General features: G+C 41.1%; 3 protein-coding genes across 3 annotated transcripts; 1 reads left to right on the top strand and 2 right to left on the bottom strand.

Annotated features, from left to right (window-relative positions):
• Positions 1-9068: 9068 nt before the first annotated feature.
• CCN6 (cellular communication network factor 6) lies at positions 9069-17308 on the top strand (the record flags this gene model as incomplete). The annotated part of the gene is made up of 5 exons (XM_082305475.1): positions 9069-9122; positions 12404-12680; positions 13110-13352; positions 16437-16630; positions 17027-17308. 5 exons carry the CDS (start codon positions 9069-9071, stop codon positions 17306-17308), a joined length of 1050 nt encoding a protein of 349 aa, XP_082161601.1.
• Positions 17309-18642: 1334 nt separating this feature from the next.
• Positions 18643-33677, bottom strand: TUBE1 (tubulin epsilon 1; the record flags this gene model as incomplete). The annotated part of the gene is made up of 12 exons (XM_082305243.1): positions 33595-33677; positions 33446-33519; positions 31682-31734; positions 29205-29262; positions 28502-28617; positions 27357-27478; positions 25850-26037; positions 24853-25028; positions 23948-24088; positions 22265-22405; positions 21195-21369; positions 18643-18801 (listed from the first exon to the last, which is right to left on the bottom strand). Exons 1-12 carry the CDS (start codon positions 33617-33619, stop codon positions 18643-18645), a joined length of 1428 nt encoding a protein of 475 aa, XP_082161369.1. The 5' UTR covers positions 33620-33677.
• A 5874-nt stretch (positions 33678-39551) lies between these two features.
• Positions 39552-142518, bottom strand: LAMA4 (laminin subunit alpha 4; the record flags this gene model as incomplete). The annotated part of the gene is made up of 38 exons (XM_082305418.1): positions 39552-40205; positions 41672-41791; positions 42789-42882; positions 45340-45470; positions 46493-46652; positions 47466-47621; positions 48487-48676; positions 50679-50872; positions 51578-51731; positions 52425-52589; positions 53908-54041; positions 55577-55714; positions 56863-56998; positions 60390-60532; positions 61614-61745; positions 63592-63763; positions 64918-65051; positions 67174-67336; positions 67682-67824; positions 68894-69067; positions 70300-70439; positions 75322-75507; positions 76547-76663; positions 77454-77550; positions 78637-78778; positions 80813-80961; positions 83005-83121; positions 84850-85043; positions 85807-85974; positions 89241-89352; positions 92783-92893; positions 93035-93186; positions 94519-94614; positions 97012-97226; positions 102194-102274; positions 106296-106420; positions 118648-118749; positions 142318-142518. 38 exons carry the CDS (start codon positions 142516-142518, stop codon positions 40060-40062), a joined length of 5484 nt encoding a protein of 1827 aa, XP_082161544.1. The 3' UTR covers positions 39552-40059.
• Positions 142519-243793: the final 101275 nt, after the last annotated feature.

Here is a 243793-nt window from a genome sequence, read left to right as displayed (position 1 = left end):
AAGGGACCCTAGCTGACATGTAACTGTCCTCATCAGAGGACATCTAGGCGAATCTCACCCCAAAAAGGCAGAGACCTGCTACTTCCCTCCATATATTATGTTACAATTCGTCCTCTGTTAAATATTTGTGTCCAATAAGAATTTGTCTGGCTTGAGATGCCCATTGCTGGGTCTTCTTATCCCTGTCTTTGTTAGGTTAAAGCGTCTTTTAGTACCCTGGTCATCTTCTCCTGGAAAGTCTCTCTGGAGCCTAGACAAACATATATGATAAATGATCCGTTAGTCTTAGGTGAAAAAAACAACAATTTTCCCTTAAAAGGAACCTTTTCCTTTTCACATGGGAAGATGCCCACGGAGTGGGATGTTGCCATCTCTGAAGCCAGTTATACCTTTGGTGAGATGGGCTCTGAAGCAGGAGCGCAGCCTTGGGCGCAGGCTGTCTGGATGGGGCCTCGGATTAACTGGACTCCCCAGGAAATGTTAGGGTTGCTGCTGGTTTCTGAACTCCTTTAGGAAAGCAAACACATACTTGATTGAAACAAAAAAACAAGCAATTGCTGTCAGGTTGTGTTTTTTTCTTATATTAAACAAGCGTTTGATTTAAAAAAAAATCCGACAGATGGCAGGGCTGTACCTAATGCAAGACCGAGCACTTCTCCAGTGAATTTAAGGTGGTCTGCAAGAGATTTTAAAAGACAGGAACTGAAGGATCCATGCATTGTTGAGGATGTATAAAAGAAAACCCTAGTATCTTTCTTGCTTTTAATTTCATTGGAAAAGTTTTCTTCTCTTTTCCTAATTTCTTCTTAGCTTTGCAGTGTGGGGCCATGCCTGGTTTATCCAGAGGCATCCTGGGTATCTGCCCAGGTACCTCTGGGGTATCCTTCCTCTGGCGACTGGTCAGCAGGCGCTGCGAGGCAAGGCGTTAGGTGCAGCGCCCGCGCCCCTCAGCCCTAGCTGGGCAGGAGACCAGAGCAGCGATGAGGGGGCACGAGCTCCAAAGCTGGTCCCGGGAATGGTCTGGCTCCAGCAGCACTAAACCTTCTGTTTCTCTCCCCTTTCCCATTTAAATTTCCCTGGTTTTGCTTTGCACCACAGATCCCACCGCACAGGGAGCCAACATTTTAACTTGGAAAAAAAAATAGTAAGGTGACATCTGAGGCCCAATTTTCGCGAAAGCAATACGGAGACTTTTGTAGCTATCAATAGGCTGTGACTCATTTACAGAAAATGCAAATGAAATAATCCTTTCTGCAAAATGGGACTGAGAACCTTGGATCTTGGACACGTTACTCACTTGTTTATGTTTGAGCTCTCCCGTGGGCTTTTCCGGATCGGAGATGACTGAGCCAGGCCCACTCGTTCACTAGGAGACTTCTGCCTTAACCCTTTCCTGCTTTGTTTCTTCCCCCCCTCCACCCACGTGGCAAATGAGGTTTGGGCAACCCACCAGCCAGCCCCTGCCTGCCACCTCTTCTCTTTTCTTCAGCCAGGTAGTGGTGGGCACATTACTTGGACCAAAGTGTTGGGATGAAGTAAATGGACACAGCTGTGCAACGGAGGTGGTTGTTTTCTTTTCCCCTGATGATTTACAAGGAATTCTGCTGTAGGCATGAAAAAGGAAGGGTAACTATGCAACTGAATTGCTGGGGTGGTCAACACAACTCAGCAACATTTTCTTGCAAGCTAGGCAAGCTTGCAAGCCCTCTGGAGAGTTTGAGTTGATGTGGGGTTTTGCTTGGACATTTTCTAGATTTTGATGCTTTTTCTATAGAGGAAACTGAAAAGAGACCAAAAGTGGCTGTTTAAACTGAGTTTCCTGTAGGTTTAGCGCTCTTTCACACACATATGCTGAGGTGAGATTCTTAAATAGAAAAATGAAGAAATTTCACGCTATCCTCCATACCCTTGCAATAAAGAGGTATAGATTTTTTCTCTTGGATACTTTGTTACTTTTTAGAGCCTGAAAGACATAGCCTGAGGGCTGGGGCAAGAACTCTTTTATCCCCTTTCCGAAATCTTCCCTTACAAGAGCCTGAAGACAGGCTGTCACAATCTTTGTGAACCCTGGACCTTGCCCAGATCTGATGTGCCCACCCAGCGTTTGCTCTTTGGACTCTCCACTACCAGTTCCCCAGCTTCTGCTGTTTTTAATGAACCCATCCAATGAAGGAGCAAATCCTTTCAGCCTTGAAACTTGGAGCAGCTTCCTTGTACACGGGAGGAGAGCGGTGGAGGTGACCACCTTTGTACATGAGGGGAGAGAGGTGGAGGTGACTGCACCAGTGGGAAGGAGAAGGCAGCCTCCCTTCCCCTTGCCAAGGCTTTCTCACCCCCTGGGACACTTGCCATGCAAAATGGGCACCAGATCCAGCCAGTGCCCTACAATTTATGGGTGTCTCTGGGTCAGTAGAGAGCATCATATACTTTCCCTGTAGACCGAAGAGCTGAGTTTGTCTTTCGGATGACTTTGTGCCACAATAAATCTGGAGATAGCAGTGGGAATACACCAAGATTTAGGTGGGATGTTTTTTAAAAGGTTAATAGAGTATGTACTGGGAATAAAATAAAAAAAAACCTCCCCAACTGGTGGTTTGGGAAAAAATACAACTCTTTTTCTGTGTGTCTCCCATGCCCTCCCCTCCAGGAAGGTTTGGGTAGGACGTTGGCTGGGACCTTATTTTCATTTCCATCGGGAATGTTTTTTAGCTGGCACACAAACTGCATGTGTAAACAGCCCAGGAGTTTGAGAAGCTGCTTTACTATTTCCTCCTATAACTAACAATGGAAACCCTTTGAGAATCGTATGAGCCTTGGTGGAAGTTCGCATGTCTCCTGACACGTGGGATTAGCCACCGTGCTCAAATATTTATCCTGACGGCGCTTCTCCCTGCCTGCTCTCCAAAGCGCCGGCCAGCCGTGGGGGCAGAAAGGTAGGGGAGGCTGGAGCTGCCGGCATCAGGGTGCCCACAGAACCAGGCTATGAGGAGAAAACCTGCTTTGCAAATATGATTTGGGCTGATCCGAGGTTATTCTGTCACAGTGAATTCAGCATCAAATTAAAAAGAGAAAGCAGAGCCGCTGCACTGTATGCAGAATTGGCCGATCCCAGTGTGTAATAGGTTAGATTAGCGCAGTTACACTTCTTTGCCTTGCTTCGTGGGTCCCCAGTTTGTCTTCATTTTTATTCCTGTCTCTGCCTTCACTCTTCCTGGCCTGTATTTTATAGTCTGTGCCTCTCTGGATTGATTGCACAGAGTCTGCCCCACAGAGCTGGGCAGAGAGCAGGCTGATCCTGTTCAGCATGTACAGATATTTTTAAATGATCTGCTAACAAGAAAAATGAAAGTTCAGCCTCTCTTTGCTGACAAATATTCAACTTACTTAAACAATTCTGAGGGTTTCTTGTTTCACATGGTTGATGGCCATAGAAAGATGAAACATTTCAGAGATGTGTCCTTAGGATTACAAGCACTTTGTGGCATCTTTTCTGTGTTTAAGGCCCATTAGAAGAAAATAGCATATAGTCAACTACCTGCATTAGTCAGTTCTAAAAATGGGACCTAGACATCTTAAATCAGGGTGTTAATATCTTCATAAATCAGGTAGCATGTTATGAATCATAGAATGCTTTGGGTTGGAAGGGACCTTTAAAGGTCATCTAGTCCATCGCCCCTGCAATGAGCAGGGACATTTACAACTAGATCAGGTTGCTCAGAGCCCCATCCAGCCTGGCCTTGAAAGTTTCCAAGGATGGGGCATCTGCCACCTCTCTGGGCAACCCGTTCCAGTGTTTCACCACCCTCATTGTAAAAAATTTCTTCCTTATATCCAGTCTGAAACTACCCTCTTTTAGTTTAAAACCATTACCCCTTGTCCTATCACTATTGGCCCTGCTAAAAAGTTCCTCTCCATCTTTCTTATAAGCACCCTTTAAGTATTGAAAGGCCATAATAAGGTCTCCCCACAGCCTTCTCTTCTCCAGGCTGAACAGCCCCAGCTCTTTCAGCCTTTCCTCATAAGAGAGGTGCTCCATCCTTCTGACCATTTTTGTGGCCCTCCTCTGGACCCTCTCCAACAGGTCCATGTCCTTCTTGTACTGAGGACCCCAGAGCTGGACGCAGTACTCCAGGTGGGGTCTTACCAGAGCAGAGCAAAGGGGCAGAATCACCTCCCTCAACCTGCTGGCTGTGCTTCTTTTGATGCAGCCCAGGATACGGTTGGCCTTCAGGGCTGTGAGAGCACATTGCTGGCTCATATCCAGCTTTTTGTCTGTCAGTACCCCCAAGTCCTTCTCCTCAGGGTTGCTCTCAATCCCTTCATCCCCCAGCCCATATCGATACCAGGGATTGCCCCGACCCAGGTGCAGGACCTTGCACTTGTCCTTGTTGAACCTCATGAGGTTCACACAGGCCCATTTCTCCAGCTTGTCCAGGTCCCTCTAGATGGCATCCCTTCCTTCAGGCGTGTCGACTGCACCACTCAGCTTGGTGTCATCTGCAAACTTGCTGAGGGTGCACTCGATCCCGCTGTCTATGTCATTGATGAAAATATTGAACAGCACTGGCCCCAGTACGGACCCCTGAGGGACACCACTCGTCACTGTTCTCCATCTGGACATCGAGCCATTGACCATTACCCTCTGGATGTGACCATCCAGCCAATTCCTTATCCACCGAACAGTCCACCCATCAAATCTGCATCCTTCCAATTTAGAGAGGAGGATATTGTGGGGGACCGTGTCAAAGGCCTTACAGAAGTCCAGACAGATGACATCTGTAGCTCGTCCCTTATCCACTGATGTAGTTGCTCCATCATTGAAGGCCACTAGGCTGGTCAGGCAAACCAACCAAGTTGGTCAGGCAAACCAAGGAGTGGCTCTGAGAAGCTTTATAAATTGGTTTGGAAGTAGACAACAGCTGAAATAGGTTGATGAGAAACTCAAGATGACCCGACAATGTGCACTTGCAGCCCAGAAAGCCAACCATATCCTGGGCTGCATCAAAAGAAGTATGACCAGCAGGTCAAAGGAGGTGATTCTCCCCCTCTACTCCACTCTCGTGAGGCCCCACCTGGAGTACTGCGTTCTGCTCTGGGGCCCCCAGCATAAGAAGGACGTGGACCTGTTGGAGTGAGTCCAGAGGAGGGCCACGGAGATGATCAGTGGGCTGGAGCACCTCTCCTATGAGGACAGGCTGAGAGAGTTGGGGTTGTTCAGCCTGGAGAAGAGATGGCTCCAGGGAGACCTTATAGCAGCCTTCCAGCACCTGAAGGGGGCCTACAGGAAAGCTGGAGAGGGACTTTTTACAAGGGTGCATAGTGATAGGACAAGGAGTAATGGCTTTAAACTGAAAGAGGGTAGATTTAGGTTAGATATAAGGAAGAAATGCTTCACTATGAGGGTGGTGAGACACTGGAACAGGTTGCCCAGAGAAGTTGTGGATGCCCCATCCCTGGAAGTGTTCAAGGCCAGGTTGGATGGGGCTTTGAGCAACCTGGTTTAGTGAAAGGTGTCTCTGCCCATGGCAGGGGGGTTGGAACCAGATGATCTGTAAAAGGTCCCTTCTAACCCAAACCATTCTATGATTCTATGACTCTATGTCTGAAATTCAATTTGAAGAGAAGCAAAAGTGGCCCAAATTTACAAAAGTTGAGCAGCTGACCAGCTGAGAAGGGAGGCACCTCACAAGAGCTCATTAGTGGTGGATGGGTGGCTCCTCTGCAAAGACCATCACAGCGCCCGGCCTCAGTGACCCAGCTGGGAGCTTCACTGCACGTTTGAGCAAGGCTAAGCCCAGGACCTGGGGCATGCCATGCTGCCCAGGAGCAAACTCTGCTGCTCCCAGCAGGGAGATGTCTGTGTTTTGGTGTGGCCAAGCTGCTGTCAAGAGCAAGCATACTTCTCAGTGAAGTCCATTGGTGTTTTTGGAGCATGGTTGTTTTGAAGGAGGCAGCTTCTTTGCAAAGCCTGACTGAGCAAACAGCATGTGAGACAGGATGAGCCAAGGCCAATATGTTGACATATAATGTGCCTATTTCTTTTTACTCATCTGGGGTTTTTTTTTTTGAGCAAAGAGACACAGACATTAGGTTTGACTGACTGAAATAGAGGAGTCTCTTTGTAACATCCGTGCACAAAGAGCAACAAAACAGGACAACATGTTAAAACCTTCCTGCCAAAATGGGAGCCTCCAGCTCTGGTGTGTGTCTGGGACTGACACACAGTTATTAGGAATGACCGAACCCAACCCTAGCTTTGCTGGATTTTGGTCACAATAACTCCACCAAGCCCACTAGGGAGTATTGAAAAGCCTGGCCCATAACAAATATCAATAACGAATACTTCTGGTATTTTGTCTAAGACAGGGTATCCTGTTAGAATGCATGGTTATTTTCATTTATGGGTTTATATCCCATACTTTTCCATAGCTTAAGACAATGGATTTACATGGGATATTTCACAGACGGGAAGATGATTCTTCGGCACCAAAGAAATGAGTGCAGTATGTAGAGATCACTGAATATACAACCAAATTACATTTCATTTCAGGGTAGTATTAGAATGGCACCAGATAACAGAGCAGGTTTAGTTCAGGAAATGAATGATGCCTCATGTAATCAAATCTGCAAGGGAGATTTGGCAAGGAGGATGCATACAGACAAACTATTGCTGAGTCTGGACATGGCATTAAGAACATTAATTTTTAAGTTGTGGGGGATCACTAAAGATCTGCAGGAGAGGAAAAGGGCACACAGCCTCCATTTATTTAAATCAGAGCCAATACTAGGAGAGACACAGACTCTAATACTAAGTCAAAGCATTGGCGCATGTTTTATCCAAAGGTGTTAGTGTCGCTGTCTTTGTAGTCTTATGGCTCCTTATTAAATACACTCAGGGATCAGTACTGCAAGCTCCAGACAGCCTCAGTTAATGCATTTGTTAGGGAGAGGCAATGAAGGCACATTATTGCTTTGGAGAGCTGAATCCTACTAGTAGGAGTGCTGCTCCTAGCAGCGGGCCCTCCCTGGGCTGAAGCAGCACGCCGGTTGCTTTGCACACACGTGAGCAACCATCCAGCCCCGTAAAATCACATTTTAATGTGTTATACCACCAGGATGTCTTCCTCAGGGAGGAACCTTCCTCCCACCCCTCCCAAACCCAACATTTTCTATGAATCGTTCAGCTTAATTATACTCAAACCCCAGTTTCAAAGTCTCACTCTCCGATCCTGAAGATACTGTGCTTTCTAGGTGATTTCAACAAAATACGCCATGTAAAACAAATGGATAATCCTACAGGAACATCTCTCTCCTGTTTCCCAAGACTGGGGACCGTTATCCACAGCAGACCAGTCTTTTCCAGCTCACACAGAGCATTCCCATCCCTGCACAAGCCACATGCTTTATTTCTGCGATGCAAAGAGGAACAACACATTTCAAATGAACGCTGTGTGCTCCCCTGCAGCCCTAGGAGGAGAAAGGATGTGGCAGTCCTCTGACTTTCCTCACTTCTTCCAGGCTGGAGAATGAAAGGGGTGTCTTTGGGCCTGCAGGAGAAAACTGTACCTGGGATCTCTTCAGACAGCCTGCATTGCTCATTATTGTCACTCCGAAAGGCTGCCAGGAGAGGTTTGGCAGTCTCCACCCTTGAAGGTTTTCCAGACACAAATAGACAGAGCCCTGAGTAACCTAGTCTGATCTCAGAGCTGACCCTGCTGGAGCAGGGGTTGGACTAGCGACTGCCTGGGTCTCTTCCAACCTCAACTATCCTCTGACCCTATGAAACAAGCTGTGCTTTGAAAGTATGCAGAAGAGATTTTTGAGAAACCTAGGTGCTATGTTCATAAGCTTTTAATCGGAAACACAAGGCTTGAGTCAGACCTGGTCTGCACTGTCGCAGACTCAGAGTAACATCACGGAAATGCACTGACCTGCAGCAGTCACTGGGTACCTAGGTACTGCTTGGACTTTATGTTGAATTATGTGACAAAGTGGTTGTGCTAAAGAAGAGCAATTTTTCAGTGATTTACAGCTGACTGCTCAAGAGTTTGAAAGGGCAGTTCGGGATTGATTTGTAACTGCAGAGGGCATGTGGTGCCCTGAGCCGGGGAGCAAAACAGAATTGCTCGGACTGGATTTGATTCCATACTCCCACCGCTGCCTCTGTCCACACACAGCGTGGGCTTTGGCAGCCTCCCCTAACAACTCTTGGGCTTCACGGGAGGTGACTGAGCGAGGACAAATGCAAAGGAGGAGCATTCACCAGGGCACCACCAACACCGCTGTCGCAGGGGTGGAGCTTTTGTCTTATCCTGGAGACCCTCACTTGTCGGCCTAAAAATCAGGCACATCGCCTCGGCGCTGTTAGGGAGGAAGAAATTTGGAGATTTGAATGGTCTTGTGTTTAAGCGGGGTGGCATGACAGTAAGACAAGGTGCATACTTCAGGGAAATGTACAGTTTGGGTTTCCCCATTAGGATTCCATAGAAAGAAGCAGAGCAGAATATGAACTAGCGTTATAACACATTATAGCATCTCTTTCCCTATTTAGAGAGCATGTACTGACAGTGTTAATTTTTACGCTATGATTCTGCTAGGCACAATACATGAGAAATTTTGAGAAACCCTGCTTTCTTTGTCTCAAAAAATATATGTATTTGGGGCTCTGCCCTTCAGATTTTAGAAATTCCTGTAATATGGACTTAAAGACAAGTTGAAAATAACAGTACATTTCCAGCAGCAAGATTTTAAGAATCAGATGTCACCCCACCCGACCTCAATTAAGTTGGGCTGAATCTGCTGAAGCAGCTGGATGGGATCAAGCAGGGTGTGAAAATCCGTACTCTCACACCGGGCAGAGAAAAGAAGATCAGTTGGAAATTTCAGTGTGAAGCTGGTTCTGTATGAAGAGGAGAATTTCAAGTGTGAATGCGTGTATGTGTTCGTGCATGTGCTGGGGAAAGTAGGGTTGGCAAGGGAGACAGAGGAGAGCTTTGTGTTCAGTCCTTCCTCTGACACAGCTCAGCCTGTTCCCTATCTCCCAGTTTCACTTCTGAATGTGCAGGAACATGCGGTGGCTCCTTTTTCCCACCATCATCTTCATCATCCCTTGTACGCAACAGGTAAGTTCATTAAAAAGAAGAAAAAGATTTCTCCCTTCTTCACCCTGTCCCGGTTTAAAGTTTTTATTTGCTTAATGTCAAAATAAATTTCAGAGAAGCAAATTCCTCATAAAGAATAAGGAGCCATTCCCTACTCCTGAGTAAATTTCATTTGCAGCTTATTTACTGCATTAGTCTTGATTTTGGTATTTTTTTCTCTCTAATCTGTACATTAATATGATTCGGTGGGAAAAAAAGTGTTAGGGAAACTTAAATTGTCAGTGACTTTTTTTTTTTCTTTAAATTTAAGCACAAATGGTTATCTGATGCAGTAAGAAAGTAAACATCTTGTCCATGCTCATATTCCACATATATATATATATTTATATATATATTTGTATATATACACAGTGGTCTGACTTCAGGCTAGTTTTACAAATGAGAAGGGCACCTGGGCTGTTATGCTTTGTCTCTTATGAGAATCTTTTAAGTGATAGCTTTTGCTGAAGGTATTTGTGTCAAAGGCCAATTTCATTATTTATTTACTTAATTCTGAAAATAATACACTTTCCGTGTACACAGTGTATTTTTCCTTTATGATCAAGATGAATGTCAAATGGAGAATTTTCAAATGACTGTCTTCCTCTGCTAACTTTCTGCATATTTAAAGCCAGACTAAGATAACCAAACATTAGCAATAATACATTGCCTACTTTTGCTATTTGCTTATTTATGCCATACAGACCCTGTTTAATCTTTAAAAACATAAGAAAACAAACAACAGATGAAGGGCTGCTACACAATGGTCTCATTTTCTGATCTGCCCATAGGATCCAGAAAAGTATGCAGTGGGCTTGTACGATGTGGATAGCTTTGGTATAGAAACTTTGGGATGTAAGGATTAGAAAATACTTGGCCTGTAAACTTTACAAGCAAACTTTAAATTTTCATTGTAACTTAATAGATTTTTGAAGATTTTTCAGGTAGACCAAGCTTCTCAGTAATTCCACAGTTAAAACTGTCAAGATATTTGCCTGATGGTGTTTGTCTTACTGGGAAACTCTGTAGTCTCACACCTCTCAGTTGACATCTTTCCCTAAAAAAAAGAGAGAAAAATCACTTGCTTAGGTAGAATTCTGTAGGTTTAAAGCACATTTTAATTTGTAATACAAATTAAACATACTGGTCGAAGCACACAGATTATTTCCTGCTACACATACCCATTTTGAAACGTGAGATCTGATTTAAGCCACATAACCTCATATAGCTGGCACATGGCCAAATTCCTAATGCTAATACCCTGCTTAAAAAGAAAAAAGGCAGCAAGAGAGTGAGTTTCCTAAAGCAACCATGCAGTCTTGAAGACTGCTAAATGTATAGGAACACCTGTTTTCCGTGTATCTTGTTTCCAGAACAAGCCTTTAAGAAGCTTTACGCTCCAATGCACGCGTTCATCAAATGAACATTATGGTTTATAGGAAAGGCTTAGCTGCCTAAAGAAAGTATACTTAAGTTGGTTGTTTCTGTATTACTGCTGCATTTAGGTAAAAAGGATTATAAGAAATCCTTTATCAGCAAATGATTAACAAAATAACACATTTATGAAATTATCATCTTCTGCATGCTGCATTGAATACCACATGACATTGTTTAATATTCATTTATTATACGAATTGCCTCTGTGAATTAGTATGTATCTTAAAAATCATTCAGCCAAAAGAACTTGAAAGCTACTACTTTGGAGCTTCATTAGTAGCTGTGGATTAAGATATCGTAACTATAGTTGTAAATGACCATGAAAAATGGAAATTAGGGGTAGAAAAAAGCCTTTTAAAAGGTCATTTACTGCTGCACGCAATTAGGCCAGCTCAATTATGCTGCAAGAGCTTTCGTGGGATATGACATATGAAATGCTGAATTCTGCAGATACTTCCAGTTTGAAAGCTGAACTGAAAGGAAACCCAGCGGAACGACCCCTTCCCCAGCTTTCCCTTAGCGTCTCTGCTGGGGGTGGTTTCTACATCAGCAGAGCCCTGCAGTTTGGAGGAACAGCGAGAAACTGATAGGTGGGGCTTCACGTGCCCAGAAAAAATATAGGCTATATATATATTTTTTTTTCTGCAAGCTAGATGGTGGTGCTGGCACCTGATGAGGGGCTGGATCTTGTCTTTCCCTCTTGCTCTTCGGGCAGCCAGAGCTGCTTGATGAGAGCAGCTCCCAAGCCTTACATTGTACTAGTGGCCAAAGCGCTGTGTGTGCCCCCACTTAACTATGGATCCAGTCATCCGCGATGAATAAGTATATCACGATCTGCATTTCTGCTGAAATCAGCGGCGCGAAAATATTTAACGCTAAGATCTAAACTGTTATGTTTTAGATGTAGTTCTTAAAAAAAAAAAAAAAAAGATAGACTGCAGCTGTCTCAAATAGATCCTTCCACACTCTGTGCCGACTTAGTCTTCCCACATGCCTCAGAAAAATAAACCCATCAAGAATTACTTAGGACTTCCTTTTCTTAAAAAAACCAAAAACCAAAAAACAAACCCCATGAATTCTGAGACAGAATATGGAAAACAGTAAATTCTGGCTAGATCTTGACTTCCTACTGCTGATACAAATCTCTAAGAGATGTGTCTTTGCCCTGTAAGCCCTGGATTCGATCAACACTTACTCATGCAAATAGATACACTCAGACCATGACCTATTTAGCTCAGTGCAACTACTAGCCTCCCTTATTAGGATTCAATGTTTGCATCTAGCACAAGAGAATTTGTGAACACTATAATGCTCCTTCCCAAACAGCTACTCAAATTTTGGAGCAAAAGTAACACTCAAAAGAGGTTTACTACTTTAAAAGGCTGTTGCCATCAGAAGTGGCACACAGGGCAGTGGCTGGCTATCAGTGGGACGAATCAAGAGCTAAATAATTTGATAGGAGGTTTGTGGGAAGGAATATTTAAAATAAATCCACTTCCTACTTTACAACACTTTTTTTCCTACTTTAGCTCTACTACAGGTTTTGTTCTACTGAAGGCAAAGGAAAGAGCAATGAATTGTGTTTCATACAAGCAGTAGGCCAGCCTCGCTGGTGGAACACCACCTCAGTGCATGACAGTGACTGATGAAACTGGTCCTCTGTCTCCTACCTAACCCTGACAGCCTCTCACTTTTTGGATCCTGTGAGACGAGAAATGTTAAGTGTCTTCATGCAACTTCACCGTTTTTTCCAACCCAACTTTATTTTATGCTATCTCAGCTACACAGAATGCATTCAGCTCTCAAAACGTCCCACTGTGTCTAAGTTTTTCCACAGCCCACCAGTGAAGCCTGGAGAAAAACCTTCAGAAACTGGTGAAGTCCACCAGCGCAAGGAGGTCTGTCACTGGCCGTGCAGATGCCCGCCTGTGCCAGCCTGCACCCCCGGGGTGAGCTTGGTGAAGGACGGTTGCGGCTGCTGTAAAGTCTGCGCCAAGCAGTCGGGAGAGACCTGCAATGAAGCAGACATCTGCGATCCCCACAAAGGCCTCTACTGCGACTACTCGGATGACAAGCCTAGGTACGAAACAGGCGTGTGTGCATGTAAGTTGTTCTTTCACGTTCTCTTCTTGAAATCCAGGAGGGCGGGACCACGCAGGTGAATGGTTTTGGAGGAAAACTCTGCTCGCTGGTGCTGCACTGCTCTGTGCTAGGCAATTTATCCTAATTTAGTCCTCCGACTGCTCAGTCACAGAATCTGAGAGTAGGGCTGGGAGCGACTTTAAACTTACCTTCGTATGCATTAGTGAAACCAGTTCATTGTGCACCAGCCTGTTATTTGGAGACATGTTGATGACTGATTTAAAGTTAAGCGGCTGTAGTTATCCCTGGGCATAAATAAAAAACAATGTGTGCTTGGGCTGGGAAGGACTCGAAGCTGTGGGTGCAGTAAATGCTGATGGCATTTTAGCAATCTGTAAGCAGGAGCCACATGCTCCTCCTGTGTTAGTAACTGTTGTTTACCGTTTGCAGATCTGGTAGCTGTAGGATGTGAGCTCAATGGAGTTTATTACCTTAATGGGCAGACCTTCCAACCCAACCCACTTTATAAGTGCCTGTGTGTCAGTGGTGCAATTGGATGTACACCTGTATTCACACCCAAACTAGCAGCAAGTCCTTGCACCAGGGTGACGGGCAGAAAGAAGCCTGGACAATCCATCTGTGGGCGCGGACCGCACAAGCAGCTTCAATCAACAAACTACAGACTGATGTCAGGTGTGCCTGGCTACGCCGGTAAACTTTTCTGTACGTGAGCCTTGCTGCGTTTAGCGTCGCTGGCTCCAGCAGCCAGGCAGGCAGCACACTGGCAATTTCTCAGTTTTCGCTCAAGGCCATTGGCAGGGTGACTGGTCTGTCCCAATTACCCCTCTTACTCTTAGGTCACAGACTCTTTTCTCTAAACCTGATGACTATGAAAAGCAAAAAGCCTTTTGGCTTCTGTCACCAGGGAATCGGCCAAAGCTACCTTCAGCCCCTCTTTCTGCAGAGGTTTACTGCTCCTCAGATCAGACCAATTAGGGTTGCTGGTGGACAGCCATTTCGCAGCCTGGGAGCTGTCTCACTTTCTCTGGCTTTGTGGTGGTAGGGAGTCTTGGGTTTCACGTACATACATAAACAGGTTGCAGCCCTCTTCTTTCAACAGAAAGCAGAAAATTATATAAAGACTGCCTTGCCGGTTTAATAAATTCACGAAATTTCAGGTCACTGCAAGGACAACCTTCCCCCCCGCCCCAATTTCTTCCCTATTTACTCTGATCAAAATCATACAACAGTTATCCAGGCAGTTCTGCCAGGGTCAGCTGATATTCCCTTCAACCTCATTCTTGCTCTGCTGGTAACACCATAGTTCTCTTTTCCACTTTAAGGAAGCACCATTGCCAGAAGCAGCTATCCTTGCCCTTCCCTGGCCACAGCTGCCTGCGCTTGTGCTGCCTCCTTCCCTGCGCATGTGCAAGTTTCCGCGGTGAAACTCATCTTCCTTGCAACTAATGTGGGTACCAGAAAGCTGAGCCATTTATTTGGTAGCAACTTGAATTATGAGGAAACTATGGCCTGAATCGTCATCACGGATCAACAAAATAAATCTAAAAGGATCGTGAAGCTTATCAGAAAACCTTCATAAAAGACGGCTGAGAAAATAGGTAGATGCACATAGGTCAATCTGCAGATAAGTAGACCTGCTTACAAAATCTGCAGTTCAGTTTGGACAACTTCTAACATATTAGCAGTGGTTACGCAAGTTACTAAAAATAAAAAAAGCAGCTCATCGTTACTTCAAAATTGTGAAATACCTGTAACTGGTGTCAAAGCCTTTTTACAGAAATATACTTAATGCTGTGTATAAAAACACACTCAGAAAGGCAACTGCCTAATCTGATCAAAGAGAGAACATAACACATTGAAAACAATGGCAACCAAACCATTTGACCCTGCGAAATATATTACTTGGGTTTGCGGGTATTTCAGATACCTGGAGAACGGCATTAAGCCGTTTACTTTGTGGCACATCAATGGATCGAAAAGCTGAAGTCCAACCTTCAGTAACGCCTTCCGTGAGTAGACTGCAACACTGCACCTCACATTTAGTCAGGAATTTGAATCAACTGCACAACACAACCCCGAGAAAAGAAACCCAGCTTACAAAGCACGCTTCCTGCGTGGCTTGGTTCAGAGAGCCAACAGCCTGTCCCTGTGGCGGCTGTACCTGCTGAAGGATGCTATTCTTCGGGTGGTACAAACCCTCTGAAGAAAAGCACCTTGAAATTTTTGTTTCAAAGGGAGGTCTTCCCCCTTCCCTTTCCCAGTGCAGCAGAAGTAAAGTGGCATGTCAGCTTGTGCATGAATTCTGTGAATGCCTCCATGGGCCAATATCTCTTTTGAAAAGTCTTTTTTCTGTTAGTGTGGGTAACAAGTGCTAAGTTTCATTTCACTGCTCTTGCTTTGTCTTCTGGCTTTCCTTGTCAATTCTATTTACCTAAATTAGATACATAGGGATGTACCGGGGTCGTGCTTTAAAAACATACCAAGTATAAACAACCATTTAACCTCCTTTTATTTGTCGCAGATCTGTGACAGGCTTTTAATCTGCTTGCTGCAACGAGATCTTTAAATTGCTGTCTGCTTTCCAGGTATCCTTGTAATTCTGCCCATGCTCTAACCTAAATGCACAGATTCCACATAATCAGGTTTTTTTTCAGAATTTCACCGTGAACTTTTGCACTGCAATTTTGTTTCTTTTTTTTTTTAAATATACTCCACCTAATCCAGCCCTAATCCATCAGAAAATAGGCTTTTTGGTGGTATCTAGAAGTGACTGGAGAATTTTACTCCTCAAAAAACCCCCTAAAGCCTTCACAGTATCTACAAAGAATTAATGTTTTCAGCACCCCTTTTTAAGCTATGCTTGGCCTTAAATAATTTTCAATGTCTCTTCCATTCTGGACATTTCATAAAAATTCCACAAATAACTCTCTTCACTATCCTGGTTTAGAGTGAATTTTCTTCCTCGTAGCTGGCATAGTGCTGTGTTTTGGATTTAGTAGGAGAATAATGTCGATAACACACTGATGTTTTAGTGGTTGCTAAGCAGTGCTTACACTAAGTCAAGGACTTTGCAGCTTCCCATGCTCTGCCGACCGAGAAGGCCGGAGATGCACAGGCAGCCGGGAGGGGGCACAGCCAGGACAGCTGACCACGCTGGCCAAAGGGCTGTGCCGTACCCTATGATGTCATGCTCAGTGTATAAACTGGGGGAAAGCTGGCCAGGGGGCCGCTGCTCAGGAACCGGCTGGGCATCAGTCGGTGCGTGATGAGCAATTGCATCGTGCATCACTTATTTCGTATGTTCTTTCATCATTATTATTATTATTATTTTTCCTCCCGTTTCTGTCCTATTAGACTGTTTTTATCTCAACCCACAAATCTTGCTTCACCCCTTCCCCCCCTCCGCCCCCGATTCTTTCCCCCATCCCACCGAGGGGGGAGTGAGCGAACAAGCGTGTGGTGTTTAGCTGCCTGCCGGGTTAAACCAGGACATTCACATAACATTTTCATCCCATTAAACTTCGGGGTCATGCAACACATGCAATTTCATAGTCCTTGCTAGGATCTGAGTATCCAGGGTCAGTAAATTTTAACAGCAGCTCAGCCCTAAGACTTTTGTATAACTTTGTTTATGCCTCATTTTTAGATCTACCTCCAAAAGCACCTTCATCTACAGAAATGAAATGCTTATCCTTTTATTTTCAATTAATCATTTTGGGGCTGTTCTGCTGCATAAACAATATATCGCTGTCTTAGCTTACAGAAGCTTACCGCTAGTTTTGAAGAAAAAGTGCCTGGTACAGGCAACTCCCTGGACACCCTGTTCTAGGACCTGTGGCATAGGCATATCCAGCAGAGTGACCAACGAAAACAGAAAATGTGAAATGAAAAAAGAAAAGAGGTTATGCTTCATCCAGCCTTGTCTGACCAATATACTGAAGACAATAAAGGTACTCGCTAATATAAAATGATTTCCTCATAGAAAATGGAACTATTGGAAGTAATGGAAAAATTGATGTATTAGCAAATACTAATATAAAATGACTTCTTCCTTTTTTTAAAGGTCATAAAATAACTCTTCTTTTTCTACGTTTAGTCTTCAGGTTTCAATAGTAAACTACAGATGTGTAATTTTAAACAAAACAACACAGTGTCATGAAAAAAGTGCTGCTAGTGCTGTCCCACTGGCTCACTCACCCAGAAAATACTTTCTATGTGTTGACTGATAAAAAAAGACAGCTCTTAGGAGGAGTAATTTTCAAGATATTTCTATGTAAATGATGTAGTTTTTTCTTACAGGTTCCATATGTAGAAAATTCAGGCTTTTCTTTGTTTTTATATTAAAGATTCCAAAAGGAAAAACATGTCAACCAACATTCCAGCTTCCTACAGCAGAAAAACTAGTTTTTTCTGGATGCTCAACTACACAAAGCTACAAACTAACTTTCTGTGGGGTGTGCTTGGACAAGAGGTGCTGCATACCTAATAAGTCCAAAATGATCACCGTACAGTTTGAGTGCCCCAATGAAGGCTTCTTTAAGTGGAAGATGATGTGGATAACATCGTGCGTATGTCAGAGGATTTGTAGTGTTCCAGGAGATATATTTTCCGAACTCAAAGTTTTATGACAAGTTACACCATTGACTGTAACATACTGCGAGTGCAACAGCACATTCACATCCTGAAGAGCTAGCGTAACCCCCTGCCACAGCAGCGTTCATTGTGAAACTACATATGCGAATATTCATTTTTTAAATGGCACCTGGAAAATGCAAGTAAGAGTGCATCTTTTTAAATGTAATTGTTTCTATATGCGGAAATGCATTCTTGAGAAGGATGTACATAATACTAGTATTGTCAATAGGAGAACTTTTGGTAATTAAAAAGGCACAGCAAGACAGCTTCGTACCCACTGTAACAAGTTGACTGTTTTTAGAATGCTTTCTTAAAAAACGCTCTCAACAAATGTTATCATAATGTTTTATTGAGTACTTCTGGACTTACACATTGAAAATTGTGCTTACTTATACACCCACTCCAACTCTGCTAGAAGAGCTTCAGGCTTTAAGAAATCATTATATTGATCCATTCTGACCTGTAACAGTTCACTAGCCTTGCTGTTCTAAGACAGCCAAGGCTGACAAGCAACTGGAAACAGCCATACATTGTATTTTGTAAAAGTTCTTACTGTAATATAAAAATCTACTTACCCTGGTAATTATAAATATTAAAACATCTATTTTGCTTGGAGTCTTTTAAGCATATAAACTTTGTTCTCCAAACAGTCACTATAACTTCATTGTAAGTGCATGTTCTGCTCAGAGGTATATTGCATTATCTCATTATCAAGTGCAACTCAGCATTCATAAATATGAATCATTAAAATAATATGTTAATACTCAAGTATAATACTTGAAACAAAAAGTATTTTGTTGAATTTTCTGATATTGCCAATTTTGATATGAACTCAGAATGCTCTAATACAGCTAAGTACAACATGGAAGCAAAAATATTAAAACTATGAGCATAGCTTAGAGCATTCTGAAATGACTACTATCCTGCAAAGTTTAAGAAACCAGTTTCATTAGAGACCTGCTTTCATCTCTGAAAAGACTATGCGGGCTTTTCTTCTCTTCACAGTTGCTTGTTAAAAAACAAATCTAGCAACGGTGATCCTTCTTTGAAGCAAGGCCTGCCTTCAGTTTACTGTAAGCTGAAAGTCTGAGAAAAGAACTACATTTTTGGCTGCTACAATCTCTCTTCTCTTTACAGCATATGATACGTCAATTTACAGTTAGGAAGACTGCTCTTACAGATATCTGCCATAATTAGGTACCTTCAAATCCTTCTTACAGGCTGGGTCTGTCACTTAACATGATACCTCTCAGAGAGCTGAGGAAGCAGTTGTCCCAGTCTCACTTTGGAAGGACAATAGCTAGGCACGCTGCGATTCATTCTGTCTTTAAACAGCTATCTTCAGTCTTGATGGATCTGTTCTAGGCCCACCTTTTGCAGCATCCAGTTCATTGTACTCTTCTATTAGGTCAGACAAAGATGACACAGCTTCAGAAAAACAGCTTTGCTCCATCCCATCTATATGCAGATAATGGTGAAGGTGAGCCTATGAGAATAAAACATTCAGTGTTATCCTGTTTCTTGGCACTTAATTCATTTGGCTCAATACGAATCATTTTGCCTGCACTGAAAAGGGGAGTGCAAGCACTGTAGAAAGCAGATATAACGACTTCCCTTGCTTAAATACTTGGCAACTTTAATAACAATCCCCTATGGAATCAGAGTTGATATTACTGATTTCTTACACATCCATCTTTTCATATTCTGTCTTCTTGGGTACACCTGACCAAACTGTGTATTGGGTTTACATGGTAAGGGTTTGTTAGCAGGGGATGGGGGAAGAGCTGCAGGGGTGGCTTTTGTGAGAAGATACCAGGAGCTGCCCCCACGTTGGACGGAGCCAGTTCCAGATGGCTCCAAGATGGACCTGCCGGGGGCCAAAGCTGAGACCATCAGCAATGTTGGTAGTGCCTCCGTGATAACATGTTTAAGAAGGGGTAAAAAATGCTGTGCAACAGCTGTGAGAGAGGAGTGAGAAAAATGTGAGAGAATCATAGAATCGTTAAGGTTGGAAAAGACCCTTAAGATCATCGCGTCCAACCATTAACCTAGCACTGCCAAGCCCACCACTAAACCATGTCCTCAAGCACCACGTCTGCCCGTCTTTTAAATACCTCCAGGGATGGAGACTCAACCACTTCCCTGGGCAGCCTCTTCCAATGCCTGACCACCCTTTCAGTGAAGAAGTTTTTCCTAATATCCAACCTAAACTTCCCCTGGCGCAGCTTGAGGCCGTTTCCTCTCGTCCTATCACTTGTTACTTGGGAGAAGAGACCGACCCCCACCTGGCTACAACCTCCTTTCAGGTAGTTGTAGAGAGCAATAAGGTCTCCCCTCAGCCTCCTCTTCTCCGGACTAAACAACCCCAGCTCCTTCAGCCTCTCCTCATAAGACTTGTGCTCCAGACCCTTCACCAACTTCGTTGCCCTCCTCTGGACACGCTCCAGCACCTCGATGTCCTTCTTGGAGTGAGGGGCCCAAAACTGAACCCAGTACTTGAGGTGCGGCCTCACCAGTGCCGAGTACAGGGGCACTGTCACCTCCCTGGTCCTGCTGGCCACACTATTCCCGATACAAGCCAGGATGCCACTGGCTGCCTTGGCCACCTGGGCACACTGCTGGCTCATGTTCAGGCGACTGTCAACCAACACCCCCAGGTCCTTTTCCGCCAGGCAGCTCTCCAGCCACTCCTCCCCCAGCCTGTAGCGTTGCATGGGGTTGTTGTGACCCAAGTGCAGGACCCGGCACTGAGCCTTGTTGAACCTCATACAGTTGGCCCCAGCCCAAAAACAGAAACAGCCCTACAAGACCCCAAGATCAGGGAAGAAGAAGGGGGAGGAGGTGCTCTAGGCACCAGAGTAAAGATTCCCCTGCAGCCTGTGGAGAAGACCATAGTGACACAGATTGTCCTCCTGCAGCCCATGGAAGAACATGGTGGAGCAGATACCCACACTGCAGCCCATGGAGAACCCCACACCGCAGCAGGTGGATGTGCTTTGAAGGAAGCTGTGGCACATGAAGAGCCCACACAGGAAGAGGCTCCTGGCAGGAACTGCAGCCTGTGGAGAGGAGCCCATGCAGGAGCAGGTTCTCTGGCAGGATCTGTGACCCCGTGGGGGACCCATGCTGCTGGAGCAGTTCTTGAAGAAGCGCAGCCTGTGGGAACAACCCATGTTGGAGCAGTTTGTGAAGGACTGTATCCTGTGGGTGGGACCCCATGCTAGAGCAGGGGAATAGCATGAGAGGAAGGAGCGGCACAGATGAAGTGTTATGGACGGATTGCAAACCCCATTCCCCATCCCCCTGTGCTGCTTGGAGCATGGAGGAGGTAGAAGAGTCAGGAGTGAAATTGAGCCTGGGAAGAAGGGGGTGGGGTGGGGTGAAGATGTTTTTAGTTTTGGTTTTATTTCTTGCTATCCTACTTTGTTATTAATTGGCAATAAATTAATATTTCCCAAGTCAAGTCCATTTTGCCTGTGACAGTAACTGGTAAGTGTGATCTCCCTGTCCTTATCTTGACCCATGAGCTTTTCATTGTACTTTCTCCCCCTGTCCCACTGAAGAAGGAGAGTGAGAGAATGGCTTGGTGGGCACCTGGCAGCCAGCCAAGGCCAACCCACGACAAACTGGTAGGCAGATCTGTCAGATACTGCCTCACAACTGAATAAAGTAAGTAAATTGCCTGGTAGGTACAGATTAATAAGGGGTTTACCCTTTTTAAGAAGGAGCTGCTGGAATGATTCCTTGATAGGTAACACAGATAAAAATCTTGGGCTGTTACTTTTAAGTAGTCCCTTTGTGATATAAGGCTTGTTTCCCAATATTGCAAGATGCTAATGATTAGTGGCTATGAATGTTATAATGATGACAGAGTTGTACCTTTTTCTTGTAGAGCTTCATAAATCTGTCTTTGAGTTCAATAAAAGTTGGTTTTACACAGGTGTTGTTTGCTAAAGCCAGAAGGGAATGGGAATGGCCCACAGGAGGTACCGAACACAAACCAGTTTTCCAGCCCTCTTGATTCCAGGAAACAAAGTGCAGGGAAGGCTTCAACCTGTGATACAAAAATTTACAGTTACCTAGGCAAAGTAAAGAACACAAAGCCTGAATTTCCTTAGCTAACAAACAGTCTGAAAAGGTTAACATTAAAGCTTTCAGGACAAAGCAAGACAGTTATAACTAGTGTTTTGAATAAGACATTTTAGACTTCAGACTATAACGGTATGTCTATTTTAAATTTATACTGCAAACACCAATTTTGTTTTGTTATTTTAATGTATCAGGGTTTGAAAAGTAAAGTTACAAGCACCTATTTCTGTAAAGGACTGCAAGCACTCTGAGATTTAGGAGAGGGGCAGATTAATACTGTGCAGGGTCAATCAGTCTACCTATAGTTTAGAAGTAAAACGCTTTCGATGCTCAGAAATTTTCCCCACATGCCCCGTCTGCCTGTAAAATCCATCCTGTATGTAAAGCTTGCCTGCCTTTCCTGTTATAAGTATGTAGATCAATAGCGTAAAAGGCAGAACACAGTGCTAATACAGAGTTATGAAAATAAGGATGATTCCCCTATCTACACAAGAGTAGCCATGAAAGAGAGGAGGCTCCTGTTAGAAAAAAACAAACTTCTACTACAGAACCTGTTCCTCCAACATCCCTTACTGGCAGGAGACCTCTGGAAGGTCAGGCTTTGCTTTCTTTTGCATTTTTGAGAATGGGAGGAGCAGCACAGGGACATCTAGTCAGCTCCCTTTATTTGGAAATCCAAGAATGCGTGACTTATTCTAACTCATTAAGTAAATTATTTTCTTCCCTTCTGAAATGAAGAAAGATATTTCTGAGTAAACTGTTTTGGTATTGAGATTCTTCAGATGAAAAGTGAGTGCTCTGGACAACTGACAACCGTTTCAATAACAAATACCATGACTACTTGGTGTGGAATTACAAACCTTTCAATATTTCTGCGAAGGTCTGAAACCTGCACATTTCCTCGAACGAGAAGTGCACAGGCAAGGTAGAGGCTATGCTTTGGATCTGCTTGAATTAGTTGATGATCTCTACTAAAAGCATCTGAAAACATCTGATCCAACCTAGGTGGAAAGAAAACAGAGTTATCTACTCTTATTAAAGCAGGCTACAAAAGTTCTTCAGAATGCCCACCTTCAGGGTTTAAAAGTTCATAAAATTCTGGAAATAAAGGTACATTTCACCTGGGACCGCAGATGACAGGAAAAAGATTCAAACCCTTGTAAGTTCATATGCTGGCATTGGAAGTTTTTAAAAACAGACCAGATCCATTTTTCCCTCTCTTCTCCCTCATGTTGAGTCTGAAGTCAGAGAAGTGGACAGACTAAGAGACCTTTATTAAGGAAATTTTAGGTCAATGGTTACAAAGTATTAAAGTATGTAAAAGAACTTAAATACTTGAGGTTCTGATTATATGACAATTTGAGAGGACAATCTCACTGCTTGTGAAGGATCTGACAAGGAATACCAAAGTGCTGCTGACCCTTACAGAACTGATTATCTGTCTGTTACATTTTACTATTTAGAAAGATCAATGAGTTATATAACTGTATTAATTTTGATTAATGATTTAGGAAAAGACAGACTATACTTATTTTATCATGTATGACTACTTTAAAAGATGACGTAGCAGATCATATTCTTCCTCTCTTCACCTCCTTAAGCAAGTTCCACTGTACTGTGGGATATCAAAGATGGTATCTTGAGGAGGTCTCTATGGACCCATAACATCTAAGCTTTTATTTCCATTTGTTCCAAACTCTCTGCATCTATCATCTCTATTTCTTTTTTTAAAATCATCTCTGCCACAATCTGCTTATTAAAAAAATAACTAAATAAAGGAGACAAAAATACTACCATTCCCACCTCATTCTGAAACATGATTGAGCATCTCCCCATAGTCTGCTACCTTTCCTCCAGCACTATATTCTCTCATCAGGGTATGGTTTCAAGAGATCTAACTGATTGTCACAACTTGCTACCACAGAAAAGGGGTTGCCTGCCCTCTTCTCCACTTTGCATACTTCCATCACTTACCCTTAGCTGCCTCTGTCACTATTTGGACCTTTTGCTGACTGAATTTAACTCACTAAAACCAGTGAAATCTATTCTAACTGGTTATTTCTCTGCCTTGTCAATGGGATAAATCATCTCACAAAATTTGACAAGCATCAGCTTGTTGTTACAATAAGCTGTTAAACAGGCTCACTGCATCTCCAGACTAAAGTAGGACGCCATTACTTCCCAAAGAGTCTAGTTTAATTCCTTGTTTGTCTTTACAGTATTTTGTGAGTCAACTGCAAACTGTTACTCAAAAGAACTTGCGGTGTGGGTTCTATCCATCATCTAAGTAATACATTTTTCCAACAGAAACATTCCCCAGCAGAGATAAAAACACATTTCAAGTTTACTGGCTCAACCATTACAGAGAAAAGGGACACAGGATGTTCTCAAAATCAGCAGGATGAATTTGAAAATGTGGCAGACTTAAAACTTTTAGAACTTCTACCCTTATTTTGCTGTAGAATGGAATTTTTTAAATGAAAACTATAAAAGAATCAGAAGTTAAGCTTCAAATGTAAATCTTCCATAATAATTTTTCTTACCTTCTCGAAGGTACATTAACATCAGCCAATGTATACAGAGGAGTCAAACTTGAAACCAAGTAATGAAGTCGAGGAAATGGAACCAAGTTCATGCTGATTTCATTAAGATCCATGTTAAGGGAACCTTCAAACCTAGCAGAGCTGAAAAATCAAGAAACTGTTATAAAACTGTTAGAAACTAAGTAAATGACTTTTTTAAGGTAAACATTCATTAAATCTATTTTTCAATTGTTCCCTACAATCAAACAGTAAAACAACACAGCATTCAAGAAACTGTTCATGTATAATTACTAAGCTTTCACATTTGGCAGTAACAGTGCTATATCTTATTTCCTTACACTTCTCATTATAGAACAATTCAGCATCAAGAATGAGACCTTAAGTTTCACAATTGTAGTCTTTAGCACTGTCTTTCAGTATGTGAACATAGCTGATGAATACCAGTTTTAAGAAATAGGCTATAATAAAGCATGCATGACTTAGCGTTCCTGACAAGCTGTTTAAAAGAAAAGAGGCCAATACTCCAGAAGTATATTTCACCAGGAATTTCTTACAGCAATAGACAGGTTAGCAGCAACAATGGTCTGATGGTATTTATAAAATAATACAATTGGCCTAGAAAGGCAAATCTCCCTGGGCTCCATTAAGCATTTATGGAAGACAATATCCTTCTGCCTATAAACCTTTTCTTACTTCAGTTCTAAGACTATCACGGCTAGAGCAACACCACTGGAATGTGAATACTCCCAAATACTTTTTAAGAATTAGTTACTAAATGTTAAAGAGGAGACTCATATCAAATGGAGAACAATTAATATTCACTGAGTTGATGCAGGCCTGCGTATGTGCAGCACGCACTGCCTCTAGCAATATTACTTTTACAGAGGAATAACCTGTAACTTTACCTTGTCAGGTTCAGTAGCAAGTTGGCTACGATATTATTCATTGCGTCAAACGGCTTCTCTTGTACAGTTTTTGCACTACCTGCACTTGATGTTACCACGCTGTTTTGCTTCACAGTTGAACCTAGCTTCCCAGAATTGATCATCTGATGAATTTTATTAACTATATCAAACAGAGACTTTGAGAAAGAAAAAAAAAGCATAGAAGAAGTCTTGAGCACAGAGCTTTCAAATTCAGTGCCCTAATTCTTCATTTCAATTAATCTTAAAGAAAAAGCTAAGACATGGCACTGTTAGTTCAAAGATTATAACTTTGATACACATGTCCAACTTTTGACCAATTCCAATTGACTGAAGTGTTTCTAAAAGTCTGTTCCTTACATATCACTAACATGTACATGGCTTGACTCAGAAGTTTGAATTTTATTCGACTATTCAAAATCCTCATCTTCTAAAATTACATTTTAAATTGTCATAATTCCTGTGAAAGCAAAAACATATTCTCTAAATATATTTCACTTTCTCTTGCTTTTTTCATAAGCAAACAGCAAGAGAGTCATCAAAGTTAGATTCAAATGAATCTAGTGGTTTGTGTGGTCTGTTGTGCCTATGATGCCCATATCTCTAATCAGTAAAGTCAAGCCTGGAATTTGTGGTGCTTAGTCATTTCCCTTGCAGGACTCTATTAATACTATGCACAAATTGACTTCTAAAAGAATATAAGACTCTCAGCCTCAGTAAATAGAAGCTTTGCACTGTTTACCTTGAAATAGACATGAAAAAAATTCACTCTAGACTACTTTGAAGGTGCAGAGCAACTTTTTAGTGATACCCATATTAATTTCAAAAGGCTGCAAGTGACTTAGTTGTTCAATTATTATTTTAAAAAATGAAATTATGCTTTTTAAGACTTGGCACTCAAATCAATACACAGAAGGAAGAAAACAATTCCTATGTGCAGTCTTAATAAAAAAGAAGTTGACAGAATATTATTTCTTACTTCATTCTCTATTGGTAGCACACAGTCTGCATGTTCATTAAGCTCCTTCATAGCCAGAACACTGTTGTATGGAGAAGTAATAACATCATCTTCACCAGAGGGATAAACTGAAGTAACAAATCTATATACTTCTGGGAATTCATCCTCAAGCAAATTTAGTACAAAAGTTCCAAGACCAGATCCTGTCCCTAATTATGAATGAAGACAGAATGAGAGAAGATAAAAGGTTCCCCATGTTGTCATAAGCCTTACGTCTCATATGTTGGAAACACAACTTTTTAATTATATATATTAATGAACATTTTCTGAAGCATTTGGCTGACAGTGGAGGTTACTCAGATGTAAATTAAGGCAGGAAGATTTTTCCCAGACAGGAAAATAATTAAGTGATAGAAATATTTCCCATAGTATACCAGACAGGATGAAGTATGCAATCTCAAAAATTTCTGCAAACCAAAAAGTCCTATTATGTAAACAACATTTTTCTGACCTAGTATTTTTATTACTTATTTTAAAAACTTTAATTTGAACTTTGAAATAAAACATTTGTTTAAAAACATTGAACTGCCCCAAACAATTATTTGCTTTCCTTTTGGGGTTTTATCAATTTTCCTCATTCTCCAGTCAAAAACAGAATAACCCCCTTCCTCCAGCAAACACACTTTTTTCCTCGCTAGCACTAAGCACATAGCACTGAGTTCAAATCGGAGAACTGAACTGTGTTTTTTCTGTCTTGGACAGCTAGCATTCTCAGCAGCAATTTCATCTATGAACAAGACAGCAATTTTCTGCAATAATGGAAACAATATCTGCAGGGTCTCTCAAATTAAGCAAATGACCAGAAAAAAAGCCCTTGACAAAACTCTTGCTTCATATTTAGAGCTATTTTCTGTGTCTTTTTCCACATCATAAACAGTTATAATACATGCTCCCCCCACATTTCTGGGAGAGGAAGGCTTAGTGGCAATACAGTAATGACAAAATTGCCACCACAAGGGATTCTCCCTTCTGATTTATTAACAAAGTAGCTACATTGGATTCAAGAGAATTACGTGAAAGGAAAATAGAAGACCAAAGTTTTTCTAAGTTAAGCAACATTACAAGTCTTCTTCAAAGCCTTTCAAAGGACTCTTTCCCCACAATCAAAAATGACTTGATTACAACAATGATGTCAGTGTTCTGAGGCCACTGTCCCTTCTTCTGATCAGTAATACCTCAGTGTTTCCTTGTGTTTGGTACCTGTCTTGATCCAGCCACTGCTTCATACTTAAAATTTTAGCTGTATTTTTGTCATGGGTAGCACTTACCTTAGTTCACGATTAGGGGTCCTCAGTGTTTTAACAAAACAAACAATACATAATTACAGGTCCACTTAATTGGACTGTGTTAAATTTTTTATTCTGCATTCTTAATGTTGTAGATTATTACATTGATCTTTTCAAGATCCAGGTTTTTCTTTTTCACCTGTGCCTGGTGCAATCATAGTAACCATAAAAAAATTACTTACCACCTCCCATAGAATGAATAATAAAAAAACACTGTAGACAGTCACAGTGTTCCACGGCTTTCCTCAGCTTTTCCACAATGTTTTCACGGTACTGATAGCCATATAGCTTATGACCTACAGCCCTGAAGATATGAAAAGTACTTTAAAAAAAAAAAAATCCAACAATCAGTCTTTCAGTTTTTCATTTTAACTCCTCCTATTTGACATTTTACAGTTCAGAGTATAGAGCTGGGTGCAACCCCTAATTTGTGAGTTGCTAAGCTGTGACTACATCGTGTCAATAAGGCAGGCAGGCTATGGTTTTAATTTTGAGGATGCAAACAGCACTAAGTTTGCAGCTTTGGAGTGTGCACTATTATTTTGTACTGATAAGGAAATAAACTCCCACTTTGGACAATCAAATTGTAATTATGAAATGAAAGTTGTACACTCCTTAACAATAAGGATATCCCTATGTAATATGTGTACTGATCTTCATTTGAGTACTATGTGAGTCCGTTGATACCAGTAATAAAAAAAAAAAACCCAAACAGCTCATTTTCAACACACTTGCCTGCTAGATGATGAAGTTATATGATGCTTTATTCCCTGTATTGCACTCTCAGTACATTTGCTGATGATTTGCTTTCCAGACTGTAGCGCACTGAATATTATTAGAAGCGCATTACGGTCTCGGTGAAAATTTGGAATTCATTATGTTAATCAATCTTTTCCTGAATTTCTCTTTTAGGTAATGTAGTTTATATGCACAAAGCCAGACTCCATGGTGCTTAGAAATCAGAACTGCATTTGTTCATATATCTCATTTCCACACTAGTTGCATAGTCTCAAACTAGATTATGGCTTCGACTGAGCGATGGAAGCAGCTGAATACTAAAGAAACAAAAATAAAAAGCATGCTCTTTTGAAAAAGAAAATCAAAAAAGAGGAAGAAAAAATAGTCAAAATGATATATCAGCAGAATTATCCTTCTGCAAAAGGCTTTTCAAAGCCCTCCTCCAGGCAACAGTGACTCCAAAGTTTACTGGTAATATGCTGCAGCTCCCCAGGTGCAGCAGAACGAACCAGAAAGCTACTGTTATCATTTCCCTTTTCAAATGCCATCTAATTAGTTGCTAAGAAATGCTTTCTGAAGAGGTTCTCACCAGTTGTTTCCTGAACCAGAAACATCTGTGATAAGCTGCTTGCTATCAAACACATCCCGCAACGGTCCCTGCAGAATTTCATTTACCACACCCTCCTCCATGTCAATCAACAGTGCCTTTGAGAAAGGAAAGAATTAAAATTCAGTCAGTAAGCAAACCACTTTTCAAAATAATCACACAAAGAAATATAAAATTATTTACAATATAAAAGGTATGTTGTTTCTACTGTGCTCCAGAGAAACTTTTTTTCAGTTGTTAACTAGGAGACCGACTAGATTCACCTTGGCTGATTTGCTAGAAGTCATTCAATAGGACAGTGTTTCAGATAACACAATTTTGTTAGAATTTTATAATATTTTGCCCCAATACTTAGGACTACAGAAATTAAAGCATTTTTAACATTCCAAGTTTTCTTGATTCTTAATCACTTAAAATGGCTCAAAGAAACCCACTCCTTAGAAAATTCAAATAAAAACTTGGTTGGTAATATCTGCAATCATTTTATTAAAATTATAATTTAAATTACTCAACAAGACTGGCAGCAAACTGCATTACTCCACTGAACTATAAAAGTTACTATTAGAAATTTTACTACTCAAAGCAGTATTTAAAAACATGCAATTATAAGGACCTTATGAAAATTCCTACGCAGCTGGACATAAATATGCAATGTAAAAAGAATGACCTTTGTAGATTGCCTTACTCTTGCTTTTAAAGAGCAGATTTTTCCTTTGTAAATATCAGGACCATCACCACCACTTCTGAAAAAAAAAAAAAAAAAAAAAAAGAAAACATCCAAGCTCAGAATCATAACAGAAAATAAGGCAATATTCCCTCCTTCACCTTCTGTGTTCAGAGGACTGTTACAATGTAAACAAACAGAAACACCCTGAACATGCTGCTAAGGAAGACCTTGTAATTCCCTAAAGTAATGCAATTACAGGACACAATCTCAATCAGAAATATCATAAGCAGTACTTCAGGAAGCTGAAAAGATAAGCATTGAAAGTTTACTCTCAGATACAGCCTTTGCTCTGTGGTAATTCTACAAGCATTGCCAAAACTTGAAAGGATTATCTTTTATCCACCGCGCAGTATGTCTGCCTCATATAATGGAACACAGTGCATCATATAGTACCACTAGCTTTTCAATGGGGGTAGTCCAGCACTGTGCTACTGCTCAAGGTGTGAAAGCAGTATAACTACACTAGCACAGTTATTTTTATATATTATTATATATTATCAATATCTTACCAATATATTATCAATATCTTATCAATATATTATATATTATTTATTTATGTATTATTAATAATGAATATTATATAGTAGTATTTAGCACAGACTTATTTTGCCATTAATATTTACCAGTTCAGAAATCATGCTGGGCTGACATAGATTAATGTTCTTTTCTTCCAGGATTGGTTGTACTGAGCCAACCTAGGGGACTACGCATTGTGTACAATCACATTTTTTCCACAATGAATGCTGGTGCTTCTGCACCCAAAAGATGAGATACTCCGGTCTGGCCAAACTATATTCAACACAGGGGAAAAAAAGGCAGGGATATTGGAAGACGGATCTAATTTTCCCCTCAATTATTTACCTAATTTGGGGGCTGGTAAAGCCTAAATTTAAAGTATCTCTTAAGACTATTCTACATTCAACGACAATAATATTCCAAAAGCATCAGCTGAAATTCCCTACAGCACCACGTGTTCTGACCATGCTCAGTCCCATCAGGAACGAGGGGAAGAGAGTATGGGGCTGCACTGGATTCCTCAAGGATCTTCCACCCCCTCACTCAAAGAAGCTCTCCAGACACTTCTAATTTGCTGAGCAGCTCACAGCAGTCCTCCAGTACTCACGTGATTAATCTAGCCTACACAACTCCCTATATGAGCCCACTATAGCACCAGTAAATCCAGCTAGAGAAGTTCTATTTCTCTGCAGGGACTAACAAAACTCAAAGAGGAAAAAAATCCCCCAAATCAACACTTCTTTCTCTTATTATTGTCTTTGTGGTCTTTCATGCCAGCCCATACTTTCAATTACTTTGATTCAATTGCTGAAAAAAATCCCTGTGTTCCCTAGAATCCCCTAGGCTTAAGACATGCATTTCTGCACATAAAACCATACATATGCATAAGCACATTTCCAATATTACACAGTTTAATAATCACCATAACAGAAAAAAGTCTGTCTGGTTCCGCCGGAGTGTTGTTCTGTTTCTGACAGGACAACCCACCTGGATTAATTATTTTGAAAAGTGATATGGCATAGCATAGAAGACTGAAGTTTGTCACTTTTATGACATAGGGTTTTATGCCTGCAATGACCTGGGAGGTGAACTGGTTCTTTCTGATAAAACTAAAACAAACCCCACAGCAGTAACAAAAGGCCAAAACCTCACAGCCTGGGCAACAGAGTTTGAAATGACTCTCCCAAACTAAATTATGGTTCAAGGCTGCAGTTAAAAGTGGGAATTGTTTCAACAGGAAAATGAACAGCTCCTGGAAAAGACGAGATTCGAATAATCATTCTTCTGTTTCACAGGCAGGGAAATCTTCCTTGAAACTTCTACAGTATTCGGTGAGATAAGTCCTTCCTCTTTACAGAGAGAAAACAGATGTGAAAACAGATGTGCTCAACTGCTTTACTCTTGCAAACTGCAAGGATTTTTGTAACTGGATAGTAAGAGATGACTGAATGCTTTTAACATATGAATTGGGTAACTTAAAAAAAAATATCACAGCCACCACTCTTTGTGTAACAAACTAGTCAGATAAAAGGGATTTAAAAACTGATAGGACCTTTTCTGACTACCTTGTATACAATTCCTCTTACAACTCTTAAATAAATATTGCTAAGTTGGTATTCAGAGGGCTTGCAGCCTGATCATGATTCGCAACGGCAAAAGCTGTCAGATCCTGACTGTCCATTTTTGGGACAGAAGGAAAGGAAAACAAACCCAAACACTTTCAACACCTTTAACTACTGAAGTAAGTATAGTTAAAATGAGAAGGCAAAGACAGTGTTTTGAGAAGAATACAAAAAAGCAAAATCTTTTTCTAGCACTAACTAAATATGACCTGAAACAAAAAAACCTGTAACTTAAGAGGAGATACTAGAATTGTTGATCTACTGTGTTAAACTCATGAGCTGCTTGATAAGACTTACCTTGTATCTACGTTCCTGAAAAAACTGCTTAATGCTTCATCATAAATTCCTTTCTGAAAGGAAACAACACGACATAAGATGGTGTGCAACGTCAGAAATTCTCAGTGCTTTCCCATAGAATAATTTAAGTTGGAAGGGACCTCTGAAGGTCACCTGTCAAACCTCCCCACTCAAAACAGAGTGAACGTCTATGTTGAATCCAACTAGCTCTAGTCAGCACTAAAAAGAACATTTCATTGAAGCATCAGCTTGATATTAAAAACTGACAGGAGGATGTAACTAGGAAATTAATTTTTCAGCACAAGATTAAACAACTTCTCTTCCTTCATTTCTAACGATTTAGGATTTTACTGAAGATCCCAGTGTAATTTTTAGCTGACTCAGTTCATCACTGATACAACACTCAGTTGTATCCATGTCCATGATACTAATGTCCATGAAGTTTTGTGAAAAGGAAAGCACATGAGTCTGTATCAATGATTCCTAAAATCCCTGCTGAGGGGTGGCATGCAAATTACTTACCATAAAGCTAAAGAGACCTGGCAAGTTTAAATACTTTAACATTATTATTTTACAGACTGCTTACCATATTCCTAAAGACCTGATGAAGCAGAATTTAGAAGTCACTGTTCACAACACTCCTTCGGCTGGGGCTGCACGGCTAGAAGGCGCGTCCCCTGGGTGGTGGATAGGGGATCCCTCTCTGGAGGGTGCACCGGAAAAAATTGAAGAAGGTGCTGCGAACCAACGCAGCCTAAGGGAAGGCCACCCTGACAGAAAAACCACTGGCCCTCCAAGGCATGGGGGTTGGGCAGGAGGCCAACTACCTCCTCCCGGGGAAAAAAAAAAAAAGAAAAAAAAAAAAAAGTTGCAGAAACGACGAGCATCAACTCGGAGATGGAGAAAATCAGTAATGAAGTGAGGAGGAGGAGATGGAACTGGATCGGTCATGTCTTGAGGAAAAAACCAACAGAAGACTGTGCTGTGGCCCTTGGGACTCCAGAGCACACAGCCGCAGACCGATCAAAGTGGAGGAACGATGTTCGCGCCTTGTGTGCCTCCTGGCACTGAGAGAATTCAGATTCAGAGATCAGTTCACAACACTAAAACCAAGAGACACTCCGTATGCATATGAACTTCATCCATTGCCCTTTTACAGCTGCTTCCAAAGAAGGCATTGAGGACTGCTCATCATTATCTGTTAACATAAGGTACTTACCAGGAAATAGTATCTTTATAGTCATGGCAAGAGAAGCACATTTTTGTTTAAGGTACTCAGCACCATCCTATGCCCTCTTTACGCTGCTATTTTGGTCAGCACAACTGTACGGTAAGTCACTGCATGGTATGCGCTAGCATGGAAAAGAAAGGTGGGCTTTGGTGGACTGCTTTTTTGCTTTACTGCCAGTGGCAAAGAACCTGCACTGAAGAACTCTCCTCACCAACTGCCTCAAACCTGGTAACGCCTGCCTGTAGGGAGACACCCTGGGCTTTTCAAGGTGGAAAGGCTTGAGAAAGCGGATCTGAATTAGAGATGAATAGTTAAAGGGCATAAAAACCTGGGGATACTTTTGTTTGTAATGAAGTGGCCTTAATGTAATCAAACAAACACAGTGCTTTGCAGTCACGGGAAAGAACACGGAACGAAGCGAGGGCCACCGTGGCCTCCCCGTGGCGAGTGCGGAAGGCGGCTCGCCCCACGCGCCGCGCCGCTCCCCTCAGGCCAGCAACGGCCGGAGGCGCGGGGGGAAGCGGCGCCGTTACCTTGTTGACGGCGGCGTGCTCCCGCAGCGCCAGGTCCCAGAAGCGGCAGCCCACCTGGTTCCCGCACTGGCCCACTGCAAAGGGGAGAGACACGGGTCAGGCGCGGGGAGGGGGCGGCGGGGAGGGCTCTGGGCGCCGCGGCCCCTTACCCTGCACCACCACCGACTGGGTCATGGCGGGGCGGCCGGCGCCTGCCTCCTCTTTCGAACTCGGCGCCCGGAAGCCGCGCCCCCTCACCGGCCGCGACGGAGCGGGGGGACGTTGCGGCGGGCGGGCCCTTCCAACGGCGCGGCCTCCTTCCCCCCGCCTTCCTCCCGCGGTGGAACATCCCACCCGTCGCCGCCTGCCCGTCGCGAGTGGAACATTCCATTGGGCGGGGGGAGGGGGTGTGTGCCTCGCCTGCAGCATGGCGGGTGTGTGGGCTCGCCTGAGGCCGGCGGGTGTCGACGGCCGCCAGTCCGAGGGAGAGGCGTTTGGGTGTTGATCCGGATGGCCGCGACTGCTTCTATAAGAACCAAAGTTTGGTGTAAGAATAAGCGTGCACTGAGAGCAGCTGAGGGAGTAGCAAGGTGTCTGCTCGCCTGTTTGGCAGTACGGGAATAGTGGACATGGTGAGGTACCGAGAAACTCGGTGTAGTCTTGAGGGTGAACCTGTCAGGGTCTACAGGCCTCTCCTAAAGCCCAAATACAGGAGACACGGGAAAGACCTAAAATGGAGTCTTTCTATGGGAGAACAGAAATATTTCCATACAATACAGTTCATTACCTTTTATGGCTAAAAATGTGTGATAAGAGAGATTTTATTTTCCCCGAAGACATTATTCAGAGCGATGGTGTGAAATGTGCCAAATGATATGAAAATAAAAATTAAATGGTCATGTGGAAATGCTGTCATGATGTACTGTCCCATCAGGCTTGCAAATTATGCTTTCCTTTAAGCTCTGTTTCATATTTCTTGTGCCAGTAATTGTCCACAGTGCAATTAGCAGGTGCTTTTGCCTATGTGTTGATCATAGCAACTTTGGGACTAAAAATGAGAGACGAGAAATGTAGAGATGCTGTTGTCTCAGAATGGTAAGACTGGTCCACAGCATAGCTATGCTGCAAAATGATGTAAAGGACATCTGATACGCACAGCAGTTGTTTGCAGAAAGCTCTCATGCAACACGGGTGGCATTTCTGCTTCCTGTGGGAGAACAAAAGTACTTCCAGGCAACCCAGTTCATTAGGTTTTATGGCTAAATCTATCCAACAAAATACGCTTTTTCCAAATATATTATTTCTAGTGCTGGTGTGCAAGCAAAATTTGCTAAATGAAATTCTTAATAGAAATCTGAAGTTCAGTGTGTCTTAATCCTTTATTTGCTCTGGAGAAACCATAGCGCTGACTCCTGGACATGACCTAGCATCCTGTAGATATCAATTATAAGTCCCCAGGAAAATAAAGTTATACTAAATGACTATTTTAAAAGTCTTTCCTGGAAAGATTAACTATGTATCGCAGCAAATACAAAAATATATATAAGAAATACATATCAAGACTAATTTTTTAAAACTTAATTGAAAGAGAAGAATCAATCTGTCTACTGGAAATCCGTATTGTTCTTAAGCAAAAATAATGAGTGGCCCAAGCTTGCTGAAGTTTCACGTTTGAAGTTGCAAAGGACCAATGGCTTCCGTGTTATAGGCAAGTGGAAAGTTTAGCGTGAATAGAGTAATACTGCCTCAAACACTTCTTTTGTAAACTAGTCACCAGTGTAAAACTACAGGAATATTAATCAGGAAAGTAGCTAGACCTTCTCATCTCTCTCTGGACAGACTAGATGTAATGTATAGCTTAATTTTGTTCCCTGTAGTTTCCTGAACTGGTCCGAACCTGTAGGCCGTGGTCTGTTCTAGCTCCTAGATGTGAAACTGTTTCTATACTTGTATACTGTCATGTCCTTAAAGACTTCCCTTCATGTGTCTTTTTGGCCTTCCTTAGGCTGAAAGCAGTACAACATTGCTTGTAAGTGTTCTAAAGCTTGATTTAAACTCTACAGAAATCTCTTAATATTACTGTATCTGGCTTGCTTTCTTCTTGTGTAGTTAGCTACGCTTTCTCCTTGTTCTTTCGGTTAGCTGTAGTTTTTGTGTTCTATGTCCCATCAAGATTCGGCTTAATGGGATTCGCTCCATTGAACATGAGATTGCAGCAAGAAACCCTGTACTTTGGCTTCCAATGTGCTATTAAGAGGTCTGTGATGGCAAATGTGAAATGATTATTCTCACTGAGCTTGGAAACACTGTGAATCAGAGATGCAATTGAGTTTCATATTCATGTGGGAATATTTTTTAGCTTCCAGAGGAGGTCCAAGGGCAGGAAGTGGATGTGTAATAACCAGTTTGGCTTGATGCATGTGATCAGAGGTTTAATGAAACAGGCAGCTCAACTATGTGAAAGAAACAATCACACACTGACTTTCTGTTTCTTTGTAGATGAAGCTGTACTTCATCTACCATAATATAAATGCATGAATCTAGTCAGGTCCCCTGAGAGACTTTTTGTCTATGTTAATTATTTAATCAACAGTCTTATGCTAATGTGTGTTTCTTACCCTTATTTTCTCAGTAAGTTTTTGTTGTTGATGTTATACAGTAATAGCATTCCACAGATTTGGAACATGAATTGAATAATTGAATTTTAGGAATAACTTACTGTGTTATTGAGAGGAAATGAGTTGACATTGACCACTATGAATCTGTGAGTAACCCTTAAATCCCAACCACAAGAAGAGCCAAATGTACATCACAACTTAAATATATGTGCTATGCTTTCAGCATCTTTTTAATGACAGTCATTTGACTATTTAGGCCACATGTTGCTGTAGGGAGAATACACTGGAATTTGAACTAATGTTATTCTTTTATTTATATTAGGCCTTAGTTCACATATGAAGGTTTGGGCTTTATTTTTTTTTTACTTAGAATGGCTGGCTTTTGAGGAGTTAATGTCAGACTTGTAACCTTTCATCTTTCATTTTCCTTTTCAAGCTATTGTCCATACTCTTGATCCTTGAGGAGGAGGAAAGGTTGATAAGGCCCTTTAACTATGGGAGATCTCTACAGGTCTTCAAAAATGAGAGATAAAGGAGCCGGAGATCCTAATTCAATACTCTATTTTGAAGCAGTTTGTCGAATATTTCAATTTAAAATTGGATTCTTATATAGCCATGCAAATGTCAAATTTCACAATATTCCATGATATAATAACAGTGTAGTTGTAGCCCTGATTTAGATAATGGCTATAACAACACTTATTAAAACCTTGAAGGTAGCAGAGAAAAGGTATAATCTCCTTAGGGTCAGTGCTCATTTTTATTTCTAGGCTTTCTGGAGAATTGAGATAGTTATATTAATATTGAAAATGCTAATGGACAATCTGACAGTGTACCTCAGAACTTGGAGTTTTTTTGCCAAATCTTTGTAGATGAAGGGTTTTATACTTTGGAGCTATAAATTTTAAGATAGATACAGAAGACAAATTGAATTCTGGGAAGATTTCTGCTTAGGTAGTTGCCTTCTCTTATACACCAGGAGCTTTGAAATGAATGCAGAAGTGTTTGTAATGTAATGCATCACATGCAGACTTTCTCTGGTGCATTTGGAATGGTAATTTCAAGGTACATATGGATGTTGGGGGCAGGGAAATTTGCATTATTCTTTGCTCTCTCCCAAGTCTGCAAGTATCCTCTGGTTTATAGTATTTTTCTTTGGAAATCCTGTTCTGCAGAGGGAAAACCTGCAGAGGCCTAGAAAGGAGAATTGAGGAAGATATATCCTCCACAAATACTGCTGTGTTTGATTAGCTGGTGATATAGTAAAGAGAAGTAAATTGAATGGTAGCAGTTTATGAATTTTAATGTGTTTTTTATTCACGTACTGTTTTACGGTATTTTTAGTTTTCCATATATAAAGTATGCGAAGGACTGATTAATCAGAAAAGTCATTCTTAAATGTAAATCTGCTGAACAAAAACAAATCTCATTGCAGCAAAAATGTCTAAGGAAAATATTGTTTATTCACAGAGCTTAGATGTGGATATGAGAAAATATGCTTTAGTTTGAAATAGGTGTAAGATGGAAAAACGTTCTGAGTATGTGTGTACCAGTTAATGTACAATGCTACGCTTAATACCAGCATTCACTAAACTGTGATGCTCTTAGGTGGCACAAGCATATGCTATTCCTAGCTATCTCTGCTTAGCAGCTGCAGACAACCTTGAAAGGAATTTCAGTAATCCTTGTAACGAACCTATCTAAGCAGGGAATCCACTGTTCTTTTCTCTCCAGCAATGGGGTCCTGGAGACCAGGGCCTGAGGAAGGTTAGCTCAAGTTGCAGTGTCATGAGATTGATTGAGCCAATCTGACAACTCGCTGCCGCTGGAAGGAGAGAGACTTCCTTTTTTACCCCTGCTTCCAGCTGCACAGCCCTGACACCATGCATGGCCTCTGGTACCCACTGGGAACCCAGCTCATTGATCTGAGGACATTCCTCCTCACCCCCAATAATAAAAAAATTCCCAAACCAAAAGCCCTACATGTTTTCTGTTCAGAGACTGGGTAGTAGCTGGGAGCAGGAAAGAGTTGAGCTGGCATACTGGTTTTGGTATCTGAGACAAAGATGACATTTGAAGGCAACTGGATTTGGGGAGCCATGATGTGCTTGATTCAGGGAGACTGCAGAGGGGTACTCTTCCTGATTGCCTCTGAACTGTGAACAGTGGGCTATGCAGTTAGGAAAAGAGGGAGCTCTATACCACTCCCAGAAGTAGGGGGCCTCCCTATGTGGTTGGGAAGAGCATCAGTCCTGGGAGCATATTGCCTGAGAGTTGCAGGGAACAAGATGGGAGATATGTCCAGGAGAAGGCAGAACAGGCATTGGGCTGACAGCATGAGCAGAGCTTGCAAGGCTGGTGGAAGGAGCAGCAGTGGCTGCTGGAGCCACGCTATCTTCTCTCATCCACTCACCACCCAACACTGGACTCTAGAGACAAGTGGAGAGGTGGTAATGGGATCCCAGCTGCCAGAGAGTCCCTGTGCCAGTCTCTCCACAGCTTGCAGCTCTTTACCCAGAGTGAGCCAAGGCCACTTCAGTCTGTCAAAACCCTTTTCCTACTGAGACAATAGTAGGGAAGCTACTGCTTAGTGCTGACACATGTGTCTTATTCTGGTGGTTCCTCCAGCTGTCTATAGATTCAAGATCTTCGGATTCCAGTTGTCACTTGTGTGTTTTCCAGATGAGTTCCTATTAATTTATAGTCTGGAGGATGTTGTCCTTTCCTGCTTTGCAGCTGGTCATACTTTCAGTTGGTTCCAACAATAATGTGCCCAGCAATCATAAAACTTTCTGTCAACAGTAGTTTATTCTTTAAAGAAACGAAACCTAAATGGCTTTGATGCCTTGTAGATTATCACTGAAGAGATTAAGTTTTGCAAGTGACTTGTGTCTGTTTGATGTTCAAGCCTACTGTGAGCTAAAGCCTAGTATTAACTTCCATCTACCTTCTATGGTTTCAACATAGCTCAGATTTGCGGCCCTTTGCCTTCTGTTTACATCTTCCTATTTCACCCCCAGTTCCTCTGCAGCAGCCTATCTTCCGGGATACATTCCACAGGAACATGTTCCTAGTTTGAGGATTACTGCTGCAAACTGAAGTCCTGCAGCAGTCTCACAAGGAAGCGATGATTTGATTTAAAGAGGGATTTGCGTGAAACCATGACTATGATTCTGCTTTCTCTGCTTTGTGTTTACTTGTGTTATATTGGTGCAAATGAGATCACAATCAGATTGTGGATTTAGTGCTGTGTTTGTATGTGAGTGCATTTAAAAATTTAGAGAAAAAAACCTGACATTTTGAATTTCCTCTCTTCTTTCCCTTCCTATGTAAGGCAAGTATTGCTCTAAAATTACCTAGTTTAGGTAAGTGATCACTTATATAAAGTGTCTGTCTTAAAAGATTTACATCCTATCTTCACATTGTGCTAGAACATATCCGTGAAGTCTAGAAGTGGAATAAAAATTTTAGTTTTTCATTGTTTGTAAGCTTACATAATTGGTATGCTCTCTGCCTCCCATTTTAATTCAGGAATATATAAATGAGTTGAATGGAAAACAAACAAAAAAAGTCCTTGAACACAGTTATTTGCGATGTAAGTCTATTATCTAGCTTTATTCTTTAATGTGCATTAGCAGATCTTTTCCTGTGAAACAAAGGGTGACCTAAGGTATGGAATGAAATGATGTAGAGGATCTATCTTGAAAGTAACATATTTAATATAATTTTCATTTCTTTTATAATCTCACATTTTCATGTAACAGGCTGGCCACACATACACTATAAGAAATGGTAAAGCTCACTCTTGTGGTATAGTAAGAGAAGTGCAGAAGCAACAGCCCTTTATTCTTCAGTGATTTTAGTTTGCACATAAACATTAGAAGTGACCCTTAAACATACTGTTTTCTGTAGATGGATCCTTGATATTTTCATTCTTCTCTTGATGAACGTGGTTTCTACTGTTCTGTTTTTCTTTCTGTGGTCTAAGGAACTTTAGAGGATTGATGCAGTGCACTATCAGGCTGCTGGACATGTGTTGATGCTTACGGCACCACTAACCAAAGCTGCTTTACTAAAACTCACAGGTTTTTCATCAATCATAAAGTTACGAATGCAGCCAATGAAGGAGTTGCGTGTAGTCAGGCTAGATGTTAGTAGAGACTCTGGAAGAAGCAAATTTAAAAAAAAAAAAAAAAAAAAATTAGAGTTCATGATGACCAAAATAATCACTTTGGTGGCAGAATCTTTTCTATTTGTTACTAACTGCAGCTCTGCTGAATCTTCTGTGGGTCTTTTAAAATATCCGGCCTACTACCAGTGTCCTAGAGGCCATTAGACTAGGTTTGGGGAGTTATCTACATTTATGTAAAACTCTTGATACTACATAATCAATAGAGGCCCAATCTTGCATTTTTTGACAACTGCATTTTCTTTTAAGTGACAGAGTAGATGAGTCCCAGCGTGTGTTTGTAATTTCTTTTAACATTACATGTATTGTCATCTGTGTCTGATTTGTTAGTTTGCATTTAGTTTTCTATATGTACATGGTATTAGTTAGTATTATATCTTGTTTGTTGTCGTGAAGTTCATTGTAAGATTTTCCTGTGCCAGGGTGATAATAGCATTGTAGAGCCAATGTATGGCATTGCTTTAGCATTCTAAAATGAATGTAGAAATAGAAGGCTCTATTATGAAGCAGAACAGCTTTTGCAATTACCACTTTATATTACCTCTCTGGGAAGAGTTCTGTCCTAATAAAATTCCAGTTTGGATTTAAAGAGTGAACAGGCATCTGCACATAGATTTTATTATTCCCTTTAGGCTCATTTTTCCTCCTGGTAGTGTGGGATGGATGAGAACATCACACACTCAAGCCACTAATCCAAGATAAGCAATATAATAAATTTTGTAGTTGGAGCTGTTCATGATTGACATGCAAGGCACAGAGAAACAATGCTGCATGTTTTCAGTGAGAAATGTACAGGAGATGACTTAGAAATTGAATCACATAGTGTTGATTACAGTTTGTATATGAACCCCAACAGAGTGGCTCTGTCTGTTGAATAAGGGAAGTAAATGTAGTAATCTTGGCCCACACTACACAGATGGTCTGTGAGTCACAAATTCACATTAGCAGACATCTGTGCAAGAGAAATCACTAGTCAGAAAAAGAATCTTCAAGTTTTGTCTTGTGTTCAAAGATGCCATTGCTTGAAGAAGAGGAAAGAAGCCTACCAGCAACAAAACTTTGAGACTCCAGTTACAGGGACAGTGAGTTTCCAATCCCATAAATAAATAAATCAATCACTTCTTAAAAAGAACAGTAAGCCCATACTGGAAAGTAAAGTGGAAAAAAATCGATTTTTTTTCTAGCTAGCTGACTTCTCTGCTGAGTCCATACCTGACCCTCCAGCAACTGTGAATGTTGTAATTTCAATGAAGCAGCACTTTTGTCTTTGAAAACTTGAGGCAGAACATTTCTGATCAGCTCGAGCCTTTGAATTTTACCAGGTTGTTCACATGAGATATGTTTTGTTCTTTTTTGAAATGAAAACTAAGTCTCTATGCTTTCTCTGGAAACGGTATCGAAATTTGAGAACAATGTACCACAAAGCTGCCAAAAACTTACCTGGTACACCTCCAATAAACACTGGCTCCCTGTGGTCAGTTGCCTTTGGATTTAGTGGCCCCACTACATGGTTGACTTCAGAGTCTACATCCAGCTGCACCACATTAGCATCTCTAATAACTGAAAGGAGAAGGAACAGGGATCAAGGAGATTGTAAGAAGTAGCATGAGAGTTTTCTACAACAGACAGGAGTTATCTGTTTGATCTGAGTAGTTTCATTTAGTGTTTGCTAGATGGGCTGTGAGCCATCAGTGACACTATGTGGGCAGATTCTGGCATAGAGCAGAGCCAATGGAAGATACAGTGTGGGAGCAAGGATGCTTTTGAGTGGGGCTCTTGGTTGCTGGCAGTTGTGTCTAGGCTGCAGGGTATGAGCACACAACGGTGTCTGGCTTAGAAAAACTGTTTGCCAAGTCATTCTAAATAGGGGGTGTACTAGTATGCAGTGAGGTTTCCTCCTTGCTTGTGTGCCTGGGTTTCCTTCAGAAGGAAACCAGAATGTATGCGGAAAGGGTGCACACTCAGATCTCTTCTGGATGTGACGCTGGGAGACATCCCAAGTGAGCATCTAGACAGGAAGGTAAGGGAGTTCAAAGTACCTGAGTTTTAGAAGTACCTTTTGACTTTCAAACCCAGGAAAGAAGGCTGGCTGGTACAGAGGCAAAATCCTGACTGTAGACATCTCTGTGTGTGAGGCAGGGGCTCCCCAGATCTTTCCTGTTATTTGATCTTTAAGGGCAGCATATACTTGTGCCTACTATATTCTACCAACTTATTTAACCTCTAATTGGGAAAAGAAGAATATCATCTGGTAGACGATGTAGGAAAGGTTGCCAGTATTTCAGCTAGGCTGTCTTGTGTTCTTTGAACAGGGAGTTTCCATCTTTGCTTGTTCTTCGTAGGAACTTGTGCTTGTCCTCCCAGGAACCTCTACAGTTCCTATATCTGAGGGATGAATATGACTGTGTCTTTCACACAAACTTGTGTCTTGACAGGTGAAAAGGAAGAGCTGAAAATATGACCCCATTCCCAGTGCACTAGCCCATGGAGATGAATATCTGGGGAGGGAGAACTGGGCTCTGTCACCTCACTTAGGGGATGATCATGTTTTACTGACCTGCAATTCGGTGCCACCTGCCATCGCAGAGACTCTGTTTCAGTGTCACTGAAGTTGAAAAATCCCTGATTCCATTATTCAGTTTCACAGTAACCTGGAGGAAAATAATGTAGTTGTCACTGTAAACGCCCTCATGTTCTTTTTCCCTCTGTTGCAATAATGCTGTATTCCTCACTCTAAACATGACTAGTATGTAAGTGAAGGAAAAACATGATTTAAATGAAGGAAAAACATGATTTCATGAAATTCTTTAGAACAAAGCACCTTTTTAATTCACAGATTTAGGTGGTGTGTTTTTTTTTTTTTTTAGATTCAATAGTTCTGCAACATTTCTTATTTGAACTCAAGGAAAAGGTCAAAAAAAGATTAAAAAATAACAGCTAATTTAACTCAAAATTTCTAGTACTGCTACTCTATAATTTCCTGTGTGGTAAATTAGTGTTTAGAGGCATCAGATGATGTTTTGGCATCTTGCTAGCCACTTAATGAGGAAAACAGTCACGAAAAACCCAAGTATAAAGAAACAGACAAGATGTAGGAAAGGAATAGATAGGGAACTTAAGAATAACTTTTAAGTTACTTGTTTAAGCTTACCAGCAAATCTCTGGCAGAGCTAGAAAGTGAACCTACTTCTGAATTTTGCACCTCTGCTTTAGTTATGTGGAAATGTTACAGCAGTGGCAGAGCAGTGACATGTCCCTGTTCAGAGCACAAGATTCCCAGTGGTGATTGCTGGAGAACTCCGAACACTGAGTCCAGCCACTCAGGCTTTTCAAATGTCTAAGTTGTCCCTGATAATGCTGACACCTTGTTGACTGAAAAATGTTGCAAGGAAACAACTTATATTTAATTTTAGAGGATCTCTGTTTCAATATAGTTGTAACTAAGAAATTTTAAAACTTTTTTTTTTTTTCCACAAGGGCACCAGCAAACAAAAATGAAGTGATCCTCATGTTCTCTTTTATCCACCCTTTGACAAAATATATAGGAGTGATTAAAGCAAATACAGAATCATGGCAGAAAGTGACTCCTTAATAAATCACCCAGACAAGCTGTACTGATAGAGAGAGATGCATACATCTAAAAAAATGAATTAAAGGTGCTGATTGTTCTTATTTGTCCAGCAAAAATGTCTTCACAAAACAGTCTTTGGTAATGCATTCAAAGAGAGAAGATAGTTAATGATAAAAAACACAGATGCTTACTCAGAAGGTAGCTGGCATACCTGTTGCAGTGACAAGCAGGGAAGAGCTGCTTTTCCAGGGTGAATTTTGTTTATAAATTGCATATATGTTATACAGGAGTTGAAGTTTGAAGCAGTAAGTGAGGCAGTATCTTTTGTTAGACCAGCTGATACAGTTGAAAAACCAGACAAGTTTCTGGATGTGCAAACCTTCCATCAGATCTTTACATAAGAAGTACTAGACTGGACCAGTTGTATACAGCTGCAACCTTTAAGTGTGGCATGACACACAGCAGTGCTTTAAGAATTTCTTTGTTAATTCACCGAGGACTGGCTACAGCTGTAAGAATAGGGTTTATCTTACCTAATCAGCTGTCAAAAGTTAGGTGGCTAACTGAAGCACCTGTTTTTCTCTCTATACTCAATACAGAAAAATAGATTCTCTGAATGATAGATGTCTGTATTAGACATCTGCTTTAGGACAGGATGAATCACCGTGTTAAACTGTCCACTCAGTCACTCTACAGTAGGTTCCTGTTCTTGTAAGAGAGGTGACAGCATGTTTCCTCAGGTGTTGCATTTCTAAATGAGGTACAGCCAGCCTCACTTAAATACTCTTCCACTTTGGTTGACAGATACTGGGTAGTGCATTGCAGCGGTTAAAGAATATCCACACTGCTTAGTCTCTTGACTATGCCCTGAGTTTCTTTTCTGCAAAAAGAGAAAAAAAAAAAATTTCCCCTGCTCTAAACCTTTGCTTGTTTTGTCCACTTAGACTGCAACTTATTACTGTATGCGTGCAATTTGTAGCATGATGGGATCCAGATTTTAGCGATGAACATAATAAAAAAATAGCAACAGCAACAACTATGTGGTAAGTTCATTTCAAACCTCTCTCATTCAGCTGACAGCCTTACAAAAATCCAGAGGCTCTAGAAACCAGATCAACAGACAATCAGAACTTTCCCTTTCCCTCTCTCCCCATCACACACATATATGTTAAAGCAAGAAGAGACTGAGCACAACTCAGACTTCTCTTCTAATGAACAAGAAATAAAAATTCATCAACAGTTACCTTACTTGTAACTGTTATACATTTTTAATGTGTGGATGAAAGAGCAGCACTGAAGAGTCAGTGCTCTTGCTTCTTTCCAACTGCTCATTAAATATTTATAGTTGGTATCAGTAAAGTGATCTGATTTTGTCTTAGGTGTCTGGGTTGCCTAATCTAAGCAGTTAATATATTTAAGAGAGAAATAAGAATCAATTAATGGTAAATTTGTAAGACAAAAGCTGCATATAGCAGAGCCGAAGTAGGTAGGAGAGGAACCAGTCAAATCGGTGGAGGAAATGTGACCTTCATTTTACCTGTCCATTTCTCATATGCATGTTCAAGTACTCTCCATTCACGCTGTGACCGTGCAGTAGAATTCCTGAGCTGCTTCGGGGACGTATTTCAAAAACAACTTCAAATTTCAGGCCTAAACTGAAGGATTCATCTGTGAGGGAAAAAGAATAGCATTCTTTTTGTATTGAGTTAGTGATGAAAATTGTACATCTACTCAAAGTCAAAAGGGAAGTTCAAAGCCCCAGGGTAGAACTTATTTGTTCTGTCTTTAAAACTACTGGAACATATGCCAGTACACATACTTTAAGAGATGGCATGGTGTGCTGTCAATGACCCATTTCAACTTTTGTTTTGATTATGTTTGCTTGAAGTACTAATAATAGTTTCTTTATTTTTATCATTATTTTAAAAAATGTATTTTTTAAAAAAATATTTCTTAGCAATGAAATGGACAGCAGAAAGTAAATTATCTGTATTTTTTGGCAGTTTCTTATTGTGCAATTTGCTAGACATTCAGCATACAGTGCGTGGGAGTTCACTTGAGCTTTGATGATTCAGTAGAAGAAACCCCCTTTTTCAATCTGGTGGCAGGCCAGGGAGCAAATTAGAAACACTGTCTAATTCTTCTTGGTGTTGCCAGTGAGTGGGGTTGTGCAGTTTCCTTTCCTGTTCAGATCAGAGCCTATGTATGTGACCAAAAAACCCTCATAAAACACTTCCTGGAACACAGCAGGCCTAAATGACAGAAAAGATGTGTTCTGTCATGCTGTTCATTATTAAGACACGCAGAAAGCCTTTCCTTAGGATTTTTGAATTACATGTTGTTTTATTAATTAAAAAACTAAGGGATGACCATTTCCTGGTATACTTGGTCTTAGCCACATTGACTTCTATATGTCTGCAATAATTTTTACCATATAATCTGCTCCCTTGTGAAATTATTCTAATTATTTGAAATACATACAGATGTATTTTTGTAACGACTTGTTAAGTTTCATGGAGATATTGTGACCTGTCAACATCAGCTGCTTACCACAATAATGATCTGTATCTAATAATCCTTACAGCTCACAGCCTCAGAAATTACCACATCCTTTAGTGAAATACGCCATTCTGAAGCACAGTGAATACTATAGTCTTATTATGGGATACATTTGTTTAGTAGTGTATTACCAAGGACGACATATCCTCCTTCTGATGAAAAGTATGTTCCTGCTTCTGATGGGCCTTCAAAGCAAGGCGTTACACTAAATGTCTGCGAAGCTGAAGTAATTGATCTTCCATTGAGCTGTAAATTGCTGAGACAACCACTAAAACTGTAGACAGAGTTAATCTGAGGGGGGAAAAAAGCATGATTAGTAGATAAACTGCTTGTGGAAGGAAATAAACTTTTCTGTCCCTGTTTGTACTTGTTTATGAGCTGTAAGGCTGTGGTTGTCTGGTGCATCAGTTTTTAATTAAAAAACAATTTCCAGAGAAGAGAAGCAGGACAGATGCTTTTCATAGCCTCTCATGTCTCTCTGATGACTTGAAGGTAACTCCAGCTTGTATTGTTTCTCAAACAATCTGTACTGAACCATGAGAAACAAAGCACAACTAGAGCAAGGCAGCATTTTACATCTATCATACCCTCAAGGCAAGACAGGGGTCTACTTTTTCTGGGTCGTGTATCTATTTGTTAGGCACATAACACTAAAGATTACCTTGAGGGACACTTGGTTATGTTCATTTTTTGTTTAACACTCCTTGCCATATACTTCAGTATCCAAGACTGAAGAATCCTGACTTCTAGGTACTGTCTTAAGAGATACTAAGACAACAAATATCTGTGAAACTCATCTGTATCTCAGACCTTAGGGTGGAACTGATCTTACCTAACTTTATGTGTCTCCTCTAAGCTTGGATGTCACTAGGATTTCTCTGTTCCTCAGAGACCACTGGCTTTCCAGTTGCTGCTGCAAGTCTATGGAAGTCTAGCTCAGCTACTGCCAGTGCAGCCCTGTGGGAGCTTTGCTATCCACTTGAACTGAGCTGTGTGCTCCTCAGCATGCTCATAATATGCTTTTGCCTGAACTCACCCCTACAGTCAGCTTTTGCATTAGCTGTACATAGAGGTATGGGATGATGTAATGAGTGTTTGCTTTACCTGGATATTTTTTACAGCTTTTCCTGGAGCTACACCCCCTATATAGAGTGGTTCAGTGACTTGCCAGGTATCAGCAATACCGATGAAAGGTTCTTCCAGTACTCGGAGACCATCAATTATCAAGCGACCAATATTTTTGCCTCTAATAAATATCACCTAGAAAGGGAGGAAAACAATTTGGAAGATTACTTTCATCTGTTGAGGAAAGTGCAGTGGAAGAAGGTAAGAAGTTTGAGAAGAAAAGCTTGTGAGTGGTACTCCACAAACCTATTTTATTAACTGCCAATAATCTTGCTGGACAACCCTCTTTTTTCACATTTATGGAAAGTCTAGATAGTAAAACTGCTGTCTTTCTTACATTTTGGTGTACAAGGCAGAGGTAATCAAGGTGTCACAAAGCCTACTGAGATCTGCCCATCTTATATTTGCATATATGATTCGTTGCTACAGTGCTATCACTGTTAACATTTTCATGGTCTTCACAGGCTTTATGGTCTGTATTCATCCAGCCTGCTTTAAACGCTTAAGTGCCCAAGTTAGGAGCTTAGTAACAATAGACTTCCTCTGTAGTCAGTGAGGAGAGAGAGGTACCTTCAGAGGGAAATTCACCTTGACTCCTAACATTGTCTTTTTATTTTTATAGACTACAGAGGGACCCTAAGACAGCCGTGCTCCCTGCTTAGGCACTTCAAAGAAATTCGCTGAACAGAATTATCCTAGTCCTTCCTTTCCTAGCTAACTTAACTCTTAATTACCTCACTGTTCTGCTTGTTTCTGTCACTTCTGTTCAGCTGTTAGTGTTGGGAATTGCTGAATTTTTATAGCTGACTCATTGTCCTGTCCCTTGTTAATGAGTTGATAAAATGCCGCATCAAAGATTTAAAAATATTGGCAGAAGTTTCTCAACATATAGGTGTGGTTATGAACACATGAATGAAAACTCCCTGAGCTGTCACATCAGCAGCATCTACTGCAGCCTTGATAGCATGTGCCATCATAATGATTGCTTCATTTTACTTACATTGTGCCAAAGGCCATCATTGTATTTCTCTTGGCTCTTGATCCGTATCTTCTGATGGCCAGCATTAAACATAAAAATGAGTCGGCCATGAGCAACGAAAAGTGCCATGAAGTTGGTCTCTTTTTGATCCGAGACATAGAAAATCATTCCATGAGATGAGTGAGTTTTCAGACTGATAGAGAACTGAGCTCTGGCAGATAAAAACACAATATTAAAATTAGAGCAGATATAATTGACTTAAATCAAACTGCAGGCAGAGGAAGACTGAGATTTTCCTCTCATCCAAAGGAATATACATCTCCTTTATGGAAGTGGTGTTTTTGAGAAACATTCCATACTGGTTTTTGGAGTAGAAGTCAAAGTTGGAGAAGAAGTTGTCTTGCAAGGAACTTGTTTTCAAAAATTAAAATTCCTGGAGTGAATAAAATCAGTACAGACCACCAATAACTGACAGTATAGAATCATAGAATAGTTTGGGTTGGAAGGGACCTTTAAAGGTCATCTAGTCCAACCCCCTGCAGTGAGCAGGGATATCTTAGAATCCTAGAATTGTTTAGATTGGAAAAGACCTTCAAGATCATCAAGTCCAACTGTTAACCTAGCACTGCCAGGTCCACCACTAAACCATGTCCCTAAACACCACATCTGCACATCTTTTAAATACCTCCAGGGATGGGGACTCAACCACTTCCCTGGGCAGCCTGTTCCAATGCTTGATAACCCCCTTTCGGTGAAGAAATTTTTCCCAATATCCAACCTAAACCTCCTCTAGCACAACTTGAGGCCATTTCCTCTCGTCCTATCGCTTGTTACTTGGGAGAAGAGACCGACCCCCACCTCACTACAACCTCCTTTCAGGTAGTTGTAGAGAGCCATAAGGTCTCCCCTCAGCCTCCTCTTCTCCAGACTAAACAACCCCAGCTCCCTCAGCCCCTCCTCATAAGACTTGTGCTCTAGACCCTTCACCAGCTTCGTTGCCCTTCTTTGGACACACAGATGTATATAAACTACATTTCCATTCCTGTCGAACAGCAGTGTTGGGGGACCTTTTAACTGTGATGGCATGGAGGCCTGACAGTTCACAAATCTTTAATGTTATTCCAGACTCACTGCTAAGCATCTCCTTCCTTGTAGTTTCTTGTGAAGTCCAAGACAACATGGCAAGTTATACCATCTTGGTTTGACACTGTCAACGGTGAAGATTTCTTGAGTGACTGGTATTATTACTTTGGGTCTAAAAAATGGCAAAGCTGTGCTGGTGTAGGACAGTGCCAGAACTGATTAGTCCTGCTTCTCATGTCAGGTGACTAGCCTAGCTTCCATTCTTCATATTGCCTGAAGGATCTATATGTTCCCCATTGCATGCGTGTGTACATTCCACACATACTTAGGCCCTTGCCAATATTGGTTGCTTTAAAACATCACAAGTAATTTTTTTTTTTTTTTTAAATGCACATTACAATGATGAAGCTGTAATAACAGTTGTAAAACAAATATGTCTTGTAGGGATGAAGAGACATATTAGAGTTTGGGTTTTTCTTCTTCATATGGGCACCATCAGGACTGCCCTAAGTAAAACACTATTGAATTAAAATGAATGTAATGCTTTTTTTATTTAAGTCAGGAAATAGCACTCTTCTTTTCTGAGTTAGTGGTCTGGTATGCTTCCAGGAAGTGCTGGGGTGTTGAATTTATAGTCTTCCATGGAAAGTATTAAACCAAAATCCTTTGTTGGTCATAACATACCATATGGCATATTCTGTGGGAGCCTGAGAATTAAATGTCCACAATATCTGGACTCATTATTAATTACTTGGCTTGAATTGGACATGGTTTTCATAGCTTTATGTCCTACTGCACTGTGTAGATTCCTAACCATTAAACAGCTGCCAAGGTGCACTCAACACATAACAGCTTCATTTCTTGGTGAACTATCATGTCCTTTTCCAGCTCTGCTCTAATGCCATTGCTTCATGCATAAAAAGGCTGATGGTGCATTGCTTGTATATAACTAACATCCTACAAATAGGCAAGAAGACACATTATGTTAATATACAATGCAGATGAAGACTCCACAAAAGGGATGTAACTGGAAACACATTCTATTTATTGCTGTTGTTCAAATGAAACATCTTCTAATATATCTGTCTCCTCCCCAATTTATTTAATTTTTATTTCTAAGGTCCCTTTACCTTTCACTGAAATCCTTTGGTATGTGATCAAATTCTTGCCGGCTGTTTGCTGTTCCTCCAAACTGATATGCATGTTCGGTTGCCTTGGGATTCATAGGCAAGTGGCACTGAGGGTCTCTTTGCATATTCACTTCTTGATACAATTTTTTGAGGCCAGTTGAAGGCTGTGAAATCTTGTCTTTATCTCTTCCCACCTTCATAGAAAGAGAACCATTAACCAGAAATTTTAACTAAGATTGGACAGAATAAAAATAACAGTATCATTTGTATATAAGCTAGTAATATATTTTTTCCTTACAGAAATACCAGGAATGGTTCCAAGTCAAATTTTCCATGAACTATAGATGCTGATTTAGGGCAGAAGAATGGATGAACAGAATGCTTGTATAGCTAACATAATTACAATTCAATTCTTTTTCAGTTTTCCTAATTGAATCTTATCCTTTCTGCTTTTGATGATATCAGCTATACTATAGGTGTAAGAGGACATGCTTGGACTAAAAGTTCTGCATGCTGGAAGAGGGTTTTTTCTCATATTTATATTAATGCATGCTAATTGTACCCAGTAGAAAGAGCCATACAGAAGTAGCTGAGAGCAGAAGCAAGCTTCTTGCCTTTAGGATATACAAGAAATCAAGAAGGCTTGTTTCTGCAGTACTTTTTTGAAGATGTCACAAGTTTTGTTTTACAGTTCTAGTAAGAGAGAATGATGCAAGTGTAGATCAGATAGATCAGATAGGCCAGATAGATCAGGTCAGGGCAGTCGTTTCCTTCATATATCTGAAATATTCTTCATGTGGTACATTTTGGATCCATGATTTGAAGAATTTCCAGTCATGACACAGTGTATATCAACTTTGGAAAACTCTAGGGTGGTACTGAGGCAATTTGTAGCAAACCTTTTTATTACGGTTTCCTTTGGCTTTTGATGAGTTTTTTCCTTTCTTATGGAGAAGAGCAACTGGAGGAGATTCAACAGGGCATCCATACAAAGAAGTCTGAACTTTCTCAGAGTACTGCTGGAAATCTTCCACTTCAACCTCTCGATCCAACCTGTATTTCAAAGAGGGGATGACAAGAACAGCTTTTTTCCAAGTGTTGGAATTGTCTCCATAAAAATCACAGCATTTTATACTTATAGTTTAAATGATGTTTGGATGGGCTTTTTTTCATTCTTGGATCATGGCTAAAAGTACAGATTTGTCAGTCAATGTTTGGGTAATGTGGGCAGCCTATACTACTCTGCCTGTTGTATCCCTGCTTGCATGAACAGAGAGTCTCAATCTGCAGCATCAAATTCACTTTAAAATCTTCTATATAAGAACATTTCATAAAGTGATTAAGATCAACAAATTCTGACCATTTTCACATGACCAAACTCCTAACTTCCCCAGCTTCTGTGAGATGCTTTAATATAATTTTGTTTCAAAGGCAGAGCTGAAAGCTACAGAATATAAATGTAAATTACAGCTATGCATATTATACATTGCACCAGCAGCATTAGCAGGTGCAGTACTGAAAGCTGATTTACATCAAGTTATTTCCACTTCAACAATATCTTAACCTAGCAGGTGTGTTCCAACAGATTACATGGCAAATAAGGTAAAAACTTATTCACACATACTGTCCAGCCTCACAAAATGAGAGAGGGATTTTTATTGTGACAATAAATCAGTTCTCTTGAGCTACTATCTGAGCTGTCAGGCAGAAACTGCCAGGTAAGGTGTTTGGGGGGATGCTGCACACCTAGTGAAGTAAGCGTTGCTTATGCAGCCAGTGAAGTTGGCTTGCTGTGTTCTGAGGGGAGAGCCACCAAAATAAAACTTCTTGACGCTGTCCGGGCTTTTCCCTGATCTGTCCTTCGCTGGGTTCTTCTTGCTTTGTTTCTTGTCATCAACAGTCAGCTCATATCTGCAAAGGCAAAGCATCCATTTTGTAGGCTAGTTTTGGAAATGTCAATGCCAGTGGTTAGACAGCGTATTACATGCACCCAAAATGCTCCATGCTGTGTATACATCACTGAATGGCAGTGCTCAAAGGCATGAGAACACCTTCTTGCTTCCAGCAGTGCAACAAGTAGCAATGCAATTAACCCACTGGCAAAGTTGAGTCCAGAGGCCCATGGATTTTGTAATATCCTGGAGTTAATTGTGAAGTCCAAAAAAATACAGTTCACTCAGTGAAGACAGATAAACTAAGGGACTGCTAATAAATGGATGGAGCCACCATTTGGGTAAAATAAGATCTAAGCACATGCTGATCCATCTTCTTTATGCCCCTCTCCCTTTTTCCTTCTCTTTCATCACAGTACATAGAGTTTATACAATGTTTTTTACCTAATCTCATTTTGCAACCCATTAATTGCTGCAGAAGTCTGGAAGGATTCTATTGCTTTAATAAGAAACTGAGTATAACTAAAGCAACAGACATTGATGTTTTTTGGCAAGTTCAGAATTCAGCACACTCAGGGAAACATGACAGTCCCCAATGCTATTCCAAGGCACCTCTTTACACCTTCAGCTTTTCAAACTATGTTTCTTGGATGTCAGAAGTCGTAGGTACAAACCTCCATTTCCATTAGAAAACTGAGAATGACCTGGTTGTATCTGCATAGGCAAGATTCTTGAAGAAAGATGCTTTGATTATTTGACGTACTAAGACAATTTTAAACAGAAAACAACAGTAAAACATACCAATAAAACAATACTTTCAAGTTTTTTAAGAAGCACATAGAGAGACTTATTCCCTACTGCTGTATTTAGTCTTACACTTGTGTCTGTCAGTGCTAAAAATATTTTGAACATGTTCCACTGTATATATCCCAAATGAATGCTTTTTGTGAAGATGCCTCAATTACTTCAGGGTCAATTTGGGATTGCTTTAACAAGTCAGAACAATCAATCCTGCTGAAAAATGAATCTCATCCTAGTCTTAAATTATATTAAATTGCTTTCATACCTGAGGACAAAAAAGGACTAAGCTTTTAGAAAAACTATTATTTTAGTTTTACTAAAAATTCCCAGCATCTCATGCTCAGGCCAAGCTGGCCAGTTTTCAATCACATAGATTTTTGGCTTTGTGTTTTTTTTAACTGAGTTGATCAGTTAAAAATATCACTTTAAAAACCCTACTTAAACATAACTTTGAAAATGAATATTAAATGATAACGTGCTTTACAAGAAATATTTGTATTCTAAAGGTAGAGAATAAAAGAGGCTGGCAGCTTTACCTTTCTGGCGTGACAGAAGTAATGATGAAGTGGGTTTTTCCATCATTGTAATTTCGGTCTGGTGATTGAATTTTGGTTCCACTTGCATTTAAAACCACAGCACCTCTGTCCATAGAGATGGATAATACATCTGACTGAAATACAGACAAAACCATCTTCATCAGCAAGTGTGACACAGAAAAATTAAGTTCTGTGCATTTTCCTGTTGTATTTATTTTCCTTCCTGCTGTTTTCCCCATTTGTCCTTTATTTGCAGAAAGGTATACTGAGAAGCAAAACAGGAGGTGATCTCATTAGAATTGATATTCTTGCTGTTTTTTAAGGCTGAATTCTTGGAATTCTGCTGCTGATTATGTCTCATTTATCTGTCACGTGAGCTCCTTCCATCTAGCCCGGATGTATGATGTTTACATTTCATTTATGTTTCTGCTACCCCTTGTACTGTATAGAGTAGCTGTTACTGCAAGATTCTTGCTGTCATAAGACCAATACATTTTTTTCTTTTCCTAATTCCATCTGATTAGACCCATTAAATCACTCAAAATTATCTGAGAGAGATGATCCGCTGTCTGGGTCAGGCATACAGGATCTCACCGTGGCACGTGGCAGGAATATCGTCTGTTCCATTAGAGCAAGCAGTGCCACTGCGCACTCATAGGAATCATCCTGTCTCATTCTGTCAAGTGCTAAACAGCTGAACGTCCATTTGTTAAGTAGGACACTTGGCACCTCATAGGATTAGAGCTTTTGAGCTGAAACCAGAAGTGGTGTGTGTAAGGCCTCATTTATGCAAACAATGTGGATAACTGACATGGTTACTGATTTCGATTTAAGGTAATACTCCAGGCTGTAAAATGTAAAAGTTCAGGAGTGGTTATTGGTGTCATACAGCCTTCCCTGCTGCACTGCTGATGATCTGCCAAGTATGGCAGAACAGACATTTGGGGGTGGTTGCAAATGTTCTGTCATCTGAGCTCACGCTCGCTGCAGATGTCAGTCTGAGCCTGCAGGATCTTGGAATCGCTCTGGCTCACACAACATTTTGGGAGTGCAAGTCCATATTTCTGCCCATGTCACACCTCTGAGGGGGCATTTAGAGCACCCTGGCTTCCCATAGCTGCAAGGAACCATTCTCAAGCACAGCTTTTCCCAGTCACACATGGAGGTGTAAGTACCATCTGGGAATACAAGCAGCTTTCTGACTGATTTCTGTCAACTCAGCAATGCTCAAAATACCATCCCACTAGTTCAAACAAACTTTTTCTTTGCTTCTATGGGATTGTCTCTGGATGGAAAATGTCGGGCCCTTAATATTATTTGTACTTCGATAGCACCTACAGGTCCAAATAGGGATTGCAGTGCTGCTGAGCACAGCAAGATCCACTGTGCATTTCTGCCCTAAGGATTCTATTGAGCACAAATGGATGCATGTTAATTCTAGGCATGTGATCAAATCCTCTTCTCAACATCAAAATAACGTCTAAGCATTGCTGGTTTTCATCTGTAGATCAAACTGTGAAAATGAGGTCATCAATGAATGCTTCTATATTGTGGACTGCTTTCTCTATTATGAAAAGATGAAGTGAGAAATTGTATTATTCCCCTAGTATTCTCCTGGGAAACAATCCAAGGATAAAATAAAGCAAACTGTAAAGAAATATGTACTCACTCCTTCAGAATAGTAGAACAGCAGCCCGTTGGGCTGCAATGTCCGGAAATTAAAGCCTCCTTCAAATTCACTGAAGAGAGACACTTTTTGGCTTGATGCAATGAAGCTCTCTCCATTGAAATATGCTTTGCGGGACATCTGTGTATTAAATAAAACAAAATTACAAGTACACTGCAGAAAACATTCAAATCATAAAATGAATGAGGCTATTTCTTTTTTTTTTAAGATGTAGCCAGTTCAGTTCTTCTATAAAAGCTTCAATTTTTCCTGCGTGTCTTAACCTAATTTATATAGGCTATCCCTCATGTGCTGTGGAAATCTTAAAGTGTAGCCATTTTAGTGTAAGCCAAATTGTTCTCAGTTTCCTGGGATTCTTGGCCTCATCCTAGGTCTGCTGATGTTAGTGAGCATGAAGACTAGAAGCAGAGGGGGCTCAAGCTCCTGTCAGAGCTGTGTGGCACTGAGTCACCATCCCAACATGTGATATATTAGTTTGCGTGCTGCACTGAGTGCTGGTGTGGGGGCTGGCCATGGCGGTCTGTAACCCTCTGAGTCTGAGAAGGAAACCTGGCTCCGAGGTCGGACAAATTGCAGCTAGCTTCCTTGTTGACAGAGGGTAAGACTGTGTGATGGGTTCTACAAGTGGTGGGCTCCTTCATCTTCACAGGTTCGCAGCATGGCTTTGGATAGACATGGCTGTAGTATAAAGATCACAAACACTCTTCAGATTTACCAGCCTTGCATTGTAATGAACAAATGACGAATAATGGAAGGGATTAGAAACAAAATGGCATTTTCTCAGTGTTAATGCTGGTGCAGTTGGTTTGTGTATCACAGAGGAAGAGCTGGCCCGACTTAAGGGGAGAACTCATTTGAAGGGTGAATATCTTGCTCTCTTGTTCATTTCATACATCTGTATTAGGATGCATGTGAGGACCGTTCTCCTAGTTTCTTTAAGAAAAAATTAATTATGTTGGAGTATTTCCTTTCAGGATACAGCACACAATTTATTTCAGATCCAGCTTTCACACTACAATCTCACATATGATAAGTATATCAAATAAAACAACTTGTTCTGTAATTCAGGGTGAAAATTGGGTAGTATGTCAGCAGACTTAACACACACACACACACACACACACACGCACGACCCCTGCCAGTCAATGAGTGCATTGTCATTTCCTTGGTTCAAGACTTCCTTTCCATTGTTTGGAGTAAAACTCAAGCTCACAGCTGTATCCATTGCCAAAATTTTGTTGTTATCTCACAAATGATGTTATGCTTACCAGTGAATCCTCTGGGCACCCATAGCTGATTCCCAGGGTTCCTGGTTCTTCTAACAAGTTGAAATCCTTCTTTTGGAACTGGAAACCCTTCATGCAGCCTTTGAAGCCAATACTTCCTGCCAGATGTGAACTGATGCTGTTGGAAAACAATGTCAAACAAGCTGCAGTTAGATAGCCCTTTCCTTTCTGAACCAGACTTTTATCGCCGAGGTGTTCAAAAAACTTGGAAGATCTCAACCTTTTGCCTCACTAGTGCCCAGTTCCTGCATCTTTATGTAACTAAACCACATTATATGTTTTGAAAATTCAAGATGCATCAGATGTAGTAAATGTTATGGGGGAAAATATATGAGAGTTCAGAGAGGATATCCATATGGAGTAACTTTAAAAAGATAAAAATAGATGCTGAAATGAAAAGTCTTATTTTTAAATGGATTTCTACCCACTTACAGTGAAAATCAATGGACTTCTATCTCAATTTTTCATCATTTTAGAGAAGTTCTCTTTTAGTTTTCCTGTCTTGCAAGCTCCATTCTTGTCTTGGGAAGCAAACGGATCTCTGTTTCTTAACAAGTAATAGTAACAGAGGTCAGGGAAGTAAGAGTAAATTCTGATTGCTGATGAGTGGTTTTAAATAGTTGTAAATGAGAGCAGCAGGTGGGCTTCCAGGATCCTTTTTATGTCAGATTTGAGGTGGATAGTACAGCAGTGTATCTCAACTGCTCCTGCTCACTGCTCTAAGTTTTTCAACTACATGTCTCACCAAGATAGCACAGCATTATGGCACACGGCAAATATAGTTGAATTTATCCTCACAATACTCATGCTGCATGAAGAAGAAGAAATTTGCCTAAAATCACAGAGGGTCTGTAACAGGGCAAGGAAATAACATGGGATCTATTGGGTACCAGTCCAGGAGATAACTAGAGAACAAATACACCGAGGGAGTGAATGTGAAATCTGGAGTTTTGACCTGGCTACCTGTAAACAGTCTTTGTGCTTTCTACAGGATGGACCTTAGCAGTGGGATTCTTCTCACCTCACATGAGGTGATACTGACTGTGTTGACATCCGCTTCTGCGCTAGTCGTCTACAGGTTATCTCATTGTAAGGTAGACATTGGAAACACGGCAAATGAATCAGGCTCTGAAAATGCTTATTTTTCTACATTGGCAAAAGTGGACCATCAGGTGAAGTACCACAGATGTACGTGTCTGAAATAAGGTGAGAGGAGGAGCACTGTAGGGGCTTAATCTGCTTCTCAGCGAAATCAGCAGGAAGGCAAAATCAACAGGAAGGCTCCTGCCATTCTCACTGGGATTTGGATCAGTGTGGGGTATCAGTCAACCCGTTTAATCTCTACTCTGACTGACCATTTGACTGGCTGGATGCCATAAATATGCCTTTCTGTTAAATGCCATTAACTTAACAACATTTTCTAGGAGCAACAGGAACTATAGAAGACAGGTTTTAACCTAAAGAAAGGCTTCTGAGTTTGTTTCTTAACAGTTCCCAGCGCCCAGTGCTCCTGCCTCCCCTTAGCTTTCTGCTTTATGCAGTGACTGAGTTGGGAGAAAAATAACATGTAATGGTACTTCCAGATTCATTTATTTGGGAAAAAAGGCAATTGACAGAGGAAAGTGCTGTTGAAGCGAATGAAAATATACTGCTTTGAAAGAATATTAGACTTCTCTAAGACTACAGCTCGTTTCCCCCCCTGCTGCTGCCCCCCAATGTCAATCAAATGGAAACCATCCTAGAAAAAGGAACCAGAAACAGTAGTAGACAGATAGTAGTAGATCATCAGTAGATGTAAAGGTAATAACAACTTGTGCTCCTGATGAAAATGGAAAGATGGTGCCACATTTGGACCATACTTTTTTGCTGTCTACTCTTGTCATGAGAACCAAAGCTGGGTGCAATATCCAAGGCAAAGGTGTAACTCTGCTTATATAATTTCATTATACCTTTTTCAATATTATAATTGGTCGCATTTTTAAAATGCCAGTGGATTTTTTTCTGATATGACTTGTTCATTGAGATGCTGGTTTTCCTGCTTTGACACTACCTTCAATGTGTTTTGCAAGATAACCACAATTCACTCAGAAAACTGCAGGCATAATTCATGCGATTTATCTTGTATCCTACATTTGTGAACAAGTTTAATCTGCCATTGAACTGCTCAATTGCCTAGATTTCTAGGTCCTTCTGGGCTTTTTCAGTGTTCTCTAGGCTTGATTAACCAAAGTAATTTTCACCATCCTTTTGTGCTTTGTTTCTAGATCATTAATGTATTTAATACCAGCCCTAAGAGAGATCCTTTGGGCATGTGCTGTAGACTTTTTATACTGTGAAAATTGAAGAGTTACTCTATGTCCTATTTTCTCTTTCCCAGCTGCTTTCTAATCCTCTGCAGCCTTTCCCCCTTTCACCCCACTAGTTTTCTCAATAGCCCCTTATTGCAGACCTTTGTAAAGAACTATTTAAAAGGCCAGGTAAATTATATACTGTTTCTCCCTTGCCCACCATTTTGTTTGCATGTTCAAATAATTACATGGGATTGAAAGGCATCATTTTCCTCTACATAAGTTTGTCCCTATCTTAAAAGCTTAATCTATAAGTGTTTTATATCTCAGACATTATGTATCGATTCAACAGGCTCTCCTGACAACAAAATAAAGTTTCAGGAGATTTACCACTAATTCCTAGAAACTATTGTGCAACATTTTCTATCTTCCTCCTTTGCTTTTTTTAACATAGAGGGTGTTTTAAAGAGAGATGGTATTTCTGTTAGCAGTTGTGACACTTAAAGCAGCAGCTGGAGCCTTTCTGAATATGCTGGCCTTGCTGCCTGACCCTGAGAATGAATATTGCCTGTCAGAAGAGCATACCCGTCTTCAAGCAGCCAGCCTGCTCTCGCAGAGCGTGACCCTGGTCCGGCAGATTCCCACTGCAGGAAATGAGAATTATACAATCTACTGAGATTAAACTTGGCTTCTGTCAAATGGTATGATGGGAAAATGAGACTTTTTCTTTTCTTCCCACGCCCACACAGAGCCAGATGACTTTGGTCTAGAGAGAAACTGAGATGGATCAGAACTGAAGTGCATAGTAGGAAAAATATCATCTTTAGATTTCAAAATGCAGTTGGTAGAGGGTTTTGATCCTTCAGCTAGTCCATTGCTATTTTACTAAGATCACTTTTTGCAGAGCAAGGAGGAATAGCGATTGTATATATTCATGTCTTCCTTGAAAATGCCTTTTTGTTTTAAGAAGACAACAGTTTCTGTTCCCCTTACTAAAACTAGACCAGTTTCAGCAGAATTTACCTGTGCTGGATCAAGCCTAATCCTTGGTACTTTAGACCTCTGAGAGACACTTAGAAGAGTGTCTGAGGGGTTGTTTTACATCAGGTGTTGAGGCTGGCAAAAATGTTTTATTATAAGCCCTTCAGCACAGGTCATACAACGTAACTTAAATATGGTGATTACTTGAAGATAATGATTGAATCACAGTTGTAAACCAACCTGGAGTGCAAGATCTCAGCAGGTGCTCCTCCAATGTAGATGTCTGTGAATGGCATTGCTGTTCTTTCATTGTCCACACTTTTTATATGTCGCCTGTCTACTACCAAGATCATCTTCTTAGAATTGTGATATATAATAGAAATCTGAAAAGAAAAACATGCATTTAAAAGTGTCCAAAATGTCATTTTTTGTAAGTTGTCATGGTGATTTTGCAAAATTGATTGCATCTTTATATCTTTTTGTTTGACAAGTTCCTCCCATTTATCAAAAAAGTTGTTTGTAAATTGGGAGAGGGTGACAACAATTACCAGTAGGGAGCTTATTTTGATGTCACAATTTCTCTGATGACTGAAAACCCAGGATATTTCACTTCTGAATAAATCCACATGAAAGTACCCCATGTCAAATTCTACACTGCGGCAAACAGACAAGCTCCATTAACTTCAGAGTGCTTTCTTGATTTATCCAGGAAGCTAGGGCATACTTCTTAAAAACTTATTTCATTTTCAAAGCATAAAAGGCTTAATTGTGCTCTGCTTAAACAGGTTGAACAGGACTGTAGCTGTAGTTGTGGATCAGGAATCAGACTTTGAATTTACATCAAGTAAATGGCAGGAGAAGTAAGCCACTAAGCATGATTTGTTATTGTCACTGTCACAGTTACACTGGCTTAAAGCAAATTCTCTTAAACCAAATACAACTAGACATTTTAGATCTGCCAAAGTCCCTAAAATACTATGAATATATAAAAGACTGCTACCAAATTAATTCTCCCTTCAAATCAAATGGCAAATGCAATATTTCTTGTAATACAACACATAACAACTAAGGTAGTCAAGTTAACATAATGACATGTTTTTAGTTGAGGAGAGTTGTATATTTGAAGGACATAGTTGCCCTGGATATAATTTAATGTTGAATTAATAACACTTTTTCTCCCTCGTGAACTGTCCTGTCCTTGGCTAGTAATATGCAGAATCTGTCCACAAGCACTGATTTACCAGAGGCAGGGAGAGCCTTCCCTTTCCACTGCTCAGTAGTGGTGGGACTTGCATGTGCTCTTTCACATGCAAGGCAGGCATGTGCTTTACTCTTCTGCCCGCTCTACTGTATCACCACCTGGCCCCTCATCCCTTTGCTCCTCTCTTTGGTGTTGGAGGAAGTGCTGCTTTGGAGCTGCTGGAATAGTTGGTCCAATGGCTGTGATTGTAACCGTGTCTCTACCTCATGAAATTTAGCGTCATTAATCTGAGCCTTCTTCATGGAGTCCTCTAGAAGCACAGGGCCGGTGCTGAAGCCAAAGTCATAGCGAAGGTACAAGAAACCATTGTGCATCTCTAAACTGAAGAACATACTCTGTATAAAACAAAACAGCAGTCAGAAAAGCACTATGATTGTGGCAGCAATTTAAAAAAAAATAATAAACAATGTTACAAGAGTGTCTGACATCATTGTGAAAAGCATGCTGGGAAAAGGTCTTTTTATTTGCAAAACTATAACAGTTTCTGGATTATTTTTATGTGTCTAATATATGTGTATATATACACATGCACACATAATTGTTTGATAAACAGCACTTATTTGAAGACTTGGTGAACTGTTTCCCTGTAAGAATAGCATTTGGTAGCACAGTAATGTCAATATTCTTTAACCGGCAAAGTATTCCTAATGCAAACACATCTATTTACTGTCGAAGTAATACTGCAAGCCCCAAATGAAAGATGTTATACTGGTAAAAGCAATGTTGTGCTAGAAAGGCTGTATCTGCATTAGCAGCTTCTGTCATGATGCCTGTAATAGCTCAGGATTATATCTTTTCACAGTCCTGATCAGCACTGATGTATTTGCTGAAGGCTGAGCAATAGGTAGAGTCTATTTACTGTGTATTTGATTTCTGGATTTCTGGATTTCCTGACTATTCCTGCTTCATGGTTTGGCTTCTGTTCTGTGGCTGGGTGACCTAAACTTCATGAACAGGAACTCTACTTTAGAAAATCTTCAGGGAGTGCTTGAAATGAAGATCTGTACCATAGAATTAGTCTTGTTCCAAATCTGAACATAAAGAAGCAGAAAGGACAGTTTACAGCAACTGTGCATCTGGGTTAATGCTTTTAATGCTAATGTTCATCTTCTCTCCTAGTGTTCATGCTGTTGTTCGCATGCCTAATGGAAACATGGGAACAATAATTCTCAAAAAACTACTGCAGGCCAAGAACTGCTGTCTCTGGCACAAATGAGTCCACCCTCAGAAGTCATTACTTCAAGTAGTGAAAGCAGGTTTTAATCTAACACTTTTAAATGAAACTGCAGCTTGGGTTTGTTTTGAATAGCTTAAATTTGAAAATTAAATAGGGATTACATTCAGAATATTTATGAGCTGTCTTTGGAGAACTGAATAATGGGCTGGCTTACGCAGTCTTTCTAAAGGTGCCTGTGAGCAGGCATGTCCTTCCACAGTTAACATCCAACTTGATTGCAGTTTCCACTGTAACACACAAAGTGCCTACATCTCCGACAAACCTCTAGGCACTTTTGCTTGGAAGAAAAATGACTGATCTGCAATAGAGGCTGTTAAACTTTTAACAGCAGTTGCTTAGTCCAAAACCTCCTAAAAGCGAAGGTTAGTGGTGGCATAGATATTTGCACATGGAGTCTACTTTCTTCAAACCCTTACAGAGTTTGCGTCACCCTCAAACTTCTGAAAAACTGGCGATATTTGGATCAAGTCTTTTTATTCGGGCTACTTTCTATTTTCAGCAACTTAAATATATACTTAACTCTAGTACACCCCGAGACACGGTTATAAAGTGACAGCTGTCACAAAATGGCTGCTTTATGGGCGTTACTTCACAGAAATTTCCTATCGCTTTGATTGTGCATTCACATGTAAATAAAGGTGCAACTACTGGGCTTAACTGAAGTCTGTCTCAAAGTGTCATCGCAGAGGTAGGACCACTCTGAAGTCATGACTGTCTGTGGATGAAAGCAGAGCCTAACTCAGGGCCTCGGCTTCTTGGGGCTTTTGCAGAGCACGTTCCAGTTCTCTCCTAATGTGTACATGCTCCAGATGAACACAAAGTATTTCCTCTTTCCAGAAGTTAAATGTAAGGACATAAGCATTCTGGATTTTCCATGGTATTGTACGTACTGGGGAACTTGTGGTACTCATGGATAAAGGGTACCGGCAGGATTTGGTACTCACCCCGTTAATCATCAGCAGGATCAATCCGTTGTCTGTAGGTGTTCGAACTTCTATGTCAAACCGAGTCACCTGGCTGAATCTTCCCCTTCTCTCAATGTTTCTTGCCATGGCATAGCCAGAGCCATCAAAGAAATAGCTCACAGCCCGGCTCTGAGTGAATGCCAACTTATTTCTATGAAAAAACAAGCAGAGAAGCAATATTTGGCATATCCCCATTTTAATCTGGGGAAATTTAAAGGCCTTTGCAATTAAAATATTTTCTTGAAATAATTGTTCTGAACTGCTGCTTCTTCCTGGCAGCAGTGAGACTGATGACTTTTTCTTTCAAAATCTTTCTGGGAATTTTTTCTGAGAAATAACGTGTAGCTTTGAAGGTGTATCTAATTCCTTCACCATTAGATCATGCTTTTATCCTATGTTGTTTGTAGAGGACAGGAAAATTCTTTGCTCATCCTTGTAAAGTGTCAGGCCCACAACACCTCCTCATTATAAGGACACACATACATTTCTATTAAGAGCTTGCCCAGTTTATGCCGAAACCCATTTGAATTCCCTGAGGCCTTTAGCCGAGCGTGGGCTCTGCTGGGGAGCCCAGGAGCGGCCGGCATGCGCTGTCCTGGAGAGCAGCAGCTTGCGCTCCCTGTGGGAACGGTGAGGGAAGCAATCATTTGCTCTATCCCAACACCTCTTGCATTTCTTCCCTGGGAGAGCTGCAAGTTTCTCTCCTGTTCTTTGTATAGAGAGATTCTACTGTTGCTGCCTGTTGTACAAACAAAATGCCTGCTGTATCTGTGCTAAACGAACGCTGCAGTTGATGCTCACTTCTACTTTAGGGGCTGCATTTCCCAGTTTGTGAATGGCTCATCTGAGGAATTTCTCTTGTGGGTTTAAGAGTGTATGGCAGAAAGGTAACTTCTGTATGGGCTTTGTTAGCTGGGGGTGAGAGCGTCCTCAAGTTTGCCAGCCCCACTGGAGCCAGCTGGCTGTGGCTGTATCGCTTGCAGTGACAGGATTCCGGGTAGGAGCAGTCCTGTCCTAGGCAAGCAGCGTGGGTCAGGAGGGAGCCTGGACCATGCCCTAGCGAACACGGCAGGGTGGACACACTCCGTTTCTCTTTCGAAGGCATGAGCAATGTTGTGAGAGAGTAAATGGAGACACAGAATGTATGTTTAGCTTGCTGATGCAACTAGGAGTTAAAAGTGGCTAAGTTCCTTCTGGATAACTCAATATCACCTTCACATTTGTATTCTGAAACAGGAATGAACCACCAGGACCGGCGCTTTCTACAAACCAGAGCAGCAGAGTGATGGTGGGACTGTCCCCTACCTGGCACAAGGTGGCGATGTGGTGGTGTCGATGTTATAGACGTGCTTGAAGTTGTATAGGCTGATGACATCATCGTTCAGGGTAGCCAGTTCCAGGCAGCCGATGAAGCCAGGTAGGTTTAAGCTAGGAGGGAGCTGTGCAGAGGGCAAGAAAAAGTAAAAGGAGAAAGTTCGCACTGTTTATTTGGGTATCACAAAAGCATTTGTGCGTGGGGTTAGTTTTGTCTCTGTGCTCTTCATATTTTGAAACAAATGGGGTAATGCTACCTTGGAATAGCCTTTGCTGTCCTTATCATGATATGGCCATTGTGCTGTAAGTTAAAATGGAGCACATAAATGTTCTCACAGTGAGAACAACAGACCAGGTAAGGCAACTGCAAACAAAAACTTCTTTTTTAGTTTTGAAGGGAGCATACTTGGAAAAGGAGAAAAGGGTTAGGATTTGACTAATCACAGATCTTGCTCAATGTATTTAAATCTCTAAATAGATATTTCATGTCTAATGTATAGACATCCTTCACTGCCAGAAAAACAACTTCCTACCGTGACGAAAGAGAGAGAAATGAGAGAGAACTTTAAACCCAGGAGACTTGGATTTGAAGTCTGCATCAGTGGCTAATCTTCAGTAGGTATTATTTTAAACAGTTAGCAGGATATAGAAACTCCTTCTTTTAACAAAGGTCACTGCAAATGGAATTTAAATAGACACACTGGTGAGGGGAAAAATACGAGAGAATAAAGCTGACAGAGCTAGTGAATCATTCTTTTAGTATTAAAATACTCTGCCTTGTGGAATAGGTGTGATATTAATAACACCTCTTGTACTTCAGAGTCTGATCACTGCCAGTAACTTCTGCTTCTCATTATTTCCCTTTTACTTACGATGTAATAGTAATGGTAATACAGCAATGCAGAATATGTGTAGCTGTAAGAGAAAATGAGATTCTTATCTGCAGCACAGATACATTTTGTAAATTATAATGTTTCCTTTTTTCCCTTTGTTTCTTCTACTATTCTGTTAAATTGTGTTAGACATGAAACTTTTAATGTCTAAGTGGTACATTTCATATTTACAAAATATATAGTAGGGAAGAAAAGGCCAAAGCTTTAAGCAAATAAGACTGTATGTTAATAAAGGAAAATGTGAGGTGTCTGTTCCTAAGGGAGAAGAGACTCATATGCTTATCAAATAATTCCATGAATCCTTTTCTTCCCATTCACCTTCCCATTTTCATTCCCTTTTCTCTTTTCCTTTTCCTCTGCCCTGATCTGGAACAGACTTGAAGGGTTCATTTGCTGGATTACTTTTTTTTAATGTGCAGCTATTATTCAGTCCTCAGTCCTATTCCCTGGCAATTTGCACCTGGGACTCAGTAATCTAAAATTCAAACCATGGCATTTATCTGGTAGTCACAGCAGTGCTCAGGAATATGTAAGTGTATTGAGTTGATCTTTGTTTTTATATTGTTAGGAGGGCTGCTTGTGGAACACTAGTTGGATGTTTTTAGCACCTACTACAGTTAGCTTGAAGTATTTAGCATTCTTTAAAGGCTTTCTAAATACGTTTTCATTCAGCCATGTAATTTTCATAGCCAAGATAATTCGTAACAATTTCAAAATCCAAAAAGAGGACCTGGTGTGTTCACAGAAGCAGGTAAGTGAGGTGCTGATTCATGCTGACTGTGATGAGATGAGTGCTGTTCACTAGGAACTAGACTGAAGCAACTGTCTCACGCAGGTCCTCGGACATGTTTTGCACAGGCAAATCTTCATGCCATTGTAAGGCTGGATTTGAACCAATGATCATTTAAATTCAAACAAATCACTGTATTACTAGTTTGCCACACTGTCCTAATATTAACAATACATTACTTTTCATTTTTGTGACAGTTGTAGAAGAGAAATTGTAAGCATTGAACTCATTAGCACTGAAAAAATCTGGTAACTTGCAAACTTTGTTAAGCTGGGATAACAGGCCTTAATTTATATGTACTACTTAACAGCCATCAAGCTTTTTTCTTATTATTACATTTAGAAAACTTTAACGACAGCTAACAGGAATCTGATTGTCTTACTGTATGAGATTATATGCTAGAGAAAGCAGTAGTTTTCGCCATGGCTAGAATATGGAGTCCTAGGCTGACAAATGATTAAATAAGGGCATTTTATTTGTAACCATTCATGTGTTTAAAGGGAAGCCCAGCAGGATAGGTTTGCACTATTTAAGTCTGAAATATAGAGTATTTATCTGACCAACCTGGAAGTCTGGAGGCACTCCGCCAACGTAGAAAACAGTATTTTCAGGTTCCAAATTCAGGAGAGAGCCAGGACCAAGAACCTCTCCCTTTTTGATGAACTTCTCTTCAGCTGTGCTGCTAAGACTAGGCACAGTTAAAAACATTTTGCCGTGTCTTCCAATCCTGTAGAAGGGAATTGTAAGAGAAGAGAGTTTTGTGTTGCCTAGACTTAAAAAAGAACAAGCAAGCCTCCAACTCCAGAAGGGGTTTTTATTTCCTCACCAGAAGACTGGTACCCTGGGCGGAAAGAAAGGGGAAACTATAGACACTTTCTTTTCCCCCTCTGTGGCCCCTTGGGTCCTGGCTCTCTAAAAGCAAAGAGAATTTCCATTTATTTCAGCAGGAGTAGAACCAGGCACTGAAGACTCCTGATGAGCACTTCTGACCCAGCCTTTTCTGTTTGTGTTTTTTTTTTTTTTTTTTTTTTTTTCCTGTTTGATTTTGGGAAAATGTACATTGTCACTTTACCTCTCAATTTTGATGATGCTGAAGTAAGAAGGCCAGGTGCTGACGGGCTTGGCGTCCAAAGGTATCTCCACATCTTGGCCCCCCAAATTATAAATGTACACAAGGTTGTCATTTTTAATTGCAAGACCAATGTAATTTTTTGCCTAAAACACCAATGGAGAAGGATGTCAGAGCTACAACATTGAAACAAATTTAATGCAGAACATTAGTAAAGGATGGGCTATGATAGACTAAATTGCACTTTTAAATATAACTAATAAACAAATGCTTCATTCTCTAATTGCTTTCCTTCACCAGATAGAACTGCACAGAAAAAAATCTCTGATGTTTTACCTCATATCCATTTTGACTGAGGTAAATACAAGGTCATGAGATGTCTTCTGGCTGTAAATTGGTAATGTTTAATGGGAAACTGTTAATCAGTATTTAGTGTGCAGTGTCATATGTAGGAAATAGGAAGAAACATTTGTCTAAAGCCTAGGTATTGTGCTGCAATTAAATATTCTGCCAAGAGGGGTTTCGCTTGATTTATATTCAGTAGACATTCTTTTTAGAAAAGCTTAAAAAGAAAAGCCTGCCTCTTTACTCTTCCCAAGTAACAGCTTGCCAGGATTATACCTGGCTTGTGAGGTGTGATTTTTCTTCTTTTAGGAACCACAATTTAAAGAACAATTATTTCACAGCACTTACAGGTGGTGGGAGTATATGCCCTTTCCAGGTGTTTCAAAGTTGTGATGTACAGAGCGTACAATAGCAGCACATGCCACAAGCAAAGAAACCTGCTTATCTTGTGGGCCTCTGACCTCGGAGATTTGGAATCAACGTTGTCAGCAGCATAAAGCTGATTGATTGAAACGTGGCCAACAAAAGCCAGGCAGGTAACATTAACTGCTTCAGAGCAGCTCAGTACCAGCAGTGGAGATGGCAAGTATGGCTTGCACCAGTGACAATCACAGCAGCACGCTGCATAGGCAGTCTAATTTGCTTCTTAGAGAGAATCCTTCATTGTTTGGGATGAGAATTTTCAAGGACAGGGGTCTAGGGAACCCTTGCTCTTTGCTTGTCACAAAATCGATGACAGTCATACAGTAGACACCTCTTATTTTGAAACATGGAGAAATAGTGAGCATAAAAAACAAGGGCAAATAAACTTCAAACCTATTTCAATTTTTTTTTCTTAATATATAAAAATTAACTGGGTTATTCTCTTACATTATTGTTTCCGAGGTACAAAATAAATCTGTCTGGAGATGCTGCCAGTTGTGGGTTGTCTTTCTGAAGCTTTATATACAAGCTCATGGAAGTGAAAGATTTCAGTTCCTCCACGTTGATCTTTGGATTGACTTCAACAGCTGATTGGCCTCCAAACATCATAGAAACTTGGACCTGCATTTGCAAGTGTGCTAAGTGAGACACATTATTACTGCCTGGGGACATTACTTAAGGTAAATGTGCAGGAATACTTAGCCAGCCGCCTTGCTTACTACAAGAGTGGAGTTGGCACCTATGTATGTGCCATGCAAAAGTGTATGTTTATAACAATCACTTCTGGAAGACACTGTAAAGAAGATGATGGGAATTAATTTTAAAATTAATTAAAGCTACTAATTATCTGTGCTTAAGCATGTTCATAAAGTAAATTAAATTTCAGTGGGACACAGATGTGTGCTTAGTTGAATCAGGGCTACATCATGATGTATGGCACAGAATGAAATTCTTACATAGCTATAAAAGTTCTACCCATAATTTATTTCCTTGCTTTGGGAGTAGTATGACCAATTTTCTGTTCATGAGCAATCCTGTTATATTACTGAAGTTACAGTAATATATATGAGATGCTAATAAAATTTTAAAACATGTTCATTTTAGTTCAAAATGCCTTCAACATAACTGAAATAATGTTTTCAAGTTTAAGCACAATATGCCTGAATGACGAAATACGTTTAAAGAACAGTCAAGCACTGCACACATAATAACTGAACTTTGCTTTTCTTTTTTGAAGTAATGTATGTGGACAGCGTATTCCAGCATTGTGAACATACAATAACGCATTGAATTTTTTATTTCTCTGAATGAATGCAAATATACTATTTTAATTTTTGACCTCGGTGTTCTTGTTACAGAAAAATCCCTCATAATTTATGTATGATAATGAAAGTATTTTTCTCTGTTAAATATATATGAGCCAAAGATTCTCCTACCCTGCAGAAAATTAATTCAAAAGAAAAAAAGAAATGCGGTCATCTCAGAAAAGTTTGCATTAAATTGCCATAATTACTACTGCTTGTAACTAATGTTGCCAGCTGAGTAATGACCTATTAGTTTTAGCTTTAAATGGTTTTTGCTATTGTGGCCATCTTTAACACTGTGCCAATTACTTAATTAAAGTTGCTGCTGCAGTAGCAGTAGTCTACTATGAATACCATGGTAATGTTAATTGCTTGCAAATAGTAACTGTAAATATGTTAATGACTTCCACTGTACTTTGTTTATCAAGTTGTTGGGAGGAGATAATGTCAAGGTTTGTGCTTCTGACATAGCCCAAGAAACTGGAGCTCCTAGTAAGATACATTTGATTATTAGCACTAGTAACCAGAAGTCCCATCCAAAAGTTTTACCTTGCTTGCTACACTCCTGGTTTGAGCAATTAACTGTCTGATCCGCTGAATGCTGGAAGAAATATTGTTTGCTGGTGCCTTCTGTTCCACTCTGCGCAGTTTGTCCAGGAGTTGAGGGAAGACTTCTGTAAGTTTCTTCACTGCAGTTAGAAAAGAAGTGACAGCTTTTTTTTTTCCTCCTTGTAACACCGGTTTTGCACCAGGAAACTTCCTCCTTACCCTCTTAGGTTAAAACTCACCTGTCTCCTTCTGCTTTAAGAACAAGTCCTAACTGTGGTGTGTGAGAGGCAGTGATTTCCGAAAGGGTAGTGATTCATCAGGATCTAGCATTGCAAAAGTTTTTGGAAAGAAGTTTGCACAAAGGAGACTACTTTTTCATGGAACTCATAGGTACTACTGTGGTGTTGCACCTCTGTAATAGTTTCCTCAAGGAGCTTTGCAAATGTTAATCATTTTAACCTTTTCATCTTCCTTCAAGGCAGATAAATGTTAAACCCAATTTTACAGATAGAGCAACTAGAGCAGAATGATTATTTGTTCAGCATCTCACGGGATATCTATGGCTGACCTGGGAACTGCATCTAGGAGCGGTGGTTCATGTGCTCTTCACATTCATTTTAGGGGAGATGAATAGGTTGTTTCCCTCAGCTCTCAGCTGTGCATCTCTCCCAAAGGTTGTGACCCAGGTAGCAGGAATGGCTGCACAGGTGGTGTATCTGCATGTGGCTCACAGCCCACGCTGCTAACAGAAACACCGCTGCTTTCAGACTGTAGTAACAGGCCTGTACTGTACAATGGTAGGAAGCCTTAGCTGATGATACGTGTGCACCTAAACTGTGCTTACTACTTGCCCTACCCCTTGTGAGTAGTAACCTCTTCAGCTTTCCTGCCTACATCTGCCAAGGGTCATGAATCAGAGTCCTGGACCTTTGGTTTTTCACTGCTGTGTCTTCTGGTACATGTGCAAGTAGGATTGTTATCAAAGGGAAATGCAGTGCTTTGTTGTGTTCAAAGGGAAAGAAGTCCTCTCCCAGAAAGACAAGCAGACAGAAAAATTACTGAGAAAGAAAAATAGCTACCTCCAATTATAATTTAATTTCATCACATCAGGTTCCAATGACATGCTGCCCTTTGAAGGATATTTACACATCACATCATTTTTCATCTTTAATTAGATGTAGGTACAACTAGCTGAGTATAATGAAATGCGATTTTAGCCACAAGCTACATGCACATAAGAAAGATCTGGTATTCATAGTTAATTTTTAATGACATGGATTCACTATAAAGGTTAAGACCAGATTTGTGGGGTTTGCAGTTATATTTTAGGGGCTGACAACTTGCGTCTGCCTGCTCTTGTGTTCTTCCCCTCATATTTTTACTCTTGTCTGAGAAGAAGAGAGACAGGTAGAGGAGCTAATCCTCAGATGTACTGAGAATATATAGAAGGGAAAGAAGGAAGGAAGAGTAGCCTCCAATCACTTTTCTGTGCTTCCAGTTCTGTATTGACTAAAGACTGAAGCAGCTCTCAGCCTCACTCAGAGCAACCCAGAGTATGAGAAGATCCCATAGAGTCCTACAAGTCCTGCTTCTCTTTGGATAGCGTGAAAAGCTATATTTGCCACAGTCCTGCCCTCTCTCTGCCTGGCTCTTTTCACTTGTGTTTTACTTTCCAAGTCCAGTGTAGGAGTGGGCCACGTAGAACGTTAGACTCTCCAGTTATTCCAATTAAGTCCTGAAAGACCTTATGTGCTGGGGGTCAGTAAGCAGATATTCTATGTAAAGCTCACTGTCCATTAAAGTACCATTATTTTAGCAAATCCTCAAAGAACTACAATGAATTCTGGGTACCACATTGATTCCAGAATCCATTAAAGTTTCTACTTAAAAAAATAACTAGTATAATAATCAACTTACAGAAAGTTTTCTCTGCCTTTTGAAATGAATGTTCCATGTCATTGGAAAAAAGCCCACATTATTCTTGAAGTAAAAAAATTGCAAGGTCAGAAAGTGATTTAGCAAATTTCAACCACCTTTTTTTTAATAATCAGCAACTGAATTGGAATTGTGTCTGATCTGATATCTTGAAAAACTGGTTTTTCATCTGTTTGAAATTTGAGGTATTAAACTTGAAACACAACTGTAACATGAAAACACAAAACTAACATCTATTACTACTAGTACTATTGTAAAATCTCACCATAAATCTCTTCCTCTTGTCCTTTATAATAGCATTCTTCAACACAGAAGAATATTGATTTTTGATTTTAGACTTTGGGATGAAAGTGAGGGTGAAAAAGGAAAACTAGTCTTATCCAGTGATAAAATACAAAAAAGAATACAAGGGAATCTGTCAGAGAAGAAATACCGTGACTATAACCTTCCAGACACTTTCTCCTTTCGTGTTTCCCTTCCCAAATGTCCTTCCTCTTCTCTGCTGAAGCCCACCAGTTCCCTGCACAGTGGTGGCACAGGGAGTATTCTCAGACAAACTGCACAGCCAGGACATGCTCTCACCCTTCCAAAAATCAAGTGCAAGCTTTATTCAAAGGCAATCCAGACATGCCAGCTTAGAGGCTTCAGCTGCCATGGTAGTGTTATTGGCATGATGATCAGGTGTTTTGGTATTGCAGGCACCTGTCTGAACATTTTGTGTGACTTTCTTTTGGACTCTGATGGACATTCCTCCTGCCAGATCAACCTCTCCCGGCAACACATGCAGCTGACCTGAGAGCACTCCACTGTGCCCTGTCATGTCTACATCTGTCTTCCCAGGCTGTGAATCACAGTCACACTGACTGGAGCACTACCCATGCCAGCCTCCTTTGTAGCACTGATCTGTCTTCTCAGCTATTTCCACCTGATCTTTCTGGCAAAAAGATCATTGTGCCTTAAACCAAAAAAATAAATGCTTTCAGACCAAAAATGCCATGGAAAAGCTGCTTCCACAAATGTAGTAGGCCACACATTGCTGTAGTTTCCATATTAGCATCTCTCAAACAGTTAGTTTGTGGTCAGCAGGACCTCCAGGCACTCTGATATGATCCCAGTACTTTCAAGATGACTCCTTACACGCAAACCCACTATCACAGAGAAGACATTTTTGCCAGGCACATTACATAGGAGCTGTTCTTTACAACTTATGCCTTTTGGGGAATATAACCAACTAGGAAAGCTGGGCCATCTTATGCCTATCCACTCTTATGGAGCCTCTCAAACGCTACTGGAAATATTTCTTTCAGTGTAACAGCAAGTATGAGCAGCTTTTTAAAATCCTGAATGTCTGCTGACATTTTGAGCATGAAGAGCCAAATGCGGTTTGTGTTGCTGCTCTATCTGCTAAGCTGGCACTGGTAAATGTTAAATGTAAATCAAGTGTAAAGGTGGATAAAAACAATAACCTTCATGTGTGAGCTATAGCAGACTGTTTCTCGTAGACGTTTTTCCTCATACCATTCTCTCCCTGGATGCCAGTCATATCCACATTTACGTTATCTTAAATGGGAGTTGGAGCCCATAGCCCGCAGCCTAAACTGAGCTCTGTGGTGATCAAAGACATTTTACAGCAATGCAGTACAACTACTGTTATATTAACTGCACCCTTATGGAGCTCTAACTCCATAAGCTAGAGTGAGCTTACCTGTTCCCAGAGGGAGTGGCTCAGTGTTTCCTTTGGATGAAAAGCTCAGAGAAAAGTGAGTTACCTCCAGTTCTGGAGCCAGAAGTTGAGATATTGAATAGTACTGAATTTCTTCTTGCGGAGGGAAACACTTTTATACTAGTTCTTGGGAGCACTCACTTAACCAAAAATATTAGTGTGAAGGTCTTATCCATTACTGAATTCTGGAAATAACATGACCCTTGTGTTTCCCTGGTCTAGAGGGCAGAGCGTGGCTTTGGGGCACTAGAAGCAATGTTGGGTTTGATAATCATAACACCATTTGCAGTAAAAGGACACTCAAGTTGCAAAGCTCCTGACAGAAGGAGAAGGGATTTGGGGCAGTAGATCTGAGATTCAGACTTTCTGAAGATAGAGTCAACAGAGATATGGACCTTCTCTGAGGCACTTTCAGGAGGCAAGACATCACTGAACAGTGCTGCAGGTGATGGTACGTATCATCAAACGTATGCAGGAAATTTCTTGTTCTGGATTTCCAGCTTCCCTAGCCACGAATAACTTGGGATTACTGAGCCTCCTGAGCAGAGCCAGGAATACATCGAGCAGTAAATAGTGATGCTTGTCAGCAATTGTTTATTCTGAATATTTTCACTTCTAGGTTGATTCTTTTATTTCCTAATTGTTCTTTTCCTTCTTTCACCAGTCACTTCATTTCAGCTTCACTCTTCCTGCCTCTTTTCCCGCTCTTTCCCATCATCTTCATTTCAATTTTGTAGCCTTCCTCAGTTTTAATTTTGTCTTTTTATTTACCTTAAATTTTTCGTAACAAATCTTCCAATTTTTACTCTACTCTTCCTCCTTCCCCCAATAATAAAAGTGGAATTAATGTGATGTTTACAAGCTTTTCCAGCAATCACCCTGCTTAAATATTTTATTTCCTCCCTAATCCTCTTTGCCCCCTTTGTTTAGACTACAAGCTCATCAAGTCAGGGACCATTTCTCCTCCATGTTTGTAATACTGAGGACAAAAGGGCCCTGTTTTCAAATGTCTCCCAATGTTAAAAAAATAATAACTGAACTGCCAATCATAATAGCAAGAAGTATTTAAACAAACTGCCTGTTGTTCAGTGTGACCTTGGTACCCTGATAAAATGACTTAAAAGCCAATAAGACTTCAGCCCTTAAGTGTTTAAGTCATTTTTGGATATGCCCAGATATCCAAAAGTTTTAAAGTACAGTCAAGTCTCTAGACAACTGCTAATTTTTGAAATGTTTTCATGGAGGTAAAATGCTAGAAGATTATATGCAATGAACATGCAGTGTAAATGATTCATACAACATGACGTTGCACTGATTCCCTGACTTTTTAATGCTAAGGAATGGCAAAATTCAGGTCACCGTACCTGCATCCCCAGCTGAATGCACAGCACTGTCATACGCCGCTGAATTGTGCTGGAAGTCTTGCAGGTTCTGAGACCACAACCTCACGTTCTCATCCATGGGTGTCGTAGCCTGCGTTACTGTCATGGTAGCACTTACAGCCTCTGCAGTCTTCAGTTTAGCTTGCTCCAAACGCTCTCTGGCCTCCACTACAAAATAAATAGGGGATGAGAAGAAATGAACTCTTTCAAAGATTCAAGTGAGCTATAACGAGTACTTTGAAAGTGGTGAGGCTAAGGGGATTTTACCTTGTACAGAATGGGGACCCAACCTTGCTTGGTTGGTTTTCTCTTTATTTCCACAGGAAACATTCAAAACTTCCTGCGGTTGGTCTACAATTATATTAATTCTTAAAATTTAACAAATTCTCATTTCCATTCTAGATTGCTAGAGATTTTCAGTGTCCTTATATTTTGATGGGTGTTATCTAGCCAAGGAAGTTGGAACAGAGATGAGAAAATACATTGGTTTTCACCAAGTTTTTAAAAGAAAATGCATGCATTTGTTGAATATTTTTCATGAAAGCTATTTTTGAAGGAGAGAAACCCAAGACACTAAAGTGGTTTTGTTTTTTCATACCTGGCATTTTTGGGGTTTTATTTTTTTTTAGTTACCAGCTACTGTACTTGTAAAACCTGTGGTGTTTTGCATGTGATAATGTCTTGGCAGTAAACCCCAGCCATTTTTAGTTGAAGTTAATGAAGAAATCTTGACCATGTCAACTTTGAACACCTTCAGATATACTTGCTGGATGCTCTATAATGTCTCTTTTCTGAAAAACTAAGGTGAGATTTTGTCAATATCAAGACTGCCAGAAATTAACTCCCAAATATTCTACTTGCCAGGTGTGATGTATATGTGAATTAGATTTTGACTATCAATACGATAAATCCACAGACTTGCAGATTCTCCAAGCCCTGAAAAGATCAAGAGTAACATGGGAGTGGACAATTCTAGCAAGGAGGATCAAAAAGAATGTTAACAATTTCAGCTGGCAAAACATATACTTTCATTATGAATATGTTAAAGCTGGATGTTTGCTGTCTAGGTCTTGTAGTTTCAGTCAAATTCCTCTAGGCCTTAGGGACTGAAATCTTAATACCAACTTCATAGGCCCTATGCAACGACAAAATATGCTCTTAAACATATGAAGATAAAGCATCATAAAGATGAGGTTCCTCTTTCAACCTGGCTCTGCTGATTGCATTTTTGTGATGGCTCTCATCAGCTGGCTTCGCAGAGCATTCATTCTGGCAAGCGTGCCATTGACATGCCGGCTAGTGTCTGCAATGATTAAATCATTACCTGTGGGGAAAAAATAGGAGGTATAGTTGAGTGGAATCGCAGTGGCATTTGAAAAGGTAAGTTTCATCCTGTGGAGGTATGTTAATAAGCACTTCATACACCATAGGCAGTATACTATAGCCTCTTTTAGTATAGGGCATACTAGCACTCTGGACTTCCCATGATCTATAAGAAAAAGCAACCTTGCACCTCCCAGCCATTATTTGTTTGCCACAGAGCTGCTTAGAAAAATCTGGAGACCCGTATCTCAGTCAGTACTATCTGTCTTTGCTTTAGCAGAACTGCTGAGAATAGCTGCAACAAGTATACAGGAAAAGTTTTAAGGATCTCGAAAGGTCCTGAAAAATTGAAGAGGTCATTTCTGTAGTTTTAGAGCTTTCTTTCATTTTCAGTTAAAAAAGGCCAAAATCCTTTAACGTTTTATTATTATCCTTCACTGGTGAAATCCAGCTTTCTGAACGCTTAAACTGTTGTGAAATGATTTCAGTTGAACTACTTGACTGAGTATATTTACCTGTGAACAACTGTTTGCAGGATCACATATTTAAACAGTGGTTGTACCTGAAATGGTCCTTTTGTAAACAAAATAAACTTTCAGCATCTGGCAGCATGACAACACGTGAACTACTCAAACTGTGCCTGTGGCCATTTCAAGTACTTTGTGTGGTAATGTCAGTCAATACACTATTCTGTTACAGCAGCAGTTCTGCCTTAGTGATGTGCTTTTGAAATTTATTTTAACGTGCATGCTTATAAGCTGACTGGGAAGGTAGGAAGGATGTATATTTACTGTCATCTGCTGTCTGTTGTAGCTCCATGGCTCGGTTGAGAAGTTCTTCGCTTTTACCTTTATGGTAAATGATCTGAGTATCAATTCCAACTGCAGCCTACAAGTACGTTCCAAAAAAGTAAGTCAGAATAATGCTTACCAAATATTCCTCTTTATTGTGTTTAATTGTGGACAACATATTACTTCATATAAATGTAACTACAAAGTCATTGCAGTTTTGTTTGCTTTGTTAACATTTAAGATTAGCAGCTGGATTAGGAAAAAAAGTCAGAAAAGCAAAATTTTCTGTAGATTGCAATTAAAGTTTAGAGAAATGTGTGCTTTGCCAGACAATGACAGTGAATAACAAAGATGCAGAAAGCACAGAAGCCCTCTTAATTTATCAACTCCAATGTGGTCAATGTGATACTCATGCTGCATGTTAATTAGGCACTGTGGCTGTTCATTTCTACTGTCATCTCAGGTGGGTGATGAACACTTGCACTGCATGGGGAGCTGCCTTGCAGCCCCCAGTAGCATGCTGGAAGCAGAGGGCTGGGCTTGAAATCCCACAGCTCCCTGGGGTTCGGGCCCCTGTAATCTAACCAAATCCTCTTGCTAGGCCGCTAATAAATTGCTGTTAGGTAGCATGTGTATAGGTTGGAAACCACATACATACAAAAATACATACAAAATATTTTAGAACAGCAAGGCCAGAGACAAAGTTAGCATCCTCATCCCTGCACTGAGTGTGTGAGTGGGCTATTTCCCCCATTTTAACTTGACTTTCTATGAGAAACAGTGATGCTTCTGTTTGTTAGATGTCCTGACCACCTTTTCTGCCACATGGTGCTGTGTGGAGTAGGAGGACTCGAGCGCTAAATGCCAGCTCAGGTTCCTACAGGGCCAGGGAGTTTTCTGGACTTTCACAGAAATGCCTCAATTTGAGTGACAACAGAGAGAAGCACCACCCTGTACTTTAGGACAGAAGAACCTGTTGCATCTTTTCAAATACCAGGGGACTTTAGGCTGGCAGAACAATTAACCACCTAGGATTTAATTCAGGCAATAGTAGATGAAGCACATGTGCAGTGAGAAGTTCAATGCTGACAGTTAAGCTGAATCATGTTTCTTCTTTATACTTAGGTGTCCAAAGTCCCTGAAGCATTGCAGAGTAATAGCTGATATTATGAAAATTACTTACATCATTGACCCGGTTTGTTGTGTTCAGTGCCAGCAATGCAGCTTTATTAGCTTCTTCAATATAGTTGGCAATGTTTTCATACACATTTGAAGCATTTATTGCTCTTTGTACCAACCCATTTGTATCAACACCATACAAATTCCTGTTAAAAAGAGAGTATAAGGGGGAAGAAACCAAACCAAATCAAAGTAGTTGCAAATGGATTACTTTTCTTAACGTTCTGTGAATTCTGACTACATAATCATGCACATAAACATACTTGGCCTAAGTAGTATTCTCTTCATTGTGTATGACCATTTATGTCAGCCTGAAGCAGGTGAAAACTATGCGGATAGAAGGCACTTCCCAGTGGTTTAACTCTGGGAATTTTGCCCTTAATGTCTGTGTGAGCAGCAACAAGTGACTACTGAGCTTTTATCTGTTTTTTAATCTAGATTAGATATTCCAAAAGTAACAGAATAACATCTATATGTTGCCCTTATTTAGGGATAACTCCTCGCTGTGAACCTGTGTGTGCCAGTGGTCAGGACAGCTGTATCGCTGGGCTGTTTATACTTTCCAAAAGTAGAGAAAAGGGGGAGGATCAGATGAAGAACTGCCCATGATCATCAAACTTTACAAAAAGTTAGATTTCAAAAATACAGGATAGCTTTGCTGGCATGGTAGAGCTTGATTTGCGTATTAGGCGATAACCGGTCTTCAAGGGAGATTCCAAACAGCAGTTGGTTTAGGGCTCAACCTTCAGCTGTCAGCAACTTTGAATAAATATTATTTTTTTATACTTTTGTGATAAACAGAATTCAGAGTATATGTTAGATATACACTCTAAATATATTTATATATACACGTGTGTGTATTCACTTCAAAGAGTTTGCACACTGAGGGCTTATTAAGTTTCCAGATTCAGTGTTGTTGCAAGAATTTCCTGCTATATTCCCCCAAGACAAAAAAAGAAACTCTACCAAATAAAAGCCTAACAGGCTTATAAAGCAAACCCATAAAAACCAAAATTATTTGAAGACAGGCTAAATTTTTTAAAGGATTAAAGTTTCACTGCAGGACAATCTTCTCAACAAATAAAAGAGTCAGCACATTTCCATCTGGATATTTCGTAATTATTTCTGTTTGCTTTCTATTAAATTCCCAATGTGTTGGACGTGGTAGTTGTTTTTAAATTATTTGGTATGGGATGAAGGCTAGCCATATGGGGTATTTTCTTTCAAGTGATTCTGCTGCTCCCAGTTAGCTGATCTCAGACTGAACATACTGTTTGTTTTTTAGGCTGCCTGCAGTTGTGTGGCATTATAGAACAGAGTTTCAGATGTCAGCTTTATACAATGGTATGAAAGAAAACCATCTGTTATTTTTTTCTCTGTTTTAATCTCCTATCTAGGGCATACTAATATTAAGAAACAACTAGTATTTAGGTAATATACTTGAAGAGTAGTTTTAAAAGTTCATCTTCAAAAGCGTATGTCCATGATGTTACTTAAGGTAGAATTTGGTGAAATATTTTATTTAAGAATTCATTTGCGGCGGTGATTTTTCCATGGGTAGTCCCAATTGCAAATAAAGGCATATTTCAGATCTGTCTAAAAGTTGCTTTTTAGTAAACTGGGGAAAGTTGATGCATTTAGCATCTTCCAGCAAACTAGGGAGACTTACAGTAAGTTTTTGGTGTTGCAGTGGGCCAGTTTCACTGGGACACAACCTATTGAGTATCAGAACTACTCCATCTGTAAACCAGTTCTTGAACAAAAATTATCCCAAGCCCATTTTTTAGCCCATAATGCTAAAAGTTTTTTAATGTGAATGAACTCACTGATATGAGCTGTTTCTGCAAACCCCATTTAATCTGCCTGTATTATTTTACTTTTCAGTAATCTACCTTTTCTATTCTCTTGCTGTGGGAGGAGAACATGCCAAATTAGAAAGGGGAGAATGTCATGCAATTTGTTTATTCTTTGAAAAGATAATAGATTTTGCTTAGCTCAACTTCAGCTGTTCCCTCTGGACCTTGACAAATCCTTCCATACATGACTTAACAGTGATTTGTTTAGTGCCTATTTACAGACAGCATATCTAATGTAACTGTGTTTCTGCTTGTCTCTTAGTTTATTCAGCTGTTCAATCAGTAGCACTTGTATGAACAGAGTCTGCTGAAGTTAAATTTTACCGATCCAGCTCATCAGCAAGTCTTCGTAGGTTGTGTGCATGATTCATAGCCTTTTCTACCAAATCATCATCAAACAGAGACAGATTGGCTAGTTTTTCTTGCAATTCCTTTTTTGCTCCATCTATTTCTGCGTAGAACCCTGACACGTTCTGAACAAAATATGGAAGGAAGAAAAAAGATGAAAATTGTAAAAAATCAAGTCTATATTTTGATTATTATGTTTTATTTTACCTTTTATATTATGATAATGTTGTTGTTTTATGTTATATTTGTTTGATGTTATATTTTTAACAGATAAAAAAGAGGAAAGATCAAAAAGAGTCTGTCCCATGAGTGTCAGTATGGCAGGACAAATGCAGGAAGATAAAAATCAAACAAAATTCCAGGAATCCCTTAAAAAGATATTAGAGAGATATGTGTAAAATACCAAAGAAAGACAGTTGAGAAATGTCTTATTATCCTTTATGTTTGCTCCAGAATGGTGCCAATGACAAGTCTTTCAGAGTGAAGTGCTAGTAGGTGAAGTAATTAAACCAGATCTTTGCAAAAATCCCCTTATTGTGATTCTTCTGAAATTGGGAAGTGGAACCCACAATTTTTTTTTTTTTTTGTACCTCTTCTGTGTGAAGACTGCAGGCCAGATATTAGTTGTTGGGACTTCTAAATGATATCTATACAAGTAAACTAGTACTGGGGTGGGTGGGCTTGTGCATCATCCTGTTACTGCATGGGCCCTGGCACTGTTTTTGCCCTGGCCAGCTGCCATTCTCCCAAACCTGCCTCTTTGGGGAATAGCATGGAGCAGTGCCTGTGCCCCGGGGACAATTTGGCAATTGCTGGAGAGGGACAGAGAGTTCAGCTGTATGGCTGTGAGCTGTGCCACATCGTGGAAAACGGGCCCTGGCCCCTTTCTGTCTCTTGCACAGAGACATTCCTCGTGCTGACACATCCCTCGTGCTAAGACATCTTGGGTTAGTCTAGTTTGTAAATCAGTCCACCTAAATACTACCTATATGTACGTATAGGCAAGGAGAAGTAGTATCCCTTTGCCTTAGCCATACTTCTTCCTTATATGAAATACTCGTGGGCAGGACAAAATGGCCCTACATGCACCTTCTCTCCAATACACAAGCTTGCTGATATGTTTGAGGATTATAAATGTGGCCTCAAAATACACAAAAAAAGGATGAAATGGAGGGAGAGAAAAAGGATGAATGAGTGAAGCGTGAAAATACTTATTGCAGATGAGGATGGAAGATGTATGATGTTGCATACTACTTCCTTCCCTGCAGTGTGAACATCCCCTATGTGTAAACTTACCCACAGGAGTGGGAAACCCGAAATGATAAACTACAGCAATTCGTTTTGCACAAAACACAGGAGGAAAAAAAGTCATACTGCTTGATCACCCAGGGATGGTTATAAAGCAAGCTGTCTTTTTTCTGTTTTCTCAAATTACTTTATCAAAGAAAAATTGACTTTTGATATTTGCTTTTCTGTTAAAAAAATAAGTGGGCACCTATGACCAAAATGGATGTTTGTAGAGAATTTTCATTTGTCTTAAATTATCTCAAAATTTTAAAATAAAACATGAAAAAAGAGCAGCTTTGGTAAATACTTTAGTTAGGAAAATACCAGTTTTATTTTCTTCATTTTTTCACAGAAAGTCCAAAAACCTGAAATTTCTAAAAATTTCCTACAACACCTTGTCTCATTCAAAGCACTGGATACTAGTCTACAGTTCCAGAAGAGGATTTCTATAAGACAATCTGTTTATATATGTTTTACACTCTGACGGTGGCTGGTTTTAACACTGATATCTGGGATCTTTAGCCTTCTCCTATGCTCACTTGCAGGCACGAGAAAAGGAATTTAGCATATAGTGCAGTCTTTTACCAGAGCATCTTTTGGCAGCTGCTTGTAATGAAATGATTGAGAACTCTACAGCAAAATCCTTCGTTCAGCTCTGCCTACGGTAAGGTGTCCTTATAATATAATTATTTTTCCAAGGCAGTAAAATGTAATTACAGAGCTTTTCATCCAGGAAGATTTATACTTTTTTGGGGGAATATTCATCAGTATTTCTTTGAAGCAGTATAAAAAAGGAGAAGTTTTTATTTAATAGTCTAAACACAACTTAAAAGTTCAAATTATCAGGATATATAATTTAAACAAGTCACTGAGGCACCTACCTTTATTACTTCACTTAACTCAGAGTTGACCTTTTGTGGTCCTGCCAAAATAGTTGTGGCACTTAGCAGAATGTCGTTCACTTCATCTATTTGCTCTTTTATTTTCTCATGTTGTTTCTACAAAAAATAAAATAAAATGAAATCACATCCAAAGCCATCTGTGCATTGCTAAAATACAGTATTATAATTTTTGTTAAATTTATTAAAGTTGAGTCAAAAGATGAAGTGATGAACTAAATAGATTTCAGACAAATTTTTTCATAGTGGCCTGGAGACTAGTTTTTTTCTGGGGGTTTTTTAAATCTACAGTACAGAGATCTATTTTCCTTGTCAATAGTAAAGTTAATGTGAACAATCTCTTTTGTACAGCATCTGCCTTCATTGTGAGGAATAATGAAGATCCAACTGGTTAAAAACAGTGAACAATTGCGACTACACACTTCAGGCTTTGCTTCATAAATGTGAGACGAGCTGCAGCTTGGCACTGTAATTATGAAACAATGGAACAACAGAAGAGGCTTTGTACATAAGGATCCCAAGCTGCTTGTAGAAGAATTCATGAGAACGGCATGCCTGATTTCTCTATTGAATTATTAGACATTCCACATCAACACGAACTTCTAGCGCTGCAAATTTCAAGAGCTCAAAACTCAGCCACTAATGCTATGAAACCCAGACGTTGGCCTGAATTTGCAAGATTGTTCTTCAAATCACAAAATTGCTCCCTAAAACCCTCTCCTCCAGAATCCAAACAATTTCAGCCATTGAAATGAAAACACTTCGCTTCAAATGGTCCCAAATTGTTCTCTTTGTTATTTTCTTCCTTGCTGAAAAAATAAATGAAGGGAAAAGTTTTAGGTGGGACATTCTGGTTTTGCACCCCTTAAAGGAAACTAAAGAAAACAGAGAAAGAGTCACGAGAGTGCTGGGAGGAGCAAAACCAGTCTTTTTTGTATGGCTGATTGATTGGGTACTTTTCTGGGATGAGAGACCTGAAAATTCAATTTCCTCAGCAGCCAGATGGGATTTGAACCTAATACCACCACTTACAGGCAAACATGCCCCGCTTCCGTGCTGTAGGGGACAGGTCTCTGAGCTTTTCTCTGGAGTGATTACTTTGTTCAAAATACTGAAACTATTCATTTGAGCAGAGCATAAGGGAAAACTGCTGTAGCCTTACAGCTAGGCTGGTCACCCAGCAAGTAGGAAACCCAGTTTCAAGGTATCTATCTGTTGTGGAGCAGTTGTTAGAGAATGGACTTGTGCTTGAAGATGCAAGGACAATCATCTGCTCTTCCTGAAAAAACTGGGATGCATTTTGTTTAAAGAGGACCAGATAGAAAGTTTGGACGAGACAGTATGAATGCGCTCACAGCCCAGGGCATGAATGCAGTGCAGTCTTTATAAGTAATTGTTTTAATAGAATGTAATTACTTTTGCGAGCATGAAGTGCTTCCACATTATAAATCAGTACATAGTAGGTGAAACAATCCCACCATAATATTTATAGCAGCCATGCTACATGGAATTTTAAGCTTCCTGAGCTTTGTTGTAATACGTCTTCCTAATTTGGGCATTAGTATCCATGTCTTCCTTGGCCTGCTGAGATATGCCATGCCAAAACTTGCCATTTATTGTCACTCCATGAATAAATAACAGTACCTTGCACTTCCACAACTTGTTTCTTAGAACCGGAGATTCAAACTCATCCTGCTGAGTGGTCCAAGATATTCTTTTTTGGTGCAGTGATTCCTGAATCTAAATTGTTTGCAATCTACTATTTTAAGCACCGGCAGAGATGGAGTGTTCACAGACAACAGTTATGATAAATGTACTGCATAGTACCTCACGCCTTTGAAGACTGGCTGTGTTTTTCTTATTTATATCCTCCGTTTGTGTAACATAGTCAAGCGCCTGGTCTAATGCTTCCTCCAGGTCTGACAGCTTCGCATCCTGTTCGCTGAGCTGCTCCAGCACATCAGATACTAGAGTTCTGGTGTCATTGTACCTCTCGTGAAGCTCTTCAACTTGCTGTAGCACTGGGAGAAAAATCAGAGGCCGCTGATTAATCCAAAGCTTGTATTTCTGACAAAACTTACCTACGCAACAATTTCTCTTGCTGTTACAAGGGGGACAGTAAAACACGTTTGTTAAAAGCTCACTTGAGAGGTCATATACCTAGATTTTAATTTTCCCTCCTCTTTTGAAAAGGAAAGATGCCACTCATTTTAGTATCTCATTTTAATCCCATTAATTCCCCCTCTCAAGCAGCTTTTCCCAAAAGAAATTAGGTTTGGCTTTCCATGCTCTTCATTTGTTTTTCATTGTCACAGCTAACCAGGCTATTCTGGAGAAGACAGTCCTTATTGTCCTGGGGCTCTGACTCATGTTCACCGAGCTGTGAGAATTAGGCTGCCACTCTTTCCCATACCAGCAATTTTTCTCTCTCTGCTGGAGTTTACTGTCCCCATGGCAGAACTGGCAGGGGGGAAGGAAGACGTTCACACGAGCAATTCCAGCCCTGGCACGAACCTTCCCAAGCAGCTGTCGCTGAGGTGCTGCAGCGTACAGGCACACACAGATGCAGACAGATTTTTCTGCCCATTCTGCCACGGCGCCAGCAAGCGCCAGTAGAGACTTGGGGCAGGCATTTGGAAGAAGCGGCACCTTCAGCACACCAGTCGGTGCTTGCCAAGTGCCTGCTGGTCCCCCCCAGGGGCGCAGCAGTACATCCAGAGCTGCCTGGCCCATCCCAGCTGCGCATCAACATGTGGGTGAATGGAAACCAGATTTAAAACTCACACTCTTCTGCCGCATTTTCCTCCTCATCTGCAAGTTGCCTCTGATTAGTGAAAGGCTTACGGCGTTTGATCTCCTTCAGCATCTCCTCAGCCACACTCAGCTTCTGGGCAATTTCTTCAGGGCTCAGCTCTTGTTGGATTGCATAGTATTTCATCTTGCTGCTGATTTCTGTGGGAAAAAGGAACAGATGGTCAATCCAGCATGGCTACAGAGAAGTAAATACTGTGGAGTACTTTTACTTTTGTGAATCCAGATCATGCTTATGGCAAAAGAAAGTTTTAATTATCTCTGAAGTCTATAGTAGATAATTATTATGTTTAATCCAGTCTTAAAATTAAACCTGTAAATATATCATATTCTGACATATGTGGGAGTCTCATCAGAAGAGGATGAGATTAAGCAGGCATGGGTTGTGTGTATTATTTGTCTTGGCAGTTCTTATAGAATGGGATCATCATTTTATTCTGAGATCTGTGGCATGTAGCAGGCTGGGGCTCTCGTCCAGGATCGTGGTTTTTAAGTGCTGCTGCAAAATGTTTATTAAATAACAACAATGTCAAGGAGACTGAAGTAACCTTTTTTTCCATCTGAAGAAGTTTGAGGCACCCTAAAGAGGTAACGTATGGCTTCTGGCCTGATATTGCCTAGCTGGTTTGGAGATAGATACTATTTCAAGGTTTTGGTCTCAGTTCAAAAAACACTGTTGGATCCCTACAGCTGAAATTGAGTTTACCCATTCCCAGTGTAGGCATTACACAGTTTACCCACTTCTCACTCCTTGGCCTTGAATGCCACCTCCTCTTTTATGCCCTACAACATGAGTAGCTTTGGCTTGCGTTCATCACTGCTTTTGTGGATAACCAGAGCTGGCAAAGCCAGTACTATGCATCTGTAAGATTTTTATAAAAAATAGATGTGTAATTGTGGCACAACTGATTCTTTGACAGAGCGTCTTTGTATGCAGTTTCTGGCTGGCTCCTCAGCTCATTAGTGAAGCTTTAAAGTCTCATACGGAGCAGTAACTGATCACCACCAGCAGCTCCATGGATTTCTTTTTCCTTCTCATGCTGGCACGTGCATATGCATGTGTGCACACATAGACTTTCCCTTCAGTAGAGAGTGGCTTGCCTTCTACAGGTGGTGATGCCCCTATAGAAGAATAGTTTTGAGCATGGTGGAAATAATTTTCACACACTGGTCTCCAACTGCTTTCTGGGTGAACAAGCACTCTCTTTTTATTCACGGCCATGGGTGTGGCTTCTTCTATGATAGCTGAACCTGATTGTGCTATTTGTGCGCCAAACTAGATACATTTCTGCCTTATGTGGTTCCTTTCCTGCCCCAAACCAATTAATAATAGAAAAGGACTACCCCCAGAGGTCAGCCAGTGATTGTCGGTGACATACAATGAGGCTCATGCTGACACTTTTGCTCTATAATTGTAGAAATAAGATCTGATGGCTGGCCAGTCAAAGGTGATCTAGCATCACAGGTGTAAGAAGGTAGTGCAAATACAACATCCTATGAGCATAGTCTCAGCCTGCCTCTTCTGTGTGATAAGATAACTTAACTATGTTTGTTGAAATAAAGTAATGGTTGAAGCACCCATGGAGTTAAGGATAAGCAAGGGTAACAGTTGATACGTAACCGCTCTTCCTTACACAACTTGCCACAGCGTTTGCAGTAAATGCTCTAAGACAGAACTGCTCAGGTCTGTTAGTAAAGTGTTTCTGTTAGTTGAAAAAGGCCTGTTTAACCTCAGCTGCCAGTCAGCCTTTCTATTCTGGTGCCATATACAGCTTTCTTACACTGTTGGCTTTGCCAAGGACTGGGAAAAATCAGTGTGCTCTATGGCAGGATGGAGGTTGTGATGATGCAGGTGTACAGGGGACAGAGATGCTTCTGAGTATGTTCACTTCAGGTTTTATTGCTTTCTGTAGGTACAGAAGAGGCTGCAATTGGTTTAGTCTCAGTTTTATATATCAGCATGATAATGATATGTCATAGACATGATAATATGATAATCTCTGACTAGGAAACCTTTTTTAAGAGCAATTGTGCTTGGGAAGGTGTTCACTGTTGTCATTTATCCTTTGATATATAGTACAGTAAAAATTCTTGAAGATGCAGGAGGTTTAACAGGCTCTAAATAAAAAAAAATCTTCATCTGGGAAGGTATAAAATACATACATCGACAGTCAGAAGAGAAGTTATGTTTGAAATTTATGCTAGTTCTGGAGATGCTTTTATTGCTCTAGCATGTTGCCCAAAGATGAACTTAAGTTTTGCATGCATTCCCTCACATCATATGGACAGATGAGCAGGACACTGAGACAAAAGGTTACGGTTTGTAAAAAGCTTTTTGTTTGACTCTTTTCCTAATTTTGGGAGATCATCATCATCATAGTTACCTCTCCTACTGTGAATCAGCATCACTATAACCATTTCTGATGGTCTGCACTAGCCACACAGTTTACAATTCTGCCTTTCACTTTTACTAAAGGCCGCGCTTTCTTTGTGGAAAAAAAAGGCAACGAAAATGCAGTTTTCCGATTCTTCTTCTGTATTTCAGAAAAAAAGAACAAGAGGACAACAGCTCGTCTGTAATGCTCTGTAGATGTGTCTGGACCCAAACTCGATTGGAAATTCTGGTCAGATGAAGCAATAAGCAGCTTGAGGAGAAAATCACCATCACCTTCCACGCTGAGCTTGGGGAATCAGTAAGTTCATGAAATTATTTACTATTCAGCATCCTTTTCTTTTTAGAAGCATCTACATGAGGTTGTATGAACCAGCACAATCCTACTCAGCAACAGTTTGCTAAAAGGCAAAAACTAGATTTAAAGTAACAGTCGCCAGTGGGATCACCAGAGTTAGGCCGGTCTAACTGACTGCCATGGGTTCAAAAGGGAAAGCATAATTTAAAAAAAAAATTATCTAGCTATTCATATGGCCTCCATTACTTATCAGCAGCATGGGAAAAGTGCACTTGCACGAATCTGTTGACAAGTAAGACTTGGAGCACTCTCATCTCCCATCCTATGCTTGCATTTGTGGCTCCATCCAGCCCCAATCTGATACTGACTTTTTTTTTACCACAAATATATATAAATACCTTGAGCAGCTATTCAAACAAACAAAGGCTACAAGCTGAATTAGCTTGAAGTATTTCATGTAAACCTATTTATTATTATTTTGCCCTGTCAAAGAGAGAAAAAAGAAAGAGAAGCTCTTGTTCTGGGTGTCAGACCAAGTCAGCCTGTGGTGTCAGCTGTCTTTTAAGAGAGACAACTTTTCAACATGGCATTGCAGGCTGCAAAAGCCTTATGTGTGGGTTGCTTTGCGAGAGTGCCCAGGTGCTATGACATTTTTTTGCTGGAGGTTTCATTAATACATGCTTGACATTGAGCTAAACCAGAAAGAAATCTATTTACCTTGAATGTCATCCCTCATATTACTGAGCTGCTGCACAAGCTGAGTAGCACGGTTGTTGGTCTCCATGGTTTCCTTCTGTACCAGTAGGCCTTTGCTGGATGCTTCATTTCCCTATGAATAAACCATGCGAGTTAGACATTAGATTTCTTTTCAGATCCATATGCATGCGTGAGGATGAGCAGTGTAAACACACATTTCGCTTTCTCTCGATGAGCATGTGAAAGTCCATTTATCATATAAAGTGGTATTTACAGAGGTGTTTGAAGTGAAGGGCTGTCTTGTCGGTATTTTCAGAATTGCAGAGTGAGAGATTAAAATCTGTCCCATATTTATCCATCATTTGCTGCAATCAAATTGCCATAAATTATGTACAGTTGTAAAACTCCCATCTGCTGAGTCTCTTAGGCATGCAGCGGGGCTGGCTCATTTTGCTGGGTATGGCATTCCCTGAGTAAGCATATAGATTGAAGAATAAGGTGTCAAGCTCACAACCATTTTTAGATCAGTGTCTCCCTCAAGCGAGGTCCCCAGCTCTGCAACTTGTTAAAATTAAGAAAAAGCATGAGGATTCAAAATACTCTGAAGACCATAGGCACCCTCCTATACTGTATTACGTTGGAGGCTGTACTCTGCATTGTGTTCCCTTACATGTAAGGGAAACGAAGAGTTCCCATGTCATAGTTATCATCTTTCCTAGAAGGTCATTGACTTTGGGAATCCTTAGATTTAATTTTCACTGGTATTTCCCAGGAAGGATAAAAAAATATGACTGCTGTGCCGTTGACGTTTCCTGGACCCTGTGTGCGCGTGTGTGTACGCGCGCGCACGTGTAAGTCCGCACCACAGGCTTGCCAGTGGAAAGGTGTTTGAATCACAGTCCCTGTTGGGGCTGCATCGGCAAAAATTCCCATTGAAAAATTAGTTTCTGAGTTTGGGGTGCCCTGACACCTCATAAGCCAGAAGATACTTGGCTGTTGGTGTGCTCACTTCGTACTTGCTCAGTCCTGCAAGGGCGCCGGAGGGCCCTGCTGCCGTCCTTCTGTCCGCCTCAGCAGCGGCCCCGACCCACAGACAGGGTTTTTGCTCGGGGTCTGCAGAGGCACCAGGTGGCGCTTGAAGGCAGGGCCAGCACTGCACAAAACAACTGCAAGGGTTTATAGAAAGGTTTTAATTTTATTTCCGTTTACTTGGTTTTTTTTAGTCTGTGAAGGGCAAGCACTATGTTTTTTATTCATATTCCTTTATTGCTATCAGGGTTTCTTGTGGATGCTCTGTTGCTCAGCATCGCCACTTCATGCTTATGTCAAGCAACTTGTTGCTGTTTTTACACACCTTTACATAGTACTCTTTCCTCGACAGATTTTTCTTTAACTATTGAACATCTGGGGAATTGCTGAGACAGGTGTGCTGATTGCCATGAGATTGATGGGAAACACAGCAGCATGAGTGAGGGGTGCTCTTAGGGACCCTCAAATTCCCGCTGATGCACCAAGGCTCATCCTGAAATTTGCGAAGAGCCCAGGAAGGAAAGGCGCTCGGCTCTCCTGAGTGTCTGCCAAACATTCAGGATCGAGCTACGTGCTGTTTTACTCTAATCTCATCCCAAGCAGACTCAGGGGGTTACAGGTCACATTTACTCTTCCCATTTAGCAGGAGGATTTGCTTACAGTTGGTGCATTCATCCTGCCTTTGGGGTTTAGCTCAGAATCCGCAGCAACCCCTCAGACACAAGGACATGCACATGAAATGCTCTGAGCAGAAGATGCAGCACATCTCTGCAAAACCCACTCAAGGCCTTTGCACCTGTTTTCCATAAAAGTACCTTGAAAGAGCAAAAAGTTCAATATATTCGGAGTTATTACTGTGGTCTTCCTTCCACTGTGAGAGTCTGGGGCCATTATTTCCCTGCCTTTACAAGCAATCACAAGTATTCGTGTGGAACAAGCATTAGAAATAACCAGGGAGAAAAGACCAGAGGAAACACTGAATTTATTTGTTCAGGGACAGTCAAATTGAGGATTGAGCTAAGAAATCCCCACATAGTACTGAAGATGACAAAAACATGATTATCCAAATTCACTAAATGTTCCTAGAAAACCTAATGACTTAATCATCATGCCTACAAACTGCATAAAGGGACCCTGAGGCATGTGAGCACTGCCAGATTTTCACAGGTACAGGTGTGGGAGTGTGTGAGCTGGTTTAATCAAACCTCTCTTTTGAACACAGGCATAGTCTGTGTAATTCTGCAGCGCCCTTTCTGCTAAGTAAGTGCTGATTAAAAAGACCCAAACCCAATTTTTCTCTTCCACCTCTCTATATAGTCCTTTCTCCTCTTCCTTTGTGTTTTTTCTCCTACTTGCTCCCATGTTTGAGTTTTAGTCTAAGGTGTAGTTTTAATTTGTCTTCTGAAGGAATTGGTAAGTGAGTATAAGGTCTGGCATTTTGCAATAAGCATGAAATATACTCTAGTCATGTTATGGCTGTGATTATCTCTGGGAATAACAGATAGTGGTGTATCTCACTAATAGATATATATATATCTTAGCAACAGAAAGATGTTTAATAATCTCTTTAAAATAGAGGAAAAGCAATTTTGAACCCTATTTCTTCTCTTAACATATTTCATATCAGTATCCTTCTAGGGTTCAATGAAAGTGTTATGTGAGCTGAGAGCAGATAACCTTAATTTTATCACCTGGCAGCTGAATGTGGATGCAACATTTATGATTACAATTGTGTTAAAATGTATCTTGAGTGCTGATCAGGGTCCCATCTCAGCAGGTACGTGAAAACCCTTTTAAACTGGCAGTTTTGTAACATATTTTGAAGTGTTCTAATCAGGGCTAATTTAATTTTAGGAGATCATGCCTGTAAAATAGATATAATACAAATACTCCCAAAGTCAATCTGAATTAGTTTAGTGTTGGTTACTTTGCTTAACTAGAAATCAAAATGTGAAATAGAAAGGCAGTATGTCTGTCTCAGATCAAACACGTGTAGGGGAGTGGGTGGGAACTCAGATCCTGAGGGGAGGCTTTTTGTGATCTGTGACAAACGTCCAACCACATTCAACAGACTTTGTCCCTACATCCTTCCTTTTCTGGGAAGAAGACTTGATAGGTCATTTATGCTTTTAATTCAGAGCTAAAGTAAAGTAGAAAGTCTAGAAATAGAAAATAGAAATAGAAAGTTCTCCCAACTATCTTTCAGGGCACTCCCGCTCTTGTTTGGTGAACGTAGAGGTTCAGACTAGATGTTAGGAAACGTTTCTTTATCGAGAGGGTGGTCAGACACCGGATCAGGCTTCCTAGAGAGGTGGTCAATGCCCCAAGCCTGTCAGTGTTTAAGAGGCATTTGGACAATGCCCTTAATAACATGCTTTAACTTTTGGTCAGTCCTGAAGTGGTCAGGCAGTTGGACTAGATGATTGTTGTAGGTCCCTTCCAACTGGAACTATTCTATACTAACCTCTTATGCCAGCATGTGAATATGACAAACCGCAAACCCTCAGAGCTCTGGCAGGGGGCTGTAAACAAACCTGTTCATCAAGTGTTGCTGCCTCTCTCAGGAGATCATTCATTGCATCTGCAGCATCATCGACCTGGATGGTCCAAAGCACAGCATGGTTCTTTTTTTTGGACATTGCCTCCTGTGTGTGGGGGAAAAAAGTCAATGCATCTGAAAGCAAATTATTTCTCCAGTGAGGGCAGGGATTAAAATCTACAGGAACAGAATGGAAATTCATAGATTAGAATTACATTAAACAATAAAATGTCATCAATGTTTGTACCTGGAGATGGGTGGCAGTGAGGTTCAGGTCATTCAAGTGCTTTTGAGCTGCAACACCTGTAGAAATGCTCAGTAAAGTCGATTTGCTTTCATCAATAGCCAGAACTGCTAATCGGATGTCATCTGTCAAATCCCAAATACATTTATCGCAGCCTAATAAGAAAATAAGAGAGTGTCATTTTTCTTTAGTGTTTGTGTCAGTGAACAGCAAATATCTTAAATTCACTTTATAGTGCTCTTGCCCCAGGGCATTCCCTCTCTTCGTCATTGATGGATCCTGATGGATACCCATTTTTCTTTCACTTTCATCTGCCCTCTTCCAAGGTCCCAAAGTACAGTCATGATGCTTCCAGCTGAGCAGCACCAGATGGGACTCCTCCTGCAGGCTGCTGCAGCAGCACCGTAATCAGTAGGGAGAGAGAGAGGAGGCATTTCCTGGCTATTCCCTAGAGGCTCTGCATGGTTTTTTTGGCCTAAAGAACAACAGATGGAGGTCAAAAACACAACTTCATTCTGTCAGAACCCAAAACTCTGTATTTAAAATTCGGTGGTATGAGAAGTAAGGAAGTCCAACAGATGGGCTCTTAGCTGTCTCTCTGATTAGGAAGGCAACTTCTAAAAATACAGTTATAACATGTCTGGAATACGCTTGTGCAGAACTATATCCTTGTCCCTGCTGAATGCTTGCAATACCACCTTGTTTTTAGTGACATTGGTGCCACCACTAAATGCAAGAGACTTAGGTTAATATGAAACGCAGATTCCTTCAGAAACTTTTGCTCGGTACTGTATAGTCTGTATTCTTGATGGCAGCAGCTCCCAAATATTTTCCTTCTGGTTGCACTTCCAGGCACACAACCCCTCTTCTTGGGAGTCAGTTTAGGAACCCATATGTGCTACATGGTCTGCATTATACCACAGACATAATTATACCAACATTTAAAAAAATATCAGTGGTTACCAGTAGTTACAACATAGTACTTCTGGAAACTCCCCAGGCTTCCTATGGTTAGAATAAGGGAGGTGATAATGGAAAAGCAACTGCCTAATGGATGTATGTCAAATTGTCAACAGCAACAATTTATATTAGGTATACAACTAGAAAACCAGAAATTATATGCAAGATGGCACAGATAAAGTTGTGATGGCAGTCTTTAGGGCCAGAATATTATTTTGCAGGCAACTGTATCTCAAAGTCTAGAGAAGTGGCTTTGGTGATACTTCCCTACTGCTCCACAGTTTGTACCTAAACATTCAGGCTGAATCACAGAGTTGGACATATGCATGTACTCAGTCAAGCAAGTGAGAACATGTTTAAACACTCAGTCAGCGGGGCATCGTGCATATTCACATGCTTAAGTGCCCTGTGGGACCAAGGTCGAAGTGCTGAACCCACTGGAGAACCGCGCTCTTAAGTTAGTATTTGTAAGCATCTAAATATGAGATCGATATTAATTTTTCGTGTTCTCATGATAATCTTCTTACTGATGGTTGGGCAGTCTGTGCCGGTAGAAACTTCAGGACTGTCAGCAAGGCATTCTCCAGTCTGGCTGTCACACATTCTCCCTCCACAGTTACATTCTGCGGGAAAAAGAAAGGATTTTTGAAAGAAGAATCTTCAAAATGCACAACCCACCTTTCCCCTCCCACGACTAGTGAAATGATTGTACGTTGGATTGTGCATGGATAGTCAAACCAAAATCAAGGGCTTCTTGGACTGATTTTTCCTTCAGTATGTAGAAAACAGTGTTCTTTGCACTGCGGTCAAGTTGGACCAGAGAAAACAGAATTAGAAAGCCTGTGCTGAAGCGACTTGTTCAAAGCTTCCCAGCTGGTCACAAGCAGAGGCAGCGAGGCCAGAGTTGCCCATCTGGGCCATTGTACATCACCGTCTAGAGAGGGTGACATTTAAGAGATGGGCTAAGGAAAGCAGTACAACTAAAGTTAATTATTGGCTACAAATCTCTCCACAGACCTGTGGAATTTATCAATGCTGTGTCAGGCTGCCATTAAATAAGTTTTCCAGCTATCAGGGACTGATAGTAGACTCCAGTTCCATCATCAGCTTGAGCTTATCAAAAAGTAAATATCTCCTACCACTTATAACGAAGAATAAATGAGGTTTTACATTTTTTAAACTTGAGTAAGCTACATATTTACTGCCAGCACAAGTGGCTTTTTAAAAAGTATAATTTTTAATCTAAAGTGTCTCTTTCAAGGTTTAATTGGCCTTTTAAAATATATTATTTTAAAGATTAAAATATTCTTGGAAGACTTTGATAGAATAACAAAAACTCAAGCAGAACATAAGAACAGCAGTGACTTATCTGGAATCCATTTTTGCTCTTGTGATTCATGATTTCAGCACTCTCATATAACAAAATTGTTTACTGCCATTTTATTGCAGCCCATTCATTTTTCTCTATGAATTACCCTTGTATTTACATTCCACATTGCACATTTGAGGAATTATCAGGGAAAATGTGTAATACAGCTTCAAAGTCAACATGATGCACTAACATTGGAATAATTCTGTGTAACTGAACCAGTGTTATTGGAACTAGGTTTTGTACCATTGTGAAAACAGAATTTGGTTATGAATTTTGTGGGGCAATCGATACTTTGACCTCTCCACAATCTGTATGAACTGGGTGTCTTGTATACACAATTTTTTAATTTGTTATTTCTTTTGTTAAGAAGTGAAAGAAAAGTCTCAGTTGAAAGCAGAGATTTCTCTTTACCTATGTCACTGGATCTAGGCTATCCCCAAAACAGGTGGCAAGATTTCAGTTACAAGATTAAAATTTGGACGAGATTGGTGCTCAAGAAAAGCAAATGGTATCTTCTTATTTAAATGGATAACTCTTAATTTGCTATACAAATGCTTATAGTAATTTAATTTCAAAAGCAGTCCTGACAATTTTTCATCTGCTTGTTTAGGAGGTACTACATTTTTAGTAGGGAATTAAGACTTTCAATGCTGCTGTGGTTTACTGGTGGAGAAAGCTTCTGAATTTACCTTTGTTTCTGAGGGGCATTTGTGGAAGGCTTTGAAGTATGGTAGATGTGGTGCTCGAGGACATGGTTTAGTGGTGGACTTGGCAGTGCTAGGTTAACGGTTGGACTCGATGATCTTAAGGGTCTTTTCCAACCTTAACGATTCTATGATTCTACGGTTCTATGACCCCGAAGGTCCTTGCTCTGAGCACCTGTGTTTTGCCTTTAGCTGTGGCTATTCCTTGGTGCTTTGAAAGAGGATGTACTCTCTCCTCCCAGAGCCAAAGCAAGGACAAAGGCCATGAGCCCAAAGTCCTGTTTGGATCTAACTCCACGTAAATGAAGAGAATGATTATATTAGAGGACATAAACCTCTGTGACCCCTCTGTGTAGGTATGTTTGCGTAAGATCCTCTGGGTAGCACTTTACCAGACCCTGGAAGTACAGTCATCTCTGGTGTGGAAATACAGTAACCAGCAAGATTACACAGACAATGCAGAATACATTATCAGTGCGAAAACCAGCAGAAAATGAGCAGGATTGGGTCAGGACAGGAAGGACAATGCTGTTCCCATAAAAAATGCTTTCAAGTCTTTAAGTGCCATCGGTCTAACTGGTCATACTGGGCAGTGTGTGGTGTGAACAAACACAAAGGTGAAGTCTCTGCCCAAGGAAAGCTTAGAGACCCTTATTTAAAACAACATACAGGACACAACAGTGCCTACATTCATCCTGCCTAGGCATTTGAGATGTTGGGGTCTGGGGTTTGAGGCTTCTTCATGGGCAATGGAAAGAAGGCTAGTGCCTGGGATGATTTAGCCAAACAGGCATCCAAATTATCGCACCAGGTAGATGGCCAGGAGCAACCCTGGCCTCCCAGGGCCACAGGTGTCTGATGACTGATTCAGGCATCTCTGGGAGGTCATCAATAGACCACGCTGTGCTGCGTTTTGCTCTGCTCTACTGAACTATAGACAATACCTGTACAGTTTTTAGCAAATCTGGCATCCCCATAGTAACCCGGAGCGCATCGTTCGCACTTGAACCCGGTGGTGTTGCGCAGGCAGTTGCGGCACTGGCCGGTCACTTCATCACAGTCTTCAAAAATCAGGTTTGGGTCTGAGTTGCCACTGCAGTCACATTTTTTACAAGTGCTTCCAATTAGCAAAGGGTTCCCGTAGTAACCGGGGGCACACCTGAAAAGAAGAGCAAGCCCAGCAATGATGAACAATGACATTCCCACGTGCGGTACCATTTTTTCTCTGATCTTATTTATGTCACCATGAATTGATGATGGTCTGCAGCTACTAAAGGAGAAAAGGCAAATTGGGAGCTGTATTCCTGCAGAGGCTGTTTTGTGCTCTAATCTCAATCTGTACAGTTACATATTTTTCCCTTCTTGAACACTCCTGGTATCTCAATCACACCAGTCTGCATTATTTTTTTTGTGTGTGTCTTTAGCAGTAAAATTATTTGTTCCCCATTGTTTTAAAATCTATGACAGAATGACCTTGGCAGAGAGGCAGCTCTAGTGTTTATTTTGGTCTCTTTCAGCTTTGGACCTCACCACCTATATTGTGTTATATAGGAAACTGGGGTAAGAGACTGCATTTCATGATGCTGAAACTCAGAGGAAGTTCAGACCTTATTTTCATTATAATGCATACAACAAAGTACTGAGCAGAAAAGGTTTATATGAAAACTTCTGTGGTGAGGCATTGGGATGGTTTCTCATTTTTGCAAAGCAAAACAGGCACTGAACCAGCCTCCATTTTCCAGATTTGTTTGATGTTAGCCTGCTGGCTGAGGGCAGAAGGCTGGGAGCAGTCACCAGCCCAGGAGGGGAGGATTCCTCTGTTGGTTTGCAGAGGGTGAGAGGGAGGTGGGTAACAAGCACGCCAGGGGAGGCCTGAAATGGGTCCAAATTGCTTTTCATGTCTTGTCACATTTGGGAACTGTGGAAAACTTGCTGCATCTTAAAATGGAAGAGATGTTGAAACTGTAGTGGTTTTTGAAAGTCTAGACAAACCAGTGATACTTAACATTCCTGTGTGACCAGTGGCCCTAAGCTAAGACAAGAGATAATAGATTTGGTGTCATCATTTGGAAAGAAAGGAGTTTCTGCTGATAGCAGGGGGTGTGCTTAATCCTATGAGCTAGAGGAACCTTCGCAAAACAACCAGTGAGGCGAACAGAGCCAGCCCTGGAGTAGGCACGGAGCAGCTCGCAGCAGCAAATCCTCGAACAAGGGCATTGCTGGAGGACCTGGTGGCTGGGGCAGCGCAGAGCAGCTGCTTATGGACTGGAGGGGCCAGCTGGCAGGACAGGGGGGCAGCCCATGCCGTCCATGGTGTCACTGCAGGGTGGCAGGGGGGTCCATGACCCAGCAGCCTGGGGCACAGAGGTCAGGGACTCGTACCCCCAAACTGGGAATGAAGAATTACTGCAGGGAGGGGGATACCTAGCTGGTGTAGCAAGTGCTTACTTGGAGGGTTGAATAGTTGTTGCAGTGATTTAGGTAAGGAGTAGTTATTGTACTTCATCCTGTTTTATCGCCCTATTGTCCTTGTCTTTTCTCCCATCCATAAAGTCCTCTTTTAAGATGCTGTTTGTTCTGCTGTTTGTGGGCGGGGAGGGTGAGCTCTCAGGCAGTTTAGTTTCATTTTCCCAGATTTCTGGCTGGGGACCTGAGCTGAGGTCTGTTGTCTCCTAAAATCTGAACATAGTCAAATCCAAGTTCTGCTATGTCTGAATGATGAAAATGTGGGAGATCTGATAAAGAGCTTCCAGTTTTGATCTGTTCCTACATTTGCTGATTCTTTTTTTTTAATAAAGAAAGTAATTTCCTCAGTGCTGCTTTGTTCATGTTCCAGTCCTGAACCCCCACAGTAAAAACACATAAAATTTTAAGCATCTTAATATAAACTACTTGGCTCTATCAAATACTGCTTTTGCCAATGGCAAAGACTCCATTTGTCTCTTTGCAGCACTGCCAGAATCTTTGGTGCAGACCTTATCACTTGAGTGACCCAGATGTAAAGAATAAAAGTGTGACCTGGAGTTCTGTGCACCCCTTGCAGAACTGTGAATGCGACACGGAGCATAATGAGTGTGATTTAGCTGACTTTGGTGGGTTCACTGCCTGTTCTCATGGGAGTTAGATCAGGCAGTGATGGGTAATGCTACTATTTAGTCATGCCAAAAGTCTTGCTATAATTTTCTAATATTTCAGCCAATCTGAGATTGTAGTATTTTCCCAAATTTCAAAACTTCAGTATGTTTATGAAGTTTGAACAAGAAAAAAAACCCCTCTGGGTTTTAAAAAAAAAAAATCATTTCCTGTATTCTGAACTCTCAAAATCTTGCAGAGTTTCTCTTTGATTTTCTGTAGTTAGGTATTTTCCAAATGGTCATCTGTCGAATGTGGCCACCAAGCCACAGAAGCCACTGAGCAGTGCTGGGGCCAGACCAGTGTTTTGCTTTCTGCCATCCAGCTGTGGCCTTCAGCCAGCATTTACGGAAAACTCTGTACTATTCCCATCAGGCCCACAACGTCTGCCCTCTCATCAGGGCAAGGTGATTTTTTTTTTTTTTTCTTTTCTGAAATATACCATTCAGTTCACTTGCCAGAAACATAGTGGGCAGTCCCTCACATCCTCACAGATATATTTTGTAAGCGCTGCTTTTTATGACCATCTGAATCATTGGTAGCACGTGAGAAGAGCAGAGGCCGCTGGATGGAAACATATTGCTCCATCTCTGCACTTTACGGTCTGAAAAAGTAGAGGCCTGCGGGACATGTCTTTTCCTCCGTTGTATCAATAAATGGCTCTTTGTTGCTAGCAAAGAATATTTCCTCTCCCATAATAAAGCTGCTAAGTTATCCTTGTTTCATTTTACAGCCATGTTTGCTTCCTGTAATTATTGGTGAGTAGGAAATTAACTTCCCCTTCCCTGGCAATGCCAAAAGAAGCTTTTTTCTCTGTTCACTTTGGACACGAAAGTATCATTTCTTCAGTTATCTTTTTTAACATTTGGGCATTAACAAAACCTGGATTTCATTCCCTACCACCTTAATGCCTTATTGCTGGAGTCCAGGAGAAAAATGATTAATTCCTAAATTTCAAGTTGAGAAGCTGGTTTTCCCAGTTCCTAGCAAAGGATTTCGCAACACCATTTGCTGGCAAACATAAACTGGATAGGTTTGTGCCCAGCCCCTGGAGCAGCACAAGAAAACCTCCTACACGAATGCCAGAGGAAACGGAGCAGATGGCCTCCCGGTGTGCTGCTCTGGAGATCCCACGCACTGCCCGTGGAGGGGTGTCCTACAGCTCGCTGCCCCGCGGCGCCCATCACTGACTGCTGCGGTGAGCCGGAAGGGAGAGCGGTGAGCAGGATGTAACCTTCCTCTCCCTGGAGATGTGAGCTGCTATTTGGGCTGCAGGGAGGGCAGGGGCACTGCCCCTTCTCGCTTAGGATCCCCCAGTCCTCCTGCCAGCATGTTGACGGTGCGATGGCTGCCAGTGGGAGCAGGGGGTGGTGGCAGTGCCCGGCAGCAGCGTATGAGAGGCAGGGACTTGCTCTTTAGCAAGTGGAGAGGAACTAGCAATGCATTTCTCATTAGTCTTCGAAACATTGTTCGTCATTTCTGACAGAAATGGGAATAGGACCAGGAGCCTACAAGAAGGAAAGTCCTATTTGCCACTGCTTGCCACTTACCCTGGACTTGCCACTCAAGGACTTAACACGATGACTGGGACAAGCTGATTTCTTTCTGTAGCTTTTTCTAACCCATCTATGCAGCTTTGCCTTCCCTGAGACAGATGCACTGTGTCAGGCTGGGTAATGGCTATTAGAAAACAAAGCTGATGCTATTTTCTGCTGTTACTATGCATCTGCTACTCATTTCATAGGATTTGATTTGCTTGTAGTCGAGGTTGACATTTTAATAACCATTAAGAAACCTCACTGACCTTTTAATTGTCTGCATTATCCTTTGTGTATATATCTGACATTTTGGAAGAACAAAAGAATGCAGCCATAGGCCTGGAAACAAGGGCGTTTTTTTTTATTTTTGTGCCATCTGTCTAAAGGGCTTTCACTATTGCTGTCACCATGTTAGTGATGTGGAGGTAATATGCTGATGTTTTTGTATCATCTGTAAGGGCAAAAGCCTTCACTCTTTTTTTCATCTTACCTTTTCATATTGATTTCTCTTTGCATCTTAAGCATCCCCTTTCTCCCTTCTCTAATAGTTATGTTAAGTATCATTTGAATTCAACACTTGCCCATTAATGACAGTGGACTGAAGTCTTCTTAAATACTTCAGGGACTTTAAAGAAAAACCAAATGAGCTGTTCAGGAAGCCAGTGTCTGAGCCATCCTCTACCCCTCAGTCTTTGTGTTAGAGCTGTTTTAATTTACTGGCTGCTCAAGGAGAATTTCTGAATTATAATCAGGCCTCTGACATTCATTGAAACATCATCCATGTTTGTTCATAGCGAGTAAGATGGCCCTTTATGACGTAGGAGACTAAGTTGTATTTCTGCTGCATAGCTCCATTTATTTGTGTACTTTGTTATTTAGAAGATATTTACTGTAAATTTTTTATGGGCATAAGGGAAATTTGAAAAGCAGCACTGGCCTATGGCTGTTTGCTTGACTTTATTGAATTGTGTCTGTGAAGTACATTTAAAATTTAACTAAAAAAGCTGCATCTGCTCATTAAGAATTTGACTAGATAATGCATTTTCTCCTTTGCTTTTGAAAAATTTATTTGGTAGAAGCCTGCTATATGTTTTAGAGCAGTGAACTGCAAGAGACATCTAGGTGGTGGTTCTTTTTCACTTCAGCTGCTGCTTCTGGTTTGTATTTTGTATTTTAATCTGTAAATTGTATTCCTTTTAGAAAGATCACCACATGAAGGTCCACAAAATGCAAGAACTCGATCAAAATACATCAGATGTAAATGTCTGTCTTACCTTGTCTTACCCACAGCAAGTTCTTACGGTTTTTAGTAGGAACTGAATGAGAGACTTTAACAGACACGATTCAATGGGGTGAAAACACATGCATAAGATTTCTCCCTAGTGTGGGAAGATTCCCTTGAAGACTTCTGGACTTCAGTATCATTGACCGGTAAGTCATCCCATTAGTTTCTTACCTTTCACAGTTGGGTCCTGCATAGTTTTCCTTACAGACACAGCGCACACTTCCACTTTTTCTGTAACAGGAAACTGCAAAGCTGGAATTTCATTAGAATGAATAGTTAGAATAGCATGCAATGGCAAACACTTGGGAGTATTTCTTAACTACATTATGGACATTTGCTGTCAGTGTGAGCTCTGGCTCTTGGTTACTCATTGCTGAATAGGTATTCTTAAGCTCTGTATGTTATTCACATTATACCCTTTGTTTAGTCTTTTTAATTAGTGTAGAAAGCACTAATTAGTATATAGCACTATGGAGCTATATAAATGCAGATATATGTAAGTTCCTGTCTTGCAGGGTAGATCAGACACACCTGCAGGTTTTGATACATACGTTTTAGATAAAGGACTTAGGACAAATGTGTATGTCATGTGAACTAATTGCTTCTTGTCTCTTATTCTACGGGGTGAAGTATTGCTTATGAAAGACACCACAGTAAACACTTCAGGAATGTAGTCTCTGGAATGAGTGCAGCAGTTTTCTATGCAAGTCTTAGTTTTCCTCAAATCCAATCTGGAAGTACTGAGTGGTGAAAACTGAACTCAGTGATGTTATCCTTATTTACAGTAATGGCTGCTCCACCACCTCTCTGAGTAACCTGGAAAGAGTCTGGGGCCTCTTCTGAGACCAACAGGGCAAGTAGTGATACTGATCGCAGTAATGGCTTGGGCTGTAATTTTCACTGCTGTGATTCTAAATCACGGATTCCTTTGCTTTCTTATGTTTTCAGGATTCAACAAATGTCTAACTAAATATGAGACCCAAGGAACAGCAGCAGCCAGATGCGGAAAGTACAAATTGCATACACTTCAAACACAGTGACGGACATGGCTTAAATACATTTGCAGGAAAAAGACATACAGTCCTAAAGATGTTTCCAGTTAGTTTGCAATATGTGTGAGTAAATGCCTGCCAGCACTGGAGTGCGACCAGAGTAGTGAGTGGCAGCAGTTGCCAGCTGCAGGCCCATGGTTGCTAAAACGCAGGTCCTGAGTCGTACAGTGCTGGGCAGCTGTGGCCAGGTTGCATCCCTTTTGCACAGAAGGACAAAAGACTCAGAGCAATGGGAACGAGCATGATACAAGCACTGCTTGTTCCAGAATGAGCAGCATTGAAAGGTGACAAAAAATCCTGCATAATTTCAGTTCCCACCAGCATTTTTCAGCTGGTGGGACAACCAGGGTCAAATAAATCTGTGTCTGGATCTGTGCTGTCTCAAAACATTTCATATAATCAGAGAGAACATAAAATGAGATTCTTCTTACAGAATTCACAAATTAAGTTCAGGACAGCTTTTTTGAGAACATATCAAGAAAATAATAATAGTTTGGCAGCCTTCCTCTTCTTTTACAGAGGCTAATTCCTTCATGTAGTTGAAAAAAACCACATTGTGGATTTAAGTTATGAAATAAGACTGAAGCCTTCCTGAGGTTTTATATTTTTTGTGATCTTCTAGGGAAAAAAAGTTCATAAAATTCCCTCAGGTTTGAAAAGAAGTAACATCTGCTGGACTGTGAAGCAAACTCCCTCCTCGTTACTTTTATTCCAAAGAGATGACATTATGCTTCATGTGTAATGTCCAAAAGTTATTCCAAAAGTTCCCAGGATAGCAGATATGAAGACAGTCTGGCCAGAAAATCTAGAGACACACAGATGAATCCCAAGAAAAAATATGTATCTATCTGATGAGTCTGTCAGTTTACAGATTTGGTCACTTTGTCTATTATGAATTCACTGGCTATTTCCAAAGTAAAACAGAGTACAAAAAACATCCTTTGGATGTTCTTTATTTAAGGCATTTATGCTTCTCTGCTTTCTGGTAGTTACTGTTTTGCCTTAATATAAATGGAGTAGGATTAATGGAGGAAAAATTAAAAAAAAAAAAAAAAGAACGAACGGTTGTTCTTTGAATTTAGTTATACAAGGCTGAATGTTGCTCAATCATTATTATTTGCCAGTTCCAGCCCCAGCTGAAGGCTATTGCTGTGGTCAGATCTCTCTCATGCAAGAAGCTGAACAGGCAATTTCTGCATGTTATTTAAATAGGGGTATGAAGCAAATTGGGATAGGATATTCCTTTAACTTTTTCTTTCAGGACATTTCTGAGGGAAAAGCCTGAAAAATTGAGTGGATTTTTACTGAGGAAGTTTTAAAAGGGTGGCATATCATAGAACATAGAATATCCTAAGGTGGAAGGGACCCATGAGGATCATCATGTCTACCTCCTATATTGCTGCTAATGTTGAAGCATCTGCATTCAGGCTCCTTGCAACTTTTGTTCTTCCTTCCCAATTCCACGCCGCTGTCCTTTTGGGTTCAGGGCTTCTTTATCTATAGTGGTCTGGAATAGGAGAGGCATATGTCCATAGCAGAAGGGCTAAGGAGCGTGTTGAAGCAGGGAACACTCCTTAGCCTCTGCGCCCTCTCCCATAGCACTGGCAGAGACAGCCTGTAGCTCACGTCCCTGCTGGTCCCACTGCTCCAAGCCCTGCTGGGCTGGCAGGCCGGCTGGCTCCTGGCGGTCGGGGGCACTGCTGCAGAGCCCAGCGGGCTGTAGGGCTCAGGGAATGCAGGCCCGGCCATGCTCTGTCAAATTGCACCACAGGGAGGACAGCCTAGACTTGGTAGAGACTGGATCTTGTCATGCATTAGTGCCTCAGGCACGAGTTGCCCAGGTTGTGGTTGAGAGAGCTGCTCCTTACACCAAAGTGGCTGCTCTGTGCCCAACAGGTTAAAAAAAAAAAATCACTTTCCTTTGCTAAGGAAAAATCACTGCTTCCGACTGTTGTATTTCTACTATTTCTGGCATTACAGCCGCTACTGAAACTGGAGGAAGCAGCCTGTTTCATCTGTGAGCTCGCTCACTCCTAAGACTTTTTCAATGTGAGCAAAGCCAGGTTCTTCCCCTGTCTCTGGACAATTTTCTTTCTAATCCAGGCAAAGCTGCAGTTTCTCAACAATAGCTGTTCTCCACCCCATGGCCCTCTGCACATGTCTGCAGCTCGCTGAGAAAGCCAAGAGGTGATCTGCGGGAGTTTGGCTGGAGCGATTTTGCTCCATTGCCATTTTGAGCCTGTGCCACTGAGCAGCTGAGCAAAATGCAGCTCATCCCACCTTGAGGCTGTGTGAGTAATCCTATAGCAACCGCAAACAAATACAGAGAGGAAATTCCCCTTTGCTGAGGAGCCCTGCTGAAAGCAAAATGGGAAACAACACAAGGGGAGTAGGTATCTTGCTAAAAAATAGCTTTAACCCATTGGCAAGTATTTACTACCATCTCCTCTGTGCACTATAGTGGGATTTGCATAGATGCCTCTCTCAGAGGACGGACCTCAAGCAGGAGGAAGCTGATAATGCTTCTTTTATCTGCATTACTGATGTACCACTGGCAGTTTCTAATAGCTGGTCATGGTTTGTAGTTATTTGTTCCTTCTGAAGGCACAAAGTGACTAACAGCTGGAGCTCTTTGGCTTGGTCTTGGTTTTCTGTCAGGCTTCAGAGTTTCTTACCCAAAGGTAGCTGGGCACCAGGTGAAGAGCTGTCACAGGGTCCTCCAGCCCTTTCCTTTTAACTGTTCCTGTACTAACCAGATCCAGCCACTGTTTGCTCAGGAGTCTGCCTGGCTATGCTTTTTCATGGTGTGTTTTACCATCCAGAGGTCATGGATTGATCTTTCTGTCTGTCTGTTTCAGCCACTTACATCCCTGATGCTACCTTCCTAGGGAATTTGTCTTTGAGGAATTCTTAGAAGTAACCAGACAGCTGAATAATCTCTCCTACATAAGAGAGGAAGAACTTGAATTTGCTCAAATATTTTCTCCTCTCTCTTGGTAAGAATTGTTATGAGGATATTTTACTTAAGGATATTTTACACCTTCTAAATGAAATGCCATTTCCTGTGGTTATAAATGTGAGCAGCTGGGAGTCCTCTTGTTTTCCCCTGGTTGGCAAGGGCAGCAGCCTTTGTCTCCTGCATCCAGGAAGGGATGCTGACCCCACCTTGGAAAGGGCCAAAGCCAGCCCAAATCAAAGAGAAGCAGACACTCTTTACGTACTTGGCAAGTGCTGGCAGGGGGCAGGGGCAGGGCTGGCAGAACGTGGGCGCTCCTCTGACAACATCACCGATGAAGCCATCCAGACATTGCTCGCAATGCTGTCCTGTTGTGTTTCTCTGGCAGTCCTTCAGTGGAAAAAGAGAGAGTGGTGAAAGTTAAACAGAGGTGCTGCCTAAGTTAGAAAGAAATCATTTAGCTGCAGACCTGGCCAAGCAGAATAAGGGCTGATGCCAGACCCCGACCCTTCAAGGCATTGACAGATGAAGCCAAGCCAACTAGCACCGCTACAAATAAAAATGCTATAAGTGATTACACGGGCCAGGCAGCAAGTGCTGGCAAGGTGCTGTATGGGACAAAACAGACATATGTGCCTGCCAGGTGCTGGAGCAGAAGCAGCACTGCCTGTCGTCAGAGATGTCAGGGGTACTCACGTGTAGCCAACAGCCCTGTTGTGAGTTGCATGTGCCAGTAGGAAAAAATCCCCTTTACTGACACCAAAACAAAATGAAAAATATCTGCTGGTAAATACTATCAACAGATTTCAGTCTAGATACAGGTTTCAGTGAGGCTGCTTCTTGGACTTGATGACTGGAAAAGAGCATCAGGGGAATCTGCCTGCAAATGGGGGCTATACAACAGTGGCTCTGGTGTTTTTCTCCCGAGATGAAAAGTGTTACAGCATGAAGGGATGTGTTATCACTACACCTTGTTCTCAGCCTTAAAGGAGGGCCACTTAATGGAGGGAAGAAGCAGTAGTCTTCTATATGTGGCCTTTCTATAAAACACAGAGCAACTGTGCAAAATGTCACTCACTTTATAAGCAAGTTTCATGTCCATGGTTTAATGTTTGTGAGGAAATATGCTTCCTCATGCAGAGGCAAATTGGCTACCAGCTGATATTGTTGGGGCTCCATGGAAGTAAATCAAGCTGTGTTAATTCATACAGAATATTTGTTCCAAAGTATTTTGTGATGCTAGGTACAAAATTGTGCCTCTCAGATTTCAATCACAAAAAAATGTCAAGGGTTGCTGTAAATAATTCTAAATAGAATTTGTGAGTCCTGCAATCTTAAGTAGGCATTGTTATATCTTTTTGTTTACAAATGGACACACTTAGATGCCACAGGTTATGTGGGTTTTCGCCTAAGCACATGGCAAAGTGGTGAGTGACTGGTGCAGAGTGCCTGAAAAATGCTCCTGCACGCTGCAGGACTCCTGCAGACTCCTGTCCCCCTTTCCACTTCAGCAAAATACCCAGAAGTTACCATCAAAAGACCACAACCCTCCAAATTCTAGCTGTCTCGCTGAATTAGTTTTAGAGTAGGAAGCGTGCAGAAGTGCTTTTCTTTCTTGCAACTCAGCAATGAATTTTGCAGCGTCCCTGAATTAGAACTCTCCAATTACACCACTTCATACTGATAAAGTACAGATGCAAACAGCTATGCAAGGCTTGAGGCAGCAAGGAGTCAGCTCCATGGCAGAAATATGTGGAGAACTACTCTGTCAGTGCATATTTGCTCTGGGTTTGGGTTAGTGTGCTTGATTCTTTCCTCTTCTGACCTATAAACAGTGGATCATGTGTGCTGGTTTTGGCTGGGGTAGAGTTAATTTTCTTCATAGCAGCTAGTATGGGGCTATGTTTTGGATTTGTGCTGAAAACTGTTGATGATACAGGGATGTTTTCGTTACTGCTGAGCAGTGCTTACACAGAGTCAAGGCCTTTTCTGCTTCTCACCCCACCCCACCAGCGAGGGGGCTGGGGGTGCGGAAGAAACTGGGAGAGGACACAGCTGGGACAGCTGACCCCAACTGACCAAAGGGATATTCCATACTGTATGACATCATGACCAGCATATAAACCTGGGGGAAGAAGAAAGAAGCGGGGAATGTTTGGAGTTACAGCATTTGTCTTCCCAAGTAACTGTTACGCGTGATGTAGCCCTGATTTCCTGGAGATGGCTGAATACCTGCTTGCCAATGGGAAGTAGTGAATGAATTCCTTGCTTTGCTTTGCTTTGCTTGTGTGCACAGCTTTTGCTTTACCTATTAAACTTCTTTATCTCAACCCATGAGTTTTCTCACTTTTACTCTTCAGATTCTCTCCCCCACCCCATTGCAGGGGAGTGAGCGAGTGGCTGTGTGGTGCTTAGTTGCTGGCTGGAGTTAAACCATGACATCACGGAAACTGCAGACTGATGGATATGATTTCCATCCCTGGTAAGATGACAGTGTCTGTAATAAAGAAGATCTCTGAGTATATGACTAAGTGTCATCTGAGTCAGGAACTCCTGCTTCACTACCCTGCTGTATAATGGTGCAAATAAGCAAGTGCATGAAGGGCAACCAGAGGACATAACATATCTGGACTTTCAAAAGAGCCAACTAAGTTGTCAGGGGACTTGAAGAAAGTTTCTTTTACAAACTGAAAGCTGATAAAGGCTAGGAAGCAATGGGTGTAATGGTCACTTTTCAGAGTGGGGAAGAGTCACTATTTGGATCACTTAGGCCTTGGTGCTGAGACCAGTTTTGTTCAGTATTCACCAGTGTCTTACAAACAGAGACCAAAAATACTAGGGCTGCTCAGCTGGGAGAGAAGGGCTGACAGGAGGGTCTGTTTGGGTTATGTAAAATCACAAAGTTGGTAAATAATAAGCTGAATGCAGGACAATAGTTCACCCGAATCCTGCAATACAAGAGCCGAGGGGCACTGACTTGAAAAGGTACTTCTCTACACAGAAGGTAAGAAACTTCTGTAACCTACTGCCAGGAGGTGACAGTATTTTCAGGGGCAAAAAGGGGTTTTCTAGAGAAATTAATGGGCCACAGATTCATAAATGGATTCAAAAAGGATTCAGGAGCTAGATGCTGGTGGAGTACGAAGCAGAGACTTCAGAAGTGGGCCACGCTAGGTGCCCTCCCCAAACACCATCTTCACTGCTGGAGACCCAGTATGGGCTGCAGAGACCTCTCTGGTTGGGCCCTGCAGGGGACCTCTTCTGCTACGTTCAGAGTTGGCGCAGGCACTAGGAAATGACCGCAGTGCCCCAGTTTATTCTCCAGCAGTCATTTAATCCCATCACAGAAGTTACTGTGCTGTCAGCAGCTGGAAGTCCCTGGAATAACAGGGAAGCTGGGTGTGGGATTTCAGGAGCGCTTGCAGCGGGAAGGGAGCTCCCCAGCCCGGGGCAAGGGGCACCTTGGCCTCTCTGTGGTCAGAGCTTCTTCAGCAGCGCCAGCCTGGGGGTGGGTGAGCTTAGCTTATTGATTTTTCATCTGAGACAGTCCCTAAAGATTTGAAACTCACTTTCTACTCCAACCATGGTGTGTTCTTCGAAGAAAAGAATATCAGAAGAGAGATTAGGGAAGTTGTTTAATGAAAACAAGTAGTCAAGTTTCACTTGCACAGGCATTGCTAAATGAGTTTTGTATCCGAGTATTGTAACTCTGATTTAGTGACAGAATTTTGTCCTGGCAACATTGATGTTTTGGGTTTGCATTTTTTTTTTTCCTAAGTCTGTGTCCAGATATCATCAATCATCTGCATCGAAAAGTGTAATTTCAGTAAAGGACACTCACCTTTGTGGAAACACATCTGATGTTTTTTTAGCCAATGGTCCTCATTTGAATCCCATGAAAGCCCTCAGTTAGGACTCATTAATTTAGTTCAGATCCTTTTTGATTCTAGAAGACTTTGCTTATGTTGCTGCATTTTTTATAACCATACAGAACCTACTGCACAACAATTATTTATTTCTACAAAGCTGTGATTTGACCAAAGAACTCTACAGGAGGTAGAATATGATAAGGGAAGGAAAAAGTCAGTTTCTTTTTCCATGGATCTTTAAATAGATTAAACACCAATAGTTGTAGAGCTAAAGGTGGGTTTTCATAGTAATATTTACTGTAAAGAAGAGAGTATTTAGTACACAGAAACCCAGAAGATTATTTTAACTAAAAGGCTCCAAAATACAGAAAGCTTGACTAGGAGGAAGAGGAGGAGGAAAGAAACTTGGTGAGGGCAGAGAAGCTGAGAGCAAATGAGGGCAGAGTGGCAGGCAGCTGCTGGGGAGATGTCCAGATCTCACACTTCTCTCTTGTGAGAGCGCACTAACCACAAGGCACACGGTGTGAGGCAGAAGGCAGTGGAAGGCTAATACAGCTTTAAAAATAGTTTGCATTTGTCATTATTCAATGAAAAGGTGATTTTTAATGCACTGCAAGAGAGAGATGAGAGCGTGGGCACTGAGCGCTCGAAGAGAAAGAGCAATGCTGTATCTGAAGCACTGGCGGAGGCCTCAGGTGGGCTGCATTCAGTTGTAGCCTTCATCATGCTCTTCATTTTTGCTCCGAGCAATTCACTTCACCTCTCTTATCCTCAGCTCTCCAAACAACACATGGGTATTATCAGAATGAATCCATTATTGGTTTCCAAAGCTCAGATACTATTGTGATGAACAGAGCAGGGCAGCAGGGGAGCTGATGTCGTTCCTTAAATCTGCAGTTTTTCATCTTCTAAACTGAAGGGAAGTGCTAAAAGGCCCTTTTACCCCAAAGACCCTGTTAGCTGAGTGCTTGAGGCACTTTTGTAGTTTTTCTCTTCTTAGTGATTATGTAAAAGTGGCTTTATCTTATTTAACAAGTCAGAACTCCTGTGGGTATTTAGAATCATATTTTTACAGTGATAAAAAAATGTCCTTATATTTTATGTTCCATTACCTTGCATCTCCAACTAAACTGCTGACTGCAAGAAGCCTGTGAGACATCTCTGAAGGCAGGGAGGACACCCTCATGGGTGATTCTCAGTGCCGGGTGGCACTGGCTTGTAAGTTTGAGGAGAGTGTTTTGCTGCTAAACGGATCACTTTTGACAGAGAAATTATGATGAGGAAAAAAATGGAATTTCATTTATGGCGATTTTTGTGAAATTGGATTTTAAAGAAGTGCTTTGCTGTAAGAGTTGCAAGGGCTGCTGTTGGTCCTGGTATTCATACATGCTTTAGAATGAAAGGCATCATTTATGGTTGATGTTATGACTGTGTGTAGGATTGCTCACGGCCTTCTCTGTCTCAGCGGTTCATGCAAATGTACTCACAAAATTGTAGAAATATATTTACTGATATTGGTGTCTACTTTTTCAAATAAAGAAACTCAGTATATAGTTTTTGTTTTGGTTTCCTTTGAAAAAGAAGGAAGACTGAAGTAAAAATCTCTAGAAAATACGCCATGATACGTATCTTGGGACATCAAACACTGAAGCTAGCAGAAAATTGCTGCCTGTCTTTCTACAGACCAGAGTGAGACATGGTAAAGGTCACGAAAACAGATACAACCATGCAGTTAAAAGTATTGCAACTAGATGTTATAATAGTCTACTTTTGGTAAACTATGTTTTAAATTACAGTAAGTGAAAATTCTAAGCTAAATTATTTCCATATGCCCATGTTAATACAACCTTTATTTTCATAAAGCAAAAGTCAAGCAGAGGTGTCCCTTCTTTATGGACATTTCAGCTTCAGGGGAAGTAATCCAGTGTAACAGCAGCCTGGCTTCTAAAATCTTCTACACGAGGATACAGCATATAATCACGCATCCATCGGTACGCCAGCAGCAGCTTGTCAGATGAGAGAGTGGCTGGAGTGTATTTTCCTGTGTTAGCCTTAGCTGGTCCTACTACTCTGCTCTCACTCAGTACCATCAATCAAGGTGAGCATTTCTACCTGGTTCTTATTATAATCATCTATACTTTACACACATGAAAAGTACATGAAAAGATGCAGTGGGGGGATACTTGGGAATGGTTGTCAGCACGGAGATCCTGCACTCATCTGCTTGGAAAATAAAGCTGGAACCCCTGCTCTGAGACCACAGAGCACTTTGTATGATGCAGTCCTGCTGAGTAAATATGCTTGTGCACAAATAATAATGAAAAGTTTGTTGATTCTTTTCAGCCAATGGTACTAGGACAAGTTTCCCAGCAAAAAAAATGAACATGTTTTTCTGTAAATGAATATAACTGAAACTAAGAGGTGGGAATCTGCCCCATCTTAATTTAGGAACATGAACATAAGAGAGAAGAGCTCCTTCTATAAGTCTTCAAAGGCACCAGCTTCATTAAATGTGCCATTTAGGCAGTTATTTTAGGGAGATTATTTCATTGGATGGCTAACACTTAGTGCAATTCAGACAGGCTGGGCCTCCTTCTTAGGAAACTAAGATAGCAGACCGGTTTTCTCTCTACCCTCTGGAGTTAAAGGAGAAAGACAGGACATGCCACAGAGTGGTGCAGAGCACCTCTGCTAGGCACCTAACGCTGGATGATATGGGGATTCTCCAGGGCAAAAAATTAATACCCAGCCCTGCTTTTAGTGAAGTTAGTACAACAAAAAAAACCAAAAAAATCCTAGGGTCTGAAATTCTGTCTGTGAAATCTGGAAGTGTCCTCAGACCCTGGTTAGGAATTCTGAATATTACTTTGCAGCTGAAACCAGTCTTTCTTACAATATATCAGGAACTGTTTTTTGTCTCCTGTTATTTCTTGTTCTTCCAAGAGATAGTCTTGTAATAATTGTTAATGCAGAAAGATTGCACAAGAATAAATAAATTACATAGGTAAAGAGATGCAAATGCTTTACATTGCTCTGCAGTCTGTCTGTATTTATTGCTGGACCAGAAGAGATTGGCCTGAGGTATAATATCTGGATGTAGATTTAGACTTCCTCAAATCTGGGAGATGCCCTCATATCTGCGGTTACGCAACTGCATAGCATTGCCCATGCCAGCATGCCAGAACTTATTGCTGTCCCAAAATAATAGTAGTAAAAAAAGTACTTCAGCATAATGACTTGAAAGCCAGGAGAGGAGATTTACGTGTTTTTACTTTTCCTTCTTTGAGGTTTATGATTGCAAGCCTTCTCTCTGCAGCCACTGAGGATGAGATGCAATATTAGTTTTCAGAATTTCTTATGGAAGAAGGAGAGGAGGCACTAAAAAGAAACACTAAGTATTTTGCAACTTTTACTAAAGTAAGGACAACTGTTAACCTAAAATAATGAGAATAGCAACAAAACTCAGTTCCTGATCCAGTTCAGGTCAACCTACCCCCTCTATGCCGAAGTTTTACTTTGTAAAACTTATCCTGTATTAATGAGTGAAGTGGGAGCTGATGTCTTGCCAAAACCACCTTGCCCTCTACTTTCTCAGTTCATCACTTGTCTTGGCTTACTATGGGAAATGCGGCTGAGCAGGCGTGAGAGCAACGGCAGCCCTTCCTTGCAGCCTCGGCCTGACTTCCCACCTGCCTCTTGTACAGGCTGCACAGGGAACGGATACGAAGCGTTCGCATGTTGGGGTCACTGTTGCAGGTTTTTGATAGTAGAACAGTTAGGACAACAGCTACTAAGTTAAAACATAGCTAAAAGGGAGGGAAATACCTACATCTGAGGCACTGAGACTATTAACACTGATGCTGTTGACAACTACTGTATGCCAAAACACTGGAGAAGAGAAGGGCTGCATTTCAGCACCAGACTGTTGTAGTACTGGTTGGCTTTCCAAACGTGTATCACCAAGGTCACTATAGATAGATGTAGTCCATCTTTATAGAAAGAAACAGTGAGCTGTAAGCTGTAAGGCTCTTTGTGAAGCCAGAAGTACCTAATAAGCTGGAGAGTTTTGCTAGCTCCCTGCTGCTTTTTGCTCGTGCTTGATGGATGATTGTAGATCCACTGGCGATTCTCCAGACCTGCCTTGGCAATCATGTGGAACATATTATCCTCTCGGGCAGAACTGCCAAATCCGTTCCAACCTTTCCACTCAGCTGCAAACCCAAATGCTTAAACACAAATCACTTACACGACAATACATTCTATTGTAAAAAATTCCATAAAAGGCCGGAAAGGATACCAGCGCATTTATCCTCTCCACCGTCATGATCCTTTGGTCGTTCTTGTTCCAAAAAGGTCATATTTATTTATTTATTTTTGAGTAATCTTTGGATGCCTTATATACGTACTGATCAAATATATGGGACTGAGATGGTAACAAAGCACTTCTTAGAGATTTTTAGGGAGACACCAACAAATTTACCCTGTACCTTCTGCTGTAGTGGTCTCTCCAGACTTCTTATTCCTCTGCTCTATGCATTTTCATGCATTTATGAAGATCTAACCTCCATTAATAGTAGAAGCCTCAGAAAGGACACTGATAACTCAGTCCAACAAAAATTCTGTCTGGATATCCAGCTTTGTAATTTTTAAATCCTTTCAACCTTCCAATCCATTTTACTGTGTTTGTCTGGAGTCATTGCCATAGGACACTGCAGTCACCTCAAGCGACTTCCTTCCCTAGTGTATGTAATCAATTTTTTTAGTATGGTAAAGCCCTGCCCATTATCCTACTTGGATATGGTATGAGAGCTCATTGCTTTAGACAAACTGTTGCACCTCCATAAGCCACTCGTTTCAGAGTTGACCATCATGGCCTCTGTGACGTTCTGCTCAGCTGTCAAGTCATTTGAAGCCCACTCCTGTGTCTGAATTTTCAAATGTTGAACACTCAGTGGAGGCACTCTAAAGAAATAGCTCAGCTGTGGGTTGCTGTTGGGGTAAGGTCTGGGTATGGTGAAGGAGGCAAAACATTCCCTTCATATCTTCATATCTTATTAGCAGCAAAACCTGATTGCTTGGGCTTTATGCAAGAGAAATGCGCATCACTCTGTCTGCAGACTGCCACTTGCAGCTGTTACGGTATCACCCAGTTAACATCACATATATGCATGTTTCCAAAATCAAAAGCTAAAGGGTCCTACTAGTGTCTGCCTCTTCTTCTCAGCTAGGATTGAGAAGGTTACGTTAAAAGTCCAAAGTCTAAAATCAGCACATAGAATTGGTGTTTCTTCTTCTGCCAGTCTTACATATGTCACCAGATAATGCCTTTGAAATGAAGCATTATTTGACATCTGTTTTGTGTTATATCATAAATGGAGCTTACACTGTGCTGGCTGCTCTTCTTCTAACACTTGGGTGATTTTCTATACTAAAAAATGGACCGAGTGGCTCTTCAGTTTTAATCACAAGGCAATATGTGATTGATTTCTGCACCAGTTTTATGTGGACATCTATGCAAGAAAGTCTTTGTCTGCAATAATTTCTTCTGTCTGGTTACCTAATGAGATTGTTGATTCATTGATTGGGTCATTCAATAAGCTTTTAGACTCATGGATTTGATTTACACTCTATGAATAAGCTGAGAGAAGTTTTGAAACAGAATCCTAAGACAGATACTTGTGTCAGCAGAAATTAAAGATGTGAGTAGTTTACCCTAAGGCATCATTAATAGGGGTTTAATTTTATTTGATTTCAAATTCAGGGCAGAGGCCAATGAAAATTTCATTAATTTGTATGCTGTGGGAACTACATTTGCCAAATTGATTTGTAGGATTTGCATAATATGATGGTCTTAGAGCACTGTATGGAGTCTGACCCTTATATTTCATCCTTTTTGAAGTAGAGTACTTTTTCATTTTCATACTGCCTTGTTCATTTATTCAGTTCTTATAGCTTAGTTTTCATTACTTAAACTACAAAAAATAATTATCTACCAACTGAACACAGTGTTATTATTACTTTCATATTGTCTTCCATCATTGTTAGCAGAGTTAACTTTAAAAAATGATATTTTTTTTTCCCTTTTAAATCATTCCATTGTGTGAATAAACATGTATACATAGAAAATTTTAACTTTGGGGAACATCAGTTCTTCTAAAGACCTTCCACTAAGGATATTCCATAACATCCATGACCCGTGGTTACAGTAATGTGTGGTGCCAGTGGAGAGTCCATAAGTGATAAAATTTTAGAACACTGTTGTGTCTCAGAAGTAGGGAGACAGCAGGTTTATACTGATAGAAATGGAGGATGACAACTGTAATAATATGGGATAAATACAGAATCTCTCTCTTTTTTTTTTTTTTTTTTTTTTAACAGCCTATTAGAAACTAACTGAATGCAGAAAGTCTTATATCTTACTATCAGGTGTGGTGGTTACCACTGCAAGAATTATTGGAATAATTTGCCTAAAAATTTGAGGACGGAGAACATACTGCGCTCTCAATACCATGTGGTCCTATCTCTTCGCAGAAACTCCCAGCCATATAGGTACCTACTTCTTTCTGCCCCAGCCTCAGTCCCCGGCATGCTTTGGCCAGATCCATTCCTGGGCATCTCCAGAATGGTCCTTAGGGAAGGCTGCTTTGTCCACTGATTCTAATACAAATCACATCATCAACCATCAAGTTTTCTTTTCCCAAATTACTTGCATTCATTCATCTAACATGCTTCTTCCTGCTGTAATTCAAGTTACATCTTTCTTTCTCTAAGCTTTTCTTCTCCCAGGATTTCTCCGTCACATTTTGCAGTTTACCAATTTCATCAGTCTTCCAGTCTTCCCTGCAAATTTCCAAAGCCTCAGGAAAGTCCTGTGTTGCAGTCCCCATGGGCACCTCTGGTTCTGTTTTATGCTATCAAACCTTCAAAACCCCTTTTCATTCTGCTCTTTCCTTGCACCACGCTCTTTCCCTCTCCTGTTCACTCTTATTTCACTCAAGCTTTTTCACTGTTCCTTTTTATTCAGAAGTAAATGGCTTGAGCTTAATGGCTTATTAAATCATTCAGATAAGCCATCAAATGGCTTACTTGAACTCAAGCAATAAACTGGGGTTTAGCTCTTAGTTCTGTTCTTTACTACCTGATTGGTTCCAAGAGTTTAGTATCCCCGAGAAACGCCAGTCAGGAATACACATATACTTTCAGACTATTTCCTGCTGATACAGTAACTTTGTTTTTGTTTGGTTTTTTTCCCCCAACCCTTGACATTTGGCTTTATTTTTGTAGCAGACAGGAAACAAGTCTTCTGTTGTGTTTGTAAACTGAGGATCTAATCACTTCCCTACCTCATATATTCTACTCCAGAAAATCTCCGGTCACCAGAGTCATCAGAAGCAGACATGTGTCAAGCTCCGTCTCTTGTTCTCAAGTCTTCCATCAGAAGTTTCCCCTTGTCACCATCACCCAACACTAAGGGGACAATCATCCCATGAGCAAAAGCCATGTGCGTGTGAAAGAGAATAGCTGGTAATACCTGGCAGTGTAAAACCACTTTTAAAAATTTAATATTAAAACACTAAGCCGATACGTGTACTGCAGAAACCAGCCAATCCTAAGCACACTACTGTGGCCAAGCCATAATAATTGTCAGCTGCACTGTCTTACTCCCACAGGAATAAAAATGGTAGGAAATATGCCATGGAGCATGGCTCTATGTATTTGTATAACTGAAAACTTGATAGAGGCTGCAACAATGCAAAGTATGTGAATATTATTCAGGCCATTTTATGAAGAGACAAACTGAGGGCAAAGGTTTATGACTTGTCAAAAGTAACACATGGCAGAGCGAGGAGCTCTGGGCTCTACTCCTGCTTTACAAGCCTATAAAGAGTACACTAGTGCCTAGCTCTTGCTATGTGGTTTAGATACATTACACTATTAACTTCCATCCTTTTTTTAGTGTATTACTGCTCTGATTGCCCACTAGTAATTGGGGTAAGTTTTACTGGACTGATCTTTACTCTGGAGTGAGTGATCAACTACTAATACTAACTCACAGCTTTCTGTACGAGTTGATACTGAGTGGGACCGAACATATGGGAAATCGTAATACTACCTTGGAATTCAACATGCGCTTCTCTTGGTGTATTATTTCAACCTCCTCATGTTGTTCCTTCACAGCAGGAGGCTGCCATGCAGCAGAATTACTATGGATAACACATGTATGTACATTCACAGGGGTCACTCACCATTGTAAATTGTTTATATGATATACAGCACTGTATTCATAAAGGGGAGAATGAAAGGTGTTTGAATTTATACATTTTTCTCTAGGGGTATACAAAACTCTTTCCATATTTTGGATGGACTAAAAATTTTCTCCAGCATGCTGACTCTCACAAATACTGTACTCAGGAAGTGTTTTGAAACTTCAGAGATAATTTAAGCAAGTGAGAATGAAATTTGGCCAGGATAATCTTATTAATGTATTGATCTTAGCCCTACTTATGATTGCCCTTCAGCAAAACCTCCTGTGGTACAGACACTGCTTTTGCAGTGTATTGAAATTGTGCATTGGTGTTAATCGAAGAGTCAGACCATGGTTTCTTGGGTTTGCCTGGTAAATATTTCCTTCATGTGAAGCCTCATGCAAGAGTGAAAGAAGGTGAAAGGGTTCATGTTATCATTAAAAAAAAAAAAAAGATACTGTTATTCAGTGAGGGACCAGCAAAGAATACAGGAATTCCTTACCACACAGATTCCAGATCCATCAAGGCATCTGTTTGCATTACCATTACAGTTGCAAGGAGAGCATTTTCCTGAGCTGGTACGGTAAAATCCTTCTTGGCATCCCTGCAATGAAAAAAAATAAAAATAAAGTGTTTCCTATGCATAGGTATTCGGAGAGTTAGGTTTGGCTGAGAGACAGGGGAAAGCAAGAATTACAACCATCAGGTCTCCCCAGAGCATGCTGCACAACCCCACCATAGCAGACCACACACACGCTGCTGAACTCGAGTCTGTTCTTTCACTCCCTGCCCTGGTGCTTGCTGTTTTGCCTTACAGTATTTAAGCTGTCAGCATTCCTGCCTGTGTCCTGCCCCTGGCCAGCAGTGGGTGCCTGCCTGCGGGCAAGGAGCTGGCAGATTCTTACTGCATTTTGTACTAGAGGATGAGTTAACTGGAAGTGATGATCCTTATTCAGTAAAGAAGGTGTATTTATAGGAAAGGAATAGCTTTTACTTAAAAAAGAAAAGCTTTAGGAAGTTTACTTTACATCAAAGCTTTGATGAGCTTTGGATGAAGAGCCTAGAGGAGACAGAAACATATCTACAAAGATCAAATGCCCTTCTGAATGAAAGCTGGCTGGCTGCTGTGAGAGGCTACCAAAGCAGGGTTGTCTGTCTGTCTGTCTGTGAGGCCGGTGAGATGTGCCAGCAATAACCTGTTGTTATTCCAGGAAGTAATCAGTCCTTGGAAAGTACAACGGTTCTTCAGTCATTCTTCACGTCATGTAATAAATAAATGGGGGGAGACTGCATGAAAGGTAAAATTTTCTTGTTATTTCTTAAATGTGTGGCTGTGCCTGGTGTATATAATTTAGTACTTTTGATAATTTACCAAAGCTTACCAAAATTAAACAGAAGATTGTAAACATCTAGATCACCTTCTTTTAAATACTAATTAGAGCAATAGTATAAGGAATCAGAAATACAAACAAAGCTATTAAGGTGCCCCTCTAAGACTGGAAAATCAAAAGAAAATGAAAGAGGATAGCTTTTGTTTGTTATGGTATGTGTAAATTCTTGTTCTCCACCGAGGAACTTCTACCTCATTACACAAAGCTGGTGAGTCACGCACAGGTTGACCTCAGGAGCAACCTCTGTTACCCAGGCAGCACCTGCTCACCCTGTGCAGTCTCCCTGTGTCCCATGCATTATGTCAGATCCATGCAGACTCATGAATTTTTGGATCCTAAATCTCTTACCCGTGCCTAACTCTTGCGATGTTGATGCAGAGCTGATGTGAAGGCCCTAGCATGTCATTTAGATCTCCAGAAATTATTTACCACACCCTGTGATAATTCTGCTAGCATTTACAAACACTATCCCTGAGGTGGCTGTCAGATTCTGAGGTATGCTGGGCTCTCCTGGAATACTTTTTGTGGCTGCCTCTACAGCACTTTGTGTATTCTGTGGCTCTTGAGGTCACTTACTCTTGCAAAAATTGGGAAAAGTGGGAGGTTCAAGCAAATCTTGCATAGCTTGCATTTGTATGAGATATGAGGCTTCTTATTATATTGTACTCATCTAATTAGGATTAAATTTCCTTTGTATCTCCCTCTTCCTCATTTTCCTGAGTTGCCCTGAAATAAAGGATGGTTTCTTTTCTGCAGTGGCCTAACCATTGCTTCTCATGCCCACTGCAAGCTATGACATGAACAGCAGGTCTACAATATTGAATGCAGCACCATGTAGTGATACCTCCACTAGCTGCAAAACCTAGCCTGCGAGTAGTATTGCTAACTAGCCCTGCTGGTGGATGTGGCTAATTAACCCTGGCACAATGCTATGGCCGTATTGCTTCTGGGACCTGAACCTGTACGTCTGCATGGTGCTGTGGATATAGCTGTGGAGCACAGGGTAGCAAGAGCCAGCAATCCCAAGATTCATCTGCGTGTTAGCTTCCATTCTCAAGGGTGGGTAGATACTTCTATCCAGCCGGATAAGCTGCTTGTTTAGGAAATAATATGTCTTACGAGATGACTAACAGCAAGCTTTAAAAATGAGGTTTACAAATGAATCATTAATCCAATCTTATCTCAGAGAGCTCTGAGAAGCTGAGATGAACATAAATGGAAAACTCGGTTGCCTTTACCATTCTTACACACAATGTTTTATCTGGTTTGCTTTGGAAACACTTTCTTAGATAATAGCTCCTAGGAGGAAAAGCCTTCATACCATAGCCACTTTGGGACAGCAGAAATACTATCTATTTGTACTGCTTGTTTCTTTCGGTTGTTTGGTCTTAACACGGAGCTGTAGGACTGGCTCCCACCAGACTAAGGATTTCAGCTGAATGATTACGCCACACACTGTGGAAGGGAGACAGTTAGTTTCTAAATTGAAAACAGATTCTTATCCCAGTGTCTGTCTTGGCAATATTTCTCTCCACCCATACAGATCTAAGTTATGTTATATTCTCTGGTGCCCCTCAACTGGTGGGTGGTCCTAGCTGGTCCATTAGTGTCTGTCCAAAAGCTTTCTTGGTTTTGCAGGTCTAAGCAGAATCATTTTTTACTTACGATGGTGAATATGGACAGTGGAAATGTATGAGTGTGTGTAAAGGTGTCTATGCAAATCCTTCGGTCAGCCATAAAGATCATCTCCTTTATACTTCAACTAGGTTATGCCTGCATTGCAGCCATGAGTGAGCTTTCATCTAGTCCACTCACTCAGCAGTAACCAGCTAGGTGCAGTTCAGTGCAATGTCACTGGTTCCAGCTGTACAGGCAGGGTCGTACAGTCTTTGCTGAAGTCTACTGGGAACCAGTTTACCCCCTATTCTGAGCAGACATGCTTCTCAGTTCCTCAAGAAATCTGCCTCAGTTTTGGGTGTCTCTGCTATTCTCATTGTCAGACCCCCTCTTGAAAATGAGATGCATGGTCCTAAGTCACCTGAGTATTTTTTGGCAACATTTTTTTCCCCACGTTATTCAATTCATCAAAAAAACTTGGAAGATGCTGACGCTCACTATTTTAATACAGTATTCTAAAACACGGGTTGCATCAATTTAAACCAGAAATGAGGTATCGACAATCTATGCTATGAGGGAAGTAGGAATGAGGGGAAAATGGGATCCAGATTGTTTCCTTTGGGTTCAGAAGTTTTCTCAGGCATTCACAATTATTCTGATATATTTTTGTTGCTCTTTGCCCTACTAGTGATAATGGAGTGATCGGCTAGTTGTTCCAAGGCATGAGCCAGCATCACATATATAAAAAGAAGTGTCAGAGTGTTGAGCTAATTGCAGGATTCAAATGGCTGAGTGTTCTGGGAGCACAAAATAATTGCACACAAGGCACAAACAGGGCTGGAACAAAATGGAAAGACCCTCCCTGAAAAATCATTATGTAGGCAATTGAGTGAGGAACATTTCCGTCCACTGTCTGTTTCTGAATGGTGAAGACAATTAGTAGGCCAAAATGCTAGGTCTGCATTAGCAATTATGTCTTCACAATTATTAGATTTTTTTTTTCCCGAGGGACAATGTTTGTTCCAGTTCAAGCTGAAAAGTCCAATCTAATCTGGATCTTGCTGAGCTCTTGAAAATCTTTTACACCCATGGTGCACTTATTTTTCCCCCCTTTGCATGTGGATTTAATTATTACATTTCTTAAAAACAAGAACCAGCTGCAGTGCTAAAAGCCCTGTGGAGCCTGTAGTCATATTCTATTTCTTCAGACCCTTCTGCTGGTATCAGTGCAAGATGGGACTGAAGATGGAAGACAATCCACATATACAGGGCATGAGTTTACTCCCGTATTATATTCAAGCAGTTCCACCGATTTCATTGCAGCTGCTCCTGATCTGCTCCTGCATAACTGAGGGCAGAATCAGGTCCCCGTTCCTTCCCTGCTGCCAGCTAGCAGTAGTGGTGCAGCTGTGCTGGGGTAGGTATGTTTGCTGTGACCCTGCCTCTTCTGGCTTGCTTTATCCAAGAGTGCTGTGCTGGTAACATGCACGGAGTGTTCTCTATGGTTACATCCGCATCAGCCAACTGAAGAAGGGCAAGGCATGGTTTCAGGCACTGGCTTACGATCATCCATACTGACTGATGGTTCATTTTCTGCCTTGATTTTGCTCTTTGACAGATTGTGGTTTTCCTGACAGTGTCCAGGCACAGGTCAGAGCATGGCATCTGTTAGGACGCGTTCCCACAAGGCAGTCTGTTTTTTTCTGGGCAAACAGAGAGAGCTTCAGCATGTGGACATGGGCTGTGTTACGCTACTTGACTAGGAGGTCCCCACACTGCATTATCTGGTAATTCAGATGTAGCCATTGACTCTCTCATCTCATGGTAAGAAAACATGGCATGTTTCTTTAGTTAGTAACAGAACTTGTGACTTTCCTGTGCATGTGTAAAAGCACAAAGGGTCTCTCTCTACCACAATAAAAGGCTCCCTTGGACCCACACCAGTGTTTGCTATTTCCAGAGTTTTCTCTTGAGTGCTGGGGTACATGAAGCGATGTGATTCAGGGTTAAATGGTCTACAGTAAGACATTTCAGCCTTTGTTATATTCATTATACTCAGGCCTACCACTCTTGGGCCAGGAATCTCATTACATTTGATCCAAAACAAAACCAAAAGAAAAAGATGGTGGTTGCCTCCAGTACCATTGTGAAAGAGGAGACAGCTGGTGCACTTGGGGAACTGAAGCTAGAACAGCACTCAAAGTAGCAGTCATGGCACATCAGCTGCCAAATCACTCCTAGGTTTGGTGTCAGCTGAGACTTGGTTGTAGCTGGCCAACAGTGTTATGCTCTTTGCTGCTGGAGATAAGAGTTAAAGGACGTGCTTCCTTCCAGGTCTGAGAAGGATCCTCAGTGGGCTGCATGGCTGTTCAGACATGAGGGCAAAGATCAAACATTATGGTATTACTTAGTAGATTGTATCTTCAAAGGTCTATTCAGGATAGTAAAAATGAGTGCAGCCTGGGCACAGTTGAATCCTATAAACTCATGGGCTTGTGTCAAAATGAAAATTAACTTAATTAACCTGATATCCTAAATCTACCTGCAAAAATAAAAGAAGTTCTACCCTGTGTCGTAAACACCTGTATTTTGTGTAGAAGGGTGATTTTTGATGCCAAGAGGCAAAAGTGCACATTTTTTTAGTTTCTAGCAGCCCCTGCACATTACTTCTTCGTATGTCAAGAGGCTAGACAAATGACTGTAGCATAATTTATGTATGCTACCCAAGTCATAGTAACTGTTCCTGGTAATTCTCTTTTAGCGTTCAGTGGAAGAGAATTCAATTAATTCTCATTACTTGTCATCTTGTGGTGGTCAAGAACATACATAGATGGTTACCTATGGCTAAGCTGACATACCACAGCTTGGTCACCTGCTTTATCTTGATGGTGTGGCAATGTCATTGGACATACAGTTTCATTTTGAAAAGATTTTTGTGCATTCAGGTTTCCATTTTTCTGCAGTCTGACCTGTTCTGTAAAGGTGGTAAAAATATTGTCAGAAGATATATATTTAAGAGAGTCTTAGTCCGAGAACTGTAAAGTCTGGTGTGATAGGCTATCTCTCAACTAAAACATCTTTGGAGAATTGTGACACATATTGTGAATTATTTGCGTAGTAATATTTGTCACTTGACGTTTATTGGTCAACACTTTCAGAACTGTGGCACCCTCAGAAGTCCTCACTGTCATTTATGGAGTGAAAGAAAAGAAGAAGAAAAGAAAACAAACTCTACTTGAACATTATCAAGCTTCACCTCAGAGCCCAGGGAAAAGAAAACAGAAAAATATTGCTCCTCTGTCTGATATAACAGGCATCATATCAGCCATAGATACCTGTCAAAGTAGGACACATGAGTAAATAAAGCCCAAGTTTTTAATGTGTTGATGAAAACAATCAGACAAATTGATTGGAGCAATGGATTCTTCCCCTCTTGATGGTTTCCCATCAAGGTTTAATGTTTTTCTGAAAGGAACAGTTTAGCCAGACAGAAGTTTAGGACTCAGCATAATACTATATCCCTGAAACTCTCCATCTTTTACTATACAGGGGTGACTGAATACTCTAAACATCCTCCACCCTTTTTAAAATCCGTGGATCTAAAAGAGAGATCAGTCTGCTGGAAGTGCGTGGCATTGCCATGGAAACAACAGCCCTCTGCTCCTAGGGGATGTTTCCAATCCCAACCCAAACATGCTTGCTTTTGTTTATTTCTTTTATGAGCAGTATTTGGAATTGGCAGCCACAGTTCTGAGGCCTTTTTGAAGATTGTTTGCTTAGGCTAACTTGAGATAAATAGCCTACTGCCCTTCCTAAAAATAAAGATGTTTTCCTGCTTGAATATCTCCCAGTACTTTCATTTATGTAATTATTTATTAGAAATATGAACATTAGCAAAATAACTCTGAGAAAGATGTCCTCTACTGTACATTTGGTGCTATTCCAATTTCTCTGGTCTCCTCAGACTAAGTAGGACTCTTTTCCGAAGAGATTCCTGGTCTTTCTTGCCTACCATAGCGTCTTCACATTCAGAAATACTCAGTCCCCAGCCAAGTGCTCACAGAAAGCACACCAAATTTTCAGCATTCAGCAGGTCCCACCTGACATGTCTATGTCAGCCATGAAGAGAGTCCCGGGCTGAACCCCAGAGGACCTCGGTGCCCCAGGTGCAGTGCTGTGCTAACACAGCTGTGGCCGTGCTAGTGCGGGGGCATCCTGGCCGGCAGCCTCCGCAGCTGGGTGGTGGGACTGCCTGTGTAGGAAGCCCAAACCACAGCAGGCTGGGAGTCATCAATGTGGAGACATCCACATGGGAAGAAGCCAGCTAGACGCCCTTTGTATGGTTTAATTCCTTCGATACTAAAATATGTCTAAAGTAGGTCAGCTGTGCCTGTTGCTCTCTAATCACTGCGAAGGAGGACTTGGAGGGCTAGGGCACGTCTCCGCACCTGTACTGCATACAAAGTCTGGGGAGATGAAACCTATTGCACGTCAGGTGTGCTGTGCTGTGTGGAAGTGTCCCAGTTACGGCTGCTGTGCCACAGGTCTGCCCAGACTGCTGGACACCCTGTACCTTTGGAGAAGCGCAAAGGCTCCTAACAGTCTGTTCCACCAGTCAGTATCTTCAGGTAAAGAAAATGCACGCATCTAAAGGAAACCTTGGTGTCTGTCAGGCCCAAGCAATTCTGTTTCTACATTTGAGTTTAGGCTGATTCTGGCCAGTGCAGAGTGTAATCATGGGATGTTTCCCTTTGTCCGGATAGTGTCTCCTCTGATATTTACAGCTAGCTCTTGAAAGGAGCTGTATTATATTACCCTGCACTGGTGCCACCTTCCTCACTGAATACTTGTCCGTTCAAAAATCTGCAAACCAAATCTTTTCAGCCCATTTCTGAGATATGTTTTTCTTCTTTGGAGGGCACAAAGCATGCATATACGCTGGAACCTTTGGTAAAGCTGTAATTCTTGGGAAGAGTTTTAAAATGCCACTGGACATTTGCTATCTGGAAATTAATTTTATTGCTGCTAGTAGCTTAGTCCCACTTCAACTTGATGGCTTTGGACAGCGTAGAACATATTTAGGAAAGAAATCTGTAAGAAATTATTATTAAGACTTTGTATTGTGATCCGAAATACTTGGTGCTCACTGCAAACAGTGACTTTAGTTCTAACACATGCCTGTGAGACACAAGATTATCCCATTTCGCAAGGAGCAAAACTGACCCCTGCCATCAAGTTAGTGCTGTCATGTTCATTCCTGGCTCAAGTTGCAATTAAGCACTGTAGATACAGCTGGGGAGAAGAGCTCTGATGCTGTGAGTGGCTTTGACAATCCCCAGAGCTAGTGACTTGAGTAAAACTTCCCGAATAAATACGCAGCAAGGCTCTAGCACAGGAAGGAGCACGACTCCATTCTAAGGACACCTTCTGGTTCCCTCCAAAATGCACACTTTTTGCTGTGCTAAAAATACTGCTTTGCCAAACTGGGATAAATAAACAAAGTGTTTGACTCCATGGACATCCTAGCTTAAACCCATTCTGGGTAGGCACAAATTGTATGGCTTATCATGCCTGGAAAGCATTAACTACAAAGCAATCTTTTTTACCTCGGATAGATATATGAATCTACTGGTGTTTCATTCAGCAAGAAAGTACTGAGGGCACCAACATGACTTCTACAGCTGCTTTTCAGCTCAGGACATAATTGACTTCCCGTACGTTTAAACATGGACTTTTAAAATCCAGACTGCCAGTTGTAGGCTGATGGACATTTGACCATTTCTTGCTCCCTGGGAGCAAAGTAACAGACATTTCAAATTCCTCAGGTCAAAACCATGTTATTCATAAGCACAGACACAAAGATTTAGTTTTTCAGTCTGCTGGGAAACTTTATGCAAACAAAAAGAGCTGCAATAACACTGTGCCCTACTGTCCTGACCTTCCTGCCTTCGGTGACCTGCGGGAGAAACCCATCTCCATTTGTTGCCAAAACACAAAATCCAGCAGATCTACAGTATGCACCGTGTGCAACTGCAGCTTGGTGCCAGCACATGCTACTGGTGAGCAGCGCACTCAGGAGCCCTGGGCTCCTTGCTCTCTTACACAGCCACCATGCACTTTACTGACTGTGGAAAAGGTGCTTAACTGCTGGAGGTTACATTTTGGCTTGAACATTCAGCACATGTAGTATTTAGGAGCATCTTGTGACTGCAGGGGATCTCAAAAGTGTGTGTGTACATGGGGATGGATGAGGGTTAAGTGGGGGGAAAGGATTTGCTCTGCAGGATCCTGGTGTTGACTCAGCCATGCTGGTTGCTGCCTTGATCCCAGAGAACTGGATGGGCTCGCATGTTCACTAGAATCATTGAATCATAGAATCATTTACATTGGAAAAGACCTTTAAGATCAAGTCCAACCGTTAACCTAGCACTGCCAAGTCCACCACTAAACCATATCCCTAGGCACCACATCTACCCATCTTTTAAATACCTCCAGGGATGGGGACTCAACCACTTCCCTGGGCAGCCTGTTCCAATGCCTGACTACCCTTTCAGTGAAGAAATTTTTCCTAATATCCAACCTAAACCTCCCCTGGTGCAGCTTGAGGCCATTTCCTTGTTACTGGGGAGAAGAGACCGACCCCCACCTGGCTACAGCCTCCTTTCAGGTAGCTGTAGAGAGCAATAAGGTCTCCCCTCAGCCTCCTCTTCTCCAGACTAAACAACCCCAGCTCCCTCAGCCGCTCCTCATAAGATTTGTTCTCATAGGAAACCTTTGCACTGCACTTGCTGCGTAGAGTCAGCAGATAGGAAAGCCTGCATGCATTTCCCTCTTTTCTGAATGCATAGGCAGCTGCACTGGGCCCATCAGAGACTGAGTTTACCAGACTTATAGGATGTTTATTACTTAATACTCTGGTTTGAGTGGTCTACATAGACATGACTTTAAGTTGTGGAGATGGAGCCCTGTTTCTGGCAGGGAATGAACTGCCAAAAGCTTTTATCTCTATCTCACATCTTATCCAGCCAATGATCTGCCCATCCAGGCAGTGTGTGATGCTCCGGTATACTTCACATCCAGACTTTTCCACTTTTGTGGGTGAGGAACTCACTGGTGCTAGCTCACCAGCTCTTGCTGGAAACACTTTTGTACCAAATATTGACTACAGCTGAGAAACACTGTTAAGTAAGTCTTGGGATGAATTTGACTGATAAAGGTTAGAGCTATGCTGTTTTTTTCTGTCCCCAGGAAACAGTACCTATTTTACAGGTACAGTACCTCATGTGAGATATCGGAGAAGTGTGCATCAGCAGGTAATCTGCCTTTCCTATTTGGCTTAGCTAACCATGAAAGACTGTCTTGCTACACTTCAGAACTAGGAGATAACAAATCACTGAACCCAGCATCAGATGCTGCCAAATGCCTCTGTATGATCAGACTCCTGATTCATGTTTTCCATAAGGTAGGACAGTCAGTGATAACTGCATTAAAACAGTACTTTTAATGTTATTTGCTGCTTTCAATATTATCTGGCATTGCTCCTATTCCTCACAGCTTTTATCCTTATCTGTTCCACACATGATCACTAGACTGTTCACAAGATCGCCAGCAATGTGTAACCAAGAAATGCAGACCAAATCTCTGCATTTTTTCCCGTAATACCTGCTATGAGAGAAGCTTGAGAGGGTGGTCTCTGTCTCTTAACAGCTGAAATGGTTGAGAAAACTGACGGCTGTATTTAAACACCTTGATTTTTTGTTACTCCTCCAACCTGCCAAAAGGATCCATCTATATTTGCTCTAACTACGGTAGGCCATGTGGACAAATGATCTGATGATCTGATGGATCCTATGTGATGTGTATGACTTGGGGTAAAATTTGTCTAATTGAATTTTCTCTGCTTTGTTTTGTTCTGATTTTCTGAGGCAGGAGAGAAAAAAATATTTGTAGAGGGTATCCTTGGGCTCTTTATAAACAAGTATTTGATGACAGCGCTGATATTGTCCTAACAGGCATTCGTATTCCTGCTGCTTTTTTACAATCATAACTATATAGTTGCAAATAATTTGTTTATCAGTTCCTTCCAGCTCTTGTGTCCCCAAAATTTGGATGGATTTGAATTTGCCAAAGGAGAAAGAATAATCACATGGATAGAGATTTGTCTAGTTACAATTTCCTCAAAAGCGTAGTGAGTACTTGTAGCAATGAGGGGTTTGCTGCAGACACCATGTTCCAGGAGGTCTGTTTATATATAGTGAGGCATTGATTAAATCCATGGCTCCTCAGTTTATATTTATAGCACACATTCACTCTAGTTTTTATTTATAGGTTACCTTTTAGTCTTGTCTATATTATATGTCTCTCTTGTTGGCGACAAGGCTTTAATGTCATTTAAACAGTCTTACAGTAAATGCCAACCAGATGAGATGGTCGTTCATTGGCCCTTCTTGGGGGAGGCCTCTGTACTTCTCTCAGGCTGTTTCTATTAATGGAGCATCTGAACATTACAGTTATGGACTGTGGATCTCCACCTGCCCCCCATTGGCTCCCACAGCCCTTCTGCTGCTGCCTTGTTCTCTACTCATGCTTGTGTCCTTCCTGTCCTCCTTTCCATTTGTCCTCCTACTCCTTTTCCCCACTTTGCCTTCCCCTGCACCTGGTTCTAGTCACTCACCCACTTCATGACAGACCCTTCGCCTCTAGTCTACTAACATCTTCACAGCAACAGTTTCATTGTGTTGTTTGAAATTAACATAAGGAAAAATATTCCTTCTCCCTGAACAGATGAGAGACTCATCACCTGGTTTCTGTGCATGTCCCTAACGATGTCCATAAGGATACTGGGACTCAGAAAAACACATCCGTCTGCTCATCTCTTGTGTGACCATGAACATTACTTTTTCATTCAGTTTCTTCCTCTGTAAAATGGAATAATGACCATAGTCACACAGAATCACAGAATGGTTGAGGTTGGAAGGGACCTCTGGATGTCACCTGGTCCAACCCCCCTGCTCAAGCAGGGCAACCTAGAGGTGGTTGCCTGGAACCGTGTCCAGATGTATCCAGTGTAATCCACAACAGTGTACCCAATGTAATCCCAGATTACAGTGTCCCAGATGTACCCAATGTAATCCACAGTAGTGACACAAGTCAACAACTCCATGTCTTTTAAGAGAACTAGTCAGAACCACTAGGAATAATGAATATCCCCACATAGGCAGACATTTCTGGTAGTCATGATTTGCTTGTTTCAGATGCCTGCAGTGAATATAAAGCTGTTGCTGGACTCAAGACTTCCAGTCTTTTTAATCCAGTGCTGAAAGAACTGTTTTGGCTTCCAGCTAAACAGCCATACTTTAAATCCATTTGCATATTTACACAGCACTGCTCGGCATCGTGCCATCTTTCCCATTTTTTTTTTTTTTCTCCATCCTTTCTAAGGGATAGATCACACTCTGGTATTTGAGGGCAACTTTTATGAGCAACCTGCAAGGTTTTACTGCCAACGCATACCAGATATATGAAAAGGATTAGTCAAAGAGTGTAGGGAGAAAGAAAAAGAATTAATTACATTTCGGTGTTAAAATTTCACATGAAAAGTTGAAAAAACTTTATAGGAGAGCTTTTAAGATATTTAAGGAAAAATCTGTTTTCTTCAATTCATAAGAGGAAGGAAATATGAATATGGAAAAATTATTTGTTATAGAAGTTGTTTTCGTTAAAATATCTTTCAGGGCATTTGTTTTTGTTAGATACAATGATTAAAACATTTTCCTCTTCTTGAAAAAACATATGAAGAGCTGGAGCTCTTACTGAAGGTACAAATAACATTAGTTCTGCTGATAACTTCGCCTTTTAACCTGCCATGTTAATTTCTCTTCATTTGCTACATTCATCTTCCTAGACCAGGTCTTGGCTATGGAAGAGGTTGCTGTGAGTTCTTCCATCCACTGAGTTAAGCGATAACTAATTTTAAAAATAAAATGCCCTGGTGATGCCCTTTCCAAGAGCTGTCATACTTCACTTTAGCTTAAGTTATCATTTGAAGAAATAAATGGATCTCAAATTCCCAGGCCTTGAGTAATAGCAAATTCAAGACTGCCTTTGTAGTTGAACCTATAAATCCCTGTGAAGTGACATTTCAGAGGTATCTTTGTCTTTCCCTGTGGAATGAAGCTCTCAGAAGTTAGTGACTGACCTGTTGGCCAGACATGCTCTACCATCAAAGTCATCATAAAGAGAGATGGACAGAAATCCTGCTCTACACCATGAGGTATTCCACAACATGCAGACAAAAGCAGACATCTCCTCTGCAATTTTATTTCTTCTCCATTGATTTTTGCTAAATTTATCTGAGCTTTGAAGTCTCACAAACCTAGAGAATTAAAAACAAACAAGGTTGCTCACCAGCTTCCCGTTAGGCCTCCAAGCTCTATTTATAATATCTATAAGCCTTCATTACCTCTGGTCTACAGTATCAAATTCTTCTGAACTAGAAAGGTCACATTCTAACTATTATTACTGGAGAAATTAATTCAGTGTGTGACATCATAGCTAGACAGTTAATTACCCCATTTAATAGGACACTACAGCTGTTAAAGGACTGTCTGCATGCAAAAAGCCACTCTACAGTGTTTATCATTTCGAAGGCAGAAACCTAATGCAAATTAGTCATTTGCAATCTCAAATTTGTTTTTAAAATTGTAAACATTTCTGAGAGGAACACATTTTTTAGCTTAGTCTCCAAATCAATACTCATGATAGTTTTATAATAAGCACCCTGGCATAGTACATTAAATTGCTGTATTGTTCTCTTAAATTTCTGACGTTGTTAACTGTGAAATATTTATTACTTCCAATGCTCCACTGGTGTTGTAAATTAGAAATTAACCACAAGCTGGTGAAGAGTTTTGGGCACAATGCTGGTAATCTTTTTTTATCCACTTATCTTGCCAGGTACCCCAGTTTTAATTGCATTTAATGAGATTACAAACTAAAGCAATTATGTGAATTACACAATAACTAGTTTTCTGTTTTGTTATTTGCAAATGTAAAAGAAATTATTTCTTGCTGAAATAGTCATTCAGTGAAAACTCCCAATATTGTTGCATATTCTTATTTTTTAAATTAAATTCTAAGATGAGATAGCTTCAATGAAAATTAAAGCCTCACTGGGTGCATTTGCCATAGATCTGGGCAAATTAGTATAATCATGGGGTTTTCTAGGTAAGTGATATAAAATGCTCATTAAAGCTGCAGTGGTGTGTTTTTGTGAAGCTCAGTAGTTTGAATCTTCAAACATAAAAAAATAAATAAAGCAGTGACACTGGTTTTGAATCTGTAATCTTTTTCACTAAATGAACTATTCAGTGAGTGATGAAACAAAATGAAGCTTTATTTTCTGTTACTAATGTCCTTTCTGTCATCCCCTGTCCGTGAATCTCAATATTGTCTCTTTCTGTCTGCATTCCCAGTGATGCCCCCACCTGAGAGCCCAGGGCTATGGCTGGTCCTGAGCCACGCATGCAGTGTCTGGCCAGTCTGCAGCTGCTAAAGAATATCTCTGATGACAGAATTCAGTCCATTTTTCCAACTGTTGCTGTGTTAAGCAACAACTTCACACTGTAAGATCTCCATCGTTTATGGGGTTGAGCTCTCCTCAGAATTTACTGAAAAAAATTGAGGTTGCCTTAAGGGATACAGGATAAGACCCTAACTTGATAACAGCCTGATTTGAAAATTTCACTTGCTGACTTATCCCTGACAATTGGGAATATTTATGTGTCACCTGAGGAGTTATCAACTCATCAGCTTCCAAAATAGAAGTTTATTTTTGATGATAATAAAGAACAGATTATGATGCTGATGGAAACCCTCTTCCTGAAGTTTTAGATAAAGAGCTTAGAGACTGCTAAAACTAAAACTAGCAAGACTGAAACTAGTTGCTCCAATTTGAGGTAAAATCTTGCTGGCAGGGGAGATGATACAGAAAAAAAGTTACCTCTATTTCTCCATGTGGCATAGTAGAGCTAGCAGTCGGAGAGAGTGAATATGGCTAATTGCACATGAGTAATCCCCAAACCAATAAGCAAAGCAGAGCATGGGCAACAGGGAAAAATGACAAGGAACCCACTCCCCGGCCCACTGTCACTCTACATTTTTGTTCCTTAAGTGTGCTTGTGCATGCCTCCCTTGTAATAGTGACAGAGTAACGGTGACCCCTGCAAAAATAAGGAATAGCTGAATGCCAGATGGCTTTACGCAGAGCAACAACATTATCTATTACCTTGACTAAGTAATTGCATTTAACTTAAAAAAAATTTCCTGTGTTGAAAATGGTTCCAGACTCTTACCCCTTCCCCAGTCCAAGTGGAAAACAAAATGCCATTCAGCAACAGAGATGGGGTTGGATCCAACATAAACATTTCTCAGCTAGGCATTCTCCATAGAAGTGCATAGTCATTTTTTCCATATACAGTGGGAAAGACAAAGCCTCTGCTTAAAAGGCATTCTCCTCCAAAAAGGGGGAGGGCTAAAATGTTTTAGCTGTCTGCAAGCTGGCTAAGGATTAGAGATTAATACCAGCCTCTGCTCTAATGTACTTATTACTACAGCCACTAAGTAAAAAACTTACTCTTACAGACGCTCACGGTTGGAAATAGAAAATCTGCAGTTGGAAAGGTAGCTATTTGCTTTTCAAACAAAATGACAAGTTTATTCAAGGAGAACAATTTACAGGAAAAGGGATAAATAATTCTGCGTTGTTTCCTCATTAACCACCCTCCACCCAGTCCCCACAAAACACTCACATGAAATATGCATTCTGAGTCATACTTTCTCCTCTTTAGTCCCCCAAATAAGTGAGACACAACCAGTTGATAAACTACAGCACTCCCTGAGAGATTTTCAGAGACAAAAATTTTCAAGGGATAAAAAAGTGGCCTTTAAAGCAGGTATGACTGTGCTCGTGGGACACTTAAAACTGAGAGGATAAATCTGAAACTTCTTTTGATTTCCCTTTTGCAGCAATTTCCCCCACCCCAGGTTTCTAGTATTTTGTGGTTTGATTTTGCAGCTCTTTGAAATGTTGGAATCTCAGTAGGGACATATAGCTTGACCAGTAGCCAAGGCATCAATTTAAAAGCCTGTTAGCACAAAACACAAGCCACAGTGTGAAAAACTTGGAAGATCAAGAGAAAGAACTTTCATCCATCTCTTCCTCCCAAGGGTGGCCCAACTGTGGACAAAACAGGCAGCTGCTGGGGATGGTTGATGGGAAGGTGCCATGTTTCTGGGCTGTTCTCCCAGAACAGTTTCCCCCTTGATGGTGCCAGTGCTTTGCAAATGTGAGGGAAGGAAGGGAGACAGCTCGGCATGGTTAAATGTATGCTACAAGCCTTACATCCAGCATAGAGGTGGGCAGAGGCTGTGCTCTGAAAGGAGAGAGGGAAGGCCAGAGCTCGGGAGAATGGATAACCTGCCCTGATCTCTCACTGCCTCTTGGTCCATGGCTTGTTTCATCACGGGTGTGGTCTGATAATGAAGAAATTAGTTTCTTGTCGGCTCAAAAAGGGGGAAGAATAGATGCATCAAGAGAAAAAAGCCCCAGTCTCTTTCCTCACCAAAATCCCTCACCCAAAACCCTGCTTAAAAGTAATTAGCTGGTGCCATAGAGACTCTGTTAAGCCTCTGCAGACAATCCTCACCATTGACGAGAAGCAGGGAGCCACAGAAAACCACAGACCTGCAAAAAGCTGAGTACGACACAAATCCCCTCTGACCTTACACCATGTCTAGACCTTCAACACCTGCCCATCTTCCCCCTGAATGGATCTGTGCCAGGTACTGGTGCCCCGGAGGCCTTGCCAACCCTCAATGGGCCAGGCTGTGTTAGCTTTTCTGGGGCACCTTGGCATGTGGGGTTTTAATAGCTGGCGTAGGGCGGTCTGTGCCGTGTTTTGCCCTGCCAGCTCTTTTATTTATTTCTTCTTTTTTGGATGCTGGAGCAGATTTTCTCTGGATAAATGCTTTCTTCCACAGAGTGCTTTCGAGGAAGGGTCCCTGGAGCCAGGAGTGGGGAGCACAGCATAAGGGAGTCATGAACAACAGGCTCTCTCTGGCTCTCCACGGGCTGTCATCCAGGCTCAGAGGTGGGAAACCACAGCAGGAAACCCTAGGACATATTGGCCTTGCATTAGCCTTGGCAGAAAAGAAGTCTGCTCATCTCTTGCCACTCAGAAGGCCCTTCATACAACAGTAACAGGATGCAACAGGGTGGTAACAGGGTCCAACGCAGCCCAAAAATGATCTGGTTTAGTTGCTGGTTCCGTATGCTTTTTCTTCCACCTGATGCCAATAGTGAAAGGTTGAATGTGTTCATTTTTATTCATTTTTGTTGGGAAGCCAGAGTCAAACAATGATTCAGAGCCTTACAGTTTTAGCTAAAATGGCTATTTTTACAGATCATATTGGCAGTTTTTCATGCAGGTAGCGTCTTTTTATTCAGTAATTATTAAATTATGTTTCAAATTAACATTCAAGTGTGTCAATTCTTCCCATGCTTCCTGGCTTCCATATGTCATGACTTCAAAAATAACATTTTAGTTCTTCTTACAGTCTTGTAAACTTGGAATAGTAATTTCTAAAATATTTTTCACAACCCTCTATTATTCTTTGGCTCATATTAGGCATCTTAGTAACTCTCGAATGCTGGGGTTTTAGCACTGTTTCTTGCTGGTTTGTTTTATAAGAAAAAAAGGAGTTCTAGTATTTCTGAAGTATTTATTTTAAGAAAACAACCGTCTAAAGAATTGCGTAATACAGCTAAACAGGACTAACAAAGCCAGATCGTATTTACTGTATTTTAGTCAATCTCTGTTTACATTGCCAAATACACACTGTATGTATCCTGACGGATAGTTAGGAGAATCTCTTTGAGATCATTTAATGACAAAGAATTAGATTTGAAAAACTGCGGAGCTCTAACAGCTTTGTATACAGTACTATTCAGCAATTGTTGAATCTTGCATTAGGATGCATAACCCAAACATCCCTAGCTCATGGTGGTGTCTGAAAATGAACTGGGATCAGATCCAAGTGTTCAAGAGGACTAATTAAAATATAAAAACCAAGGGTGTCTATATTTTGGTGTTTGAAATCTAAGTCCAGAAGCAAACTGTAAATTATCAGTGGCTGGTTATGTATTACTCAGAAACTAGACCTATTTTCCACAGATCTTGAACACTAGAAGCTGTAATTGTTATCAGTTTAAATCAGGACAAGTTCTCCTTCAGAAACCAATTATTTTATTGTTTCTCATGCCCCTTGGAAAAACTGGACTTTTAATTCCTTCCTTGCTTCCCATGTCATGAATAAGAGTGGGCATGAAATGCCTTTTATTGGTTTTCACAGCCCTGAATAAGCTTTGGGGCACTTTGCTGGTACTTGCCCAAAACTTTGTGGGAACTCGCTGCAGTGGAGTTTAAATTGCATTGTTCTGGTGTGTGCTTTATGCACCTTCTTGAAATGGAGAACATTTCCCACTATCCAACTGCTCTGTCCTGTGCTTCCATTTGCTTCAGCTTCCTATGATTTAAAAGGCTTGGGGTCTGGCGGCTCTACTCCAAGCAGCTGATTTTCATTAAAGCTTTGATGAGAAACTTAAGCTGGAATCACAAACATCTGCAGTAAAACTTCCTCCCCACTAATAGACATTTCTCAGAACATAACCTTGTTGTACCAGAAAAAAACAGCAGCTAGAAATCCAAATTGCCCATTACAGGAGTTAACCTAACATAACCTCAAGGGTCTGAGATGAATTTGTTAAAGATCTGCTTTTTTAAAGGTGGATGCAGTTCCCATTAGCTTAAAAGAATATAAAGGTTTCTGTCAAGCTAAAACCCTTTTTGGCTCACACCTCAGGATTAGGTCTTCTGCTGCTTCTTTTAGTGCTAGTTTGTTTTCAACAGATTAATGCCACAAGTAAGGATCAAATTGTGGTTTCTCTAAACAGTCTGCAAGACTTTGTGTTCCAAGCTTTATGTGGGAAGGGGTGAAGGCAATTTGATGATAGATTGAGTCTTGGTTAACAAGTGGCTGAGACTTTGATTGCTCTCTTTTATGTATTTTATGTATGTGAGCCATTTTGGAGAGGTGAGTTTGTCACAGGTCCCATGCTAATTATTGCTCATCGCTTCAGAGAACCAGAAAGAAAGCACCTTAACTACTGTTTCTTGCTTTTGAAAATTTAGATCAGCAGATGCTGGTAGAAGTCAGGTGGGAAAAAATGATTGTCAAACATGTCATTTTAACATGCAAGCTCCATCAGATAACTTCTGCCTCTTATGGTCTCTTATGGCTATTTTTGCCTTGACTACGATAATTGTTTCCTTTAAAGGACTTCTTTTGCTTCTCTGCCTTTCCCCTGAGCCAAAACCACTGATGCTGGAAACAGTTTTCCCCTTCCATCTGTCCAACAATATCATGCCTTCCTTCACTCTGGGAATTGGCTTCCTGCCCTGTCCCAACTACATTTTTTTCTTTACCCTTAGGGCTTTTGATTATCTCATTCTTGATCTAATTTTTTTCCTCTCCTTTGTCTTCTTCCTGCTTTAGCTTTCTTCCTTTCCCAGTATTTGCTTCATTTCTTCTTTCCATAGAGGACATTTGAAATCTTCTTTTCTTGCTTGGCAAGTGTCTCTACAAAATGTCTGTCTTCCCTTTCTTCCACTTATCCTTCCTACACTCATCTCCTATATTGGTCTTTCTTCACTATTTTCTTGACTTCATGTAGTCATTTACATCAGAATGAAATGAATCTTCCTCTGGATATCACCTTACATTCATTTTGCACTAAAAAGTGACTGCACAATGTGAATCACAGGGAAGCATTTGCTATATTCTCTAGTGTTTGACATCTTGTACCGTTGCTCATGCTCACCTTAGGCTCTGTACTTTTCCACTGTTTGCAAGGAACTTTCTTCCTACTGGGGAACAAAATCTGCATCTATGTAATTAAAAACAGTGGAATTTACAAATGCAAATGTTGACAGTGGCAGGCTTCAGACTCAAATGGTAATGTATGACCTGCCTCTTATTTTAAAGGCATGCATTTGACAGTGGGATATAACTGTTCTCAGAATTTACTTCTGGTTTTCAGTTTTGACTCTGTGCCTCACCAAAAGTGGAAGTGTCTCACCACTACCTTTCTTTCTGCTGTGTCCAAGCTAACACGTGGAACCCCAAACCAAAGATTTCTGATGTTTGCCACTTGCTTGCTTGCTTTCATTTGATATCTGGCTGTCAGTTTTAAATCCTTTACTTTCATCTCTGATGAATCTTCCTTGTAAAATATTTTAATCTATCCTTATTTGGAAAAATCAATCTCTGACTTAATGCCACCAACGGTGGTTGGGTTATACTGATGAGCTGGATCCAGCGCTTTGTGCTCATTCTCTTTCTGTTTCTCACTGTCTCCCCATACACATCAGGATTTGGGACCATAATGTCTTCCCCACGTCCCCTTATTGTCTTTGTGAGCCAAGGAACTTAATCATTCTAAATAGCACACAAGCAACTGAGTACTTGAGAGTGCTTTTCATATTGATCTGCCTCTTGATAGACAATCCAACACAACCGGATAAAGTCTCCACTGCTTAATTACCTTTGAAATTAAAATTTGTAACTAACTTGTAATCTGAACTGGGTCACCTGCAGTTTCCAGTTGTTGTATATGATGAGACCTTCTTTTATTAGACTAGCGAGCCTATTATTAATTTTTTTTTGCCTATGCATGTGCTTGCACAATAAGTTCAAAGTTTTTTCTTAATGTCCCTCTGAGCTAAGCAGATTGGATTGTAGAGTCTCTCAGCTATCTTCCAATTCCTAACGCTGTAATACTTCTCATGATATTTTTCTGAATAATTTTCATCAATTTATGAGCGTTCTTCTTGAAGAAGAGGCAGAGAGCTAGCTATATTATTCCATGATGGTCACTACCAGTGCTCATTATGCAGGTAACATGACATTTCATTGGGTGGAATCTAGTCCAGTTAATTTAAACATCTACATTTTGTCCCCAGCCTTTAGCTGATTAATAAAGCTGTCCTGAAGTGAGTACCCAACATAGTCCTTACAGAGGAAGAAGATCCTTTGGGGGCCTCCAGGGAAGACAGCTAGGAATTTGAGGTTTAACAAACCTGGTGTCTCCATTACTGTATGGGGAATTTGGGTTTATACTTGAAGACAGTGCCTGATCTGGATTGAAAAAGTTTAGGCACAGTTTATGTGCCTAATTTACGTGTACTGGATCACATATTGATTAACAACCAGGGCACCAAGCTACTAGATGTTGCTGAGGTCTAATACAAACCCATGGTCTGCTCTGTGAGCATATGAACACAGCATTGAAAATGTAATTAGTTCTCTCTGCTATCAAGAGGCTTTCATTCAAGTCCAAGGCACAGAAAACTCCGCATTAACATTAATTCTGAATTTTTAAACCACCTCTCCCAGTTCCTCTGAGTTGAGGGTTGCCAAACATGGGAAGGTAAGCAGAGTGGAAAACTGAGAAGGATTCATTAATATGTATTTACATTAATTGGGGCCTCCTGCTCTTCTATAGGTTCATAATATCAAACTCTTACCAAGATTTAAGAGCATGCCACCAGTTATATCTTGGAAACCACCAGCACTGTTTCAGACCTTGCAAGTTTCTGAAGATGTTGCGTAGAGCAGAATCATGTGTGGGGCTAATGCTGACCAGCACCTGCCCCACATGCTGAAACACCATGATTTCTGTCTGCCCTGATCTGTGCTCCAGCTTTACAGTGGCGTGTTACACCTCACGGTTGACTGGCACCACAGTCCACCATGAAGCACCATCCGCAGCTCTGTAACTCTGCCTTGTAAATCTGCCCCCTTTGTATAATTTGGCACTATTCAACGTGACTAACAGCCTCTGTCTGCTCGGGAGAGCTATAGGCCTGAGTCAATATTTAGATGAAGGAGCTGAATCAAACCACACTGTGTAAGGGAGTTTACTCTGTGGTTCACTGTGAGCTGCGGGTTATGAACTCGGGCTTCGAAAGAGGCTAATTCAAACCTGCTGGAATAAACCCTGTTCCCAGGGCTGAGGGAGGGGAGGTGGGCTGTAGGAGGGGGAAGCTCTCAGAGGACCAAAGGAAATGCTCCTTCCCCGGCTGAGAGACTACCAGACCACTCTCTGGCCCCTACATCAACCTCTGGGCTTAGAGCCGGTTCACCAGCTCCTGTTACCAACTGTGTACATGGATCAATGGGTAAGCAGGTTCTCACTGTTACAGAACCATCAGCCCTATCCCAAAAGAGTATCCTACTGGGCCTCCTTGGAAATTGCCATGGAGGCAGGCCCTGAAATGCAATAGTAAGGTGAATCTGCAGCTAGCAAAGGGACCTGAAATCCTGGCTCCTTCCTCATGAAACCATAACATCCTGCAGCCAAGGGCCTTAGCGTGACGATAGCAGGCAGCATCATTCATTCATAACATGGGATCCAGAGCCTAAATGCTGCCATTGCAGGGGCTGAAGTAAACTGCCAGAGCAAACACCAGTCAGTGAGTCTGTTTGTTAGATTGGATGGTACAAATGAAACTTTAGGGAGGATTGAAATGGGTGAAGTAAACTAAAGTGTCATTCCGCTCCAGTGTCCAATATATCTCACAACACTTTCCCAAGGTAAAGTCTAATATATTAAAGTGATGCAATGTGAACCGGGTCTTTGGGAAAACCATACTAGACAATCATATCAAGAAAGGCTAATAATCACTTATGCCCATTATCCTGTGAACAGCAGCTACAAAACCCATTCAGCTCTTAAATCAGGCATTTCATTGAGGGACTTTCCATGTTAGTAAGCAACAGGTGGCAATGCAGTTTCCCGGGGCTGATCCCAGGCCAGAGGAGAAGAGCTGTACATCCTACGTCATGGAGCCCGTCCAAGCCCGGGATGGTTCCCGAGAGCCCCTGTGCTGAGCAGAGCACAGATTAGCCTCCAGTTTTCTCACACAGGTCATGTTTCGCACCGAGTCCCTGGCAGGGTGGGCAGGCATTTCTGAGGCTGCCCAGCTGCTTGGAGCCACTGCAGTGAGGGGATGAGCTCTGCCCAGCCCTGTGGTAACCCCATCTGTCCGAAGGGCTTGTGCACTTATTTCCATGGCTGTTAGTTCTGCCAATTGGAGTGTAGGGGGAAAATTAGCTGTGTGATATCGGAGATTGTGATCTTGGTATTGTCACAGTGACACGGCTGTGCTAATCTCACCTCATTTTTGGATGTTATGCAAGAAGAACTACTCTTTCCCTTCCCATGACCTTATGTAACTCAATTTGCCTCCTACTTTGCATCTCCCACGCATGAGACATTACTGACCCCCCTTCCCAGTGTATGCTGGAGTAATTTATTGTTTTCTCAAGCTGTATTTTGAGTAGTCCATTCCTAACGCAGCCTTGCTAGAATGAGGAATATCAACCAATCCCAAAACACAGGGGTTGCAGGAAAATTTTCCACCATCAAATTGCTTCTCAGATCTCGCTAATTTCATTTGTCACTAATCCCAACCTCATACTTTTTGGAAGTCTTAAAATCTCTGCAGGTGTTTTCTCTACAGGCAGTTTCCTACACACGTTTGATTGATTATCCCTGCTCTCACCGTGACAAGGAACTTCAGATTTTGGAGGCAGATGGCATTCAGAGGCAAAAGCACAAACTTCTACAGTACAGTGTTTGCCATCAAAAGACAGACTCTTTCTGGAAGTTTAAGTGAATTACAATTCCAGGAACTACAACAAGGCAAGCAGAAAAGTGTTGTGACAATTAACCCTTGTAAAATAGCTCTGTTTGGACAGGCCTGTTTAGTTATGTTGGCAGGAAAGTCAGAGACGTGCTAAGCCAGCCTCGCTGCAAAGTACAGCAGCTGTCTGCTCACAGCAGGCAGGGCATGTGTACATTTTGAAGTCTGAACTGTATCTCTCCAGTCCCAAAATGCAACGTCTCAGACCCCCCGCAAAAAATCTCTGGTATCGCTTTAAGGATCGAATGATTAAGCTAACGTTAACCATATGGGAGCTTCAAGACAGACAGATGAAAGCAGAAAAGCGCAGACACTAGAGAGAGAAGGTAGTTACTGTACCTCAGCAAAAGGCACCCAATTTCCAGTAGCTACTGCCTGCTGCTGCCCTCTGATAACAGTGGCTTCTTGCGCGCTGACCGCTGAGCTACCTTCAATGTCAAACTGAAAAACACCTCCCTCACTCGAGGCTGTGCTGGAGGAGAAGCATCTCAAAAAGAATAATATAGGAGAAATGAGGGGCCAGGCGGAGATCAAAGCCATTTCCTCCCCTTACATCCAGCAGTGGTCTTCTAGCGTCCCAGTAATTGTTTACCCTCTTCTGCAATCAGCCCCCCTTGGCTTAGTGGTGCCTCAGTTATTTTAACTTTCTTTCAGCGTTCAGTTTCCAGATGTGGCACTTCAAGGCAGTCTAACCAGATCCTTATTTAAAAGAGAAAAAAAAAAAGAAAAAAAAAAAAGGAAAAGAAGGGAAGAAAAGCGCTTTTGCTGCCTCCCTCGTTCACTCTCTGTGCCTGTGGCTCCTCTTTTTCCCCAGAGGCTCCAGCTCAATAACATACAGATGGGCAGTGCTTAAGCAGAGAGTGTCAAACAGAGATTGTATTCCAGGAAAGCACCGCTGGCTCCCCAGCCACCTTATCTCCCCCTGTCAGGATACAGACTGACGCTCTGCTCTGTGCTCTGGCTTCCTTCACATGTTCACATCATTCCCTTTTTTACCTTTCGTGTTGAGACCCTCCCACTCAAACTTTGCTGTTCAGAAAGTGAGGTCACCCTTTCCTCCCCCCACGCCACCCCCCCACAACTCCACCCAACCGCTCCACGCGAAGCATTGACTCTCGTGACTGTTTATTTTTTAATACCTCCAGTTTATTCAGCGGAACACAGAAAGGTGCCAAATTTATTAAAAAAAAACCCGCTAGACCAACCTTTTCTTTTGGCATGGGGGAGGGGAGGCGGTGGGCGGGAGGAGGAGGAGGAGGAGGAGGAGGAGGAGGGAGACAGCCTGACTGTGCCATGGGCTAATAGGGCTAAGTGGTTTCTCTAACATGCTTCATTCAGATCCTTTCCCTCAAGCCCACCTCTCAGCTTCTCGTCGGCTCGTGAAAAAGAATATCGTTCACTGCGATTTTGGAAAATGACTTCATTCCTCAGACTCATGAACTTTTATTTACAAAGAGCATCTTGTATTCCTTTTTCAAGAGATGCTTTGTGAGGCCCTGGTAACAAGGCTTGCAGTGTGTGTATGAAACCAAGCTGAATATATTGCCCACAGCTGACTTAATTTTATGACTACAATCTCAAAAAGACAACGCAGTAACCCTTGCTAGGTTTTGGGACAAAGTCAGGGTATAATTATACTAATGTTCACCGTTCCAGCCAAGGGGTCAGCACCTCGTCCCTCAGCTGCCCTGTGTGCAGGGGTTTGTAACACCATTGGCCCGTCAGGCTTCATTCTTAAATCTTAACAGAAATTGAATTATCGGCCTTCATTAATCACAGAATCATATAATTGTTCAGGTTGGAAAAGACTTTTAAGATCATCAGGTCCAACCGTTAACCTAGCACTGCCAAGCCCACCACTAAACCATGCCCCTAAGCAGATTCCTTCTTTCTCCCTCCCCCCTTTCCTATCTGATTGAAGATATTATGAACCAAGGAAGCAGTCAGTAGAGAACTAAGGGTAAAATAAAGTGCTTTGGCTGTCTGTTAACTTCCACATACCTGTAGGCACTGCTCTGGGCCCATAAATGCTGTACAGATGTCATATAGGGACTATAAAGAAGTTAACCACGAAGAAACTCTGCCTGATTCAGAAATGGTGTAGCTGAGCAGTCAAGGCCACTCAAACTTGTGGGACAAAGTATTACAGCAGCAGAGAAGAAAAAGCTATATGTGACCCAAGGCTGTGTGGTTCAGGACCAAGGTTTGTAGGAGGAAATAAAAGATGGCAATGGTGATTGCAGGTAATTCTGTCCTGTGAGCAATGGAAACATCTCACTGTCATCTGGACCTGATATGGTGGCAAGCATGCTGCCTCCCAGGAGCCTGAGGGTAAGACGTTATTGAGGGCTGCTAGGACTTTTCCATCCCTTACTGCTAATGGCAGTCCTGGGAATGGCCCGGAGCAGGTCCGAAGACTCAGGGAGCAGAAGACCAGGGAGGACCCAGGCAGGGACCCCATGCCTCCCATTAGTTCCCATTAGGCCTCCTGCTATAGGGACAACCTTGAGGTGTAATTATAACATTAATGCAGGGGCAAGAAAGAGGATAAAACATCTTGTGACAGAATCACCACTGCTGTGGTGGCAATGGAGATTTTTAACTGCTCAGTGAATTGTGCAGCAAATTACTGGAATATGTGTGAGACAATTTTTTGGATACTTTTTTTTGGAAAAAGCAACCACCAGAGAATCTTCTACATCTGTTCCCAGGCATTGGGGAGGAACCGCTGACAAAACAATAGAGAAAGATAACTCGGGAAACAGTTACTTAAGGTTTGTAAACCTTTGGGTGGGAAGAACAGGAAAATTAAATCTACGTATTTCTGGCAGTTAGTCTTCAACAAATTCAGAGACTTGGGAGGAAAGTTCTCTTGCCCAGTAGAAAAAGGAATTGAAGAAAGTAGGTGGTCTGTAAAGAAATGACATGAACCAGAAAGACAGGAAAGACAAGAAAACTTGGCCAAATGGAGAGCTCTTTCTGAACCTGAAGCTTAAGAAAGAAACATGTGGGAAGTGAAAACTGAGACTACATCTGAGCACAAGAAGAACATATTGAGATGAAAGCTGGAAGGTAAAGGCAGAAAATGAGATGTAATTTTAAAGACAATAAGTGTAAGAGGAATATTTTGGAGATCCTTGATTCAGTATCCATCAAAGAGAGAAAGTTATCAAAGGATAAATCCGGGAAGTGAAATTGTTTAAGGTGAAGGACTGTGTTAAATGGCTTCTTGAGGGTTTTCCTAGCTCTGTGAGCTTTAGTTTTCCTAGGAAGTCATTAACTGTTATGGTTTTGGCTCTAGAGAACAAGACTTCTAATTACAGTGGAACAAAAATAAGGTGTAGCACTGTTTTTCTACAATTGATTTTGCCTTCATTATTTTTTTTTTCCTGGATTGCATTGCAACAATGAAGAAAAAGATTCTTTCCAGAACACTTTGGGAGGATTTCAGTAAATAAAATTTCAGAATAGAAGACTCTTTAAAAGAGCTCATTTCAAAAAAGGAAGTTGCAGAACATACAAGGTTTCTTTGTGTCTTTTCATCTGCCTGGTGATGTGGTTTGGGTACAGTTTAGGACTGGGAGTATGTCACAAGAGGTATCAGTACGTGAGAGGTATTGGAGACCAGTGGTAGGTACTAGTCATTAAGTTGAGTGATTCGTAGTTTTGACAAATTAATTAATTCAAGGAATTAAAATTAATTGAATTATTAAACCCTGACAGTTTAATTGATTTTTTAAAAAGTCTTTTTATTATTGCAGGGATGGTGAAAGGAAGTTGAATGGTGTATTCATGCATACTTAATTTAGGTCAAGATCCTGCAATCACGTATATAAGTCACATAATGGCTTTGAAGAGTTCAGGGTTTATGTGTTTGCACAATTGGGCTTAACTAAGCAGTTGTATTGGGAACAAATAGCAGGGTTTGGAGGGCAGCAGCTGCAAGGTGCCCTGGGCTGATCCAGCTGGCTCAGCAACAGGTGGAAATAGCCCACAGTGCCCCAAAACCTGGCTCTCCACTCAAACAGATGCTAAAAAGGACAGTAGATGCTGGGGCAGGACATACTGGAGGAAAGACGTGAGGGAGCACTGAGGACGTAAGGAAAGATATGAGGATGCAAAAAGAGGACTCACAAGGAGAAATGTGAAGAGATGCATTTGGAGAAATGAAATGGGGGAGAAATGGTAGGGGACATTGCTGGGGAGATGGCTGGTGATGCAGTCTTGGAAGGACACACTTGTTGCTAGATAGAGTGCCCACCTGAGGGTGACCCACACCAGGGCAGGGACACCCTGAAGGCGTGCAGCCTGTGTGTGACCCATGCTGGTCAGGGACACCCCTGAGGGTGTGGATTAGGAACGGGCTAGGAAGGTGTTGGGCAGAAAATGAGCCTGGGAAGAGGGAAGGAAATATTTCTCTGAGTGATTATTTAAGAATTTGTTTTCTTGCTCTTTTCTCAATACCTAAATGAGTGAATAAACATTTCTGTTTATTTATTTCCAGTGAATTAAATTATGTGAAATGCCCTGAGTTGAGATTGTTTTGCCTGCGACAGTAGTGAATATGGAAGTCTTGTGAATAAGGTGCTGAATGAGATATATTCAACCAGAGCAACTGTGAGCTTCACGAGCCTTGCTCAGCACAGCAAACTGACCACGTGCACCCTTGTGTATTCCATTGAGGAACTTTCTTCTTCAAATATATATCTGCTTTACCAGAGCAAGAAATACCACTAGAAATATTATTAAGGATGCTTAGATTACAAGTTCTTCAAGTGAAGCCTGATTTTTATTGCACATATGTAGCAGGTAACAGAATGAACCTCAGTGTATGATGAAGGCATCCCACCTAGTAGGTTGTTAGGTTATTAATAATGCAAAAATCCTAAGACACATTTACAGAAAGCAGAAAAAACCATTGTTGAAAGGGACAAAAGTTACCAAGTGAAAACAACATTGTTACCTGTCACATTTCTTTATGTAAAATCGGAATAAAGAGATACATATCCCTTGTAAAAGAGTTCACAATGCTCATTTAAAACACTTTGAGAGATGTAAAATTGTAATTATTCTCAAGATCCAAGTCTTAAAAGGAGGAAGATGTCTGCTTAACATCTTTGGAAAATCAGATCCTTTAAAAAATCTCAGACTGGCCCAAGGCATTAAAAATCTGGAAAATCTCATGTTATTAATCTATATAGGGAAGGAAATACAGATAACTTCAAATGGTAGCATTATTAAACATTAAGTAATTTATTCTTATGAAATACAAGAAATCCAGAAAGACACAGTTCATCACAGCTCACAAGATCTAAATCTTTCCACAAATATATATTAGTCCCATACCAGAAAAATTATATAAATGATATATTATATAAATCTTTTGAGCAGAAAATATTATATATATTAATATCCCTAAATATTGTTATACTTTGCATCAGTGGAATAGCTTGCTGAACAGTGACATACAAACACCTGCTTACAAAACTTTTTTCTGCATTTAATTTTAAATCTTTTAAAAGATTGTACTCCTTTTCAAAAACTGCAGATTTGTGTAGAAATTCAGAAAAATGAAAGTGGTACATAGGGTGCTTATAAAAACATGAGCCTCTCAATGTAAATTTATGCTGTGATGGACTTCCAGTTTCTTTATCCTTGGCGGAGACGATGTGGCTGTGTTACGTGAGCAGTCTCAGAGTTGGAACTTCTTCAATATGGCAGGGTACAGAAACAGGAGTTTCTCCTTCTGTTTTTACAGTATCATCTTCTGTTCTTTTTATGAGTTCTCTCCCCCCATCTTTAACATTTGGTTTTGATTCACTGTGATAGACAGTAGGATTAGTGAAAGACAAAAGGAAGAATCCAGTGGAAGGCTTATTACAAATAACGCATTCCAAATTAACCAATCTCAAGCTGTTCTGTGTGGGCCACTGGTGGTTTGTCAGGTCCCCGTGGGAGATCTGCAAGCAGTCTGTCGAGCTCTAGTGCCACGTGTTACCAGTTAAACATTTGATAATGTTGCATGGTGGTCCAATGGAAATGTTGACAGATGACTGATGTTTGCGATCCAAAATGTTTTGGAACCAGTGTTCAAAGTACCTTTGTAAAGGTTAGAAGACATTGGCAGTATATCTATGTATCATCGAAGGAATTAACAATCTACAATCTACGCTAGAAACCTATGTCAATTGAGGGGCAACAACAATAATTTGTCTGTCATAGTTTGTGCCAGAAAGAGATGCTGATAAAATCTCAGTTATGCAAGCAAAATGGCACTTCTGTTAATTTATTTAATTTGTTTTGGATTATGTCATACTAGGAAAAGCCTAAGTTTGCAGGTAGGAGATAGAATTTATGCTGTAGGGTTAAAGGAGAGCACACCTTCAAAGCCTTCAAGTTGTAGATCTGGTGTGAGGAAGAACAAGCATGTTCTTTGCTTCTTTGCCATACTAGTTAAGGGCATCATCTAATGAATTTCTCACGTGACAACGCTTGAAAGCCAACAACACTCATCCTTCATGTTATTAGTTACTGGCAACACTGGGATCTGGCTGATTCCAAGCTGCTTTCAACTAACCTTGTAATGTTTCTTTTCTGCCTTGATACTTGTTGCTGCCTAATTTTGTCCTCTGTAAAACTCTTAAATTAAGCATGCCAAAATCTTGCAAGTCTGATGAAAATGCCTTTATTCTTTAGTACTACAGTATTAAAGGCAAGCTTATTTACTGAGAAAGATTTCTCAAGGTTTTCACCTCCAGAGTGCAACAGGGAAACAGCTGCCTGTCCTGCTAAAAGCCTTGTCCTTGGGAACTGTATAGACCTTGTAAGACTAGAAATGAATCACAGCATCATGTAATACTGGATAATTTACTTGAAAAATGCAACCTACACTGGCTGCTAAAAGTCAGTCAGATTTAGAATAGTGGTTTTCCCAATCCAGTATCCTCTCCCCAATGGTAACCAATAAGCAATGACATTTTCATACTTTTTTAATATGAAAGTCTTTCAGTACTTCTGGTCATTTTTGACACCCGTATCTGAACCCCCTGGTACCCTTGATATATTCCTGTTGAATGACCTGAACTATAGAGGTGCTATACTACCATTAATGGTATTTTTTACTTCATTCCTTATGTATCCCAAGGTTCTGTCTGCTTCTGAGACAGCTTCTCAACACAAATTACTGAGAGGGGGGTAAGAGGCGTTAGTCCAGCTCCCACTGTAGAAGGGTGCATGAGAAAAGAAAACACCATCATATGTAGTGTTGCATAAGTAGCAAGGACTCAGTGGTCTAAAAAAGTGAATTAGAGTGAACTAGAAGAGATGGGGCTGGAGAGATGAGGGTGAAGAGGCATTTGCAGGGATGGAGACTGTTTGTCCTGTCTTCTGTGGATGAACAGTTGAATCTTTGAATTTGCCATTACAATTCTTGTGCCGTCTTGGCTGTGGAAGAGGACAAATGTAATATTGCAATCATTCAGTTTCTTGTGACCCAGTGTTTGGCTCTGACACCTTGGCTTGCACATCCAGCACCTGATATTTCCAGATGGTCTCCTGGGCATGTCTGCTTATCTTTTAAGATAAAATAAGCCAAGACAAATCAATTCAGTCTGTTATAGCCAGGAAAGTGATACCTTCTGCTAGAACAAAATAAAATGTTAAGTGAGACATTTTAAAAAAATAAGACACTATTTCTACAATGGAAATGTCCCTAATTTTATCAAATATATTTGTAAGTTTGTGTGAGTCTGGAGGGAGTATGATTAGAAGGGAATAGGACAACTATATTTTGCTCACAGATGATGACGATGCTTAATATCAGTAGATACATTGATGGAGAAAGACGTGGCATTGTAGCATAGCAAGTATGTGTTTATTGGGGTTATTAATAGATCCTATTGGTAACAGCAACATGTAATACAGAAGAGAGTGGATGGCCCTGACTAACAAAGTGGCAACAGCTTCTCTGAAATCAATAGGAATAGGCTTCAAAGTCAGATTCATACGGTAGAGATTAATTGTTAGACAGACATATATTTTGACCTTATAGGGAAACGGATGTCTTGTTATAATTAGTAAAGTTGCTGGGTATTTTTGTCTTTCACTGGGTATTAGTGAAGACAGAAATCGTCACTGGGCACTGCAGCATAATGCAGCAAGTCTAGGATGTGGATGGTAGACTTTTTTCTACTGTGAATTTTGTACTCATCTACTTCTGAAAAAGATTACATAAGGGAAAAAGATAAATGATTTTGCGCATTTTAACCATGTTTAGACTAATGATAGGTGAATAATGATCCAGTTCAGATAAATCCTTCTCTTAAAGTGGAGGCCTGGCCCAAACTCCAATTTCTGTATGTTTTTTTCCTTTTGCTATTCTTCTTGCAAATCTTCTCCAAATCTCCAGAAAGATACTTTTTAATTTGTTAATCCTTCATGCTTTCAATCGTGTCCTTACTGCCTTGGAAAATTTCTTTATTGGAGAGTCCTCAAAGCTACAACCGCTTCGTAAGGCTGCCCTCCTAGTCTGATGATTCCTCTCCTTAACTTTAGCTTGAGTACTTCATTGAAATGCTGGGAACAATGGGCTAACTGCTCTTCCTGGTCAATTCAGGAAGATTTTACTCTAACAACAACAACAAAGTAGATTAAGGCAATAAAAGCCTGATCGCTTTATTTCTAATCATTCGTCCTCAGTCTGTTTTTGGTACTCACACCCTGATTAACTGGCATATTTAGCTGTTGCATTCCTACACAGTGCAGCATTTCCTGTTGCATTATGCTTTGACCTACACTGACCACTTTCCTCTCCGTCTGGAGTCTTCAGACTTTTCCCTTTCTCTCCCAGCTTGTTTGTCTAATTCAAGTTACATATCTCTATTTTATTTAAGTCTCTGTTCTCTCTCCAGGGAAGCTTCCCCACCCTTCCTCATCAGGCGTTTTTTGATCATAATAACGGAACATTGCCTAAAGAAAACAAGTTGCAGAAAAATCCACACTGAACTTTACACCTCCTCTAGAAGTCCCCATAAAACAGCTTTCCAAAAGTGAAAAAAAAAAACCCACCCAAAACCCCAGGCCCTGGAACGCTGGCTAACAACTCTCCGAAATCCAACAGTGCTTAACTTAGCCTTGGATATAAGGTCACACAGAAGTAGACAGTCCAGCGCACTGCCAAAACACTTCCCCTGGATCCTGCGTGGTCAGCACAAAGGAGAAATTGTCTCAGATCCCTTCAACTTTATCCTATTTATCCTATTTTAAGTGGCCAGAAAGGAGTATGTCACCTACAGTTAACAGCAAAATGTAATCTAACAGAGCTCACTGAAGTAACACTGAGAACATTAGCAGTCTAACCAGGGCAGCAAAGCACTCAGTGCAGCTTGTTTTCCAGCAAGCTGGGTGGGTTTTGTAGTCTCCACGGAGCTCTGAACTTACCTTGAACACGTCCCCTTGTGCTAGATGTAGCAGAGAGATAGCAATTTGGACTTGCAAGAACAATCTTTTCCAACCCTGCATGTCCCATAGGAGGGCATCCCAGCACCAGCCAGCTCTGTCTGCTCAGTCATTCCCTTTTTAAGCATTGTACCAGTTTTAAACTTGTTCTGTGCCAGCAGTGCTTGAAAACAGCCTTAGTTGGCTTGCAGAGCAATCCTAAAATGCAGTCAAAAACTTCTCAACTGTGATGAGAAGGAGAAATGTTGCCCTGTAAGATAAACACTTCAGCATGGCAGATTCAGAACATTTATAAATCTAGATTTTTTGTACCACACCTATCGCTGTAGGATCTGATGGGGAATTTTTCAAATCCTTGGTTTCTCTAGTACTGATTTATGTTTGTTTAAGTGGAGGGAGCTGTGAATGTGCTCTGTCTTAACTTACTGGTTTTGGATGCTAAAATTACTTCTCCTGAATGGCCCACTAAGCAAGGAAGAGGAATAAATTTTGATTGCACTATGCCACCTGTATTCCTGACAGCTTAATTTGTTAATGTCAAGTCTGCAGGCACTAAACAAATGCTCATGAAAGTCTTGACTATCTGATGAAGGGCACTGGCTAGTATGATGCAATTAGCTGAGCTCATCGATTATGATGGACAGCTGGAGCTTTCTGGGTTTTTCTGAAAGAGCTTAATCAAAGGCATCAGAATAATAGAAGCTCTCTCAATGAGAAAAGCAGTGAACTAAGACAGTTAATTAGATTTTTTTTGAAATTGTTTTGTTTATTATACTTCCAATTTGTCCTTGACATTTACGTCTCGACCAGAAACGAACATAAATGTACTGTTGATTTCACTTCAATCCAAAAGAGTTCTAATTTGCATAATAAGCTGAAAGTATTTGTATGGAACTAGGACCTGTGCTAAGGTGAAGAAATAAATTCTCACCCAGTTTTGCAGGATTTTCATGTCCTGTCTTAACAGCAAAGGTGTTTGAAAGTCACTTTCACATACAGTAAACACTGGTTTTCAGATTTTTTTTCATTCATTTTTTGTATTTTATTGTGATTTTCACCCTGGTCAACTGAGGGATTCAATAGAATAACAAAGCAATTCCCTTTGACAGGAGGCACAATACCAGCTAACCCAGCTTGTCTGTCAGCAACAGGGCTGGCTGAGCAGCTGGCCCCTGTCCCACTGCCAGGAAATGCTGACAGCGACAGCTACACCATTTCAGCTGCTAACCGGCTCCATAGCGAGTCTTGATGGCTAATGAATTGCGTAAGTGCTACCCAGATCTGTCCTGATCTGAGGAAAAAGAACAGCAGATTTGGGACGTCAGCTGCTTTGAGAGAGACCCTGCACCACAGAAAGTTTCATTACAAATGTGTGGGTCACGCTCTGTCCGCAGTGACTTTCCCTAGTGCTGTGTTTTCAACCATGCTGTGTTTTCAGGTAAAGCAGAATGAAAAAGAGTTTAGGAGACACCAGCATCTTTCAGCTGGCACAAAGTGTTTTGCTACAACAGCAGCCAGCCACGACGGAGCCAACAGACAGAGCAGTGTGCATGCATGTTGAAAATCGGCTGATTTAGTTGCCTACCCACACGTACAAATGAATCCTGGTAGCTCCCTAATTGCCAAGCTGTTAGCTATGCAGTCAGGCAGCTCCAGATTAAGCCAGTCCCTTCAATTTTAGACACTTGCTTTCATAGCTGTGAGGAAATCCGCGTTGCTTTGTCCACTTTTATTAAGCTATCGGAGATCTGAATGTATAAGCATGTGGACAGGCATTGTGTGGAACTCCAAACAGATCAGTGCTGTGAGGCAACTGCCCGTAGGTACACATGCTGTGTGGATGACCAGAGGCAGCTGTTTCTTCTCTGGTGTCTTAGGCAGACTTTATCTGAAACAGGATAAGCCATCTGCCTTTAACATGAATCAGAAGCTTTGCTTGGTGGCTTTTTCTAAGTAGTAGAAAGTTATTAACTTCAACCAGGATGATCACAAACATGATGTGGTGAGTTTTAAAGGCAGATCTGCTGCACGTTGCTGAAGGTTGTGTTGATGGTACAAGCTATTGCTTTGGGGGAAAACTGTCCCTCTGATGTCTCCTCAATTGTGCATTAGAAGTTCAGGCCACCTGGGAGGATCTCACTGCTAGATACCTGACATTTGGAGAAAGAGTGGACTGTTTAGATACATTTGGAAATGTTTCCTTGGATTTCTCTAAGCTTTGCACTAAGCTCAGATGATTCTTCTGGCTAAGCTGAGAATACCATTTTAAGAAACTGCTCTTCGTAATTAAAGTGAAGGACATAACAAGACTTGGTTTCTGAGCTGAAAGTGTTTAACAACCCTAATAAATGGGTCAACCACGTGGATCTGTAACTACAGGCTACCTGGTTGGCTGGGATAACAGCCTTATAACCTACAATGAGCATGGATGGATGCCCTGTGGACTCCAGTTTCAGTGGTCCCTTTCTGTTCCCACAGAGCTCATTGCCGTGTGCTGTGTGAATGGAGCAATCCAGTCAAGCTACCATCTGCAGTGTAGATGCAGTCAGGACCAGTTGACTCACCCATACGGAGGCAAGGAAATAACAAACCAGTCACTTCACCAGCCATTTAATTCTGCACAATGAGGTATACTCAGACTTTTCAGGATCTATATTTATTTTAAAAGCAATGCCAGTGGATGTATCCCAGTCCTCCTGACTCAGAGTCTGCTATATCATTCCAGCACACATACTGAATCTCCATAGCATCACCCATTACCCTGGTAATTAATGGGAAGTCCAAATGAGGCTTGTGTATCCAGTATCATTCTGATAACTCCTGCCAAAGCTGCAGGATACAAAGCGTTTTATATATTTTTGCTTACAGCTAATCTAATGGTAAAAAATACACCCTGTCAAAATTCCTGGTACAGATACAACAGTAAACCCACTAACACTTTGACACCATTCCCATTGTGCCTTCCAAGAAAACTAACTACTTTCTTTAGTGACTATCACTAGTTTCCATAGCTGAGAAATTACTGCTATCTGCCAGAAAGTTTTCTTCACTCCCCATTTAGGTTTCATTCTTACTCACAGCTGCAAAAGCTGTCTTTAAGCTCCTATTTTCTATTCTCTGTTTTCCTTAGTTGACGAGCACAGGTAGAGGTTTAGATTGTTTCTGTTGTGACAATCTTTCATTACATTCTTTCTCTAGCTCCAGACCATATAGGGGTTGGCAAACGCTTGAATTAGATGACACAGTGGTCTCTTAAATGTTATTTGCGTGATGGGAGAATTCATGGCTGCTGCAGTGACTGCACTTATTGTATCCATAGCAGCCAACATCACACTTGACTGCTTTGGAAACAGTCCCTGATGAACACTGGCTTTGCATGAAAAGCTCGATTGTTCATACAGACCATCAGATTAAACAAAGGAAATTTCCCTTTTTGGTTGCATTTGCAGAAAGACAAAAATAATTGCTGTGGGCCTCATACTGCAAGTCCTTGGTGCCTGCTGGGCCAGAGCAGGTTTTTCCTGTGGATCAAATAAAGGTATCAAAAAATCTTTTGTTTGCCAGATTCCAGGGCTGACACACTCCAACGTCATTCCTCTCTTAGAGCAGATGATTTTAACATTGTTCATCGTACAAGACATTGTTTCATTTCTGCTTCTTTTGCCTTCTTGTGATGCCAGTGGTACCTGCCCTCTCACCTCCTCACATATCAGCATGTGACTGCTTTGATCTGAGGATATTACTCTGTGCTGAGATGCTCCCTTAACTCTCTTTCTTTGATGCAGCAAAACCAGAAAGTTTAAATATTTTAAGATTTTAAACTCATGGAGTTGGGACTGTCATTATCTGGTATGAGTTGTCCATTTTTTTAGGTTAGATTTTTAGATTAGATGTTTTAGGCTAGATTTCACAGTTTTTGGACTTGTGGATTAGCACTGGAAGCTCAGCTCTGGAGCCTCTTACTTGTTGCCTACCTGTTGTTGATTGATGGTGAATTTAGGCTATCCTGGGTTTGGTTGTGGGAACCTGAAGTTATTGCTCTAGGCAGCAGAAAAAAAGCAAGCAAACTCAAAACAACAAGCTTTTAAAGTTTCATTGCAAATTTGCCATGTAGTTTTAATGGTGCCATCAGGAATAGAAAATGGTGTCATGAAAGAAAAAAAGAATCTTTCCGTAGGCTTCTTTAGAACCTCTTAAAGAATCATGTATAGAACTGCACCTCATTTATAGAATTATGTGGGATAGTAAAAGTCCTGAAAACTGTTAAAAAGACAGGGAAATTGCTCTGGCAGGTCTTTTAATGAGTAATTTCTGGACAAACTTACTACATATTTCTGTAGGCCTATTGACAATTTCATGCTGTTTTACTCCAATAGTGCTGTCCAAAATGATCATAGAATCATTAAGGTTGGAAAAGACCCTTAAGATCATCGAGTCCAACTGTTAGCCTAGCACTGACAAGTCCACCACTAAACCATGTCCTCGAGCACCACGTCTGCCTGTCTTTTAAATACCTCCAGGGATGGGGACTCAACCACTTCCAATGCCTGACCACCCTTTCAGTGAAGAAGTTTTTCCTAGTATCCAACCTAAACTTCCCCTGGCGCAGCTTGAGGCCATTTCCTCTCGTCCTATCACTTGTTACTTGGGAGAAGAGACCGACCCCCACCTCGCTACAACCTCCTTTCAGGTAGTTGTAGAGAGCAATAAGGTCTCCCCTCAGCCTCCTCTTCTCCAGGCTAAACAACCCCAGTTCCCTCAGCCGCTCTTCATAAGACTTGTGCTCTAGACCCTTCACCAACTTCGTTGCCCTCCTCTGGGCATGCTCCAGCACCTCGATGTCCTTCTTGTAGTGAGGGGCCCAAAACTGAACCCAGTACTCGAGGTGCGCCCTCACCAGTGCCGAGCACAGGGGCACTGTCACCTCCCTGGTCCTGCTGGCCATGCTATTCCTGATACAAGCCAGGATGCCATTGGCCCTCTTGGCCACCTGAGCACACTGCTGGCTCATGTTCAGGTGGCTGTCAACCAACACCCCCAGGTCCTTTCCCGCCAGGCAGCTCTCCAGCCACTCCTCCCCCAGCCTGTAGCGTTGCATGGGGTTGTTGTGACCCAGGTGCAGGACCTGGCACTGAGCCTTGTTGAACCTCATACAGTTGGCCCCGGCCCATTGATCCAGCCTGTCCAGGTCCCTCTGCAGGGCCTTCCTGCCCTCCAGCAGATCGACACTTTCACACAGCTTGGTGTCATCTGCAAACTTACTGAGGGTGCACTCGATCCCCTCATCCAGGTCATCAATGAAGATATTGAACAGGACCGGCCTGAACACTGAGCCCTGGGGAACACCACTCGTGACCGGCCACTAACCGGATTTGATTCCATTCACCAGCACTCTCTGGGCTCGGCCGTCCAGCCAGTTTTTAACCCAGCGCAGAGTGCACCCATCCAAGCCGTGTGCAGCCAGCTTCTCCAGGTGAATGCTGTGGGATGAATGTGATAAGTAGGAAACACTGAACGCAGTCATCAAATGTGAATTTAGTCAGACTGTTACTGTGCTGCTCTCTGCTACGTAACTGCCTTTAAGCCTTATTTTCCAACTCCCTGACAATTTATGCTGATCTAAGTCCATGTGCTACCACTGGCATTTTTCTGATCCTGTGGTGAGCCAGTTCAGGAAGCTGAAGAGGAAGAAAACTAACCTTACGAAACAAAGCAAATAATAGTTTTTAGTTTGGCTCCCTGAACTTGATTGCTAGGAGATCAGCAAGCACCAGTGCTAGTGCAAGTTTAATGACTACACTACGAAAAAAGCTGTACTTCAGGAGCTGGGCATCCTAAATCTTACCTGATCCTTGGTTTCTGAATGGAGTTTGCTAACATAAATCACGATTCATCAACTTCCTTACTAGGGTAACTTGCTTTTCTGTTTCCCAAATGCAGAGTTTGTTGTGACTCATTAGGACACACCTTGATGAAAAAAAATGCAAAACAAATAACTGAACTGACTTAATGGATCTAGGTGTTGCGTGCCAGTAAGAAAATGTAAGTAGAAGATTTCAAAATATAACAAGATTGAAATTTGTTAACCAGGTCATTTGCGTCATTTAATAGTTCTGCCAAATGAGCAGATAAGGTGAAGTCTTGACCCCTCTGGAATCCATAGGAGTTTTTTGATTTACTTGAACCAGGGTTTGACAGCAAAGGTTTTTCTCTTACAACAGAAAGCAGAAAATCAGAATTTGCCCTCTCTGCATCTACAGTGTCCGCATATTTGCATATGTAAATATATTTGTTTGTATAAAAGGGAGCTTACAAATGCAGAAACACAATGTGGATTTAAAACAGAGAAGAGGGGATAAACCTCTAGAATCAAAGCAGAATTATTGAACTGTCCATATATATATATTCATCAATGCAATATAAAGTCCAAGAAAACAATTGATGTTTAGGAGGAAAGAAATGCTTTAGAAAACATTTAATTAATCTTAATAAATCTTAATAAATATAAGTTCATAAATATTAATTTTTCAGTGTAGTGCCTTGATACCATATGCTGTAGTGGGATATCTGCAGTTATGACACCTTGAAACATCCAATGTTACTCTTTACTTGCTAAATCAATTGTCTGTTTCAGTGAGAGATTTACCGGATGATTTGCTGGGATACAATACAAGACAGGTGAGAAGGCCCAGAAATTGTATTCCTGTATTCTTACATTTATTTGTTCATAAAAATCACTGAAAGATTCAAAGATGTGTAAGGAGATTATAATACAACAGCACCGATACTGCAGCTGATCTCTTTCTCAGACGGGACATTGTCAAGGTCAGGATATTATTCTGACATAACATTGATTGTTTGGGCAGAGGGAAAACAACCTTTTCAGCATAACTATGTCAATTTGAATATAAGTAATATTTCTCAGTGCTCAATCTGGAAAAAGGTCTCAAAGGTCAAAGCTATAACCTGAAATAAAAGAGGAAGAGTCAGAGCTATGAGATGTTTGGCAGTCAAGACTGAAAGCCAGAGCACAACTGAGCCTCAGCATACATGGGATTCTACTAAAAAAAAACCCCAAAAACAAAAAACAGAAAGAAAAGAGTAAGACTGTGTTTAACACTGGCTGTACTTAGCAGAGTGTATTGTTGGTCTCCACCCTGTATTAATCCACTCCAGAGACTGTGCCAGTACAAGACACTGCAGTTTTAAAAGGCTTAGTGTTTGGCAGCTTTTTTTCTTGTACAGTAGGCTCCATGTACAGAATCATGGAGATCTGGGGTTACATCTTTTCCCCCCCTCCACTTGAATGCATTCACTTCCTTTCAACAGTATTGAGAATTAATTCCCCCAGAAAAGGGAGGAGGGGAAAGGAGGAGGAGGAAGAAGAGGAAAAAGTCAACACATAAAAATGCTATGGATTTAATTTGGACTAGAAAGAGACTTCACATGTCTGCAAGCACAATAGCTCTTTCAAGGCCCAAATTATCCCCATATGATGACCTTTGAAACATTTTCTAGAGTTTTTTAAGAGGGATCATGTCATGGCTTGGAATTTGGACACATTTTCAAGTGCAGTGATAGCTTCATTGTTAGGACTTTTTCTGCTACTCCTCTCTGGTCCCTGATGAATTCAGAGAAAGTAGATCTGACAAGAAACTGGAGTTGACCACCTTTTAGTGAAGGTCTCCTCCTTAATGACCATCACTAAATGTATGTGGGATGCTGGGATATGGGACGATGGGCTTCACTGCAATCAGTGGAGCTGCAGTCCTTTCTAGTGGAAGTGATTGTATGGTAGGTAATGTAAATATTTTTGAGCTCCAAGATGATGCAAGTCCAGACTGGCTTTTAGATGCTGGGTGTAGTTTGTCTCTGCTTGGCAAAGCTCTCTTAATATCCTTTACAAGACCCCCATTTCAAGTGGTCTATAGTAAGAAAAGTGAAATGAGGAATGTATTGACAAGTATTTCCTTAATTATTTACTTTGCATTGTGAGGGAGAGGAAAACCAACATAAATTTATAGGGTGTTCTCTAATACATTGGTTTATATATCCTACTAAAGGATACAAAAGTTCTTTTTTGCCATGTAAGAAGTCAACTTTGGAATCTTTGGACTCAAGACTATACTGACTGTAGACATCTTTGACTAAATGTTTGCTAAAATACTGTATTTCATGCCTGCGGTAGGCAGGCAGGGAAGGAAAGACTCTCACACACGTACAAAGATAGCATGTAGTCTCTAGTTTATTTCCTTATGTAAAGCAGATCTTATTGCTTTGTCTAACTCTGACAGTAGAAAGTGCTGGCATCATCAGGAGTTTGGTTTAGATATCTTGTGTTTACTCTTAAAATTAAAAACTATGTCCATTTTAGACCTTACCCAGAATGGCCCCAAGGCTACTGATTACCTTTAACAGGCAAGTTTCCCTGATTTTGTGCACTGAGTCTGCCTAAAACACAAAAATGGGCTGTATAAAACAAGAGAAGCCTTTTATTTGGAGACAAAAGAAGCACAGCATCACCTTTGGAAAAAACACTGCTGGCACAAATGAACTCTATGTAAAGTGCTCTCCCTTCAGTATCTTTGGCTAAAGTCTTTTTTCCTGCCTGGCTATGAAATGTTTGGAGGGTGAATCACCCTCTTAACCAGCACACTACCACCTCTGTAACACTTTCCCAATTGGAGAAATGCATGTGGATGAACTGTGAACATCTGCACTTTCCCTTGTTCACCCAAAGGTAGTGACAAAGGTATTCTCAAACTAAATGTATGTCTCTCTTTTCTAGGTTAGCAGAATTTGAGTTGGCTCTTCACTTCTCTTTTCTGTGTCGGTAGAGAGCTCCTTACTCAGACCCCAGGGATTGCGCGCGCAAAGTCTCTGTTAGCTTCACACAAAAAGGCGACTTCAGCACTGAGATGCCTTTCTGCTCCTGGAGGAAGGGCTACCTGCAACCGTAGGGCCTGGGGAAGAGCCATGAAGGCGGTGGGCAGAGGTCAGACGCAAACAGGCAAAGGATACATTCCTTTTGTGGATGCGATGTGCTCCTAGTTAAAGGGCAAATACTTCCCGAAGAACTGAAAGCTGCCACTTTGTGGTTTCTTTCATGTTTTGACTACCAGGATTTATATAATAGTATAAAAGGATTGCACTGGCCTCACAACGGTGCTGGCAGGTAGCTGCTATGAGGTCCTCAAGGTGCCTATGCCTATGTGATGTGTTTGTGCCGTGAAGGCCGTTCGCTCATGCAACAGCCACGGGGACTACCTGACCAAGGATGCTGCTGCTTGGTTCACACCACTGTGCAGCTAGCTGTGTAGCTGCTGCATCTGAAATACCAAGCTATGTGCCCTGTGACAAACATATCTCTGTGAATGATCACCAAAATACCTCCCCTACATTACTGCTTGATGTGCGCGGACAAGCTGACCCTACCACCTCAGCAGACAGCCTGAGAGGACTTCAGCCACAGCACTGGTGGCTCACTCCTGGCTACGTGGCAGCCTACACCCTGGCTGCATGCAAACCCACCCCAGCTGTTAGACACCCTGATGTGTGACACCAAGGGGTGTATGTACAGGTGTGGAACCAAATGGATTCAGTTCTTGAATGTCTCAGAAAGTCTCTGTATTTAGTACTTGAAACTAAATTTAGTACTTTATTTTTTAGTAATTTATTTAGTACTTTAGAAACTCTCTGAAAAGTGCAAACCATATGCCTCTGGAAAGTAGGATGATACTGCTTTCTTATTCCTTCTCCAGCCTCTTGGTCTTAATGTGCAAATGAGTTTTTCAAAGTGAGGAATAGCTCTTACTCTGTACATGCAGCATCCTGAAGCAATGGGGTTGACTCTGAACTGGTGACGTTATTGTCATAACTGGTCAACATTCCCAGTCTACCAGTGTCCTGGTTTCAGCTGGGATAGAGTTAATTTTCTTCTTAGTAGCTGATATAGTGCTGTGTTTTGGGTTTAGGATGAGAATAATGTTGATGATACACTGATGTTTTGGTTCTTGCTAAGTAGTGCTAAGCTGTTGCTAAGCAATGCTTACACTGGTCAAGGACTTTTCAGCTTCCCATGCTCTGCCGGTGGGCTGGGAGGGAGCACAGACAGGACAGCTGACCCAGACGGGCCAAAGGGCTATTCCATACGATATGACGTCATGCTCAGTATATAAGCTGGGGGAAGAAGAAGGAAGGGGAGGACGTTCGGTGTGATGGTGTTTGTCTTCCCAAGTAACCGTTACGTGTGATGGAGCCCTGCTTTCCTGGAGATGGCTGAACACCTGCCTGCCCATGGGAAGTAGTGAATGAATTCCTTGGTTTGCTTTGCTTGCGTGCGCAGCTTTTGCTTTACCTATTAAACTGTTCTGTTTTTATTTTACTTCAATTATTAAACTGCTTTTATCTCAATCCATGAATTTTCTCCCTTTTACCCTTCCGATTCTCTCCCCCATCCCACCAAGGGGGGAGTGAGCGAGCAGCTGCGTGGTCCTTAGTTGCTGGCTGGGGTTAAACCGCGACAACCAGTCAGCAAGTCAAATTCAAGACTTAGAGAGAAAAGCTCTAAGAGATACTATAGATGACTTGTTTGTTCTTCGTAGTTTTCCCCTTCTTTATTTAATTTGTTAGAAAGTCTAGAAAGGAGCTTCGGGGGACTTACTGTATTAACATCCTGTTGAGTGCTCAATGGACCAGACAATATCAAAGCTGCAGTGAAATGAATATTGTGAAGCATCTCATGTGTGCCTTTCAACTAAAAAATTCTCAGTGATTGGTTAGTGCTTATAATTCAAATTGCACAGAAGTCAGAAGCTATAAAAAAAGATTGATTTGAGACAGGAAAAGAGAAATGGAAATAGGATCTGCATTAAGCCATTGATCATTACAAGCTGCAGTTTCTGTTCACCTTCTCTGGGTTTGGAGACAGAGATAAGAGAAGATTTTTAGTTTCATTATTTCTGGAAAAAAAAATCAAAGAATGTCAATGAGAAAAAAAGATAAGAAAAAAACTGATCGCCTTGACCTTTCTATCAGCATATGCAACCATTTCTTCTGAGCTATAAAACAAGTCATGAAACACAGAAGAGGAAACTTGGTGGAAGGGAAGCAAGAGGATTTGGGAAGAAGGGTGGTGCAGTGGTTAGCACATGGGCTTGCACTGGTTCAGTTCTTTGTCCTTTCTGGTCTTGTGTGGCTTCAGATGAGTTATTTCAGCTGTGTCTTCTGTCCCTTTTACTGCAATGGCTTTCTTTGATTATTGCAAGTACAAGCAGATTGAAACTAATTATGCCTTAGGCTGGGAAATCTATATAGCTCTTACCTTGGGGGTAGCAGAGTCCTTCCCTGGCAGAATTTATAACTCTCAGTAAAATCCTCCTGTCTTATTTCCCTCTTGTGTTTAGCACAGCCAGTGCACATGCTAGCAGCAAGTCCAGCGCCACCACACATTGGAAATGAAAGTTTATAGTGTGGGGATTTTCCTGGCTATTCCCAGGCTTGCACAGATGGGCATGTGGCAACTTGGGCTGAGCACAAAAAGGGAATATCAGAGTAAGTTATAAGTCCTCTACAAGGTGATCACCTTTTTTCTGTTTTCCAATGTATCACAATTAAATATGCTTGTCTTGCTAGTAGTATATTGATAATAAATTATGCTGCTCTTGTTTTGTTTGATATTGTTCTCTTAAACCTGTGTTGCATTACAAATACGTGTGCACACACATAGTAACACATGCATGCATCTGCTACAAAATAGTCTATTGACATCCTCACCACCTAAAAAGTGTTGGACACATCAGTGCTGAAAAGTGTCAGCTTCTTCACATGGAATGGCTACTACCCCTTCCCCACTATTTGACATTAGTGGGACTGTATGTGGAATACTGTGTCCAGTTTTGGGCTCCCAGTACAAGAAAGATACTGTCAAACCGGAGCGAGTCTAGCCAATGAAGATGTTTAGGAGGAGTATGGGGTGTGAGAAGAGAGATTGAGGGAGCAGGTTTTGTTCCGCCAGGGAAAGCAAGCTGCTGTCTTCAGCTGCCAAAATGAGGTTAAGGGGATGGTAGAGCCTGACTCTTCCTAAAGGTGCACAGTGCTGGGAGCGAGACGCAGTGGGCACCAGCTGCAGCAAGGGAAAATGCATTATACATAAGGAAAAGGTTTTTCAACACGAGGGTGTTCGAGCACTGGGAGGTGTTGCCAGGACAGGTTGTGGAATCTCCGTCCTTGGGGAATTTACAAACTCAACCGGGCATGACCCTTAGCTGTCTGATCTAACTTTGTAGGTAACCCAGCACTGAGCAGAGGTTGGACCAGATGGCCTCCAGAGGTCCCTTCAAGACCTAATTATTCTGTGATTATGTGATTCTACAGTATTGTCATGGAAGTATGCACCTGAAGACACGCACACACACACACACAGAAAAAGGGTATGAGGAGGGTCCTTGCAATGATCAGATTCAGGATCTGGCCTTTATTTTAGGAAATTTAAATAGTAATTTGACTGTAAGTACAGTCTCAGCAGGGCAGTGACCATAACAGGTGCCGAACAGCAAGAAAGAGTTACAGACACTTAAGTAAACATTTCCTTGCTTTCCTGTTCCTCTTGAAGAGAGGTAGCTGGGAAACAGCTACTCTTCCTCTCTTCTGAACAGCAAGGCCCTCTTCATTCAGAACATTGCCCACTCAGAGATAATGAATGGGTTCTTATTTTTCATCTGCTGCATTACATGCATATATTTTGCAATAAGCAGAAGCCTCTGTCACTGATGGGTTACAATACTAAGAAGAGGGACAAAGCCATAGAGATCAGCTTTTAAATTTAAGCTTGTATATCATTAAATGGTGTTTTTCCTGTGAGGCCAATGTCTGTAGCTGCTCACCCCAGAGAACCTGCAATTGAGATGCTTGACAAAGAAAGAGAAATGTATAGATGGGAAAGCAGATGGCAAAAGGACAATTAGTGAACAATAAAATAAATGTGTTTTTACACAATTACCAAGACCAAGCTTTCTCAGATGTTTACATCTACGCCTCTGTGGTGCAGAACTAGCTTGATTTATTTTTGAAATGCAGTGGGTAACATCTTGTAAAAATGGGATTACATGAGATTTTCAGGACAACAAAATTTCATAAAGTGATGGCATTACTGTGTGTTTCCACAAGCTTGACAAAACCCAGAAATTAAGGAGAAGACTGTCAGCTTGTCAAAATAACTTCCAAAAATGAAAGGGAGGCAATTTGCCAAAGCTTAATAAAAACAGATGACATCTGCTCTTTCAGAGTAAGACTGATACTGCTACCTACCTTAAATTGTACCTTATTCTCAATCCTGCAAAAGGTTTTGCCTGGGCTCAGCTTGATTACTATTGATTTCAATAACACTATTGATAATAAAGAAGTAAGATAAGGACATATATTTAAGCTCTGCAGGATCAAAGTCTTATTCTGCTGAATTTTCTTATTGCTCCAAATGAAATTTATTTGAGATAGGGATACAACTGACACAAATAATTAGATTTTTTTTTTTTTATTAGAGATTCAGCATTTCAGCAAATTGTCAATTCGTAAAACAAATCATCATCATCTGCTCTTTGTTTCTTTATGCTGATACTTCAGTGTAACAGTGGCAGAGTTACTGGCATAAAATGCTGTCACTAAAAAAATGTCAGAATTACTATTTTCTCTACACAGTTCTGTTTACAATAGTTTACAGCAAGAAGGTATTCCACTGACATTATCTCTTCAATTAGACAAGCCTGCTGTGCTGCTGGTAATTGCGAAGTGGATTATTGTACCAACACAAAGCAAGCTCTTCTCGAACATTTGTGACAGCATAGTAGGTGGGGGAATTATGCCCACAGTTTGGCTCTTCAGAGTTTATGAATGTCATATTTCAGAAGTATCAGGATATTCCGGCTATGTTCAAGTGTCAGGATAAGCTGAGGAAGAATGACCATAGGGCTCATAAGCAGAGCTATAACATACTCCATTTTAGCAATCCACTCTGGTCTCTAATGTGGGCAGAAAATTAAATGATTGCCTGACAGTGTCTGGTCATAATGTAACAGCATTGGGCTCCAGCACCAATAAAGATTCACTGTCATAGACAGTAAAAGTGAGGCATTAACACATTTATATTGCCCTGACTTAGACTTGTCTTTGCCAGTTCTGTGTGCACTAATCCCATGCTGCCCACTCCGGGAGGGAGCGCTTGTCAAACCCTCTTGCATTGAGGCTCAATATGGTACAATCCAATGCAAATGTTGTGACTGCAGGACGTTTGAAATGAAGCCACCGGCTGTATGTGCACAGGCTCCCTGGTTTGGTCAGGGAATTTGTCTTCACAGCAGATCCAAGCTTAAATCTTTCCTGTGCCTGATGGATCTCATATTGGAAGGTCCCACTTTGCAGGACCTTAACTATCAGATGGTGCAGAGATTTTAGCACTTTGTAGGCCAACTGTTCCCCTCGCCCCAAATCACATCGGTCACAGGCTATGTCTAGACAAAAAAGAACAGTCCTGGGCTTAGTCCTGTCCCTAAAGCAAAGTAGCACAATAAAGAGTTTGCATTCAGAGACTTGTCTTTTCCCTTTAAACAAGGAGGCTGCATAAAAACCGCTTATTGAAAACAGTCCTTATCTTATGCTGTCCTCCAAACTGTGCCGAGTGAGCCAAAACTGGACCAGGAACCATTATAATAATTTAAGAGAATGAATGATCATGCTCCAGAGGCTTGCTCCAGGCCGTGTTTGCTTTACTGGTACAGATGAGTCCTTGGGGATTAGTGTGCCCAGCGGAGGAGACCTGGTTTCTTGCCTTTGTCCCAAAACCACTTACATGAAACAGTCACTGGCAATAACATGAGAAGGTGAGACTCTTCCTGCTGGTGGAGAAAGGCATGTCTCGATCAGTCCTTTCAGGTGGAAATTATGTGAAAGATACTAGGCTGGGTTATAATTTATTTCAAAACCTCACCCGAAATGAGCGTGTGTACCCATGCATCAAAACTCCAGGCAAGATAAAGAGGTTTCTGTATGTATAAACTGTCATGGAGCTGCCATGTCCTGTTAGACCCCAGGAGGGAAGAAGAAAACTGGCAGAAGGGAAGCTGGCAGAAGCGGGAATGCTTCTCTCATCTTGCAGGACTTCCTGTGGTTTCTGAACATTTGCCATTCATGAATGGCAATGGAAAAATGAAACAGAAACAGCTCAGAGGCTTTCAAAAGTTAAAAGAAATCAACTCATCCCAAACCCCTTTCTACAAAACCTCTCTCCCTTTCTCAGATCAACCCAAGCAAGCAACAAGTTGCTGGTCAGGGCACTCATAAGGGACACCTAAATGCCAGGTTTAGGCCCTCGTTCTAGCTTTCCTCTTCGTGATCAGGAACCAGGACTTGCTATGGGTTCTCCAAGTTGGAACCAGCAAGCTCTAAAGTCTGTCTGCCTCCTCAGCCCCATGCTTATTTAATGATTTCTACAATATGGAGCTGCTGTAAAGAGAGGAGGCTCCATTAGGCAGTAATCACATCCAAGGTCTTACTCAGGATATGGGGCCTTCCCGTTCTTACTCTTTGCTGTCTTTACAGTCTGCTTACTGACCTTTCCTCACTCCCAGGAGAGTGTTATTCTGGGATGGAGACTTCTCAGACTTGAAATCCCATTCTGAATCTTATAAACCTTTTCTGACTAACTTTTTTCCAAAGCCAGCAAATCCTTCCATCAACATGCTTTTGACAGTGACAATTCCCAGCAATGACAGAAACAGCATCGAGTCAGAAAATCACTTCAAGTCAGGCTTTTATTGCTTTGTACTTACAAATCTGCAGAGAGTAGAGAGCTATTTGTGGAAAATTTTCCTGATGTCCTTGTTTTTCGAAGGCTCTAAAGATGTATGACAAAGAAATGCACAGATGCTATTCCTAAATATATATGCTTCAAAGTGGACTAAGAGATTTAGCATCAAAATCCTCTCTCCCTAAACACAAGGTAACACACTGACATTCAAAGGGAATGGCAACAGATCACTCTGCCAGTATGTGGTGATGGATTCTCAGTTCCTTGTGTGATTCATGCTGATACCTAGATGTCAAGTCTTTGCTGCATACAAATGAAGAAACAAAAAATAATAACAATTAAAAAAATTTAGTGGCTTCTGACAGGAAAAATCTGAGATAAGGATGACCTACCTAAAAGAAGCTACATATGTTAGATCTGTTAATTTTATTTTCTTATGACTACTGAAAAGATGTGTCAGGTAGCATGAGGAGTTGCTGACATTTTCATGTATACCTTTTTTGGTTTCACTTTCCAGTTATGTGATTGAAAACTACCGCATTTTTATGGGATTTTGTAGGAAGCCAAAGGCTAATATTTTCAAAAGCAGAGATGACACTGAGGAAACTGAGCAACTCTGAAAGTCAAAGTCTGTTAATCACCTACATCATTTAGGCCAAGACCTTAACAACCAGAAGTATTTGGCTACCTCTTTGAATTCCAGAGACATCTTAAAATACACCATCTACCTGCTGCCAAACATATTGCTAGTGGGTATGCTAAAAACCTACTAAAGGTTGATACTGCACTATGGAGTCACACGGAGTCTTAGGCCAAACTCAGAACTGTTGTTAAGCCAGGTTTTATTTAAGAGCAGAGATAGGAATGGCTCTGCCTGACCAGGACCAATAATCCATCTCCCCCTGTATCCTGTCTCTGACAGTGGCCAAGAGCAGGCATGTTGGAAAACGTATAGGAACAAGATTGTCACGTAGTAATACTTCTCTGTGGTATTTTCCCAATCTCCAAAAATTAGTGTTCAACAATCTTCTGAGCCAGCATTGTTGTCTTTGTATCAAATTGTCCTCGATGGATTTTTCTTCCTTGAGTTTTTCTGGTCAAATTTTGAACTCGTTTTAATTTTTTGTACACAGTGCGCTGTGCCAAAGGAGTGCTGCCACCAGCCAGTGACATTTGATGCCTCCTGATTCTTAGGGTATTTCTTCATTAAAAATCTACTTATGTGACTGCCTTCCAATCACCAGTGTTGTAAAATCAGCGGGTACTTTTCCTGTGGATATCACTCTGTTTCAGCTTCCTCTTTCTAAAATACAACCACGTTCCCATAACATGTAAGGATGCTGCGTATGAATCACTGAGATGCTGTGCCAAGTCTGTGGAAAAACCCATTGGGAAAATGAACAGCTGAACAGCATGCTGTACATGAAACTGAGGCCCCGATAGTGAATAATGAGGAGAAAACAAATTATCAGTGGGATGCTCATTAAGTGAACACCATCCTCTAGTGTACTGGACAAGCATAGACAAGCTTGATATCCACTTCTGTAATTAGAAGCAGTGTCCTAATAGATATGCAGAAATGCGCTGAATTCAGGTGACTCACGTTTGACTTTGCGGTCTTAAAAAGTTGTTTCAGTTTAGCTTGTGCATGTGCATGTCCCATGTCAGAGATGTCACCTTTCACTTAAAGTGAGACAGCTGCTTATTAAAAATTGATACTGTATTTTTTTTTAAGTTCTAAAACACACAAGAGATTCAGTTTTGAGAACAGCTGAGTTGTTTTTTTTCTGAGAATTTCATTTCACATCCTACCCATTGCATTATGGATGGGCCAGTGCAAATATTATTTCTGTAAATGAAAAAGACTGCTGATAACTACTGTGACCTGTATAGATCATATGTGCTAGGGTTAACTGGAGTGTTTATCAGGCTCATGTTGGTAATGAAAATCAGCTGCTCTTCAGTCACACTGAGTTGTTCATAGCTAGCAGTTCCCATATACAACTAAATTGTGTTTTGTATAGGGAAAAGTGTTTGCAAGATGTCCCAGGCTGGTAAATACAAAAGGGATGGATTTAGAAACATCTCTGAAAGCAGTATCCTATGACATTTATAATCAAGAAATATTTTTGTAATTACTGAGGAAAGGGTCAAATACCAATGCCAGCTGTCTATCTGCCTTAGCAAAGAGCCAGGAGTGAACAGATTCAGAAGAGGTCTAAGTGGGTTTCTAAAGTAAACTCTCCTTTTTCTGTCAGCTGTTTTACCTCTGGGTTAGAGCTGACATAAGCTTCTTGGTGATGTTTGAAAGATTGCCTTTTTCCTCCCCAAATCTTGCTTTCCTGTGGGCAAAGCAAGGTATTACTGTTCCACAGCTGTCAGTGGTCCACAGTACCTGGCAAAAAAGTGGAAGTTAGTATTAGTGAAGGTGGAAGTTAAATGCATAGACAGGTGAAAATTCAATAATCTTATGTTCTATAATACATATCTTGTGGCAACTAACTGGGGCACTATTCCACCATGGTCTGGTGTGACCACACTGAAAAAGGACAGGAAACACTTTTGAGTTTCAAATTAAAAACCAAGGGAATATAAAGACAAAAAGTAAATGATTGAAGCAAACCTAAGTAAATATAAACTGTGAAAAATTCAATTGTTTCAAGTTTTCTGGATATAAAGCAGTCTTTGGACATACTTCCCAGCACAGGCATAGAAAGATGTGCCAGCCATATATCTAGAACGGCAGAACTAAAGAATAGGAGGTATTGGGATGGAGATGGCTTTTTGATATTAAATTTGCATCACAGCCAAAGTAATTACAATGGTTACTCTTAGTCCACAACCTGGAGCTGAAGATGTGGTATAGTTAATTTCTTAGTGACAGAAGCTGACCTTCTCTGCAACAGGGGAACACATTGAGGAAAACCTGATGTGAGCCAAAGCAAAGTCTCACAGATTTGTTTTTTTAGCTGTTAATACAAATAGCCATTACTCCGTAACTTTTTTCTTGCAGGATGTGTAATCTTCTGCACATGCTGAGGGAGACAGAAGCAAGGTGCAGCGCAAGCGGTAAGGTCATATATCCATGCTGTGGCATTACTGATGCACGGTGTTGCAGGTCTGTGCTGTACATCGAAATGCGCTGTATGATTCTGCAGAAGGCAAGGGAGGATGCATGAAGCCAAAAGGAGAAATCACTGACAGTGTATGACTTTGAAGGCCTGGTGGGAAAGGGACTCTGCTGTGTGGTTGCTTTGTGGTCCGTAGCTTCTGTTTCCCCTCGCCTATTTGCTCATTTACCCTGAGACAGTTGAATGCAAACCACATGTACAGCCCTTGATTAGGCATCCTCTCCAGGCAGGGGCACATAGGTTTTTGGGGTTGCCCTTCTGAGATGCCTAATTCTGCAAGCTGGCGGAAAATGGAGGCTACATTCCCAACCCTAGGTATTAGGCACCCGACTTTTGGCACTAAAGTGTGTAAAATGTTGCCTCCCTCAGCAGTTTCCACTGCTCGGCTTTGACGGCAGCAGTCTGTGAGGCTCTGGTTTTGGCAGCGAGTTAGTACTAATTTTGCTGTGGGTACCTGGAGGTGGAGGAAGGCTGAGGGCTAATGGCAACTGCAGAACTTTGGAACCACTAGGGACTGGAAGCTTCTCCAAATGAGGCTATAAACCCTCTCCTAGGCTGGCCTGAGGCTGCACAGCCATCATTCGCACCGACGGTCTGGCTTTCTGCAGTGAGTGTGTGAGAGCGAAGCCATGGAGCCAGCACTGGCTGCTGACCAGCAAAGTCATCTGGCAGGGACGGTTCATTCGCCTGCTACTGCATGGGCAGGAAACGCCTCCTTCTTCACCTGCCACCCGCCTCAGAGAGGAACGTTAACTTGGGTGGGGTGTGTGTGCTTGTCATGAGAGATCTTGCTTGGCACCGAGACAGAAAATGTCAAAGATGGGTGGTAAGAATAATATCAAAAGAAATTATGGACGACTCCATCACTCTCCCAGCAGCTTTGTGTGCATGATGCTGTAGGAGCAGCCTTTGGCAGCTGAGCTTTGGGCATATTTGAGTTGCTAAAAATTGCTCAGGAGGAACCATTCATGGGCACGAGATCTACACGGTGCACTGTGGGAGTCACCGACAGTGTGGTCACAGACCTTACTGAGAGGGGAATCAAACCTGTAGCAAACAGGCAGCTAACTCCCAACACTTGCAGAGCTTCTCAAATTCTTCAGTTTGTTATAGTTACCAAAGGTGTCATCTTCTCTTCTGTCATCATAGTAATCCATTCTACCACATGCTGTGCAAAAGGCTATTTGGTATCTAGCAGTTCTTTTTCATTCATTTTTGGTTACTCATTTATATTAAATGTGAGATCCCTGAGAAAATAACAAAAAATGAAAAGCAAGCTCTAGAGGTGCTTTATTAGCGTATTATTTGGTGTTGCAGCCCATCTGGGTATATGTGATTAACATTTAAACAGCTTGAAAACCATTTAACATTTCCCCATCTTTCATTTGCTTCTCCTCCTTTCCCTTCCTAAAATACTGAGCTCTTCAAAGAGTGATCTAATTAAGAATGCAAGCATATTTACTTGTTTTAAAATGCCCCTGTCACTTTTTAACACCAAGGGAGAGGCTGATGTATGATAAAAATTTCAAATTCAGCATTCTTTTTATTCACATAGGGAAAAGAAAGGAAGAAATGTTAGCTTATTTATTTCCAGGAAACATTAAAAATGCCCTACCCTACCCTGCAGTGTGTTTTGTTTTGGTTTATTTTGTTAATATTCTTATTCTGATTGCTTCTTGGTAAAGAATAAAAGAGGATTCTTTAGTCATGGGAATGCAGAGATGTTTATTTCCACTTTGGGAGTATAACATACTTTTAAAACAATTCAGCTGTTTCCAGAGTTAGTTAGTGAAGCACCTGGTATCCCACGCTCCACCCAAGATTATAAAAATATTTGAAACTGCAGGAAGGCAATACAGCTGTGCATGCTTATGTGGGGACTTGTTGACTTAATTAAGTTCAGAAAAAGCAGCCATAGTAACAAATGTGTAGTTGCTTGAAAGAGAGAGAGTCCATTTGCTAAAATAAAGTTTTCCCCCTTAATTATCTGGTATCTAGTTAACATTATAGTCTCCCATCATTTCTCTGGCAGCGTGGCATAACCAAAATCTGTTCGCTTTGAAACCATGTGTTAGAAGATTAATTTTTAAGGGTGAAAAAATGACACAGTAAGGAGAAATTCAGATCCACTTCTTGCTGCTGATGTTTGTGGCAGTGAAACCTGGCTAAAAAAACAAAAACAAAAACAAAAACAAAAACCAAAACCAAACAAGCCAAATTAAATTTTCTGCCTTTGTGAGTGATTCTCCTTGGCAATAAATGCAGTCTCTTGTATGAAGACTCTTCTTGCCTTGATTTACTAGACACATATATAGTTACAGGAGAGAGCCCTGGCTGGAGAATACCATACATATGGGCCAAAGAGCAGCGAATGTTTCAGTGGATGGGATTCAATTCCTGGAAGGGCTGGATGCATCACTTTCCGTTGGTCCAGCTGGGGGAAACTCCAGCAGTTATCCTGGAAACAGGAAAAGTGACACCATGCATCCTTGCTCATATTAAATAAGGGGAGTGCTAAAGTAGTGTTCAATATTCAAGGACAAATGAGGGTATGGAAAATGGTATTTTGTATAAAAATGGGTCTACCTCTGAAAGGCAAAACTGAAATCCAAAAGAAAAACTATTTGTTACAAATCAAGTTTTTCTGCAAAACTTTAGTGTGTGGGATAAATAGTGAATTTTCAGATTTCCCCAAACTCAAGAATCTCAAACCATTTGGAAGACATGTCACAAATCTATATGGGAAGCTGTTTGTAATTTTATAGGTTACATACCATATGTGGCAAGTTTCAGATGTTTAAGTATAATGACCATAAATCACTATGTGATTACTTAACAGAACATATATTGGTATAAGGGTGGTAAATCAGTACTAAATGTGCAGTATGTGGAACAAAGATCCTCAGTTCACTCACTGGTCTTTAGTTTTTTGCTTGAAAATCAATCGATCATTTGGTTACATAAAGCATTGATAGATGGGAAATTGTTTTCATGTATTTGCTCTGCATCCTCTTTGATTTCGAAGTGTTCCTGGCTGAACTCACAGGCAGTGTTCTCACGTGGTAATACTGTATTTACATATTGTTAGGGGAGGACTCTGAAACTTGAGAAATCTTCTAAGTAAGGTTTTAATATAAAAGCAGAGTGACAGAAATTTTGGAAACAGAAAACACCAATGACTGAAACAACGGCAGCAGTTAGGATATGCAAACAGAGAGGAAAGATGGAGTATCATCACCCTTTTGTTACATATTTTTGCTTACTAGGGATGCAGTTATACTTGAGATGTGCTGAATCCTATCTCATTGACGGGGTGACCAATGAGGCTGGTACTTCAGAAAGACAGTTCACCACAACTTCTATGCTGGAAAGCGTATGAGGTGCATGAGTATAAACCACTCTCTGGACTTAGGCGTGATAAATGTGAGTGTTGAGGACACCACTGACACATATTCTAAAAACTGTGTAATATCACTCCAACTCTTCACATGTTTCTTCTCTCTCTCTGTCTCTCCAGTAATATGAAACAAAAAGAAAGTTAAATGAATTTGTAACAATTTCATGTTCAAGCACAAAAACATGTACCATTGCTAATGGTGGTCTCCTCAGCTCATTTGTCTCTATCAAAAGCTGCTGCAAGTTTGGTATGATCATTGCCTGTGATTCAGAAACACCTGAAGAACCTGAGTCTGAAAGCACGGGTGCTTGGTTTCATGTGAGAAATTGTACTTTTCAGGACTGGGTCTGTGCACTTTGCTAAAGGTAGGCATAAATGTGTCTGAATGGGTTGGGAGAGCATTTTGTAAGGGAATAGGTTGATGGTCAGTTTATACAGTGACACACTACACCTTGAAATGAATACAGGACTAGGATACGAGATATGAGAAGTGCAAATACGCTACCAATAGAGAAGTCTTCTAACTTTTAATATTAAAAGGAGAAAAAAAGAAAACATGAGTATATGCTTTCATATGAGATGCTTTGCTAAATATGATAACAGATCATGCTCTTAAAGTAGTAAGAAATTATAAATACACATTTTATCATGTAAGCTCAGTATTGTTTAATGACAGAATGACCAAAGCAATAGATAAAGTGAATGAAAGACAAATTGTAATTGGATTTTAGTAAGTATTAGACAATATTTCAAAGTCAGTTCAAACCAGCTGTGGTATGAACACCATCATGTGGATCAAAATCTGGCTAGCTGGTGATAGAAAGTCTGTAAAAAGAACAATGTGTTAAATGGGAAAAGATATATTCTTGGGTGATTTCAGGATTAGATCCTCACTTCTAAATTTCCTGGCCTGGAAAGCAGTGAATAACATCCTTATGAAATTTACAGCTGTCAGGGTGATGTTTTAGAGAGCGGCGAAGACATCAGGAAAAGGGAAAGGGGACTAGAAACAGAAATGAGAATTGCTAAATGAAAGATCATCTGCACACCCACAAAGGGGCACAGAGAGGCAATGACAGGAGGGGGACCCCAAATAATATCCTGCCCTGGCTCCTCCCAGGCCCACAGCAGGCACCAGCAGCCCTGATATCGCCAGCCCATCTCTATATGCCCAGAGGAGCACAGGGGTGAAGGCAGGTGGGAACCCAAGCTGCAGGCTCAGAGGAGGGGACACCCTGTCCGGTCCTCCCTGGGCTGTCCCAGGAGACCCTCAGCCCCCGTGTCCAGGTGTGGCACCCATCAGGATGGGTCAATGCCAGGGCACTTTTGGGACCAAGGGGGATTACTGCCTCGGGGCATGGGACACATTGGGGCATGCTGGGGAAAAACATTTCAGGATTGCACAGAACTTATTATGGGACATTTAGGGGAGGAACCAGGGAGGGATTTAGGTGATTTGGGGAGGAACAAATGTGGGAAAATAAGAGGGATAAAAGAATAAATAGGACCGGTCCAAGTAAACAGTATGCTTGTCTGGCCATGCCCTGTGCCTGATCAGTGCAGCCTCTCCTGTCTGCTTGCTAAGTTGCTTTCTAAACTTTTCCTGGGCAACAGACTCTCCATGTGTGTGTGTTTGTGTGCATCTATGTGTGCATATATATATGTGTGTGTATATATACATATTCTCACTCGCAGACCACAATCGTGCTCAGCCAGAGAGGGGAGCAGGATGAGGCCATTGGTTTTGTCTGTGTTCATGTGAGTGCTCTGTGTGTCTGTCTGATCTGTGTCAAGCCACGTACACATGCACAGATGTGCTCTGTGTAAGCGTGCCTACTGGCAATACATTTTCAGCCTTGCTGCTGCTTGGAACTGAGGGCATGTGCATCAGCCTGGCCTTTCTTAGGCTGTGACATATGGCCCAATATTTAGCCCCTAACAAGAATGACAGAAGAAGAAAGGACACTGCTAAAAATACCTAGAAGTATCTGTATGGCTGAACATCGCCTGAAACACATTTGAATCTGAAAGGAGATGTGGCCTTGTAAAAGAGGGTATTAGCACGCAGAAGAGCTCTACTCCAAATTTCCAGCCTGACCTTTGGTTGACTCTTAACATGTGGTTTACAGTGATAAAGAATATCTGATGATGAACTCATAAAGATTAATTGGGTTTGGAAGCATGTAGCTTTGATAGTGGGGTTGATGCAGCTGTAGCACCAAGATCAGATTCAGTAAGAAAGGCTGAGAGCTGTATCTTCTTGCAAAGTGCCACTACCATTGCCCAAGGCAGCTGCCTTTCCAGGTCGTGTCAGAACCACTGCCTTTCTCTAGCATACTGAGAGTGTATCTAGCTCCCCACAGCCCATAGCCACTCATGGACCATTTATTCATGTGCTTAGTAGGGTCCAGCCACGTGTGCTGAATTGACGATTAACACATCTCATTGCGAGCTGTACCTGCCTAGGTGGTGTGAATCTGCCTTATGCATTTCTACACTGCATTGCAGTTTCAATCGTACTAGGAGGACGTGTGACCTGTTTTCCACTTTGAAAGGTGGTTGTGATGGTTTTTTTGTATTCTCTAGAAAAACACGAAGGGAGGTCACTACTTCATTTAACATGAATGATCGCAACATTGAGCCTGAAGTTTAAACCAAGTTTCTCGGGTGGGAGGTAGCAGCCCCTGGAGGACTCTATTGACTGCAATGGGGAAAAGCTGATTAGTTTTGTCTGGGTACCTCACTTTTGACTGCTGGTTATATGAAGTGACAGAATGTACACAAAAGACTTGTCAGAGTGCTTCTCCAGAGCTGGATTCAGCTCACCTCTGTTAGGTGTCGAAGAGATTGCTGTGTGATTTAAGATAATTCCCTGAGGTTATTTCTGTAGGCAACAGAGTGAGGCAGGCACCTTCAGGGAATGATTCCTCCTGATTGTTGTCTGAGGTAGGGCAGATGAATCACCTTCTGGAGGTGCTTATTTCTTTCCTTTGACTCTAGAGAGAGTTCAGCCTAACTTCGGGTGGGTGTCTAAGGTACAGATAACGCCAGCTGGGAGCAGGAATCCCACCCACAGTGCTCAGCACAATGCAGCTCTGCTCCTAGTTAGCCCTTCAGAGCATCACTGTAACAGAAATCACTGCACACAAACCCACGACATTGAAATGCATGCTGTACGTTTATTAAGCATTTGATTTCTCCGGGGCTTTCTGTAGTGCTCATCACTCAAGAAGCTGTTTTTTTTCAGAGTTAATAACTTTATTTTTATAACAAACTGGCTAGATGAACCAGATCATCGCTAAATGGGAAACAGCTACAGAGTTTGAGATGGAAATGTCTGCAATTCTGAGTGGCCAGTCCGAGGTGGATTGTACCAGTCTCTCTGCTTGATTTTCCAGTGTCCTTGCTGGTAGGATTTGCACTCTGATCCTTCCATAGCAAACATTTTTCCTCAGGACGCCTTTGCTTCATGGAGTTAAACATTTTCTTCTGCTCTACTTAGACCCAGCAAGGGGACCAATGAAAATATATAGAAATCTGGCTCTCAGATGAGGTGCCTGGACCAAACCTAGAGCAGCTCAAAATTGCAGTTTTATGCCTCATTGTGCAGTCTTTGGATATTTTAGCTGCAAAAGTCAACATGGTTTCTATTGAACATGCACGAACTGAACTTTTGAAGGGTCTGTAACTTGGCTGAATTTGTTCAGATTTTCACGGGGTAGGAAAAACAACTATGGACAGACAAGTTGTACTGTCAGTGCCAGCTATGAAGCGTGTGCTCTAAAGTTCAGGATTTTGAAGAAAATATTGCCAGGATTTACCAGGACCGACTGTTAGTTGTTTCTCTCTTTGGCCCAGTAAAGACTGAGAGGGATAAATCCTAAAGCAATACCACCCAGCATGTAAAATTTGAACCTCAAATGGTGACAGTTTGGCAAAGCTGTAAAGTGAAATGCAGGCTGCAGAACGTGAAGAGCTGTAGGCTGGCAGCAGGCTGGGCTTCCAGCCCACTGACATAATTTCATTACACACTTCTACTAAGTTATTTTCTTGTATTTGCTGTACTTTACTATGCTTATGCACTTTTATGCCAGGAATGTATTTACCTATATATACACCTTTCCATGAAAAAGTGATCTATCTGCATATATGTTTAATGCAGACAGATGGAATATATTCTAGTCTATGTAGTAACAACAAAGATATGCTCTTTTTTCCCCTTTTATATTTAACTTAAGTACATTTTGAATGCCACCATCTGCACAGCAGTATGCCTCAGCAAAACCCACTGGCCCTAAGAGCTATTAACTGAAAAACTCTGCCCACTCTGAAGCAAAGCCATTCTACTTACCCCTGCTTTTTTCAAGTGCCCAAGGAAAAAAAGAAACTAATAGGCATCATAGAGAGTTTTTGTGTTGTTTTGGATAAGCATGGTTGTGAATTCTAAAGCTGTAAATTTCTTACATGTGCCTCTGTTAATTAATACAACTGCTTAAATATAAGTTAGACATCCATGTAAATGTTTTCTTAATAAGTTTAAAGATGGACCCAAGAGCATGACTGGAGAGCAGTCCTTCCCCACACACTTCACAAGCTCCAGTTCAGACTCACCACCTGACCTTTGCTGCGGAGATGTGTGGGCTGGGGTCAGCTTTACAGTGCCCATATTCTATTCAGTTCAAAGGAGATGGATTTAATTACAAGTGCTATAATTTGAAAAGATTTTGTAATTTAGAAAAGCTTTTAAAAATCCTTGCTGGCAAACTAAATAAATGATCCTTTATTGCATTTCTTCATCTTTGCGTGGCTGCAGGGAGTTTAACAAGGACCTCTGCTGTTCATTTAATTTATTACACCACCGTATGCTTTACATTCCTAAGTTCTTTTTTTATGTGTTCTCGTTTTGTTGGTCTTTCACAACATTTTTTCATGTCCCTTGTGTGCTTGCATGCACCAATTATATGTCACATAAAAATCGTAAATCCTCCAATACCAGCTGGTGTAGTTAATAAACTTGTAACTTTACCCTTGTTGAACTATGTCAAATCCCTGTAACATCTGGCATGTTTTAATTTCTGTGCTATTGAGGGTTGAATTTTCATTTAAGAGCTCCCAGATATGGACCTGTCAAGAATTTCTTTGCACTGTAGCTTCTTTAAGCTCCTTAAACTGCGTCTGCAAGTGTGAAGACTTTCAGTTGACAACTGCTAAATATTTATGGATTTTATGTTGTTTGTTTCATTTTTGTTAAGGATTTTTTTCCTTTGTTATTTTCTGTCATGTTTTCTGATCTGATGAGTGAATAATGGATGGCCATTTCTCCCTGCTGAGCTGGTCTTTCTGCCTGTGCTACTGACTCTGTGCCTACACCCTCTCCTTGGAAGAGGAGGTGGGCAGCTTTGAACAGGGGGAATGTGTATGTGAGAGTGGTTAGGTTAGGAATACAGTCTCTCCTGCTCTGTCACGCGAGATTTTTTTGTAGCATGCCTGTTCTTAATATTTTGTAATAATGCTGAATTTATGCCCTTTGCTACTCAACGGCGCTCTCAGTACAACTGGATTTCAGTATTCCTTTCCCACTATTTGTAGAGGGCTGGACACACAGGTGAGAATAAACCCTCCAGAGGTTTTGCTTGTATCACATTTGGCCTCCAACTCCTGCTGTCCCACCTGCTCTCTCACCTTCCCACCTGCTTCCTTATTTTTAAACGAAAGGCAGTAGTCTTGTTGAGGAAGGTTTGCTGGAGTGTGTCAAAGGGTTAATACATTCCTCCCTCACTGCAATTTAATGGATCACCCATGTCTTCCATATTAGCTCATCTGAGACTACCCCAAATGATATATGATCTGTGTAGGCACTTTCAAGCAAACCATACCATTAGCAATGCATCTACACCATCCCCTCAGATGTGTGAAAAAACAAGCTAAAGCATGTTACTGGTTTCACAAAAGGGATGAATGAGGGGGAAGAGAAACAAAACAGAGCAATATTCAGCTGGGGCCTCACTGTCACCATCTCTTCTCCTTGGTTCAAGGTTATGGCTCTGCACACCAGTTCACATTTAAAGTCTGTCACATATCCTTCTCCCCTGACTAGATAACTACAATGGTATTAATATGGAAAGAAATAGCTTTGCTTGTGGGAGTCAGTAGAAATCCTTTGCTAGGAATGGGTATGGCTCTAAATATACTTATAACGTAATAAAGAAATAGGTCCAGCAACATACTGGAAAGAGCCATGAAGGCAGCTGTTAGTCTGCAGAGACTGGAAGACCTGCTGAAAATAAGCTAGTGCGTAGCTTTGTGAAAGACCCAGCCAAAGACTGGCAGCTGGAGACATGCTCAGCTTCTTGGAAGCATCCCATCTGGGCAGAATGAGGGAGGGTTTTCAGCATGTGCATGATTTACCATCTGCAGTGTAACTCACACCAAAGCACAGCATTACTGGGGGGAGAGGGGCTTGACGACAATTTTCTCTGTGTGTGGGTTCCTAGACAGAAGGTTGCGTGGCGTGGCACAAGTACAGCCAACATGAAACTTTGCGAGAGTGTGAGAGTTCCAGGTCATGCAACAGAGGTGCATCAACCTACTTTGTGGGAGTGACTGTGTAGCACCATCCAGAAAATTCAGTACTTTGTGGCTGCTATGTACGTACCATAAACCACCTGATATTTCTGGATGACCAACTGCCCAGCCTCAGTTGTGCATGCTTTGAGCTGCAGGTTGCCAAGAAATCCCAGCCCCAGGTATGCATCTCCTCTGACCTTGCTGAAGGAAATCTGGACATGTGGTAATCTCTATGGAGGTCAAGCATGCGCTCCCAAGAGGCGTTTCCACAGTGCAATAACTCTCTCCCGGTCTAGTTCAGAGCAAAGTCTGTGTCTGTGTTGCTCTGTGAGCTAGATTAGGTTATTTCCCCTTCACAAACTCTGAAGGACACTGTGGTCTACAAATATAGTTGGTTACTAAAATACCTATAAGTAGGTACTATAAATCAACAGCATCTTTCATTGTTTTATATGGTGCAATGAAACACTGCCTTTTTCCTGACTGTCATGCTTTGGGAATGGCAGTGGACCTAGAGTGGGTTATTTATGAGGCTGAACTCCCCCTGCTGACCTACACATGCATGTCCCAGCTGTAGGAAGGACCAAGAAATGGGACTCTTGTGAAAAGGGAGGGAAAGGGAATAAAACCACTCACAGTTTCTAACTGGAATTTGAATTTAGGAAAAGAATCTCTTTCTCCATGCTGAAGTGTTAGCACACCAGGGCTAAGTGGTCATGTAGCTACTAGAGCTAACCAATAACAACAGTGCAAAACAATTGCTATTCCACATGGAAATCTTTCAATTGGTTAGCTGACTTTGTATTTTACATCACTCATGTAACTTTTCAGACTTTAAAATAAACCAGACATTACATAATTACTAAAGCAAATGGCATAATTTCATTCTAATGTGTTTAATTAACTTATTACTCTTAATTAACAAGGTGGAAATCACTAATATGATTTAGAATTTGATACTCTTTTTCTCCATGTTTTTCTTCTTGTCTGCACACACTGAAGACTGAACTAGGAATAGAACATGGACCTCCTAAACCTACAAGCTCCACACAGTTGTATTTGGTGTCTTTACGACCCTCAGACCATGCATCACTCTTAGAGGTGATGAACACTCAGGAGACTGTTGAGCTATGAAGCCTTGTGCATTCAGCTTATCAATCTAAAGCCAACTCAGGCTGACAGTGGCTGAACAGTCTGTATATGACTTGTAGAGGGATTTATGTGTGTGACTGTGCAGGCTGGACTACACTTTCCGCCTACTTTGATGGTTCCTCAGTTTTCTGCTAAAGTAGGGAGGCAGAGCAGTGAGAGGACCATTGCTCTTTCTGTGTTTGTCCTGTGGACAAAGCATAAACATTAATTCCCTCATTTCTATCAAGATCCCTGCTATGCTTTTTATTTCACATTAACAACTGGTGCTTTAAAAGTCTGCAGCACTAGTATGGTGTGGGTTTGCAGATGGGAAGACAGCCTCTTCTCTACTTGCGTGGGCACCCTGGTGTGGTGCATGCTTCCATATCACGGAATGCGTATCACGCATATTCCAGTGCCGCTGGGCTCGGAAGAATGCCCTCTGGTTCGGCAGGTGCACGTTTCATGCTCAGCCCCGCCTTACGTACGGGTAGTTTATTGTCACGGGGAGGGTCATTCTTTCTGGTGTGTGCTCATCAGGCATGTGAGGTTCATGTACAACTGAATGGTACAACATCTCTACTGCCTTTTTTCAGGGGAAGCCAAATATTACCCTGCCATCATGACTTACAACCCATCAGCTCTGCATCAGCAGCATTTTCAGTTCACTGATTAGTTTATGTTATGTTTTTTATCTTTTGGTGTGTGTTCATGTACACATAAGCAGTAGTGGAACTACAAGGTGACTCTGTGCAATACTATACTTCATCAAACCTTCAGCTGGTACCAGTGTATTACAAATTAAGTACAGCTTTATCTATATCAACTGGATAACTACACCAGTTTATGCATATAATCTTTCATGAAGCTTGTACGACACTCCTTGTTTTTGGGGCATAAAAGACTATTTGGTGTAACAGTTAAAGAACAGGAGAAAGCTGTATCAAGGCATTATTTTACAAGCAAATGATACTTTGGTTTATGCCTTAATATCTGCATGGTATAGTTTAATTTTCTAATTGTTGAATTCTCTGTCTCTGAGTCAATGTTACCTTAAGTGCTTGCTAAATTAATTAAGCTTTTGTTTGCATATATGCATGAAGTTCCTATTTAAATAGTTCTAGCTTATTTGGAGACTCTGTCAAAAGGAAAAGAAAATTACACAACAAAAATACTTTTCCCTGTAGTGATTACGGAGCTTCAGCATACTTTTAATTTTTTTCAAATTGTGGCAGTTCCAGAAGATAGCCAGTCTTGATTTGAAGATGTGAAAAGATGGAGAGTCTTTCCTAAAAACATTTTGTATCTAACTGAATATTTTATCATCTAACTTCCAGTTATTAATTCTTGTCATTCCTTCCTTTCTGTTGGTTCGCAGGGCCCTTCAGTATGCTATTTGTCATCGTGAAAGTGCTTGCTGTGACCAAGCCAGATCAGTCTTCTGGGGCAATTTTGTTAGCTCCATAGTTTCGACGTCTTAGGTTTCTTACTAGAGAGAATTTTTTAGTTTTTAGATTATTCTATCAGGTTTTCATTTTTAGCCCTTTCCATTTTTCTCCATCGTTTGTAAAAGATGGATACGAGCATTATGTGCAATACTTCCGTACATGCTGTGTGCAAAAGTAAAATCACTTACTACACTATTCACTGCTTTCTTTACACAAAGGGATCACAAGAATCAGATCCATCCTTTTTGCCAGTCTCATACTGAGAATTCATGTTCTGTTGCTTTTCACAGTTTGGTCTTGAAAAATTTATATCAGCTTGATAGTTATCACACTGTTACCTCAAAAACATTGTTTATATTTTACAGTATTTATTCTTGCATGGCATTTAAGTCAGCTATTCTACTTGGGGTTTTTTTTTTTTTGGTGTCCATCCCCCATTCTCAGATGGGCATTATAATGGGCCTTTTGCATTGTTCTGGAACTTCTCTTTTTTCTCCATGAATTTTGAAAGGTGTAAAGATTAGTTCATTCAGGTCTCTAAGGATGCTAGAGAAGGTGGGAGTGGGACCAGGTGTTTGTGTAACATAGGTAAGTAATCTCTGACTTGTCTTTGTTCTAGCCTGAGCCATTACCACTTTATCACTGATGTTAATTGTGTCAGCCATCTGAGCCCAGTTTACTTTCTTAATGAAGATGGAAGCAGAGACTGAAGCAGGAAAAAAAAAAGGACTAAATGAATTGCCCTTCCCAAAGCCATCTGCTACCAGCTTTCTCTTTCATTTAGTGGTAGACCAGGTCATCCAGTTTGTTCTGATTTATCATAATTAATCCACTGTAACCCTTCCTTTCTCTGCCTCAAATCAGCAAATGTTTTCCAAATGTGTTGTTTTCATAATATTGTTCTCTCTGTGTTGGGCCACCCTTTCCTCATTGTGAGTACCCTCTCAAATGATTCCCATTTCTGGGTGAAAACCCATTCTTTTATTTTTGCAGTGTAGAGTTTTTTCAGTGAATTATGGTTTATGGCCATTCCTCTAAGGTGAACTGCCCACAGCAGTGCTTTAGGAGTGCAGTCAAACATCACTCGTGGTGCAAAATGGTCTCATTTGATTTGAATCTGATATTGAATCTTCCTTCTTTATTTGCCTCTGATGAAATGTCCTCAAACTTCTACAATCAAATTACTTCCTTGCTAACTGAAAGTCCTAATGACCTTTTATAAATGTCTCAGTATACCAGCATCTTGTTTTTTCCTGCAAATCTTACACAAATTCACAAATGTAGTTGCCCTTCAGAGAGATTTCAGTCTTAATAACATTTGTTAGGAAGTGACCTCTTATTTTAAGTCAGCTTTGCTGACTCAGTGCATATCTCAATGCTCTAGTTATCAGAAAATCTGGAGAGTCAATGTCAGTGTTAGCCTAGCAGGCAAGTCACTAGCTGGCAATGAGAGTTGGGATAAACCTCTGAGCTATCCCAGTCCAAGATAACTTGTCTGGAATCTTACAAAAGAGAATCAATGGGAACAGCAGCAACATTGTATAAACTGAGATCAGTTTCCTGTGAATTATTTTGCAGGAGGTCTGATTTGTCTCCCCTGATTTAATGTCTGTCTGATCTCAGATCATCTCTAGGTCTCAGTGCTCAGCCTGAAGCTCTGCAATCCTGAACATGGTGCTCCAGAATCATGACTAGTGCTGCAAGTACAAACCTCCCAAACCTCAACAATGAAACCTCCAATGTAACTTTTAAAGTCATCCCCAATTCTACTACTACTTGAGTTTTGCTCCTTGCTTCAAAGGACATGCCACATGGATTTTACTCTTTAAATTACTGGAGCACAGCTTTGCATGTCTCCTTGGTATGCTGTCATAGTCTCTTACAGAACTGTTTCATCTTTTAAGAAAATCTTCCTCCTTTACCTGTGGGATTAAAGAACCCATCTATGATACTGTATGAGTTCAAGTTTGTTCTCTGCCTGATTGGGAACAGGATTTATTACTTCATATGAGACCTTTCTTAAGCAGGGCCTGGCTGCATATCCCAAGGTGACCTACTGCACTGTCTTCAGCTGAGGATGTTCCAAAATGTTCATTGCTGAATCAAATGTAAGCCAAGACTCTGATAAACATATTCCCCACTGAGCTCTAGATTTCCATGCTCGTGGCCCAGTGGATATTCAATAAGCAAGACTGAGAACCACTATGAATAACTAGTAAATATCTAGCAAATAATAATCTGCTAGTTTGGGAAGAATAACATAAGGAAACATTTTTTTATTAAAATCCCTACTGCAAAAGAGGAACTAGAGTTTCATTTGACTTGTGTTAGTACTTTACTTTATCAACAAGACTGCTTGGTGGAAACAATGGTCAACGGTGTGTTGTTGGCATGTCCCAAATGGCTGGTCATACTCTGAAAATGCCTTGCAGATTGGACCCTGGGAAAGAGAAGAGGGTCATGAACACTGAAAACTCTGCTGGGGGTCAGGTACAAAACACACCAGCAGCAGCTAAGGTCAAGAGTATATCCTCCATGAACAAAACTTAAGGGAAGGTGTTGAGTGGGGAATGTATTGAGAAGGCAGTTTCCATATTTCGATGGTTAGGGAGTAGCTAAGTGTAGCTATGAATTCTTGGATATGGACAACTAAAACACCATTGGGATTTTAATCATCTGGCTTGTGGATCCTGCCTAAGATCAGGGGAAATAATGTGCGTACTTTGCAGAGAGCACAGGAGCACAGATCTCCAAACACGGCAAATAATCTTGTATTTCCACCAGTTCTGAAACGCCTGTTAGAAAGTTTGTTCTTCTGTTCTTTTTCCCAGAGCTCAGAATGCTTTTAGCAAGGATTTAGTCCCCATTGAAAAGGGTCTGCAGGGACTTAGTCTTTTTTTCACAGAAAAAATAAGGATAAATAAATTAATAAAAATAAATTTTACAAAATTTTATTGAATCATTAGCTTCAGCAGGGTGCCAGATCTAATGTCTGCATGGAAACAGCCTTCCAGGGCTCTGACCTGCATTACAAATTGTCTGTAATTTAACAGCGAGTGAAGCTTAGTGGGAGCAATTTCTTTAAAATGCTTGCTGCCCTTAGCTTAAAGGAGAGGAAATTAGAGGAATCCAGAAGTTTTCATTTCCAAGTGAAGCAAGTCACACAGCACAGCAGAAGACCTTTTTAAATTGCAATATGGCATCATATTAAACAGAAGCCATCTGTGTTTCCTTTGGCTTTCTATCAGTTTACATTTTTTTCTTAGATGTAGTAGTAGCAAATGTCAGAACTTTTTCACCCTCTCCCATAATGCAAAATTAGTACGTGACTGTCTGCAGATCTATAGGTCTCAGCTGACCCATTGCTGTGAACCCTGTGCTGTGCGAGCTGCTTGTCTTCACAGAAGTACCACGAGTGAACTTAAATAGGGCCTCACGTGAATTGTAACCTAGATCCTGGAAAGTATTAAAACACTTGTTTAATTAGCTTGCTAGAGGGGAGTTTTGAATTAGTTGGTTTTTTTCAGAAGGAGGACTAAAGGCAGTTGCATTAACATGTGTGGTTCCTGAATATCTTCTAAAATGACATTGTAGTTTCCTACATTGTCGGCTTCCAGGGCAGCTGTGCTAAATCTGGCTGTAATGATTAAAAATGCTGTAGTCTCTTACTTTTTTCCTGCCTCTCTGCTGGAAACTACTGCCTCCATAGTAGGATAGGCAGCTATCCTGCTACATGCCAGCTGCTGAACTTGTGCGGTTTGCAGCTTGGGCTATTAGCTTTTACTGCAACTGCAGATAGACTGGTCTCTGAACAGCATTGCCTTGAGGTGTAATGCCGTACGGGTCTGCTATAACAGCAATAGACACTAGCAGAAAAGGAAAGGCAGTCACTGGGAGGTGAGGAAATATTATTTTCCCCTGGCCTGAACTGCTAATGCTTGTGAACCTTTAATGACTTTTATTTCTTCAGGATTTTGCCAAAACAGACACTGTGTGAAGTGACTTTATCAAAGTGTTTTACTGTTGTTAATGAAATAAGAGAATAGTAATTAAGGTGAAATAATGCCTGAAAATGAAAGGAAAGCACTATGAGTTGGGCTAGATAATCATGTGGGCCACGAGCAAGGTATATGGATAGACGCCGGTACTAGTGAGGTGTATGGGCTATACCTCTGCAGTGTCATTGCTCCATCCACACAAGGAAGGAGGCTGGGGCTGTGCTGCCTGAGCAGGGGAGGGTGCTGCCAGGGACTGAATTTGGGGTGGAGGGGCCTTGAGGTCTGATCCTGCCTCACTCAGGAAGAAGAAGGGGCAGGTGGTGTCCGTGGAGCTGGTGGCAGGGCAGGAGGCCTGGGGAAGGGAAAGAGTCTTGCTGGGACAGCCTTAACCAGCAGCTAAGGAACAGTCTGTAACTTTAACTGCTAATTCCCAAGCACTAGTGGTTTCTTAATCTTGGGGGTGAAGATGTGAATATTTAGAGAAAAATTACAGAGGATTTCTGACAAGAGATTGATGTGCTGCTGCAAGGGCACTGAGCCATGAGGCTGTGTGCATCTGGAAGTGAACTCCTCACGTGCAGCGTGCGCCTGTCGGTGCTGCCAGACCTCTCTCCATCCCTCCTCTTCCCGAGGACTGACAGCTCTGGGGGCTGGCCGGGAAGCTGTGCTCAGATGGGCTGTCAAAGTTGCCTGCAGGGCTGACGCCGGCAGGAATGGGCCTTTGAACTGGACCCTGTGGGGAGCTAGCGTGGAGAGATGAGCTCTGGAAATACAAGATTTTGATGATTCCTGCTACTTAATGGACTGCCTACTGGGTTTGCTGTGAGTGGGCCTTTGTTTTGAAGGGCTTTGCTGCCAGGGAGAGGGGAGGTGGATGCCTTTGATAGCAAGGGGTGGTGTAGCTAGAGATGATCCTGCTCCTAGCATTAGTCAAGTTTAGCTTGAGTCTAGCAGTGAGAAAACTGGGGGAAGGTGTCTGTGATGTAAAAAATGCTGGTTGTGCACCAAACAGTGGTGTCCTGACTGGGGTTGTTCAAAGATTGCTGGGAGCACTGGGATCCTCTACCAGCTCACAGGGTACAGCAAGGAAAAGGGCACAAGTGTTCAGGTGTATGGAGTGGGATTGATCTTGCCGAACTGCAGCAACGCATCTCATCCTAAGGCCAGCATGTAAATTGGTTCAGTTGAGTTCCTCTCTGGAGGCACCTAGCTATTTTTCAGGGTGAGTCTTAACAACCGTCTCAGACAGATGTTGATATTCTGTGCATTCAGGGCTAGGGGAGCTGATTCCCACCAGCAGCAGCCTGTGGAAATGACCTGTTGAGTCTGTTTGCATCTTGCTGCTGTATCAGATATGCTGGTGAAATAGATAACTCTCATGAAATTTTTCTCCTCTGTTGATCCCAAGTCTAGAACTTATCACACACAGGCACTGAAGGGGTACCTATCAGCAGCTTAAAGAGTAACATGGAGGTTGTTGCAGTTGACCCAATCTGCTAGTGCACTATGTAGACAAACAAAGAGAAAGATGGGATCATTGGGTTGTGTGACACTTCCTTCAAGAGTAAAATAAGAGAGTGACATTTCAGTAGGGACTCAGCAGTGACTCTGACAAAACCAAGCTAATAACATGGGGAACATTTAATGTATTTCCAAAATTCAAAAGTCACCTAAAGCAGTTCTTACATGCAAGTCTCCATTTTGCTCTCATGGAAGCTGTGGAACATCAAAGGGCAGAAGAGTTGCACTGTATTTGTTTGTTTTCATAAACTTTCAGCAGTTTTGCTTTCCATAATTCATTTTCTGGATCACTTTCTGGTCCTACTAGTTTGTTATTACACAAACTTGTGACAATCCTCGCAGCTTTGCACTGATTACAGTAAGTGTGTTCAATTAGATCAGGCTCCTTTTTTAGGTATAGATGTACAAAAATTGAGATGGATCAGAAGCCAGCTGAAAAATTGCATCTAATATTTTAATTAAGAGTTTTAGCTTATCTATCTAGTATTATAACCTGTCTTTTGGACCAACTAAGATTGCTTGTGGGAGCTTTTTTCCTAGGATGTTGAGGCCCCCGGAAGCCACGTAGATGCATTAATTGAACAGCTGTGAGAACAGGCAACATTTCTGTTTTTTTTTAAAAAACTTTTTTTTTAAAAAGCTTTTCTATTTTCTTGCTCTGTTCCTGGGTCTTGATGTTTTCTGAAAGTATAAAGTCCTGTGCAGCCTGAAGAGAAGTAATGAAAGCTTAAGAAAAAATGGCAATGGTGCTTTCTAAACTCTGCTTAATGATGTAATGCAATGCAGATGAATGCTTCTTCTCCAGCTGGCTAACTCCACTGGAACCCATTTACACGCCCACACGTACATACACATACTTGTGCTTTTTCCCTTTTTGTGGCCTTAAAACAAAACAAGAAACAACCCAACAAACCTCCTTGCTGTTCATAGAACTAGCAGATTCTGGTTTGCTCTGCCGAAACCATGATTAATGAAGTACAAAATAGATAGTTTTCTTATCGAAGGGCTACTGACAGATTAAAAGCTGATTAAAGTTGACTGTTGCTTACGTGTGAAAGGAGGCAACTACTTGATTCCTGGTGGGCAGCGGTCATTATGAAAGTCTGTGTGCTTTGATGGAACTGGAGGACTGGCAGAAGGATTCCTAGAAGAATGACATTTTTCTCTAAGATGAAGCAGCCAAATACTTCCTATGCAGTTTGTCCCAGCTTTTATATATTAAAAGATATATAAATGCATTTAGAGTAAGGAGGGGTGGAGAACCCTTGTGGAAGCACTCAATAAATCCTGCATCAGGTAATAAACAGGCTGATATCAAAGGGCTCATCTGCTCCTTAGAGATAAGCTCTTATGTGATTTGATACTTATCAAAGACCCCTGAGTCTGCAAAATTTAGTTGGGAAATCTTCTGAGCAAAGGCCATGACAAGCCATTTGTGAAAACAGCGTGATATATTCCGTAGTTGTCAAAGCATTAGGGCAGTCTTCCTTGCAGTATCTTAGAATACTTTAATTTCTTCCTGAAGCACAAGAAACTAGGGGAAAGAAGTAATGCTAGCTCAGGCATACCCAAAATATCTCTGTGCTGAGAAGATCTGGCCATTGGAAAACCTTTATGGTGTAACGCAAGGTGCTTCATTTACCCCTACAATATGTTGTGCTCATCCCTGCAATCTGTCCCTGTGTACCATGATAGCAGAGCTTTCAGCAGTTGCAGCAGGCTTGCACAGTGTGCATCCTGCCTGGCAGCTGCAGGAGATGTGGTCCAGCCTCATCCAAGACAAGTCTTATTGGCAGCTTCCCCCACCTTGCCTTGGGAGCTGTGTTTAATCTGGTCCTTGCCTGAACTGCATTATGGCTGTGCCTGTACCTGGCCTTGTACCTTGTTGACCCAGACCCACAGACTTGATGTCTTGACTTGAGCGAGAGTGATGTCTGTCCAGCTGCGTGCTTTATCTGTGGCTTAACTTTGTTTTCTTCCATTGCAGACAAAGCTACATCAAATAACTATGTTTCTCACCAGCTAAGAGCATGTATGAGGAAAATCATTTGCAAGCTGGTGCTCTTCCTCTTTGAAACTATTCTGTGAAAACTGGTGTATTCTCTGTTCTGGTGTATTTTGCCGTCACATTTTATTTTCCCTTCTAGAAAATGCCTTATTTTGTTCTGATTACACTGTTCATGATAAACATATGCTGGCTAATAATAATCAGCCATCAATGTTATAGTTTTGAAAGTCTATTTGCAAATATGTCAAGTGGATTTTTTTTAATGCATACTTTGATATTTTCCTTCCATTTTCTCTGATGGTGTCTCCACAATTTCAGTTGCTCTGCGGTATATATCACAGTAATTACAGTGTAAAGAGACACGAACAGTGTTATAAAGTAGGCTATTCAGAGTCTGTTTTGTTAGTTTAAAATAACCAAATGAGTATTATGTGAGTTGGCAGCAACTTTTCTACCTCCGAGAGGTAAAGAGCCAGGCTACTGTGTCCATGCTGAGGATGTTTTAAATGAGGCCAGTGACAAAACTGTGAGCTGTAGTTCTTGCATGTTGTCACAGTTCAGCACCACATCCCCACACCGTAGCATGCCCCAGCATGGTAAGGATGCAGGAGAGCAGCTGGCTCTGCTATGAAAGGAAAGAACTCGCATTGCTGGGAACCGCTCTGTGGGGTATCATTCCTCACTAATGTGCTTAAGCAGACCCAGGTGGAGTGCAGAGGCAATAGGAGGAGAGTTTTTGTAGAAAGCTCTGGCATCAGCGTGGCTGCATAAATAAATGGAGGACAGTTTTCTTCCTCAGATATGAAACAGTTGGACTGCTGAAGAAGGATGCTGATGGTCCAATGGGAAACAGTTATTTTGCTTTGCATTTTGTTTTGAATGTATAGCAATGCCTGGCTGTTTTTTTTTTTTTTTTTTTTTTTTTTTGTGGGTTTAGGGAGGGTGTTATTTTTCTTTTGTTAACCAAAATATGTGTGTCTCATTTTCTCTGTCACTAATTTACACTGTCTTGAAGACTTAACCCATTTCCTTCAGGTTCAGTTAAAACCTGGTTGAGAGCTTGGCTCATGCAAGAGGCTGCATTTACTCAGACATGAACTTCCTCCCTCCTTAAAGGCTGTTCAATATGTTGTAGATAGGCCTGTTGTCTGCATTTATTCTCGCCACCTGTAGGCATCTAACTCAACAGTTAGAGCAGGAGCTTAGTGTCTCTCTCAGATCCTTCTATACTTGATCTAGGAAAATGTGTAACTTCATCCCACTTGAAGTAAACCGCCCTGTGAGGCTGCCTTTCTCTTTCCATTCATATAAAGCAAGTCTATGGTACTATGTACTATAGGTCTGTCAGGTAAGAGAGAGGAATCTGGGCACAAACAAGTGAGTGCAAGGATAGTATTTGATGTTGACTTGTAGCAGCTATGAGGGAAGCTTATATAGAGGAATTTGCCTTTTTCATTACTCCTAATTTTTTTTTATTTAGCCAACTTATGGTATTGTATTTGGTATGCTTGTTAGAATTCTTTACCAGATTTTTTTTTTTTTAAACATACACAACACATTAAACCACTGAAATACAAGCTCTGTGGAATCCCTTTGGATTCCCTGTAAATGTTTAGCATCCACACCAGCTTTCTAGCTACCTTGTTGTTTCTGTCCTATAACAAGATCCTTTAATATAGCCCCCAGATCTGTAGTATAGAACCTTACACCTTATAAAAAGGGATTTTTCAATGGATGTAAGGAAATGATAACAGAAATGTCCCTGCAAACAGCTTGCCAATGAGTTAGAAATAGTGTGAAGGCTGGCATGATGCCAGCACTGGTCGACCACTGCTTTTGGATATTTTTCTAAAGTTCATTTAATTCTTCACATATGTTCTTTCCCCAGCCCCCAAAGAAATATTTTTGCAATGCTCTTAAAAAAAAAAATCAATGCCAGCTGTTGGGTTCTTAGAAGAAACTTTTAGCAGCAAGGAATGTAGTGCGCACACAATGGAATTAAATACCCTGGGTACAAGAAACAGATTTCTTTAAAGATAAAGATTGTGATCAGCAACAAATAAGACAAAATAGAGCTTTTCCCACAGAAAAAAAACTTGAAGAGAATGAAAAATCCAATGTGGTAGATTCTTTCTAGTGTCAAGTCCTACAGATCGAGGCAGAGATGCCATTACTGCTAAGTTTTGTTACTACCTGAGGTAGAAATAAGGGAGTACTTCATGTCCATTGCCGTCAGTACTTTCAATAAAACCCCTGGCTGAGGTGTGGTTGCAGCTAGTGTTTGCATAGATTTCACTCTATGTAATTTGGTACAAATCTCTCTTGCAAACATTGCTGTATTACAAGGGAGTTGTTCTTGCCACCAGAACTCTTTTTAGCAATCAAAAACCAAACGACCCCCTACCTTGCAAAAACAAACAAACCCAAACATCCCCAACCCCAAAACTCAAAGAAACCAAGTAATTTCTCCCAGCATTCTGCAGGATTTTAAAGTTGCTTGGAATGCCTGCTGACTCACAGCCTCATTCGGTCAAGTGTTGAAAACCTTCAAGGATGGAGATTTCACAGTTTCCCTGAGCGCCTGTCCCAGTACTTAAGCACTATCACTGTGAAACTTTTCCCTTGTTGCAGCCTGTGCTCATTGCTTTTGCTGGGCACCTCTAAATCATCTGGCTCCATCTTCTCTACAACCCCATTTAAGCTGTGGAAAGGCTGCAGTTAGATCACCTGACAGCTCCCTTCTCTCCAGGCTTAAGTGGACCCAGTTCCCTCAGCCCTTGATTGTACATATACTCCAGTCATCTTAACCATCATAGAGGGAGCTTGCCTCTTCTTGAACTTAAAAAAAACAACAAAAAAACCCCAAACTAACAAATAAAACCTCCCCATTTTGCTCACTATTCCTTAAAGGCAAAGTTTTCTAAGGCCAGTAGTGTTTGCTCCTCCATTATATGTGAAAAGATGGGGCTCCAGATAGAAGTGATTACTTACTTTTTCTCATTTTCTTTTTTCTGCTAATGGATAGTCAGAGAGATAGTGCTTCCTTCAACTACTTCTCAACCATCTTCTTGAAATGATCTTTTCTCTTGAGCTACCACTGCAGAGGAGGGCTCAAAGGAACTTTAAGGTGTCATGTCATCCATCCTGCTGACCTAATAAGCCAGCATCCACTATACCAGTGCCATCTCTCTAACCAATATTTGCCTAACGTGTTTTTGAAGATCTGTGAGGATGGCGACTCCAGAATTTTCCAGCACTTCAGTATTTTTTACTGTCAGAAATAATTTTCTGGTGTGCAATACAAATCTTTCTCATTGAAATTTTATCCCCTTACCTCCTGTTTCCTCCAACATGTGTACAAAGAACAAAGTTGCCCCTTCTAAAAGGTGTGCAGGCTGTTCTCATATTCCTTCTCAGTCTTTTCTGCTACAGGCTGAACAGGTCAAATACCCTCTTTCCTTCCTCCCAGGTTGTTTTCCAGACCTCATTCAATCATCAGTCTCATGTCTAAAATTTTCTTTAAGAGCAGCACCCAGTGCAGTACTCCAGCTGAAGTTTGACTAGTGTTGTGTAGGATGGAGAGATGATCCTGCCAGTGCTGCAGACTACATTTCTATTTATTCACCTCAGCATGATGTTTCTCTTTTTTGCAGTAGCATGATGTTGTTGACTCATGTCCAGCTTGTGATCCGTAGTAACTGCCAGCTCCTCTTTTTCAGAACTGCTGCTTAGTCATCTCCCATCCAGCACCTGTGCAGCTGATTGTCCTAACCTAACTACAGTAAATTGTGCACATCTTTGAATAATACTGTATTGATGTTGAACTGTGCCTCTGATTTGTCATGGTAATTTGGAATTCTATATCTATCTTTCAATGTCATGTCTGCAAATGTAGTAAGCCCACTGTCTATTCCATCAGCCAGAGCGATCATGAAAATAGTGTGTGGCACTGGAACTTTAGGTATGCCTTATGGGACTGCATGTGATATGTAGCTCCATCCTGATCTTTGATTGCATATAACTCTATTGGTATGGCTTGCCAGCCCATTTTACACCTTTGGATAGTAGTTTCATGTAGTTCATATTTCTCTGGGTTAAGTGTGAGAATGACATGCACCACAATCTGAAAAAAAGTACCATCATCATACGAGCTATTATTGCCCACACACAGTCATAGGAGTTGCACTGAAGAAAAAACCCCACCTCTACTATGTTATACCCCAGTAAGAATGGCAAATAATTTAAGGCTGTAGAAGACTTCTTCATGCAATGAGATACCAAGACTTAATGAAGAGATATTAGAAAGAATCATGAAACTAAAAGAGCCTTAAAGTTATCATTCATTCTGACTTCATATGTTGCTGAATGTGTAGTTATTCATCTCCAACCTGGGCATGTGCTGAAACAACTTGCATCACTTAACCTTTCCTGCCCTGAAGCAGAAAAAAAGGTTGAGGACTGGTAAAATCAGGCAGAGTGGGTAATGTGAGTAAGGAAATTTTGTTTTTCAGTAGCAATTCTTCCTGTTTGTATATCGTTACAATGTTCAGGTAGAGAAAAATACCATGAAGAAGAAAAAAAGCAGGTGGGGCTATGAACCATGTTATAGAATAGATCCATAATGGTATGCATGGAGAGGATACAGCACCTGGATGGAAAACAGATCTGTGTTTTAAATGAGCAGATCTTACAGATTTTTCCAAAGGAGAACTACAATGTAATGCACCAAAGTACCAGTAGATTATACCTGTTTTACAGAGAGAATGGGATGCCAATACTTGTCTTACTGAAGCTGGCAGGAGTGTGGCAGGGCTGCCAATATCCCTCGAGGTTTCCTGGAAAAATCTTATGTTTCCTTCACAAAGCCCTGCACTGCTTTGAGTCTGTGTATTTTCTCACTCTGTGATTGCCATGTAACACTTTGTGGTCTGCTCTTAGCACTTCAAAAGGCCAGCTGCTCCCTCAGATTATCAGCTAGCTGGTTATCTATAAATAGAGTATAGCTACTGCCCTGGGGAGATTCTGGGTTGGAATATAAGTAAATGTATTTGACAGGTTTCTGAGGCTCATTCTTGAGGGTTAACATAAATTTTCATATAGGATAAAAGTCGGCAAGACACCCTTATATTCTTACAAGCATCTTATGACACAGAAGATTGTTCTAGTTTATTTATATATGCTATCACTCATTAATGTGACAATACACATCAAATCCTTATTTTCAAAATGAAAAACTGTGGGCGATCTCCTTCACTGTGCAAAAGTTGGGACCCTGAGTGGCTACATATGCCATTTGTGCTTATTTGTGCATTGATTTGGATTTGTTCTCCATACCCTTGTGCAATCCCCTCTTGAAGCACGAAAGTGATGTGCAGTGATAATTTTGTTTCAAGTTCCATATTTTCTAGGCTTGAGTTTAATGTCGTAGTATGAGTAGAGACACAGTAGATGGCAGTACATAACATAAATTACCTCTGCTGCACACTTCTGTTCCCAGTGGTAATTGTCCAGAGCTGGTGAGATTACACGGGAGGGCACACCCTGCTCCCTGGCTCCCTGCGGAGGAAAGGAGGAGGCTTCTGCAAAGCAGCGTACTCTGAAGCATCACTTTTGCTCAGTGAATCAAGACTGCTGAATCAGCAAAGGAAACTACCCCTGATCTAAGCAGCTTAATCACTAGTAGGAGACTCTGAAGGCCTGCCTCCTGACAGACTGCGGCTTTCAGCAGAATCCAGTCCCAGGGTATTTTTATTTTCACCCATGTTTTTGTCTTCCACACCTTGATTCATGTTCTTAATAGCCTTGCTGCTTCACAATCTAGGCAATTTGCATGTCAAATTCATTTTTTCCCATTTATCCTCATAGCTCTGTTTTTGGGTAAACATTAGAGTGCTCATTCTTGGTGCTCTGTGACATTTGAACTAACATCTGGTATGGAAATAATGATAACATTAAACGAAAGTTCCCTTACCAGGTCGTGATGTGTTTCATCAATTTGATCTGGTGCAAGGAACCATCTGAAATAGGAGAAAAAGGAGGACGGAGGGGAAAGGGAGGAAACAGGACTTTCCTGAATGCGTAGGAAACTAACGCAGGACTGCTTTGATAACAAGGACTGGCAAAACAAGAAAGCCTCAAAATTAGAGAGTTTTAAGTGGAAAGCATTGTTTTTAACTGAAACATTTAATAACGGAGGTACTAGGGAGAGCCCAGTGGAGTGTCCGTAAGATGATGAAGGGGCTGGATCATTTCTTCTATGAGAAGAGGCTGAGAGAGCTGGGGCCATTCAGTCTGAAGAAAAGAAGACTCAGGGGGATGTTACCAGTCTATATAAATACCTAAAGGGAGGGTACAAAAGGGCCAGGCTCTTTTCAGTGGTGCCCAGAGGCAATGGGCCCAAACTGAAACACAGGAGGTTCCCTCTGAATATCAGGAAACACTTTTTCACTGTGAGGGTGACAGAGCCCTGGGACAGGTTGTGCAGTCTCCATCCCTGGAGATCTTCAAAAGCCATCTGGACATGGTCCCAGGCAGCCGGCTCTAGGTGGCCCTGTTTGAGCAAGGGGCTGGACCAGATGACCTGCAGAGGTCTCTTCCAACCTCAACGATTCTGTGATTCTATGAACACAAAGGGATGCCGAGTCCTGGACTTCTGGAGTTGGTAGCTGTACAGTTACGTTATGGTGCCTTCCAATGTCAGATTACTCATTGAAAACTATTTGGAGCACTATTAGATAAAATCAATATCTGAAGTTATACTTGGAAAACTAGTTTTAGCCAATGTCCAACATGGTCTCAGTATTCAAATTCCAGAGGGTTTCCTGAACTCCCTAAGTTACTAATCTAGTGCTGTGTTCCAAAAGACCTCAGCAAATATGCCGAGTGTTATTTTTTTCAGAATTATGTTTTTCAAGTGGGTCATGAAGTGACAGAAATGCTAGGATAATACAGGAAGTTGTTTCTTCTGTTTATTACCAATTTTGCACCTGGGCAAGTAGCAGTCAGGTAACATCACGCTTGCATCACCTGGAATTCAAATGAAGGAAAGATCTTGTTCTCTTTGTTTTTATTGGATTTTCTTTCTCTTCAGCCAAGAGAGACAGACATTTCCTTCTCTTAATATGGTGAATATTCTAACTACCAACAATGGAAAATTCTAAAATATAGGAAAAAATCTAATTACCAAAAGTGCTACATAGAATAACAATCTGGGGAAAATTAGCAATTGTTTTCAATAAACTGAGATGCTGAGAGAATCTTTTAATGAAAATGAAAAAATCTGCAGGTGTCTTATTAATCCTTTTGAAAGAGTCACTATTTTTTTAAGCAAAGACATGATCAACATGTAGGAACTTGTGTGTGGAACCATGTAGTAATAGCAATTATTTTTGTCAGTGGTCTTATTCAATATGGACTGTTTACTGTCTAGCCTGGATCATTTTGGGCCAGAAGGTGTAGAAAAAGATTTTGATTCTTTCTATTACAAGACCGGAAGATTGTTTAGGATCTTGCTATTAAAGGGCAAGAAGATTAATTTAGCATCTGCTTCTTAAAGTGTATGCTCTTTATCAGGAATGACTAAATAGGAGGAAAAGCCTGTTTTCAAACAGGGCTCTGCAGGGAGTGCTGGTTGGGAATCCCTCCAGGAAGCGGTGCGTGCAGCAAAAGCTTACCCTGTGCTGCTTAAGGTGTTGTTGAGACAATGTTCCTGGGGGACAGATGTCCATGTCATGACCATCCACTTAGAAAGTGACTCTGACTTTCACCTTGGAAAGGCCAAAAGATTAATGAGCAAAAAAGACTACATTTTTCTTTTTGCCTGGATGCCATTCCTCCAGGACAAGCTTGAATGGTCAGAAGTGTCAAAAGCACTGTGGGGATGTTTGCGCATCTGCGAACTGGTGAAGAAGTTCATCAGAGTAGCTGATTTGGGAAACAAGAATACTGCAGCTAATGCCTGTTTCAAATTCTCTTTATAGACTTAGCTTAGGATTTTATAACTTATAATATTAACACTTCAGAGACCCTAATCTTTTTTTTAGAAACTAAAAGCAAACTTTGACGGGAATCTTTCTACTGCTTGTCTCAGAAGAAGAGCAGCTATTAAACAAAACTAACTTTCAGCAGTCCTCATATCACCAGTAGTCACCACCCTTGTGAATTTTCCAGAACAATCACTAGTTCTCATGCTTAAGAAACAAAACAATATCAGTGAGAAATCTGTGCAAAGTCACAAGAGTATCCCACATAGAACTCTTAACTTTCAACAAGGTCTGACTTTGTCTGACACAGTTTAATGCTCTTGAGATCACTTCTGCAAGCTTTGAAATGGGGTGTGATTCCTTTGCTAGTAAATTAGGCTGCTTCCTTAATCTCATTTGGAAATAGGGTAACCAGAAGAAAAGACCTGGACTGATAGGGCCACAAAACAGAGTATCTTATGGTAAGAGAAACTGAACTCCTGCAAGCCTGAAACCTTGCAGTGCAGCTGAGGAACAGTAGGAAATCCCAAATTTTCTCCCACCTAGCTGAGCTGCTACCTTTTCTTTCCTGCCCTGCCTCTCTTCTCTTCTGGTTCAGTTTGCTTTGAGTTTGCTGCTTTGTGACCTTCAGGCCAGATAAATTCTTTCAGAGTCCTGGTTTTCCACTGCAGCCCTCACAGAAAACTGTGATTTTCCTTCCAAACTGAGCCAAGGAACATGTGAAATTCCCCTGGTTTTCCTGGAACATGCTGCTATTCGTTGCTATTTGTCTACTAATGGTTTGCTCCTGGATGCTGGACACTGGTTAATTATTATGACAAATAGTCACTCTGGAGACAAGCAAAATAAAAAGGAAAAAGTGAAGCTCCCATCGCTATTGATTTACTGCAAAGCTGGAAGAGTAGATCAGCTAGCCTGTGTACATTAGCTCTCCAAGAAAGTCTTGCCTGGTCCTATTGCCTAGCACATGAATAGGTTTAATAAAAGTAAGGGAGGGGGTAATTCTCCACCAAAAGGGACCTGGTTTGGCAGGTTTGACTCACTATTCTTTACAATTCCTTCTTACACTGACCTATTTTCAAGCACTGCGCTTTTTTTATTTCATGCTTTTATGCTGCTTTTGCCCTTGGTTTTGTTCTGAGTTTTGAGAGTCCACTCAGACGAGGAGAGGAGTGTCACCTATTCATCCATTTATAGATCAGATTTGACTTTTTTTTTTTCTTTAAAGTAAGTAATTACAACTTAAATCACAGTTTTAGTTGTGTGTCTCTGGAGTTTCTCAATCTTGACTATATCTTTCTTGAGCAAGGGCATCCAAAACTGAACAGATGTTTCTCCCACAATCACCTTCGTTCATAACAGGCATTCAGAGAGTATTGCTGAAATATTCATAAGCCTTAAGAGATAACAATGCATGAATACTAATGAATGGTAAGTTGTATGGTGCTTTAAACAGTGACACAATAAGGCAAGTCCAAACTAAAACATCACACAATTAAACATTTCCTTAGCTGCATAGTCTTAGGTGAAGATTTAGGTGAAGATTTCACATGTATTGTTTCCTCTAATATTCACAATAAACAGAGAAAAGGGTGCTGCAGAAAGGTTCATTTCAGTTTACAAAGATTCTTTGCCAACGTATTTAATATATCTTGAATCAAGGAGCTCATGAGAGATTGTTTTATAGCCTCGTCACTATGATTATTCCTAAATGGACATCTGTGGAATACATTTAAGGCTAATTAGAACTTTTTCTATTTATTTGTTCATTTTAATTGAGGATGATTCAACAACTTATGCTACATGCATACAATCACTACCAGTTAGAGCTGGAAACTGTGATTTTGTCATGGAAATTTCTAATATTAATTAATTGCCATTTTTCATTTTCAACATTTTTATCAAAACCACTACTTTTTAAAGTGGCATTCCCCCCCTCACTAATTTGATGTCAAAAGAATGATGAATATTTTGACCATCTCAACTGGCAAGCTGTTGAACATGAAAACAGACAGCAAACACTTTTAACAATTTAGAAACAGTAGGTTTGTGCTGGGCTCAGGTTTTACTATTTTTGAAGCTGGCCAGTGGGCTGTAGCTAAAATTGCTTCAGATTTGCAGTTCATCCTCACTTAATACCTCCAGAAATGAAGTGCAGCGGGATGAGCCTGGAGGTGAGGAACCTGACAGCCCAGCCCACTAGCCACCGACACTTGCTCCTTGGGGTCTCTGTGGACTTGTGCCTTTGCCCTTCTGGCAGGACATGCTGGCACCACCGTAACACTCAGTAGTGCCACCAGCAAGGATGTCACTGTCTTCTGCTTTCAAGTCTTTCTGGTGCCCTTTGCCTTTCAGCTGAGAATGGCTGCGTTATGCAAATGCTGCTTTTTCAGCCCCGTGCATTCTGTGTTCACCTGCGCTAACGAAAGAGCTGCTTTAGCCCAGTGCACTGAGATGAGAATATCCCCTCAAATACTCTACAACTTGTCCCATTTTACATAGTTTTTAAATTACAAATTACATTATTCCACCTCCCTGCTGCCAGTGTTTAAAGACTCGTTACCATGGAATTTCAGATGAAATAGAAATAATGATGCTGAAAGACATTAGCTGACACCCTCGGTGACTGATGAGTTCCAGTACTTATCAAGACAACCCCTCTCACAACGTGATCAAATGCTTGAAATGCTGACATTTCACAAGCATGTGTCACCAGGAGATGAGAAGTCTTAAATGTTTTTTAGGGAGGGCTCAGGTAGTCAAAATATCATAAATGATAAAATCTGTGATTTATAGCACAATGGCTAATTCAGAACAATGACTTGTCATGTTTTTATCAGGGAAATCGTGTAAGGGAAGACGTAATGCAAAAAGCAAATGGAAGGTAATTATAAAAGGAAAGGTTAGCTGGTAATAGTGCCTGGTATTAATCTGCTTAATTGCTATGTGAGATTGTTAGAGGGGGAGCACATAGACCTGACAACAAAAGTGCTGGGGCCCCCACTGGCTATTTTAGCCTCTGCAGTTTCCTTGGACTCATGCAGGGATGAGTCTTGCAGGGCTTGTTCCTTCTGGAGTTCCCCTGAGCAAAAAGGGAGCCAGCAGGGCTGGATGCAGCCGGCGTGAGGTAAAGGCTGATCAGCAGCAAAGCTCCTCCCTTACTGCAGCAATCGTACACCCTTTACCAGGGTTTGACTAAATACTTGCAAAATTGTGTTTGTTACTGTGCAAACCATTTTGCATAATAGCTGAGAATCTTGTTTACCAGGACAGTCTTCAAGAGCTTCACAAAAATAGGTTTGGAGTTGTACACTTTGCAAATCAGACTTTGTAATGTGCAGTAAACCATAACAGAAGCATTAATAAGGTTTGAACTTTGTTCTTATTATGTATTTCCAAGATTTTTATGTCTCTTGATTTATGATAACTTCCACATTTCATTGCCTTTTCCTCAATATTTCACGGCTTCACTTCTACATTTTAATAGAGGTGTCTGCTAAAAGGGAAATTTATGGAATGAGCTTGATTTCTTTTTCCTGCAGCTCTGAAGAACATAGGTGTGTTTTTCATTTCTGTCACCTCTCCTGATGAAATGTATCATCTGCTTGAACCATATGTAGCTCTCTGGGATACATCAGGAGGTGGAGAGGAAAGGAAACATCAGTTTAAAAAATCAACACCTTTAAAATGTTATTTTATCTTTAAAAATCTGCAGTCTCTTTCTCCTCAGGATGAACATTAGCGCTGAGAACGATACATTCCTTTCTAAGTGTAGGACCAGGCAGGACCTGACTTTTTGCAGTGTGTGGTTCATAGATTCCCACTCAAAATGTTACCCAGGAACAGGTTGTGAAACAAGAACAAGAGCTGCCCTTCAGGAAGACACATGTTCCGGAGTTAAGGAGCTGGAGGGATGGAAAATTTATCACATTCTCTTCGAGGTAGTTAAAACAGTTGGTTGGCTTTACTGCTAGTGTTCCCAGAGTGCAAGCTACTGCCTTACTGACTTTCATTTTGAGGACAGGAATGGTTGCTCCTTTATCCAGCACATCTGAGAGATTAATAATCTTCTTTTGGTGCTCCAGAGGTGGCCCAGGAGATTACATCTAGACTGTGTGGCAACAGCACGCTTCAGCTCACCCTGCTGTCCTTGTGCTCTGAACTAGGGGTATGGCTGGAGTATCCCATAGCTCCTTTCTGATCCAGGTGTCCAAGTTCCTGCTATAGAAGCAATTTAGCAGGGATAGCACAAGAGGGAAGAGGACTGATCTTTGCCTGGGTCTTTCCCATGCATATGGTCAGCATGTGGCTAGGGTTTGCACCTCAGTCTGGATCCACTCTCCAGTCTGCAGGCTTTGATACAGCATCAGAGAGGATGTCTTGATCATTGGCTGGGCTGCAGCCAGCTTCCTTGGATATATACTGGTTAACACCTAGTGCAGAACTGTTTGCTTATAGAATCCCATTTATTGGTCTGTATTTAAATATTGGTCTATCTACACATATATATTTCGAAGTCTGCAGGCAGGATGGGAGCTGGTTGACAACTACTGAGAGGTCAGTAGAATAGGAGGGGCTCTGCAGTGGATTCTCTGCTCCAGCAGCCTGGCTTTGGCAGAGTGAGAAGCTTTGGTTAGATGAGAGAACTGCAGGGTGGCCACACATGGTGATCTAACAGGGCTGACATGACTAGAAGTGACAGAATGTTATTATTTTTGCCAGTGGTGTAGTGATCCATTTCAAAGTGATAAAACACCAAGGCATTACCTTATCTCCTTTCAATCACACTCATTTGGAGAGCAGCAGATAAACGCACCAGATGGCAAGTAAGGGAAGCAGATAAATGCTGCACTGCTTTATGCAGAATTAGGTCAACGCCATTCACCTGTACATGGCCTGGCTACACCACTGGCTGTATTAGGTAGGAGCTGGCAGCTGAGGCGGAGCGAGGAGCAGCCCCATCAAATGCTGCTGGCGGCTTCAGCAGTCCAAAACACATCTCTCCACCCTGTGCGGGCTGTCAGGATGCTGTATAGAGTGTTGCAACACTCAAGAGTGTTGCTCATCCAGCCTAAAGCAGCTGCTTGACATCATAGCTCTGATTTGCCCCATCGTGCCCTTATCTCTTGCTTTTGATGACGGAGAGAGCCCAAACTGTACTTTTGGGCCGTATACCTAGCGAGAGCACTGAAGTTATGGAAAAGTAATCAAACCCACGTAATGCTGCAGCTGAGTGCCGTGGTAGTTTCAGAGCAGAGCTGGGCAGGGGCTCCAGCTCTGGCTCTGCTGGGGCACGTGGAGGGGACCCCGTGGCCAGCTGCAGCCACCCTGCAGCACAGGCTCATACAGTCCTCTCTGCGCCACTTCATCTACTGTGTTTTGGGGTTTGGTGCTATTCCTGCAGTATTTGCCATTGGATGACCAAGTGGGATAAGACACAAGGGAAGGCTTAAAGCTTTTACTAAACTACCTCCAAATGCTGCCTAGAAATGTTGTGTGTGGTGTAATTCATAGTACTCTATACCATTGCCTAAACAGCATTTGTTTTAAAAAGACTCCTTTACGAATACATGGGAAAAAAAACAACCAACTTTTTTTCTCATGATAGCACTAGAGGAGCAACAGAATAACTTAAAGCTAATAGGTTCTATGAAAACAGCAAATAGAGCTAATGATGCTTGCAGCTAATATATGTGCTTTCCCAGGCAATAAATGTGTCTCAGGTAAAACCAGAAATGTTTTGAAGTGATCATCCCGTCCATTTTCGGGAATAATTAAAAGAATATTTCCTTTTTCTTTTTCATCATCTGTCCTCTTATATGGGCATAAATGTTTATTTAATAGTGTTAAACTGAATAACTCTGAACGTTATTACTTTCTTCTCTAGCTGAAAAGAACTGTTTTATGGAGATAATATGAACTATATATTTATAGCCTCTTAAATCTGTAATCAAATTGAATATATCAGAAGGAATTAGATTGTGCACTTGGTTAGCTTCATTGCAGCCTTGAAATGTGCTCCAGATGCTGGGGACACTAACTTAATATTTAGTTTAAAATGAATGTTTTTATACTTTAAGCTTGTTGAATATCTTCTTAGTGAATAAATTAAAATGAGATATTTTCCTTTCCATTAAATCAGCCGTGCAAGTATTTGTTTCAGATATGCTACAATGTTTCATATGAGATTTTATAAAGTATTACTTTTAACTTTTATTAAAACTTTAATAAATTTTTCATTACAGACAGTGCAACACTTCCTTTTGAATTCATGTCACAGTGTGAGCTACATAGGGTCGTTTATAGGGGAAGTATTCTCTGTTGGCAAGATGCAGAAGGAAAACAACTAGCAGTTAGTAAGTAGTAATATCTGTATAGTCTCAAGTCAAAGCAGCTTACCTTTAAATTAGGGCTTCAGACAAAAATTGTAAAAAAGACACAAATTCTCCATTTCACTTTTGAAATCTGAGTATAGGTTCCTATACCACTTAAATGCTTTAAAATTTTAATATTATATAAAAACCAAAATGTTTCTCAGTGTTAGGGATCTAAGTAAATAGAATATGCTTTTATTATTATTTTAGAAGAAGCAGAATATATAGAACTCTTCAAGCTTCTGGAGAGGTTCTCTCCTGTTCATACTATTTCAGCCTTAAAAGAATTGGTTAAATGTTTACAAGTGTTTATAATGTTGATTGAATTTATTTGTTGATTTCCATGTCAAAAGGAATAAATATTTTGCAAAGATGTCAAACAACTTTTAGGTAGCCCTATGATTGTAATGCTCAAGATCACACAATGTGTTTACTCAAAGCTTTTGTATAGATTTCGGGGACTAAAATATTTGATTTTTTTTTTCTTTTTGAAAGTTGTCTGGAATTTGGTTTAGCTGAATTAGAAATACAGTGTAAACAGTCTCTCCCTTCCCATACTAAACATTCATATGAGCATAAATTAGAGAATTTTATGTGTATATTGATAGGAAAAATACAAACACACCATACAGAAGCTAACAATGACATGAATGATTAATAACATTCAAGTTCAGTAGAAATTTTGTGCAAAGACACGGTTGGATAGCTAATTTAGCTTCTGTGCTTGCCCTTGCTTTCTGACAAACTTTTAAAATAGTGTCTTTCCTTTCAAAACTATATTTACTACAAAGTTTATCTGATTAGTTGCTGGTAGCAAAAGAAATGTTTATGTCTCTGTTTCCTTTGTTGAAGATAAAACCCTTTCACTCTACCAGGACCTTACCCTGTGTTGCATGTGAGATGTAACTCTTTATTATTGTGGTGATCTTAGTTCTGAAGGAATGGATGTTGACAAAGCATGGCCTGAGAGTAGTCTTTTTGATTAGGCTGTAAATACAATGTACATGAAAAAGAAGAAATGTCACCAGCATTGGGGTGCATATTTCTGTTATCCATTTATAAAGTGTTTTTTTCAAGAGATGCCAAACCCAAAGCATAATCAGCTGCTAACTGTTTTGCTGCTATTCAACCAAAACACAATCAGATGCAGTCTAAAGTCAAATTGCTACATTGATGCTGTAGAAATTTGGACCTCTGGGCCACTGGACCCTAGTTATCAGCAGGCCACCACAAAACTCTGAGAAGGACTTAGAAGCAGAAAAAGTTTGGACTAAATTAGGAGTTGATTGTTGTAGTGGGTTGACCCTGGCTGGATGCCAGGTGCCCAGGAAAGCCACTTTATCAGTCCCCCTCCTCAGCAGGACAGGGGAGAGAAAATACAATGAAAGGCTCCTGGGTCAAGATAAGGATAGGGAGAGATCATTCACCTATTATTGTCATGGGCAAAACCGACTTGACTCGGGGAAATTAATTGAATTTATTGCCAATCAAACCACAGTAGGGTAATAAAAAATAAAACCAAATCTTAAAACACCTTCCCCTCACCCCTCCCTTCTTCCCAGGCTCAACTTCAGTCAACTTCTCTACCGCCTCCCCTCAAGTGGGGCAGGGGAATGGGGAGTGGGGGTTGCGATCAGTTCATCACTCATTATCTCTGCTGCTCCTTCCTCAGACTCTTCCCCTGCTCCAGTGTGGGGTCTCTTCCATGGGAGACAGTCCTCCACAAACTTCTCCAACATGGGTCCTTCCTACTGCTGCAGTTCTTCACAAACTGCTCCAGTATGGGTCCCTTCCATGGGGTGCAGTCCTCCAGGAGCAGAATGCTCCAGCATGGGTCCCCCATGGGGTCAGAAGTCCTGCCAGCAAACCTGCTCCAGTGTGGGCTCCTCTCTCCATGGGGTGATGGCCTCCTTCGGACACATCCACCTGCTCTAGCATGGGGTCCTCCATGGGAGGCAGGGGAATCTCTGCTCTGGGGCCTGGAGTACCTCCTCCCCCTCCTTCTTCACTGACCTCAGTGTTTGCAGGGTTGTTCCTCTGACATATTCTCACTCCTCTCTTCCAGCTGCTGTTGAGCAGCAGTTTTTCCCCCTTCTTAAATATGTTATCACAGAGGTGCTATCACTGTTGCTCATGGGCTCAACCTCGGCCAGTGGCAGGTCTGTCTTGGAGCTGGCTGGCATTAGCTCTATCGGACACAGGGGAAGCTTCTCACAGAAGCTACCCCTGTAGCCCCTCTGCTACCAAAACCTTGCCATACACACCCAATACAATGGTTATCAAAGAGAAAGCCCTGTTCTCTTAACTGGCAAATAAAGAACCTCTCAGGTCTGTAGCAAAGCCTGGAGCCCTCGGCATTGCCAAGAGATGTGAGATGTTTTCCCTGGCATGCAACAGTCATTTATACATGCTCCCACTGTGGCTCCTGTTTTCATTTCAGAGCAATAATTAAGGATAGATGATGGCAAATCTCTAGAAAACAAGGAAGGTCTGACAGGTCACAGGGTTTTATTCAATGTTACCATGCAAAAAGAAAAAATGAACCAAACAAATGACAGGCTTTTGTTCATACTGCATTTGCCCTAATTTTTGCTCTTTGACCCAAGCACTGCTCAGGTCAATTATAGAGTATTATGGGACCAGCCAAAAGCTGGGATTGTTTTTCTGGGTAGAATACTGCAAAGAAAGATATATTGTTAAAGGTAGCCATGCTCATTCAGTCAGATACTGCGGAGGCTCTGCTCAAAATAACTGTGATTCCTTTCTGACCCATTTCAGCTGTCTGGGTTGTCTTTCATCATTCAAAAAAGTCAAGTGTGTGTTGAATTATATACCTTTATCAGTGTCTAAGTAACAAGCAGAGTGAACTTTTAATGTGCACATTAAATACACAACATTAAAAGCAGTTTTAAATAACAGAAACTTGATTTTCTTGGGGGGGAGGATGAAATGAAATATAAATCATTCTTCAAGGTAATTTCAGTATACAGTAAAAATACCCATTTTAACAATATTTTCATCTTCCGATTGACATGCCACTGTGTGTGCATGGGAGGGCCAGCAGAATTTACGTATTTTAATCTCACACAAGAAAAAAAGCCACACACTATCATTTTGTGACCTGCAGCTGAAAGTATCAAATGACTCATTTTGCTTGTGTGTTATAAACTACAGCTCCTCAGAGACGAGGACTGAAGTCAGGCTGGGATCTTGAATTGGTGCACCTTCACCAGGCTGCACTGTCTCACCAACCCAAGCCTTGGACCTCTGGCTCTGCTCAGTCTCCATCCTAGAAAATCTTTACAGAGGTTTTGTTCACTCTCCTAAAAAAATCATGAGCCTTCATAGGAGGACTGAAGGTATCTGTCAAGCACAGATAGGGTGCTCAGCCAGTGGGAGAAGTGGCAGGACAGGAGTAACCACAGCTCTTTTCCTCCTCTGCTCCACCTCCATTTACTGGAAGGGCTCCTTCTCTCATTTTGAAGCAGCTTGGGGCTGCTCAGTGTCTGCATGGATATGGCCCTAAGAGAAAAGAAAGGGCTTGCTGTACGCCTGCCTATTCACCTGGGTTATGAAGAAATGGGCGCCTTCCTCTTACTCCTTGAAATCTGGACTATGGGTTCCCAGAATGAAGGGCTTCATGCTAATCTTTTTTGACCTAAATGAAAGAGATATTGACTGCTTAAAAAGCAGATCCCAACAGCCCTCTGCAGCAGCCTGTGTGTTGGTTCAGGGGGTGTGATTTCATCAGCAATCTTGGGGAGTGCTGCCGTTTCACAACTAGAATAATCTCTCTGTATTAACTAACTTCTCAGTACAAGTGTCTTTAATTTTTAGAAAACACGTGGAAATGTTTTCATTTTGGCTTGGAATCACTACTTTTTAATCCTGTATTTCCTTTAATGAGATTAAATGCTTGCCTAGCTGTGCTGTCGCAACTGCTAAGCTACTGTCATAACTTACTGTCATGCTGTCATAGCTATTGCGATAGTGCCATCTGTATTTAACAGCTGTCAGCAGTGTGCCTTAGTAGTTCTTATGTAGCAAACTGCTATTATTTTGACCAGATGTTTATTTTCTTCAAATACATTGACCAAGTCCAATGTATTATAAAAAGATTTGACGACACTGTGAGATCAGTAAAACTGATGACAACTTCCTATTTCTCAAGCATGTCTTACAAAATCCTTCTTTCATTTACATTATGATACTCTGGTATAGCCAGTGCTATCCCACATGTGCAGAATGAAACAGGCGCTTCAGCTTCTTCATTAAAAACAACAGTCTCTGCACCCTTTCCTTCTCCCTGACTTTTCTCCACGAGAACCCACCAGGTACCCCAGTCTCGTGGGACATTTTCTGCAGTGGCAGGAATGGTGAAACAAACCTGGACGAGTCAGTGGTTTGATTCTCTTCAGTATCCAAACTTCAGAAATTTCTACAGGGTCCAGTTTACAGAGGTAGTAAGGTGCCTAGAAATGCAAAAAGGTCTGTGTAGGATTTGCTAAATCCTAAACGGATTATATACTTAACTCGTATTGACCTCCTTTCAAATGCTTTTGATTCTTTTGTCTGCAAAACAAGCTGAAAAATTCGAAACGATCTGCTTCTGAAAACTCTGGATACTTTCTGATTTTGGTCAAGACAGAAATTACACATGGCAAACCCACCCATGAAATGCAAACGCTTCTGTCTGTGATGTTACAGAAGCCAGGAGATGCAGAAGGAAGTGAAGAAGAAGAGGTCCTTCGTCCAGTTCTCCCTCCTGCTTTCCCCTCTTCCACCTGGTCATTAACAGTTACAAAGCCAGTATGTCAGCTGAGAAATGTTGGGTTTCTTTCCAGAGACCTACTTCTTGTCCACACTGGGTGGGAAAGCCAGACTTGATCTTTTTCATTATCCTTCTCAGCCACTGGCATGGAACTGATGGCAGACAGGCTGGGTCACAGAATAATTACAATTAAAACAATTACTGTAAACAAGAGAAGGTAGCTACACTTGTCACCTATTTCCTCTTGTTTGCATTTAGTTATTTTAAATTTGAGGTGGGCAAGGCAAGGCAAGGCGACATAAGTTCAGTTTGTGAGGTGCCTTCCCACTCCATCTTATTCACAGACAGTAGTGTCTACATTCATTCCATATAATGGAAATATAAACTATTAAGCAGATGAAAGTATGAATCACAAAGATGACAGAGGATGGTGGCAAGTGCTGGTTGTGTTTGCATTGTTGAGACCTTCCCAGATGAAGGTGATGTGAGAGGAGGAAAACAAATCTCCTGGGACATCTGGAGCCTTTATCCAGCACCTTGCTGTAGCCTTTATCTACTTACCTCCTGTGGTGTGAAGATTGTTCTGGGTGGGACAGAAACAAAGCACACAGGAAAAAGGCATGAAAGAAGGCATTTTAAAAATGGCCTCATGTACTGGATTCTTTCAGGCTAAGGGCAGCACACACTGGTGAGAAATGTGAACCACAGTGAGAAAGAGCCAGAAGCCCGAGTTTTGCTCCTACCTAATTAGCTTGTTAAGCTGTCAAAACTGAAAGCACCGCATCCTTGGATATTTCTTGCCTGCATTTTTTTGCTTATAGAGACGTGAAAAGATGCATGTGCACGGCTAAGATCTGATATAAAACTGGCTTTGCTATGTTTTGCCTCCTGTGTGAGAACGACTTAATTCATTTTATTCTGTGCTTGTGCAGCACTCAGCGCAGCGGGGTCCTGAGTTGTGCCTGGGGTTTCTGGTAACAAGCATCATCGCTACCACTGCATGTGAAACATCTATGAAGTGTGTCCACTTAGCTTTTCTCTTTGGGAAGTAACACTGTTATCATTACCACATTATTTCTGTGTCCTGTCAGTTAGCTATTATTTTTTAAATTTTGACAGTACTAACAATGATCCATGCATAATAGGTCTAAGCAATTTACAGTAAAGAGATAATCCATTAGCATTAAGTACCCACACAATGCATTGATATAATGCCTTTACCTCATTCTTTCTTTGCCTGTCATCTAAATTTGTGTAAAATTTTGGAATCACAAAACACCTCCCACCTGCAAAAATGCCAAACTAGCCCAGAAATAAGCCTCTGTCAGAGCTTTAACCATCCCACAACTCCAAATCAATCTCCTCAAGTTTCCTATGTACTTGCAGAAATGCCTCTTTCTGAATTACGAACCAAAATTATATAATTTTTCTGTTTTAGTTTAATTGAGGTTCATGACTGTTTGGCTGCTATAGATCATGTGCTATGGACACCACGTCTTTAATTGACCCAGCTCAGATGATGAAACTGGTGAAGAGCAGCAGAATTTTATGTGAAAGCTAAAATCCAGTTGCTCCTATTCAAGTGACTTTCTCTGTATTCCAGGGTCTTTGATAGGAGTATGCCTATTTCCATACTTGAAACTCTCACTGATTGAAAACCGCCTTGTGAACCATTTATGATGTCTTGAATCAAAACAGCTAAGTGTCTTTTTTCTGTGTACTTCCACCATCTTGATTTTCTCATGGATTTTGTACATTAACAACTGCCTGTTCCTGGTAGTGTGAATGAAAGAAGATGCGTTAGGGGAAGGGGTGTAAAATGCCTAATTCTGTAATGAAAAATGTGACATTCAGTGTGCTGTTGTGCACAGGATGAGGTCTCTGAGAATGTTCAAAGAGCCAAAAATGACAGGAAAAAAATAGAGCTGGAAAATATTTTTAAAGAGTTATCTTTTTTATTTCAGAAACACTTACATCTTATGGCCTTGTCAAATGATTTATCATCCCCTTTCTGAGGCTGTCCCTGATGCTGTTCTTCAGCATCTGATTTTTATGAGCCTTATTCCTGGTTTCTAGGTCATGGAGTCCAGAGGCAGCTCACAACTGGTTGTTGCCTCACATGCATGCAGGGTGGGGGATATTTTGCTCTTTATCTATTAATGTGCAGTTAATGCAATCAAATGATAAGACAAATCTGTAGCCTTCATTTTTTATAAGTATATTTAATGTGTGTAGGCAGTTAGGCTCAAATACAGAACAGTAAATAAGATCAGGCCAAGTCAGAGAGGAATCAATAAGTGATATTGTTGTACAAGACAAGTATTTGATTTTTCCTTGCAGTTATTTGCTGGAGAGGCAGATTTGTTGTTTTCTCAGTAGGAATTGAATTAACAAGTGCAGAAAAGCAGCAAATTTCTCACACATACATTTAAGAATTAGCAGTGTATCTTACAGTAAAATATTGTATTGTTTCAACCCCCAAATGAAGGTTCTGGAGCCCAAAGATTTACAAGTTAATGAGTGACAGTTTGACATACAGCATAATGTCTTGGAGAGGTTGATATTTCTATGGAGACTCAGTAGTCAAAATGGACAGTAAAAATAATACGTGAAAAATTTTACTTATGTACATTACCACACATGTTAATGTCTTCTTCCAGCTTCTGCAACACATGCGGGAGAATTTTGTGCTCACAGGGCCTATATGTGCTCATATAAAGTAATTTTATAGGTTCAGGGAAACATAATAAACATGGCATAGTCATGGTCAAAAGTAAATTCAATTAAAATGTGTTGAATTCTAGTAATTTATATTCATACTACGATGGAAGTTGTAGCACAAAGCATTTCTGTCAATATTCATTTGAAAGTAAATGAGAATTTGTAGGGACTTTGTCTCCACTCATTTAGTATTTGCTGCTTTCAAGCATTTTGTGACTGAATTTTATGAGCATGAATGATCGTAGAAGGCAAGTTTTATGCTCCTGTGATCATAGGGAAAATACAACTAATGTGACTTAGGGAAAATGAGCTTACTTATTAAATGCAGTGTTTCCCAAAACCTAAGAATAAATGTGGTTTTCATTGAACTAGAGAGCATAGACAATCATAGCAAGACAATGAAGCAGATTTCTTCTCTATAGCATCATGTATAAGGCACAAAATAAACCATTGAAGGTAATAAATACACTGGAGAAAATGGAGATCTGTTCTGAGAAGCTATGTGAAAAGAGAAATAAAATTTGTCAGACATGATTCACTGTGGACCTTGCTGAGCTGCAGTGCTGCATTTCTAAATGCTTTACCATTACACAATTTAAAGTGAACGATGATGTCTCATTAAGAGATTTTCCTTAATGCTCTTTTGTCTAAGCCAACTGTTTACACGTGTCCTCACCCCTTGGGCATTTGCTCAAGAATCTGTCAGAAGGTCCAGGAGATGCCACTTCCCCAGATGATTAGTGACTCGGGGTGCTTCAGTCTGAGATGGTACAAAGGGAGAGAATCTTCAAACATCTCAAGCACCTCTCATGTATGTTCACGCCTGAAAACTGACGTTACACAGCTTTGTGTTTGAGGCCTCACATATACAGTGAGGACCCCTGTGTAAGTACAGTCCCAGAAACCGTGGCAGTAGCAGCCAGGACTACATCTGGCCCTCAGAATATCTGAGCCATGAAGTCTCACTAACATAGGATATCACAAAACCAGTTCCTAAATCTTACGTCGCTGCTTATGACTACACTGAGTCTGTTTAAACGCGAACAGGGTGTTACTGTCTGTATTTACAGAACTGTACTCAAAATGATGTCTTTCAGCCTTGAAGAAACACCCCAGCTCTGTTAAGAGTCAGCTGCTGCATGGTCTTTCTCCAAACCCCTTTAATTAACTGAGCTATTCTAATTGTTATCACCCTGCTGCTAATAAGTGTTTCCAACCTTAGTGCCGGATGGGATATGAAACCTCAAAGACATCTGACTTTTCCTGACACAGAAGTTGGCTGCCTGCCATTGAGAAATGCTACAGATTATTTATTCCCAGCGGAAAGCTGGGCTGACTTGACATGGACATCACACAAGGAGTGACTACAAATCTATATTATTTGGGGCATTAGGGCTTCTTCAGCCCTGCTTAAATATCTCCAAAAGACCAGCCATCATCACGGCCATCGTCACATCACAAATGTGGCTCCAGGTTTCTCCAAAGCACAGATGAGAGGCAATAGGGAGGAGGCAGAGAGACTGCCACCCCCCTGGGGCTGCAGGGTTTCTCATTGCATCCCTCTTGCTCCATGCTGCCGTATCCCTTGTGGAGCGTCACGGGGCAGCGACAGAGCCAGCCAGCCTGGCTCCCTGGGGCTCAGGCACTGGCAGAAATAAGCAGCGGCTGTTTCACTGCTCCCAGCAGCCTGCTACATGCCCAAACTTGGCTCAGCCCTTAGAGGAGCATTTCCTCTGCTTGCAGAACTAAATCAACTCTCTTCCTACTTTCATTTAGCAAAATCACACCTTTATGGGGAAATCTACACTTGTGATCCAGTTGCAGTGATAGTCCCCTAACCATAATTTCTCCTAGCATGTCAGCAAGGACTGATATATGATTTTCAAGGCACTTATATCTGTAACTTATTAATGAGAATTAAGTACGTGGAAAGAAACAAAAAGCATATGACAGTCAAACTCAAAATCTGCTATGCAGAAACTTTTGACCTTAGTGAATGTCTGTATGCTAAACTAAACACTTTGCACATGACTTTAGAAGGCAACAAAGCAGAAACCTGCATCTTGAAATCACCATCAACTCTTGTTTCCCAGACCTCCCATTCTGTCTAGGTTGGACTGGGGCACAGTGACATCATATGTAAAAAAACCTCTCCAGGTTTTTGGTTTTGGTAGGCACCTCCCTGCATTCATTCACTGCTCATGAATGTGTGGGATGTACTGGCTTGTTTCAGTGCAAGGCAGTGGCCAAGGCCTTTACCCTCTCAGCAAACTGATCCTAAGGAAAGACGTTCATCTCACTGAAGTATTTTATTTAAAGGCAGCTAGACTGTGGAGACAGACAGAATATAGATTTATTCATGGAAGCATTTCAAATCTTAGCACACACATTTGTGAGCTTGATTTACTAGCATACATCATGACAGTTATGAGTATATTTTAACCAGAGATACAGTCTGTCTCTGAAATATATGCTTTGCCAATTATGGCTGCAATTTGTATGCAATTTTAGAGTGCTTTCTTTATTTGTTTAATTGATTTTGGAGTGATCTCACTGATAATGAATTAGGTAGATGCAGAATTCTCTGAAATAGTTGCTAAAAGGGTTGGAACCAGATGATCTTTGAAGGTGCCTTCCAACCCAAACCATTCTATGATTCAATGATACAGTATTTATCATGTGATACCTGTAAAAATCCCCTAATGGTATTTGTAACTTTATATTCCATTCAGGTGCAGGCACAACGATTAGCTGGAATATGTCAGAGCAGGGTCACAAGTGGTGTTCCCCAGGGCTCAGGACTGGGACCGGTCCTGTTCAATATCTTCATTGATGACCTGGATGAGGGGATCGAGTGCACCCTCAGTAAGTTTGCAGATGACACCAAGTTGGGTGGAAGTGTCGATCTGATTGAGGGTAGGAAGGCCCTGCAGAGGGACCTGGGCAGGCTGGATCGATGGGCCGGGGCCAACTGTATGAGGTTCAACAAGGCTCAGTGCCGGGTCCTGCACTTGGGTCACAACAACCCCATGCAACGCCACAGGCTGGGGAAGGAGTGGCTGGAGAGCTGCCTGGCGGGAAAGGACCTGGGGGTGTTGGTTGACAGCCGCCTGAACATGAGCCAGCAGTGTACCCAGGTGGCCAAGGCAGCCAATGGCATCCTGGCTTGTATCAGGAATAGTGTGGCCAGCAGGACCAGGGAGATGATAGTGCCCCTGTACTCGGCCCTGGTGAGGCCGCACCTCGAGTACTGGGTTCAGTTTTGAGCCTCTCACTACAAGAAGGACATCGAGGTGCTGGAGCATGCCCAGAGGAGGGCAACGAAGTTGGTGAAGGGTCTAGAGCACAAGTCTTATGAGGAGCGGCTGAGGGAACTGGGGTTGTTTAGCCTGGAGAAGAGGAGGCTGAGGGGAGACCTTCTTGCTCTCTACAATTACCTGAAAGGAGGTTGTAGCCAGGTGGGGGTCAGTCTCTTCTCCCAAGTAACAAGCGATAGGATAAGAGGAAATGGCCTCAAGCTGCGCCAGGGGAGGTTTAGGTTGGATACTAGGAAAAACTTCTTCATTGAAAGGGCAGTCAGGCATTGGAAGAGGCTGCCCAGGGAAGTGGTTGAGTCTCCATCCCTAGAGGTATTTAAAAGACGGGTAGACGTGGTGCTCAGGGACATGGCTTAGTGGACTTGTCAGTGCTAGGTTAACAGTTGGACTCGATCTTAAGAGTCTTTTCCAACCTTAATGATTCTATGATTCTATGATTGAAATGCAAAGTAAAGTACACAGACAGAAAGAAGAAGGGAAAAAGGGCTCAGTATTTTTGAACCAGACAAACTTTTTCATCTGCACATCAATATTTTGAGAAGCTGTGGGTCATAAAGAGCATGCGGCTGTTTATTTTATTAATAATAGTCACAACACAATGTCTTAAATATAAGCATGCTACTAATTTTGCAGTATCTCTGCTAACAATGAGTGCATAAGCAATACCCAAATGTTTTCATTTCGTACACAGAGATACTCAACAGGCACAGGATGACTAACCACTGCCCATCCCTGACCACATTGCAGCTGTATCTAGCTGTGGTCATAAAAAAATATTCCTTCCATTCAGCATGCATAAATCTCAAATGCTAACTCAGCTTATTAAAAAGCTTGTTTAAGTGAAAGTAGTGCTATAGACTTGGAAAGATATGGTTTCTCCTGGATTAGTTTTTCAGTTGAGAGCTTAAGCCAACTAGAGGCATGTTGTCTAGTTCTGGTCCCAACTACTAATAGAAACTCATTGCAACTGGGTTTTTCTCCTGTTCCAGAGGGAATATGTTTGAATACTCCATGGAAATCTTATTACTTTTTCTTACTTATTTTTTGTGTCCTACCACCTCTAGTGTATAGTACAGACTAAAGTGTCTCTTCAGCTGAAAATAGAGTTGAAACAATATGGTCTTTTTAGAGGAATGGCAGGAACTTCCATGTTTTGGTCGACACTTCGGTTTACAGTTCGTTATTTGCTTTCACAGTGAAAACAAATATGACGAGGAGACATATGGAGAAGAACGAATGTGTATATGCTGCTCAGAGCTGGCTGGGAGTGCCACATGCATATGTACAGGACCGTGCTTCTTCTGCCCTGACAGGGAATATGCAGGATGTACTGAAATGAGTGACAGAGCACCAGGAACCAGTACTGGAAGATGTGAAACAAGTGGGAGATAAAGATGACACAAGAGCCTGTGATTCACCTTCTGAGCAGCTAATTTCTGCCACTTAGTGGGAAGAGACCTGAGCCAAAAGCAGCACATGGTACTGAATGGCACAGAAGTCATGAGAAGACCTGCTTTTTGAACTACTTTAAGGGCTTGGAGTCTAATAGCAGACATTTCCTATGAGTCTCACCTAGAAGTAATGGAGGGAGTCACTGTTCCCCTCAACAGTTTTATTGGGTTATGTAGGGAAAACCCAGGCATCTGCTGGAAAGTATGTAGAAGGATACTGTAGTCATACCACAAACCTGGAGTTCCCAGGCACTTTACGGAGTAAACAGAGAGGTTATATCAGGTGTACTCTTAGCTTTGTAGGTTTGTAAACAGATTTAGGGGTAGTTAACATGAATTCTGCCAGTTCTGGGAGGTGAATGTATTCAAGTTGCCTGTGTCCCTCCAGACCTCTTAGCCACAGACCTCCAATATCCAAGGGCTGAAATGACTGGTTCTCAGTGGGATATTCTGCCTGGGATCATGATGTATTATCTCAGGAAAAAAAAAATGTGTCTCCAGAATTTTGGAAGAGAGAGAGGGATGGGAGCCTGCTGTGGTGCTTATTAATTGCCACAAAGAGGGAAATGCCTCAGACTATAAGGAGGCTGGCATTGATGTTTAGCTTGGGAAGTGGCTCTCTCTGTGGGCTATAATGGAAGAGAAAGAGAAAAGAAAAGATCACTGTTTTGGGATGGTACTTACCAAAGAGTCACTCACAGGACCCTGCCCAGAAATGCATGGTCTTGGGCTCATTTTAGCCCAACGCCAGATAAATGTTGAGCCGAGCATGTAAGGCAGCAAATTCAAGCTGAGAGAGAGATGACAAAGAACTCAAGCTCACTGCTTAAAACTCATGAGAACATTATCTATAATCCATTTGTGCAAAGATACCTTCAGGTGTGACCAGTGCTTCTTTTTCCTCTCTTTCCTCAAAGCTGACCCTGGATTTGAAAGCAGAAGAGTTCATGCTCAAATGAAGAGAGTAAAAAAATTGAGATTATAGAGTTACAGAAAGCAGGCTCTACCTTGTAAATTGGCTAATGGTACTGTAGCTCCATGTGCGTACTTGAGTGTTGGCTAGTACACAGCGTAGTGCTGAGACAGAACAGCCCATAAATTTCATTGCTGGAGCTCAGGCTGGATTCAGATTTTCTGAATCAATTACTATCCTTTTTTGTTTATTGTTGTTTTCCTCACAGAAGATGGGGAAATGCAACTGTGTGTTTTGGGTAGTGGGACAAAGGGACTGTGAGGCACACAGATACAGCAGCCAAACTTCCTAAAACTGTCTTCTCAGCAAGTCTCAGTTTCCACAATGTGGCTGGTGAGCTCAGTACTGGAACGGGGACATATATTCAAGCCCTAAGCTGGTGTATGCAGTGGTCCACAGAGGTGTCTACTCATTGCCAGAGAGTGCAGCATTTCCTGAGCCCCATCAGTGTAATTTCTGATCTCTGTAAAGCTTGGGAGGGTTGTTCTGTGAACTTTTGCCCTCTATTTGTAAGAAAGGTACAAATTTGAAAGGCTGCCCAGCAGGGAAAATTGCATTATTATTTCAATGTGATAAGAGCAGGAGAGAGAGGGAGTGAAACGCGAGGCAAAGTTCGCCATTTGTCTGTGCTTGCCTCAAGTGGCATGGGTTTGGACGAAAGTAATCTTTGCAAAGACAGAAGTGCTTGTTGGGATCTTGAGAGTGAAATTTATAGTGCAAAAAATGTCAGGTTAACCTATTGTCTGCTGAAATGTAACAGGCTATGTGTTTTATTGGTGGTGTTAAGCATTGTTCAAATGCATGGAAAAAACACAACCTCTGCTATAAAGAGCCTTGGTACTTCAGGACATAATAGCAAAACATACAGGTGAGCAGAAAGGTCTGTGCAATCATGTGGCATCTCCCACTCACGGCTGTGAGGAGCTGAACAGCACTTGCAGGTATGAATATGGGGACTGTCACCCCATTGCCTGCCACAGCAAATCTAAATGGAGAGGTTGGGGTGGCTGTGTCTTGGCAATCACAGGTATTTTGTCTTTTATTAAAAAGATATGGACTATTATCAAGTCTGAAACTCCACACAATGAAAGGGTTCGTTTCTTGGAGCATTCAAGGTAGTTTCAGAAAATTTACTTCTTTTTGCTGAGGATACACTAATTTTAAAAATATTTTTCTACCACAAAAAAAATAGAGAGGACAAAAAACAGATAAGTGTTTTTCCTTCACATTATCTCTCTTTTTAAACTATTTTTATTTCACACAGAAAATATGAGAGATATTTTTCTACTGACCTGCAACAGTATTTAAATGGGCATTTTTAACTTCAAAATTTTTCTTTGACTAATGAAAAAATCTGCTAAAATGAGAAATCAATTTCTGTTTTAGACTGGAAGGGCTGAAAAAGATTCATCAGGAAAAGAAAAAAGTATTATCATAGCTACAAGCAGAGTATTTCACACACTCATATCAGAAAGCACCTGCCAATAAGAAATGCATGGAGGCAAATTACAGGTTTGAAGCCAGTAACACATTGGAAAGGAAGAGGTAGCTGATGGGAAAATAAGTAGGCCAAGAAAGAGCTTTCTTTGTGAGATATTGGAAGTAACCAGTTGTAGTGAACTTGATATTTTTAAGGGACTGGAAAGAGAGAAGGTGTTTTCAGGAGGATCTGAGCATTGTGCTTGATATGGAATGCAAGATCTAAATAAAATATCCAAACACAAAGGCAGAAGAAATTAATGCTCAGGGATAGGTGTCAGACAGAACTGAAGAGGCTTCCATATCCCAGAGTGGGTGACTGTATAAAATATTTGCCATTTCAGATGGAGAGAATTTGCAAGAACTTGCACTAGCACGGCTTGATAGAGGAAAAAAGGACTATAGTGGAAAGAGGCATCGGTTAACCTCCAAATCAGCATGCTGTGCCAACCCTTGGCTTCAAATCTAGTTAGTTATTGATCTTTTAGACCTTTTTTTCTGCTGATTCACAGGTTGCATGTTGTCAATTCGCTTGTATGAGTGAGAAAATGAACCCTGGAAGCACATGTCAGGGCAGAGATGAAATATAGGTGGGGTTTGCTTTCCTGACACATTTCAGGCTGGTATCATCTTGTCAGAGAAGATGCGAAGCTGAGATAGCAAATCCGCTTTTCCACGGCAGGACCTGAAGTACAGCACATAGCAATGACAAGCTCAGTAAGAAGCAGTTAATTTGCAGTAGCACAGCTTTTTACACTGCATCATCACTATGCTGAGGCAGATGGCTTCCAAATGCCTTGTTTCTGACACTGTCTGATTTTCAGGTATGTTATCTGTTAGGAGATGCTCCAAAAGAGACCCCTAGCAAATTTCCCCCTGTCAGTGCATGATGAGTGCAGAATTCAATTGCATTTTACTTTCCATGTACCACTCCAAATTTTCACAGACTGCCCTGTCCTCAGGCAGGCCTCTGCGTGCTTCATGTTTCACTGAAAATGCTTGACCTTCCCATGTAATAGCTTAGGTTTGCCTATCGCATCATGCTCTGGCCCCAGAAAATAAGTATCTCAGATTAGGCTATTACACTAGTCCTTTTACAGCAAGGTGGGCTAATATGGATAGTTGTTAGTGGAAGATATGTGTTTTCCCTCCTAGATTTTGAAAATTGAGAGTATCTCTTGTGGAAATGCATGTGGAGCCAAGAATCATTGCTGCTTGCATAATGTATGGTGAATACTTAGATATCTGAAGGCAAGTAACCTTATGGATAAACTGTGCTGACTGTCTACATGCCAGTCCCCCTGGATCTGCCCCATTGTGATCTCATTAAAGTACCATTTAGCTTTCATTAAGGCAGAAAGCAAATAGAGAAGTGGCTGTCAATCTAAGTCTATTTTACAATTCCAGGGCCAAATCCTTTTCACCTCATTGGAGCACATTATCCCACTGAAACAAGTGAAGTATTTCTGTAAGATTTGCTCTTGAGCAAAGTAAAGTGACCTGCTACTGCTACTAATTAAGCTTCTCTCTAGTGAACCTCAGCAAAGTTCGACAGATGTGAAACTGTCTTCTTGCTGAATGGTAAATACACCCTGCTCATTGGAGAACGGCTCAAGTCTCAGATGGGCAAGCCTGAAGTGATGGCTGAACCTATTGATTTAGTTTGCTTTAAAAGGAACAGAGGATAATTTCTGAAATCAGACTTGATGATCTCTTGCTCTCCCATCTGCCCCCACGGGAATATGTTGTGGTACATAGCCCGGCACCCGAGACTTGCTGGCAGCCAGAGCTGAGGTGTCAGGTGGAGATCACAAGTGAATGGGAAGCTATTTTACACTGAAGCTCAGTATTGCAGAGGAAAACAAATCTATTAAGTAGGCTCCTAGTGAAAAATGAGAGCTGTCAGTTACAAAATATTGCAAGGAGAAGCAAGTAAAGCAATAGCAAGATGTATAAGCTTTAGCTGATCTAGAACTGTTCTTTCCTTTTGCTTGTTTATCTGACAATTAAAGTGGTTAATTATATAACAGAACAGTTTTAACAGAGGAAAATTCTAGTGACAACAGACACGTCATTGAAAAGCATTCAGGCCATTTGTGGTAATAAGTTGGATACTATACTGCAAGGAGTCTAATCTGTCGGGCATTTGGATAAAATGAAATGCAATGCATGGTGCATTACACATCACATGCATTTGTGGTGGGGATTGCAATTATTCCCGATGAATGAGGAATTCCCACTAAGTGTGGAGCATAAACTCGCTTTGATTAAGTCCCTGCTCTTTGTACACACTGCCCATCACTACTACCCATTGGATGGTTTAGTGAGGTGCTATGTGCTATGCATTATGCATTGCACTATTCTTCTGTTCAGAGCAGTTATTGTAAATGATTTCTTGTGTGGTAACCAAGTCCTGATGGTGTCTGGCAACCTTAATGCTGAGTGCTGTACATGAACAGATGAAAAGTTTCCCGTTCTGAATTGCTTTCAAGCCAAAGACTCATCCTGCAAATGCATCCATCCTGATATCTTTGGAGTTCAAATGGAACTCTCAAGACACTGCTGGCACACAACCCATCTCTAAGCAAAAAGCAGAAAAATACGTTCAGTGAATGACTAAACTACAAAACAGATGAGAAGGGAGCCAATGATAAAAGCATATACTGATGCATCAGAAATGAGAGAAATGCCATGGGTGAAATTCTAAGTCTGTTGAAGTTAACGAAAGCATTGGCACTGACTTAATTAGGACAGAATTTCATCAGTCTCTGCTTTGCTTACCAGAGAATCTTGTTATTCTTGACTGGCAGTTTCTTAAAAGCATCAGTATAAAAGTGGATATTGACGGGGCCAGAGTATAGATCTTTTTGAAGAATGTGCTTCATCTATTAAGGGTAACACAGAAAAAATGTAAGAAAATTGTTAATAAGAATGGAAAAACAGACAATGGAACTCAGAAGACTTCTCAAAATGTATATCTGTTTGGCTTGAACTTGGTGATTAATTTGGAAGAAAAAAGTGCTTGAAAAGATTGATTTCAAAATTTTTCAAAGAAAACATATTGAAGCAATAATCCTGTTTTGAACTTTTCGTCCCTTTTATTGTATTTAAATGTCAAATAAGATGAGAACAAAGTGGTACAGATAGTGCTCTATGGGCGACAAAACACCTCATTTGCCTTGAAATGATCATTCTTTCCAGTTTTTTAGATGGCCCATTGCACTGAAAAAAATTTGTTTTTTCACACTTTGGAACATCACTGGTGGATTGGCAGAAGGGGTACACAATAGAATATTGTGGTGTACAAAAGCATATGAGCAGGTGTAAAAAACTGGAGAATGGGAGATATTGTTCTAATTTTAATACTCAGTAACAACAGCCTGATTCACCATGCAGTGATTTGATTGCTTCATCAAAAGCGTAGCAAATGGAGCTTAGAAGTACACAGAATTTGGTTGCAATGCAACAACATATATATGTACATATGTGTGTATATATATGTATACACACGCACAAAACATTGGAAGAAATATACTTAGTTTTATTACTATTATAAACACATGCTCATAGGCTTGAGGCATAGGGCTCAGGGCATTACAAGAGTTGCTCACATCATAACACCTCTTCTGGAGAGAGGATACCTGGATGCTTGGAGCAGATAGGAGAGAACACAGAGCCTGGCTCTGTCCTAGCTTTTTCTCTCACCTTACAAGCTGTGTTGGGCAGGATGGCTTTGCCTGCCCTCTGAGCAGTGTTTCAAGCATGAAACATTTAAAGGGTTTGGACTGTACTGTAACAACCCATTCTGATTGTGACCAGTGGATGTTTGATAGGGTGAGTATGCTACGACTGCTCTCATGGTAAGAGAGGGTCACTTTCAGATCTTTTGCCTCCCTCACATGCCCTTTCCTACAATAGTGTCTGGCATTATTTGCAAGGCTCTGCGTGGTCATAAGGACCAGCTCATGCTTCCCATAGACTAGTCCACTGGCAGTAACCCCAGTGCAGGTGTCTCCACCTTTGGGACAGCAATAGAAATTTGGGCATGCAGAGAATCTCCTTCCTGTACTGCTTTGGTCAGCACAACACTGCTCTGGGACACTGTCACACGGAAATTTCTTCAGAAAGGTTTGGCAACTACACATAATACCTTGGAGTGGGAACTGTTGACCGCCTACTCCTACTTCTATTTGTGTGTTGATGTAGTGCAGCTTTGTAAATTAAATTTGTTTGGAAGAGATGAATCTGCCTTTGAGTTATACAGCATGCATAGATGATAATAATAAAAGCTGAAGGAATATTTTTTCACTGGTGATGCAAACGGGAAATGAACCTTGCCTCTCTTACCCTTCCCTCCACTCTTCTGCAAAACAGGAATTACTGGTGGGTGGACAGAGTTGAAAGTTGTCACTACTTTGCATAAAGTGGAATTTGGAGAGCTTGTGAAAAAATGTTCAGAGTTGGTTTTGCTTCTTTTTCTTCTCTGATCCCTGGAAGGACAAATTTCTAAGCAGTATTGCCACGTGACATCTCACAGAAATCCTTCAAAATGGGAGTTGCTTGACTTGCACCATTGTTTTCAGGCCTGAAAAGCCAACATCTGCCTGGGCAGTTTGGCCGTGTCCCATGGAGCCAGGTGCTTGAATTCCGTTTTGAGATGTACAAGCAAGTTGTGAAAATTTGTGCTGCTGCTGTGCATGTTACATCCCTCTGCCCAGACTGCTTATGAGCACAGAACGCTGGTTTCCAGGGCTGTCAATCAAGCTACTTTCACCAGAACTAAATTGACTTGAAAGAATCAAAAGAAAAATACCCTTAATTTTTCAAAAGAGATTATTTGCAGTGTGAAAGCTGATAATTTCAAATTCAGACATTAATCCAAACCTGTAACCTTTAGCAAGAGCACAATTTACTTGTTCTTTATTGCCTAAATGAATCCACATCTCATTTTTTTTTTCAATACAAAGCCAGATGAAGTTCAGATGTTTACTTGGAGCCAGTCATTTCAAATTTAACCATGAAAAGCAGAAATATAATCTCCTAGTACAGAAAGACTCTTTTTCATTTCCTTTAGTACTTGCAAAACCACTCTATAGCAAGCTGTTTTATAAGTCCGGGTATTAGTTTTATAGGCTTCTCACTCTCCCTTTAAGGACTGTTTGATTCCTCAAGCATTTATGAAGTTCAGTGAATATCTGATGAAAATTGAAGATGCTTTGAATGGATCCTCTGTAATGGATGAGTTTCACATTAATGCAGTGTAATTGAATAATAGGCAGGTAATTCCTCCTTTATCTTCCTCATTCCTGGGTGAAAGCTGTACACACATACCTTCTCAAGACCCTACCTTAGGCATGAAGCATGTTAAGCCTGTCTCACAAAGCACAACGGACATGTCATGAAAAGGTACTCTGGAAAATGTCATTAAGGATCTATCTGCACAGGCTTTACAATTTGGCCCTACCTGCAGGTCAGGGCAGGTGTAGAGGTATGTATCAATATGGGCAAATCAGCTGCTGAGAAAAGGGTAGATTCTTTCCTTCCAAAAAAAAAAAAAAAAAAAAAGAATAGACGGTGTTTATCTGGCTTACCTTAAGTTCCCTGCTGCACAAGGCCCTGAGGAGAAAAGCACAGCGAGCTTTTTTTGAGGCTCTCAGCTGGAGCAGCAGCAGCTACCAACACTATGTCGTCTGGTGCAGAGTCAAGCACCTTACTGACACATGCCTGTCAGGATGATAAACCCAAGGAGGAGGTTAAAAAAACACTACTGTTTTTTTCAGAAGAGAAAAATATGCCTGGAGGGACTGTGACTAGTTTTACAAATTCTTAGAAGTAAATGCTGAACCAGATAAAAGGGGGTAAAAACCAGAGATTTCCTATCTGTTGGTTAATCCAGCAGGTGTGATAGGGCAGCTGCTGTTCGGTATCATTGTACACCAGAGATAAGGATATGTGGGCACAAGAACAGGTTTGCTTACACTCCTACTGCTTTTCTTGTAGCCACTTAAACCAGAAAAATCTCCGACTCCTTTCCAACACTTCTCCTGCCCCCTGGTCTTTATTCTCCACTCTCTTCTCTCCCCTCCTTCGTCCCACTGGAAGGCCCCTTCCTCCAGATTTGTCACTGCTGGCAAAAGCTGTGGGAAAAGTCCAAAACAACACTTTCCCCAAGAAAGGCCATTAACCCCTTCGTGCCCTCATGTAGTGCTTCCTTTTAATACCGCTCCACACTGGGATACTTAAAATATTATATAAACACAGAGAGTGTTTATTTTCTGGATGAAGCTGTAATGTTCTCCAGTCGAGGACTTGCAAGTGCTAAAAAGGAAATGTTAAGCCAGGTTGTATTATTAACCCTTTCTCTGTAGAAACTGCTGGATTTAAGTGTGACACATTGTTGATTTTTTTCCTGTTTCTTGAAAAACTTTATTAATGGATTATACACTGTGTGGGAAATCCTGTAGAAGCGAAAAAAAAAAAAAAACCCAACATTCATCTGCTGAGCAGTCTGAAGAGCGAAAAGAAAGCATAAGCAGATCCTGTACCATATTTCCTCAGGGAAAATTAAATTCAGGAGGGGAAGCTAGAAATAAAAATATGAACAGATTTACTAAACAGCTCTAAACTGTTTTATCTCTTGGGTGACTAAACAACAAAAACAATTTTGCATTAATAGAGACAGATATGAGCTGAAAATCTGAGAATGAGCTTTTGAGCCTTCTTCCCAAAGCCTGATGGCTTTGCTAGCCGTGATATCAGAGTGGGATCATTCTCAGTTGTTATATGCAGAAACCATGAGTCACACAAAGCCCTATAAATAGTGCTGAACAAGGTATATAATGTAACCTGGATTAATGACTTCTAAGAGAGAAAATGATAATTGGAGCAATACTACTTGTCTTAAAAGATTATATTTGACTTTGCTGTCCAGAATATGGGAAGTGTCCAGTTAGGTCAGTGATCTTTGCTGAGATATAAACAAACCCTTAACAGATAAGCTAAATAAGACAGACAAATTTTATGTAAAGGTAATTTAGCAATGCTTTAAATAAAAAGACTTTAAAGCATTAACTGTTCTCTTAATTCCGTACTTTTCAGGGCTTCAGAAAACTCCAGAGATGGGAAGAATTTGGAGAGGTTGTCTTCTCCATCTCCTTGTCCCAGGGAAGGATCAGGTGTTCTTCCCACAGACATCTGCCTAACCTGATCTTTATGGTCTTTCTTCATGAAGTCCCACAACCCCTCCAGGCACCAGTGCTTCATTCTCCTTACAACCCACCAGCTTTTCCTAGAGTGTCCCTGGGCTTCTCCTTCCTCTAAGGCAAGGGGGTTACCTCTTGCTCTGCCTGCCACAGAAATGGACACAAGAATACTTCCTTGCTCTGTCATATATTCAAAGACTTTTTGTCCAGCCTGTCTTCTGGATTATGCTTAGTAGTATAACCAAGTCCAGTTTCCCTAGTCTTTCTTCCACGCTTGTTCACTTGTGTAGACCCTAATCATTCTTACTAAGTTCTTCTCAATCTATCATCTTCTTCAACATGTTCATATTTTCCTCTTGTTTTTCTCCATCACTGATATCATTGACCAGTGCTGCCTGGAGTACTGCAGCTACATCCTTACCAGCACAGAGCAGAATGGCTAGATGACTTCACATGCTTTGCAGGCTACATCTCTGTTTATACATGTTGGTATGGGTTTGCTTTTTCTGCAATAGCAGGCCCTTTTTCACTCATGCTCAGTTTCTGATTAACAACAACAATCGAAATCCTTTTCTTCAGAGCAACACACATCCTGATAGTACTTCTATGCACTGAGAGCAGATTTAATCTGCCATCAAAATGAAGGTACATCAGAACTGGTGAAGTTTGAGAGACAATGATCAAAGTAGCTTCTGCATGAAAATCAACTAATCCTATTAGGAAACTTCAGACTGGATAAGAGTAGCTAAGTGGGCATATAGTAGAGGTCTGTCACATCACAAGTACCATAGAAAAAAGGAAAACAGATTTATTTTTTCTCTTTTCCTACATAAGAACTAGGGGAAATCAAATTAAATAGCAAAAGTCAAATTCAAAACAACTGGACATAGTTCATTACGCACTGCAAAGTTTTCTTAGTATTTCTTGCCACAGGATGTTTTGGATGCCAGAAAAATATGCTGGTTCAAAAAAGCAACCAAAAAATTCAGAAGGAAAAAGTATAAAGAGATCACCCTGTGCTTAAGCAGTCCATGAGCCACAAGCTGTTTGAATCAAGAAGGGTGTTCCGGTAAAGCATTGCAGTATTTTTTTCTTCTGTTCTTCCCTAGGGATCTATCTCTGGCCACCTTTATAGAACAGATGGAACCACTGGTCCCTTGAACTGTGGGTTTGATCACATCAATGGATGGCTGTATTTTTGTGTCTTCAGTGCATAGAAGTACTGCCAGGATGTGGCTTTTCAGCTGTATTTCTCTAGTCTGCTTTGGAAAATGTTGTATAAAATAGTCAACCTCCTTACTAATGTCAAAATACATCACATTTATTGTCTCTGCTTTCTTTGCCAGACCTGTTGCCCTTTCAGAGAAATAAATGAGATGATTGGCTTGACAGAATTTGCTCCTGACAAATCCATATGGGTTATTATTCAACACTTTGTTTCCATTTACATGCTTGTAGTCATTTATTCATTTAGCTGTTCTAGTATTTTTCCTGAAAATGGAACTAAGTAGATATGTCTGTAGTTCCCTGATGCCTTCTCTTTCTTTTTTTTTCCCCTTGAAAGTAGATGCCATGTCTGCCCTCTATTCATTTTCAGACATCTTACCTTTTTCTATTACTTTTTAAATGTAACTGCTAATGACTTGGAGATTTAATCAACCCAATCTTTAAAATTCTCTATGCTGACATTGTGTCAAGACTGGTTGATATGAAAACATCTGACTTCTCAAAATACTTTTAAACCTGTTTTTTCCCTACCAAAGGTAGATGTGTTTGCTTGTTTATAAGGACTAATTATACTCTCTATCTGATTGCAGCTGACTTTCATTTCACTTCTTAGAGCACTGTCTCAGTAGCTTCTCATCCCAAGTGCCTAGTGGATCAATCTTTTCTTTGCCCTTCCTCTTAATCTGTGAACATATTTCTAAACCTAACCATTAATAGAACATTTCTCATGTCCCTACCTGCTACTCTTGTTTCAACTTGTTGTACTTTTAAACTTGACCGCAGTAATCTGACCCTATTTCCCCTGTCTGCATACTTTGTTGTGATGTGTAAGATGATACATGAGGTATCTCATGCCCATCTCATGCCCATCTCATGCCCAAAATGGTCACCTGAGTTAATATCACTTATCAGTGCATTTACAGAAAATTGTGAGTTGAAGACTGGAATCCTCTAAAAATCCAGACAAATGTTGAACAAAAACTTGGGCAACAAAACAGCACAGATTTCTCCTATAACCGTCCCCCTGCTCTCTTTTTAGAGGACAGGCCTCTGGACAGTGGTCTCCAGGCAGTGGCAAGGAAGCGAAGGAAGCAGAATTTTCTACCAAGAAATACCTTGTAATGCTGACTTTCTTGTCTCTGTGTGTCATGTCTCCTGCAGCAGCATGGCCTCCAATAACAGCCTGGTGTTAAAGTGCATGTATTAAAGTGGGGCTGAGGGGAAGAAGCTGGACAGACCTAAAAGGATAACTCTGTTTTTGGGGTAGTGAGAGTACATGGTCTGGCTGTCTGCACTGGAGACGACTAAACGATTTATATTGATCTTAAATGTACCATGAAGAAGCCTGTGTAGAGGGGAAAACTCATCTTTTTGTTCAACTTTGAAAGGAGAAAAATACAAATGTTGTTGAACTTGTAGACTTGTCTCAACTTTTCCCATTAAAAATCTGCCACAGTAAATCTGACTGACTTTGTCTCAGTAAGAGCTTGGGGGTTAGCCTAGTCATGTATCTTGGTTACGTGTTTGGGGTAGAAATCAACACCTTCAGCTCCTCTCCCTCCCAGAAAAGAAAAAAGAAAAAAAGAAAAAAGGAAAAAAGGAAAAAAGCAAAAAGTAAAAAGCAAAAAAGAAAAAAGAAAGACGAAAAAAGAAAGAAGAAAAAAGAAAGAAGAAAAAAAGAAAAAAGAAAAAAGGAAAAAGAAAAAAGAAGAAAAAAGAAAAAAGAAAAAAGAAAGAAAAAAGAAAAAAGGAAAAAGGAAAAGGAAAAAAGAAAAAATAAAAAAGAAAAAAAAAAGAAAAAGCAAATCTAGTCAAAGACAAGACTGTATTTCAACTATTTTTTCAGAGTTTTACTTCTAATGTTTCAATTCAATGCTGGAAGCACAAGCCCCGGCTATGAAACATAGATAATCTATCACAGAAAGCAGTGATGTTTCATGGGAAATAACTCCATATTTTACCCTTGCAACAGCTTGCAACAGAAAAGGATTGTCTGGTATATATGATCCATCACTTTTGTCAGGGCTACAGCAATTATGAGTGATGCTGCATTAATAGTTATGACTTCTGTGTAGCTGGCTGATATTAAAATCTCAAAAAGGGAAATTACCTGATTTTACAAATACCTTTAGTTACTGTCCAAAGGCATACACTGTCATTACAGAGAAGTCTTTTCCTAAGGATCATCTGAGAAAACGTGCCCAATGACTTCTGATGGCTACAGAAACTGAAAAAAAAAAGGTTTACCAAAATATTTTTCCTGTGGATCAACACATTCTGCCCATGCTTTTCTGATGACAACCTGAAGAAAAGGCAGGAAAAATAGCACCCTTTTCAATGCCAAGTCCCCAGACCTATCTTGCTTCACCTAAGAGTGTTTCCATGACCAAGATCAGACTCATTTAGCCTTTTAATTATCACTGAGTGGTATTATGTGCTATTTGGCACTGAATTCTGAGCACTGTTTCTCTTTCCATATGTACCTCCTTCTGATAATTGTGGCAGCATATATAAAGGTATTTCTGACCTGACATTTTTTACAAATCTGAATTCTGGCTCTATGCTTGTCAATGTATAGAGCCAAATGTGCTTCATTTATGTTCATGGAGATCTTATGTAAGTTACTAATGCCTCCAGTTTCTGTAAGTAAGGTTACCAAAGTCTCTGGGAGTACTGAGGATTTGGACACGACAGACTCATTCAGCATTTCCAGTTTGGCTTCCTGGCCTTTTGGCCTTTCAGCACATATTTTTGTTCTTTTCATTAAACGCTTTCCTTGGGGTTGGACTCAGAATGTCATTTTGTCAGCTCCTTCCTATTTGTGTCGGTACAAATCGCTTTCATTACTTCTTCCTTTGGCACCAGTTAATGCTGCTCTCAGGCTGGAAAGTCAGTTCCTGTGCATGCTGTAATCTTTTCCAAAGCCCTCACCGTCTCCCTCTTTCTCCCTCCTATCCCTGGGACACTGGTTCCTGAACAGGGCTCCTGGGAGCGCTGGCTGCTGGTTCACGGGGAGCTGGCAGCAAGCTTCATTCAGGCTTGCTTCATTGTTTCCAGCTCTAAATTACATTAGAAGAAGTTAAACTCCATTAACATTTTCCTAATATTACTTTCCTTCACACTCAATTGGTGCCATTGCCAGAGGGATGTTATGCGATCCCCTTTGGGAAAGAAAGAGATCAGCACTTTTCCAGTTGGGAGTGGAACAGGAGGGAAATGGGAGCAAATGCGTGGCTGGGAAAGGAGGGGAGGAGATGGAGAAGAGCTGGGCTGGGAGATGTGTTCCCTGATGGAGATGGGAAAATGCATTTTCAGTCTTTCTCCTTCTACTAACAGGTCTCCTTGTTGCACTGGTGGTGGGGCTGGATACCTGTCCCGACCTGGAGTAGTTATGACACAAGGAAGAAATGAAAGAGGAGCTGTGTGCCTTCAGTCCAAGTAAGGATAAGCAGCCAGTCCCTTGGTACGAGAGCCTGGGATGTGGTAGTGTGACTGTGGAGGTACAACTGCTGTTTTAGCTGCCCTGCACAGCTGAGGCTGGACTGAAGCCAGGAGCAGCTGGTCTGGGTAAACCTCTCTAGAGTGGGCTGTGATTGTCCTTGCATCTTCCAGGCCCTAGCACTAGGTGTGTCATCCATGCTTGACTTTTAGGAGTGTAAAATAAGGAATACAATGGAATGGTTTTGACAGAAAGCTGATACAGAAAAGAAGGACAAAACTTCTCTTTTAGGTTATGCTTAGTTTCTGTAACAGAATTCCTTCTGTCCAAGTTTGCATGATATTTCAAATAAGGTACATATACCTTATTTAATGGGAATTGAATAATATTCCCTCTATTAAAGATGAAAAAGACAGATCTCCAATGGATTAAAGAATTTCAAAATATATGCTCTAGCTACCTCTTACTTTTTCATGTTTAGCAACTGATAAACTTTGCCCTTATTTTCCTCGGCTCTTCAGGGTCCCAGGCCAAACACAGTTCAACTGAAGCTGCAAGCCAAGGAAGGTGACAGTGACTAAGATTGGATCCAAGCCATGGTCACTCATTTCCTATACTGGTGCTTTAGCTGCTTCCTTCCTGCAGGCTGTCTGTGCCCGAGGTTCCCAGGCATTCACTGAAGTTTTACTGATGTTGCTTTTTATGTATGCAGACACCTACTGCATGTAAATATTTGTTATCTTTTACCACTGAAGTTGGGAAACACTTTTCAACTGCATTGTTTATATGGGCTGTTCTTTAGGCCATGTACTACATGTGATGCAGAGCGTGGCAGCTGAGCAGTGACTGCATTAGTCATGTTTATAGTCTACACAGAGCAGAGATGTACAGTGCCCAGCCTTTTCGCTGAGTGTCCTCTGGGGATTTGGCTGTCCTTCTTCCATCAGGAGTCCACACCTGGCCCAGACAGGGGTCTCTTCAGGACAATGAGAAGAATTTCTTTGCATGCCCTGGAAGAGCAGCTGAGCTATTTCTGCCCTTTTTGACAGCTCCACTTCCCCTCTCCAATCCCATGCCCAGGGTGCTTTCTCTGCGGGGAAGGATAATGCTTTTGAACCCACCTTCCAGCTGACTGGGACAGAAAACTTTCCGTGGGGCTTTTGACTGGGGAAGTAATGGACAGGGTTTGGTGGTAAAGAATATTGCACATGGAGAAAGGGCTATGAAGATGTTTTGCTGTCTTGGGATGTTGTGTTGTCTTGGTGCCTTCTTGCTCTGTCTCTCAAACGCCAACTATGGTATCAGAAATCAGTTGGCTCCTGCAGGTTTGTGAAATCAGAAATGATAAGTATTTCCAAACCCCTCCAACCCTTCCCACCAAAAGGCTATTTAAAAACAAGGCAAGCAGGAAAACAAAAATTACCTCATCAAAGCAGATTGTTTGAACAACATATCACATTCCTGTCCCTGAGCAGATGGCGGGGATGCGTTCAGTGAGTGGATGCACTCTAGCTCATGGTGAGGAGAAGTCAGCAGCAGTGGGAGCTGGATGCCAGTGTCCCTGTCACTCTTTGCAGTGGTGGATAGGAACAGAAGAGGGCAAATTCCTTGTCCCTTTCTGTCACCACATGGCAGAGGCTGCCTGTTGCTTCAGAGCTGTCCTCACCCTTCCATCCTCCCGTGTCTCCCCATCCCAGAGGAGAAGGCTCTGCCTGGCTGCTCACTGGCACCCCTCTCCTCCCCCAGACTACAGCAGTGGCAGGACCTACCCTACTGGAGAGAGAAGGCTCCTGTTGCGTGGTTCGTTAGGCAGGTCCTGATGCCCACATCTCCCTAAGGGAATATAGGGAGGCAGAGCTGAAGTTGCCTGTGGGTTGACCTTCCTTTAGATAACTCTGGATAAATGATATTACTCTAATTGGGTTAGTAAACTAAAACAAAAGAAAAAAAAAAGAAAAAAAAAGAAGGAAAAAAAGGGGGAAAAAAGGAAAAAAAGAAAAAAAGGGGGAAAAATGAAAAAAAGAAAAAAAGATGAAAGAAGACCCCAGACAGCTTCTTATCTTTTTCAGTTCAATATGTCCCCTATTTCAAGTGTTTGGCCAAGTGTGGAGCAGATAAGGGGGGGTATATATAAAGTGCTAAAAGTATTCCAAAAAGATTTTCAACCAGCAGTCGGAGAGGTGTCTATTTAGTGAGTCTAATAAAGAATTGGAGAAACAATGGATCCGTGTTTTGGTGACCTGACTCATGCAGTTAATACATTTTGAAACTGATTCATGATAGGTTAGTAAATGGAATGCAAAATGCAGATGTTCGAATGAGAAATACTTAGACATCCCACGCTAACTGTCAAAAGTTGTTGGCAGATAAAGCAAATTGAAAGTTCATATCTAAATGCAGAGCAGAAGAGGAGCAGTCTCAGAGATAAACCATTGGTAATAATGAGAGCACAGACACCCCAACATCAGCACTGTGCAAAACCAAAGGCAAAAAAAAACAAAGGAGAAGAAAGAAACACAATGCAGAAAAATGTCTCTGAGCGAACTAGGGAAAAGCATGAGAAAGCAACTATTCATTTGCATGGTCCCAAGCAACTTAAGCAAAGCACTGAAGAGAGCTCCTTGCCCAGTGCTTGCAATTGTTTGACTTGGCAGAAGTTGTATCCTATGCTGAAGATGGATCTTGGCAAGTGCTGCTGCAAAAAGAAGTTTTTTCTGGCCACATTTGGGATGTCTAGCAAGTAGAGGTGTCTGAACAAACTTTTGGGGATCAAAACAGTTGCAGGACAGTATTAACAGTGCCAGAAAGAAGCCCTCAGGTTTGCAAAGAGCTGCATCAAAATGAATGACTTCTGTTGTAGCGATGTGTAGCTGGCCTGACAGATGGGCTGCAACCATATCCTTCCCTGTCAGCTTGAAAGTCAGGCAAACAGATATGAGGGGAAATGGTTATAAAGTACCATCCATGAGACACCTATTGGCCTCCACTGGGCTGTCATTTGATGCAGAAAATATAGCAAAACCCGTACTAGAAGATATTCATCATTTCAGAAACTATCTAACTTTGTAAAAAAAAATACAAGGCTTTTGGTTGTGCAAAAATCCTTCAGCCTACCCAGGCAGAGGCATAGCATTGCCAGGGTTACCTTAGTGTGCACCAGCCATGTCATGCATCAACAATATTGTGAATACCACTCCTGGGCTAAAAGTTTAAATTGAGATTAGCAGCTCCAGGAAGATTTCTGCATGCACAAGTGAAACTGCATCATTGCAGCTTTCTCCAAGAAAGAAATTACCTTCTTATCCAGAATGGCATGGCAATATATTGTCAGCAGAGACGAACAAGAGATACAGGGATGCTCAAAAAATTTGCAACAGCTTTTTTTTTTGTTTTTTTTTTTTTTCTTTCTTTCTCCCTTGCTGAGGAGTATCATTTCATGGAAACTGAAATGTCTCCAGCAACATATTAACTTCCAAACTTTTGTTGCGAAGGGTGCTCGGTTCCAGGACAAGAGCGACACAGAGAGAGACTGAGTTAGTGGGAGAGAGAGGCTTGGTGGTGGATGGAACACCCATGTGAATGCCACTCTGGGGTAGGTCTGCATTTCTTTCACACTCCCGTGTTTGTGATGAAAAAATTATAGAGGATATAAAATTTCCAACAAAACAAGATTTCACAAGATAATTTAAAACCAAGGTATACCCTTCCAGCTTTTTCTCTTTCCCTTCATCCTAACTCTCAAAAATCCTGAAAGCATTGAGAGGAGACGTATGTATAAGAGAATATATAATGTAGAAAGGCAGCTGAATCTCATCTCTGCCTTCACTTGGATCAACAAATATCCTGAGATTACACTGGATACATACTGGAGAAGATGTATATGCTGGAAAGCATACACCTGCCAGAAATGATCAGAGAGATCCGGAGTCTAGTGAAAAGAAGTGGTTTCTTGCAACAAGTTAGGAACAGGCTTCTTCACTGCACACTTCCAAAACATATTTTATTGCAGGCTTATGAGTTTCCCATCCTTTTTTTTCCCTTTGATCTGCAAATCTTTTAAAATATTTTCACTGGAGATGCTGACCAAATCCATTCCATTCAGAACAGGCTTCAATTTTAAATTGCTTGTCATGAACCTGTAATCTAACCATTCTCAAGGCCATAAGGACAGCACTTTGAAGACCACCACTGATATCAAATCATACCTACTCTTTAGCCACTAAAATGACAAAGCTTAGTTGGTTTTCAAAATTGACTAGACTCGATTGGTGAGAGCTCCATGGAGCAAACAGAAAAATGTGTTTTGTCATTCTTGAATGAGGAAACACTTGCACAGAAGGCATGAGGACAGTTCAGCACAATGTTTCATTTTAAGAAGCCAGTGAATAATGGTGACTATACCTCTGGTTTAATCTCAGTTGGTTTATATTTTACTTCAGTGTCACTGTGCAAAACCTTTGCTTCAGTGAAGGGTCAAGACTTGTTCTTAGAAGCTGAATAGTTTATACTGTGAATGTGCTCTGAAATTCTTAATTCCTCTGTATTAGCCAACCGTTTGTATACCTCCTAAAGCTGCACACTGACTGTGTTAGGTCTGCTGTTACCTGCTTACAAGATGAGAAGGTATCATGAGGCTCAGTATTCAGTGAAGGCAATTTTGTGTTCTTCTGGGATTACTAGGAAATACTGATATTTTATAATGAAATTATTGTCCTGGACCTATGCAATTTACTGTCCTGATCACTGAACTACCGTATGATGCCATTGGTTTTGTTAGCCAAAAGTTGACCCACGTTCATCTCCACTTTGAAAAGGCCTTTGCGGATTCCTGATGGATGTAATGTTAAATTATATTTTAATAGGGCTTTAACAAGACCTTTAAAGAAAAGAAAATACCACCCCATACCTCTACATTATTGTGTGTTTTAATAAACTAGCTCTGCAGAAGCTAATAAACTACAGTAGAAAAGATACTTCCTTTCACTACCAAAGCTAAATGGAGAAATGTCTCATCCTGCTGATTTTTTTTGTTTGTTTGTTTTTTTGTTGTTGTTTTGTTGTGGGTTGTGTTTTTTTTTTTTTTTTTTTTGAGCTTCCAGCTGGTCTGAACTATATCTTTTGATTCAGTGCTGTCTTTGTCTTTGGTTCTTTTGCTGACCTGCAAGAAAACTGATACTGATTTAGGTCTGTTGCTTCGACATTCAGCTCAAATATCCGATGAACATTTGGCTGTTACTCATTGCTGTGTCTATCCCTCTTTATCTGAAAGTGTTTATGTGCTTTAACTGAAACAGAAACATTTCTAGAGGAATCTCCAAATGCAGCATCAGTGAGCTACTCATTTCAGCAGCAGGAACAAGGAAATATAGCATCACTGTGCAGCAAAACACACAGAGCTCTAGTTGCAATGAGATAACTATGAAGAGGTATTTTATTTCTGTAGCTGATGCAATTGTAAATCCCATAATTTCCTCATCTGATTGCTGAAAAATGCTCAGGGAGGTGGTGTGTGTGCCCTAATCTATCACTGCATCACCTCAGGCTCTCATATTGCAGCAAAGCTAATTATCATGTTTCCAGCAACACAGCATGATCTCACATTTGTTTATTGGAGGAAATACAAGTATGGCTTTCAAAACAAAAGCCTTACATATATATTATGGTATGAAAAAGTAAGGGATACAAGGGAAGGAATGAGGAAGAAAAGAGAAAGATTCCCTTTTTACAAGGTTTATAGTTCCTTGGATTGTGCTGTAAACAGCCAGATAATTTTCTCCTGTGCATTGTGTGACATTTTACACCTAGTGAGATTGTGGCATTGGATGTGCAAAGGCAAAACAAATCTTGTGTTGTAGGAAAATGACCTCAAAGGGAACTTTTTATGCTCTCTTGATAGCTCAACGTGTTATGTGATCCTGACCAAATTAAATTTATATAGGGCAGCTGATGCTGCCCTGACTGCACTGCCTTGATTTTGCTACTGCAAACACTCATGTGCATGTGCAGGCACACTACTGCTCTCACAATTCATGGCATCCAGAAAGCTTTATTTAATGTTCTCATTGTTATTTGTTTAATTTGTTAGCAGGGAGATATCCAATCAAGGTGGCAGTTTGGTTATTTTCTCTAGTGTATTCCTGAGCAGACTGAGCATAGCAAATGTGGCTTGTCACGTATCTCCCCTGGTGGCTCTGCCATTAACATGAAACTTGTGTTTCATATATCCCACTAGAATTATATCAAACATGCTGTTCTCTGGGAGATAACACACTTACTCTAAAACATACCAGATTATAAATATCTACTGGCACACAGAGGCTTCTTAGACAATAACAGAACAATAACGGCTCAGTCCCTACGGCTCCCCCTGCATACAAAACTGGACTTCTGTCAGCTCTCTGGGAGGAGGAAGCCTTTTTAATGATAAATCACAGATGATGGGATTGAAAGGATCAAGGCACTACTTGGATCCAGCCCCTTGCATTGAGCAGGGGAGGACCGTGTGGTACTCAGTTTATTGTGTGCATCTGACCTTTCCTTAAAGCTATCAAGTGCCTGTGCCGTAACTACCTCATTAGTCAAAATGTTCCACCAACTTTACTGACAAAGAAGTTGTCCTAGGATGTGAGTGAGATATACCTATTTTTCATCACTAGCCTGCAGTGTGTTACTCTTGTGGAATCCAGCATGAGGAGTTATTTTTCTCCCTGTGCTAATTTTCCTACCTCGGATAATTTTACGAGATCAGAACAGGCTGAATGACAGATGCTCAAGGGAGGTGAGACTGGAAAAGTCACAAATGAACTGGGCCCAGCAGCGCTGAACCCTATAAGGGGTTCCCATTTGATCCACTGAAGCATGATGGCAAAATTTATGAGTGTTTCTTTATTCTTTGCCATTCCTCACTCCTACTACAGAGTCACTTTTCCAGCTGAGGAACAGAGAGCATGTCCCATGACCAAATAAGTACCACCACCCCTGCTGTGCTGCTGGCTGACAAACACCCACCCAAGCTGCTTGGTGAATAGGTATCTTCCTAGTTTATAGCTCCACACGCCTCAGTTAGAAATAATCTGTGAATGATTCATGAACTGGGAAGTATCTCAATTCCGTGGCTTTTCTGTTCCCCCAGTGTTGGTATCACACTTCCTTTTATGAATATTTTGAAGCTTTGCAATTTTAGCCTAACATATGTATTCTATTTCTAATTTATATTTCCTGAAATAAAACTCACTCACACTCTTTTAGTATATCAATAATATTTAGCACATCTACAACCTGGAGTGATTCATCTAGCAGGTAGAAACACATATGACAATATTTTTATAATATAAAATCAGTGCAATTTTTATAAGCCCCATTCCATTTGGTAATGCCTTCCAACCACTCTTAAACTTTAAAAGAAATGCGTGACATCTTTAAGTTTGAAAAGCAGGTTTAGGAATAGGATTTCAGAGGACGAAAAAGAAGAGAGACAACATCTTGTAACAGTACCGGTACCTGCACCTACAAAAGTTGTTGGGACTGAATGTTTTCAGAAGAAGAGTAGTTTCTCTTTCTCTGCTGCTTTTTTCATAGCAAATTTTTTGGGAGTGGAAGAAAGAGAAATGTGTTAGATAACATCTGAGCTCTCTGCTAAATTCTTTCAATGTTACATTCATTGGAGAACATGAATATAAGTTGTGTTTGAAAAATGACACCGACATTTAAGTGTTTTTTGTAAATGGATTGAAGCAACAGTTCAGTTGTAAGGTAACCCTTACTCTTTCCCTGTCATTTAGGACACTGAATTTCCTGTATCATGAACATCTGGGAAAAAGTAAGGAGGGCTCTAATCTTAGGCACTGGTTTATCAGTTTGTACTTTGTTGCAAATGCCTGATTCTGAGCATGCAGCCCTGCTGCTTACCATGTGACTTAAGGCCATACTTTCCAGCAAAGGACCATCTTCAAGAAAGACTTACTCCAATTTGCTGACATATGTTTACTTGCTTTCTTGAATCAGGATCTGTGATTCAGGTTGTGAATCTCTATTTTCCAGCAACGGCAATGAAGAATGATGGGGGTAGAATTATAGGCAGACACTCATAGGATCATGTAGACTGATGCATTCAGCTCTATCGATGGAAAATAAAGTCTCTGACTGACAATATCTGATATTTCATTTGTGATTGTTCCCCCTCTTTTTTCTTGATAACAATAGGAATGACTAGTATGGGGCTTTTCTTTCAGCATGAGCTTTATTAACCAGCAGTGGAAAGGTACTTCAAACACAATATGAGGTCACAGAATTTAACTATCTCAGAATAGAATTTAAATCATTAAAAGAAACAAACATGCCAAAAGAAGCATCAGTGTTTCTTTTTAATTTCATAAAAATAAAAGAAAAAAATGCCATGTTCCCACTCCGTTTTAGTCAGCTAAATAACAAAAAGAAAAATAATCAGTCTGTGCTCTCTCAATCATAAAACATTTTATAGCTAGGAAAAACTAGAAGCCTGACACATTTGGCAATTAATACACAGAGACATTAATTCAAAACTCATTCAATCTTTCTCCCATTACCACTATAAAAAGGTAATTTACGTAGGTTTGGACAATATATTCCAAACATAATATGAACCTGAGAAATACCACAAACAACCAGACTCAGAAAAGTCTGTGCTCATTACTTGCAAATTTATTGTCCTTTTTTTGATGATGTTTCATTTCTTCTTGACTGAGCTGCCCATCAGCTCCCTGTAATTTACAATGTGATGTCAGACAAAGTAAACACACATAAACACTGCCATCCAACTCGCAATTGTGCAGGTCCAGGGCAGTTTAAAGAGAGTTTCTTTCAGCCAAGATACTCATTAGTTCCCCATTCTGTCATGCAAACCACTTCTACATAGTATTACAGTTTGAAGTTCATAACAAAGTGAGGAAGAGCTGCTGCATGCAAAATGGAGTCACATCTACTTACATATTGCTAGCGCTCACAGAAATCCCCTGCAGCCCCTCTGAACTCTCCCTTGTCTTGCTGTTTACCCTAAAATGCCTTCACAAATATCCTCTAGAAATACCTGGTTCCACCTCTTGTGCACCTTAAAGCAGCTGAGAACGCTCTACACCCTGAAGAACAGAACTAAGGTATATTTGAAAAGACATGATGGCTTCACGCGATAACAAGTCTATCTATATTCCACAATGCAAACAATGGAAAAATTCTAACCCAGACTGTGTAGTCGTGTGTGCTCTCACCAAGAAGTTCAGAGAAAGGTGTTTAGGAGTTAAGAGCCACAGGTCCTACTAAGTTGGGGTAAAAAATGATGGGGTAAAAAGGATTGTGGGTTCTGGGATGGGCTTGGTAGAAAATCTAGGAGCTGCTGAACTCTGGAGAAAGGCCCAAGCTGACCTTCTGTAAGTTTCCAAAAATGCCACTGCAATTCTAGCTGAGAAATGACTTTTTAATTTTGCAGTGTGTAGGCTCTGTTTCAGAGCAGGTGTGAAGGACACCTGTTCACAGCCAAGTCAAGATATATTCCTTATAGGAAAAAAGTAAGATTTTCTCAGATTCAGTATGCTGCAGGCTATGTAAGAACCCTTCACTACTTCTGCAGTGTTGATATCCAGACAGGGAACATACATTTTGCTAGATTTTATGGATATAAATATAGTGTATATTTAGACATAGAGATAATGCATTTCTTCTTGAATTTAGGTTGTATTTTTGGTAAAAAATAACTCATGTATGATTTATAGTTTATAATGATAGGATGTCTGTATATGCATTTCTAGCTGCTTAGGAGTGCAGTCTAAATGCTTCTGGAATTATACCTCTTCCAAGGGCATTTTTTCATTGTGATCCTATAGTGAGAACAAAGGGAACTTTATCTCTATCATATTTAAATGATGATCAAAATAGTGTGAAGGACATAAGCATGAATTTGGAAGGGAAGCAATTTAGCTCAAACCTACTGTGTAAAATTATCTTTGATCTTTCAGGAGGCATAAGATTGCTGCAGTCGCGTGCAAGGATCCGTTTTGCATATTTTTGAAAGTATTGCAAATTAATGACTTCGGAAACTTGAAGACAATGAAGAATTCACAGCTAAACTAACTACTAAGAAAACAGTCACAGGGAGCAGTAGTGTAGTAGCATTTTCTAGAGATCTGACTATACACACATTCTTTTGCATTGAGAAGCTCTGTAGAAAGAACAATAGTAAATACATAGATGACATCTTCAATCAAAATGTACAAAAGATAATGGAAGTTAGAGAATAAGATAAAAAATTTAATCTGCAAGGTTATTTAGGCCTCTGATTATGGACCCCAAACCAGTTCTGGTAGGCTTTAGATAGTCAATCAACTTGTGGATCTGAATTTCGGTTTTTTGGTCACTGTGAGGCCAGTGATACAATTTAAGGGAATCATTCCTGCTTCCTCTCTCCACTTGGTTATTCCAGTTTTCATAGAATGTGAACTTTGGTTTTCCTTGGACTGGCTGAGGGCAGCAGGGCTATCCACCATCTTTGCCAGTGTGGTACCCACACCTTTGCCTTTTTGCTGTGATTTGACTTCAGTTCCCCCATTTCAGCACCTTGTAGGATTTAGAAACAATCAGGAAATCAAAGCTCTTGCATCCCGGTGAAGAAGTCCAGGGCAGATGAACAAAAGTAAGTTTGAAGCTAGTTTAATGAAGAACTCCTTGAACCTTTTTACTAATGTAAAAAAGAAATGCACCAAAAAATTGAACATGCTCATTCAAAACCAGCTAAGCTTCATCTTCTTTCTCTCTGTGAAATAACGTGAGATAACAGTTTCATACATATTCTTGGTGTGATGAATGACCTCATCACAATCATTTTTTACTTCATTTATGATTCTAACCTGTCTACTGGAATTTTAATTCTCTCAACATTTCACAAAACACACAGGAGCAAGTCTTCTTTGCCCCTGGAGTATTGGTGGCTCAGTGTATTTTATTTTAGCCTATGGATTGGACACCAAAACTGTATCTATGTAATGCCTGTGTAACTGTGGCTATGTAATGTCTGCCAGTCAAAGTCAGTGCCAGAACTGTGCGCAACAGTCTCGGGGCTAGCACAGCTCTGCTCCCACCAGGGAAGCATCTCTCCACTCTGCTGTGTTCCTCCCTCTGTCATCTCCAGGGCAATTCTAACTCAGACATGCTTGTTTAACAACAGACGGAAACAAAGGTGAAAAGGATGGTAAAGAGTCAAAACAAGTTAAAAATACTGTAATCTGACACAGAAAGATTGTGCTGCTAACATTAAGAGACAACACAATCTGAATAACAGAACGTGAGCAGCATTAGCACTGCCTGAAGGAGAATTCACTCTATCTCCTTCCCAGACATGCATAATGCATGTCTGCTGATTTTTTAATTTTAATTTGTCATTTTCTCTCCCTTGTACTTCATTGGCAGAGCAAGCAATAATTATGAGTTTTGTGCCATGTAACTAACCATATCAACTGTTTAATAGCTTAACTTAACATCTGTTAGGTCTTCATGCACCAAGACCATGTAGGATGTTCTGTGGGATGTAATTATGGGTTTAAAATTTGTGGGCCAAGGGCTCAGGTAACTCTGTAAGGTTTCAATATGCCCTGATATCATGACTTACTATTACTTTAGTATATCTTACTATTACCTATATTAATTAGTAATATTAATAAGTCATACACATTTTTATGCTGCCATTTCTGTGGCAACCTTCAGCTGATGAAAGTGCAACGTGTACAGATGTGCTACCTTCTACTTCAGTCTCAAACAGGAAGACCTGCTTCAGTAGATCAGTATGTAGGTACCGTCCATGGAATAACCATGTTTATTTCAGTGAAGCAGATTTGGTGAGAGCAGATAAGGTAATTTAGAAACTGTTCTTTTGACTATACAATGCTTAACATTTTGAAAAGCTACTCCAATATTTGTGCAAGTACCAGGAGCATCTTACAAAATCAAGGTCTGTGTTTTCAAATCTAGCGGACAGCCTGAGAATTTTGTGAAATCTGGAGTCCAGAAGACAGAGAGATTTGCTCTGTGAGCCAAATGAGCACTTGAAGCCTTTCTGTGCTCTTATGAACTGTTCCATGAATGTTATGCAAAGAGAGTGTTAGTCTTTGCTCTCAGGTAATAAGAGGTCCATGCAGGATGTTGTTGGTGTGGTGGATTGACCCTGGCTGGACACCAGGTGCCCACCAAGCCGCTCTGTCACTCCGCTCCTCAGCTGGACAGGGGAGGGAAAATATAACAAAAGGCTCGTGGGTCGAGATAAGGACAGGGAGAGATCATTCATCACCACCATGGGCAAAAGAGACTTGACTTTGGAAAATTAGTTTAATTTATTGCCAATCAAATCAGAGTAAGTTATTGAGAAAACAAAAACTAAATCTTAAAACACTTTCCCCCTAGCCC

The sequence above is a fragment of the Platalea leucorodia genome (assembly GCF_965183815.1).
Source record: "Platalea leucorodia genome assembly, chromosome: 3".
NCBI lineage: Eukaryota > Metazoa > Chordata > Aves > Pelecaniformes > Threskiornithidae > Platalea > Platalea leucorodia.
This window is presented reverse-complemented; position numbering and strand designations above follow the sequence as displayed.